The 241,028-nt window shown below is 39.2% G+C and overlaps 1 protein-coding gene across 1 annotated transcript; it reads right to left on the bottom strand.

Moving 5' to 3' along the window:
- Positions 1-63,865: 63,865 nt before the first annotated feature.
- Positions 63,866-215,192, bottom strand: LOC144520341 (metabotropic glutamate receptor 4-like). The gene is made up of 10 exons (XM_078254013.1): positions 214,659-215,192; positions 126,291-126,507; positions 102,124-102,259; positions 99,593-99,747; positions 98,788-98,928; positions 86,788-86,988; positions 78,277-78,413; positions 75,807-76,742; positions 67,042-67,288; positions 63,866-63,915 (listed from the first exon to the last, which is right to left on the bottom strand). Exons 1-10 carry the CDS (start codon positions 215,190-215,192, stop codon positions 63,866-63,868), a joined length of 2,754 nt encoding a protein of 917 aa, XP_078110139.1.
- Between the last annotated feature and the right edge of the window lie 25,836 nt (positions 215,193-241,028).

Below are 241,028 nucleotides of genomic sequence, written 5' to 3'. Positions count from 1 at the left end.
TCCATGACACCTCTGGTTTTGGATCCCCTTTTACCACAGTCTTGAAAACAGCTGATTTTCCTAAAGGATATATGAAAATACTGCATCTTTATTTTCACAACTATGACTTTCAGTCGGGGTTCATAATTGGAAAGTGTGTTATGAACCCAACAAACCAAACCAATCAACTATCCTTTGTTTCTTTGATCAGTTAGTCATTTATTGTCATACACCATTTTATATTTTTTAGGTGACTATATATATATATATATATATATATATATATGTATGTATGTGTATGTATATATATATGTATATGTATATATGTATGTTTTAGTGCTCTGTTATAAAACCCACCTTCCTTGATAGTAACTGGTATGGGTTTACTCTGGACATCTGGGGTGCTTTTTCCCTCTGGTATGTCTACTACATACTGCGTGATCAGTACTCCAGGAGTCTTAGATCTTCTCCGGATCACAGCTAAACAAAGCCAGCAAAAATAATAATTAAAAAAATCTATGTCAATTATAAGTATAGTACCTTACTACCTGCAATTAAAAACAAACCAAAAGCACAGTGGGATTTGAATTAAATATGTAGACCAATGGGGGAGTGCTGCATTTGGCAGAGTTAAACAGAATTTATTTTTGTCCACCAGCAGATGTCAGCAATGTCCAACATATTCCCAGTGATAGTTTGTGTGTGTGTGTGTGCGTGTTGACAGAAATGTTAGCTTTTTGACAAATGAAAAAGTGCTTCACACAAATCTGATACGCTGCAAAAAAAAGTGTTAGGTTAGTAGCTTTATCTGTTAACTGTAAAACTCACTGCCCATGTCAGCTAAAATGAAATTAAGGTATTGAGGATGAAGTTGCACTGTACCTCCTTATATTTATATAGTACATGCTGTACAGCAGAGGTGATCCATTAAAATATGATTGAAACCATAATTTTAATGTTGCATTTTCACAAATGTACAAACATTTTAGGGTGCTCCTTGTTGATTGTACAGCATTTTACTACAGAGTGTGAGAGCAATTTCAGTGTGCTCTCATATGTTGAACATTATGTAACCTACATTCTCATAGTACAAACTAGCTCATGTTAAGATGTACACATAAGGGCTGCAATTATCCATTATTCTTCAATAATGGCTTGGACTATCAAATGTAAAAGCTGTCAAACCCAAAGACTTCCCACTTGATAGAAAATGGAGAAAAGCAGCAAATGGCATATTTGTCAAAAAAAAACAAAAACAGATAATTACATTTAAAAATAGTTATTGATCGTTCTGTCCATCGACTGCTTCACTAATCATTTCAGCTCTATGCATATTCAATACATTGCCCTCAAAGTTACAGTAAATACATAGACATTAATTCACTCAAGCATTTCAAACAGCAGTGCATGAAATCCACACTGATCCTCTGCCTACCTGTTTTGCTGCTGAACATATTCTTATCAGGCTTTGGATGTGCAAAGACCGAGGATCACACAGGAGTCGATGAAGAACATTAATCCAGGGATTAATGATTATTATGACAAGGACTGAAATAGGAGAACCACCACCCTGTTAAACATGTAACTGAGGGCAAATGATTTGACAAGGTAGCAACTAGATATTTCATGTTATCAAGACAAAGACGGGGCAGACCACACTCTCACTGTATCCAATAATACCTCATGTATTATTCAATATTATGTTATTCAAAATGATGGATGTAGCTCAGTATTGTATTCACACAGTACAGTAGTGCATGGAGTCTCTTATTTCACCTGACTTGTTGCCAGACACCTCATTAAAACGCTGAATGTATTGATGAACGAGGGAGAAACCTGGGTAAAAAGAAATGACACCAGATCAGTTAGAAGTACATCAGTAAATGCTATGCCAAGGCTGTAGGTCATTACGTAATACTCTCTCTATACAATACATCTCCAACAGAAATGGTTTATCACTTCATGTCTTGCAAGGATTTCCTTATATTTGTGGAAATGTTGATTATCCAAGACAAGTTAAGCATTTATTTGCCTTTTTACTTGTAGGTGTATGATTGATTGATTGATGGATAGAGAAAAAAGCGAGAGAGAGAGAGAGACAGAAATAATTGAGGGAGAGACTGAAATAAACAGTGGGCGGAGAGGCTGGAAGTGACCCAGTCAGGCATAATGTGGAAAAGGAAAGCTCATAGAGGCCTGAATAAACTGAAGTACTGAGAGGGCCGCAGTAAAGGGCAGCAGGCAGGCAACCTTAATCCAGGGATGTTTTCTTCCCATCCTCAGTTTATCACTGAAGCCTGAGAAAGAAGACCTTTAGTCAGTTGGCTTTTGAAGTGGCTGTCAGTGGGGCAAACTCCAACTTGAATAATTCTCATGAATTTGACAAGGTAATGGAGTTAATAATGGCTGTAGTGAATGTTTCCATTGCCTTTTTTACAGATGTCGTGTGCACTTTAAATTGAAAAGAGAACTTTTTTTAAATACCTTCATAATTTTATGAATATATTATAAGGTAGTAGTCAGGCATTCATTGACTATTAACAATACATGTAAAAGGACCAGACTTAAATTTTCCATTTCAAATACTGTAATCTGTCCAGTTTTTCGATGACGTAGTGTTGAAGCCTGGGCATTACAGTTTGTTGATAGAAAAACCATTTCATGTTACAAAGTGTTTAAAGCCACTGTCTTGATGTACCAATCTGTCAATATAACATGGTGTGCTTGTCTACTCTCTAAATTGGTTGTTGACTCAGCAATATGTTATGTTTTGGCAGGATTAGTGGCAGCTCATGTTCTGCCACTTTTGGTGATGAATTAACTTGCACATACTGTAGTTTACTCTATATGAGACAGTAATTAAATTGGTTTGCTCACGTCAAAGACTAATGTAGGCTTTCATTACAGATAATCGTGTTATGAAACACTGTTGCCAATGTTGTGTTTTTTTTTTTTGTTTTTTTTGTTCAAAGTCCATTGCAGGATTTTTTTTCCTTTTTAGAAAATCAATACAGAAGATCCTACAGTAAAGTGTTCATGTTTGCAATAGATGGACACCAGACTACTTAATTGTTGCTTAAATCAGTAAACCGGAAAAGCAAAAAGAAGAAGGCCGTATGCAGTACTGTACATCGTCTGTTGGTAGTGGGACCTGTGTTCTTCGTCCTTTTCCACATATTGTCAAACGTCTGACCTGCAAATAGAATGTGAATATAACCATTAGTACCAATGCTATTGGTCCAGACATCAGTGCTCCTTTTACATTATAAAGTATTATCTCTAGGGCTGTGCAATTATTTGAATTTTGATTTGGAACACTGATGGTACACAGCTCCCAAGCTATAGTTAGCTGTAACCCTGTAATAACGTCATATAGTTACATCAAGCCTGGCAGCAGATTATTGCTGCTCGGAGATCTCCATTCTCAGAAGTAAAATGTTCAGAATTAGATGCTCTTAAACCATCAACATATACAAAGTGAAAAGTACACCAATGATAAATAAAACGATAACCTGACTAATAGAGAGAGAGAATGGGGGAGATACATCAGGAGTAATTTTTTATCTTACTACAACAGAATATTTCCTTAATCTGTTCACATTCCAAGTTACAATAATAATTTAAATCGGAAAATAAAGGATGGAAGAATCAGTCTTTTATACACATCTACAGTACAGACCAAACAAATCTTTGAGCCGGTCTTCCTCTAAATGGAGACCTCTGATTTCTCACAAGAGCATCCTGTAACCCTCCCCAGTTCTACTGCTATCATTTCATAAACTGTAATCCACCTGGATGTCAGGCTGACCCACGGTCAGGATGCACCCCTTGATCACACACGAACACAAACAAACCGAGAGGAAGAGTGGTTTACCTGTCTACAGCTCTGTCCTCACTCCCACTGAGACTCTGAGACTGGTTTATAGATGGTATAAACTTGCTGCCTCCTGGGGTTTACTGGATATTAAATCCTTTGGGAGAACACATTTGATTTTGCTGCCTGCAAGCTTGTGCCTAGACAGTGACTGTCAAGGAGAGGCTTCTTCTGTTTAGGCAGATGGATGCTCAAAGCGGGTGGGTTATTATTAAGGGGGAGCAGGGTGGGTGTTGGTGGGGGCATGAGGTAAGGAGGGATGAATAGCCCGAGGGAGAGGGGAAGGGCTACCAATGACAAGTTAGTGGTGAAGTTTATCCCTTACTGCAGTAATTACTGATGGCAGCATACTCATCTTTCACAGAACAGATCCTGACAACAAAATAATGGGTGAGTTCATTTTGTTTGTGTGGTATCTAAATTCTGCTATCTAACAGATACCACATTACAGATAGTATACATACAGTATTTAACTGACAAAGGGTTAGTAGTGTTTTAAGTTCCCTTTTTAATTAGTGTTAATCGCTGAAAGTACAGGCAACTGACTTTAAAAGGTACCTGTTAGAGTTTAAGCTGTCACCCTAGACTGTGATGGAAACATGCAGCATTAAGAGCTGCTTAAACTATGGAAATTGAATGGTGCCATTGGGTGGTGCTGGCTAGCAGGTAATGTGGCACAGACAGACATTGCTATTTATTTGGACTGTGAAACTAATGAAAGAATGTGGCTGGAAGTCATACTCCATTGAATTTAAAAGAGTATGATGTTGAAAGAAAACAGTTTGATCCTGAATTGAACACCACTTTTGTCCAATTATCATCTTGTGTACTTGTTATATAACATAATCAAGGTCATGGCATTTAGGTTGTATAAGCTCTTCTCGTCATGACTTTGATGGGACTTCAGAAAGGGAAGGTCAAATGAAAATCAAGGCATTAATGGTGCCAAAGTCATGTACCAGATTGTCTATTACAGTCATCACGTAACAATTCCAATATATGTTCTGCCTTTTAAAATGTGTAATGTGCACCACGTATAATGCATAAGACAATATTGACATTAAACAGATGTCACTCCAGCAGGTGAGAAACGCCAACGGTTGACTTTAACACACTTTGTTTTTGCAGTTGCTGATCTAATTTCCTTATGGAAGGTAACTATATTTAATTCCTGTTATGTTCTCTCCATGGAAACCAGTTTTTTTTTTTTGCCACATTAGCAGGATGGCTCTAGAAATGGCAGTGCTCAGTCCCTTGGTCCACCATTTTGGTCCAGAGGGGCATCTACTAAACAGGTTGCCATGTGCCAAGTGTGACACACACATTCACGGTACCCGGACACTGACTCGTAATGACTTTGGTGATCCCTGACTTTTCATTTAGCGCCTCCAACAGACAATTTCCACTGTTTATCTGTACTTTAGGATTAATGCTCACATAGCCTAATGTTAGCATGCTAACGTGTGAAACATAAGCATATAACAATATGCTAAATGTGAGCATGTCACCTTGCTAACATGACACTTAGCATAAACATGCTAGCATGCTAATATTAGCATTCAGCTCAAAGCATAGCTGAGGCTGAAGGGACGTCAAAACTGAGCTTAACCTGACAATCAGATTTTTCCTAAAATGGCTTTTGTCCATAAAGCCAACAAGGTGCTAACCTTCAAACAACTTAGTTTTCTGGTTTTTAAATTGTTAGTCACATTTCCTAGCATGTGAGTATAATTTACAATATCTATTAGGACGTTTAGTGTTATTTAAACACAACATTTTAAAAGTGTCTGGTATCCCAACACAATTCTGATTTTGAAGAAAACATATGTGACAGTTCAAATAATTCTGCTTCAGTGATATGACACACCATGGATACTGCTTGTGGATTGAATAATAAATAGAACTACAGACTTTTGACACTTCAGACGTGTCTGTCTCAACAAGACATAGAATCTACTAGCACAAAGTCCAAATGGTGCCAATGTCCTGTCATGCTTGTCCTTCCATGTGCAGTACCTCTAATGCATCTGAATAGGCTCTTGAGTAGGCCTGAGCCCACATAAACCAGCTGGATTAGGAATTAAACCCCCTCAGCCTACCCTCCTTATATTGATGAAATGTCATGCTGCATAGCTTTCATTCCAGTCATGGGGAACCACAGAGAGCCGCCGAGGTGCTAACTAGACAGCCTGGCCTACCTCTGTAGTGTTCAGTAGATTGCTCTTCTGAGGGAAACCTCAACAGTACATCAGCTGAGGCATTGTCACTCACTCTTCAACAAGGAGTGAAGACATTCTTAATTGGGCTTCACTAGGTGAACTCGCAGTACATCCTAGCCTCTAAATCAGAAATAATCTATCCCAATACACTCTAACAGGCTTTTTGAGTATTGGTAATTCAAAATGATTAGATGGAGAAAGGTCATGTTATGCAGTAAACCTAGTAGGCAATTATTTCTTAAAAGAATTTCTGCAGTTTAAAGAAGCCATAGCTGACTACTACCGAATAAATGTTGTTGTTTTTTTATTTATTTATTTATTTATTTTAAATATATCCATGCAATGGTTTGCAGTGTTTTGTGTGGTCACAATCAAATGCAGATGCACCAGATACATGAACAAAATTATCGTTCATGCAGACACGTAATTAGTCACCAAAATGACCACATTAGGACATGTATACGACTCAAAACTGTTTAATGAAAGTACGCCATCAGTGAAACCTGTATGTAATGAGGGGCTAGACAAAGAAAGCTGGGAGCTAAAAAATGAGTGTGGGGCAACATGTACTTTCATCACTTTGTTTTCTTAAGCACATTTTCAAATTTAAGTAAAGCCTCAAGATTAAAACTTTAAATTCCTGAAAACTTCAGACAATCTATCTTAGGAAAAAATAGTGCATTTTTGTAAAACCCAAATGCATTAATGCTGACTTATTTGATTTTATATTATGAAAACCGCAACGTATAGTAAAAACCTAATAATACATGTGGGACAGATGTAGTGTGGAAGAGTGATTATGGAGCAAATCAAACGTAAAGGAGAAAGTGGACAACCTTTTTTAGAAGTTCCTCTTGTTCTTATCGAGACAAAGTGTAAAGTTTTAACCACTGATGAGCCTCATGAGGAGCATAAATAATGTGAAAGAGAGCCATCATATTGTCTGTAGCATGCATGAATTTGACAAAGCCAGTTTTCTTCAAGGAGTTATATGAAAAGATCAAGGCCAGCTGCCAAAACCTTGTTCATTACTTTTATGCCACTATACAGACTTAAAGCGTAACTCTCGCCAAAATGCAACCTAGGGTCTTTTTGTGAATGTACCCGAGTCAAACTTTCATTTAAAAGCATATTTAGGACGGAATCGCTACTTTTAAGATTTACCGTATTTTTGTTTTTCAGTCAAATGGCCTTTTTGAATGGGAGTAATAGGGGCACTTTTATGCTAGCCTCAAAATAGCTATTTTAAAACGCTAAGAAGGCTCGACACAACATGAAACTTTGCTCGAAGTATGACCAGGGGCTCTACACCTTAACGAAAGCATTGACAACATTGTTTGTTTACCCAGAGTTTACTAAAAGGTTTTGAGCAACTCACGTTAGCTGTTGTTGTTGTTGTTTACACTATCCGCCTTTTTCGAGGCATTCGGAGGCGATCTCCAAATGCGAATGAACGGACTCCATAGGAGCAAATGTCATTCCTGTATGAGGCTCATTTTTCAACTACAAGGTCAATATTGTGCATTTATATGGAACTAAGCTTTCCATCTTTACTCTCCTCCCTCGACTATTTTTGACTGGCTCGATAGATGGCGACCGGAAGAACAGCTACAGTGAGTTGCTCAAAACCTAAACATGCTTTTAAATGAAAGTTTGATTCGGGTACATTCACAAAAAGACCCTAGGTTGAATTTTGGCGAGAGTTACGCTTTAATGTGCCTGTAGTTGGAATATTTGACAGATGATTTTTCTTTAAGATGTAAAAACAATTAGATTTGGAATTAGGTGAAAATAAGGCTTCCTTAATAGATTTTTGCAGGTAGTCTCATAGTAGGTAACCTACTTAATAGAGTATTATGAAGCTCTTTTAAGAATTAGCCTATAGGCTTCTTCAATAGCTCTGGTAATTCCCATGAGTAAAGGTTTTGGTAGAATTACTTTTAGGCAATTATTTTACTGCCATTTTGTCCTGACATTTTATTGTCTGCATTGATGGTCTGACTACGGTTTATTTTCTGATTTTTAAAGAGCTTTGAGGTTGTGATATTTGCTTTCTGATTTTGTTTTAATCATTAAGGCAAACCGATGGCATGGGCAGATGCAGTTAAAATAACAATCAAGTCTGTGAACGGAATCAGTGGGATCGGACAATATAGCCTATTTATTTATTTATTTATTATTGATGGTGTAGCTGCTTTTACAAAGTCTCCCAGAGCTCTCCAATCAGACTGTCTTGCCACTGTTGCAGTAATCAGAAGTTATTACACACATCAGGTGCCTCTCACATGCCCACTGCAATGCTGATGGACCACTGATGGCTATAATTCACAGTGAACTCAAGGCAGAATGTGGAGAAGAAGGCAATGAAGGTGCTGTGCTTGTGACACTCATATTTATTGTATTGCCATCTCCCTAAGAGAGGAATTGCCATATGGAATGTATATATTAAGAAAGGTGATGGGGGAAATGTCTATGTATTCTGGGTTCTTGAATTCTGGGCTTCAGACCAGAACAGCCCAGACATCTTTGTTCAGTAATGAGAGGCTATTTTTGATGAGATGAGACCAGAGGTTATCTGGTGTCCACAACAGAACCAAACAAATGCAGCTTTGATTTGAAGCGTGTATATGCAATTGAAAACGGGACCCTCAGCAAAGACTTGAGGAATAACGCTTTAGTTATGAGACTCGCACATTTTATCCTAGTCTGAATTTGTAACCTACTAGAATAGTGTATCTAGCCTGGCTCTGTCAGATAACAAAAAAACCTACCAGAACCTTCTAGAACGTAGCTCGCCAGACTATTTCTTGACTGGGAGCATTGCCTTCTTTTGACAACAAGACAGGAAGTCGTCACTGCTTCCAGCTTTAGAGATGCTGGTAGACAAATTTTGTTTCCAGTTTTTATGCGAATCTAAGTGCCTGTTGGCTCTAGCCTTTATTCACCGTACGTACAGATATGAAAGTGGTATTGATCTTCTCATCTTAAATCTCTTTGCAACATTTACAAGTGTCAGTAGAACATGGGGAGTCATAGCTTGAAAGACCTGTTTGTGAGCAACAGGGATCTCGAAAGTAATTCTTGCTTGATACTCGCTAACCTATTTGAAAACAAACGGTGCCGGTCTACCTTTTTAATAGTTGAAAAACACTTCAACCTTCAATTTTTGTGCATAAACCTGCATTTTTATTGCAGTTGTAAAGCTGTTGAATTCTTCTTTTTGGATAATCTGATAGCGTGATGCATGATAAACACTGAGATAAAAGTTCTGTTTTTACTCTGAAGACGTACTGTTTGTTACATACTGCATATATGTAACGATTACAGAAACAGTCGTGTTATTGATTTCATATTAGGCTTAACCACCTATGAGATGTATATGGATTTGCCCTTCTTTAAACGCACCAGCTCCAAGGTCGTAGGCGCAGGATATAGTGCTGTACAGTTACTGCATGCTAATTAAGTCAAAAATCCTCTACTGTTGGAGCATCTTTCAGTGTAGACTGTGTTACTTCGTTTTTTTTCTTTTGCTTCATTTCAATTGAATCATTAACACATCAGTCAGCCTCTCAACATCGCGATGCTGCATTAAATGGTCACTCTGCTTCTTTTTATAAACTAGTAATTAAATCAGATCATTTGCATTGATTCTTACATAATTTTAAACATAACTGTAGAAAAATGGAAGAGCTGAATATAAAACACCGAACAGAAAAGTCAGATTTTAGTCCTGTCATGTACTGTATTCCACACATTCAAAGTGATCGTAAGATAACTAATTTAACTTGTAAGATCTTCTGTGTGAGATGGGGTACTTCCCTGCCGTGAATTGCATTCTAAATCCTCATCACATCTTCCTGGTGGCCCATTTCCATCCTCATTACTCACAGCTCCAAAGGCTTCAAGCTTGATTAATTCTCCTCACTGACAAATAATCTGTGTGCTGTACCAAGGGAGAGTACACATGGCAACAATCAGAGTGCCAGAGTCTGAGTGTTTAAAGCTACATTTGTATCATATACTTACAGCTGACCGATCACAACAAAGCTGCACATACCTGAGTGATTATATTTAGGCTGAATGGCACTCAATGCAATTCCCTTTTGCAAAAACATTAGGATTCTTAAGGGTGTGTCTAAGAGGTAGCCTAACTCCTCATCCATCTGGGATCAACACCATGCCACATTGATATCAAAGAGCCCAGGATTGACACAAACATGGCACCATCTTCAACATCAGATACAATATAAAGCTTGCAGTCAGTTCATTCTGGATTGTCACAATATCACTAGACACTCTTTGTATTAATGTCTGCAGCTGCCTCCCCACAAATTGCATTCTACAAGTAGAGCATGCAGCAAAAATAACTTGGTAAAAGCTGGTTCACCATGCACAATGTGTGTCACGAGGATAATTGCTCAACCAGAATATGTCACCATACTGAAGGGGGTGACTACTCTCTGAGACAGAACAAGCCCAACTAGGGCATGTAGTACTGAGATCAGAAGTATTTGTTTTGACCATTTAAATAAGTTGTGTTCTTATACTGTACCTAGCAAAGCGTTGCTGTTGGCTCTCTCTGTTCTACTCATATTCATGGATTAAACTCCTCCCTGCAGGTTCTCTTTGCTTCCTAGGATAGCTTGTGCCCTATGGACCTTTTTCACGGCAGACATTTTGACTTGTCATAGTAGGAAAAGCACAGCTGAAAATGAGAACCTTAACGATGGCTCAATTCCATCAAGTGTCCCAGTGAGCTATTTCAGTGAGTCAGCATGCACAATACCAGGGCCTCTCCTAAGTGGAATGCAGTCATCATTAATAGATTCGAATACATCTGTGCTTTTCCTACTATGACATGTCAACATGTCTGCTGTGAAAAAGGTCTATAGTGTTAATTATTTGACTCATACTGCAGAAGATTGAAAACCAGGTTGGTCTTCTTTCCCTTTAGACAACCACACGATGGCAGTAGATTTCTTTAATTTGCAGTCATTGTGCAATTTTAAACCAGTGTCCTTTCCTATAAAAACATGTAAATGGACCCTCTCTGTAACTTGTCACAACATTTAATTCTGAAGATTCAAAATCCTTAAACCCATTAAACCCACAATGGGGGAATTCACACTGTTGCAGCAGCAAGGGACAGGGTGAAAAGTACAAGACACAGAAACAAACAATAAATAGAAGTACAGAGAATACATAGTAACATAGTAAAACGTATTTACAGTATTGCACATTGTCACTTTTTATTTATTTTATTTTTTAAATTTTTTTATGAAGAACCTGAATAACCTTCTCGTTTTATGTAGTTGTCAAGCAGTGTAGGGCAAGGTGAAACAAAAATACATTCAACTAGACCACTGCAAAAGAAAGTTTGTAAAAAGGGAGACCACATAATTACATTCAATCCAGATTTAGTTCAGTAATGTTAATTTAATTCCAGGCTATTTTCCATCCATTGAATGGCTTTTTCATTTTGCTGGATATGAGAGAGGCACTATATGATGATATGGCAAGGCTATCTCAGTGAGAGAAATGAAAAGCTCTCGGGAGAAATGCGAGTCATTCTTCGGTTGTAACCCACAGCTGGGCAAAAACCTTAAAACCAACTCTGACATGCAGGATTACCACATATAACAATGTTTATTAACCATTTTATATTAATTAGGCCTATTCGTGAGTTTGATCAGCGCTCACTTCTGTTACAATTCAGCTGTCCTAAAATGTTCAAATTGTGTTTTTTTTTTTTTTTTTGTGATTTATTGACTTTTGGCTCCCTATTAAAATTATTAATCTTAAAATTTGTTTCAGTTTTGTCCTGACTGATTTCCACAAAGTCCTCAACATATTCCTCCTGTACATATACCATGCTTTCAACAATTTTGTTAAATATGACTTACAGTATAAGCTGACTTTGATATTCCGGAAACAATGTGAACAACTAACCAAAAACAAATGTTGCACTGGGAAAATGTTACGGCACATGGTTACACCTGTAAGAAAATCTAATCAGATTTCTCACATTTTGTCTCCATTAAAAATCAAATCAACATTCTTTCCTATTCCCAGCCACGCATAGGTGTGTGCCCCTTGTGTTAGTTCTAAAGCTCCGTCTGCCTTCTGTCCCCGGTGTTGTTTGTGACATCTGCACTGCATTTATGACCACCAGCATTGACCTGCCGCGGTCAACATATTTAGCATAATGCAAATCTGAACTGAAGCTGATTTCTATCCTATGTGAATAGATTGTGGAATAGTTCTCCCGAAGAACAAACCACGTTTCTATCTTTTTTTTTTTTTTTTTAAAGTTATTGTTGTTGTTATGTTGGTTGTTTGCCAATATGACAGATTTATGGAGTAAATGGAAAAACAATCAAACTTTTTTGGGAGAAAAAGTTTACACATTAATGCAGTTTAATAAATAACCTCGACAAACTTTTAAAAATGAACATTAAAGAACATAACATTACAGTAACAATTATTCAAGTCATTTGTTAAAAAAATATTCTCTGGTTAAACACAATTTTAAAAAGGTTGTACTGTTGCTTGGACAAATCAGGACATTTGAAGATGCCACCTTGGGCTCTGGGAAATTGTGGTGGATGCTAATTGATTAACAAACATGTTAACATCAACTTCTCAGACTCTGGGTCATAGACACAATTCTTTTCACACTCATTCTGGCTGTTTTGTACAGAGTAATACCATTTTCTGTACATATTTTACATTGGCTGCTGTGGGGACAAATGTCAAAAATAACATTGACGATAATAATGACAGCGACACTACTGTTTGATCGCTACATGTGATGCCACCATGAAGTCTGCAGAAGATGATCCAGCTGATACTAGCCAGAGGGGCAGGTTATTACTGGTAATTCACTCAGATGAATAGTCACAGCTATTTCCAGCGTGTTGTTCAAAGGCAAACTGTATTTGTGGCTTAACCACAATCTATACATCCCACCAGTTTCTCGTTGTCTCCCTCTTGTCAATCATCTTGAAAGTAAGTCAAGCAAGTGAAAGACGACTTTCTAAAGAAGACGAATATAACGGGCTATTTTCTCTTTATCTGCTATATTGATGTGAGACCTGTCCTTTAGGCTAGTGGGTGTTTTTAAGTTAATAGGGCTATTAAGGTGCATTATCCATTTATCACAAATTCATTAAGGAAAGAGGCTATGAACTTTAAATGATGATTGAATGCAACCATTTAAATAGCTGATTAATACATTAGCAACAGAAAAGTCTTTCACATGCTTCTAGTGATCTGTTCCTAAACCTTATTTTGGCCTACTAATGAACTGAAGGCAAAATATAGGAGTACTGTTTCATCACCCTGGAAATATCCTTCTCTTGGACTCAAAGATTGGGATGGTTTCTCCACAATAAAAAAAGAAACGACAGCAGAGTTTAATCTACTTTTTTAAATGGCTCTGAGTGGAGACTCGTGTGGCAGTTTGAGTTGTGATTGAGCTGGTGAGATTGTTGCTGTTAATATCTGGTGTCTGTGGCTCCCTGGCTCCCTATCTTTCAGCAAATCCTGGTTCATCTACCAACAGAACACGCTTCAGCAAGACCATGATACTTAACCATCCACTTAACAAGATGGCACAGCAGCAACAATTTAGAAGAAAAAGGGCTGAGAGTGCCTATCAGTCTTTGAACTACTGCTTAACTGCATTGCAGCAGAAGACCCACTTAATACAGAAGATGGCGGATAAGCCATCTGAAATTCTGAGGCCATACGTTGAATATCTAAAAGCTCTGATGTTAGAGTATATGTGCTGCAGCTGTAGTTGCAGCAATATGCATTGTATTAATCTTTACATCAGAATTACATCTGTCAAGTTGAATCTTTTTTAGATGTACAATAAGATGAGACAAATCTATTAATATAAATTCACTAATTGTGCATTTAGCACAATAAAAATTTTTTGTTCATTGTTAAATTACTGGGGTTTTTAAAAATATTTTTTGATGCATGCCATTGGTGGAGGTAGTGCAGTTTCCCCATTCCATTTTCTTTTCATTAGAGACGATGCTTGAAACGTCTAAAGTTCATAATATAGTAATGAAGGTGATTGCAAATACATTTTATTCAAATTAATTTCTTCACCTATCACCCAGGAGAGCTACAGGCAACCTCCCATTCTATTCTGCTGTCCTCCCTTACACCTTGCAATTTCTGTTGATTCCACCAAAGAATCATTTAACTTGACAATGACTTTAGAAGTATGACACCCAATGCAGCGCCACTCTTGATGTCAATCATAATAAATGTAGGTTAGATTGAAAAAATGAAAATAAAGCTGACACAGGCACACCTCTCAAGACAACCTGACATCCATATCCTCTTCAGTCATCTTTTTCTGTCTGCAAAAAATCCCAAACCAGTGAACCTGTCAAGAAAAACGGTTTCCCAGACGCTATCAGCACCTTTCCCCTGCTCATCTGTTCTGGCGCGGGTCACAAGGACTGGACCAATCTAACATTTTCTAATCAAGCGGTCACCCTTTATCATCTCCAACAGACAGCTTTAAGTAGCCATAAATAAGCGTGGGCCAAGCTCCTCATTTGTCATTTGAGGCCCTGCTTGCTCTATATCTCCCCTTTTAGAGACCATAGCTCTACTTTACAGCCCCTGCCTTAAGTAGGCAAAGCTGGGGAATGATGGCAACAAATAATCCTGTGATAATAATGGGTCTTTGCTGCTCAATGATGATGGGGGAAAAAAAAAGCCCTCCATAAAAATACCTTTTTAAGCTTTCATTTTATTAAACAACAGAGCCTCCATTAGTATCACAGTATTTATACTGTGGTGGGCTGCTGTGGGAATTTCCAGCCTGCCAGAAAAAAATATGTAATTACATTTAATGTATCACCCCTTACTGGGGAAATTTCTTAGAAGTACAAATTCCATTTTCATCATTTTTCTGGTTTCAGACTTAGGTAGGTAAATACTGTATTATCACTCAAACCAACACCCACATCCCACCTTCAAACATCCAGCAGCTTTTGAAAAAGAAATTACTTTAAATTTAGGCAAGGCAGCTTTATTTGTATAGCACATTTCAGCAACAAGGCAATTCAAAGTGCTTTACATAAAAACGATTTAATAAAAAAAAAATTAAAAACATAAAATACAAGAATAAGAGTTACAGTGCAGTATAAGAAATTAAACATTTAAGAGCAGTTAAAAACATTAAACATTAAAACATTTTTGTCATCATATCCACTATTGGTCCCTCTGGGACGTATGGTTTACTCTGCTTGCCACCCATCTTGGCGTGGAAAAGTACTTTTATTTTAAAATATAGTCTATATAAGTCTTAGTTTCTTTATTTGGAAAAACTTCGCAAAAACCCTTTTGGTTGAAATTCACACTTTATGAAATAAGATTGTGATTAGTGATCTCATGTCAACCAGTTGAAATTCACACTTTGTCATAATTCTTGATCTTATTTCAACCTTAAACCCTAACTGTACCTAAGCAGGTAATTGTAAGCTTCCTTCCCAGTGGCTGGCTGAAACAGACCCTTTGACTGATAAGTAAGAGGTATAACAAGTAGCTACACTATGAAATTGTAAAATCTTAGTTTGTACGTTACTTACACAGGTGACAATAACCTGATGACGCACTCTATCCAAGCATGGGTAGGTACTTTTCAAATGGTTGTCAGAAACTTGTTTATATATTCCTACATGGCTTGGCAGGTACAGTAGAGCAGAGGGCTATTTCACAAAACCTAGATAGCTGATTAAGCCGGGATTTTCTTAATTTAGCCTTGGTTCGGTTTGATGAAAGCAGTGGCATATAAGTTACCATGGAGATTTATTCTGTGCAGCTAGCCTGCTCCAGACCAGGCTTGTTTAATCCTGGTGCCCTTTGTTTACTCAGCAGTCACTCCGATGGAATTATTATTATTATTAATAATAATAATAATAATAATAATAATAATAATAATAATAATATTATCCTCCTACATTAAATACCATAGGTACACATTGCTGTTCAGTTACGTACTGTTCTTATTTTAATATTGTGACCTTTTATTTTAACTATTAATCATTTATTATTGGTCATTGTTACTCTTGCGTTTATGAAGACCGCAGCCACTGTCGAGTTATGGTCATTCTGACAAACGGAGGTTAACAAAGACACTACACGTTAAAGTAAAAAAACTTGAGCTGGACGCTGAAATTAGTGTAAAAACACCAGCTAGTATGAAGCTAACATTAGTTAATGCTAACTTTAGTGCTAGCGATGCTTCATTTCCAGCTTTGTCCAACTGTCCACCTATTTTCCCTTTTATGTGTTAATGATAAAAAATAAATAAAAAAAAAAAAGCCACTGCGGAGATAATGTCCCAGAGTATCTATTCAAAAATGCTAATATCTTTCACATATCTTACCTGTGCGCTGACGCCAGGGTTGCCTTGGCGGAGCAGACGCCATGCTGACTGCCGAGTGAATACTGTGGTGCATACATTCAAAGTTGTACGTGGAAGTGGGAGAAGTCATTGTTCCTGCTTAACTGCACAATCTGGCACAGTTTATTGCTCTTAGAGTGTAATTGGTACCACGTGTTGTCCAAAACAGTTTTTTAAATGGAACTTTGTCACTGGTATCAGTTTGTTTGGTAAAAATCACATGTATGTGGTGGATAGAAAGCATTCAGTCATAGTTCTCGCAGTAACACAATTTCCTGAAGGCAACATGACTGAGGAGAGTCTTCTGCCTTCTTTGTTAGGCTGTCACTCATAATTCCACGTGCCTCTGAGTTGAAGCCACGCCCCCTATGCAAAATCAGGGCCAAAAGTCTGAAACTGAAAAACTGATCTGAAACTGAAAAACTGATCTGAAACTGAAAAAAGATTTGAAACCGTAAAAAAAATTAATTTTGAATCTGAAAACATGAAATGTGGAACTGAAAACAAATATAAAAGTGAAATGAAAATTAATAATTTATTCAAAATAATTCCAGAATTTAATCTAAATTGTATTCAAACTGAAAGGAAAAAATTGTACTTATTTTTAGTTTGAATACATGGTTTTATTTTTCAAGTTTTAGACCAAAACTAAAATTTTCAATTTCAAGCTTTAGTTTTTCAACTTTCTTAGCACACTTTGTGTTTTTATCCAGTGAACTGAGGTTATGATTTGGGAGGATTGTACAATTACGAAACAATTGTACAATCCTCCCAAATTATAGTCCCACTGGACCAGAAACTATATAAATTATTAGTAACCTACCTCATTGAATGGTATGAGTATGACGGTTTCAGTTAAGAGCAGCGGTCAGTAAATGTATATTTTTATGCATCTTACGCATTCAGTCGGTCCACGGTTGTCTGCAACTCTCTCTCGCTGTTTCATTATAGTGGCTGTGTTTATTTTTTACAAGTATGTTTCACTTCATCATACTTCCATAAGAAACTGCTGCTCACTCTGTGTAAAGCATGCACAATGCATATTCTCCATTTTAGCATCAGTAAATCTGTGAATGACCTCATGCAATCGGCCTGGATTGGCTGTCGTGAAATGCAGTCATTTTCATGATGGTGCCCTTGTCTGGCCTATACAAAATGTCATCATGACAGTATACATTTACAAAGACCAATCTGGCTTTAAAATGACAGTATACCACCTTAGCAGAGTGTCACTCAGACAATATCGGGACATTTTGATGTGGAATTTCAAATGAAAGCCCTCTGAAATGTCATATGAGCTTTGTTCCCTCTAAATTCAGATTAGTTTACTAGAATGATCACACTGGTGTGATCATATGCATCAAAGGGAATATCAAGATATATATGGTATATCGCAGAATAGCCTGAACATTGATATTATTTAAGCCGTATCGCCCAACCCTAGCTGCAAAATAACAATGTGAAAAAATTGAGGGATTCTGAATCCGTTTTTTTTAATGTACAGTACTTCATAAGGTACATTACTTTGCATGATAACACATAGCGTGGACCTAGATTTTACATTTCCTCACATTTCTATGCCATAACTATGAGATTGAAGCACACAACTAGAAAAGGCAAGAAAAAAGGGACAGGAAAAATGGCACTTAATTCACAACCACCCTGAGGGCCTTCACAACCCCACACTTCCTTTTCCTCATCATAGCCTGCAAGTCTGTAGAAATTGTGCCCAACACAGAGCCCACGCTGCTTCTGCATAAAATCCAGGAATACGATTATTGCAGTCAGCTTTGTATACCTGCAACATAACAAATACCCACAGAACACCTCATTTGATCTGTGAGTTAATACTGTAGGTCTGCATGAGCAGCAAAGTGAATATTTTCACTGATTCATCATTATTCCCTGCAGACAACTGTTTACATAGATAACGGTCTATATAGTATAATAGTCTTTTTACTATAAATTCAACAGCACGGACCGATATGTCTATGCACAGTATTTCCTGACAAACACAGGTTTATTTTTCTGAGTCTTGAGGACATTGCGTTTACTTTCTATTAGTTTGTTTTAATCAAGTAACCAGGTTATTGTCGGATTTCAAAACTGATATCTTAAATGTCAAGTAAGGATGAATCAGATTTTCTTATTAGAGGAGAGAGATGTTTACACAGCTGGGTGTCTAAGACTGTCCTCCCTAGAAAATTGTTTCTGCAAATGCTCAGAAATGATCGGGTATGTTCAAGTTCAAACCCTCAAGCGACAGTAAGGCTCCTATGTTAGTGTGACGTTATTATAGAGCCACAAAGTCCACAGAGGGAGGATGTTGGGGGTGGATGGCTTCGTCAAAGAAACCTCAGACATTGGTAATTGCTGTTTCTTTCCTGTTTCCTACCGACAGTCAACCCTGACCAACCTTAAACCTTACCAAAAGATCAATACATTTTTCTGTCAAGTGGCTTCAGATCAGAAATGGGACAAATTTTGTCATTTCATTCACGGTTTTCACAACAGCTGTATGATGGAATGATTATAATTGTAGACGCACAGAGGGATTGTTTACAATTTCCAGAGGCAGTAATGTTGAAGTAGTTTACATGAGGATCTCACAAGAAAGTGGTAATCATCCACTGGATTACCTCATGTTAAAAAGCAATTTATTGAGCGGATAGGTGCCCTGGTCGATCAGTTTAAAGATGAGAAACACACTCTGGATGTCTCTGAACTCTTAGGACATATTTGGAAAAAAACATTTAAAACTATAAACTAATTAGAAATAGTAGTGCTGTTAATTCAAACATTGTATACATTGAGATAATAATAGATAATCGGTTCAAATTGGACCTTAATGGAACTCATAGGTGCCACCTTAACTCCTATACACTGAACAGAGCAGTTGATTCTGAGCAGAGAGCAGTAATAAACATTCCACAGGTTTTTTGTTGTTGACCAGCCCAGTGTGAGATGCCTTTCTAACTGAACCAAGAAAAGTGTGGCAGAATATGAGACTGGTTAAGTTGAGTGGGTCAATTGTGATCTTCAATATCTTGGCAAGAGGAGAGTCTAATATATGTGAAAGTTTTCCAGGAAACTGTGTGAAAAGGTATTTCACACCTAATATCAAGCTTTCAAGAGAAACACCAGGGGTTTGAAAAAAAAGTCACCTTAACAAAGTGCAACTAATACTGTTACCTTATACATGATAGATTTGCTGTTTTTCAACCCGGGCCATAAACTGTCCTCTCCAAGAAAAGACAGCATCATTAGTTTCACAAGTGCCTCAAAGCAACATATGTTTACGCTCAAGTGACAAAGCCCTCTATAGAGTGAGAAGGATTGGGTCTAGAAAACATCTGACTAACACAGGAGACGGCTGTGTTTCCCCATTTCCAACCGACTGCGTTTTTTTTTTTTTTAAGCACAACCATGGTCGTTCCCTAACCTTAACCATGTCGTTATTGTAACCGTGACAGTGAAGCTCCTGTAACCTTCATAATGCAGTAATGTTAAGACAAACCTTAACTTTAGCATTTGTCGGATTTATTTTCCAACAGTGATTTGTAGGGTTTTGAAAGGCACAGACACGACAAATGATGTTCTCCTGCTGGTAAGGATGTCAGACCAGAAAACGTTTCTACTGCATGTGTCATTCTAGAGGACAAACAATTTATTTTGTAGTTTAATTTGGAGGTCTTGTTATTAAATTAATTAATTATTTATGAGTGTGCACTCGCTGACGGTTTTGGTTTCAATGAACGTAGCACTTATCCAGTCTAATAGGGCAGTTGTTAAAATTTCAAAAAAGGGAGGCATAGTCTTACAGTGAGCATGATTATACTTTTCAAACCTTCAAAAATATGTCTTGCTTCTGGCACAGATGCACTGTCAAACAGATGTACAATCAATATAACAGTATTGAACATTGAATGTGTTTACATGCACATGAGTATCCTGGTTATGATCAGGTTTTTGGCGTATCTTGGTATTGATTGATTGAAAACTTTATTGAACAACAATCAACAAGAGGTGTTCAAAAGGATAAAAACACAATAAAGCCCAAAGGCTTGTTTCGATTGTGGTCCTTTAAATAAGGTGCTGCGCATGTAAATATTATAGCCTGGTTTCTGAGACCTGGGTAATTATTTTTCTGGTTTTGAGAAACTTGAATGTACTAGCTGGAGTACTCCAGCTGCAATAGAATCCTCCAGGTTGTCTCAATATTCTCTGTTGGTAGAAAAATAGGTGGCTGAGTTGTTTAGAAATCACGCACACCTGCACATAAATGATCATAAACCTGGATACTGTTATCAGATAGATGGATAGGAATAACCAGGTTTCTCACATTCCATGTACAGTAAATACCATATCCTGACTATGTTTAAAACATGAATTAGATTTAAAAAGAGGATACTTATTTCCCTGTAACAATGTTATATAAGTAGAATACATGTAAGCTAGCTGATTTGAATGGTTGTTGCAGACCTACATGATTGAATTTAGCCCAGCTGCAGCAGATTGGTAAGTGACATGCAGCAAAGGGCCGCAGGTAGGAGTCGAACCCGTGGCCGCTGCATCAAGGAGTAAACCTCTGTATATGGGGGCGCTACCAGGCGCCCCATTTCATTGTGTCTTTAGCTATTATTGTTTCAGGGCTGGCTTTAATTTACTGTACCGACCTGATGAGCCCCCTGAGGTTTCCTCAACAATTAGTGAACCTATTTAGACTCAATCTTCCAGTAAATCAGTGCTGACGAATATTGAGTGAGAGATCAATAAGTGTGATGGTTTGTGAGTTTCTCCAACCTTTTCTCCATAACATCTGACATCTGTAGTCTCAGTTTATACAGCCGCATATGGTTTTGTGAAATTAGTACAAACCTAACTATCTCCCACCACTTATTGGTCTGGTTTTGCCATGTGAAAACAAATGAAGATTAGGATTCAGGGTTAAGGCAGTTTAAACTTTTGGTTAAGATTTAGCAAGTAAAACGATGTGGTTACAGGCAATTGTTTATGTTGGGGTTGTGGTAAATGCATTTGAAAACAAACTACAAATTTAGAATCAGTGTATACGTTTAGATATAATTGGGTTTGCAACTTACACCAGTTGTGCAATCCTGCCTCAAATGAAAATAAAACGGTGTCCAGTTGTGTCCAAACTGGATTTCTACCCTTGCTGGGTTTAGCTGGAGGGCTATTGTTGGTGTGAGCATGGCCTAACGATTCTGATAGACAGTACTATAGCTCAGAGGAAAAGCAAAGCCTCATTCTCAAGCTTGGCAAACCAGAGACGACAATGTTGATTTGTGTTGAAAAAGAAGGAAGAGACCTTATAGCAGCATTTCACAGGTTTGTTCACCATCTACATGAAGTGTAAAAATTCCTGATGAGTTTTACAGCCCTGGGAGAGAAACAACCTGTGAACTATAAAAATAATTTTGCCATTTGTTTTGTAATGGCTTTTGAAATATAGCTTGATAATCAGACTAAATTGCCATTATGTTGCTCTTCAGTTATTGAGCCCGAGCTGCGTAATGCTGCATGATGGCACTGCTGGCACTGCAGGAGGACTACGCTGCCAATGGAAGAATTGGGAGAGAGAGACTTCAGGGACCATGACGATGACTGGCTAATATGCCTAAAGCTGCGCTCTTGGATCTATGTACTGAATTGGGTCCGGTAGAGAGGGCAATGCGCCGGAACCATGCCATCCCGGTCCAAATACAGGTCCTCGCCACACGCCCGCCGATAGGGGGGGACAAACGGGTCTGTTGTCCCGGGCCCAGAGTAGAGGGGGGGGGCCCTCATTAAATTATGGAATAATTTAAATAAAGGCCTATTTGTGGAAAAAATATGTAATATTTGAGTTACATAAAAGCTTGTATTTGTTTTCTTCCTAATTGTCCTTGAAAAAGTGGTCAAGAAGCCCCCAAAGCAGTAAATCAGAGAAATAAAACGTTTTCGCAGATTTCTCACTCGAAACGCAACTCTAGCAAGCATCTCACTATTGCTCACGTTATCCACATTCATATTTAGAAACAACACAAAAGTTAGACAGCTAAGTACAAAGAGTCGATGAATATGAAGATGATACACTGTCTCGTCTCATTGGTGTAAACAGCGTTGCAAGTAGCTGCAGGATTCATCACGTCGGGAATCTTTGGTCTGAACTTGCTAGGCCTACTGCACACACAGTGAGTGATACAGAGGGAACAGGAGAGGAGAGGGAACAGGAGAGGAAGAGCAGAGGAGAGGAAGAGCAAGTGAAAAGGAGAGATCTGGGCGCGGGGGGGGGGCATCTAAGATTATCTCGTCCCGGGCCCAGGCAAGACGGTCAGCTGGCCTGCCTCACCACTCTGGGGGCAACCGGCTGTTTCCAGACAGCTAAGCGTTTTTTATAAATATTATATATAATTTTTTTTGTTTTTTTGCTGTACGCCATTTTTGGCTTTTAGGTGTACGTACACTTTTAGTAGGGATCCTTCGCATAGTTTTATAAATGAGACCCCTGGCCTGTTTTGAATCCTGGAACAAATTAGAGATGTAAGTGGTGACTCAGAGGTCTGGAACCAGGCTATTGGGAATACACACTGCTGAAGAGAATTCAATTTTGAACTGTTAAGACCCAACCCCAAGAGCCCTTAATAAAGGAAATGTGTACACACAAGGAAGTACATTTAAAAGTCATACAAGCATAAACCAACTCTCAAACTCTCAAATAGTTTTAAAAATAAATGAAATTCCATTTGTTTTTAAAACTAATTGTACCTTGATTACCTATTCCACGAAACGCCTACCTCCATTAAGGCACAAGCAGACCTGTATTTTATTTTAATTCTTTGGAATACATTTTTAATACGAAGTTGTTTTTAAAATGTCAAGTTTCTTCCAAATATTATTTATTGGCCACTGGGACCAAACCCTTTATTCTTTAGAAGAGTTTACTCATCTGCTTTGACAATCCAATTTACAGACTTTGACAGTAATTCTGACTGGCGATGTCAACATCAATGTTGCTAATCCTGTTGTTCCAGAACAAATTAATTCATTAGTTGACTAAGCTCTTTTTTTTTTTATTTTTATTTTTTAATCTTACCCAGCATGTTTGATCCTACGCATAAACATATGCACTAGACTTGTTCAACCATATCTGTGTTTGTGAGAAAACAAATTCACCCTGCCATTTAAAAAAAACAAAAAAAAAAAACAGCTGTTGGTGTTTTGGATGATGGCTCAATATTATTGTCAAGAGGGTTTTCTGATTCTCGTGTAATTGTTGATGACTGATATCACATTGATAGTTTTCTAGCAGGGCAACTTAGTTAGGTTCAGAAGGATAAGAAACATGATATATCTTCTATCTAGCAGCCCTATGTGGAGAAAATGCATTGTATAATGGAAAGAGATGCCAATTAATCTACCTACAATAGACTGGTCCAGAATTCAACACATCCAGACAACATTTCTGAGGTATGACTCAAACATTTTCTGAATTTGAAAATCTTACTGTGGCTGGGAATTCCTTTTTACCCCCCAATCTATGGTGTAGAATTAGTGGGTTCACTCCTCCAAACCAATTGCAAAAAAAAATTACACTTATTTCCATGTACCACAAATATACTTAATTATATCAGATTCAGTTGTATCATCTGGTGGTTTAAAGCAACATTTCAAGCAGACAATACTTTCTTCGCAATCGGACTTGGCTTTGGCTCGCACTACTTGGAAAGGAAAGTGACTATGGGAGACTGTAACCTCGGATGTCTAGTTAATCTGGGAAAAAGGAGAAGCATACTGTAGACAGCTTATTGCAAGAGCAGACACACCATCACCTGCCTCTAACTTTACAGTTTATTTGAAACCAGTTAAAATAATCGAGTATAACTGCATAAACTATAAAATTAGCGTCTTGAAATTAGATGTGGGAAGAGCCTGGGTAGGACATTGTTACTTTAGCAACAAAAAACAGAAAAGCGCAAGATCAGTTAAATTCATGTGAGGATGCACCACCTCTAAAGAATTAAGTAGGCTGTACAGTACTGAATGTAGTACAGATTTGTCAATCTATCTTCAGTTTTGTGTCTTGTGTGTGACAAGACACTCAGCAAACGAGACAAAACACGAGATTGGGTTCATGAGGACATATTTCTCAGTTATGGTTTCACCATTGAAAAAACGACTAGCAAATGTATTTTCAAATGCGTTAATACATTTCTTCTGAGAAATGATAGCGCTGCTGTTGGATTAAAGGGGTGATAGAATGCAAAACCGATTTTACCTTGTCATAGTTGAAAAACGACAGTTTGGAGGGTAAATAGGACATACATAGAACCTCAAAATTCAGACACCCCTTTCCTCTGCAAATCTCACAATTTCAAACTGCTGCTGAAAACGGGCGAATCTCAACAAAGCTAAAAGTTGACGTCAGCATCCCAACTCCTAGTCTTTGTCACGCCCCAACATTTGCATAGGCTACACCACTGACCTGAGGTCAGCTTAGTCTTCTGAATCTAGCTAGGTCACGCAGATCTCCAAAGGTCTGCTATTTCATTACTAAATTCACTTATGAGACTTTTTTTATGTGAGAAATCAACTATGTAGAGGTCAAATATGGGCCAATTTACAAAAATGGATGGCTAATTACAAATTTTGTCCGACTGTGTGTCGCAGTTCAGCAAGAGCTCAGCAGGCTAACGTGACAGCGGCCGGTGCTGCCTTGCTGCCCGGCGTGTCGTCCTTCACAGACCCCGGCTCGCTGTGAGCTAGATGGATCTCTGTCACGACCGGAAGCCCGCGGCGCTCCATACCCGCGCAAAGTCACCGTTTCTGGGTTACTGGACTACCAAATGCCGAGACCCTGACGGAGCTCCAGGGCCTGAAGCTAGCCGCGATCTTTACCCATAGGATTGAAGCAGCTAACGAAACCCCTCAAATTCACAAAAATGCATTAAATTGAAATCGGACACAAACGTTAGCTTTATAAGACCTTACGACCTTATTTCGTGACGAAAAAATTTAAATTTACTAAAGTTATGCCGGCAGCCGCCCAGCTCGAGCGGAGCCCCGTGCCCCGATTGTCCAGTAACCCAGAAACGGTGACTTTCTCCTGGGTATGGAGCGCAGTGGGGCTGCCGCCGTCTCGTCAGACTGTGCGGACCTCCTGAAGTCAGACACGTCTTACCAAATTTGCAATTAGCCATACATTTTCGTAAAACGGCCCATATTTGAACTTTATATAGTTGATTTCTCGCATAAAAGTCTCAGAAGTGAATTAAGTAACGAAACATTGCAGTGTCTGAAATATGAGACCTGCTGTCTCGTCTCCAATGTATCTGTATGTGGTTCCTCAACCAATCAGTGCACAGCTCATTTAAATATTCATGAGCATACCATATTTGGATGTAAAGCTCTCGTTCCAAATAGGGCCAAACCACAGGGATGCATAAGGGCCCATAAAATAGCAACCGGGCAATTTTCAGCCCAATCAATGTTGCATACCCTATTAGGAGACCTTAAGGAACAGTGTGAAATACCCTATATAATCATTCTATCGCCCCTTTAAGAAGCCGGCTCCTGATTAACTGAATTAAACTAGAAAAGATTATTTGTTAACTGAGTAACTGAAAGAAAAAAGGGATCTTTGAGCTGCTAAATATTCAAACCAGAAAAGTCACATTTCGAGGACATTGTACTGAAAAACCTTTTGTCCAGACTTAAATTTACAATACAATTTATACAAGCTTTGGTCATTGAGGTCAGTAAAGTCTCTGCCTGCCTTGACAGTAGGATTGTTTTACTTTTCAGTGTATTTTCATTAGGATTGGGTACCGACGTAAATGGTATTAACGAGACCGAATAAGAACGAAATTTTTTTTTCCAGAAGCATCGCTGCACGGGACGCTACGTTACCGTTGGCTAGTAGCTAGATTTAACAATGGTTAAAATGCTGTTTAGTTTTTGTCGTTTACCAGCAGTTTACTGGTGAAATAAGTTATTGTTGTTAAATTATTAATCAGTCATTTCATTTTGACCATATGGCCTTAGCAATAAACAAGCCGTTCTTTAATGTTGCCAACTGTCGTTTTGTGCTCCCTTTTTTTTTATATTTTCTCTCTCTCTCTCTCTCTCTATATATATATATATATATATATATATATATATATATATATATATATATATATATATATATATATATATATATATAAATATATATAAATATTTTTTTCCCAGTTCAGGCACCGTTTAGGCACTGGCACCGTTTTTATAAGTATCGTTTTAGCACCGGTATTGGAAAAAACCCAAACGATACCCAACCCTACTTTTCATAATGACATTAGATTCTAAAATTGATCTCCTGACTTTTTCTCTGCCGCCATCAGCAGGTTGACCGTTTTGGTTCAGAGTGAAGTGTCTTGACAAATATGAAATGGATTGCCATGAAACTTGGTACAGACGTTCACCTCGGATTAAATTGTGATCACTCTGAGAATCTCTTAACTTTTCAATCTAGAGCAATCATCAGGTCAAACTTTACATTTTCAAATACTGAAATACTGCAAATAACTGCAAAGGTTGACATTCCCAGCAGCCTCAGTTGCACGAATGCTAGTTCTAATTAGCAAATGTTAGCATGATATTACTCTAAACTAATATAGCGAACATCTTAAACATTGTACCTTTTTAAAATCAGCATCTTAGCATTATTGTTTTGAGCACGGCTGTATACTTTTGTTTCTGTGTTTTATAAATATTTGTACTGCTGTAACAGAAACTACTTTTCAAAAATTATTAATTTACTTTATGTGGTAAGTTCCCAGTACTTACTGTAAGGTAACTGCAAAAAACAGGTTGGATGGTTAATGTAACTGTTTTGGGTAAAAATGCCACTGAATCAGAATCGAAGTCTGAAAATGTTTTGCTTTCTTTTTCTTCTTTTCAGTATTTAAGCAAATATTGCCTCAGGAGTGGAGAGGACAGAGCTGCCTGTCAGTGATTCCTTGCTTTATAGTTAGGTTACTATACTCTCGGTGTGTGAGTGTTTGTGTCATTTGAATATCTTCAGAACCGTTCATCTGATCTACTTCACACCTTGCGGGTGTATTGCTGGGTACCCAATGATGTTCAGTGTCATATGTTTCAATTTCGACACACACGTTCAATATTAATAAACTGTGAAGTGACCGCATAATAACGGTTGAAAAACAAACAAAACAAAGGTTGTGTGGAGCTGCGAGGGCAAGGCTTCAGGTCTTCACAGCTTTCAGTCAAGCATGTCGTCCGCAGCAGGCTAAATAAGCCTACTGGGAGATAAATACCTCCACTATGTGTATTTTACTGTTTGTGCTCGATATACTAACTTTTAGGGGTGTAACGGTACACAAAAATAACGGTTCGGTAGGTACCTTGGTTTTGAAGTCGCAGTTCGATTCATTTTCGGTACAATAAGGGGGAAAAAAATGCACAACTCCCAACAAGTAAAGTAAAAAAGCAAAATGATGTGCTTGTTGTTCATAAATGGCTGATATGACTTTCTGGCTGAAATGTGGACGAGAAGGAATTTCATATCACCTCCACCAAAACCTGCGTTTTCAACAACTGAATATGGTGGTAGATCCACTGCTATAAAAACACAAATGGCATTTGTAATTGCTTTGGCCTAATCTGAATTACCAGTAAAAGTCTATTTAAATGCCGAGGGGAGCTGCGTTTGCACTACGCTCATATTTTTCCTTGTAGCAGTGATACTTACATGCCGTTTTAAGTGAGTAAGCAAGTTTGATGTGTTGCCAGAAACATACCCAGCACTAATGAGCAATGTCAGCACACTACTTTCGTCTTATCCACTTGTTTTTGTCCGTTGTTGTATTTCACATGGAAACCGAAGTGTTCCCAAACAGGAGACCTTAATGATAACTGAGGGTCTTCAAGCTCTGGCTTCTCTACATTTACCATGACGCTAGCTAGCGAGAGGCTTGGCTGGGATAAGCGTACTGTGTGCAAAGTGTGTGTAAAGTGCTCACACTGCACGGCGGAGACTAAACAAACTTCTGGTCCGCCACTTAATGTTTGTGTGGGAACCCGGAATAAAAGTACAGTATGTTCCCCATGCAAAACAAGACTAATAATTTCTGTTAAAGATTGCATTCGGTGTACATTAGCACCATTCCAAAAGTCTTGTACCGAAAACGGTCCGGTACAAATCCATGTACAGTTACACCCCTACTAACTTTACAACCAAACTCTTCTTCACTTTCCTCAACGAGCACGAGCGCCTATCCTACAGGAACAGCGCCACTCTGCCATTGCAAATACATTTGCCATACAAACTTATAACGCTATCCATGTTATCGCAGGCAAAATACCTCCTCTAATTCAATCCATGCTTACTTTATAAGCACGGTGGTTGTCAAGCGACTAACCCTGTTTGGAAATGAATACCTCTGCTCACTGAGTTTTTTTCAGTTATTTTACTGAGCGATACTCTCAGCTATGACTTGGGTGTGTTTTTCAGAGGAGGATTTAGTGATTTGGGGTTCCCAGGCAAACGGCGTCTTGCTTTACTTTTCACTTTTTCTCTAACTGGGAATGTTGGAATGTGCAGTGGTGGAAGTACTCAAAACGTATTTTCTGAAGTAAAACTATTAAGAGTAAAACTAGTATCGCACAGTACAAGTCCTGCATTCAAATGTTAATATAAATTGAGTATAAGAGGCATTATCAACACAATGTACTTAAGTCTGTTCAAGGTAGAGCTTTGAATTCTAATTGAATGAATGAATGATAATATATCATATTTTAATTGTTATTTTGGGAGTTAAATCTGCAACATAACTAGGGATGGGTCTCCAGACCCAGTTCTATGAAGGACCCAGTTCCAAATTTCTCAAAACACAAATGAATAAGAGCTTATCGATACTGCTATCGAGACTAGTGGATCATATCATATCAGATCATATGTGTCTAAAAATAGACTAAAGCCTCCCCAGCGCAATTCATTCAAAACGTAGTCTGACTGGCTACAGAGAGCACCGCTCTGTTGTCCGCTTAATCAGCTCGTTAAAAACTGCAACAGAGAGCGAAGAAATCAAACCGACTCACAGTTTTTGCAATAAAAGCAATAATAGTTCTGTTAACATTAAGAATTTGTTGTCTTTCCGCCAAATAATAGAAAAGTATCGACAATGGTATCGATAAAGACTTGGATCATTAAGCAGTCTGAAATAGTATCAATAAAAATTAACGATCCTCATCTCTAAACATAACTAGTAACCCTTCTCTGTCAGGTAAAAGTAGTAGTACAAGTTTTGCTCTGAATATGTACACAGTAAGTCAGTAGTATACACTACATTTGAGTTGCCTCTTCTGGCCATGGTCTTTTATTAGTTCCAAAGTTCGAACGACAACTCATGGCATCTTTTATGCTCTACGTCTATGAAGCTGCCTGCCTGAAGGCCTGAGGGTTGCAGAGAGTGTTGGTGTTTATAAAGGCCATTCAATAAACAACTTATTTATTCATTTATCTATCTACTTGTGGTCTATTTATTTATATGTATGAAAAGTGCTATATAAATAAAGTCTGATTGATATTAAGTGCTCTGGGGGCCTTCTGTAAGAGGGCTTTACAAAGCAGAAACACCTGAGAGAAAAGCATTACATTTTCAAACCTGCATTAAGTAGGGTAATAAGACCAAAATGGAAGAAAGCCCTATAAAAGATCACATGATGAGGGACCAAGAGATGCCAATGCAAGAGGCAACAGTTTTTCATTTTAACTAGGGCTGAAACGATTCCTTGAGTAACTCGCATAATTCGATTACTATCTTCGTTTGATGATGAACTACAAAAAGCCCACTGTGTTTCGACACGGATGATTATTACAGTCACATAACGAGCATACAGGCTGCATACAGTTGCCGTCAAGATTTTTCAAAATGGAGGAAGAGAGAAAATGGAGAGGGGTGAAGAGAAGAATCAGGCTGGGAAAAAAGTGTCCTAAGTTTGGGATCATTTAAAGCTGAAACAAAATGAAAACTCTGTCCACTGTGTATTTTGTCAAGCCGAACTAGCTTACCGTTAGTAGCAATGCATTGATGCTTCAGCATCTCCGCAGAAAGCATCCAGTCGAACGTTACTCAACCGGTCCACGGTGCCGGCCCAACACAAGGTAACATTAGCATTAGAGTTTAACGTAAATCAATATGATTGCTAGTTGAGATGAGAGCTCCCAACTTGTCCGCCGGGTGATGTGAAACCCAGGGACCCCCGCCGGGGGATAAGCAGGAAGCTCACACACTGCCCACACTGCGTTGACGGAGCTGAGGCCTGTACTACGGAGCAAGATTTGGCGTTAACGAGGTAACTTCAGGTTCAACCCAGGGTTTTCTGTACCACGACGCTGGATCGTTTACCGGGTTAAATCGCCGTGGTAACTTATGCTGAACACCTAACCTGGTCGGGAGCAGGTTACATTGGAGATTAGAGATCTACTGGTGTAAAAGCACCGCCTACTGACCAATCACTACTCGATTGATAACGGCGTCACCGCTCTTAGAAGATCAGGTGGAGCTCGTTGCGCGGAGAGGGGGAGAGAGGGATGTGCTCATAAAAGTTAAAACATTTAGAGACCGACAACCCTGTTAACGTTCCCTGATGGGTATTTTCATGAAATATATAGATTTTAATGGGAGGGAATTACATATAGGCTATCGGCGTCTTGAGCTGTGTGTTGCCAAATGCACCATCGGTTTGAATTATGTTTTTATATTTTTTATTTGCTCTAACGATAGCTTCCACTGCCAGGGTTGCAACTGAAATAATAGGCTAAAGCAACGGCAGTTTATGGAACGCACAAATGTAATTATGGTCAGATCTAGTGCCTGACTAGTGCCGCACAAACACACGCACAAACAGGACCTATACATGCACTAATGGAGAGATGCCAGAGTGAGGGGGCTGGATGCCCCGAGCAGTTGGGGGTTCGATGCCTTGCTCAAGGGCACCTCAGCACTGCTCTCTCTGCAGCTCCCAGTTCACACTCCGTACTTGTTCCGTTCCCAAACCAAGTCCCTACGGACTGAGCTACTGCTACTAAAATGAGCCATAGCTTCAGCCCTAATTTTAACTACTGTGACCTTCTGATGCATTGGACCTAATTCCTGAATACAGTAATACTGATCTCTCATGGGCACACGTTTCTTTTCATTTTTTTTCCGTCACTTGAAGACATTATGCAACAATAGCATTTATATTAATGTGATAACTAGAGAACAGTGTTGATGTCCTGAAATATTGATTACAGCATTTATGCAGAGCTGTGCAAAAATATGCAGCCATTTGCTTCATTGCCTGGATGGGGATTGTTGGGAGCAAATGCAAGAGCCAAATAATTAATGTTCACTAACTGATCTTGTGAATACTGAGCTTCAAATATTTAAAAAAAGCCTGAATCACTCACAGCTAAAACAAAAATGCTGAATAGCCTCGGGAAGGAACTTTGTTTTGGTGGAACGTGTACGTTCAAAGATTGTTTGTCGTGCAACAAAACTTAAGATTGGACAAATAGTGTAGCTGGCCGTCAGAATTTACCCTGCAGAGATCTGAGAAAAGGTTAACCATAGTCCTCATGAATCGACTGGAGTTTAAAATGCTAACACAAAGGAAGACGAAGGCAACGGAGCAGTCCCGGAAGTGGAACGTAGCGGATATAGACTAACCTTAACCCAGACCGGTTCTATGTGAAAAACGAACAGCCGAGAGAAACAGACGGACTAAACATGCTTGCTGTCTGGATGTTCCAGGTGAACTCATGGAAGAGGTTACCGTACGATGGCTGTGTGGTGATGTTAGCCTTCAGAGCAGCGGGCTGTTCGTCCAGAAGAGTGGCGTTTTCTCCAGATTATGTAAATCACACTCCCATTGCCCCCTCTCAACTCCATACCAAAACAGTGACAGAAAGTTGAAACTAAAAGAAAAAATAAACTGACACTGAAATAAGAGTGACTGAAAATGAGACTGTCGTACAGTATGTGAAAGGGTTTACTCTGTATTTGAAAAATAGTGTCTATATTGAATTGCGATATTCAATATCAAATCAATTGCAGGAAGTCCAGCTGTTTTTTTTTTCCTAAAAAAGTAAATCTACATAGATCCAGAGCAGATGGTTTATAGCTAAACAGAAATGTCACAGTACGACTACACAGTACAACCATTTTATAGGGGCTGCGCAAATGATATGAAGGGAGGAGAGGAAAACTGCATTGTTTACCCGGTCCAGAAGAATGGAATGTCCAGGGAGACAGTTTTTCATCCTGTCTTGTGGCACTGTGCACCAGCAGGTTCATAATGGCTCTGCTTAATGAGGGCTGTGATATACCTCCACCACTTTATTGGTAGGACTTGGATTCTTTCCCTGTGCAGAAAACCATTATTCACTATAAAAGAAGCCCTGGCTCCAAACGGGCCTAATGCATCTGTGAGGGGGAAAAAATAACAACAGAGCCACATGTATAGAATAGAAACAGGAAATTCAATTTACTGTGCCCCTCTTATATACAGCGTAATGAAAAAAGGAGAGCTTGTCCTCTTATCATGAATAAAAGGAAGATGCCAAACAATATGTTGAAAGCGAGTGCCATGGGATACGCTTATACTGTATATCCTCTTGTCATTAGTGCTTTTTTCCTAAAAGGGTCTAGTTTCTAAAATTCAGTGGCATAGCTCGTAAAAAAGATGAAAAATAAGCTAACATGTTATGCATGAATGAATTAAGGCCACATGTGATGAGAAATTATTGTATTACTAATTAGTGTGCAAGATTACGATCACCCAAATTAGCTATGTTAAGCCAGGTATACATCTATCTTCAGCTGATTCTACAGTAGGCCTCTTTTGATTCTGCATGCTAAGCCTTAGGTTGCATGTGTGTCATTTTTTTTCATGCTTAAGCCCCAGGTGGGAGTCCTTTTGTGTGCCATTGGGGTTTGTATTTGATTTTGCAACATGTGGTGAGACGTTTCATCTTCTCATCTTTCCTGGAGTTCAGGGCCAAGACAGGCTTTGCAAACACACTCGAATCCACCAGCAGCTACACAATGGAGTCCAAAGCCTCCTGATCCCTCCATATATCCTTTTGAAAAACAATAAATATGAAATTTTCTTGAGACCAGACAAGGCCTTCTGGAAGACTAAAACCCACCTTTTTTTAATTCTCACTTTCTTCTTCTTTATAAATAACATGTTGATTAGCACTGAGTTATGGAAGTGCATATAACAATGAGCCACTGGAGACTTGGCTTACATTAATTCTCACTATTTTTTTTTTTTTTTTTTTTCAAACAAGGCATTTCAATTTTGTGTGATTAATTGGATGCTTTATCCCTCTTTTATCATGGGCTGAGGGGTTTCAAAGTAGCTGCTGAATGAATATAAAGATTTAGACATTAGCTTTTATTGCAAGAGATACGTCTTATGGTACATTAGATTTACCAGAGGAAATGTAAATCGTGTGTCAAGATGGGATGAATGCCGCTGAAATGTATTGAAATGCAAATATATACTGAAATATTCTACTGAACAACCTGTGGTTATTCCTATAGAGGTTTAAATAATTCTTCAGGGGTCTGTTTCAGGAAGGAGGTTTAACAAACTCTGAGTCTAACCCTGATGTTTGAGTTGATTTACCCTGAGATGGGAAACTGAGTTTTTGGTATTCAGATCTAAGCACGTGCACCACCACAATAAAAAGGCAGCATGAATGGAGCCATGATACCGACCACAAACAAACTGCTCAGTGGAAATGTTCACATGCACGCACATACAGCGAGTTTGAACATGTATTTAGTTTAAAAAAAAAAAAATTTAAAAAAAAGAAGCAACACAGCGCCTGCTGTAAAATAGCGAGAATTGGTGTGGGAGAAAATTGCTGCTCGAGTCAATGCGTAAGCTCTAATATAGTGTGTTCATTTCATAGTTAATCACAGGTAACCTATAATATTACTGGTGAAAACTGGAATGGTAGTATAGGCTACACCTATAATTTTATTTAGGTGCAATCCTGCGGGTGAAAAAGTAAACTACTACTAATCCCATTCTGAGGTTGCAGCACCATCATTAACAGAATTATGATTTACAATCATTTATTTCTTTTTAATGGCTCTTACTGGTTTGTGTCCAGGGAACTCTACACTAACGTTTTAAACACGTTTCAGAGCTAGTCACATTCTTCTGACGGCTCTGTACAGTGGCTTTATTAATATGCTCGGCATCAACAATGTTGTAAAGAAAAACATTGCAAAAAAACTAGGGCTGTCAATCGATTAACATTTTTTGTTGTGTTGAATCCTCTACAGTAAAATACAGTCACACTTTACACCGTTTAGCGTTAGCTGTCAGCATTGTAACCGTGTTTAATCCAAGGGTGTAAGCTTACGTGTAATGCGTACCTCCTATGGCGCCATTTTGATGCTAACAAGCACTTACCCCCCCCGTTAGCATCCCATTGACTGCCATTCATTTTGACGTCACTTTGACAGCGAATAACTTCACATCTGAAGACTTTATTTGTCCATTGTTTGTCTAAAGAAACACGACAATGTATAAAAGGCTCCATTACCTTGTATCTCACGTTATGGCTCCGTAGCAGACGTTTTCGTAAAAATAGACTAACTATTGTTTCATAACCACGGGACTTACTGTCTCATAGTAGAGGAATTACCGTATAGTACAGGAGAAGCTCACAGGCAGTTTTGACTTACATTAGCTGTTTAAGTTTAACTACTAATATTAACTAGCATTTTTAGTTAGCAATAATTAGCCTGTGTCCATGTTATCTCCTTACATACAGGTGCTGGTCATATAATTAGAATATCATGAAAAAGTTGATTTGTCAGTAATTTCATTCAAAAGGTGAACTTTGTATATTCATTCATCACACACAGTGATATATTTCAAATGTTCATTTCTTTTAATTGTGATGATTATAACTGACAACTAATGAAAATCCCAAATTCAGTATCTCCGAAAATTAGAATATTACTCAAGATTTTTAGAAATGTTGGCCAACTGAAAAGTATGAACATGAAAAGTATGAGCATGCACAGCAGTCAATACTTAGTTGCGGCTTCTTTTGCCTGAATTACTGCCGCAATGCGGCGTGGCATGGAGTCGATCAGTCTGTGGCACTGCTCAGGTGTTATGAGAGCCCAGGTTGCTCTGATAGTGGCCTTCAGCTCTTCTGCATTGTTGGGTCTGGCGCATCACATCATCCTCTTCGCAATACCCCATAGATTTTCTATAGGGTTAAGGTCAGGCGAGTTTGCTGGCCAATTAAGAACAGGGATACCATGTTCTTTAACCATGGTCCTTACCCCAGGTACTGGTAGCTTTGGCACTGTGTGCAGGTGCCAAGTCCTGTTGGAAAATGAAATCTGCATCTCCATAAAGTTGGTCAGCAGCAGGAAGCATGAAGTGCTCTAAAACTTCCTGGTAGACGGCTGCGTTGACCCTGGACCTCAGAAAACACAGTGGACCAACACCAGCAGATGACATGGCACCCCAAACCATCACTGACTGTGGAAACTTTACACTGGACTTCAAGCAACGTGGATTCTGTGCCTCTCCTCTCTTCCTCCAGACTCTGGGACCTTGATTTCCAAAGGAAATGCAAAATTTACTTTCATCAGAGAACATAACTTTGGACCACTCAGCAGCAGTCCAGTCCTTTTTGTCTTTAGCCCAGGCGAGACGCTTCTGACGCTGCGTCTTGTTCAAGAGTGGCTTGACACAAGGAATGCGACAGCTGAAACCCATGTCTTGCATACGTCTGCACGTGGTGGTTCTTGAAGCACTGACTCCAGCTGCAGTCCACTCTTTGTGAATCTCCCCCACATTTTTGAATGGGTTTTGTTTCACAATCCTCTCCAGGGTGCGTTTATCCCTATTGCTTGTACACTTTTCTACCACATCTTTTCCTTCTCTTCGCCTCTCTATTAATGTGCTAGGACACAGAGCTCTGTGAACAGCCAGCCTCTTTAGCAATGACCTTTTGTGTCTCGCCCTCCTTGTGCAAGGTGTCAATGGTCGTCTTTTGGACAGCTGTCAAGTCAGCAGTCTTCCCCATGATTGTGTAGCCTACAGAACTAGACTGAGAGACCATTTAAAGGCCTTTGCAGGTGTTTTGAGTTAATTAGCTGATTAGAGTGTGGCACCAGGTGTCTTCAATATTGAACCTTGTCACAATATTCAAATTTTCTGAAATACTGAATTTGGGGTTTTCATTAGTTGTCAGTTATAATCATCAAAATTAAAAGAAATAAACACTTGGAATATATCAGTCTGTGTGGAATGAATGTATACATTATACAAGTTTCACTTTTTGAATGGAATTACTGAAATAAATCAGCTTTTTCATGATATTCTAATTATATGACCAGCACCTGTATACCTACGCTCTCTGTCTCTGCAATATTCGGAATGATTGAGATTTCTCTTGGCACAGCTACCAGAAGACTGACAACTTTCAGACACGTTGCTCACGTCACATTTACGTCGTCTCTCTCAATTGGAGGCTGCGCAGTAACGCTCGGCACTCACCGTAAAAGTGCTTCTAATGGCCTTCACTGGTCTCCGTCCAGAGCAACAGGATCTGTTGGTCCATTCTATATACAGTCTATGGTTTAATCCAGCTACTAGCTAGTGGTAGGCTAACATTAGCTGCTGTTGAGTATAGTGTTAACTAGCATCCCATGCAGCGATGTTTCTGTTGCCTGTAACGTCTGTTTCATAACGTCCGAGAAAAGCACAGACATATCAGTGGCCCCGAAATGAGGTGCCGAAATCCGCGTTGCTATTCGGTCTGGTAGATACAGATCGTGAAGGCACCTGTGCCGTATTAGCACCGGATTTCGGTACCCAACCCTACAAAAAACATAATGCGACACGAATGTGCTGGGATGTAGAGCATGTCCACGATGGGTGACGTTAGTGATATGAGGACGGATAAGGTTACGTAGGCTACATAACTGATAGACTGGGAAGAAAAACGATACCGCTCAAAGTTATCTGGAAATAAATGCATCTATAGTCGGCGCCTCAATATCATCTCCCGACATATGTTTAACTCCCTGCAAAGTAATACAGCTTCTTCATCAACTGGATCGTCGACAAAAGGAAATGCCATGTTTTGAGATATAATAAATTTTATAGTCTGCCTAACATAGTTAATAAACCAACACTGTTTTTCATGGCGCTAAAATGTGCCTGATACAGACTGAATAAATGAATGAGGAAATGAAAGAGGGCTGTGTCAGAGGGAGAAACTCGAGGTTTCTTGAAGAAAACCTGCTCCCGACCAGGTTAGGTTCAGACTCAGTTACCATAGTAACTGACTCTGAGGTTAAGTTACCTCTCTTTCTGTAACGGGCTGGAGTAACCCCCCTCTCTCAGGTTTGATTAACCTTCCTTTCTGAAACAGAAAACCCAGAGTTTTCCCTCATCTCAGGGTTAAACAAACAGTTTTCACTAAACCTGCTTTCTGAAACGGACCCCAGATAAACCAGTTATTCTTATAGCGATTGACTGTTGTGTTAAACTTTGTAAATGAGAATTTCAATTTTGACATAAACACTATATTCATTGAGTTGAAACTAATCAACACATTTGGTACAGGATTTACATAATAAACACAAATACAATACATGTAACTGGGATCACATGTATTATGGTCAGATTGGGGGATGTGATATGGAATTATAAGGTTGATTAGATTTTTGCATTAAGATGTAATTGTTCAAATAATATTTAAGAATACATATGTGAAGGATTTGACTAAACTTCTTTGAGAAGTTTAAACCTTGTGTTGACTTCGGGTCACATTGACCCGTTTTCAATTTTTGTTTTATATCAGAAAATATGGGACGTAGAAAAAAGCAAAAACAAACTGTGAAAAAAAGGCTCCAAAAATGTCAGGAAAAAAAGTGTTTTTTTCAAGGTTGACGAGAAGACAACACAAGGGTTAAAAATCTTTCAGGACTTCTGTCATTCAGTCAACATTTTTCTATTTAAATGGCCTTAAAATGTTTCATTTCCTGTATGTGTAGAAGGTTGTGTTGCCATGAGAAATAATTCCTCCTGCTTTTAATAACTGTTTAAAAGGATTAGGTTGCAGCTAATCAGCATGAAATTGGAAGATCGAATCAGATCCATTTCTTAACGTTTGCTTTTGTCGCTGTGTGCAATTTCAATATACAGAGTTACCATACGTTACTCATTGGCAGATTGTGCCATGCTGAGAAGCACTAGCATATTGTCACTGCCTCCCTCCCTAAAGCCTGTGGAGAAAGTTACTATTTTCAAATATCTCTAATACATGCACTACAAATAAATGGTTCATACTGTGTCTTTACCAGTAAACACTACCTAATTTGAAGAACACATTTGAAGACTTCTATCTTGGCGGTGGTGTTTGTTTATATGTGCACTCCAGACATCATATGAGCATTTGTGATGACATTGTCTTAGATGATAATCATTCTGATTCACTTTTTATTGAGATAAACCTCACAAATGCTAAAACTAGAGGACATTTTATTTTCCATAAACAGGAAAAACAAAGACCTGCTAGGGGACTTTAGGATATTGATGTCTCCAGAGATGATGCTGCGAAAGGTGACTTCATTAATACTTTAGTATTAATGAAGTCACCTTTCGCAGCATCCTTCTTTCGTTTGTACCATAAATCATTTTACCAGAATAACACATTCCTAGCCTGACAAGCCAGACCCACGTCAAGATGTTGGGTCTGGGAACTCACCATTGGCAGGGCTCAATCCGAGGGGCGGGATAAGCAGTTGTCTTTCATATTCCCACTGCACGCAATAGACCTTTTTCACAGCAGACATGTTGATATGTCATTGTAGGAAAAGCACAGGTGTATTCAAAACCACTAATGATGGCTGCATTCCACTTACGAGATCTAGGCCCTGGTATTGTGCATGCTGACTCACTGAAATAGCTCACTGGGACACTTGATGGAATTGAGCCATCATTAAGGTTATCAATTTCAGCTGTGCTTTTCCTATTATGACAAGTCAAAATGTCTGCTGTGAAAAAGATCCATAGGATAGCGCTGCAACGAAGAAGGTAGCGGAGCTAGTTGATAGATTAAACTTTTGCTGTATCTGGTCGGCAAAACTCCGAACACATCTTCCTTTTTTAAGAATGACTTCAGTGCCTTTCTTTGTTCTTTTCTCAAAGAAAAGCTTAACCATAAGCCCGCCCACCGACTCTATACACAATGTGATTGGCCCGGCCAGAGTTTGGTTTTTCCAGCTCGCAAGCCAACAGAGTTGTTAGACGACCCTGGCTCCATCCATCCATCCATCCTCGTCCGCTTATCCGGTATCGGGTCGCGGAGGTAGCAGCTCCAGCAGGGGACCCCAAACTTCCCTTTCCTGAGCCACATTAACCAGCTCCGACTGGGGGATCCCGAGGCGTTCCCAGGCCAGGTTGGAGATATAATCCCTCCACCTAGTCCTGGGTCTTCCCCGAGGCCTCCTCCCAGCTGGACGTGCCTGGAACACCTCCCTAGGGAGGCGCCAAGGGGGCATCCTTATCAGATGCCCGAACCACCTCAACTGGCTCCTTTCGACGCGAAGGAGCAGCGGCTCTACTTCAAGCTCCTCATGGATGACTGAGCTTCTCACCCTATCTCTAAGGAAGACACCAGCCACCCTCCTGAGGAAACCCATTTTGGCAGCTTGTACCCTGGATCTTGTTCTTTCGGTCATGACCCAGCCTTCATGACCATAGGTGAGGTTAGGAACAAAAACTGACCGGTAGATTGAGAGCTTTGCCTTCTGGCTCAGCTCTCTTTTCGTCACAACGGTGCGATAAATTGAATGTAATACCGCACCCGCTGTGCCGATTCTCTGACCGATCTCCCGCTCCATTGTCCCCTCACTCGCGAACAAGACCCCAAGGTACTTGAACTCCTTCACTTGGGGTAAGGACTCATTCCCTACCTGGAGAAGGCACTCCATCGGTTTCTTGCTGAGAACCATGGCCTCCGATTTAGAGGTGCTGATCCTCATCCCAGCTGCTTCACCCTCGGCTGCGAACCGATCCAGTAAGTGCTGAAGGTCACAGGCCGATGATGTCATCAGGACCACATCATCTGCAAAATCATCCTGTCCATAAATACTACAAACAGGATTGGTGACAAAGTGCAGCCCTGCCGGAGGCCAACCCTCACCTGAAACAAATCCGACTTACTGCCGAGAACCCGGACACAGCTCTCGCTTTGGTCGTACAGAGATTGGATGGCCCTGAGAAGGGACCCCCTCACCCTATACTCCCGCAGCACCTCCCACAGTATCTCCCGGGGGACCCGGTCATACGCCTTCTCCAGATCCACAAAGCACATGTAGACCGGTTGGGCATACTCCCAGGCTCCCTCCAGGATCCTTGCGAGAGTAAAGATCTGGTCCGTTGTTCCACAACCAGGACGGAATCCGCATTGTTCCTCTTCAACCCGAGGTTCGGCTATCGGCCGAACCCTCCTTTCAGCACCTTGGAGTAGACTTTACCAGGGAGGCTGAGAAGTGTGATACCCCTGTAATTGGCACCACCCCGGTCTGCCACTCCTTAGGCACCGTCCCAGACTTCCACGCAATGTTGAAGAGGCGTGTCAACCAAGACAACCCATCCACACCCAGAGCTTTAAGCATTTCTGGACGGATCTCATCAATCCCTGGGTCTTTGCCACTGTGGAGTTGTTTAACTACCTCAGCGACTTCCACCAGGGAAATTGACGACAATTCCCCATCATCCTCCAGCTCTGCCTCTACAATAGAGGGCGTATTGGTCGGATTTAGGAGTTCCTCAAAGTGCTCCTTCCACCGCCCTATTACGACCCTGGCTGCAAATTACATTTGTTGCTGCTAGGATGCGTCTAGATTTTTAGGCTAACACATTCCACTAGGTCAACTATTGACAATATCATTACAAACATTCAAATCTGGAGTTTTCTGACATTACTGATCATTTTCCAATTGTATTATTTCTAGATCTTGCAAGTAAGATTAAATTACCACGGTGAAAAACAAAAACTAAAGTACTAAATGAGAGAACCCTGCAACAACTGAGTGAAAGCTTACAGGCCAAAACATGGGAGGCAGCCTATGACGGCATTGATCCTGACACTGCATATGACAACCTAATAAATGAGATCACAAACTATTTGTTGTGTCATCCCAGAGAAGACTGAAAATCTCTAACCAAATAAACCAACCTCAGGGTATCTCTTTTAACCATTACTTGCCAGGCAACTATGTTAATTCCTTTTTTATAAAGCCAACCGACTGCAATGAAGTCTATAAAATCATCACAAACTTACGATGCTCGTACACCGCTAGTGAGGATGAAATCTGTAGTAAAATTCTGAAAGCCATTGCACTTGATATCATCGAGCCACTGACTGTCTGCTCTCTGGAATTGTGTCGAAAAAGATTATTATACCGGTATTTAAATCTGGGGATAAAAATGATATGAGTAATTATCGTCCTATATCAATCTAAGGTCTTAGAGAAGAGTAGTGTACAATAAGCTAAATGGATACCTTGATAAACTTAATATTATTGCTTCATCCCAGTATGGTTTTAGGAAAAGAAGTACTACATGCATGGCTGTACTTGATCTGATTGAAAAGATTAATGATGCCATTGATAAAGGCGCCTGTGGTATTGTTTTTTTTCTTTTGTCCCAACAAAGAACAATGCTACACTGGTTCGTCTGTCAAAACTCTGCACATGGCACATTTATGACGTTTCAACCCAATATACTTTCTGATTATTTTTAATACCAAATGTGGTTCTCCTAATTATGCTGAAGAACTGGTGTACTGTTTTAAATATTTTACTTTAGAGAGTTTAATCCTCCCGTTATCCTCCACAAAATGAATGTTATTAAAATGATCGATCAATTTTGTGTCTGTTCCCTTGTGTCTTTGTTGACTACGTAAATACCCCTGTAGATAAACCCCCCTTCATCCCCCCCCCCCACCCCCATCCCCACACCTATACATATTACCTTAAAATCATCGATTGACCTAAAATTGGGAAATAAGATCTTGTTTTTTTTCAATGGCTTTATACAGAAGCTGTACCCAACATGGTAGACTTACTTTTCAGCAGTTCCTCACCCAGGGTGTACGATTTATAGTGTGTGTAAAATGATGTTTTATACAGCTAAAACAGTCTGAAGTCAAATTGAACCCAAAGAACGATGTGTATGAAATGCGTACAGGACAGTGAAAATATATCATCATGTTAATTTAATGTTTACCTAGTTGTGTCCATTAAATTAGGAAAATTCCTTTTAAAATGACCACAAAAATGGATGTCAAGCACTTATTTAGAGACCTTAAACAGGGCTCCAGACTGCGACCAAATGGTCGCATTTTGCGAAAAGTGTGTGTCCAGTAAATTTGCCTCGTTTTTTACACGTTAAACGTTGAAATTTCGGTACCTGAGAGCCCGTAAGCTCAAGCTTATCTGTCCTCTCTGAAAATTGACAGAGAGCTGAGCTCTGACACAAACGCACACGCATAGCTGCGGACGGTGCAAACTACGTTGGCTCTGCAGTTTTGTTGAAGTCACAGTGAGTCACGGAAATGCCGATAAAGTGGTTTCAAGTGTGGTTACAGTTTTTCAAAACTTCACGCAGACAGCGTTTGCTGCGATATGATATAATGGAGAGCTGAAAGTGGTCGCGGTGCTGTTGACGTTACACTTCCTAAGCAGGCACAACAGTGGTTTCTGTGCCCTGGTGACTGACTGACAGGCTGAGGTTGTAAGGCAAGGCAACTTTTATATCTACAGCACCTTTCAGCAACAAGGCAATTCAAAGTGCTTCACATGAAACATTAAAGACCAATTAAAAAACGGTCATGAAAATAAAACCGGCTAAAAAAGAATATACAAATACAAGAATAAAAGTTACAGTGAGTAAGAAATGAATAATTATTCAATTTAATAGGTTGTAGGAATGGGTTTGGGAGGAGGAGGATTTTGTTTAATTAATAAAATAACAATGTTCTAAGTACATAGGAAAAATAGGTTTGACAATTTTTACAACTGAAATAATTGTTTTGTAATTATAGAGGGAAAGTACCAAAAACAAAGGTACGAACGGAACCGAATTTCAGGTATCTGTACCAATATTGGTTCAGTAGTAGCCTAAACAATGCATGTTTAATTTGAAGTTGAATTCATTGTAATTGTAGACTAGAGCTGGTGTGTGTATGTATGTATGTGTGTGTGTATATATGTGTGTGTGTGTGTGTATGTATGTATATATATATATATATATATATATATATATATATATATATATATATATATATATATATATATATATATATATATATAGTTTTTCATGACGATGGTGCTGTCAGTTAACCTTCTATGTTGCATCTTCAAAAGTGACACTGAATTTGAAACAGCACATTGTAATTTCTGCATCTATTATCAAAGTATTTATTATTAATACAGTGGAAATTAGTAGAATTGTGAATATTTGGTTAGCATGTTGACTTACGGTGTGTGCCCCTAAATTTTCTGGTTTTCAGTTGGGGGCCACTGTGATCCTAGTGAAAAAAGTTAGTGTGGAGCCCTGTTAAACATTGAATGGGGACAAATTTCCCCCAGTGATAACAGGAATGCTAAGTTAAGATGATCTTTACAGTGTGACCGAGCAATATGTGTCATTATTTCTATTTTAGTCTTTGTAATTTTAAAATTGCATTCAGGAGGATACAGAAGGTGAAAAGACTTCCATTTATTGAAAGTGAAGATTGCCTCAATATACTCTTTTCAGAGATGTACATTTAATGAAGCACCATACAAAAAAAGGTCACAACTGAATGAGGGAGGAGCAAAAAATCAAAATACAGTCTCCACAGAAAATATCTCTTTACAGTGCATACTGACCTATGCATGTTTTACTTCTCAAAGTCAGTCCTAAGAGTGAGAAAGCTAAACATTGTCCTCATTAATAATGTATTATTACCATGCCTAAACATTTGACTTAAGATGACCACAAAATAGGGCTGGGCAATATATTGATATTAAATCAACATCGTTATATGAGGCTAGATATCGTCTTGGTTGTCTTTTCCTGGTTATAAAGGCTGCTTTACATTAAAGTAATGTAATTTTCTGAACTTACCAAGGCAAGGCAATGTATTTATAGCACAGTTCATACACAAAGGCAATTCCAAGTGATTTACATAAGCAGATGTACTAGTTTTATATTTGCCTTTACCCACTTAGTCATTGTATCAACATTATTGGTGATTATTTATCAAAATTCTCATTGTGTGAATATTTTGTGAAAGCACCAGTAGTCATCCCCACCATATTGCCGAAATATCGACATTGATGTATTTGGTCAGAAATATCGTGATATCTAATTTTCTCCATGTCGCCCAGCTCTACCACAGAGCATATTTGTGGGGAAAATATCTTTGGTGGAGCAAGGTCCCAAACTGTAATGCTTACAGGTCTCATTTTGCACTTTGCTAAACGTGTTGCGTAGACCTGGGCCACATTTTAGCATACCACCTTTTAACCATCATCCTCCACAAGCTCTTTTTGACCATTTGTACTGTTGTAAATCTACAACAAGATCCACAAGCCATTTAGGCCCAATGTGAGTTCAGGGAGTACATTAATCCTGCCGGCCAGCTGAGGAGATTCTTGTCAGGGTAGGTTTTGTCATCAGAAGAAAAAGGCAGTCACTGTGTTATCTGTGTTGACAGAGCAGGGTGATTACAGCAGTTTTACTCCGACTGCAGATGCCAAAATGAATTGAGGAATAATCTCTAGGGCAAGATCATATTCTTCTAATAGATATGTCAGCATAGCGCAGGCGGGACAGGTGGTAGACAGGAACGCAAACCGTTTCACTGGATGGCGGCCATGCAACTTACATGCAAGCTGTTGCATGCTGACAGTGAATAACTGATCCGTACACACAACCATTATTGTGGCGTACAGCAACACTACAGGAGGAATTGTTGTGGTTGGCCACAAGGAGTTTTTCATTTTTCTTCTTGTCCCATTTTTATTTCTTGGCTTATTCGTTTCCCATGTTCATTTCATTCACTCTCAAATAAAAAAAAAAAAACACACTTCTGCTGATGAAAGTTTGGGCCATACACCGCTTCCCTTGGCAAGTGAATTACTAACCATAAAGACAAATGGCCAGTCGTGGCAGCAGATGCTCTGCTGAGGAATGGCATGGTGTTATTGGATGTTTATTGGAACAAGAGAGAGAGAGCGGGGAGGGGGGGTAATTCTGCACAGTACTGCGCTCTAATCTTAATTTCAAGGCAATTCGCCAACTGGTGGTGATCAATAGCTGATTTCCCTCTACAATGGCTTCATACCTAAAGCCCCTTAGCAGTACTTCACAGCCAATAATACAATTGATTTAGTAGTGCAGGAGTGTTAAGAGCCTTCACTTACATTTTGGCAATATGGTTCTCTTTGTTTTGTTTCCTGTAAACTCTTAAGTGAAGTCAGACCCAAACTTTTTAGGGCAAATGAGTAATGATAAGAAAAAAACAGAAATATTATTATATTATGTAATGATAAAGCTACATGTTTTGTTTCTCCAGATCAAAAGTTAGAAGCAGGAACAGTTACAAATTGAGACGGCAAGGTTATTTCCTTAGACAGATGAGAGAGGAAGTTAATTCCATACCAGTGTCTCACTTCATGAAAAATATCACCCACTTTACCAAAGTAATTACTTGGATCTGAATCTACTTGAACAAAACAGCCCTCATATTTGTAGATTTTAGATTTTGTACTTTTCCTCTGCTGTCGCAGGAGTGATGGTTTTGGACATGCATATTAGTTGCACAAATGAAATCCAGCTCATTTCTGCTCCGTGGACAAAACAGAGGAAATATCCAAATTCTCATTAATGATTCAAACAGAGTGCTGATGAAAAGTTAATAGATCCCTGAGTACAGTTAACTTCCTGCCACTGGACACTGACCAAACAGTTCAGCGACCGGGGAGGCTTTTTTTTGACATAAAATTAAAAAAAGTTATGAATGTTTCACATGGGGAAATTCTCAGCCGAATGCTATCTATTTTCAATCCTAATGAACACCTAACTACACTGTAGTAGACTGTGAAACAGCATTTTGAGGAAGTACTATGCTTATTTCTGAATGAACAGCGGTAATATAGCAGTAACTGCTTTGTAGTTTCAGGGACTCTGTGTAGTTTTGAGAAACTATTTTTCCTATTACACATCCCTAAAGCATGTGCCTTTATGGTTTCTGAACAATAAAAGAACACTGGTTTAAACTGATTTCCACCCAGGTTTTATGTCCCCAAAAGTTCAAAGTTGTGTTTCCTAATCTAAGAAGACAGGTAGGCTACAATAAATAAGATCCTTCTACAATGAGGAAAGCTCAGGAGATGCTTCCACTTTTTTATGAGAACGGATCAATTCCCTGTGAGGTTGCTTGGTAGGTGTCGAATATATTTTTCCTCTTGATAATGCTATGTGAACAACAAATCCATGTCACAATCGTAGAAATTAACAAAAGAAACCCCGCTGTCAAAAAAAAGAAAAAAAGAGAGATATCCACTGACCGGTCACCATTTTGCACATGTTACATCTGCACATCTGTTACGCCCCGCAGTATCTATCTTGTGTAGACAAGATCCCTTGTTTAGTCTCAGTCAACACGGGAGACACTAAATGCCCCTGCTGCAACAAGTCCAATTTCCATCATACTGTCTAAAAACCAGATCGGACCAAACCTTTATGATGGATATAAAATGGCTGCCTCACAATGGGTTGGCTTGTGTAGTGAAGGATCTGTGTGTCTGTGACATCAAGTGAAAGCAAAAGCTTGTTGATCAATGGGAGATGGTGTGATTTATAGATTTGAACTGACCTTGTTTTTTTTTTTTTAACACTGTATGCAGAGGGTAGCGTTTGCATACACTGCCTGAGATAGATTGGGAGGAGACGGGCCTTCTACGACACCTTAAGCATGATTGAGGGACCACAACCTCCATGCAGTGATCCAAATGGTTGGAGGCTGCTCATTAATATAGATGGGGTTTTTATAGGAATGGCTGTTGGGCTAAATTATTCAGAAGGTTCAGGGAGACATATGGGCCGGCCCCTTTAGTAGCACAGCTAACTGAACACGTAAATACCTACTGTGAGGTAGGTGGAGCAGAGGAACGAGCACGGAATGTGTGTGTGTGTGTGTGTGTGTGTGTGGAGTAATGGCATAGTGTTGACAGTCCTAAATCATGAGCTTCAATAATGTCACCAGGCTAACAGCAACCATACACACAAAACACAAAAGCCACATTTGTAATCTGAATAAAAGGCTGGCATGTGTGACATGTATGTGTATGTGTGATGCATGCTAATAGTTTGTGTTAAATGTACAGTACAGTATATCAGTCAGTTCAACCTTAAATGTTGTTTGTCTGTGCGGATGTTCCAGCTAAAAGATGATGTATAAACAGTGAGGCAGGACCAAAAAAGCCCGCACACACGGCTGTGGAGACGGGTTAAAAATAGCAGTGGGAATATTACTAAATTCCTGTGAGGGCATGTACACATTTGATTGATGTTGATCTCCTCACAGACGACACACTACTGCAAATCTACAATCACAGACCGTGTGGCTGTAACCTGGCTTGGCGTGCACGCAAATGCACATGTATTGTACCTTATACACACACCCACATGCTCATGTGCATACCTGGAGATAAATGAGAGGCGTCTTTGGGTGATCTGGTCCATTAAGTCATCCTGTCAGTGTGGGCACGCTGTTATTATTGTGCAAAGAGTGATGATAACGTACACATGATTCTGTCCCTTGTACTGTAACGTGTGAGTCATAACGTGTTGGAATGACATTTGTATCTGTATACTGTACAGCAGTGTTGAAAGTATTACAATACTTAAACTAAAAGTAATAATATTACAATATAAAAATACTCCATTACAAGTAAAAGTATTGCATTGAAGAGCCTGGTTAAATAGAAATACAAATATCAAAAATGTTATTATTTTTATATTGTGTTATTATATTATATATTATTGGTATGATTATTACCAATGCATTAATGTAAATTATGATGCCATCTTTGTCGTTCGATTGGTTGACTGTTTTCCCAAGATGGCACCCGCCTGTATACGTGAAAGGTACTGTCTTTATAATGTATCTTTTTAATAAACTGTCTGCACACTTACAAAGGTCTCAATGTTTTGGTTTACATGTAGGGACCCTCACTTTACCCGTGCCCCGATGACTAGCGTAAGTTATTAGCGGTTTGCACTGAAACTGGTCACATTCGATTAGCATGAAAACAAATCCCAGAGAACGGTCAAACTCGGACACGTGTTATTAACCCCTAGGTTCATTTTTGTCCTTTTAAGGTGACATTACTTTTAGTTGTTTCATAAATCTACTGTTTTTGTTTTGTGGTTGAATTTTCTGTGTTTCACACAGAAAGAGACCTCCGCCGGCCGAGCTCCACTAACTTGAGTGGGGATTAATTGATTTAATGGTGCGGCACTTCTAGACTTCCAATTGTTATCGGACCGTATGGATCCAATTCTGATTCATTTCGCAGGGGTTGTGACGCTCAAAAAAATTTTTTTCCACTCATTTACAGACGTCTTTTGCCATGTAAGTGTATGGGGGGAAAAAAGTCTTTTTGCGCCAGAGGGCATCACATGATTGCCCGGGAGATGCAATTTCCCTGTTTGGCCGCTATATGTTCAATTTGCTTCAAAGCCCGGCGCACTTCCTTGGGGCCTGGTTTTATATTGTAGTCAGCTTGTACTTTGAAACTTTAGGGGATTATTTCAGAGGGTTCAGATTTAATAATTTTCAACAGCAAATGATAATTGTATTCATGTCCTAGCTCAAGATCATATTATCACGTCCACTGTGAGGAACAGGTGAGGAGCTTTTTGTTTTTTGGTTGCACAAACCTGTGCGCTGTTTGTCTCTGCAGTTTTGAAGAGGGAGTCTTGCTGATGGAATATTTATCTTTCCTCAATAGGGTTCCATTATGCTGTCATGCAGTTTGTTAAGATTATTTGAGGTCGAGGAAAAGGCTCCTATAATGCATAATGACTTTCTTCCCGGGTGATTTAAATGTTTGTAGTAGATATGTGCTCATTTGAATTTCAATTATCAGATTCCAGTGTGGAGACTTTTTTCCATCTGATTGTTTGTTTGATGGAGCATGTCTATAAACACCTTATTGTTGTTGGGAATAATCACAGTACAGTTGCTGTACTCATAATGTTAAAATATCACATGTCATCTTAAGAAACGTAAGCCTTTTAAACATGTATAAAGAAGCAGGCTGATGCACTTGTTCAAACAAATTGAACAAGCCGGGGGGAGGGAACCACTTGGGACATGCATAAACTGTTAATGCCTTTCCTTCAAGATCAACTGCTTGACTAGCTCATTTTTGTGAATGTTTTGAGATGTTTTGTTTTCTCTACTTCTGCTTTTAACCAGAAAATATTCCTGTCAGGCTACTGCCACTGTTATAATGGCTTAGTCGCAATGTCCAAATTTCAGGTTACATGATTTAAACACTGTGGACGGCCATCTGTAATGTATTTTGGAGTATGGAGTAACACTTTCAAACAAACACAGGAACAGGTAAATGACACATACTGTACAGTACTTGTTTATCAGACATTCTAGACTGATTGTGATTTATCAGAGGAATAATCCTGTCAATTCTATACTTTGGGTCATTAATAACTATTATGTGTAGTTTAGTTGTGACTGTGGGGATGCATTGATTGATTTCATGACATACATTTGCAGCATGTATGCTGAACCACCAGAATCCTTTGTGTTGGCTTTATTATAAGGTTTACTGTCCTCTCACAGCCAGTGTCAAAGGTTAACCTCAGGCATTTTGTTGTATCTTACAGTTCATTGTAGGGTTGGGCGATAGGGAGAAAATTGGATATCACAATATTCTTGACCAAATACCTCTATCGATATTGCGGCAGTATTCTAGGGTTGACAATTGGTGCTTTAACAAAATATCTTCACACTTAGATTTTAGATAAATAATCATCAGTAATGTGGACATCTAAGTCTGTGGACATCTAAGTGGGGAAAAGGTAAATAATAGAACAGCTAGAACAGTCTGGTAAGTTAAGAAAAGTACATCACTTTACTGTAATGCAGCCTTTAAAACCAGTAAAAGGCAACACTTATATCACGATGTTATGATATCCAAAATCTAAGACAATATCTAGTCTCGTATCACGATATCGATATACTGCCCAGCCCTAGTTCAATGCTACTTTCCCATGAGATAATTGTCATCCTTACTGAAAGGACACAGTCAAGACGGCAGGTTGTTTCTTCAGAAGAAACTAGAGTACGATTATTTCAGTGATTACACCATTTTTGTGACTAGTCAAGGGAGGTCCAAATGAAATTCCTGCTACAGGCTTGCTGTAATGGGCCACAAAACAGGGTATAGGTTGTACCTGTGATTTATTATGCTACCTAGGAAATTTCCCCCCTTGCAGTCTTTTGTGTTTTATTTTTCCTTCTTTGTTTGTTAAAGTTTAAGTTTGTTAAAAAAAAAAAAAAAAAAACTGCTTAAAGGATAGATGCAGTGTGATAGAGGCATTTTAGAATGATGAATACTATGCAAACACTAAAATGACAAAATAATAAAATAGATTAGTTCATTTATTTTTTTGGAATGTGAAACTTAATGTTTTTACTCAAAGACATACATTATGTATTATTTATATCAAGAGAAAATACAGCCTTGCAACGAGGTAGTTCCATCTGGCCTAGTTGTGGCCTAGTTCTTTTTGTCATTAGAGCTTTGAAGCCTTCGAGCTCCATTACTCTTAGTAAACCCCTTTCTAGTGCCAGCATTAGTTGACAGAAGCTGCATCAGTCACACAGAGTGAGACACATGTGCATAGAGTTGAGATTAATGGAACATCGCATACAGCTGCTGAGAAAAAGGGGACAACCATAGAGTGTTTGACCACAAAGAGATAGGAAAAGTGTTTTTGACCTGATTCATTCAGCACACTGTTGCACCCCAATCCAGCAAGGGGTAAATTCAATCTACAGTACACTTACCACAGCCTTAGCATACGGGCAGTGTCTTCACCACATCCAGAAAGAAACAAACACCTCAGCCACATTTATTGCTTTTCTCCTGAGAACAAATAGCAATACCCACTTGGTGGTTAGAGCAGCGGAGTGGAAATATTAAAGTGATATTTCAAATGAGGAAAACTTTTTTTATTTTCAGCATTTAATTCCTAAATTACCTCATGAACAGTACTTACTAATTTGCACAATGGGAAAGTTGACGTGGTTATATTGCATTTAGTGGGGCAATGTTCAAAAAAGGTGGCGATTGCTTGGCAATTTGTAGGAAATGACATGGAGAATAGTGCATTCTGGGCTGATAAACCATGCACACATCCAATTCAGAATCTCATCGCTCACTGTGTGAGTAGCATAGACAATGGGTAGCTAGGGTTAACGGTTTAGAAAGAAATTATAGCAGTGGCTGGTATTTAATTCTAACAATATTAAAGGCTTTTTTGTTACTGTTACATTCTTCATGGCAAGTAAACACATAACCTTTTACTAAGACCTACCTTAAACGTGTACCATTCTTTTCTTGGACAATTTTCTATATTCCTGTATGAATATGCCACCTTTTTTTTTTTTTTTAACTGATTTTACCCTCTCAGTCAAACATAAGTGCAAGATCCACCTCTGAGGAAATGTGGATATAAAAGATGATTTAAGTGTTAATGCTTTTCCTTTTGTGAAGACAGTGCACTTTTCAGTTAGAGAAAGAAATAATATATCACCAGTGAAACAACTTCTAGATAAAGCTTTTAGCATAGACAGTCTGTGTGACTTTGACTTAAACCCTTTAAGAGTTACCAGTTTTATTCTGTTTCATGTACAAATCCGGATGTCTAACCAACACCATTGGATAATAACAGCTGACATTAGGCCTGTGTTACATCAACAGCCAAGATGCTTGCCTCATCCTGGTAAGCCAGGAAGGTCAATGAGAATATAGTGTCTTTGGCAGCCGATGGATACTGATGGCTTGCCAAATTCATCATATACAAGGTCTTTTTTTGGCTCAAAATCTATCCTAATTGGGCATCCTGGTGGCCAAGGGTCCACGTGTACCATTAATTGCAATGTCCTGGGTTCAAGTCCGGTCGAGGTAACTTTTGTTACATGTCATCCCCTCTCTCTCCCCCATCTCTCTACTAGCTTTTATCTAATAAAGTCCCCCAGACTGTACTAATCTCAACAGAATCTCTTACATGTCTGTGGGCAGTGTGCGCTAGCCATTTCCTGATGAACTCCTGTTTTAATATTCATGCCTGCACACTTTGGCAAGCTGTCTGTAAGAGTCCCAACTGGGCAGGCAGGTGATGGAGGCAGGCATCTGCTGATTGGTTTAATTATGACTGATGACAAATTATTTCATATCAGTTCCTAACAGATAGCCTCTGTCTCCAATGGCAAGTGGTTATCTGCATCCTAACAGTTGTGTTTATATTGTGGGCTACCTCTTTCCAAAGTAGTCTTGCATCATCAGCCCTTTGGGGACCTCGGTGCAGTCACAGTGACTCTGTACCTGCTTGACAAGTAACTCGGTGTCCTGCAGGTAGAATCTTCTACAGCAGAACTCATCCTCAGCCATGACAAAAATGACGGTATGATATGGCAGCGATGTAGAGTATTAAGACAGTTAGATATGGTGTGGCAAATTCAATACAATTAGTCTTGGTGGCTAAACATGTTATTGCAACACAAATGTTCCTGCAGACATTTGGACATGAATTAGGACTGCAGGCGTTCATGTTCCAGGACCCTGGTATTATGCATGGATGCTCACGGTTGCATTCTGAGGCACCTCAATGGAATGATTGCCATCATTAATGCCATTACTGTACTTAAACCTGTGCTTTTCCTGCTATGACAAGTGACTATGACTAGTCTGAGAGGTTTATGAAGTTACTATATTATGTTTTTTACCTAGTCCAATAAAGTCATTAGATTTAATTGTTGGCTCAATAGATGGCAACTTGCTTGCTGCTTAATTTGACTTGATTTAAAGCATTAACCTATAAAGTTACAGTGGGATCTAATGGCAGAACTAGGCATTTACTTCCATAACTAGTTAAATATAGCAATGCATTTTTATCAACTGTTTTCTAATGGAAAGTTGCCTTTAATGATCTAGACTCTTATTTATTATTCTGTTAAATAGTTCACTTGAACTGAAAGAAATATCTCATTGTAGTTTATAGCTGGAACTTGATGGAGGCTTTACTGATTAAATACCTCTTAATGGATGCTGAGGGACAACTGCACTGCTGCTAATATTAAAGGGATACTTCACAGATTAGCATTAAGCTTTGGATCTGTAGAAACCCGGTAGTATTTTCGAATGACTGTGCTTCCCTCCCTCATGTCCCCCTGAGATTCTCTGTATTGTCTGTCTGGAAAAAAGCCTCTGATGACGCAAAAATAGTCATTTAGCGTCATCGGAGGCATTTTTGCCCAGAGTCTATGGACTACAGCCAGCTAGTTCCGCCTGTTTTCAACCCGCCCATAGGGGGTGGGACTGTCACTGGTCGATGCTAGCCGAGCGAAGCCGAGTGTCACTTTTACAACAATTATGTGCATTCAAACTACCACACGTGTACCACCGGAATACATTGGTATAGATCGGAGAATATGCAGGAAGCTTTATTACAGACGGAATACTCGACACACTACGCAAGCTTCGCCTGCTACGGAGACCAGCACCTCAGCCAGCGGTGTTGCTTGATGCCGCTAGCCGGGTAAAGGGCCATCCAAAGCGGTGTGTGGAAAAGCGGGACAAGGGCGGGAGTTCCAGCTAGGTGGAAAGCTAACCCAAGCCGGACACCTGTGCCATCAATCCTGCTTGCAAGTGTCCCCTCATTAGACAACAAACTGGACTACATCCAATTTCAACGAAACTCCCAACGCGAGTTCAGAGACTGCTGTTTTTGTGGAAACATGGCTGAACAACAGTGTACCGGACTATCCAGCTACCAGGCCTGCTAGCCTTCCGAGCAGATAGAGGTGCTGCCGCCAGATAAAACTCGTGGAGGTGGGCTGTGTTAACACGGACTGGTGCAGAAATGGGGTGCTTGTATCCAACTAACTGCTCACCGCCGGTGGAGTTTGTGACTGTTTACTGCCGACCATTTATTGTGGTCACGCCATCTGTGCTTCGGAGAAGCGTGGTCACCCCGTCTACGCTTAAAAATATATTGCACGTCTACACGAGGTTGCGTGGTAGGCTCAAGGTGTATGCGCTTGGTGTCGGCAAATATTCATAATGAAATAAATAAAATAAAATTGTTTTCTGCAAACTCCACCAGATTATTGTTCATCTCACTGACTACCACTGTGGTGATTTTCATGTTGTTCTGCTGTTTTATTATTTAATAATTGCCTGCCAAAGTCCTATATTGGAGGTGCCATAACAACACTTTGGTCCATAGCTCCAGGCAATGACATAATGACATAGTTGAGTGAAGTGCATCACTTAATACACTCATCCTGAAAATCAAACAATGTTACTGTATCATTTTGGAGATTTTTGGAAGCAAAGTCCCATTCAGCTGCTGTAAAATGACTAAACATATGAAACTTGAGTTGCCATAAAAATACCTTGGTCCATAGTTTCAGGCAATGATTGACATAGTTGAGTACAGTGCATCACTTAATACACTCATACTGAAAATCAAACTATTTTACTGTATAATTTTGGAGATTTTTGGAAACTTGAGGTGCTATAAAAAGACTTTGGTCCATAGTTCCAGGCAAAGACTGACCTATTTGAGTTAAAGACATATCTGACAACACACACAGTGAAAATTAAACATTTTTATTTTACAAGTTTTGATAGTTTTTAAAGTACATTCACACATTTCAACAGTGAAATAGCTACATTCCTGAAACTGGAGTTGCTATAAAAAAAACGTTGCTCCGTAGTTGCAGTCAATGACTGACATATTTGAGTTAAGGACATCTGGGACTAAACCCAAACCAAACATTTGTACTGCTTAAAATGATTTGCTACAGAACTTTGAGAAAATCATAACACTGCTCCATAATTCAAGGAATGATATATTTGATTAAATGACATCTCATTAGTTGTGATTCTCTGAAAATGTGTATAAAATATCTTTATCTGAACTGCAATCTGCATCTCTTTCTAGCATTATAGGCTGGTTATCCGCATTTGCAAATATGAAAGCTGTTAATTGAACTAAATGAATAATGACTGCTGTCTGTGAGTTCTGGTTTTATTTAAAGTTAGAGGAAAGGTACAACAACACTCTGTTGGAACATATTTGTGTCTCAGATGAAATTATTTAACCTTCTAAATAAGAATTTCTCTCAAGATCATCCAGAGTCTCTTTCATCACACTGCCAACGACTTGAATTTGGGAAGTAGAATTTATATTCTCTACCACTATATAGCTGGTGTGATCCTCTTTGGGAAGAGAGAAGTGGTCAGAAGGAACAGTTTATCCAGGGTAAGTAGTCTTTTTTTTGTCGTGTCGACGTACAGATGTTTGATTGTTTCAATGTTGGCTGATAAAACATGTTTGTGTGACTGTGTGTACAATATGAAAAAGCAGATACAATTTAATAAATCATTTTTTTAAATAAAAACATTTTAAAATGTAAGTTACAGACCAACTTTGACAACTGCGAAACAATAGTGTCTTTTGTGAACGTACACAATGTACACTGGAAGTTTCTGGTTAGTATTGACTTTGTTGTTATTTATTATGAATTTTTTTCATGAGGTTGGGAAGGATTTGTGAATAATACTTAATGTGTTTCCTGTGTTTTCAGTACATCAGTACAGCAACAAGCTGCGTGTATTTGGTTGATCCAGCACGCAGCTCCACAGAGCTGACAGACTCCAACCATGCTGCAAAAAGATTGAAGTATGCAATTACAGGTTTTTTTCCTAACTAGATTTAATCCATTCCCTCATCAAGTTATGTCACAATATTAGTCAAGGTAGTAAAAGGAACATTAGTATAGAAACAATGGTCAGTAACAGACTAACAATAATTGGCCGCTGGTCATAAAACACAGTTAAGTAAGTTGTTGAGTGTCATTGTTTCTTTTTGTGAGTATGACAATGATCTGACTGTATCATGTGCTATAGCCTTGACAGTGACTGGATGCCAACCTCAGGGAATATGTTGTTAACATGTCTTAACCGTTTTGTGACACATAATGCTGTTGATTTTTTATATTTTATACACATTGTATGTGTGTGTCTAAGTGCATATAGAACATTAATCTCATAAATAAGTGAGTACTTAAAAATGAGGAGGACCTCCCTTGGCAGGACTGACTGGGTTGACATTAAATGGAAAGGAGGTGTTATGCAACACCAAGTGCAGCAGGATGGAAATAGCTGTGGGGTATTTGTCATCATGGTAAGATTAATATTGCAATATATTACCAGATTTTTGAATGATGTCCATTAATTCAGAATTTTGGATTTAATTCTGTTTTCCAGCATTTACAATCCCAATTTTTTTTTAATTAAAAGTACATCACATATTATGTCATTGTTTAGATGGCAAAGGCAGTCATGGAGGCCTTTCCCAAAATTCCAAAAATGGAATTTGGTACATCAAAGAGAGATGGCACAGCAGCATCAACATTTTGCTCTGGAAATACTTAAAGCTTCAGGTGGGTGAAACCTTTTCATAGTTATGTGATATTGTAGTACTACAGATCTAAAATAATCTTTTGTATATTAGTGTTTGACACAGAGAGCAACTGTGCCATGTGCGCAACAACAAAACCACCCAGCCACGGACCTTCCATCACTGACTGGGTAAGTTATTGTATGAGTCTTTTTAATTTTTAGTTTTTATTGTGCATTTATTTTTGAAAATCAAAAGAGAGATGACCGGAAGCAAAGGTTAGAAAAATGGACAATGACATGCAACAAAGGTTGAATCATTTCAGGGATGTTGTAGTTCAACCATCACCCACCATGGTGTCCTGTGAATGCAAAGATAATGGTTTGTCTTTTTAAGTAAAAGTGGTTATATATTTACCTTTTACAGATTCAGTGTGACAGCTGTTCCCGGTGGTTTCATGCCCAGTGCCTACAGATGGACACAGCACAGCTTGATGCTGTGAAGACAGGTCATTGGATTTGCTGTCTGTCGGAAATGATGCCACATACAGTATGTGCTGTGTCATAAGCTAACAGTGTTGTAAATACAGTGCATGTGTCTTGATTTATTAACGTTTTTTGTATAGCACCTACAGTTTTCAGGAATGTAGTGTGAATGTACTTTTAAAAACTATCAAAACTTGTACAGTAAAAATGTGTAATTTTCACTGTGTGTGTTGTCAGATATGTCCTTAACTCAAATATGTCAGTCTTTGCCTGGAACTATGGACCAAAGTCTTTTTATGGCACCTCCAGATTCATATTTTTAGTAATTTTACAGCAGCTGAATGGGACTTTGCTTCCAAAAATCTCCAAAATGATACAGTAACATTGTTTGATTTTCAGTATGAGTGTATTAAGTGATGCACTGTACTCAACTATGTCAATCATTGCCTGGAACTATGGACCAAAGTCTTGTTATGGCACCTCCAATATAGGACTTTGGCAGGCAATTATTAAATAATAAAACAGTAAAGCAACATGAAAATCACCACAGTGGTAGTGAGATGTAGAACAAGAATCTGGTGGAGTTTGCAGAAAACAATTTGATTTGAAATTTTTATGAATTTATTAAATATTGCTTTATAGCCAGGTATACAGTATAGGACTTTGGCAGGCAATTATTAAATAATAAAACAGTAAAGCAACATGAAAATCACCACAGTGGTAGTGAGATGTAGAACAAGAATCTGGTGGAGTTTGCAGAAAACAATTTGATTTTATTTATTTTATTATGAATATCTTTTAAAAGTCTGCCGACACCAAGCGCATACACCTTGAGCCTACCACGCAACCTCGTGTAGACGCGCGATATATTTTTAAGCGTAGATGGCGTGACCGCGCTTCTCCGAAGCACAGATGGCGTGACCATTCTAGCTACATTCCACGCAAATTCACGGCTGTGTTTATCCCAAGCGCTAATGCAATGCGTTAGCTGAACTTTACGGAGCCCATAATGTGTGTGCACTAAATGTAGCCTATTTCGTATGTTTTTATATGTTGTTTTTATATATTTGAAATGTGTAACACCACTTGAGCCACGGTGAAACAATGTTTCGTGTATATGGTTGAAATGACAAAACACAATAGACTTGACTCAGTTGACTGCCTCACTGTCTAGTCTGTAAGCGGTAGGCGTGGCTTGGGGTTTGCCTCGTAGTGAAGCGAAGCAAGTGCATTCTGGGATTTGGTGTCTTTAATCAACATGAGCCAAAAACACATTTTCTGGCTTTTCTCGGCCTAGAAGGCACCAATTTCTAAAAAAAAATTCACATTTCTACTACATAAGTGACCCAATTTAAAGATATATTCATCTTTCCACTGGTGAAATATCCCTTTTAGAAGTGTATGCTGCCAACTATGCGGTGTGTCTAAGTTGGTGCGAATTCAGAAACCAAAACCACATGTAATGCAGATTAAGGACCCACTTCTTACCGAGTTGTTTATTCATTTATCATGTGGTCATATTAGCTGGGACAATATACTGGCTTGCAGAGAATTTTTGTTGCTTTTACAGAAGAAAATGGCAACAAAAGTTAGTTTGAGAGACCTGTTTTTCTGTTAAAACCCACAAATGCTTTGCTTGAGACTTTATTAGAACTTTGAAAAATATCTATCTATCTATCTCAAAGAGAGACTATACAATTGTTTACATACTGCTGTGTTGCTAATTGTACAGGGACGGGGGATTCACTTAGAGAACACAAGGCTAATGATAGTGCCGTATCAGTGATCTCCCAGGCAGCAATTTAAACCCTGCAGTAAATGCACTTTAAAGGTAGTTTCACTAGCTCTACTTTTCATTTAGAGTGGCTCATAATTCTGTCAACTTTTATAGATAGTATGATATTTTCCCAATTTGTTCAAGGCTTATGCTGCAGGTGTAGCTGACCATATTGATCCATCAATAAACAAAGGTTAAGGTCGTGGCTCTACTGATGAAACTCACAGTGCACAGGCAGCATCGGCCTTCTGTGCTGACTTTGACTTGTTTTCATGTTTGACAGTTTCTGCATAGTTGTCAATATAATGAGACGGGCACATTCAAAAAAGTTCTAGCTCAATAGTGCGCTCAAGATCTTCCCTGTGTTACTTTCCAATTTAGTATTTTTGACTGATAGTGAAATAAAAAAAAATTTCCACAGCTTCTCCTTTGGCTAATCACATGGCTTCATGATTCAGCAGTAAAAATGACGAGATAGAAAATCTTGATTATTTCATAGGATGTACAAGTCTTAGCTTTGGGCCATCCCAATGATGAGAAGTTGTATGTGATCTAAAAATAAAAAAGCCATTTGACAACAAGGTAATTGATTCTCACTTTACAAATTTGTCATCCTTTGTAATCTGCCACTTATTTTCTTGTTTAAGTGATTAATCATTTAGTGTATAGAATGTAGAATTTTTTTCATTTTGTTTTACCAACAGAACAAAAACCCACCACTTGCTAATACTGGAGTAGCTGGAATTAGAGGCAGTCCTGTTGATTAACTCTGAAGCACAAAGTTGTGAAAATTCCAAAGAGGAGGAGTTTGGTGGCTGTGAGCTTTAGCATGCTAATGCTAAGCAGCTGCTCGGTTAACGCAGACTGAGAGCTGAGTGTCAGACAGCAGGACCCTAATTACCCATGATTCCAACTATAGAACAACAGTGATCAACTATTGTTAGTACTGTTAGCGTCACTCCCCTGCTCTGACTATGATTGCATTTTAGCCGTGGCAGAAAATTGACAGATAAAGTCGGAGCGTCAGTATTGTTCGTCCCCGGGACATCTGTCCAGCTGGGTTAACGTAAGCTACGGTGAACAACACATCCGTCCATCATGTAGATCAGCTCTGCACACAGGAGCTCTGCAATTATTCAAGTATCTTGGTGTAGCCTACTCTGATTTTGTGTCGAACATGGGTCATGTCAGTGGTTAAACGGTTACCTAATGAAAAAACATCCAAGGCATCCCATAAATCACTAATGATTAATCAATAATCGATTAAGGTGGCCCAATGTTGTTTAAAGAAATTGCTAAAAATTTGCATTCCGACTATTGATTAATCGACTGATTGGTTCAGCTCTGATTATAACCACAATCTGAACATCTGTTCTCCTACTGTACTAATGAGTTAATAGCTCCTTCAAATGTCTGTCCAAGGACAAACATCATTTCTGTTCATCCACATGACAATTAAAAGCAGACAGCATGTCTTTTCCTTGGTCTTGCATGAAGTGTAATATACAGCAATGAGGATTACTGATAATGATGATGATTGTGGTCATTGCCTGGTACTTATGGAAAAGCGTGTCTTTGTTACTATTAAAGGTGTATTGTGTGAATTGCTAATTAAATATGCTAAATAGAAAGAAGCAGCCACACTTTATTAGCAAAACGGTCTTTTATTAGAAATATCTTGTATAAAAATGAACATGCTCTACACATTTTTTTTTTTTTCCTATAGATAATTCATAAATATCCAGGCACTGTAATTTTTTTTAAATCTTTTTTTTTTATAATTCAGTACATAAAGCAGACATGATCAATCCATTTTAATAACGTACATTAACTTGCCATTTAATTTCAGTCAGCACTTATATATACTATTTTGTAACACAGACAAAGTGTTTTAGAAAAATAAAGGGGAGGGAGAGAGGGGTGTTGTGGCAAAAAAGCAGTAAATTATCATATTCACAAACACAAACAATCCCACAAACAATACTTTATCAACTGATGAGAAAACATTTGCAGCAACACCCTAGACTTTTGTTAAAGCTGAGAGAATCATTGATTAAACCAAAATATTAGTTATTTATAATCCTCTGCAGTAGTTTTCCTTCTGGACATTACACCTTTCTCTCAAATTGTTCACATAACTTGTCATGAGTTTGGACATGCAACATACATATCTTTGCATCACTGAGGATAACATTAAATTAGACAAATTCCAGAGTTACTGTTTATGACAAATACTTTAGAGACTGGAGACAGAAATGGCATTTACACTTAATTATAAATTGTACATTGAGTCTTCTCTTCCTCATGATTGAAAGGTAATGGATTCAACAGGACGACACCATGAAGGATCCATGGGAAAAATGGCAGGAGTAGTTCAATGGGTATGAGGCACGGAATGAAGGCACTGGCCTATATTTATCAAGCAGCTTCACACCCGCCCCATTTTTTTCTAAAAATGATAGGTTGTCAATATTACTGTGAAAATCAATTGTCTATAGAGCTGCAGACTTTAATGTTAATTCTCAGTGGGATCCAAAACCAAGAGCGACCCTGTCACTTAATGCATGGTTACAGTAACAAGGTCTGCTTTGGCTAAATAAGTGACTAATGTATTCATATGTAAAAATCTGTCAATTACCAAAATACTATTCTCTAGGATTAAACAGCCCTTAAAAGGCTGTATTGGGTCTGTTGAATGGTAAAACACTCCTTAGGAAATCATATAAGTAGGTGTCATCCACCTAATTATCTCTGAACATTTATGCCATTGGTGTAGCTAATGCAGTAGCTGCATGAGCCTAATTGTGTCCCCAAAATACTATTAAAACTGTCTCCAAACATTTCCACTGTAGCCTCAAAATTCATGACCCTGAAAAGGAAATTGTTTGCAAGGAACACAGATTACATATGATTCAATCTCATATCAAAAGAGGTCCCCATGTAATACTTTTTATTCCTTCACAAATCAAGTGTTTAGGGACAGAATGTATTGTTATTCTAGTTTTACTGCCAGACACATTTAAGATTAAGATGTTTTTAAACACAGAAATACACAAATATAGACCTAGAACACACAGGATAATAAGGAAATAAAAGTTAGTGTAATTTATTGGAGGGAATGCCAAATGCAAGTGTCATTATTGTGTCAAGAATTGTAAATTTTTTTATGTTAGATGAGATGGTAGTTTAACAAATAGGGAAACATGAATTTTCACAATAATCCCACTGCAATCATCCAACTGCTTCAACAAGCGCATGATAAAGGCCAATAAAGTCTGGGATGTATAAAGTATGCTTTGACAAGTCTTTAAGTCCTGGCTGACACATATGGAGTGTGGTGTAAACTATGAAGGTATTCCATCACAATATTATTTTTAAATTAGCTCCTTTTATTTTTGAAATTACTTTGTTCAGCAGAGGGTATCCCAGTGGGTAATGCTCCAAAATGATAGTTCCACTGTGAATGACAACCATGACAAATGTTGCATTCCAAAGACGTTGACAACAAAGCACAGTACACGTGATGCTCCCACAAGCATGCTCTAGGACTGTACACTAGGTTTGCCACGATGATGGCATAATTTTCATTATTATGAAACAATTATAAAAAAAATAAATAAAAAAAACTGGGATGAGCCACTGCTTTATTTCCAGATGTATCAGATATGGTTAGTTTATGTGGAGATAGTGAATGTGCTGTAGTAAGGCATGTACAGTTTAAAGAGTACTGTAGCTTTTCACCCCAATAATATCAGGAACCAAAAATAATGACTATATCGTTATACTGTTTCATCTTGTCGACTGCATTTGACTTTAGCAAAAACGGAACACTTTCCCCCCCGTTTTTGTTGAATTCAGACAAACGATTCAGCATCATAGAGAGCTGAAATTGTGTGCTTTACACTTCAGAAGAAAAAAAATACTGTAGACTACAGGTGGTTCACTTAGCCTGCATCTGGAAACGTCACTGCTCAATGCTCACTTGCGTCTCAGAAAGGGTGGGAAGAGGAAAATGAACTGTCCAATCTCCCTTACATCTCCCTCCTGCAAATCTACTAATTTCTCATCATTTTGGCATTCAAGCCTTTACCTGATTCTCTAGAAAAATATGACATCCTTTCACTTTATGGAGTGACAAATTCCCATCTTTCCACCCCAGTCCTCTGAGCTGTAGCAGCATAGAAGTCCTTCAGTATTTCCCCAGTATTCCCCAGAATCAGGTGATTTCTTCTCAGACAGGCCCTGGCTCCGCTTCCACTGTTCGTCTCTGGCTTAGATGGCGTGGTTACTGTAGCTTATGTATGTCTGCTTGGAAGCCAACGCTGTAAGTGAAGGTGTATGAGAAAGAAGGAAAGGGTTACAAAAAATGCAATAGGTGAGATTCAAATCCACAGTAATTTTTAAGAGCACATGTTGGAGCCCAGTTTGATGGGAAGTTCTATTTATGGATGACTTTATTAAATGAGTGCAGGTGGAACCAATCATAAGACAGTAGAAATGTGACTGATTCAAAATGGGTTACAGTGATAAAATAAATCATAAGACATTATTTATTTTCATTACTGATTAGACTCTGAAATGTAAAAACGAAAATAGTGAAAGAAAAATGCTCATCACATTTTCAGAGCTAAACAAATACAATTTTCAGATTTATTGTTCCTCTGACCAACCCCAAAACTGAAAAATAATCAATCTACATTAATATAAAAGAGTAATCCTCAAATTTGAGTAGCTGTAATTAGAGATTTTTGCATGAAAAATGACAAAAACCTTTTGAATCGACTATCAAAATAGTTACTGATTAATTTTTTTTAAACCATCTAATAATCAATTAATCAACTTATCGTTTCAACTCTAAAAATAGATTTTAGACACCTTCATAACATTGGGAAAAAACTACTGTTGCAAGTGAATCATTGATTATTTTACATAGCAACATTGCAGATGTTTCAACAACATATCACCATGAAATATTTGTCAAGACAGTGATGCAGATGCAATCAGACTCCTAGGCTGAGGCAATAGTCATATCAATGTAATTACCTGGTATTACAGTTCTATTAATGAAATTAGGGAAACCTCTGTCATGTTTTCCTCACAGCTGATTCTATAATTTTAATTGTATCAAAAATTGCATCATATAGAGCCACCAAGCAGATCACAGCAGTGGTATAAAGTGCAATAGTAACCATTCAAATGCAAGTCTTTTACTACATGCAAAGTCCTGAGATTTCTCTGTGCACCAAGCAAAACATGCTGCAGTCAATTAGAGTAACATTTTGAATTGTAAAGCATATTAGACATTAGACACGTGATCTGACTTGGCACTGTACGTGTTGTCATCAATGTTTGATAATAGCGCTCATTGTTCTTTACCCTTTTTTTTCATGTTTCATGGAATTTTATATCAGCTGTGAATAAAATGCATAAGACAGATGACCGGAGGGTAGACCACAGTAAGCGTAACAAGCCCAACCCACTGGTAAAACATGACTGTCATACAATACAGCACCTGTTTGCATGTGTGCAGTCATGCTCCTATGCACACATCGGTCTGTGTGCAAGTGTCAAGAGTGTACATGTGTGTCTTTATTTAAATAAAACTGTCCTCAGCGAGCATGCTCGGTGTGGTGGTAATCACACTACCAATCTGCCAATCTGCCCATAGCAGCCTTGGCTGATTGAATATGTCAGAGGGTATGAATCCAATCAGAAGACAGCTGAAAGCCAGAGCCAGGGAAAAAAAGTGCTATAGAGGAGAGACCTGTAATGGTAAATGTTTCTGTATAATTGTCAGTGCCACGTTTGGGTGTATGAATGGGGGGCGGCGTTCTCGCCATTTCATCCAAAGCATCTCTTCCAAGAGAAGCATTGATAAATGAACCTATTTGAATATTTATGTGCTGCAAGGCCAAGATAAAGAATAGATGGTCCAGAAAGAATTGGAGCTGGCAGACCCATCTGTCTTTTCCTGTTCACTCTTATTGTTGTTGTCGTCGTCGTCCCATTACCGCAAATTTCTCCTTTTGTCAACAGGGAAACAAATTACAGGGGACACATAGCTATCGCTGGTCTCCTGCACTCAGGCAGAGTGGTGTCATCTTCCCACATTAACAGGCTTTACCATGCTGATTGGCCATTTTACATCACCTCACACCAATATTGTCTACCCAAGTTAATGTCTGTTGGTCAAAGGTGGATTTGTGAGGGTGTGATTTCTGCCATGTGTCATTCAGGGTGCTGTATTTTAGCCAGGGGCAGATGGGATGCTTTGTGCATAGTATAGGCAGGCACGGGTGTCGTGGTCAACATTAGCAGAAATTAACAGGAAAAACTTGGTCACAGATAATAAAAGGGCAAAGTCATTTTGTAATCGGTTTACCTGAGAGCCTAAAGTCCCTCACAAGGCTCCCCTCCCTCAACACAGTCTGACACATAAGCACAAAGAGCAGTTGTTAGATTCACAGTTCAAACCAGAGGGCGAGAATCAGCACCTATAAATGGGCTCAATAATAGGATGTGACATAGCGACTCCATTCTAAGGTTGAGAAAAAGGCAACGTGTGGGCGCAGGTTTTTTTAGTCCTAATACACATCATTTTACACTGTTCAGTCTGTCAGAGTATAAAATCAGGACTTTCAGTAATCAGAACATTTGGGGTTACTTGATTGGATTTAAGCATGCCCCCCACACAAGGACAGCCTACTCATACACTTTATATTGGTGATTGAAATATCCTTTTTTCCCAACACTGAGCTACCCGTTTCCCGAGTCCCTTTCAAAATCACAATAGTGTGTGGGAACCCTGTCACACCTCCTGATTCACAAATCCAGTGTGGTCAGAGTTATTGAAAATGGAACAATTTGTTCCGTTTCGTGTATTCAAAATGCAGGAAACACACGTTTTTTTGTATTTCAGTATAGTGGAACATACAAGACTAATTAAATAGAATTAGATCTTGCTTAATCTAAGAACAATTGTGTATATTGATAAGCTGTAGGCTATACGCATTAGTTCAACCTTCCATTATGGGGAATTGGGAAAACCCCAAAGCTGTGCTAGCTAGATGCTGTTAGTTGAAATCACTCCTATAGGTTGTAAATATTACCACTGTTCTGTTTGTCATTTGCAATGGCTCATGTTCAAAACGAAACCATGATATAACATCACTTTAGTTGGCACTGAAATGGCATCCTAATTTCTTGTATGCTTATGTAAGGCTTCATTTCCTGAACTACTGAAGTGCAAAATAACACTAGCATCAATTATGTTCACATAAAGGAAATTCGTTATTTTCAAGTAGACGTGTATTCTTTCAATGCTATCATTTTACAGAGAAGCAGCTCATTACATCAACAGCCTAAAATCAACTCCTGGTTGAGTTCCACTGGAAGACATTTCATTATTTCTTTTCTCTCTCTTTTGCTCCATCAGGCGTGATACCAACCTTGTGTTTCAAGACTTTCACAGAGTTCAGACTTGGCCTCTCCATTGGGCCTCAGGCCACCTTTGGGGTTGAACTTGTTGGACATGGTGGCTGCAGTGACCACAGCCTTCAGGCTGCGCTTGCGCTTGGGTACGTTCTGCTCTGGATGAAAGAGAACCACGTAGACCTTAGGCATGTAGAGCATTCCCAGAGAGACCGACGCACTGAGGCTTACGGAGATGGTCAGGGTTGTGGTCTGGATATACATCTGTATAATGAAAGAGACAGCGGAGACACAAGCAGACAGAATAATTTGTTGAGGGTACACTGACTGATGGACAGTGATGTTCTTGTTTATAGAATCTCAGGATAAACTGAGCACACTTACTGTAGAGCCTGCTAAGTTTGAATAAGTCGAGAGTATAAATTGAATTTACATATTCTAAGAGCCAATTTTCCAATAAATCTGCAAGAAGAATGGTTTCTGGGGCATGTCATGACATATAATGTATTGCTTTCAATAGACTGAGGCTTTTAAAGTCTTGCATGAAGGACATATGCTGCCTTACTTAAGTCAGTGATTCCCAACCAGGGTACTTCTACAGTTCCTAGTTGGTATGTGGAAAGATTGGAGAGTAGCTCAAAAAAATAGAAATTGTGATTTGATTGGAAGAATACATCCACATATACTGTAAACATTAAAGTGGCCATATTTAGCTCATTTTCAGGTTCATAATTGTATTTTGAGGTTGTACCAGAATAGGTTTACATGGTTTAATTTTCAAAAAACACCATATTTTTGTAGTACTGCACATTGCTGCAGCTCCTATTTTTACCCTGTATTAAGGTCTCTGTTTTAGCTACAGAGTGAGACCTCCCACTGCTGTAACATCTTTGTTGGCATTCACACATGCGCAGTAGCTAGGTAAGATCACATCATTTAGCTAGCTGTTTGTTTCTACAACTTCAGTCAGTACAAGGCAGGATTAGCCGGGAGACTTCTTCTAAACAAGGGCACATTTCCAACTTTGCGTGGAATACCTGCAGAATAGGGACATGTAAGTAGTTCTTTTGTAGATTATGGTGAACTAGTGTGTGTTGTAGCAGTGTTTTGCCATTCAGAATGAGCTAGCATGCTAGCGCTAGCATGCTCATTTCGGCTAGTGACGTAAAAAGCCCTGCAGATGTCTCACCCGGAGACTGAAGGCAGGACACATTCAGAAACCGTATCTTACTCAAAACAGCATGGCTGTTTTTTTTTTTTCAAGTTTGTATGCTCGTGGAAGCACCACAGACACAAAATAACACCCCAAATCCCAGAAAAAGTGTTTTTTTTCATAATATGGGCACTTTAAGTCAACTAACACCTGAACACTACATGTTTCAGTTATATTAGTGTGAAAACTTAGCAAGCAGGCACAGACGTTTGAAGTAGTAGCCAAAAGTAAAGACTTAACAGTTCAAATGATTAACTAAAGGTAAGGGAGAAATGGTTAAAATAAATAGTTAAAAGTAACATCAATGGATAAATTGTTTAAACATTCAGCTTCACGCCAAGTTGTAATAGTAATCTAGTAGGCTACTATTAGTACGATTGCTGGCCAAACCAACCTCAACATTGACAGTTCAACTGTATGAAAAAAACAAAACAATTATCCACTTTTATATAATTTATATAAGTGTTTGGAACATACATTGGGAATCAATGAGGGGTTATGGGAGTTCTGACAAGGCTGTGGGGGTACCTCACACCAAAAAGGTTGGGAACCACTGACTTGTGTAATATATGGATATTAGAGGATACTATTTTTATGTAAATCACAGCTTCATATGTAGAAGAACTTAACATTGTACAGCACACAGTATCACATAAGACATGGTGATGGCATACATCACAGTACCCTTTATTCGTATTCTTTTATTTTCATGTGCTGGGTTCATCACTCCTGAGCTATGATTTCCTTGCTGTGTTTGTTTATTTACGATACACGACTATACACCCTGATGGGTGTATATGTAGTCTGTGTATAGCTGTTTTTACTCTGAGGATTTAGACAACAGCGTAAGGATTGTGTGCCTTCTGAAGCCAGTGACTGATGCAGCTCAGCTGGGAAGCAGATATATAGCCGCAGGCAACGGCTATGGAGCAGAGAGAAACATCCTACAGCATATTAAAAGTGCCTGCAAGTGATTTTTTTTCCTTCTATGATAATCATCCCAGGGCTCAGTCCATCTCTGATTTGTATACGTAGGGAATGTGACAAGTCAGCACACAGGGTGTAAAATATATAATAGGTAGATCATATTTGATATTGACACATGCACATGAAATATGAAAATATGATTTTTTCAGTTTAAAAGTGTATTTCCATTTATAAGAATAATAGAAGTCATCAAAATAATGAATTGGAATTACTCCATCCTTTCACAGTACTTCAGTGTCAAAACCATCAATTAGAAAACAGAATAGTTGCCTTTGCCTCTTGGAGTACAATGCTGAGATCCTCTGAAGTTGATGAACACAAAGCGAAAAAGAGTGTACAGTAGAAACAGCTGGCAGACATCCTTCAAAGAGCTTTGCCTGAGGTTTTGTCTGACATTACATTTGCAGACTTCACAAATTACTACTTTTGTTTTTTGGCATGGTAATAACCCACAGGGCCCGAACCACTAGCATGTCAACAGTTATAAAGTATGCTTCCCAGCATGGGGTCATGACGTATGTTGTTTGTATGTCAGCTTGTACAACATTTATCTTCACATTTCAAGATGTTTACAGATTATTTTTTTGTAGCGGTCGACCGATATTGTTTTTTGAATGGCCGATGGCGATATTTTGAGAGCAGGGTGGCAGATGGCCCATATATATGCTGATATGTTGTTGCTTTGTTTTTTGAATCTGATTGATTAAATAAATAAATTAAATAAATAATAACAAATGAAACACACAGTTGCTGAACTTAAATAAACATTTATTTAACACTTATTTTTTATGTTTAGTCTATGTTAAGTTGTAGGCTCTAACTTGCAGCATAGTTTTGTGACAAACATCCTTTTTAAAAACGTTGTTGCATGGATGGCCCCTAAAAGGCTTTACAGTTACACTTGCTTACCGTCCCACAACCATCCCAAATGACAAATCTGATACATGTTTTACTCGTCTGGAGTTTGAGTGGGGGCTGGGGGCCCTCATACTATAGTTTTTTGAGCCCTATAAGCTAGTTTAGCTGGTAGAAGGCTTTCTACCGTCATGACGCTGATGTCTGCTCGTGGAATGGCGAAACTGACACATGAGGGAGCGCTAAGTTTGTTCTGCAGATGATTTTTGTTAATTGGCAGAAGAAGAATGCACACTTGAAAAAACATCAGCGTGATCAGAGCTACCTCAAATGACAGAAATCATCTTTGGGGAAAATGTGTTTGATATGTACTTACATTTTTTTTTATTTGGCCCATGTCCCATCCACTAACATGAAGGGGGTGAGATTTATGGCCTATACTGCAGCCAGCCAGCCACCATCAAGATGTTTTGGCTTCACTTTTGAGGAGCTGTCAAGCCATCCATCGGCATTTACAGTCTGTCATACTGTGACATTGATGTATGTTGATGTTATATAGAGTCTGTCATATAGTGACAATGATATATGTTGATGTAATATAAAAACTAACTATAGGGAAGCCTTGCAAAAATTAAGTTCCCAAAAGCCATGTCAGATAAGAAAATAAAGATGTTAGTGCAAAATGGAAGTGATAGGGCATTGTATTACATGTGAGCATTACTTGGTGAAGGAGGTGGGAGTGTTGTAATCTCCTGAGAAGATTACACGTGGCCTGTGGTGAGTTCGGAACAATATTGCTACCGCTCTGGAGTACAGAGTGGAGTCACTCTGTGAGGGGAGCCAAGACCCTTGTCCACTTCTATCGGCCCTAGTGACATACATTTTCTCTGACACGTCAATATGATTGCCAATCTGCTCTGTCGGTACAGCGAGGGAACAGGGCTGGGCACAGGAACCTCAGAAGGCTCAGCCATTATGAAGTTTCTTTAAAGCACTATTGCTCCTTTATGTCATTAGGCATCAAATCCCTTGTCCAGGCAGCTGCCAGAGCTGTTTCTACCTATATGCAAAGAGTAAAAAAGAATTACATTATTTGAAAAACATTTTATTGCCTATAGTTTCTTTAGCAAAACAGGTCACAGAAAGAAAGACACAGGTGTTAATAATGAAATGAATGATGGCTGAATTCCATTTATAGTAGCTGCTTCTGCTTCAGGGTCCTGGTATTGTGCATGTTGGCTTACTGTCACACTGTCATAGGGCACTGGGATACTTGACTAGAAGAAAGCCATCATTTATGTTATTAGTAACACCTGTGCTTTTCTTACTATGGCAAGTCAAAAGTTTGGCTATGAAAAGGCTTATTTTTGGTTTGGTTACATACATTTAATGTTTCTTTGGAATGGTAACACAATTTAAAGGGGTCAGATCATTATAGGCCATACAATATCATGCGTTCAGTAATTTAATACATTTGCTATTGAATGAGTATTTTAATAAAGTAAATAGATGTTATGGGCAGTCACATTTAACAAGAATTGATTCATATTTAATGGCTTATATAAGATATTATTCAATGAATAAACGGGATACAATCCATCCGGGGAAATAAAAGGAAATTGCTTCTCTGAAAACTGGAAAACAAACAGTTTGCAGGACCTTGTTTAATCCTGATAGGGTGTTTCTTTAATACTTAATGGTTTGCGGTGTTATTTCATAGTTTTGCTTTTTCATGGTGTAAATTAATATTATGATTCATTCTGTTTGTATAACAAGTCCTCGATAAAGTGTGAGCGGCGATTGGATTGTTAGACCGAAAATGATTTCTACTCTTTGTTCATCCACCTGCTCTTCAGTGGCGGAGATACAGGTGAAGAATGGAGGTTATTTGTATTTGGCTGCCTGTTTCATCACTGGCTGTTTTTGCATGGCGTAACTTAGTTTTTAACCACAAGCTGTTTACATGCCTCCTGATAACCTTAAAGGAGAATTCCGGGCAATTTCAACACGTAGCTCTGTTTGTAAATTTAAAGTTCTGTCAGTAGCAAGAAAAACAATCGGTGCTGCCTATACAAAATGCACGCTCACCCCCCGGTGGCTGAAACTGGGAAATTGCACTTTCAAAAATGAGTGGAATAATTACATCTGGCATGACCAGATCTTTTATAAATATTTTAAATAACACAAAACAACCAAATGGTGGTAGGTAATACATCTGATTTCATATGCTGCTTTATTAAAAAGAAAAATTTCACCTAAGACCATTGTCGACGATATGCAAGACGTAAAAAAACAAAAATTACTGTTGCACTAGTCTGGACATCTTTCCGTGCCAACATTGCAATAAAGGTTGCCTAAATGCCATGTAGTCTATATTAATTTGCTGTCAGCTTACTAATTGATTGCGCTGCTTTGTGTAGATTTGGAGTTATTTTTTATTTTTTTTGCCCCCCCCTGGCTCGAATGTCAAACTCCGCCTATGTGCCTATACCGTGTTATCCTCCTGCTAGCATTAGCACCCAACAGGCTTAAACAGGGCACGTTTTAAACTTGTTTTAAGCCTCTTAACATGTTCAAAATGTCATTAAAAGTGCCTACCCATGTGAAGTGATTCCTTCCGAGTGAACACAGTGAATCTGACTGCAGTAGATGTGAAAGAAATGCATGAAAGTTCTGCTAATTCAGCCCTGTTTAGTTCTGGTGTTGAGATGGCAGTTAAGAGTGCTTAGGGACTGTCTACAAACTACAATACAGAATGTATTGTAACACATACATCGTGTCGGAGGAATACAGTGTCTCGTTTTTGTTTAGTGTCTCCTACAGAGGGACCACAGCGTTTCTTGTCTCATCTGGGGTCTGATGAACAGTAAATTCATCAGAGTCATGAAACGCTATTTTCCGATAAACTGTAGCTGTCATATTTTACGGGACCCGCGTGAGTGCGGTTTTCATGTTCCAGTTTTTCAGGCTCAGAGGGGAGAGAGAGAGCGGCTGACTGTTCGAGCCGTGTATAATTACGACTGTATGACATTTCATAAACTGCTGATTGAGCTGCAGTGCGCCGCTGCTACATGCATACAGTGGAAACCCTGCATGTGCACATGTGGTGTTGCTGTTGCGCGATGTAAATCATGTGGCGCCCGAGTGCATTTGACCGGCATAAAATCGGCATATGTCAGACTGACCGGCAGGTCGCCGGTCATGGCCAATTTCGGTCACCGGCCGGTCAATCGGTGCATCTCTAATTGGAGAGCAATAATATACAATAGTTTGGTTAAATTTTCGGAAAAGGCAACATTTTTATTGCCTACATTGCTTACAATATCATCGCTCAAAAATCTAAACATATTAAGTGCATTTAAGTGCCATATTATATTGTTTTTAAAGAAAATATTTTCTGAAATGCAATAACAACCTCAAAGTAAGGTATACATTAAACATACATAAACATTACCTTAAGTTGTGCAATTTAACTTTCAGAACTACAAGTTTCAACCTGAGACTGATCTGTATATAGGTCTATATGTAAATATTAGTTATACTCAACCTATTTTTCATTTATATATTTGATTATAATGTCACACAGCTCTGTTACACTTATGCTAGTAGATCGTTGATCAGCTGTTTCTCCGTGAAGAGAGAGTGAGAGAAAATGGTGCGCAACAATCGGCTGTTTTTCCGAAGGGATAGTCAACAAGTCGGCTCTTTAGATCAAATTGTGGTCACCACTACGTATTTTCTTGTCTTTGATTTTGGTAGTTGTTGTGTTTGGTGTACTTTCATTGTCCATACGACTCTGTGATTTACTTTTGTCGTTTTTAAGTTAGACTCAATGTTTTCTGTTGAGATGCTGAAGCATTGACGTCGTGCCATTATTGTGGTAAGCTAGTGCGATTTTGCAGTAGACACACTGTACAGAGTTTTCGTTTTAATTACATTTGAACTGATTCCAAACTTTGCACACTTTCTGTCGTTTTCTCTAGCCTGTCTCTTCTCTTAGCCCCTTACGCTCTTCATTTTGTAATCAGTCTCCATGGCATGTGTCGCAAGCAGTGTTAGCCCAGTGTGCGACAGTAATAATCCTCCGTGCGGAAACACCGTGAGCGATACAATGTTGGTTACATTAATTAAACGAAGCTTCGAGGCAAATCATTTTGCTTATACTGAAAGCAAGAAAAAGTGCAAATGACTGTTCCAGACATATTTTCCCATTTAATTTGCATTATATTTCTCAAATGTTGTCAATTGGCTGCCATAGTACAATTATGAAGGTTATATATTATATGTACGATTTTTGTCAAACTGAGGAGAACAAGAGGGCCCTAAGAGGGCACTTATCCCCACAGCATTTGTACAAAAAATTTATTTTATAGTATAGTTTAGGCATTTGCCTTTGCAATTACTGCACTAGAACCAAATGTCCATGTATACTTATGCATTACGATACCTTTTAACAGATGCTCATTTATGCTGTTGGCAATCAAAAGGTAACCCTAACCCTTTGCCTTTCAACAGACACTATTTTATGCTGTTGGCTATCTGAAGGCTGCTATTTCAGTTCATTATGTAGTGCCATACCGTAACATTCACATACTGATGCTTCTATTGCTATCCGTAGTTTGACTTTCCTCTCTGCTTTTTCAATGTACATCCGTGTTGAGCACCCTCAAAATTAGCACTTGTAAGAGGTCATTTGTGATTAACTTTCCACTGACAACAAACATAAACAGCCACAGTAAATGTATGCTACTTCACATACCCGTGTTATTTTTTGCTGTGTGCCTGAATATGCAGTGATTGACTACATGGTATTTCCACCCAGTGAAGCTGAATCACACATGCACACACACACACACACACACACACACACACAATTAAAGAAAATGTGTCCAACCAACTTGATATGAAAGAATTATCCTCACAAGACGCCTCTAAAAGCCTTGTAATCCCCACAGTTGAGCACAAAGCCCATCATCTCCTGATGAATAGTGTCAGTATCCACAAACACAAGAGGCTGATGCTATTCAACAAACATGATTTGAGTGGCCATTTTCTTCACAATGAGGCGCAAAGGAAATACAAAAGAACTCCAAATGGAAAACTGACCGCAAACATTTAGGGCTGGGTACCAAACTTTGATACTTTTAGGAACCAACCGAATAGCCTCCATAGTATTGAGTATCGAAAAAAGCCTTGTCATGCAATACCAAATTTGAATAGGTAGCTAAGGAGAAAATCTCATCCGCGACAGTGAGCCAATAAGCATGCAGCATGCTTGTACCACGATTTAATAATGCATGTGATTGGCTGTCTTATGTTACATGTCGTAGAGGAAACACTACATAATGCACAGACGGGGCTCACGTGTGTGTTATTGTATTTTGAGAGGTATGACTACAGTGTGTATCACATAGATGTAAAGGAGCTGGAAAAAAAAGTTGTACTGTAATGTGTAATTTTGTAATTACTTTTTGTTATACGGATTTTATAAAAATTTGTATCAAAAAAGGTATAATTCAGGAACCGGTATCGAATTCACGGTATGGGTATTGAGCATTTTTCACAGATACCCAGACTTACTGTCATTGTGCTCTTTTTAGATACAGTACAATTGATCAAAGCTTAGTTGACATCGGTGCACAAATTTAACACGATTAATTTGTAAAAATGGGGCAGTACTTTGTTGGTTATTTTATGCTTCCGCAACATTTGAAATGTAATATTTACCTTTTCTGCTGATTGTGAGGTCCCAAAGAAGATGGGGATGAAGGCAAGCCATACAATGCAGGTGGTGTACATGGTGAAGCCGATGGGCTTGGCCTCGTTAAATGTCTCTGGAACCCCTCGGGTCTTGATTGCGTAAACTGTGCAGGTGACCATCAACAGCATGCTATAACCCAGCAGACAGATGAGAGAGAGGTCTGATATATCACATTTCAGAACACCACGGGCCAATTTAGGATTGGATGTACGCTGATCCTCATAGTCGATGATGGCTTGTGATGGGTCAACACCAAACCAGATGCACACTCCAAGCAGCTGCACTGATATCAGGCTGAATGTGATGACCAACTGGGAGGCTGGGGAGATGAATGGAGGGGCACTGACCGACATCTTGCCCTGCTCAAAAATCCTGTAGATCCGATTTGTTTTGGTCAGCAGCGCTGCATAGCTTATACTCATACCCAGGCCCAGGAAAATCCTTCGCAGGGAGCATATAACCACATCAGGAGTGGAGATCATAAGGAATGTTGTAGCATAGCAGAGAAAGATACCTGTCAGCAGCACATAGCTCAGTTCTCGACCTGATGCCTTAACAATGGGTGTGTCATTGTAGCGTATAAACGTGGCGACCACAAACACAGTAGCCATGATGCCCAGGACGGCGATAAGGACAGGGATGACTGCCCAGGGGGAGCTCCACTCCAGCTTGACAACGGGAATGGCATCGCAGCCAGTGTGGTTCGCATTCGGCCGCAAATCAAAGTGGCACATCTTGCAGGTGTAAGTGTCTGCCTGATACTGGTAACCATCACAATTCTCGCAGTGCCAACAACATGGAATTCCCTTCACTGTCTTCTTGCGCTGCCCAGGACGACAGGGTTGGCTGCATATAGAGGACGGGACTTCTTGGGATTCACCAGGCCACTGCATCTCATTAGTCTAGAGGGAAATTTGTAAGAAAGCGGGGAAAATTTTCAGAAATTACCAGTTTATTCCACCTCAACATGCTAACACCGGTTTCCTCATATACCCACACCCCTGAAACCCAAACAAGGTGAATAAATACCGTGCAATCACTCATCATTCAGTATCATTGCATTTGTGCTACATAATGCATGAGGACACAATTCAATTAACACTTGGTAGATTAATTTACACAGAAGTGCATGATCGATTGCAAACTGTAAATGGGATATTACCACATGGAAGCTGTAGTCTTTTTATCAAGACTTCATTGTGTAAACTTATAAAATTATAACTCAACAGGAAACTGTTAATTATTTCCAAGGAATGTTGCACTTACTGGAGGAAAGATAAGTAAATAATGTCTGCATGATACTGCAGTCTCAACAATGCAGTATCTGCAGTATGTGCCTGTGCTGTTTTTTTATCCTAACAGTTTCCTTAAAATGCCTTATTAAAGTTAGGGTGCGCAAAAGGATAGGGAACATTCAATTATTTAAATAAACATCTGGATGATTGGTTTTGTGTCTAAAAAACATCTCCATGTGGCGTTCTCGATTTTCCTTGGAGATCTCTGCAAGTGATGCCGATAAGTTGATCAGTGTGCAGCAGTAACTCAGTACCTTGATGTCTGCAATGATCTCATACCATACCTACAGTATGTGCGTCAACAAAATAAGAATGCCTGGGGGCTTATGTATAAATGATGCATAACAACAAAATGATGCATACACATTATTCCTTACAATGTTTTCCATTTAAAACAAACCCATTTTGAACACATGCAAAACTACCGCTTCTATGCTCCATGCATATGTGTATACAGTTTATCATTATAGTAAGTAGTATATGTAATGATATAAAATTTCAAAAATAGGATTAATGCAAAAAACATGGCTTTTTACTCCATTGGAGACCTACTTATATGGGTATAATTGAGTAGAAATGTTGTCATTTGTTCGCCTCTGTTTATAAATTCTAAAGCCAACCAGGAAGAGGATGATTAATTATTAATATTATTCTGTCAACTGTGGCTCTATAAAACCCAACATAAGCAAGATGCATTCAGCATAATCTTTGATAACAGTGATAAGTTCTGAGAAGGTGACTACAGTTAATAAAAGTTCTAAAGTAAATAAAGCTGTAGTAATGTTAGAGTTGCTGTAAATGTCACATATAATGGTTAAGAGTCTGCTTTGGCGCTGTTGGAGGAAAATAAACTCATAAGAGTGTATATTTTAAGATTGTTTTGGCTTTTGTCTGAATTGATGAAGGGTTATTGCTCTATTCAATACCTTTCTACAGAACTGGTCATTCATTCAACATTCGTCTTTACAGTTGGTGAACAGTTTTTTTCTTCATACTTTCTTGACTAAATGAGTTGATAATGAATTGATAATAAACAGCCAGACTTGGGATGTCTGATGAAAAATATGGCACTCTCATTATGACAAACGTCAAGCATACAATCTTTCAGACATATTTTAAGTAATATTTAAAATATCCATACGTCTAAGTGGAGCTGATCTGTCCAGTGGCCAATGATCTTGTATTCTGTGGTGTTATTTATGATCTGGTATTGGTAGATTTCATAGCGACCAGGAGCATCTCCATTCACGTTGAAGACCACTGGGGTGCCAGCAATTCCTGAGGATGAAAAAACAAATGTCATTGTTGTTTTAAAAGGCAGAATGGAACGTAGAAGTGCAGTACAAACTCAAACACTTCCCATAATGCTCTGAGATTAAATGAGGCTGCAAGGGGACTTCAAGCTAATTCTGTGATAGTGTTAATGATGGGAGCAAAATAGATGTTGACAGCCATGTTGTCCTGGCCCTTTGAGGACGGCCAGGGCTGCTGTCTGTTCATGTTCCCATATCATTTCACACTCCTTCACTCTGCTTATTGCCCCATTGCTTGTTATCCTCAAGGTCCCCACTCGGAGTGCTAACAAATGACAGCACTGATTTTGATTACCACTTTGAGGTCTCTCTCCCTCTGCTTCCTTTTTCTAAGCCAACCTACAAACCCCTCTACAGCTTCGTAACTTGTTATACAATTGTGGTGTGAGGGATTGAGGATTCACAGATTTAGTGATGAGAGCCCAGTACAGTACGTCTCTGAGGAAAGCACCATTAATAGCATCCCCATCTCTATTTGCTTCTACCAAATTTGCTTTTCCTCCCTCAATGCAATCCTCTAATACTCTGTAGCATGTTGAAATGGGTGTTGAAAAGTGAGTAAAAAATGCCTTTTGTTAACTTGCAGCCGGAATGTGTTTTAGATTGCCCACATTCAATATTTGGATGTTGTGTACACTATATTCTAGAGCTTCATCACAGGGATAATAGTGCAGTTTCCTGCAACAGAAAAAGGATATGCATCATGTCCAGACACCACACTTAGTGTTTTCCAGCATTTGGAGGAGAGTTGTTTATGTTCCACAAGTATGGACTACACTCTACTTTGTCATAAGAATAAAATGAATTATTTATTTGAGTGTGGTGTTCCCTTGAATATGTCACAGTGTTGGTTGTTTAAACCTGTGAGTCAGAGTTGGAAACCTGTGAGTCAGGCGTTGCCTTATTTCCTCCCTTCTGCAGATTTGTGTGTCAGAGGTCTACTCAAAACCCATAGGATGTGAGTGCATTAGTATAATCCTGCTGCATTATCTAGAGGGTATGCCTAAGACAACAGCAGGCAGTCATGTGCAATTATGAAAAATGTTGTTGCCCATCTCAGCAATACGGGGAATTGGGTGGGATGTATGTCTCTTATAATTTGATTGCCTTAATCGATTAGTTTCACCTCTTAACTTGCAAAAATGCATTGCAAGTTCCATGCACAGTCAGCAAAAATCAACACACTGCTTGTTTAATAACCAGGTCAGATTTTTTAGGAAACACTGCATAAGATAACTCTTAAGAATTAAAGCCATGCGATCTAGGAAAAATCCATTTGCTGCCATCAGCTGCAGCTCTGCCCAAATGCACCAAAAAATGAAATGGTACCCGTAAAATTGTTAATTTAACTCTAAATTGGGAAACTGGGTTCATAACATTGTGTGTAAAACTGTTAATGCTTTGAGAGCTAAATTAACAGATTTGTACTGTGGAGATGACCGAGGACATGTGTGAAGGGCACTGTGTAGGAACATATATAAACATGATTCACATTTACTCAATGCAGTTGTAAGAATGGCTGTGAAATGAGATTTGTTGTATGTGATCCTTGAAATTAAATTTCTCTAAATCTTCCCAGCAGTGACAAGTCTGCTAGTTGAAATTCCAAGCCTGCTTGTGTTTTGTTTTTCCTCGATTTTTAAAGCTGCTTCATTGAAGTCAACACATTTAAAGCTCTACTTTGCTACTCTTAAGAACTGATAATGTATTCAAACAAAACGGTAGTTTCCAGGATGACATGTTGGCAGTTAAAAAATTACCCTTCCTCTCAATTAAAAGCCAGTAGCCAAAGCCACGACAAGTCGAATGTGTTATTTAAATGTTGTTTGAAAATTGATTAAAACAAGATACAGATTCTGCTGTTGAACTTTAAAAGTGCAGAGGTGGCTTCAGTGAACTCAAATTCATTTGCTATAAATCTAACAATACAAGTAAAGAAAACAGAATTACCACCACTTCCCTCATAAATGCAAAGCAGTGATTTAAAATGCCAAGATTCAGAGCTGTCAGAGACTAATTTATTTCTATTGTAAATGGAAGCTGAGCCTTACGTGGTTATTAGTCATTCAATTGGGCAGAGTTAAGGGCCAATGTTGAGGTTGATTATCTTTTAAGCGTTCCCTCCTTTGTGACACTGACTGCAGGAACAGTTTAGTCTCTCAAACTGTATCTTACCCTCACAATTTGCTGTACTGCTTAATATTCCTAGTTCCCTGTGCAGGCAAGATCCATTATCAAGCAGTATACACACTTAATGTGGGATCCTTTTCTATAGGCTTTTGTAATAGTTTGCATTGGTCTGAGCAGAGAAATAAATCTACCATGTACAGTGTATGTGTGTGTGTGTGTGTGTATATATGTATGTATGTATGTGTGTATATATATATATATATATGTATGTATAAATATGTATGTATATATATATGTATGTATATATGTATATGTGTGTGTATGTATGTATATATGTGTATATGTATGTATATATGTGTGTGTATATATGTGTATATGTATGTATATATGTGTGTGTATATGTATGTATATATGTATGTACATACATGTATATGTATGTGTGTATATATATGTGTGTGTGTATATATATATATATGTATATATATATATATATGTATATGTATGTATATATGTATGTATGTATGTATATATATATATATGTGTATATATATATGTGTATATGTGTATATATATGTGTGTGTGTGTATATATGTATGTATGTATGTGTGTATGTGTATATGTGTATATATATGTGTATATGTGTGTATATATGTATATATATATGTGTATATGTATGTATATATGTGTGTGTATATATGTGTGTGCGTGTGTATATGTATGTGTGTATATATATATATGTGTGTATATATATATATATATATATATATATATACACATACATACATACACTGCGTATGAGATCCACTTTTAGCACAGCTTTGCTATCAGGTTTCCTTCCGCATCGCTGGGATCACAATCTTAATGCCATGCATCAATAAGTATCAACTTCATCTACATTATCTGTAGTGCATGGGTTTCCTTTTTCCTGTAGTCAGCATGGATGTCTACAATTCCCAGAATACACTGGGATCGTGTGGATATTCCAGTTGTTTTCTTACAAACCTTTTAAATTCTCCACTCATCTTTGCCCCATAGACTCTTAAAAGCAAGGCAGTTTTACAGTAATGAGCAGCATTGATTTTCTAGCCCAATGGCTTTAGTGCTGACAAGCCATCCAGTAACAAAACACCATGAATACCAGACTGCTTAAAGAATTGAAGTTTAATTCTATAACACAAGCCTGATTACAGTACTTCAGATTAAAGTTCTATTCCTACGCTGGAAGAATTGATCCATCTTGTAAAACTAAACAAGTATGACTTCGAGTTACAACTCCGAAAATATTCTTCACAAGAATTTTACACAAATGAGGACTGACCTGCTTACATAGTGATAAGCACACTCAGTACAGGAAAACAATGTTTTGACTTTGAAGATGAGGCCTACAGTAAAACACTGCTGAGTGCTGCAGAGTTTCCTTTCAATAACCATTAGGGATGAAAACTAACTGCTGCAAACAAAGTGGCAAGTTAACCTTTATTATCCCCAACAATAAAAGGTTATGTTGACTACTGTATTAAAAAAATCCATCCATACTGAATTCATATTCATGTTTGCTCTCCCCCTTTGCTACTCTGTCTCTACTTGTCTAACTCTCTTACATAAATATATACACCACAATACCTCTGAGGAAGTAAATGCCAAATCATGTCATTTCTATTAATAGAATAATAATATTAGTATTACAATTACTGCCTTTGCATTCTGATTTCTTAAAAATTGAATAAGGGGGCCTGGGCCTACAAGTACAGGGAGGTTAAAGAAGGTAAGCTCATCCTCCCTCCCACTCCAACTTATACTGTAGATATGCTTTTTCAACCATGTTGAACACATGAACTTGTCTTACTTTAAATATTAGATGTTTAATATAAACCAACCAACAAAAACATGGAATCCAACTTGCCATCTAAAACGGGCAACAGCGTGCGTTTTTTTTTATCTGGCGTTCCTGTCAGCGGGGTGATGTTTGTCAGTAGTGTTCATATTCATCAAAAAAAATATTCATATGGCTGTTTTCTGATCTGCCACTGCTATGGTACATGTTTGGTTAGGTTTAGGCACTACTTGGTTAAGGGTAGGAAACCGTATCGTGGTTAATAGAAGCACTACTTTGAGGTTAATAAAGAATCATGGTTAATAGACAAAGAAAGAAAAATGGGAAACAGACAGTAGTGTTACCTGTCCATGTCAGGAAGTTTGGTGACATATCCATCCACACCAACCACCTCTCTGTGAGATTTTGTAAATGAAATGGTGTTGAACCTATAATCTATTTCATGTAGGTGCAATCCTGCGGGCGAAAAAGTCCTAGGCCTACTAATCCTATTCTGAGGCTGCAGCACCATCATTAACAGAATTATAATTCATAATCTTTTATTTCAAAGGGTTTACATCATTCACCTGCAATACTGTGGAACTCCTTTTTAATGGCTCTTACTTGTTTGTGTCCAGGGAACAATACAAACACGTTTAAAAAACATTTCAGAGCGAGTCACACTTTTCTGACGGCGCTTTGCTACAGTGGCTTTACTAATATGCTCTGCATCACCGATGTTGTACGACAGCTTCTTCATCAACAGGATCGTCGACAAAAGGAAATGCCATGTTTTGATTTTTTTTTTTTTTATTGTTTTATAGTCTGCCTAACACAGTTAATGACCCAACCCTGTTTTTTTTATTCATGCAGATAACAAACTGGGCTAAAATGTGCCTGATACAGACTGAATAAATGAGGAAATGGAAGAGGGAGGAGACTGAGAGAAAATCGAGGTTTATTTTTTGTTAAAGATAATTTTGACAGGACAGCTAGGTGAGAAAGAGAGGGGAAGACATGCAGGAAATTGTCACAGGTCGGATTCGAACCCTGGACCTCTGCATCGAGGCATACATCTCTCAGTATATGTGCGCCTGCTCTACCCACTGAACCAACCCAGCCACGAGAAACTCAAGGATTATTGAAGAAAACCTGCTCCCGACCAGGTTAGGTTCACAGGCTCAGTTGCCATAGTAACTGACTCTTAGGTTAAATTACCTCTCTTTCTGAAACGGGCTGGAGTAACCCCTCTTTTTCAGGTTTGATTAACCTCCCTTTCTGAAACAGACCCAGAGTTTCCCTCATCTCAGGGTTAACTAACTCAGAGTTTTCACTAAACCTGCTTTCTGAAACGGACCCCAGTAGGAATCGCCAGCACCTCCTGTTGTGTTCATTGGAGCACTCAGCCAAGCTGCAGGCACTGATGCTGGCAAATGCCCACTGCTGCAGAATCCAGAATCCAAAGTCTTTTTGCTTCATCCAAAAGTTCCTTTATTTTTTCTCATTTACCATAAATTATTCCTGTCATGTACTTGTACAGTACTTGCTGTGTAATGACTGTCCCTCATCCAAAGATCCCACCCTGTAATTGTCATACAAATAAATGTATAATTTAATGTATAATCATCCCTGAGGGCGGAGCAGGTTTGAGACGGTGTCCAACTCCTCTCATTGCATTCTGCTTAATTGCATGAACACTTTGAACCTCTACTCATCTGACGTATAATTAGCTCAAGTTGTTATAACCGCTAAAGCTGAACTAAGTTAGACCCCTTTCTGCATACGTTTATATTTTTAACAGCAGGTTAAAGTGGTGCATATGCTGCTTTCATGACCTCCTCCATGTATCTTTTCTGTTTAGCGGTAAGCCTATAATTAATTTTCAAAGTTTCAAAGGGCATCTTACTTGTTGCTATGTTAACATGTTACATTTGTATAATTATATATTTATATATAATTATATTACTTGCATGTGTTGAGACTGTAAATTACTGCCTAACTTTCCACCTTGTAAACATTTGTTTCTACATTCTTTAGCTGAAGATTTTATGTTCATCCTCATTTCCATAAGCAGTCACACCGTGTCTAAAACAAAAAAGCTCACAAAGCTAATATGAGGAGACTTTTCATATCTTATAATATGTAAATCATTTAGGCACTATTCACACATGCAGCAACAGCATGTCCAGTCAGTCTTTGTTCTGCATTTAAAAGTTCTAGTTCATATGCAGGACTATGATCGACAAACAGTACAAAATAAGGTGCAGCTTTAGCTTTGAAATGTGGAATTTTAACATGTCTCTGCCAACACTGGCATACAGCTGATGACAATGAGGTTGTGCACTAGGCCTCAGTGGAACGTTTACATAGTTTTTTATAGAGAGACGAACTTCTGTTAAAGGTGCCCTGCCACACAAAACCGTTTTTACTTGTATTTCTTGAAATATTTTAGGTCCATATGTGTTATGTCGGGAATGTGAAAATGAACTGCTACCTCCTCTGTCAGCTCTAGCCACTGAAAAGAAATAAGCGGAGAAATCAGGCCAATTACAAAAGCTGGTCAGTCTGATGTGGTGTTGCCTGAGCTCATTACTATTCATGAGCTCGCCCAGTTGCGCTGGGTAAAGGATGCTGATAGCCAGGCTCTCATTGGCTAGCTGTTAGCCAATCAGAGTACAAGCACCTTAGCTTGTTGAATATTAATGAGAACTGGCATAAATCGAGCTGAGTCTTCCTGCAGGCTTTCTATACCATACTAGAATGGCTTGAAACAATGTAACCAAGGCATTTTTTCCACAAAAAATGTTAGTCCATGGTAGAACTTCAGACATTACCACAAAGTAATGAAATATATGTGGCAGGGCACCTTTTAATAAACCTCATTCAAAATCACATTGACATTTGTAACTATGCAAATAACTGAAATAATAAAATCACCTTACTCAACAGTATGTTGGGTGGTTTACTCCATATGTTTAGATAAGGGCAGTCATTTTTTTGTTTTTTTTGCTGCCTTTTGATGAACACCATATCCCTTAACCCTTAGACGACTGCAGGTTAAACGGCACAGCTTGACAAAAGAGGTGTGTCCATGGGTGAGTCGAAGGGCCGCGGCTAGTAATAACAGCAGGACTGAGAGGACTTAGAATCATGTTAAGTTTCAACTGCTAATAGCAACTTATGTAGTGGATATAGCCTGACCCATGCTGGATTTTGAGGCCGATAACGATATTTGGTAGTTGTTAAAAATCTGATAAGGACATATGAATATATCAGCACACAACACAAAATCTTGGTACAGATCCCCTTTTTTGTTGCCACATATATATGAGACACTTTACAGTCTGACTTTGTCAGTGCTCCCTGTATGTAATGGTGACACTGTTTCTAAATTGCCTCAAACATAATTTGGCATTTCTGTACTGCAACTTCTTGTTCCTTATAGTTAAATCTCTACCGATATGATATATGAATGATGAAATATGCTGATATAACGGCCTGGCTGATTTATCGGTCTAGCTCTAGTAGTCAAGGCCAATTGTCATACAATATGGAAAGTAAATTCCAGGAACTTGTTTTTTCAGAAAGACTGATAAAAGAAATGATCTATGAGCGATTGCATTAATTTAATGAAGCTGGAAGCAGAGGCTCGACAGAAAGTGACATCAAAACGTTGGCTCTCAATTACATTTTAGATGTTCAGCTGATTTTTGTGTGACCTGTGTGTACATAAGTATATTCAACTCATACTTATTTCTGTCTCCAGAGATGACCACCCACTGTATTGGCCAGTTACACAAACAAATAGGATTTAAGTCTACATAGGACAGCCACTGGAAAACAAGTGATGCCTGTGTTTGATGGTGCCTTGTGTTAACTCTCTTCCCCCTCTCATGTATGTGCAATTTTAACTCTGAACCAGTGCACTTAAAGCAGGAGATATCTTACGTGGGCAATTCAGTACTGATAAGATAAGGTGGGAAATCTCACAAAGCACAGTTTCTGCACATCATAAACTATGATAAAACACGCAGTTCTGCTTCTGGTTGTCCACCCTCCTACGGATCTCAGCCTCTTATACTTACTGGAAATAATTAACATTCTGTAGCCTACTTGCTGGGAATAATTTACATTCAGTAGCCTGATAGTTGGAGACCACTCTATACTCACACAAAGCCTCTGCGTATGTTGGGCCCAAAAATGAATTGGACATAGGCTTTCAAGTTGCTTCAGATAGCACCGCACAGATGCCTCAGAATGATAGAGCTATAGGCTACAGTTCAGACTCCTTTGGTAGAAATTAACTGATTTCTTATGACACCATATACATTAGGAAGAATACTTGCCACTTTTTATACAGTACATGCAGTTCAGCTACCTCGGTTGAATTACACACCTGTAAAGTTGACATTGCGGATGTACTTGAGCAGCAGTGTGCCGTTGATGGTATCCATCTTGGAGCAGAGGCCAACTTTTCCAGGGCAGAGATCCTTGTGCATGTTATGTAGAGCATGAGCCATGGAATAAACTGCGTCGATCACAAACTGAACCTTCCCTTCTTGTTCGTAGGATGAGTCTTTCCCGATCCGCTCATGATCTAAAAGAAAACATTAACACAAAAATGTGTTTTATGTTCATGAAATTAGGCCCCTCATGGGACTAACTTGATGCATTCATAAACACTTGAAGGAATATTATCACTGATTTAGTTTAAGTTATAGATGTTCCCATGCTGTGTTTCACTGGCTGAGTCAATGCAATCATGACATCCGAGACTAGAATATTTGATGTGACTGACATAATATTCAGAACAAAAAAGCTGCTCCACAATCAGTCAAAAATGTAAGAACTAAACAATGATTGCTAGATGTGTAAAATCAAGCAAATCATAGCCTTTCAAGAGGCTTGATTACTCAATTGTGATTCCATCATTGCTGTACCATATTTAATATATTTAGAGATCGTGTTGAGTTGTGCATGTTAACCACTGATTATATGCTATTTCTTTTATACGTCAATCACAGCCTTTCTCATAATGGTCAGTCGCTCCCTGATAAAACGAGATTATTCAACAAGACTCTTTTGGTGTTCTATAACCTAATCTGTCTCACCTGATGCAGCTAAAAGCCTTTGCATTACTTGCGGCATCTTGCAAACATCTCAAGATATTCAAGAATCACCAACTTTTAAACTAAGCAAAGGTTGGGGCCATTGTCTGGACGCTCTCAGGTCTTGTTTATATGATCTTTTAGTGTTTATCCCCACAAAGTCACGTGCCACTTCACATCCATTTATCAAGAGCGGTGGAGGGGAAGACACAGCAAGATAAGTCTGATCATTCTTCAGTATTAATGTAATTAGTTATGACAGGTGTATATTAATCATAGCTGGGGTTGTTGCTTTTGTTAACCAATGCCCTGCCAGATAGGTTGAGCAGGAAGAATGACGGCAGGACACTGTTACCGCTTCAAGAAAGAGCAAGAAGTGACTGGAATTAAACTGCAAGATTAAATAAATTCCATCCTTTTAAAACAGCTGGAGTAGAAATACACCCCTTTTATGTATGCACCTCTTTACGTTAATCTGATGGCAATTTAACATCGGTCTCACTTCGGAATAAGCACGGCCGTTTCTCCCCATCGTGGTGTGACTGCGGCAAAAGAGGTTTAAAAAAAAACCCTCAGTAATTATCAATACCCAGCAAACTGCTTCACGTACAACATGTGAGCTCATAGGAATAACGAGTCCCAACACAATGCCCTGTCATCCAATGCTTGTAAACTGTCAGTTCTTAAAACGGGTGGCAAAATGTGCTCTAATAACTTGATGATAATAAAAAATATTAAATACTAATAAATGCATTATTATAATACAATTGATTCATTATCAAAACATATAGGTGGATTCACTGTGAGAAGTGGAGACAAATGTCCCTCGCACTCACGATGGTCATTTATCAACGTCAAAATCAGTTTTAAAATCAATCAGTGATGCAGCCTGTGAGAGAACAGGCTTTTTTTTTTTTTGCAATAACATTTTTGCATTTAACATTAGCAACAACACAGCATTGTGGCTTTTTCAGTAGATGTGCTATTGTGTCTGAATGAAGCCGTAATGAACGTGAAAGGATACCTATGTGTGAATAACAAAAAGCTGAGTTTGTTAACCCTGAGATGAGGGAAACTCTGGGTTTTCTGTTTCAGAAAGAGAGGTAACTTAAACTCAGTCAGTTACTATGGTAACTGAGTCTGTCAGAGACTGAGAGAAACTCAAGGTTTCTTCTCTCTCATTTCCTCATTCATTCATTCAGTCTGTATCAGGCACATTTTAATGCAGTTTGTTATCTGCATGAATCAAAACTTAATAAATAAAACTTATTGTTAGGCAGATTATAAAACGTTTTTTTCTCAAACGTCATGTCCTTTTGTCGACGATCCCGTTGAGGAAAAAGCTGTTTTAGGCCTACTTCACAGAGAGTTTACGTCGGGAGATGATATCGGAGTCCCGACTAAATGTATTTTCATTTCCACATTTGTTCACAGTCCATCAGATATGAAGATACCTTATCTGTCCTCATATCACTAACATCCACCATCGTAGACATGCTTTAACATCCCAGCAGATTCTTTGTGTCGCATTACGTTACACTGTTAATGCTTTACGCATTGACTCGAGCAGCAATTTTCTCCCACACCAATTCTCTCTCTGTTGTAGCAGCTGCTGTCTTGCTTTTTTAACGAAATACATGTTCAAACTCGCTGTATGTGCGCATGAGTATTTCCACCGACTGGTTTGTTTGTGGTTGTTACCATGGTGAATCATAGTATCATGGCTCCATTCATACTGCCTTTTTATTGTGGTGGTGCACGTGCGTGAACATACTCTGAGTTGATTGAACCAACTCATATCAGCTGTTCTGGAACCGAAAACTCAGAGTTTCCCATCTCAGGGTAAATCAACTCAGACATCAGGGTTAGACTCAGAGTTTGTTAAACCTCCTTCCTGAAACGGTCCCCAGTTCTATCACAGATTTTAGTGCTGTGATGGCTAGGTAAATACAGACACTCTGCTTTTCCTTCATTCTAATGTGTTGCTTATTTCCCCTTTTCTCAATGAATCCATGAGGACTACATTATAGATGTGTGCACTCTAAAATGTGTTGTCTGCAGTTGTATTTACCTTAATGTGACATTACAACAAGTATTTTAAAAGCATGTGAATGACAAAGCATTGGAAACGAATCCCCCCCTTGGAAATACGACATTTTGCATTCAGTAACGTGGAAGACAAGTGATCGTTGAAGTGACAGATAACATTTGAGAAATTTTTATTCTTTGTGAAAATTGGTTAAGAACTTACTGAAGGCAAAGCAAAAACACTGACACCATTTTTTGTGCTTTGAATCTTGATGCTTTTTTAGAATAATTAATTCACCTGATTTTGAACTCTACACAGCTTAAGGGGGAAAACATGTTATAACAAGTTATAGAGGAATTTGTATTACAGCACCTCATTTCATCGGTAGCACTAATGAAAGAGTCATTCTGAATAATAGCTAATGTCAATAACACAATGTGGAAAAGTGGAAAGAGTGATCATGATCAATGTGGTGTGCTCATGTGTATGCTCTAGTGAAAATTGGCCACACTGTGCTTTTGCAGGCTGTTTTTTTTAATTACTGAAATGTTATTGCTCTGACATTTTGTAATAAGCATGCAAGGTAGCATTATTTCAGTCCTTTGTGCCATTGCTTTCAATTAAGGTTAACTTCAATAGTACGCAGCAAATGCTTGGCCTTTTCGCTTTCTCATTCACGGGTTTGTGGCGAGACGAACACAACACAGGACGATGTAAACAGTGCATCATGTCCAGATAACAAAAAGCGACATGAAGCAGTTGATAAAGTGAAATCAGATTTTGTTTGCACGCACTGTTGTAAGATGTCTGTGGCAGCCATGTCTTATCTCAACAGAGACCCTTCATTTTAACAGGTTTGAGCTTTAAACAGCTGAATAGTATTTGTTTGTCTTGGTGTTTTTATCTATATGCTCCCCCAGTATTTGCTCGCTGAAAAGAGGCAATTTAACATCCGTGACAAGGCTCTGAGTGTTTAAGCAGCTTGAATATTGCCAGTTATTCTGTAAATGTGCTACAGGCAAAGGGAATCATGGATAGGCAGTCTGTCTGTTTTTGTGGCTGTCACAGCCTCTCATTTTATTGTCTCCCTCTCTGAACCACTCTGTTATTTTTCTCTCTCTTTTACACATAGATATACAAAGACATTTGGTAATTAATGCAAGATGCCTCAGAGGTTCGCACTTCCAGCACACAGCCATAAGGTCCTGTATGAAGTTTCCTCCAGTTTCCGCTCACTGTCCAAAGCAAGCAAGTCAGGAAAGGCTTTTGGCCCATTAAAATGAAGCAATAAGTGATTCCGTGTCATAGGTTATGACCTCATACAAAGGATTTCAAGGATTTAATGGGCGTAAACAGGTCAAAGTAAAAAAAGAATGGAAAAAGTGCAGCAGAAGTGTTTGTTTTTTCCTCCTTTCTAATCATTTTAATCATCGTGATCAAAACTCATATCAGACATAATTATTACTAAAAGCAGATTGCTATATTGTTATAATAATATTGCACTTTTCTAAAAAAACTGTTTACAAAGTGCTTTACATACAATCAAACCCAAAGCAGGAAGGGATGTGGAAAAAATGTCATTAAATGTCAAAAAAGTTAACGCTCCTTTTTAGTCCTGGTGATTTTGTGTGTGAGGCCACATGGACAGACATGTAAAATCACTTTCACCGAGTTGAAGCCATTGCCTTATAAATAACAGTCCTCCCTACAATCCTGCTCCCTCAACTTGCTCTTGTTGCGGACAGTGTGCTCCCCAGCAGTCAGCTCCCCCTGCTGTCCATAAGGTGCCTCTGCACCCGTTCCATTTCAGACCCTCCCACCAGCCTTTGGGCCACGCCTCCTCTTTTACATACGCTTTTGAAATGCCAAACGCTAGATCAAAATGGAAAAGGTGAATCTTAAAATGTCAAAGGTCAATTGCCAAATGTAAAATTAAAAAGATAAAATTTCAAATTGAAAATTATAAAGTGCAAAGGCTAAAATAAAAAAAATAAAAATTCTATTTGAGATTTTAATTTAAGTATTTCCATTTAAGCTTTTTCATTTCACATTTTGAGTTTCATATTTTGATGTTTTTCTTTTCTTATTTCCATTGAGATTGTCAATGTCATCTTTCAGTTTAAGATTTCAGTTTGAGCATTCATATTTAAGCTTTGCATTTTACATTTGACATTGTCACTTTTTGTTAAATTGAATTATGGCATGATTATTTGTAATAGCGTAGTAAAATGATATTTTTTAATTCAATCTCTTTTCGTTTTCTCTTTGGACTTTCAATTTGAATTATGGATAAGTATATCCTCCATAAGACAGACAGGAACTGGATGTTGAAATGTGCTGCAGGAAGGTTAGTCAGCAGTGCAAAACAAGCATTGATGTGAATGAAGATGAAACCTTGCGACTGTATCTTTTTTTTTATTATCAGTGCCTTAAAAGTTTTCATCAAGGCAAACCTTGAGATTGTGAAAGAACACAATGCTCCAGAAAGCTCCAGGTCACACTGTATGCTCTTGCTCGCCAATATTCCTTTCAATGGAGGCAAATTGCATCCCTTGTATTCAAGTTAGAGGGGTGCAAAGATTTCATTTTATTACTTGCACACTGTGATTTTTTTCTTTGTGATGCTGAGAATTATAGGCTATCTGTCCAACTAATGTGCTTAGATGATAGAGCAGCCTGGATGGTTCTTTATTGGAAGGGCGTAGTTAATGTTGACAAAGTTGGTCAATTTTCAAGAAATGTTTCAACTTTTTCCAAATGTTAGGGTTTGCTGCTTTTGCTTATCTTACATTATAGTAAAGATTCCCATTGACCAAACAGTTAATAGATAAGTCTAGAAAACAATTCAAAGATGAATCAATTATGAAAATAATCTTTAGTTGCAGCCCTGTCATGCGTGTTCAATTATTGAATCTTAGACTGTGTCAGAGTTTAAGTCAAATATAACCTCAATTTCATTTTGGTGTTAACACATTTTGTGCCACATTACCAAGGTCACAGTAACTGCTACTTTTCTTCACCTAACTGAACTGAAATTATGCTGTCATCAAAATGTATTACAAAACATACAGTAAATAGTTTAGGTTTAAGGCAAACTTTTAAGGGACATCCACTTTTGGTTAACGTAGGTTTTTTTTGGCATTAAAAGTCTCTAGAATAATAGTTCAAATGATTTCCTTAGGTGGCCTTAGTGGGTTTGACAAACAGTGGTTGACAACCATTACAACCCTCTCCCATTTTGTTATTCTAATTAAGAAGATTGGGCATCATCACCCAAGGGACACAAATAGACTACAGTGCTTGTCCTCATAGCGTCCAAAGACACAGTTGTTCAGATGAAGGGAACTCATTGTTGCAGCTGCAAGCTATGTACAGCAAATGAGTTTAAACTGCCTTTAAACAATAATTAATTATAGGAAATGTCAAAGGTAAGAAATTGAGTATAACAAACAGGATATCTTTTCCCCATTGCCATTATACAGAGTACATATTCTAAACCACTGCAGGTCAATCATAATTTCTCCACAGTGAAGAGAACGTCTTTTTGTTGTTGTCTCTGGCTTATCTTTTACTCGAACCTTGATATACTGTACTTGTTGCAACTTAAGATAAATTCGGTGGTGTTCTTGATGTTTTCAGTGAACAATTAAGCATGCATGCAGGCATGTACTCGTGTCTGGTAGCCTTGATGACTCATGTCTGCAGGGATGCAAAGCAACAGAATGACTCAAGCCAGTTTGCTTCATTCAAATTTTAAACCTCAATGCGTGCTGAAATGACATAAACAAGAGGCTGTGCCCATGCAGGTCCGTGTAACGCTTATCAGTTCAATTTTCTAAGCACAAACGGACATTTGGAAAAACAGAAAAATGGGTTCAAATATCCAATTTTTTTCTGCCTTGACAAATAAAAAAAAATTGGATCTTTAACCTGTCTTTCCAAGTTTCTGTTTTTATTCAGAGGATCAGAAATATAGAAAATTACAAAATTGCGTCTGGGCTCCAATTAATCAATACTGCAATGATATTCTCTCCCTCTTTCTGCCTAGCTCCGCCCCACCCCCCACTCGAGCACAGCAGCCAGACCTAAAGACAGAATGAGAATGGATGACGTGTTGGAAGTTGAATATACAAAAACATTCAACGTTCATCAAGAGGTGAAACGCTTGTCGATATCCAGCACATACTTGAATCAAGATCGCCTAGTGTCTATATTTAAAGTGTCATCCTCCGCCCATACACAGGACCACTCGGAGGTGGAGTGGCAGTCGGGAGAGTCGGGACTTTTCCGGGTGGGCCAGTAGTGTTTTCCGGTACTGCCCGGTCTGATACAAGTTATAGCCTACATTGCAAGTTCTTAGCAACACCATCCGCTGCCCGCGTTGGTCAAACTGTGCAGCCTCTGCTCAACCCGTGTGGCGGGCCGCAACAGCCTCTTATTTCAATAATATCTAATGGTGGAAAGCCAAAAAAGAAAAGGGAAAGGTGGCGCTGTGATGGTCAGACTCAAAAGGAAAAAAGGGATCGTGTTGCTGTGCTGTGTGTTGTTCATTCATTCACCATCCGAACATTCATCTCCCCTCTTCTCAACAAGATTCGAAATTATATTCTCGTAATTATCCAGAGTCAACATGACTGCCCCGAGTCTTCTTGAATGACCGCCTAAACACATCCAGACACACCCACGAGAATAGCTAACCAGTCGTTGGTAACTAGGTGGAACGAGGGAGAGAATATCATTGCAGTATTGAATAATTGGAGCCCAGATGTAATTTTCTAAATTTCTGATCCTCTGAATAAAAACAGAAAATAGGAAAAACAAGTTAAAGATCCAATTTTTTAATTTGTCAAGGCGGAAAAAATGAAAAATTGGATATTTTAACCCATTTTTCTGTTTTTCCAAATGTCTGTCTGTGCTTAGAAAATCGAACTGATAAGCGTCACACGGACCCATGCAGAGACTTTCATCTTTGCCAACAGCCCAGTATGACCAGTAATGAATTATAGGTGATGCTGCATAGAGTGGTTAGATTGTTGGCAAATTGCTCTATACTGTATTCTACTTTCTAGTATTGTTTCATATTTTAGGATACAAAAGCTAAAGCACTGAACAAACTTCTGTCTAGATTTGAGGACTTTAGATTTGAGTTGGTCTGTTCACTGCATCATTTCTGACCTGTGCCACTGTGACGAGAAAGGAGAATCTAATGCCATGATACTGTGCAACATTTTTCTATTATTACCAATTTGTAAGTGCTCAGGTTGTATCATAGATTCTCATTCATTGTGTTCTGCAAAACAGGATTGCGTTTTCTGGTTCAGCAGCATGAAATAGTTTGATGTACAGTGAATTGTCTGAGCAGATCTGATAGCAAACTTGAGAATAATTGGATTCTACACACCAAACAATTCACATTTGAACCAGTGACAAACTAAAACTATGTTGTTATGACACTGATAGAAAGGTCTTAACAGAATGGAACCCTTTTTAAAAGCTTGATAGCACAGTTTTCAAATTTGAAATTTAGAAAAAGCTATTGGAATTGTTTGCTCAACCTATCTGGTAAGCAGCGATTGTCCAACCATAGCTTAGCAACCGTAACTAGGCAAATGTAAAGGTAGATCATGGAGACATTTTTAACGTTCATGATCAAATAGCATCATATTGCACACCCCTACTGTCAAGATTTGGATTTCTCCAAATGCTGAAGCGTTGAACATGGGACATTGAACACAGTAAGAGCAATGTTTATCTTTTAGAGAGTTTGGAGTCTTGCTCTATTGGATTTGGAGTTGGACACTACAGCAACCTCAGCTAAAGCCGTCACCCGAGATGGCGCTAAATTTGCCAAACTCTTTGCTTAGTCCTCACCCTAAAAGCCTTTTTTAATGTGACTGAATTTTGATGAATTGACTGGATGCTCTCGCTGTTCCACTTCCTGCCCGGCTGTTCAAACGCCCCACGGCTCGCGTAAAAAATAGACCTGGCATGCATTTTTAGCGGCGCAGGGAAGCGCTTCTCGAACAATTCTGGGACGCGCCGCGTCACGGCTGGTGGAGTACCAAGCATTGACTTGAATTACTGCGATTGCTCTCGGGGGTCATGGTACTGCCGGAATGCACCGCAGACGGGCCTGTTGGAAAATAGGGGTAATCAGATGCCCTAACCACCTCAGGTGGCTCCGTTCAAAGCGGCGGCTGTACTTTTATTTCCTCATGGATGACTTTGCTTCTCGCCCTATCTCTAAGGGAGATGCCAGTCACCCTCCTGAAAAAAAACATTTCAGCTTCTTGTACCCGCAATCTAGTTCTTTCGGTCCTGACCTAGTCTTCATTACCATAGGTAAGGGCAGGAACGAAAATTGACCAGTAGATCGAGAGCTTTGCCTCCCGGCTCAGCTCTCTTTTCGTCACAACGGTGCGGTAAAGCGAATGCAGTACTCTGATTCTCCGGCTAATCTCCATTGTCCCCTCACTCACGGACAAGACCCGTGGTACCTGAACTCCTCTACTTGGGGAGTTGTTGAATTGTATTGTGTTATACTGACAGTTGTTTCTCTGTATAGTACAGTGGGTGTATTTTAACACATTCGGAGAATTAAAATAAGGAGGCTATGGTCTGTTCAGGTATTCAAGATAGTATTTTTGCTGCACCCTGGAATATTCACACAGAGGAGTAAAATGATCTGTGGGGTCAGGGGTTACATTGTACATCTGAGGCTACAAAGTAAATCTTCTTGACCTCCGGGGCAGCAGATACAAGAACACTGGGAGAAACAACAGCAATAGGACCTGAATAATACGTTTACGCTGTGTTGTTTTCTTTGCTGTCTAAGTCAGATACACTTTAATGTCTCAGTCCTGGAAAATGACCTGACCATGCTGTTATGGTCCATAAATCAGTTGCCAGTGACTTGCATTGTGCGATTAAAAGCTTTGATACCACACAAATAGAATAATTACATGCCTATCTAATCACGTAAGTACTTTAAGAATACCATTTTCCCATCCCTGGTGGGAGCTTTACACAGATCTTTTAAGTGAGTAATTTCCTCTTTTCTACTTTTTAAGTGTGTTGTTTGAAAAAACTGAAGTTGTATAATCACAGGAACAACATATAGGATTTTTAGGTTAAAAGTTTCTCCTATTATTTGCTTGTAACTTCTTAAGGTATTATGTGTGGTTATACAATACAGTATTATAGTGCCTAACAAACGAAGTGGGGACAGGAAATAATGATGCTTACAAAAGGAACAATGGGGAGTATAGTCATGGTACTTGCAAAAGGATCTGAGTGAAATGATAGTACCTCTTCCCTGTAAAAATTGTGAACTGTGGAAGCATATCTTTTTTTTTGCCAAGGGACACACTGTTTGTTTTTTTCTCTCTGAGAGATGATAATTAAATCTGTGCTTAATTGTTTAGCTCTGCCAGTTCATCTTGTGTACCAATTTAGTATGTCTGTGGTATTTGGTTATATTCTGATGTTGCAGGGTCCAATAATAGTTGGATTAGAAAGCCAAATCTAATAATTCCAATCCAACACACAATACAACAAACCAATCATTTCAGTAAAGAAATGTCTGCAGAGCTACTATACCATCTGCTCTGAACATTGTGATACTGAAATCTTAATATGAGTTTGCCTTAGTAGCTCCAGGAGGCTTAAACAGCAACTTGTCATTTCTGACTATGCTATTCTGTCTTCCTTACGAGGATCACAAAAAAGACTCAACCCCAAGTCATGCAACATCTGTACTCAAATGTGTTGAGATTGAAGACTTTTTCCTTTCGCTAAATAGTTCTCTTATGTATCATTCAAAGTCATAGAGGTCATTTATCATCACAAACTGGTATAAGAACCATTCCTGTATCTTATATCAGTATACACTGCTTACATCCATATTAAATAATCACCATTATGGTTCAACAATAGGCTATGGAACGTTTTTCAACATTGCGATAGAATCGATACAGAATAATATATACAGTAGACATTTTTATGTATCGTTTTGATGATATATATTGTCATATCGCCTAGGTTGGCAAGACAACTAGAGTATTTTATATTTATTTTAGATTTGTAGTTTCTCCCTAATGTTACTGTACGATTTATGATCTTGCTCTCATTTCCTTTTGTCATTTTCTATTTTTTACCTTTAGATAATTTGATGCGACATAAAGGAATGTGCTGTAATGTTTTATGTTGGATAATGTAAGATTTATGATGATTTGGCACTTTTGTAATTTTCTCATCCTTTTCTGGTCTTCGCTATGATGTTTCTTCACCTACTAACCTGGATCGTTGTTTGTGTGTCTGTGTTCACTCAAGGTGTTTTGTTCACCAGCACAATTTCCATAGTCCTCAGATTGGATAATTGAGGTAGTCTATGTGTAAATATATGGAACTGTTGTGATGCTATACCTGACGAAGGTCAAAAAAGGCTGAAACCTCATTATTCCAGCAGTCAGCTAGACAGTGTGTGGGTGTTTTCTCATTTGTATTCAAAAATATATGAACACAACAGTCCTACCCTTTCTTGGAGATTGATGGCATACAAACTCTTCTAAACCATATCACACTGATACTTTGTGTACTAGAAATATCATCCACCTGAAATTTGTTTAGAGTAATGTGTATGACTGAGTCTTATTTTTTTGTTTCTGTAACCAGCACATAGTTTATGTTGACTTGACTGTTACCATGGCCACTCCAACATACACATGAGGAATGTATTGCCTGGAAATATTACAGGTGCCAGCAATAATTCAGTCAGTCTGCACTACTTGAGATGCAGCGTTGCGCTGCACACTGGGATGAAAGACAGGCCTGGAGAGCCTAGTGATTTTAATGACCTGAAAGCTTGTTTCTTATGGGCTGATTTGGATGTAATATTGATTATGTTTTCAGCGCATGCGGTGGCATAGTTTTGTGATTGATATTGTCACCCGCTGCAAATTGAAGTAACCAAGAGACGAGTAATGGGAACATATATTTCTTTCGGACGAAATTAGAGATTCTCCTTCACTTATCTACACCAATTACATGTAACCTAAATTAGAGGGCCGTTATGGTTTTCTCCCCGATGACAAATACACATACCTATGCATACCAAGTACACACACACACACACACACACACACACACACACACACACACACAGTAGCCTATTTGCAGCAAACCCAATCAATATACTTGGTCGTTGATTGAGTGCTTTCCATTGACCGAGTGCCTTCTCTGCTCTTGAGTGTAGACTCACTTGTGCATTTTTTGATGCCAGATCCTTTCTTCACAGCGTGCCGACTAAGCTTGCATTGGAAGTTATTCTCCCAGAACTCTGCAAACCAGATATTCCTTCTGTTGTTCTCTAGTGTTCGGCTGATGAAGTAGCGATCAAAACCTGAAAGAAATAAGATGCTGTTAGGATTTAATCTATCACGTTTTCACATTTGAATATGCTCAGCAAAATGTAAACTATATTTTGGGCTAGTCATAGTGGCTACATTTGGTGATGATTCCAAATGAGCTGAGTATTTACCCAAAGCCCAGCTAGAACAGAAGCTTTTGCAATACAGGAGTATGTCATCATCCAATGACATGGAAACTAAGTCAAATCTACTATATTTATGTTTTCACATGGCTACGTTATCTATAGGCCGTTTTATTCCCACTTTATCAACATCTTTTCCCAACATTGTTAAACAAAAATCAGTAGCTCTATATATACAATAATAGCGTAAGGAAAATATACCCGATATGGTACAATATTGATTTAATCAATATAAAAGGTAAGAAACAGCAATAACACTTATGTCCAATGTGACTGTATATGGCAGAAAACAGACAGTACAACACATTAATGACCATCTGAAGTCCATCCCACTAAAAATAATTTATCGTGAATGTAGAAGGGAGATATGATTAGTGGAGGCAAACATACGCTGCAATAAGCAGAAAAGTAGCAGACATATAAAGGTTTTATTTCATAAAAAAAACATTGATGTAAGAAAATAAACGGTTATGAGCCTTCTGTAAGGTAAAGTTAAGAAGTGTGTCATGAATACCTTTGATGGACTGTCGTTTGGGTAGGATGGTGACAGCACCTTCTGCCATTTCTTCCTGGTTCAGTATTGGGGAGATTTTGGATCCCCAGCTGTCTGAACCTACCCAGATGAAATGGCCGGTTTGATTGGCCTTCTTAGCTGCCTGAAGGAGCCGCCTTTGGGATAGAGGAAGAAAGCAATGTTTAATTGTACCATATAATGTTGTGTTGTCAGTGTTTTCATTTATTTTCTGTATTTACATGCATATCGGTGATAAATTACCAATGAAAGAAGGCTCCTATTTTAAATGCACTGTAAAGAGGAAATGTAGCTATCACACAGGTGATTCCATAACTAGAATATCCCATTCTGAGTCTGGACAAAGTTGCACCGAGGCACTTTAGTTGAATTAAAAAGCCACCATTGACACACTATCCATTCCCAGTGCAGAGTAGTTCTTCTTGGCTGTGGCAGAATGTCACCCTTGCCACATTTGTCCAGGCTTGTTGCCAATGGAAGTAAGTTTGGGGTGCTGTAAAAAACTGCCAGTGAGCTCTTCTGTAGCGTTACATCAAGAAAGCTTGAGCACAGCAACATAAAATTTAAACACAGCCACCCGGCATGTGAAGCATCACCGACCCTCATATCTCCCCAATGCTGCTTGAATCAGCTTTTTTTACATGGCCGTCTTAACATCTCGCATAAGACTTTATAGTTGAAAAAAGGACAATACAATGTTGTAAAAATAATTACTACAGTTTTTTGTAATATGTAGAGTGGGCGAGCATGAGTCATCTCTAACTTTGTCTTTTTACCTTGTAGTTTAATGGCCCCAGGGAATATGTTTTGATTATTAATGATTTTTCCCAGTGTCTGGTCTTCAGAAATTTAGTGGAATGAATATGAAATGTCTTAAGATGCAGTTATATGCTTCATGTAGGAAAAATGTGAAAAATGGATTTTCCCACAGGAGGATATTACATCACAGAGCCAGGACTAGACAGGCTGAAACGTCTAACACAGTGAGAAGTAAAGGTGTTGCGTTGAGGTCGTGGATGGGCGTATACAGTACTGTACATTTCTCTTAACCTTTTACCAGGTTCAGTTTCCAACTCACATTAAGTTCTTTACTGAGTAAAATTGTAATTACAAGAAACTTTACTAAAACTGCAACAAAACTTGTTTTACTTACCTAATTTTAAGTTAGAATTTCAGGTGATAATTAATTGAACATGACAAATGCAATATGTGATATTTAAAAAATTAGGTGGAGGAATTAAATGTTCACATAATTAAAGCGCACAATGCAAGATGATTTAATGTTATAGAGCCATGTTGTTTTCCCACATAGCAAATGCAGCGAAGGACAAACCTACCTATGTGCCTAGATTAGAAAAAGCAAAACCACAAACTCTCTTTAAGGCTGAGAAAAGGCAGTATTTTATTTAAATATTTAAGTAGCACATTATAGAGCTCCTTCAAAACGGCTTAAGTTTCTTATACTTTCTATGTAGACAATTTGGGGTTCTTACTAGTCTGCGGCCAGCTCACATTGACTGGGTTCAAGGATAGAGCAGGCCTGCAGTTCTGAAATCCCCCTGGCTTTCTGTAATTACTATATATCCAGACTATTACCCGTTATCAGGACCGGATTAAGTCAATGAGCACTGAGACTTCTGCCCTGTGCATCATCAAGAGACGGCCCCAAATCACCGCCCACTTCCACCAGGGATATGCTGTCCTACTAACTGCTGGGAAACCCTTTCCCTGACAAAGCCACAACAGTGCTGTGTGTGTTGATTCAGCCTACAACTAATTAACTGGTTCTCAATGCGGACTATCCGTCTTAATAATACATAATGAATTTGAATTGATACATTTGTGTCTCCGCAAGGAAAGCAGAGACACTGTTGTACTTTCTTATAGTGTGGTCAGAATGGATGGGGACAACAGAGTAGTTGTCCGAGCTTAAGTGGAAAACTTCAAGTAAAGAGCAAGTACCTCAGAATTATACTTAAGTATAGTACTTAGACTTAATAATGATTTCTACCAGTGGGTAGCTGTTATTTAACAGCATGGCTGTTCCATTGTGTTACATTAGATCACACCATTTCTTAGTGCTTAAAACTACTTAACTACTTTACTTGTGTGAAATACCTGTGAAAACATTGTCTCTGACAAAGCTAAAGAAACTGTGAATTTCCCCAAAAGATAATCATATTGGCATTTATGACTCATAAATATTAACATGCGTGTAGCAGACTGTTTTCACAATTTAATTTCTTTATGCACACGAGACATTTGTGACATTTGAATGCCAGCTGGAGAGGGAGCCTCAGGTGAAGACATTTCTAAACATTTATCATTTTAGCAGATTTTGGAAACTCTTAAACAGCTTTACTTCAACTTATCAAAACTCAGTGTATTTTTATCTAAACAAAATGGCAGGTAAATGTTATGAAGGCAGTATCAAGGAGTGGTCAAAAGTGGTTGAGATAAGTCAGGTTTAAAGTTGTATTAACTGACAGCAAGTAGGATTCCACTGCACTCACCTGATGTCATCCTCATTAGCAAAGATAATGACTACTCGGGCGTTGGGGTTCTCACTCAGCCTGCGTATAATCTTGTCAAACTCTCCAGTCCTTGGCTCACGTGGTATTTTCACGGACTGGGAAATGCACAGACCACCTAATTGGAAGGCACAAGAGAAAAAAATTCCAAATTAAATGGGTTTAAGAAAAAGAAAACTGCCTTTTCTTCTGTAAAACTCCTGAACCGATCTCATTAACTGACATTTTAATGTTAAATGCATATTAATGTTGCAGTCCCAGATGTGTTTTTTCAAACTCTTGGTCACCAGAAATATTTGTTTGGTTCTTGGATTTTTTTCTTATTTCTTTTAACACACAAATCTTTTTCAATCATCTTGACTTTTTATGATACATGCACTAATAAATGTGCACAGGTACAATATTTCACAGCATGAGGGATGCCAAGTATTAAAAACAATCTTTCCTTGGACCTCAAGAGGCAACTTTGAGACATGGAGACCCATCAATTTAGTTTATGGACCTGCCAGTGAGACCAGGGGGATTTGGTAGCATTTGGAAGTACATACATTTTGTAATTGAAAACTGCTTCCATTTGTTCAGAGTCATTTTTCTTATTACATAGGTGGTTCCATTTTGTAAAAACTACTGTTTATTAAATGTCAACCCTTCTTCTTGCCTGAAGAGTATGCCATTTTTGAGAGAGAGACAGAGAAGAAATATTAAATACATAACATATATTTCTAAATGATTCAGTCAAATGACATACTGGTAAACCCATAGCATTGTCTAGTGTCATAGATTAGTTTGGTTAGGTTGATAGGCACTGGCCAGCCCAACACCTAAAGTACAGTAATTCCCCTCAAATCAGTTTAACAGAGCCCTCAGGCTCTTAGAAATGCTCTAGTATTGAACACAAGTTGAAAGGCAACAGAGGATGTTCCCTGGTTACCAACAAGCAAAGGCGTTTTAATTCCCAATGCAACATTTCAGGATAACTGTTTTGTCGCCCTGCCAAAATGCCACAGAGAGTATGTGCATGCTAATGAATTTCCCTTTTGTGACCCAGTACAAAGCCAGCCCAATGAACAATCAATGCAGGAATAATGCCCTCTAGTTCAGTTCATGGCAGCCAGACTCACACCATAAAACAAAGCCTGGCCCCAGCTCAGATACTATAATAATAACAGATTGGGAAACTGGAAACATGAGTAAAGAGTAGGGGATGCCATTACGTTAACAATGATGTTGGGCTGTTTTGTTCATGGGTACAAAAGTCACTTCCTGTTAAGTCAGTGAGGGGCTTCAGTCAGTGGTCTGCAACATTGTTCTGATTGTACACAGTGGATGATTTTAATGATGTTTCCTTTCTCTTCAAACTATTTATTTTTTTTTTTTTCAGATAGGCTGCATGTATGGGTTTCCTGTGGTGATGCATGTCACAGCTAGAGCATGACATTTCAGACTCATACATTCACTTGGCTGGTTAATGGATTAGCTCCTTCGTGGAGGAATAGACTCTTTCCTTTGTGTGTACTGGCCCATGTCTTGTTGTTGGGGGATGTTTCCTTCTGCACGCAGGCAAGACTTTTTTTCATCACGGTCGCATCAAACCCCTAATTTCCTTATTTTCCCAGTTCCTAAACCTAACTTGAATATCACAGTTAACACGGATTTTATCAAGAGTCTGGAAATTTTTAAGATTGCCACATACATGTTAAACTTAATGAACTGCGGCCAGATGTATTTAAACGAAAAAACATGCATTTCCCACCTCACACATACTTCAGACCAGTCGTACATGTTTTTTTAGCCTGACCTGAGGGTGATATAAGGTGGAGATGGAAACGTAAAATGAAAAGACACAATCCAATAGTAGAAACGTTGTTTAGGTTGCTATTTTTTGCAGTCTTAACAGTGATCAAAACTGCATTCAGTTTTGATTAATTACTTTTGTGTGCTCAATTCCATCACTCTTTTAATTTACATTGGAGGCATCATTTGATTTTCCTGTCTATCTTCTCCTTTTATTTAAATGAATATGTGCCTGAGCCGAGCAGATGTTTTACTGAACAACAATTTAAAATATATGCAAGCAAACCATTTCACAGGGCACAATATGTTAAAGTGCTCATATTATGCTCATTTTCAGGTTCATAATTGTATTTAGAGGTTATATCAGAAAAGGGATTACATGGTTTAACTTTAAAACAAACACCATATTTTTGATGGATTACAATACAGCTGTTTGGAGAACAGTGTTTTCTGTTGGAGATGGTAAGTCCCTCTGTGGTGCACTTTGGGCTTTTTCACTTTGTAAACCTATAACATGCATACAAATGATATATAACACAATGAAGGAAAGGGAAAAAGACAAAAAGCATAATATGACCACAATTAGGCTTCGATTAAACTGAAGCAGAGGTTTATTTGTCTACTTCTGTGTCATTACACTACCCAGACAGGCACATGGGAAATTTAGCAGCGGCAGCATAGAGGTAGCTCTCTGCTCTCAAAGACTATCAATCATTAGATTCTATGTCTTTGCCTCACTGGTACTTCAGTCCCCCATTCCCACAACATCTGCTGTGTGGAAGTAACGCACTCATCCCTTCCTTTCCTTCTCTTCTCAGATCAGTAGCAGCAGGCTGCAGCATTGCTTAACCTCTGGAGAGAACACCAAGAGGACCAGGGGGATAAAAACCCTGCCTGTGGGAGTTGAGGCACATTGAACAAGGCACTCCATGGGCCCAGTGTTGCAACTCTGTTGCCTGTAGGGTAGACACGGCCATTTGCTTTATTGCTAACACTACTCATTCATCCATGCATCTGTCCACCCATTCCTCTCTAAGTACAGGATGGTCAAAGACATGGTCCCTTGACTCAAGGACCCCAATTCAAACCCCATGACAGGGAGCAGATACTAAACAACACACTCAATCCATAATTGCTCAAGTATGAATTTCTCTGTCTCTGTTCTGTAGCGAACTCTACACTCTACCCTCAAGGTTCACTATGTCAGTTGTTTTCATGACACACACAGATACATACAGTGCATAACATGCAAACTTCATAATAATGTTTTCTTCAGTGTTTGCATGCTGAAATATCTTTCACACAGTTAATGTAGCTGTGCAGAGCTGCTCCTAAGGGACATTTTCATACAACCTAAGTGGCTTTTAATTGGTCTTGGTAATTATAGGCCTTGCATTATACATTCTAATGAAACAAGTCTCTTATGAGGCATCGGATTTTCAATAAAACACTGTGCTGGATTTCAGTTTGCCACCGGAAAGGATACAATTAGGGAGTCTCCCCCTCCTCTTGTCTGCGCACCGCTTCTAATCAGACTTCCCTTAAACTGAACCAGACCACCATCTCCCACCTAATGTGACTTTGTAAATAGAGGAATTATAAAGCAATTAATTGCAAATGTGTAGCAGCCCTGAAAAAAACCCCACCATTTACCGTATTGTTTGCATCTCCAGAGACGTACAGGATCGTCGTTGATTAATTATAGTTATATATCAAAATTACCAGAAACTTATGTGAAGATGAACAAACATTGTATTGTGTAACACCAAACTGAAAAAATGTGCATTAAGGTTTAAACTGAATCAAAACTTTAATTAATCTTCACATTAAGCTACTTTGGTCATTTTTCCAATGACCTGTTGAAGTGTGCCAAAACCTCAATAAATTATCTTTCCATGAACGTTTACCAAGAAAGTCAAATCTACTGTATTAAGCAAAGCATCCTTCATACAGCACATATTGCTGAAAATTTCATGAGCAGTTTATTTCTCTCCCAACACTCATCCTATACCACTCTTAACATATGAGCAACTTCTCAAAACCTATCTCTAAAAATATCCGTTGCTGAGGAGACTGCGAGCCTCCTCTCTTGTGTCTTCCATTGTCAGCCTAGGTCTCTGGTCTCCTAATAGCTCAGAACACTAATATTCCTTCTCATTTGACACCCGTGGGAGAGACTGCACCGTCATGAACATTAAATATTCCCTGGCACTATGGCCGATTGCACCACAGCTCATGTGCTTGTTTAAAAGTAGTGCAGAAGCACACAAAATACACCCAGGTGGGCGTTGTGGGGAAGGTGCAGGTAAATAAATACCCTTTTTATTGGGATGCCCTGTGTGGAAATACCTTCACAGGCAGGCTTAATTTGCAGCTGGAGAACAGTACTAGCAACAAAAATACAGAGATCTAAAACTAAATTAATGTTGCTTCAATAATTCTTAATCGCTGTAGGTTTGAAAAATCACTGAAAAATGAACACTGAATGAAAACATTAACACCGTAGCTGCCAAACACATATGTGCCACATGCACATTTAAAGAGGTTACTTCCCCAAGCAAAAGACACCATACAGGAAGGAAGAGTAAACCGTGTCTACATGTGTGTTAACTCAACAGTAGTCTCGCATTGCCAGACCTTCCTCCACAGCGCTGCGAAGGAGGGTCTGGCGAGTCCACACAGCATTCCGGGATGGGACAAAAACATGCTCTGGTTTATTGGCATTTATTTAAACCAATCACCATCGTCTTGGGCGTCTCTAAGCATTGGACAGAGCCACGGTGCCGCTGCAAAATAGCCTCTTGAAGGAACTTGTTTTGGTGGAACGTGTACGTTCAAAAGTTGTTTTAGTCGTGCAACATAAAACTCAGATTGGGCAGATAATCTAGCTAGCTGTCTGGATTTACCCTGCAGAGATCTGAGGAGCAGTTAACCATAGTCCTCATAAATCCACTGGAGTTTAGAAAACCAACACAAAGAAAGTGGAAGGTTACAGACATCCGGCCGAAAAGCGGAATTTCCCGAGCAATCCCGGAATTGAAACGTCGTGGATATAGACGCAGATATATAACGCAGCAGAGATAAAAATGAAATGAGAAAAGTTGAGCTATCAGAGAATGAATATTTTAAAGCAATACAGAATCCCTGAGAGCCTGCATTATATTTAAATTTGTTTTTATATTTTTGTCACCTGTGTTTGCCTTTACATAACCTCTGGGTTACCAGCCCAAGTTGCCCACCTAATATTTCTCCCAGCCCACCCTAATATAGCAGGCTAAAACCAGCCTTGGTAGTGTAGCTGCTGTTTATTTTGGCTGCAAATAATTTGTTAGGCAACAGACACAATCAGTTAATAATTAGAAAGCATGTTTGAGCTGCCCAGAGCTTTGAATTCCCATCTGCTTTAAACAGTAGTGTTGTTCCATCTATTCATTGATAGTCCCGTATATACTGTCTGGCTGCTGACCAGTAGTCTAATGTACAGAACAGCAACACTCAGCCTCGGTGGTGTGATCACAGTGGTTCACATTATACAAATACTCTCAGAGGAGATCAAATTCATGAAAAATGTTGTGAACCCAAACAATTTGATGTGGACAGCACTAAATACGGAAATAACTAATATCCCGTTTTGATTTAGTAAACTGTATACCAAATGATTTATGCAAATCAGTTGATCAGAGACCTGTGATAAACTGGCAACCTGTCCAATGTTTCTCTGACTTTCATCCAATGCATGCTGGGACACACTCGGGCCCCCGAGAGTTAGAGAAAATGGATGGAATTGATTTTAAACAAGAAAAACAGTAACGGATAAACATGTAAAATCCTGACCAATCTCTGGTAGAAAAATGTTGCCATAGAAGAACTGCAGGAAGTGTGCTGTGTTCTGATATTGGTACATTATTCACAGATTGTGTTTGCCCCACTTATCAGAAATGTAGCTGCCGGAGAGTGGTCGTTAAATTCGAGATAGGAGAATAGGAGAGAGAGTGGGCTGAAATCATTAGGGACACTGACCCTGAACAGAAAAGGCCCAGGTTCAGTCCCCTGTTCCAGCAACCCCCTTGCTAAAGTGTCCTGGAGCAGGACCCTAAATCCCACACAGTCCCTAAGGCGCTCTTCTGTCGCTGGCTCTTACCCCACTGTGCAAGGCTGAGGGGATAAAAAGAAATTAATTTCTCCTCTGGGGATCAATTACAGTATAATATCCCATTATAATTATTATAGACTGCTGAGCCACAAAGATAGCCCAAAACTACCAAATGTTATACTTCTCTGCCATATTATGGGGATGGCTCAGGTTATTTTACAGACAGTAACTGACCTGCTCCTGCCTGCAACATGGTAAAAACAACACAAATCATAGAAAATACTGCTTTTCACTTTCCCCACCCAGATTTATCCTGCCGGTCCGCGGGATTGAACCGACAATTTTTCTGGTTTGAACCACATGACTGGCTTTCATATTAGAGGGGAGAAGATAAATGACCCCAATTCCACCTATGTATCATTTGTAATTTGTCTTTATTATGCCGAGCATGTGTCATTTTCCACATCTATAAGCCAACATTGTGGAAATGGAGTGCATTTTACAGTATGTGTGTGTACAGTGTATTTTCATTTAAAATTTCGAACACATGAATGTGTCTGAGCCTGTACAACCTATCAGGGACTTGCTGAGTCTACAGGTTAATATCTGAGACCAGCTTTGATCTGGATTACATGATGAGCCCTGGGTTCACCATGATGTACTGGTTGGAAAATGAGGCTGGACGGTGGTTAAATGTGAGGTTGGTGAGAGTCAAGTTTCTCCTCTCAGATATCACTGAGCAGCACACAAACGCTTGCTCTGTCTGCCTTTGCTCTGCTAATGTAAATAAGTGTCTACAGCAGGTTAGATACTGAGAGACAAGGAAAATAGAAAAAACCCTGTGTTATGGAATGAAATGCAATAACATTGCAATATGAATAACCTTATTGAAAATGTTTTTATCGAGTTTTGAATCTATTTTGTGGTGCATTTTGAGGCTGCATATTGTAATGTTGCTAAATTGGTCTGTACTACATTGGAAGACGTATTTGGCCTCTCATTCATACATAGACGGGAAGACAAATATTAGAGGACTCTTACAATGCATGAATATAGAGCCCTACCACTAGTTTGGCTAAAAGAAATTTGAGTAATGATTTCTCAAAACAAGGATTACACACATCTCAAAAGACCACTCAAGCAGTTTCTCAGAGTTTTTCAGCTAAAGCAACTTTACAGAATTCATGCTGTATATTTTCTGGTCAGGACGTCTGTAGATTAAATACAGTTTTACCAAAATGTGTTAGGGATCTAAAGCCAACAAAAAAAGTGAGACTTTTTAAAGCGTAGCATCACTTTCAGAAGCAGCATTTTTATCTGTACAATTCTGTATTCATAACATTTGAGGACACTGAAACGGAAGATATAATACGTAGAATGCTGTACTGTATAGTCAATTATTAACTCAAAAGTCCACTTTCATAAGTGGATAATTTCACAAATCTGCCACAGTCTGATGACCTTTTTATTTTTCCTTATAGACCAGTATACTGTACCAATGCTTCTTAATATCTAAATAAAAACAATGATTCTGGATATAATAACCATGGCAATGTTACAAAACAAAATTTCTCCCTACAATATGGTTTGAGGATAACAAACTGGTTATCAACATCTCTTTAACATTACCAGTAATAATTGCAGAGAACATATGAGCCTTCATAGTTTTTTTAAAGTTATTTATTTTCTTAATAACTAGCGGTACACTTCCTCTGTAAGCTGGCCTGGCTACGTTATTGACAGAAAAGGCTTACAATTTAGGTAGCAAAGAAGATTAAAGAAAATGGGAGCAATCTTCTAGCTTGCTGTGTTTTCGTTTATAATTGGTTTCAAATGTACTCATGGGGAGATGATCTAATGTTAATAAGAAAGACATCTGCATGGTGATGTGTGAAATTAGATTGTATTAAAGAAGACTGTGATTGCTGTGATGTATCTTCCCATATGTTTCCTGTAAAAGAAGCCACCAGTTCTATTAAGAAAATACCAGAAACCAAAGCTTGTTCTATTATTTAAATATTTGGATTCATCAGTAATCATGAATCATGACTATAACAAACATGTTTTCATTTTACCAACTTCTTACTTGGTGTGATGAATGTTTTCTTAATGTTACAAAAATTATACAAATATTATTATAAGATGATTTATCAATAACTGCTTTTAGCTATCTGTATTTTTTACAACATGGATCTGCTCTATTTTAGTCCAGATGAAAATGGAAAAACCCACGTTTTTCTAGTTATAAATGACCCTGCATTTTTATTTTGCTTGTGCGTAACCCCCTGTTCCAATAAATGAGGAGGCTATCTGAATGCGGTCTGAGACAAGCCAATGCAGGCAAGCAGCCTGCAGTTAGCATGATACTGAAGAAGTGGAGCTTTCTGACATAACATTTAGATGTTAAAGTGCTCATATTATGCTTTTTGGCTTTTCCCCTTTTCCTTTATTGTATTATATATCTTTTTTGTGCATGTTATAGGTTTACAAAGTGAAAAAGCCCAAAGTTCACCCCAAAGGCACTTACTATCTCCAACAGAAAACACTGTTCACAAACTGCTCCAAACAGCTCTATTGTAGTCCAGCCTTTACTTCCGTGACGAACGTACGTCACTTTGTAACACGTTATAATGCTCGCCTAGCTGCTAGCATGGCACGGCCTCATACTCTGCTTCTGACTGGCTAGTAGTGCTGACCTAGGTACTGCACATGTGCGACTCCCAACAAAGATGGAATAGAAGTGAAATGCCTCACTCTGTAGCTAAAACAGAGAGCTCAACACACAGGGTGAAAAGAGGAGCTGCAGTAATGTGCAAAAATATGGTGTTTTTTGAAAATTAAACCATGTAAACCTATTCTGATATAACCTCTAAATACAATTATGAACCTGAAAATGAGCATAATATGAGCACTTTAAGTGTTAAATCTGAAGCTTAAAAGTGCTACAGCTGACTGTTGTTATACTTCCCATGTGAACTTCTGTTTGTTGCCTCATTCAGCAAGAAAAGTTAAACCCACTGTATTTAAAATTTTAAATTTTTGGCAGATAGGTTGTCAGTAGCACAGCTGCTGGTATTGTTTTAAAAACTTCCTTGCACCAAGAGCTGAGGCAATTAATTTGAGACTTACGACATCCTTTATTATAATAAAAGTTAGGGAAGGGAGCATTGAAGCAACTTTAGTGCCCCAACAGGTGCTGTACTCTGGGCCAGCTTGTTAAATTGAGTGTTATGGACTGCATGGGTCTAATCTTTGGTCTAAAAAAAAAAAAAAAGATTATTCACTCAAGCTTGTATTGATGACTCCGCTAACAATCTGGGAAAGTATATATGTGAGAACACAGCAGGGTGGATATGTTGTTACACTCTGGCCTCAAAGTTGATGGATCAACTGAAAGTGTTTGTTGGCATGGCTATTTTCTAAAGCCAAATGGCAACCAGTCGTGGTATAACATCTGTCAGCAACTCTGCTCCGATATCAGCACCCTGTAAGTCCCGGAGGGAAATGGACCCGCTCTCTATTTATCTCCACAGTGCAGGGAGAGCTCATGGAGGGCAAGAGGGCAGCAGTGACAGAACATGTTGTTTCGTACTTATTATTCATCCCACACACTTCCTTGAATTTGGTGCATGCTGGAAATTTGCAGTTCCTCCACTGCAGAGTATTTTTTTTAAGCACATAATCATTTTGAGGGAGGTTTTACATTTGAAATTTAGATATTGGCTAGTTAAACTTGTCATATTTCAGTATGACTGATATGATAGCCTTTGATTGCATACTGTATTTTGTTTAAATGGTCTTTACTATTTTGACTAAATTCCTTAACCAAAATTGATTCACTTGCAATAATCTGAATGGATAACACATAAAGCACATACAATTTAATTCAAGGAGAAATTTGGGACCATAGATAAAATGCACATAAGCTGTTTCTTCAAAAATAAACTCTGAAACATTGCTGCTGCTAAGCTCTGTTTATTGACAACCATGACATTACATTAGAAACTATCATTTCAACTCAGCGGTGTAAGCACAAATGATCTGTCTGCGTCGGCAGGAGATTGAGAAAGCCGACGCTGTCCTATTTTTCAGCAGCTGCAAATTTTGGAGCTGTGGTAATAGCAAAGATTTTTGTACAAATGTCGGTTTGACCTGAAGATACGCACTCCAAGTACAGAAAGTTTGAGAATGTGTTTTATATTCTTCAGGAGAGAATAGTAACTGCATGTTATAGCCGATCATTTAGCAGTTTTGCTGGAGAGCATCTTGTCTATTCAGTTCCCAGATCCTGAATTTAAAAAGTTTACATGACAACAGGTTCTGGGTCAGCTAAAAAGTAGATTTCAAATGACTAAATGACATTTTCCTTCTCAGTACAAATTATTAATAAATCAAAGGCCCATAGCACTGTGAAATGAGCTTTTCTGCGGTGTGGTAAAATGCCTCACCTGACAACCATGGGACTTTCCTCACACCAAGGAGAATCCACAGTGCAAAGCTCTTAAGATGTCAAAGCTTAGCTGAAGACTAAAAGTGTATATTGTTTCCTCGCATGAGGCAAAGCAAACATTAATGGTGCCGTCTAATCAGGCGTGGGCACGGGTGAAGAGCTAGCTGCAGCAGGCCTTGAGGTGCACATTCTTACATTGTTAAAGAGCTGCTGTAAACTTCCCTGCAACTACATTTGACGTTAGCCTGTCAGACTCTGATATGTTACCTTCAGCGAGCATACAGTTCTGACAACAGATGAATGAAATAGTGGTTGACATTCAGAATTGAAATCTCTTTTTTTATTTCATCCCCTGGCACATCAGAATAGTTTCTTTATCAGTTCTTCGGATGTGATAAATAGCTTCTTGGCTTTGCTGGCATTTTTCATGCTGATACATCCAGCAGCAAATTCTGTGTGGTCACAGACAAAGAGCTGTAGCAGTATAAATGGCATGTGGTGTTTTTTTTTTTTTTTTGGCTGTACAGTGTGTGAATTTGTCATTTAGGTGTGCAGTGTTTTCCCTAGGTTTGTGGAAGGGGTATGTATTCGGAGAAAGAAATATTAGGTTTTTCAAAATAACAAAAACGCAATTTCACATCATTTCGGACAATTATTATTACAATATATGTGTCTAAAACATTGGAAAAGCTAGAGCAATTAATAAATAATTTAAAAAAAAAAACACTCAATAAGCTTAAAGACAAAACTTGCTAAAGAAGTCCACTGGGGACCAACTACAACCATTAAATCTGAGAAAAGTAATTTATTTAGTTTTGATGCTCATATTGATTTTATATTCGTTCGGCTTAGGTGGTGCCCAAACTGGCTTGGGTGCTGCGTCTAAAACGTGATTTATGGTTCAGCGTTAAATTGACGCCGTGGCTATGTACGCCAAACATTTCCACCTACTCATTTCCTGGTTCTCCTTCTCCATAAACATGAAATCAAAGAGAGGGTTCACTTTTCCTGCTACAGATTTTCCACCGTGGTCAGAAAGCACAGGGCAGACACTTTGTTTCTCCCACTACGCCTCTAGAGTCAGTACACGCTCCGAAGCTAATCGTCGTCACTCTCTCACTCGCTCTACCACACACTCCTCACGCACAGACACATGCAGGCCTTGCTTTTCTCTGAAAGAGATCGACTCACACACCAACGCACAAACTATAAACTTCAGGGCACTTACGTAGGCTACGGTGAAAGTTCTGCGTGGAGCCTCCTTAGAACTATAAATCTTGCTTAAGCCTTATAATGGTAGGGAAAACCCTGGTGTGGTCCTATTATTTGCTGATAGTGTTCCACCATATTACTTCTGTCTGTTCGGACTGTCGGTTGTTTAAAACAAGCAATTTAAATACACCGCCTTGGTCTGTGGATCTGTGTGGGCATGTTTCACTATTTTCTTACATCTTTTACACAAAATGATTAATTGATTAAATAGGAATATAATCAGCAGATTAACTGATAATGAAAATAATCAATAGTTGTCTTTGTGTCCAGCACTTAGTAAGAATTTATTTATCTATAACATTTAATTAGAGGATAAACCCTTTGAGATTAACCATCACGTTTTTTAAGGGGTCCTCAGGCAAAAAGTAAAAAGTAACAAGGTTTTACATTTGCAATTAGACTTTTTGCGACACACTAATCCTGATAATATTATTTAAAAACACTGTTATGCTGTATGTATGGAGATGTCTTTAAATGAAAGGCTGAAAAGCAAATCTGGGTACTTCACGTTCTGGGGAATTGTGAGAGCTCTAACCTAACTGAGAACACTAGTGCAAAGTCACATTACTGGAAGAAGATAAAAGTTAGTTTCTGGACAATATATTATTCTCAGAACTGGATTCCAAGTATATCAATCAGAAATACTGCCCAATCGGGCTTCTTTCCAAAATGTGCCACGCCATCAGACTGCACCAAGGTTCAAAAGGGCTTCCAAAGCTGCAGGATCTGAACAACTTGAAGGTTCATCTATTTTGTGATAAAGTGTCTTGGCCTTTAATATTGCCTCTGGCAGGCCCCAGGACAGCCTCCAGCAGAGGCCAGGCCAGCGTTGTTGGGAATACAACTTCTCCAAGGTACAGTAATGAACAATCCTCAGATGGTAAATTGTTATGTTGCCAAACTAGTGGTCTAAAAGCTTCTGGTCTCAAAGTGGACACGGTTAAATATTGGAATACCTTCAGTATATCACAACTTAATTGTTTAACCACACAATATATCTTGTTTGCACATTTGCAGGACAGATCAACCTTCTCCCAATCGCATGTCACAGATAAATGGGTTTAAACTGCTAAACTGTCAACCGAATATTTATAAAAAAGAATTAAAGAGAATAACTGAGAAAAGTGAAGCGAGAGAAATGAGAGAGTGACTGAGGGGGTGGAGGGGGGGAGACAGCTGTGGTGGTTGAAGGAGCATGGGAGGTGGTCAAGTTGTTGTAAATGTACTAAATGCAGTATAACAATGTAACTTAAGTTGAGATATAAAAACAGGAAATCTAATCAGAATCTTACTGTTTGGGTTTAGTAAATTACTACTTTTCTGTATTTGTTTAAGTCGTAACAAAAGTTGTATGTTAGTGTCACACGTCTGAATTGGTACTATATCAAACATGTCTAGCGGTTGAACACGTGAACAGAAAAATTTCCACATTGCTCACGACTCTACCTGATGTCTTTTACCTCTAAACCACTGTTCAGTAATACGAATAATGCCAGCAGGTGAACAGTGCCGGTGTATTGATACAGGTGGTTTCAAAGTAAATTCATACAATGTCTCTCTTAGTCTTAACCCTCAGAAGCAACACTGAATTAATTTGGACTCAATGAGGCCTGAAGCAGGAGAAGCATCTGTCTGAGCCCTGACAGCGATTTCCTGTGTTTGACATGTTGAGCCAAAGGGACGTGAACTCCTACCATCTTTCCTTTCTTCTTCCCTTTCTTCTTTTCTTCCTTTCTTCCTTGCGCATACATTGTACGTAGAATAATAAAGTACACTAGACAGGAAACTCTGTTATAGCTACACATTTGCATTCCACCTTATTTATTTAATTGTTCTGGTAATTCCTTTAATCATTGCAGCGTAAGGCTTTAAACATAAAAACCAATTCGGTACACAGACTTTAGTGCTTTGGCTTGATCATTTTAAGATCTTAATAGCTACACTATCATAAGTTCTCAAGGTGCATTAATTACATATACAGTAAGTAATGTCCTGGTTGTATTGCCTGTACAGAACATTTGAAAATATGACTAAAACCTCTTCTTCAAATGATATTTCTCACTAGGCATTTCAGGTTAATGAGTATTCAAGTCATTCCTCTTGACATTTCCCTCATGACAAAGGGTGCAGCACGCAACCCTCATTTCTAACATTTGCATAATCTCCTTGTCCCTGTGCTGCTGTGTGCTGTCTTTGCCCTCCTCCTCTTCCTCCTCTGCTTCAACTGTCATTTAAGACCAAAAAAATCTTGATTAATTATGATTTGAAATTATCCATCCAACAGTATGTAAGTGTCAGTGTACAGATTTGAGAAAAGGAAACAAAACAGAAAAATGTGGTTTCATTTTATTCGATGTACCTGAGATACATTCTTCTAATACTTTCATCTTAAAGCGTGTCACCACCTGAGACCGTGAAATCCACTAAATGTGATTACATACAGGGATATAATAGAACCGTGTGCAATATCCGCTGGAGAAGGAAGAAAAAAATCCCACTACTTTTTACAAGGTGAGAAAAAATGACACTGAGCGTCAGCCTTCGTTACTGCAGAAGACCGTACACTATTTAATAAGGACACTGGAGGCACAGCACTTTTTCAGAGACAAGCAGAAAGAAATCTACTGAGGGAGCAAAGACTTGTGCAACAAGGATGGTCTTGCATTTCAAGGGTGAAGGGTGACAACAGCAAGACATCATACTGGAAAAGTGTTTTACCCCTCTTGTAATCATCTTTCGTAATGATACTCCAGCCGTAATCCCAAGGAGGGAGGAGTTTGATGAATGTTATACAATGACAATGACCCAAATGAAAAGACAGCTTTTTAAAAACAGCCCTGCGTCTCGAAGGTGCAACGTTTCAGTGACAGTCCAGCAACTGCAGATGAAACGATGTCTGACGTTCTGCCATTTGAAAAAACTGTCCTGATGATGACACCATTCAGCATGTCAAAAAAAAAATCATGACGCTTGCATGGTCTAACATTAAACATTTATGGCTCCCTTCCCTATTCTGCATCTTCACTGCTGAGCTATCTTTTACTGGATCTGTTGTTTTCACTTCCAGTGAAAATAAACTAGTGTATAAGCAAAAGCCTTCTTCCTCTGACTATATAATGTGTATTGTGTTTTGTACACTCTTTCCTACATGGCCTCCTTTTGGAAAAACAGTGAATCATCTTTTATACTTTGTTATCTCTGCCAAGGAGGTTATGTTTTGACTTGGTTTGTTTGTTTGTTGTTTTGTCTGTCAGCAGGAGCGCGGAAAGACTTCTGGCCCGATTTTAATGAAACTTAGTGGAAGCATGGGCCAAGGAAGAACCCATTACATTTCGGAGTTGATCTGAATCACGGGGCAGACGCACACATTATTTTTCACTTTCATTAACATTGCGAGATTGGGCATTTGGTTATCCAAAAAAAATTATTCCTTGAATGGGAAAATTTACACTGCATTAACGTTGTAAAAAAGGGCATGCCTTGGCGGAGGTCTGCACTCTCAGAGTGCCCTTCTAGTTCAAAATATAAAAAAGATATGGATATTTAAACCTGGCATAACATTATGAAATTACTTTATATTTACATTGTAAAATGTATTAATTATAAGATTAACATGACAAGCCTCTATTAGCACGCCTCTAGGAATACCAAATGTCAGTCTAGCAATGGCTGTACACTCTAAGCATTATGACTTACTCAGTAGATTAAGGTATAACTTGCAAACAGTTGTCTTATTATACAGTGGGGAGAACAAGTATTTGATACACTGCTGATTTTGCAGGTTTTCCCACTTACAAAGCATGTAGAAGTCTGTAATTTTTATCATAGGTACACTTCAACTGTGAGAGACTGAATCTAAAACAAAAATCCAGAAAATCACATTGTATGATTTTTAAATAATTAATTTGCATTTTATTGCATGACATAAGTATTTGATCACCTACCAACCAGTAAAAATTCCGGCTCTCACAGACCTGTTAGTTTTTCTTTAAGAAGCCCTCCTGTTCTCATTACCTGTATTAACTGCACCTGTTTGAACTCGTTACCTGTATAAAAGACACCTGTCCACACACTCAATCAAACAGACCCCAACCTCTCCACAGTGGCCAAGACCAGAGAGCTGTGTAAGGACATCAGGGATAAAATTGTAGACCTGCACAAGGCTGGGATGGGCTACAGGACAATAGGCAAGCAGCTTGGTGAGAAGGCAACTGTTGGCGCAATTATTAGAAAATGGAAGAAGTTCAAGATGACGGTCAAGATGACGGTCAATCTCCCTCGGTCTGGGGCTCCATGCAAGATCTCACCTCGTGGGGCATCAATGATCATGAGGAAGGTGAGGGATCAGCCCAGAACTACACGGCAGGACCTGGTCAATGACCTGAAGAGAGCTTGGACCACAGTCTCAAAGAAAACTATGAGTAACACACTACGCCGTCATGGATTAAAATCCTGCAGCGCACGCAAGGTCCCCCTGCTCAAGCCAGCGCATGTCCAGGCCCGTCTGAAGTTTGCCAATGACCATCTGGATGATCCAGAGGAGGAATGGGAGAAGGTCATGTGGTTTGATGAGACAAAAATATAGCTTTTTGGTCTAAACTCCACTCGCCGTATTTGGAGGAAGAAGGATGATGAGTACAACCCCAAGAACACCATCCCAACCATGAAGCATGGAGGTGGAAACATCATTCTTTGGGGATTCTTTTCTGCAAAGGGGACAGGACGATTGCACCGTATTGAGGGGAGGATGGATGGGGCCATGTATCGCGAGATCTTGGCCAACAACCTCCTTCCCTCAGTAAGAGCATTGAAGATGGGTCGTGGCTGGGTCTTCCAGCATGACAACGACCCGAAACACACAGCCAGGGCAACTAAGGAGTGGCTCCGTAAGAAGCATCTCAAGGTCCTGGAGTGACCTAGCCAGTCTCCAGACTTGAACCCAATAGAAAATCTTTGGAGGGAGCTGAAAGTCCGTATTGCCCAGCGAAAGCCCCGAAACCTGAAGGATCTGGAGAAGGTCTGTATGGAGGAGTGGGCCAAAATCCCTGCTGCAGTGTTTGCAAACCTGGTCAAGAACTACAGGAAACGTATGATCTCTGTAATTGCAAACAAAGGTTTGTGTACCAAACATTAAGTTCTGCTTTTCTGATGTATCAAATATTTATGTCATGCAATAAAATGCAAATTAATTACTTAAAAATCATACAATGTGATTTTCTGGATTTTTGTTTTAGATTCCGTCACTCACGGTTGAAGAATACCTATGATAAAAATGATAGACTTCTACATGCTTTGTAAGTGGGAAAGCCTGCTAAATCGGCAGTGTATCAAATACTTGTTCTCCCCACTTTGGCAATGGCTTGAATGTAACTTATGTTTATTAATATCAAAAGGTTACGCACTAATGCTTTAAGAATGAATAAAACTGTCATTTGTGATTTTTAAAACATCAAAGAAATCTTTTAACTCATCTTACCCCTGTTCTAGATTTAATGTACAAAAGACAAGCTCATCTCAGCAGAAGCATGCCAGTCCCCCTCCATTGTCCTAATTGTTATTCTCAGTCTTCAGCTCGAGTTCATGCTTGCCCTCACAGACACAGAATTTTATTTTCAACCTCCTCTGAGATATCGACTGCCCCAGTGTCAAACTGTTTCCGCTCCGCGGTACCGATACTCAAGTCCAGCCAGTCTGATCAAATACTGAGAGTTTCAGTTAAATTCCGTTTCCACTTGAAAGCCCTGTGAGCTGGGGTCAAATGATATCAGATTCTCTCGCCAGCAGGACCTCAGGTCATCTAACACCTAACATGACACAATCTAACGCCTCCACACACGCACACGCTATTATTCTTTTTGAAAATGTTTATTTCACCAGATATATAAAATGAAAAACAATCATCATATAAGTAGGACTCTGTGGAATACCAAACGCACATTATTTCATTCTTTTCCCCTTTTGCCAGGAAGCAAATGGACAGACCGTAAAACTAAATGGATATTTGAATGGCTGGACTACTTTATATTTTGATTATTCTGTCTTATCACATTATGGGAGAAATTTTTCCTCCAGCTAGTCTTAAACAGAAACATTAAACGGCAGGGCGCTGTCAAGAAAAGTGCAAAATTAAAACTGCTATTATGTTTATATATGAGGTTTGGACTATCTGTAGACTGTGCTGGAAAAATAACTGAATCCTAGCACAGAAACACAATGTGTTGATGTTAGGGCCTCACAAGCATATGGTCTATCCGTCAACACAGCAATCTGTTTCTGTTCTGTAGAGCTAGCATCTCCACTAAAATGTTCTTGAGAAAGATAACGTCCTTAAAGTAGAACTAACATTCTTGTCACGTTTTGTTATTCCACTTTTTTAAAATCTATTTTAACAGGACAAAACTTTCTGGCCATTTCCAGTTATATTGTGTTTCCAAGATGTTGGTAGTCGTTTTTTTTTAGCAGAAATTGAGCTCAAAATTAATAAACCATAATTCTGTTCAATAAAGTAAAATAATCTACGTAATTGTTATCCTACTTCAACGTACCCAAATGTGCCATTCAAAGCTAAAATCAGTTTTCCTCCGCACAAAGCAGCACAGTGAAAACAGGGCCACAGTGACATTGGGTGGGTGAGACTGCTGCTCAGTATGGCCTTTGGCTGTTTAATGAGACGGAACATTTTCCCAGTTCTGATCTGGCTGTTTTATTTCGTGAGCAGACAACTGCAGAACCTATTTAACAGCCAACTACCTGTGGCTTTGGTTTTGACAGAGTCCTCAGTGTCTCTGTTGTATAATTAATCAAAGCCTGAATTAGAGGAAAGGACATGGGAATCAAAAAATCAGCATGTAAAAAAACAGACATCAGAGCTATCTCTGCAGTCGTCAGATTTAAAGGAGCTGTAGGCTGGGAGATTTGACAGATGTTTGTCTAAATTCTTGTTTACAATTGTAAGGCAGTGAGACAAGTGCGGTGTTTGTCTCTAAACAATGATTTTTATCTAAACTAGAAGCTCTTCTTGTAGTTTATCTTTGTGTTGACATTGCTTTCTTTCTTTCTTTTTTAACTTGTAAACTCTGAGTGAATTTGTATTTCATACATTTGATCATGAGTTTGTGTCATACGATATTAAAAAATATATATAAAATGCATGTTGATGTACATCTTAAGATGTGATTTCAAAGTACTGAATGACTGAAGACCATCTGCGATTTATTACTTTTGTGTTTCACTTGTTTGCTTTTTTTGGTATTATTTGGACTCTTTATGCAATATATACTATATTGTATTTTACAGTATATATATATTCATAGGCGCCGATTTATGTTTTCCTCCGTGGGTGCTCACAGGCGCACGCCCTTTAAAAACAAAAACAAAAAGTAGTCAAAAAATGTTTGCATTTCAGAACCTTAGGAAATGGACAGCAGCCGACACAAACACACATGCCTGTTAACTTGATAGCAAAGCCGTAAAGTAGGCTATCTTTCAACTCAGGACAGCGCCACTTCTCACAAATACAGATAGGATTGGAGATGACAAATTTAACTGACACGTAACCGCAATCAGCTTTGTTAGTCTCACTTTGATTACAAAGTTGATTGACAAAAGTCCTACAATAGTTTTTAATTCTCTATATAATAGGGCCCCCAAAACACAGTTTCAGTCCCAACACAACTTACCACCCAAACCATCATGGTAAGTACCTAACCGACATAATGCAATAAGCATGTTCCCCCTTGGATGCTTACAAAACCTTTCTAATTAAGGTGTGACCTCAGGAGGCACACTAGATTGTGCAATGACATCACTAAATGCAATAAAATCCCTTTTGAAAGTATCAGATCTCTGTAGCGGGATACAGAACAGGTGGAATAAGAAGACGTTTGCTGGGCTTTAAGCATTCATGACTCGGTTAGGGCTTGATCTAATGAAAGGCTGAGCTCAGTTAATTGGAGGCAGCTTTAGGGATTCTTCACCTGTGCTCAGAGTGAGACATTTAGAGAATAAGAAAGCAGCAGATCCAGAGACATCTGTGTGTAAAAAAAACACAGATTTGTTCCTCACTAAAATACATTGTATAGTTACAACCTTAAAGGCATGACAACGTTTTTGAATACATACCCTATCTCATAAAAACCTTTAACAAAACCTCAAACATTACTTTTTTTAAATCTGGATTGTTTACATTGGCTTGCAGTTTTCATGTAGTGCCGACCACTGTTACTAAATTATTTGTTATTCTATTTTCTTCTTTCACAAATACCTACATCTGTTTAAAACTGTAATTTATTCCCATAAAGGAAAGATTTAAACAGTTAAAAATTTTAAAACAGAGGGAATCACACTCTCAACTAAACATGTTGACAACCCTTTAGATTTCAGCTCTTTAATAAATGACATACTGTACCAGTTTGTAGGGGATTCATTTGAGAATCACTCAAACCTATTTAAACCTCTACATGACTGTAGAGACCATTGCCATCTTTGAGTACCTATCGCTTTTCTCCTCTTTATGTCTGTCCATTTTCATGTGACTGTGGGAATTCTAAAGAACTGATATACCCAAATATTTAAATGTATATGCGAGGTTAGGCCTTATTTAGCATTTAACACCAGTATCTTTAAAAGTAGGGAAAAAAATGAAAAAATATTTTTCAAAAAGAGAGAGAAAAAGCTCAACTCATACTGGAACTGTCATGTTGGATTTTGAGTCCCCTTTGCATGGACTATTAGGCCATTAGGCAGCTGAGCTGGAGAGACTGGAGGGCTCTGCAGGAGTAATCTGCTGCTGCTGGTGCTTCTCCAGGACGACTGATGATGGGCAGAAGCTTAGAGCTGGCAGGGAAGAAAGGGGCGCAGTGGCACAGAGAGTACTGGACATGTCGGTAGTGATTACATTCTGCTTCAGAAAGGGTCAGGGGTCAGAGCGAGCTTGTGCCGGCAGTGCCCTGCGCCAAACTGACTGTATTCCCAACACTGTACAATGCCATCTCCTTGTTTTCCTCTGGGCTCGCTCTGTAGCCTCACTTTCACACTCTCACTGCTTCTCAATATTTGCAAATCAAATTCAATTTGCATTGCGTCTACTGTATGCACTTGTGTAGCAGATGCACGTATTCCCTGAAGACAAGAGTTGGGAGCTTAGTGCAAAGTCATATTTCAGGGAAAGAATTCAGACTTAAGCATGAATCATACCCAACGGTCTCTGTTTTATAAAAAATAAATAAATTTGCAGTAAACATTTACATCTCTGGAACATTGTTAAACCGTTAAGGCAAAGAAAACATTTAAATGCTAGCGTGAAATGTCTTTGCAAGCTGTTTTTATAGTGCAACAGAACCTAGCGACCTCAGCCTGTACACAATATCATTGTATTTATATATCTATTTATTTGATATATCTATTTATATATGTACAGTAGCATTATTGCTGTGGTATGACTGACTTCTATGATTTGATAGAACTAATACAGCATAGATAGCTGTGTGTTTACTGGCTAGTTTCCACAATGAATTGCAGCTTTATTTGCTAACAGGAAAATAATAGCTAATTAGATCAGCTACTTCTACATATTCAGTTAATTAAATCTAAGTTATGGTTTACATTCCCACATACTTACAGTGGGGAGAACAAGTATTTGATACACTGCCGATTTTGCAGGTTTTCCCACTTACAAAGCATGTAGAAGTCTGTAATTTTTATCATAGGTACTCTTCAACTGTGAGAGATGGAATCTAAAACAAAAATCCAGAAAATCACATTGTATGATTTTTAAGTAATTAATTTGCATTTTATTGCATGACATAAGTATTTGATACATCAGAAAAGCAGAACTTAATATTTGGTACACAAACCTTTGCAATTACAGAGATCATACGTTTCCTGTAGTTGACCAGGTTTGCACACACTGCAGTAGGGAATTTGGCCCACTCCTCCATACAGACCTTCTCCAGATCCTTCAGGTTTCGGGGCTTTCGCTGGGCAATACGGACTTTCAGCTCCCTCCAAAGATTTTCTATTGGGTTCAAGTCTGGAGACTGGCTAGGTCACTCCAGGACCTTGAGATGCTTCTTACGGAGCCACTCCTTAGTTGCCCTGGTTGTGTGTTTCGGGTCATTGTCATGCTGGAAGACCCAGCCACGACCCATCTTCAATGCTCTTACTGAGGGAAGGAGGTTGTTGGCCAAGATCTCGCGATACATGGCCCCATTCATCCTCCCCTCAATACGGTGCAGTCCTGTCCCCTTTGCAGAAAAGCATCCCCAAAGAATGATGTTTCCACCTCCATGCTTCACGGTTGGGACGGTGTTCTTGGGGTTGTACTCATCCTTCTTCTTCCTCCAAACACGGCAAGTGGAGTTTAGACTAAAAAGCTCTATTTTTGTCTCATCAGACCACATGACCTTCTCCCATTCCTCCTCTGGATCATCCAGATGGTCATTGGCAAACTTCAGACAGGCCTGGACATGCGCTGGCTTGAGCAGGGGGACCTTGCGTGCACTGCAGGATTTTAATCCATGACGGCGTGTGTTACTATTGGTTTTCTTTGAGACTGTGGTCCCAGTGCTCTTCAGGTCATTGACCAGGTCCTGCCGTATAGTTGATTATAGTGATCCCTCACCTTCCTCATGATCATTGATGCCCCACGAGGTGAGATCTTGCATGGAGCCCCAGACCGAGGGCGATCGACCGTCATCTTGAACTTCTTCTATTTTCTAATAATTGCGCCAACAGTTGTTGCCTTCTCACCAAGCTGCTTGCCTATTGTCCTTGTAGCCCATCCCAGCGTTGTGCAGGTCTACAATTGTATCCCTGATGTCCTTACACAGCTCTCTGGTCTTGGCCATGGAGAGGTTGGAGTCTGTTTGATTGAGTGTGTGGACAGGTGTCTTTTATACAGGTAACGAGTTCAAACAGGTGCAGTTAATACAGGTAATGAGTGGAGAACAGGAGGGCTTCTTAAAGAAAAACGAACAGGTCTGTGAGAGCCGGAATTCTTACTGGTTGGTCGGTGATCAAGTACTTATGTCATGCAATAAAATGCTAATTAATTATTTAAAAATCATACAATGTGATTTTCTGGATTTTTGTTTTAGTTTCCATCTCTCACAGTTGAAGTGTACCTATGATAAAAATTACAGACCTCTACATGCTTTGTAAGTAGGAAAACCTGCAAAATCGGCAGTGTATCAAATACTTGTTCTCCCCACTGTAAGTATAAGCACAGGATCCTTCAGCAACAAACAAACATGGATCTTTCTAAATAACAACTCTCAGGTTAAGTTATTACCAGATGTGTACCCACTCTGTCGCTCTCTGGGACATGTTTTCATGCTAATCGAATGTGTTTGTAGCTTGAAAGACACTAGCGCGGACCGCTGATTAGCTTACAATGTTAGTATTTGGGGCACAGTGAAAGTAAAAACAAATCGCTATTTATACTACTAAAAAGGCTCAAAATATCACCAAACTTCAACGGTAGCATAATGAGGGTCCTTAAATGTTAACCAAGCATTGAGAACATTGTAAGTGTACAGTTTATTGAATGAAAAGCTGCGGGAACTCCATGAAAAGGCTACGAGAGAGAGAGCTACTGGTAGTCAATGCCGCAACACAGCCTCGTACTTCAGGAAACTGGTGGTGTACCTGCGGACATTGTGACGCTATGGCCACCAAACAGGAGTGTCTGTGTTGCACGGCGTGGGACCTGTTGCGTCGCGACACCCAAGAGACGCAGTGTTTTGTACAGTCTGAAGAGTTCCCTTCTCTGATAAACAGGGCTGTACTTGAAACTTTTTTTCATGTCCCAAAAATAAATTGGAGATGGCGACCCAGACCGGAGGGACCAGATGGAGCGTTATCCACCGAGTAAGTACACTAGACAAGTTATGCAGAGTGTGATTATTTTAGATATATTGAGCAAATTGCTTTTGATTTTAGTTTGCATCGCCAGCTGTAAGTCATGACTGGTTTCCAAGACGGCGGCGGCGGCATGTAAACATGAACGTGAGTATCTTTATAATGTATATTTTCAATAAACTGTTTGTACACTTACAAAGTTCTCAATGCTTCGGTTAACATTTAGGGACCCTCATTATGCTACCGTTGAAGTTTGGTGATATTGTGAGCCTTTTTAGTGGTATACATCCCTGTGCCCCAAATACTTGAGTTGTAAGCTAATCAGCCGTCCGCGCTAGCATCTTTCAAGCTACAAACACATTTGATTAGCATAAAAACATGTCCCAGAGAGCGACAGAGTGGGTACACCTCTGTTAATACCCCCTAGGTTCGTTTTGCACCAGAATTGTCCTTTAAATCAAATGTAGCGCTAAGCATTATGAAGTAAATAATTGAATCAATGTGTTTACATAGTAAGTTTGCTTACTGGATGTTGTTTAAAGAATACATATTTGAGAGTCTGAATTGCTTGTCCAATCAGAGGGAAACTATCAAATATGAGATTCACATAGAGAGAACCGCTTTCACATCAGTCTGAGCAAACTCTAGGATGCTTGTAGGAATGTTTGAAGAAAGACTCACCGTCCTCTCTAGACTTTTGAATAAACGCATCAACGCCACTTTCTCCGTAGTTTCCCTCAGAGGCTACAGTGGAAACATAGTTCCAGCGCATGGCTTTGACAATGTCCACCATGGCCTGGGCCTGGTAGGTGTCTGGGGGCACCACCCGTGAGAAGAAGTCGTAGCGGGTGTTATCACTCAGCTCCGGAGCCGTGGAGGCATAGCTCACCTGAGGGATCTATGGCAGAGGAAGAAAGAAAAAGCGAGAGATGCGGTTACACACTGTGAAATTTATCATTTATATACTTTTGTGTAAATTAATTACGTGTTCAGCAGGAAGGTTCCTTGCAATTTCGCGTACAAATGCATCATTATAATATGACACCTAACATCTGCTAAAATCTTGACTGCTCCTTGGGTTATTCAACCTCTACAGCACACTGTTGCTTAAAATAGCCCTGATTATCACAGGTTTAGCTGTAGCTAAAGTATACTTTCCACACCAGTCAAGCAACACTAATCTACTCATGAACTCACACTTGTCTCGAACATAATGTGAGATTTATTTGGTGTTGAAAACCATTAAAGTACAAGATGATCTGCCTCCAGAGCTGGAATAATACCTTGTGTTGTCAAAAATTCCGAAGCCATTATTGTTTACTAGGAAAAGCAGTTTAAATAAAAGTAGAACTCAATAAGGTCAAATGTTGAGGGATAACTCAATAAAATGGAAGATAATCATCAGCTGCTTGCCTCCACATTATGTCTCATATGTGCTTTCAATGTGGCCTCTGTGACTATACTCCTTTTTCTTGTCTCCTTTATATTGTCTTTACTGCATGGACTGCTTTAATGCATTTGTCATCATATATACTTGCTTGTTTGTGTGCCACTTCTTTGTATGTCTTAATCATTTTTGCTTAGGCCTGCTGTCAATATATGGAATGGAATTTATTTTAATTTGTAAACCATTGTATTTTAGGATGCCTATTGTCAGCTGGCCGTAATAAGGAAGGAAGTCAAGCTTAGTGAACTCATGGAAACTGCTTTAGATACTCTTGAGATAGTTATTGTTTCATGATATTTTGATGAATGTGTTCAGATGCTATAGATTGTGAGTGCCACTTTCAGAGATCTTATCTGTAATCTAAAATGAATTTTTCTTGGTCAAGTTATTTTAGATTTATGGCTATCATAGCTTCTGTGATCTTCCTATGGCTTCTGTGCTGCATAGTTGGGAAGTTAACTGACCAGATTTTATGACGTTCAATAATGTGTTTCATGGTTTAACTTCAAATACTGTATGGACACACTTTTTATGCTGATGGATTTTTTTTCCTCCTGATTCTCTAGGGTTGATCAATTCAGGCAGTAGATGTAGAGGGCAGAGTCGCAGCTGCTTCAAACCAGAATAGAGTTTGACTGCGTATGAGTCAGTGGGTGAACATCTATTGATGTGCATGACCCAGCTCAGTATGAGAGTAGAGTCGGTAGACTACATGTCCTTAAGCTACTCCTGCCTTAAATACATCTTAATCCGAGAAATCATGTATCATTTTTACAGTAAAAACAGAAAGCAATACACCAACAAAAGAAGATAATGTTGACAAATGACAGAAAAGAATGCTGCTTAGTATTGTGTAGTTTTTGGAATCATGTGAAAATTCTCTAAATGTACAGTGAGACACATCCAACACCCTTCTACTCTTTGTTTTTTTTCTGAATTATTTTAATAAAATAAGAATTGCAACAACACGTTTCTTTTTCAAAGATAAATAAGGAGGTCAAAGTAGTTAACTTTCTGGGCCTTTTTGATCTGATGACTCTTGAATGAAATGTTGCTCATCCTTTCCAAATAATAGTGCGTTGCTCTGGGGGTTTCTTTAAAATACGGCAGTGTTGTAGTCGAAACCACCTAAACCGAGACCAAGTCATCACCAAGACCAGAGTGTATCGAGACCGGGACAAGACCAAGACTTTGAGGGGGTTGAGACCAAGTCAAGACCGAGACCAAGGCAGGGTGAGATTGAGTCAAGACCAAGACCAGATTTGTGTTACAGCCAGAGCCTCTTCTCCTGTCTCCCACATTCACTTTCTTGGGAGTGCGTGTTAAGGGGGCAGGGAGAGGGTGGTTTACAGTAACAAATTTCAAATTAGATATGAGTCAAGTTATTGGTTGCATTTGCAAGTTTTAACACATAGGCCTAAATCGGACAATGCACAGGCAATTTAGCGAAATCCCTGCAGTGGTGGTCTTGAGTCCTCTTTATCCGAGACCGAGACAAGACCGAGTAAAAATGTGGTCGATTCCGAGACGAGACCTTCAAAAATTGGTCTTAAGTACTACAACACTGAAATACAGTCATCTTTGAGCATCCCTACTAGGGTTGGGTACCGAAACGCGTTGCCAATAGGGCACCGGTTCCGACATAAACGGTAGTGACGAGACCGAATAAGAATGGAAAAAATTTCGGGCCCTCATTTCGGTGCCTGACTCTTTTATTTTTTTCAGAAGCATCACTGCACAGGACGCTACGTTACTGTTAGCTAGTAGCTAGATTAAACACAATGGTTAAAATGCTGACGGCTTACATTAAGCGGTGTAAAGTGTGACTGTATTTCACTGTAGAGGATTCCAACACCAGGACGTAACAGTCTGCAGCTGCCGTTGTCGGAAAAACAACACAGACGGTGCTTTTACTTGAAACTCGCCAGCCTTGTGGTGCATTCAAAATTATTGTAAAATACCCTTTTCCCATCTTGTGCTTGTTTTTGTCATTTACCAGCAATTTACTGGTGAAATAAGTCATTGTTATAAGTTATTGTTATTACATTATTAATGTAATAAACAAGCCGTTCTTGAAAGGTCGCAAACTGTCGTTTTGTGCTCCCTTTTTTTTATATTATATACATTATCAATATATTATATATATTTCAGTTCAGGCACCGTTTAGGCACCGGCACCGGCAAAGTATCGTTTTAGCACCGGTATCGGAAAAAAACCAAACAATACCCAACCCTAATCCCTACTGAGATGGAAGGACGTGTGGATGGATAGATAAGGTGAATATGACACTGAAAAACACTTTGAAACCTGCAATATGTTAGAACATCACTTTGTCACAGCTTAGAAGATACATACCTTTAAACGCCTGCTTTTTATACATCTGAATTTGAAAATAAAAAAGTTACCTTACATCCAGCATTGCTAGCAAGAAAAGGAAACTTTACCCACCAACAGTCGTACTTAATTTCCTCCACTAACTGCAGACAGACCGCTGTGAAGCTGATATCATCCCGTCCCTCTTCCTCACTTCACACAGCGGAGACCTTTGATGTGGTCAGCTGTAGCCGTGCACTGATCCTGCTACTACCGTGCTCCCTGCCTGTCGCTGAAGCCTGTGTTAGGCGCACAGCTGTTCAATCTGTACCCATGACCTCCTGCGCCTAACAATTCATGTAACTCTACACAGACCTTCTTTTTGCCACAAGGATCCTCTGGATAAAAGATTTTCCCTTTTGTCATTTTATTGTAATATGTTGGATTTGCTTCAGTGCAGGCTTGGCTTTAATGGTGGTGACTTGTATCCTTTCAAAGAAGAGGAAAGGCAGAAAAGGGATATCTGTGTGTGCTTGCTTGTGCAAATTGCTCTGCCTCATGAACTGTGAGCACTGAATGACATCCATGTTGGAGGCTGACATGCTTCATGCACACGCTTCTCTGGGATGCTCTTAGAGACACGGACCTTGACAGGGTCTCTGGCATGTTTTGAGCGTGCACCCTACAGACTGGCAGCAGTCAACCGACTTGTTGATTTAACACCTGGTGGGAACAGCTGGAGAAGGTACACCTGACCCTCAGGTTTGCTCACTTTGTATCTGCCTCGACAGTAGGCGGAACCTTTCTCCCTTTACGTCTGTGTTTCTCTCCCTCTCTGTAGCAATACAAGTGTGAACCTGTTTTTGTTTTTTCTCGCACTGCTTTTACGTCATAAGGTGAGATCTAGCAAACTGAAAGTGTGTTGTGCAAAGGTGTTTGAAGGGTGTTAATCATGCCTCATTTTAGATTATTTCAAGCACACAGCAGCACAGTGAAAATTATCCTTTTGGCCATTTGCATTTGCGTCTTCGGCATCTTTTTCCCATGGCACACCAAAACTCTCCTCCCAGAGGGGCTTTTTAAAACACAGATACCATATCATCAAGATCCCTGCTGATATGCCTGACTGCACCTGCTAGTTCTGTACCTGTTATAACTGTGTATTACAATAGCTTTTCATAATCTTAAAAGAAAAAGAAAGAAAAAAGGCCTGCAAAAGAATACTTTGTTGAAGGTTAAAATTCAGTTAAGTGGCTGAATTTGAAGAAAAATAATTTGAAAATTAGATTTAAAATGTGCTGTTTTTCAGCAAAACCATGCAATACAATACAAATATCTAAGTAAACGTGCTCCCCTGATTTAAAATATATTCCTCTCTTTTTGTGTTTTTAATTTGGCTGCTGTCATGTATTGGTGTGCTGCCGTGACGTGTCCAGTCCCATATCTGCCAAATAAGTGTGAGCTGCAGTGAAGCTAACCCTGTGTTGTATTTTTCACCTGAGGGATTTTCCCTGCTGTAACAATCACACAATTTCAGAATTCTGTCAAGAACCGGGACAGGCAGAGCTTATCATGTTTGTGTTGGTGAGATTTCTTGCTCACTGGACTACAGCGATAGTCCTGAACAGTGTGCTTCCTCTAACAGAACACAGTCACTTCCCAATAACGTTAACTGAAGAAATTAAATTCCTCAGCAAAGGCCCCCTCTGATCCCCCTATAGAGAAAAGAAACAGGGATTGGGAGTACAAAAATAAAGATGTGATGTGAAAATAGAATATGCCATATGCAGGCATGGAGAAAATATCTTGGCATGAATTAACGCATGAAAACTGCACTGTGTAGTTGAATTCTGGATGGCTCACTATACTCACAGCCATATTCAGTGATAAAGATCTAGGTTATTCAAACATGTTCTCATTGTTCCATTTCAGTGATGGTGTGTGCACCTACCATCTGTTCTGGCTGAGGCTAAAGCAGCCAAGCTTCCTGTCCTCTGATATGAGCTCTCTTTGTAACCCCATCACTTATACCGTTACACTATGTTTCCCTCCCCAAGTTTATAGAACTGCTTTAATCTGCACCCAATCACCCCAGCACTATCCATTTAATTGCTAATGGCTTGGGAAATATGCTTAATTGCTGTGATGTGAGTTGCAAGCAGATTTTTTATGCAGATTCAATGCTCAAATCACTTGCTTTAAATAACTGTGCCTCTTTCAAAAATTCAATGAGCTCATTTAGCACTGCATCAATGCAGGAGTAATGATTCTCATTAGGACTGTACAGAAATATTGTACATTTGTACTGTTTGTTGGGAAAGAAAAATCAAAAGCTTTTGTCAAGATTTTTGGAATGTTCCAGTAAATACTTCTTGCAAATGTGTTAGAAGTATATTTCTCATCTATAGAAACAAAAACAAAAAAAACGTTTCATGCCATAGTTTTGCTGACAGTTGCGTAGGACTGCTGTTACTGTGCGTGAGGTGTTGATATTTCATCTTAAATTATTATGAGGTGAAACTAAAATTGAGACATAAACCCAAGAGCGGTGGTTGTGGTCTATGACGTTTTCAGCACGTTAAATTCCGCTAAATCCATGCATTGTCCAAGGATGACGACTGACCGTTTGCAAAACCCTTTCCCCCAAACAGCAATTGTCCAATCATAGCTTAGAAACTTTAACCAGTGCCAGGTTACAGTTACTGTAGCCCCAAGCAGTGTGCATGAGGCTGCAGTAGGAGCCATACTTGGTATCTTTTGGAGGGTCTTGTCTTTTTTTGCCTTTCCAAAATCAAAAACACAAGAACTAAATTGTGAGGAGTGGATTAAGCGGTGTGATTGTCTGCTCTAATGCAAGCTGCAATGTTAGCATGCTCAGCTACCTAGCAACTTAACAATACTTCCAAAGCCATAGAGCATATTAGGTAACTACATTCTTTTGTGGAATTGGTTACCTTAGAAAAATCCCCTTTCATATAAATGCACCCCGCAATAAAAATTGCACGTTTTATTTATGCTGCCTTTTTGCCTGGGGCATGTAGCTTTGCCTTCGTTTGCTAGCATGATAAGTTATATTTATGTAGCCATCACATACCTATTAAGAGCCTTTTAGGTTTTAAACTAGTTAGCTGGAAACATGAAAAAAAGGCAGCTGACAAAATCAACAGTACTTGCCTACAAATGAGGAGCTAACTTTTGTTGTGTGTGAAATCAGAAAACCATTGTTTCAATATTGCTTTACATTTTCAAATGGTAAATGAACCACTGGTAACAACGGCGTGTGTGCAGTGCTAGAATGGAACACTTGATGTGCGTGGCAACAGTAACTATAAGGGGCAGGGCCACCTGACTGAGAAACTGTAACCATAATAATGGTGCTGTAGCTTCTAATTTACAAAATGGTTTTAACTCCTGGTTCTCACGTTCAGTTAGAGGCAGATGCCATTACTCTGTTTGCTCTCACAGGAGCCCCGCAGAGCCAAATGGCTGACACTCACCAGCACCTTCAGGCACACAGTGTAGTCTTCACCATTCAATTAAGAAGCAGCTGAATATAAGACTTGATTTTATTCAAGGTGAAGCCTCCAGTCAGTGAATCCCTGCAGTGTAGATTTCCATTATTACCCGGTGAGGAGTTAAACAATGCTCTTCCTGGCATATTGATTGATCAAACTATTGTGTTGGAGAGAAAACTGATGTGCTTTAGTATTTTCAGCTACTCAACAGTTTCAGTGTTCTTGTTATTATTGTTTCTGCCAAGTAAAAAAAGGTTGGCCTGAACTTGCTGTGACTAACTGCAGAACCAATCTGCTGAGTCATAGGGCGCAGTGAGATCTTTCAACCCATTGTTACTGAGATCAATATGGTGAGACTAACTCTGCAAGGTATCACCAAGGCTTACTTCATATTTCTCAATATTTCCTCTTTACAACTCTTTGCACGAATCTCTAATACTTTCTCTTCACTAGATGAATAGCCTCTTGAGAATTGTTTTCAAAGCCTTTGCAGTGGTGCAAGGAAGCATACAAAGAAGGAAGAGTCATTACTCATCACATACATCATTGGTGCCAAGCCTGTAGCATTCTACATGTATTTAATCGAAATAGAGCATTTTTTTTAAAGATTATTTTTTGGGCTTTTCCGCCTTTATTTGATAGGACAGCTAGGTGAGAAAGGGGAGAGAGAGAGGAGGAAGACATGCAGGAAATCGTCACAGGTTGGATTCGAAACCTGAACCTCTGCGTCGAGGCATAAACCTCCAAGTATATGTGCGCCTGCTGTACCCACTGAAACAACCCGGCCACAAAATAGAGCATCTTTGTTATCAATAACTAATAAACCATCCATCTGTTAATGATATTTAATACTTTTCAAGAGGGCTAACATTAGCCAGCTCTATGGATAATGTTTACAATTATTGTAAGGACGTGGTGCTAATCTTCAAATTTTATATGCCTCTATGAATCTGGACCTCTGTCACTTACCGGTACTTTGTTAGTCAATGAACTAAATTAACATTTGCACTTTGTTAAGCTAACCAGCAATGTCTCTGTTGAGACGTCCTACATTCATTTGGAGATGAAACCCTGTTGGTTAGAAATAATCCACCTGAAGGTGTAAAAGACACCGATAGGGAGCTGCGGTATAGGTAAGTGATAGCAAATGTTACTTTACAGCCTCTCTAGCACAATCGCTGTCATGATTTATGTGTCGGACCTGCCCCGTTTGGTCATGTATCACGATGTAGCAGCTATCTTGGACCAACGGGTTTGAGTTGAGCTATATGCAGCTACTGGACAGGGCTATGATCTGTTTGGAGAGCAATAACAAGGGAAACAAACACGCACATTTATATCAAATACGTCAGTCAACATCACGTAATGGGTTGTCTTTTGTGGAAACATTTTTCAGTCAAAGGTGACACAACACAAATATGATGGGTCATAGTGGGACTTGCCATGCCTGCCCCGTTAACTTCAATAGAACTGGCACCAATGCAACATCCTAATGATTTATGACTCTACCTTCTTTCTAAGATTCCTTGCAAACATATTTTATAAACTCTTATGTTTTGTATGCAAAAATCTTAATATGTAAAGTAAATAAAGCTGTCAGATAAATGTAGTGAAGTAAAACATTCAATATTTCCCTCTGAATTGCAGTGGAGTAGAAGTAGAAAGTTGGATGAAAAGACTCAAGTAAAGTACCTGGAATTGGTACTAAAAAAATACTTAAGTAAATGTAGTTAGTTACATTATTCCACCACTGTGCCTTTGACCTGCTACATGCCCTTCATGTAGTATAAAGCTTAACTCTAAGGGGGATCAGGATGCTGAACAAATGCAGGAAACGTCACCCTATTTTCACTGAACTCTGCTTTTCCAACACGATAGTTGGAACCACTAACTGCAAACCCATTTTTGTGCAGATGTACATTGTTATAGTGTACCAGATAAATGAATGCAATATACTGACTTCTAATCTGTAATGTAATTATTGATCAATAATGTGCCAGCTTTAGTACCGTACATGGCAAGAAATGTCCAAACTGTAGCTGCCATTGTTTCTCACTACACTAGTTCTGTCACCGCCATATAAAGTGCAGAGTTTGTCATGTTTAGTTACTCTATCTAATTTTTCTTTCTAACAGTTCATACATTCAGCTTTACTCTTTACATTTCCTTTTACACTTGTATTGGGTTCAGGCAATCAACAAAGAGGTATGGAGCTCGGGAGGTGTCATGGAGGGAAAAACTATTTAATAATTTGTGTTCTCGGAGTACTCATTCGTGCATAATGCATGCTCCCGATTTAATATTGTTTAATTATTGATTTTTTACTTGACCTAGAAAAAAACTACAATACCCTCCACTCATTATCTTAAAATATGTACAGTATGGCCAATGTTAGCCTGGAAACCAGACAAATCTGCAAGCTAATGTTTTATTTGCTATAAATACGTCTGGGGTCTCTCACATTCAGACAGATTTCCAGCCAGCCAGAACCAGGATGGGCCAATCAACCGTTTATCTGACAAGGAGGGGGTGGGGTGGGGGGGTTGTTAAGATGTCTGTCAGAGGAGCGTCATGCTAACTGAACATAGTTACCGAACGTAACCGTAAGCCATACTGTGTCCAGCGAAACACACTAGGCTCATGGAACTCAGATCAAACTAGGCGGTGCTGCTCAAATACGAATCAAGGTTCTGTTACTGCATTGCCTATTTCTCACCTAAAATAGTTTCAGGAAAACATTTTAGTGTACTGTTTAGCTGTAATTTGGGAAAAATTGTGACCAGGTCGCCTTTTATTTCCTGACCAAGCACTGCCCCAACTTGCATGTGTTGCTCAGAGCTACGTTGTTTGCTCTGATTGGTTGTAGGTCTATACTTGAGAGGTTCCAGATTAATACGCATTTGGAAATTAGTCTGGCGATGCCAGGCTATGGCCTATGTAACAAAAGGGTGAAAATACAGCCACTCTCTATTTTCTAATAAAGAGCTGCTAAATAAACAACTACAGTGTTGGGAAGGATACTTTCCGACGTATTCCGTTACAGAGTACAGAATGCATGCCCAAAAATGTAATTTGTAACGTATTCCATTACGTTACTCAATCTGAGTAACGTAATCTGAATACTTGGATTACTTTGAATTGCATTTTATAAGTAGGAATGCGGCCATCACATACAGCTTACTAAACAGGCCTATTCTGGTGTGTTCTTCTGTTCCAACTGGCTGAATGTGTACCTAAACAAGCAGATAGATTTTTGTATTTGTAGTCCCGAACTGCATACTACAAAAATCTAACCGCAGTCTAAACTACCATAAGCTAATTTTAGCTAACGTTAGCTAACATGTCAAACGGGGCTAGTCTTTCAACGGCTCTGGGGCTAGTAAATCAGCATGTAGGAGAATGTAATGTCGCACGTCAACTACAAAATAGCAAGGTGACCAGTAAAACTACAGCAGACAACTATCCTTGGCTAAAAATAACTTACTTTAAGATGCTTCTTCAGGTTGGAGGTGGAGTAATTTGGACGCTGAAAGGAAGTTGGTTGCTGGCAAGCAGAAGTTGCACTGCAGTGCACAGCTATATTTCATTCTCCCTTCTCTTTCTTTAATGTGAAATGCTGTTTGAATTTCCAAGATAGAAATGCATTCCTGCCCTGGCTCTGTTGTGCCGGTTCCGGCTCCATCTCTACCTCTACCTCTATCAGTGATCATGTAAATAGCTAATTTTTTTGTTTTCATATGCTTCTGGGAAATGCATGGAGTTGCGAGAGTGAATAAACCCGTGAAACAGAGAAGTATCGTCATGTAATCCATTGATTTCAACAATGTAACTGTATTCTAAATACCAACTATTTAAATTGTAACTGTAACGGAATACAGTTACTCATAATTTGTATTCTGAATACGTAACGCCGGTACATGTATTCCGTTACTCCCCAACACTGAACAACTATAACAGCTACGGACTGAGTGAGCCAGACACAGGTTTCTATAGCTGCTGAAAGGCTTAAGCACCACAACATTCTTCACTGCACCCCGAATTACAAGTAATAGCCTTCTACCGATGCATTCATTTTGCTCAATGGATGGAATCAAAACGGAGACATTAAGAGCTGTGTTAAAACACTTTGGCACTGCTCCCAGCTTCAGTTCACAGTGAATGTCCACTGACAACTCTCCCAAAGCTAAACTGCGGATGTGGATGTTTTGTGTGCATGGTTGTTCGTATTGAAATTCACAAATGAATGGCCTAATACTTCACACTACACTACATTTCTACTGTTTCACAAACCACATTTCCTCACTCCATCCAGACATGCCAAGATTAAAAAAAAATTAAATCAAACAAGCCAACCTTAGTGGCAACATTATTATGCATTCATAGATGTAACAAGAAACACTAAAAAGAATGTGCTACATCTCAACGACTCCCTGCTTCCCTCTCCTCACACAGCCCTTGGCAATTATGTTGTTTAGATCCATAAGTGTGACAGTCACGTTTACAGGCTACGGGTAATGACAGATGTTCCCATGTGCTGTGTAATAAATAAGGGACTTTTTGGAATCCTCTGCCAAACTGAACTGGATTCAGGGTGATGTTTTAGAGTGCATGATATTAAAGCAAGAAAAAAGTGAAATGCTCAATTTTTAATTTCCTTAATTCCCTTTCCGCTTAACAAATTTTGCCCCCCTATGCCTTTATTGCTTTTATCACAACTACATTTTTTCTCCTCGTCTTCACTGTTGTGTAAAGTAAGTACACTACTTAATGATTTTGGCAGCAATTTAGAGATTTATATTGCATAAGAAAAAGGCTATAAAGGAAATTTGTGCTGTGGCTCATTTGAGGCCTTAAATCATGAGAACAAAAGTAAAATGGCAACTCGTGTGTGTCCTCTTGTGTGTGTGCCTCAATACAAAAGAACGAGTGGAACTTCCTTAACACAGTATTTCTAAATGCAGTTTGTGTCTTCTCATTAACAGTGATGTATTACTTTTGTTTTTATTGTTATTCATGTTTTCCATGTACCTGTTGCCCCTCCAGTTATATATTGAGATGCCGAAAATGAGCCTCAGAGGAACATTTAAAAGTACCTTTAGTTATGACACAAGAATTTAAATGGTAAATGGAGTGCACTTATAGGGTGCTTTTCTACCTTAACGGACAAAGGGCTTCACAAATCTCATTCATTCATTCGCATACACACACACTCTCACTCTCTCGCGCGCACACACACACACACACACACACACACACACACACACACACACACACACACACACTCACTCACTCACTCACTCACTCACTCACTCACTCACTCACTCACTCACTCACTCACTCACGGCAGCGGACCAGCCATGCAAGGCGCTGGCCTGCCCATTGGGAGCAACTTTGGGTTCAGCATGTTGCTCAAGGACACTTGGACACTGGAAATGAGGAGCTAGGGCTCGAACTACCAACCCTGCAATTACCGTTGCCAGCCACCCTGATTCAAAGTCTAAAATAACACTAAGTGGCTAGAAATGTTTAGATTGTTCAGTGAATTTGGGTAGGGAAAAAGGGATCTGAATATGCTTATCCTTTAGCAGAACAAGTGAAATATGTTGGCCTTTGGTGTGCCTTCATTTTTTATTGAGAACGACACATTTGCATGTTTGAGGGTGGGAGCTTAATTGATTAATCGGGTGTAGTGTAAGCTCTACCATATTTTCCAAAGTGAAACAGAAGTTATACTGATTGGTTTGCATTCTGGCACCAAACATCCCCAGGCCTCTTCTACTTCAGTGTTCCAAGACCTGATTTACAAGTTTTGTAGCTGTGAAAGCCCTGGATGTGACATGATGTACAAACCAGTCTACACAGCTGTTTTTGTCACTGTTCGTTTATTCAGTTGTCTCTCGCTCTCTCTCACACACACACACACACACACACACACACACACACACACACACACACACACACACACACACACACACACACACACACACACACACACACACACACACACACACACACACACACACACACACACACACACCAAACACACAAAAAACAGTAGCCAGCAGCCATTTCTGCATTGTTACAGTTTGCATAAATCTTTGTATCTCTGGAAAAAGAGAACAGACAGGCAACACTAGATAAGAATTTATTTCCCATTCTTGCAGGGGTGGGCTGTTCCATTTAATTTTCAACGTTTTGTTACTAATAGGTAGCTCATTTTTCATACTTTGCTTTAGCCAAAACAAAAAATGTTTCAGCTGAATTAAATATTTGCTGTGCACTGTCACACTGTTTCTGTGCTGCTTCTACACAGGGTTGTTATTTGATTTGTTAAGCTGTGGCAATCACCAATTTGGGCAGTGGCAACTATGATTAATTATCTCATTACAAATTGAATTATTACTTGCGTTAAACATGCAAATGATCTCAACTAAAGGTTGAGGATGTAGTGAGATTTGAACTGAACGGCATTTGTGATTAATGAATCACTGCATACAAATAATGCGCTTGTTTACCACACTATTTGAAAAAGGAAGTTGTAAAAAGTGCAATTAATGTTCAGGTTTGACTGATCCTCCCTTTGGCTATACTCAATTAGCATTATAACCTTAGCATTAAAAAACACACAAAAACTTTGAATGTGTGATCAAAATATCTTTTAAACTTTTCAAATGTGGACGTGAGAATCCGTCTTTGTCTCAAGTGAGTTTAATCAAGGATCAGTAAGCTATGAAAAGTCAGACTGTTGTATGAGAGCTCAGGGAGATTCATAACAGGTGATTAATAAATGTGTGATATAATGAAATGTCTGAATGAATTTGCAGTTCACACAATGGATGTCTTTTGTAGTCAACATCCCGGAACTGGTGCCCTCCTCTGTCTCCTATCCCCAGGCAACAGACATTTTCTACTGCATTGGTTCAAAAGACATCAATGTAGGAAAAAAAAGAGATATGTCGACAGTGCCTTGGGATATGAATAGATTTAATATTTCTGGGGAAGATTCAGAAAGAGTCTTGCACGCTATGTCAAATTCATACTTTATTCATCGATCTAGGCCAATCTAAAGTGTTTTAAACATCACGAGGTCAGTGGTCCCCAACCCATCCACAGTATATTGGGCTGCCTTTTGTTCCTGCATACGGACCATACATTTTTGAAGAATTTTACATTAAATGTATTGCAATGCTTCACACCAATGAGTTTCCTTTGATGGAGCCACACCAGAAGCAGCTAGGGGTTGAACTAATGACGCTGCGGCGGTGCCTGTTTATTTTCCTCTAGGCCAATTCACAACTTCTTTGTATAATTACATGCCTGATTCATGCTTCTGTGTCACTGATTTATGACCTTAACAGAAATCCAGCCCAAGCCAGTTCATTAAAGTTGTTGTATTTGGCGCTCTAGTTTGCTGGCAGTAGCCATAAACATCATCAGCAGCAGCAGGCACAAAGACATGTTGACTGACAGCAGTGTTATCGGTTAAACTGGTGATAACGAGCCGGGAGGATGGAGCAAATTAAAAATAATGACTTCACATCAAATCACATTTTCTTGAGCATACAGCCTAACCTGATGGGAAATATCACGTTTAAAATAAAGAAATGTGTCTCCTATACATTCATACAGGCTCATTTACAGTATTTTATTTAAAATTCAGCTTATTTAACCAGTTCCATTTCCTCCTGCATAATAAGTGTGACATTAATTCTAGATTATTATAATTCTGTGTTGTAAAGGTAGCAGGAGATATGTTTTGTAATACAGAGGGACTGTATCCATACCCCATAGCCTTAATAGCCAGTTTTCCAATATTTGGATCCATTTAGGGAAGAAAAAGTTTTTTCTGACACAAAATAAAAAAGGCCATTTGTTGGGTTAAAGGCAAGCATTAAGCTGGTAGCAAAAACAATTATTGTATTTCAAATACATTTTCTTTTGGAGATGACCAGAATGTGGTTAGTTTTATGGGTTGTATTGTGTATTATGTTAGTATGAAAACAAAACTATCTTGCAACAAGTTATTTTAACTTTAACGCTGATTACGTAAAATACGTACTGGCGAAGAAGACAGAGAAAAGGCAGGGGAGGGAGAGAGGACCGTGTTAACTTCTCTGATTCTGCATGAAAGACGAGATGTCAGTCAATGACGACTGTGCTTCTAAGGAGGCTCTAAAAGAAAGAAAAAATTCAGTAGTAAGGCAAGTTGCTATCAAGTTTCAAGCTTTTCATCCTTGAAGGTTTATGTGGAAACTCTTAAGAATGGCTCATTGATGTATTTGTAGCCATATGGAGCCATATTTGAAACACAAATAACACTCTGTAATAGGGCTGTTCTCAACTAAAGAAATTCTTAGTCGACTAACACTCATATGATTTTGTTGATTTAATCAACAGATCTGTAAAACTGAGTTTCTCCACAAAGAATTATGCAAAAGCAGCACTTTAAATCTTGTGTTTACCAGAGATGGGCTCATAAATGTCTTGGAAATAAGTAATTCAGCATTAAGAAAGCATAACAAATAACTAATTGACTAAAGAAATCAAAGAGGGGGCAGCTCTACTCTAGAAAATATCCCTAATATATCTAGATGCTGTATTTTGTGTACTGTGGAGTCAAGTGGTATTACAGCTATAACATTTACAATAGATGTAAAACCTTAAAGTTACAAGCTTGTAGATCTCTATGGCAATAAGCTATAATTGCAGTGTTTTTGGATCTCACTACCCAGCGATCCAAACAGTGCCGCCTGTGTGACGTCTGTCAGTTGGTAGTTGAAGAGCAAGTCTGTTGCGTTAGCTCCGCCTACCCTCTCTGGCAGGCCAACCACTGCTGGGTGATGGAAAACGCCTCACTTACTGCACGCCGCTTGAGAGCTTTCCTTGGAATGTCACCACAGACACCCAGTTCCTAATTCTGAAAATGCAAGGACTTTTTAATTTGTGGGCCGTAGGCTCAATCACAACAGACATTTAGACTTTTTCGATCTCTTCCAGCTGCCCTCTTCATTACTCCACAGATACAGTATGTGAATTCAGATTTTGCAAATTTCTCCATCTTACCTGTTCTTAACTTATTAGGTTACAAGCTATGTACTGTAAATAAATTCCTGTTAATACTGTACCTGTCTAATGATCAGAAAGTAGTAAATGTATATTGGTTCAAATATTTGTGTTTGTCTGAGACAGCATATTATATTCATTAGCCTCCCAACAGGCTTTGATCAGCCAGTTTTTCACCTTCATAACTGGGTAAACATTTAAAATGTGTCAGTGAGCCTTAGAGGAAAAAGGATCAAGGGGGGATAGACGGCTTATTTCAGAGAGAGGACTAAAGACAAACAGAGGTCAGAGATACCACTGGTGCCCAGTTGTTTTGCTAAAAACAAAAAACAAAAAAAGCCAAGCAAAATTGAATCCAGGGTGTAACGTGAAGACTTGCCCCAAGTGAACAAGGTGAACAAGTGTTGTTGTTGATGTGAAGAGCAGAAATTGGAGCTCGGTTCCATCAACCAGCAAGCCAGGCTCAAGCACCTCTTAATACAAGTGTATCAGCTGGGAAATGTAAACCCCCAGCAGAAAACCTTTAAAAAAACAAAGAAATAGGACAGGGCTTTGACTTAATTATTCCCAAGGTGTTTCTATCATTTCCTGCCTACATTTTAAACTACAAGCATTCACCACATAATTCTACCTCTAGGATTATGCAGTACTGAGGTCAGATATAACGGATGAGATGGAGGCAGTGCACTATATTTTCTGTGTTGATCTCATCAAAGATTAATGTAGACGACAAGCCTTACGCTGCAATTTTTAAATCTGTAAGGGAACAAACACCATAGTTTTGATCTAATTTGGTTTCATAAATGTGGGAACACTTACTCCAGGCGACTTCCTGCTCCTTAAACCATTCCATTAATGTGTTTGCTTTGCACTACAGTAACCAGTAAACATCTTTTGCAATTGGGGAGTTTGTTCAAGAGAGGAGGTTTCTCTGCTTGCTGCATTGGTTAAGTGTACATATTTCTTGACAATATGGGTCACTTTATTATCTGGAATGTACCCCCATGGGAATTATGACATGTAGTGTGAAAAGATTAAAAGAATATGCGCCACTTGAAAAGCATCTAAAAACACAGTCCTTGTAGCTATAAACTTTCTTAAAAAATGAGGAGTGGTGTTAATTCTTACCTAAATGGTGGGGAAGGAGCCCAGACTTAGAGTGCATTGCTATTTAACAATAGAGTGGCTATTATATATTTATGATGTTATTCCACTTTTCCCCCTTCGCCTGTCTACACATAAACATCTCCCATGTGAGGTATAAATTAGAATTCCTTAAGAGATGCCAAACAGATGAATGCAGGCAACAGTATTTAAATGTCAGTTTTTAGTTTTCTATTTAAGCTGAAAGGAAACAAGGTAGAGTTTAAAGATGTCTTGACATAAGAAATGTATTATCCTGTGTTAATTGTTCAGCTACTGTATCTCTTGTTACATGTCAAAACAATCTTATTTTGTGTTTTCCATCATAATCTCGCTCTTTTCCTGGTAAATGTTAAAATATTTAGATAATATGGTAATTGGATGTTTGATGGCTCTTTGCAGTTGAACAAAAGCAGTATGTACTGTTAGAGTATGGTTAGCCAACAGCACTGGCCTCATGGAAACCCTTTTGAAAACATAAAAATAAACAATTCCCCTTCTATGACGCAGAGAACATCACAAACTATCATCTCTGGCGTTGACTGGAACCTTTCTGTCTGTAAATCAGCATGATGTGGCAGGATGTTGGTTGCAACATTTAAATTAGCAATTGTTCCACTCGGTAAAATCTGAACATCATACAACACCCTTTAATTTTAGATCCTCGATTCAGATAAGAAGTGAAAAATAGTAGAAAAGTCAAAACTGAGGGTTGCCTTTGGTGACCTGCTATTTTACAGCTCTGCTGCTTACTAATATAATAATCATTACACTAACCGATTACATACTGTAATCTGACACTCCCTAGATGTCTTATTAGTGATCACTGAGCAGGCCTCACACATACATTAAGTTAAATGGGAAGCTCTGGATCCTTTGAAAATATAGATGAAATGTTGAAATGTCTTCAATAATGTAGCTTTGTGCAGATTTGTGTTGAGGATTTAAAAAGATTTTAGATGCATGTCAGCATTCAGTAGTCTGGGCTCCATGTCAGGGTCAGGGCAAGAGTTATTATATTCTAGTCTGACTATTTGATCTATAATGATATTTCAATTCATTTATATATTATTTTATTATTATGTTTTGGACAAATATTCATTAGCTGGTATATATAGTTTTTAGCAGACAAACCTTTTACAGAATGTCCCCAAGAAATTAGGTGTTAGGTTTATTACGTTAGTTCATTTATTATATTGCAAAAGCAATTGCTTATAGTGAAAGAGAAACAGCCATTCAGAAACTGAGAACAGGAACAAGGCTATTTTAAATTTAAAAGCACATATAAAGCCTTATAAAATATTATTAACTCGCCGCTGTTCATCTGTCCTGAGTGTTGTACTCAAGTATACACAATAGTACATGTAAATAACAGTAATACTGTTATGCTCATGTAAAAATTATTACTGGTAAATTGCAGTCTTTCTCAGTGAATTGCAGTGGAGTTGATTTCAGGGCCAAACCAAGTGGTGCTTCTATGTGCTTTTGCCTGCACTAAAAATAATTTGTTCCTCTGTAGCCATTACAGTAGTTCTCTTCACAAAGCAAACTCACGCAAATCTGATAATAGTAAAATCAAGACAGCTGACTGCAAGGAATCAGTCTCTGTGGGGAACTAAAAAAGCATTAATTCTGAAAAAAGAATATTAGCAATATACAATCATTCAACAATGTACATATAAAAATCCTTTCCTCTATTCGAAGCCTCATGTGCAGAATGATCAATATTGAATAAATCAACAATGAATGTATCTAACGCACTCCCAGCAGCTTCCAACAAAGAACCATTGACCAGTAGCTGGTGTTATGGACCAATAGATGCAGTTAAGTGGTTCACCCAAAATACTTTAGGATATTGTGTTATATCCATCCAGTTTCAACAAAATATTTCCTTTTTCCCGGATATGTGATTCCTTCTGTGCATTGACAAATGCGGTGTATAAAATCAGGTGTGATGCATGAAACAAATGCATTTTGTGTTCTTCACACTCCTCTGTAACATGCAAATCCCAACAAATTATGTATCTTTCTACAGATGGACTATTCACCCTTCGAGGGCTTTTCAATTCGGGGAAAACTACCTAGCTCAGCAAAAAGCCGCTGAGATACGGCTGTAAATAAGAAAGTGATACAGAAACAGGGAGCAGGAATGAGTGCTGATGGGCAAGCACAACCTTCTCCTTACAAGACAGTTCATTAAACACCTTTCACAGCCACCGTGGCACTATGCCTGGAATGAAAAGCACGGTATAAGCTCATGCAGGTCAAGGGTTCAACCTACTGTAGAAGTCTGCTGATAAATGCTGAGACAGGAGCAGTGAGTGAAGAGCCACACAACAGGCAACAACAAGGGTATCAGAGTCACAGACTGCATTACATATATCTAGAGACCACTTTATCTTCACTGGAAAACATCTGGGGTCTCATTTGTAAACGTGGCGTACGCCACGTCCCATGCAAAGGTTGTGATTTATAAAAAACAAACTTGACGGGAGAATGTGTGGTCCTCCACGCAAACTCGGACCCATGCGTACACACATTTTGGAGACAAAATAGGAATTGGCGACGCAGACAGTGAGGTGGTGAACTGAAGTCAGATTGCAGAAAGTAAATGGGAATAACGATTACTCGTAATATTTTCAAGTATTGATGCCTCACGCACATTTCTTCACTCCATATCATGATCGTGATAAGTGTTCCATAAACACCTCCAACTCAAATCTTAAATAAAAATTTGCTCTTAATGTTTAATCGGCGCAGTCTCGCCATCACATTGTCCGCTACGGAGCGCAGGAGGAGGGGATGGCCTGACTGCATGGAATACAGGATAGCATCAAATACCCTACCATTAGATAACGGCAGAACACAGTGTAAATAACTAAATATCTGTCTTTAATACTGTGCATATATCATCAAATGTCAAAGTCTGGAAATACAGCCGTTAAGCTCTCATGCAATCGTTACCCTTAATGTCCTCGTTATTAGTCCGAACTTTAGGCCGAAAAATTAACTATGACATCATCCTACTTTTCGGGATTTGTGTTTATGTGAAATATAGGTTTAAAAGACAATTCTGGCGCAAAATGAACATAGTGGTTAATAACGTGTGTACCGAGGCAACCGTTCTCTGGGATGTTTTCATGCAAACCGGAGATTAGCTAGCTGCTAACACTAGCTTTCGGGGCATTTGGTAAATCACTATTTTATACCACTAACAAGGCTCAAAATATCACCACACTTCAACGGTAGCATAATGAGGGTCCCTAAATGTTAACCGAAGCATTAAAGCACCCATATTATGCTCATTTTCAGGTTCATAATTGTATTTTAAGGTTGTACCAGAATAGGTTTACATAGTTTAATTTTCAAAAAACACTATTTTTGTTGTACTGCACAGCTCTCTCACACACTTCAGAAACCGTATCTCACTCAAAACAGCATGGATGGATTTTTTTCAAAGTTTGTATGCGTGTGGAAGCACCAGAGACACAAAAGAACATCCCAGAAAAAGTGTTTTTTTCATAATATGGGCACTTTAAGAACTTTGTAAGTATACAGACAGTTTATTAAAAATATAGATTATAAAGACTGTAGCCTACATGTTTACATGCGGACGCAATCGGACGCAGTCTTCATAATCTATCCTTTTAATAAACTGTCTGTACACTTACAGAGTTCTCAATGCTTCGGGGTACATGTAGGGACCATCATTATGCTACCGTTGAAGTGTGGTGATATTTTGAGCCTTGTTAGTGGTATAAAATAGTGACTTTCCAAATGCCCCAAAAGCTAGCGTTAGCAGCTAACCTCTGGTTTGCGGTAGCTTGTTTCGTCCCTAGCTGCTAATAGCTAGCTAGCTACGTAGCTAAATTGAGGCGAAGGCTTACCTGACACGAAGTGTTCATTGCATAGTAAGGTGTGAGACGTGGGTGTCCAATGATCTCTTCGAATGACAGCTAACCACTTCTTTCTTCTATACTTTTCTTTTGGTATAGAATAAAATACCAGTTCGGGATTCCTCTTTCGGCTGTTGTTGCAGCCAACTGCACAACATATCGCAGGCATAACTGAGACCGTTGGTCGTAAAGATGGCGGCTCAAAGCTACAGTGACGTCATGTGACCCGAACGAATAGAACGATTTTCAAAACTAAGAAAATTCACTTCTTTCATTTCACATTTCACTTCTAACAAGTGGCTCAGTTCAGTGTACAAATCCAACCGTTACACCCCCACGCCAGTAGGTGGAAGACAGTCGTTTCTCAATGTCAAGGATCCTCTGCTTTCAGGTGACCGATTCAAGTCCTGTCCTGACTTCCGTATACAACACTGATATACACACCTGGCGAACAGGGCAGACAAAAGATCTGTTCGTTTGGTCCCAAATTCGAACTGAAATACTGCCATTGACTAAAACATGTGCTGACTACACTTCACCGACGGTGATATAACGCAAGGTAGGACGAAGATACCAAGAAAGACATTGTCGGTGGTCAGCAGTAAAGACTTTTCTCTGCTCAAGACTGCTAGCCCGTATGCTAACGCTGGAAACAAGTTAGCTTTCATCAGCTAGCTATGCTGCGAGCGCTGCTAGCCCCATGGATACATCAAAGTTGGCCACAGAGATTGAGCCTTCCCTCGGTGATGTTTTAACCACCATAAGGACAACAAGGTGAGAGATTTTGGTAAACAACTTAAAGAAAGCTCCGACATGGTTGCCAGCATTATACAGAGAGTCGGGCTGAACTCAGTCGGAATCGCTGAATGCACGTCCAAATTGGAGGCTGTAATTCACCATGTGTTCTATTAATACATCCATGGTATTTTCTTAGGATACATCCCAGGGCTGTATGCTGTAAAGCCTGTAACGTGGATGAGAGATAAAGCCATGGATGTATTAAGAGAAGCTCTATTCACGAAACTGCAGGCTAACCTAGCACGACATAATGATTACACCTCCTTGGTTGTCTAAATACATCCATCGTTTATTTAGATAATCATGGTAAGACCTTAAGTACAGACTATTTATTATTATTTACACTTAAAATATTCTTTTGCAATCAGTACAAATTGTATGGTCTTTTATTTCAGATGAATCCATTCCACAAGCAAGAAAGCATTTCAGGACGGATCGTGTGTCTGGAAGCCCTGTCCGTAAGTTAACATTTATGCATGCGTTTAAGAAACCAGAGTCATATTTCCTACCATGGAACTACTGAAATTCAAACTGGTGCATATCACGTGACTGTTCTGATGCATTTGTCCCTTCCTGCCCTTTTTCAGGTCAGCAGATGTTACTGCCTCCACCACCTGCATGTAAGTGTTTTTTTTAATTTCTTTTAGCGATTGTCTAATGTAACAGCATAGGTTCATCTTTTGCAATGGCATGTGCAAGAAACCTACCATAAATGAACTGACCTATATTCATATTTACTTTTTTAGATGAGTCAACACCGTACAGGAAACATGCCGTTCGCCCAGAGCTGGATGGGTCTATTGTAACGCAAGCTCGGCCTGCCACTTCTTGGGACCCAGTTGAAGGTACAGTGGCTTTGAATTTTCCATTTCCAATTAAATACAATTTCATGACAAGGAACTTGAGAGTAACATTACTTTTTTTGTTGTTTTTTGTAAACAACAGACCTCATCACACAGAGGGAGGTGACTCATCACACAGAGGGAGACCATGGAGATGGAAATGAGAGGTAAGAAGACTCACTTAAGTTGTTCACATATGCAAGTTTATAATGTATAACAACTAAAACTAACACCATTCATTTTTCCATAGCCATGAGGACAGCCATTGCCCGCCTGACACAGCGGATGGATGCATTTGAGGAGAAGATGGATGAGAAGATGGAAGAGCTGCTCATGCTTTTAAGGACCTCCCAGTCCCCTCCCTCCAGGCGAAGACATGTTGATGTCGCCCTGCTCGACAGTCATCGAGCTGGAGGAGTTTGACTGGAGTCTTGGTCAACCGGAGAGGAGGATAAAAATGGTAATCAAGTGCCCTAAGATTAACACTATATAATTGCATAAATTCAAATATCATCATAACAGAACTGACTTCTCTTACAAAATGAGATTGTACAAGCTCTCCACTTTGTTACACATGTATAATTTGTATTTCTACATGTTTTACAGCAACTTTTCCTGACAACGCTTGGAGGTCCGACCACAGGTACTGCAGTCCGACACATGCTACGGCGAGTGGCAACTAATAACGTGCTGAAAGAGTATAGCCTGCGGGGAAGAAAGGCAAAATAAGGCCTTCCAGGACCTGACTATATGCAGGGTTATAACAGGCAGGTGTTATTTTATTGTTCACAGTATTATGCTTAGCTTGGCTGATAAGAGGTTTTAATTTGACTTGTAACTTTGCTTCATTTTGACTTCTAGTCTAGCGGCCTCCCAGAAGAACTTCCCCATGCTGACTGCAGCAGACGTGGAGGACTTGATCGGGCAAGCGCTGAAGTTTGCCCCACACAGACGGTAAATTGAAATGCTTCTATATGATGTGAAAAAACAGAGTTGTTAGTAAGGCAATTAGTCTTGCTTTTGTCAACGTGTTGTTTCTTAGTATGACATATCAAACTTTTGTTTCTTTTTAGGCCAGCTGAGAAGGACTATAAGCCAAACCATAGAGCTCTATTTTTTTTTTTTTTTTTGTATTTTTTCCATACATCTTGCAGCTTGTATTTTTTTATTAAAGCAATTGTATTTAATATGCTAATATATAATAATTCATTACATTATGATTCCAATATGCATCTTTGCACACTACATTTGCACACTCAATACATCCCACTCCATTGTTTTGTTTTCTTATTTGTATAGTTTATGATTTTTTTAGGCCTTTTATATTTTTTGTATTTTGTTAATTTTATATTAAAGTTTTAAATCCCATCAGGTTTGCCTGTTGCCTTTTCATTCATTCCTGCCAAGATATAATAATTCATTCCTGCTCATGCACAGACAGTTTAAACTAATAATAAAATTGGTACCACAGTCGTTAGTTATTTAAAGGTTGGGGCAATGTAAAAAATAACATTAGGGGAACGTTCTCTAAAGGTTATAACGGTAGGGGAACGTAAGGGGAACGTTCCCTAAAGGTTGCAACGTTAGGGCAATGTTCTCTAAAGGTTACAACAGTATGGGAACGTTCTCTAAAGGTTACAACGTTAGGCGAACGTTCTGGGAACATTCTGAGAACGGTCAATGTAACCAAAAACTAACGTTCCCTAAACGCCAGGAAAACTTTCCATGGGAACCAAAAACTAACCTTCAGGGAACGTTCCCGCAACCAAAAACGAATGTTCTGGGAACCAAAAATTGTTACCTGGGATGCTGCATGGTGGCACTGCTGGCCCTGCAGGAGGACTACGCTAATGGAAGAATCAGGAGAGACTTCAGGGACCATGACGATGCCGATTTAGATTCCCTTAAGCTGAGCTCTTGGATCTATGTACTGAATTGGGTCCAGTAGAGAGGGCAACGTACCGGAACCGTGCCATCCCAGTCCATCCCGGTCCAAATACAGATCCTCGCCACTCTGGGGGCAACCGGCTATTTCCAGAGGGAAATGTCAGACAGCTAAGTGTTTTTTAAAAATAAATATTATATATAATGTTCAACTTTATCACTAAGGCTTGTTTGGATATAATATATAGTTCTGTTAAATCTTATTATATAGGAGTGGTATATCGAAGCTGTCCCCGAGTGCCGTAATGCCTGCCGTTTTGGACGTATTAGTGTAGTTATAGATCAGGTTTCCCTACACTGGGCAAAAACAGGCCAAAATTATAATTCAAATTTGCAGAAATTCCTGAACGTCTGAGAAGTTTTTTGCTTTTTCTCTCCGCCAGTCATGATTCGGTGTAACAACTGCCAGTGTCATTCATATAGCTACTGATCAGCATTCATGAGGTGAACAGGGCGGGATAAGAGGCTGATCCACGGACGCACACTTGTAGGTAATCTCTGATTTATAAAGGGAACATTGCTTACAGGTGTGCGTACACACGGTTTTATAAATCTGACTTTTTTTTGCCGTAGGCCATTTTGGGCTTTTGGGCGTACGTACACTTATAGTAAGGATCCTACACACAGTTTTATAAATGAGACCACTGGTTCTCCTCCTTGTTCTGTCCCTCATATTGTATTGCTGAACACTTGAACTGAATAAAAGTAATGAAGAAGAATATTAAAAATACTGTGGAGTGTTTGGGCAACATTGAGTAGATTATCCTTCTGAGCCAATGCGTGGCACTGGGTTATACCACTAAGATAAGTTGGCTGTGTCCTATTTTCCAGAGCAGTCAGATATAAAATGTTATATCACTGTGACCATTGTCATGGGATAATCTAATTGTGTCTGAAACTAAAGCACAAGAAACAAAAATAAAGAGGGTCATCTGTCTTATGGGTGTCTTGCAGCATTTGTCATGACACAGTTATTAAATGACTTCTTTTTAATGAGAATTCACAAGGCTTTAATTTCTAGTGTAGAAAATGTAGCCATATAGATAAGCAGCCTGCAAGTTTTGATGGACTTTTTGTGGGGCATACCACTGACAGAGAGGCAAATTAATGACCTCCCTGGAGAGTAGGGCTGGTGTTTGGGGAGGCTTATAAATAGACCAGTGGTGTGATGGAAAGTCTGTGATATCTTTGTGTGACTCCCACTGATTGTAGACGACCCAGTAAGTAAGAATGGAAAAAATAAACTATTTGGGCTGAAGCAGGTATACTGTATGGTTTCTTTAGAGTCACAACTCAAGAACCATAGAATAGCTGTTTATCTCAGGATGGTGTACAGAGTTGACTCATTTATTGAACCAACAAAATAACTAAGCATCAGGGCCAGATCACATTGTTTAATATGGCGAGATTTTGCAGCGTAATCGATCCATTTCATGAGATTTGCTGAGATCAGTGGATTTGCTCGCAGGGGCGAAGTAAATCCGCACAGATTGTTAGCATTAACTTCAATTTTGGTGAACTTTGTCCGACCAAAGTCCAAAATGGAGGAAATGATCGTGGCTTTGCTGTGTTGCACCATCTATTTTTATTTAACCTCCTCTGCCTGAGTAGGCTATAAACTGCTCCACAAAAGATGAATGGTTTTCCAACATGAGACAGGACAGGAGTTGATGGTACACATATATCTTTTAAATAAACTGTGTGAACTGCGCTATTATGAATCCTACTGCTTTCCTTGGCAGATAAACCCTGAGTAGCATTCAAGTACGAGCATTGGCCAGGCGTCTATGCTTGGGCGTTCAGGTTCTATCCCCTGATAGATCATTGGGCTATCCTAACCACTCAAGATCAATGCCTAACCTCAGCTATCTCAACCCCGTAGCTGCTACTCTGGGCAGGTCTTGCCAAGGAAAGCAGTGGGATTCATAATGATACATTAAGTTATTGCTCCCTTGGCAACCAAGCGGGCTTGCTAACTGATGGCAAGCAGTTAGCAAACTCATTTGTTTAGATACTTTATTTCCCTCTTTAATAAAATTCTTTATTGAACTAAATGATGTACAATTCTTAGAACAAAATGCCATAGCTGAGTAAACAGCACAGTACAGTGAAAATAGTAAGAAGCTTGGGGAGCTATTGTGACTGACATGTCTCGGCTGGCTAGCGTGTTAGCGGTTAGCTCACCAGCTACAGTAGTTTACCATCTAGCCCTGGGAATAGTCACTAGCTCACTTAACTTCTAGAACCAACTATTTCGCCAAGACTTGCTGATAAAAATGTTTGCACCACTCTTCGGTGTGAACAGACTCTTAGGCTGGTGGATAGTTTAATTTATATCTGATCTGTTGTCAGTTGAAAACCGTATCTCACTCTCACAGCAGTACAATGGTGTTGGGTAGCCAAGTCATACAGTATATATTGTATACTAGCATATTTTGATGACAAGTCTGACATCATAAACACGAACACTCCCCACATCATTTCAAAAAGTCTAAAATAATCCAAACCTAGGCAGTTTTAGCCTAGTCTGAGGCCGTAGTCTGAGGCCCTACTCTTGTGACAAATCAATATACTTGAGGTTAGAGGACAAGACAAGGGGACTGGCAGGTAATAGGAAAGTGAAATGAAAGTCTCCTTAAGTACCTCTGTACCCTGTGTGCACAACAAGACTAAAGTGGTCCCCGAAGAAAGCTTATCGCATCAACTTTTCCGTGCCTTCTTTGGCAGGTAACAGCTCAAGAGCTTTTACTGATATCCACCAGCCCTCAGTAACATGTGTAGGCTAGATGTCGCTTGAATAAGTGCTTCTTGGGTCATTGCATTTGCATAGCAAATTTTTTTACTAATATTAGTTTTGGCATTTTGGCAAAACACATTAAAATCACCTTGCTTATTCCATTACCATGATCATAATGGAAATGTAGTGAGGTTACAATTTAGATTGGTAGAAAAGGAAACTTGAAAAGGCTGCTTTTGAAAGTTCTTTCTTTTGTTTTTGTTTTGGTAAATTCATTATTTAGACCTTCAGATTCATGAAAAACTCTTCTACTAGAATTGCTAACCGTTCTGTTATTTAAACTTAACACAATACGCCTTAGACAGGCTTAGAACAAGAGTCTGTGATTGATATGAAATAGGTGTCGTTTATTTCATATATGGGTGTCAGATAGCGAAATGGGATTGTCTTCCAGGTTTATTTTCTTTAGTCAGTGACTACTTTAGTTGCCTAACAAGCAAGTCTTAGCAAGAATTACTTTTTGAGTCCAAGATGCAGAAAAAAGCCAGGGACCATTGGGCTGTAGAGCATGTCACATGCTTTGTCAGCAGGTGGTGGAGCTTGTTACCCTGCATACTTTCACCTTTTGTAGCATAAGTGAGGATGATACAGTTTGGACATCAGTACCATGCAAATACAACCAAAGAGATGTGGATTAAGTTTCTTGCAATCGATCTACAGCTCACAAATCCTGTACTCGTGACAGTGTAGTGTCTGTACCTACAGTAGAATATCTGGAGGAGAAAAAAAATCTAATTGAATCCTTTTTTCACTTTCATTAAATTGTGTTCAGTCTGGTATTTACTTGTCTAATATTGGAGTTGATCAAAGTTGGCACGAAGTGCTTGCAAGTCATTAAACATGACCTTTTTATTCAAACCAAAATCAATCACCTCAAAGTCACAGCCCCTTATCAATACTTAAACCAAATGAAATGTGCCATCCAATAGGGAGCCTTTGCAGTATTCTCAGGATCCCAGCTCTTCACCGAAGAGTCATTTAATTGATGCCGTTCATTGTAAGGCTGTAGTTAATGGATGCTACAAACTATAACAGAGCTGCAAAGATTCATCAATTGTCAACTATTAAATTAATCGCCAACTATATTTAAAATCAAATAATCGGTTTGATTAATTTTTTATGAAAAACAAATTCTGATTCCAGCTTATTAAAGCTATAGTGCATAATTTCTGTCGCCTCCATGAAGAATTCTAAGTATTTAAGTAGTATCTAAGTAAATAATGACAACAACACTGTCTGCGCATCCACATGACAGAAGTTTGTTTTCGCTGCCGGTCACTTTCCTTTTTGGATTTTAGTCCATTTGCTAAACGTGTAGGTGTTTTCTTAGCAGTACAATCACTGACTGAAACATTTCGTGGGCGCTTCTTTGGCTTTTCAGCCATGCCTTCAGCTGTTGCAGCAGTCCTTTTCGTCTCCAAAGCTGTACGCTGCTGTTGTCTTTTGTCAGTGGGGACGTAAAACTCATCACGAAAGTCGCCGGACTACACCATTTTGTAAACATGAAAACATGAAACAAGAGTTTTGTGGAGCTGATTGGAGCTTTGTATCAACTCATTTGGCAATGGCTTGAATGTAACGGACATAATTGCACACTATAGCTTAAAATGTGTATATTTTCTTCACTCTGTGACAGTAAACTGAATATCTTCTAGTTGTGGACAAAACAAGACATTTGAGGGCGTCATCTTGGGTTTTTGAATACACTGATCAACATTTTTCACAATTTTCTGACATTTTATAAACCAAACAACTAATCGATTAACCGAGAAAAATAATCAACAGATTAATGGAAAATAATCGGTAGTTGCAGCCCTAAACAATAGGTTAAAGGTCAACATGTGATCAGTAAGAGTCAATATTGCACATATAGTCCTCCCATGGTGTTGTGATCTCTATCATTGATAATCTGTAATTCAAAGCATTTTCTAAAGTATATGTGGGCAGCCTAAGAGAACACACACATACACAAAAAAAGGATTACAAAACCCACAAAGCTGCAGTGCATTGTTTACTTTAATGATTTTGGTTACAGATGATTACGTGGTGTGGGACCCACACTTGATAATCACTGCCGTGAAACATGATGAGGTAGACTCAGTCTGTCATCTATAATTTCAAAAGCAGGGTTATTAACTATGAATGTTGTCATGAAAGCAAAGGCAATCGTTGTATTCAGATTACTTCTGCTTTTGCTATGTTTCCATCAGCAAACAAAAAAATCTGCAACACAAATCAGAACCTATAATCCTGCCAGTAATTTATAACTTGTTGATCCTTAATGGAAGAAACCTTTGTGTGAACCTCTGAACATTTTCCTATTCATTCCTCACAACTACACTTCAGCTAGTAATATCCCTTGATAATGGTAATTGACTATTGGTAAACATTATTTGTCATGCAGCTCTATTATAGAAATTGCAAATCCTTCACTTAAAATTCGGTTTTCATTGAACTTTGTTGGGGGAGAAACTGTTTTCTGTCTTTATTTCCATCCCATTTTTGGAAATAACCTTTTTAAGCACAGTTTCCCCTTACTTAGAATTTCTGTCTATCTAGGCTGATATCAAGGTAGTTTACAGCATTGTCCCTGTGGTGGAAAAGAAAACTTCAGCTAATGGTAAACAGGCTTTGACTGGCAGATTCATAAGCATCTGAAGATACTCATGTCACAAGGGTAAGTAAGAATAAATATAGACAGACACATTATAGGACTGCGAAAATAACTTATATAATCATAGATTGTGTTTAAAAATAAATAAACACGAGTGCAAGGAAATGAAACCTGGCATATTTAGGAAGCTTTAAATGTTAAATGCATGTTCTAGTTACAACCTGATGGTATGTTACTACAACTCATCGAGTTGAATTAAGAGGAAAATGTATTTTTGTCTTGCTGAAAGTCTGGCTTTATGATTACACAACTAGTGGTCAAACCACTGTGCCACAACCTAATGTCTGAGTCACGCTTGTTGATTGCTGGCCAAGTAGTTAGACTTTGATGGAAGTGACTACTCACTGAATAAATCCACACAGCAGCTGAAGAAACTTTTCTCCTTCAGATGAGTTCACATGGACCCCCATGACACTTCCTGATTGATTGAGACCCGTTGACCTACCCTTACCCTTTGTCCAGCCAATCCGCTTTCATTATACATCTCCCTCCATCCCAAGGCATTTTTTCACACATGCTTTCAGACATGCCCAGTCAAAGCCAGTGATGTGTTGCCTCCTTTGACTGTGAAAGTGGGCACACGTATAAGGTTCTGTGGCTGTCCGAGCATGTGGACACCAAAGCAAAACCATTGTTCTGAGATAGCAGTGTCCATGAACTGCCTAGTTGTCAGCATATTCCAAACACACCTACAGAGTGCAATGAAAACATCTTCAGTGCTAGTAGTGTCTTACAAATGGAGGGTCAGTTAATCAATACACTGTCATGGTTCAGTTTTCCCCAGAGAATGTAATGTATGCTTGGTGCAGAGGTGGTCAAAGCATTGCACATATAGCAGATTTCGACAGCAGCAGCCTGTCTGGGTCTTGTCAGCCAGAAACTGATGCTGTCCTTGGCCATGTTGTTATCTCAGGCACTGAAAAACCATATATGCGGTGCATGCTCTGTAACAATAAACATGTTAAAAACAGGCGCACTGCAACATTTGATTTACTGTATTGGTTGAATCTAAAAGGATTAGTGTCCTTGTTTTGTGTGAGAACTACATCTGCATGGCCTTTTATTTAATGTGAGCTTCAGCCATTAAGATATAAACATAATTATTTTATCAAACAGAATCAGTAAAGTGGTTCGCCTATGCAATGTTTCGATATAAACTTGCAGTGACCTTAACCACTCTGACTTTGTTTATGGAATGATGAAGGGGGCGAGCGAGGGAGGGATAGAGAAAGGGAGAGAGAACTGTAGGTCCGTGGTCAGAGAGATCCCTCTACGGTTACTAAGAGCGATGACATGTTTGATTACATTTACAGTTCAGTGCTCCCTTAAGGTAGCTTCAAGAAAATTAGATTTCCGCTCCCAAAATTATACCCTGCATCTCTCTTCCAAGCCATCCATCATGGTTCTATACAGTTTACCACTTTGCCAATTTTACAGATCCGGCCACTCTCTGCCTTACCTTCTCTCACACTCATTGCACTGATCTGACCAAAGTAAGCTACCAAGACATAATAACAATCACATTCCTTGAAAGTCAATGAAATCCTTGAACCCTCATGCTGTGATACCAACTCTTCACATGTTCTCACACTGCAGAAAAAACACAGCTCTTTAATTATTTACATAGCAACATAAATTTCAGTCGTAACAAGACGCTGTATGCACTTACAGCTCAGCAGCAATGCATGCTGCTGTGCTGCAGTAATACATTACATTCTCCACTGTGCAGCAGCAATGTGTCACAGCTTAAACATGGCAGCCTACTCCCAACAAATGGCAAGAAATACCACATGCCACTCACACTGGCTGTTATCTATCATTAAAATGAGTTAGAAGCTGCCAAAACAAATGTGAGGGAAGGAAACTAAGATATTTTAGTGCATGTGGTGTTTATTTTTTGCTTTAGTTGTACTTTTACTTTTGCCTTTTGAACTGTGAAGGGAAGGGAGCAAAGCAAAGACAAATGTATATTGCCTTTGATTGCATCAGGCAGTATGTATGTGCTCTAAATCTGTCAACCTTATTGTAGACATCCATCTGTCTCTCAGCGCATGGCTGCAGATTGGAGGACACTTCCATAAAACGTTTCAAAGTGGAAAAAACTTGCCTTTATGTCATTTATTATACCCTGCCTCAATGTGATAATTGATTCTTCAGTTTAATAAATGTAATTCTGTGTCATCATTGTGTTAAACTGTGTACACGTCGTGTGTTTACTCCCACATTTACCCATAAGTGGATGTCAGTGCGCACTCATGTTACTGGTTTGTACAGAAATCAGCACTGTGTCATTTTTGGCATTTTTGTCTCCCTTTAGCAACATTTTCCCCTCACAGTACAAGAGGATCTATTGTATTGTTGTTCTTCAACATTACACACCATCACATAGGGTACTATAATGTTCTGTTGATGATAATTTATATCTATTTTGGTAACAATCTGTGAAATGATTTACTTATAGGCACAAAGTTATTAATCACATCCACTTTAATGATTACTATCTTTTCTTTTTTTTTTAAACCTAATAGGCTGCTTAACTAGACATGGAAATAAATGATTAAAGCTCTGAGGAAAAACTTGAAACCAAATTTTGCCTTCGACATTGTCACTCTCACTTAATTTGACTCACAGCATCTGCAAAAGCAAACTTACGCTGTATGTTTTTGTGCACATGCCATGTTTCTGCTTACGACCAAAGGACTTATTGAAGTCTACATGGCCAACTTAAATCAAAGGAGAAGTAAAAAGCGGCTCTCAAGGGAGCGGCTCATAGCATGTTGGGCTTGTATCTGTGGACTGGCAAGTACTCAGTCATGTTGCCAGGCCCTACTGGACTCTGTCCTCTCTGGCCTGATGCATCTCTCTCCACCCATAAAACAAGATGCTGTTGGTTACTTTGACATGAAGGGCATACATAAAAACACATTAGTCTGGGTTACGGGTTTCTGTTCTATGTGCCACTGCAGGCAATGTGGAAGTAATTTTCACATTTATCCTTCAAAGATTTTTTTTCATGTTATATATTTTGTTGAGTTGTGTACTTACACTATCCTAAATGTTTCCAACAACGTTCGAACCCAGAGAAATCTGTTATTTTTTTATTTTAATGACACGGGACGTTTCATTTAGTCGCCTGTCAGTGGCGTCATAAAACCTTTGACCCCTCTAGTTACTCTAACTTCCGTCAAAACACTGGCACCCAGATGATATGTTCGAGAGCAATCGTAAATCATGCAATGTCACAGAAAGAATAATACTCAGTAACCGTGATACAGCTTGCTTTCTGACACACAGCATCATTTTGTCATTGATTACGTGCCACTCACAACACAGTAATACAGAAGAGATCTTATTTATTGATACATTTCAATATCAATTGATCCAGCTTAACTAACGTTAGGTACCATTACAAATCGAATCAAGAAAACGTAATTATGTGGGGGAAACTGTCGCTATTTTATCAGAATGACATGAATAAACTTTACTAAATGTAACGTGGATAAAACTGTAATGGATAAACCTATCCATGAACAGATATATTTTAATCAGCAATTGTGTTAAACTACAACTCCCATAATGCCACTACACAATGTTATCAAAAGTCTGTGTTTACATCATTGTTTTGATTGAGAGACTTCTAGCGGCAGAAAATTACATATTGTACATTTAAGTAAAGGTGCTAATACCACGCTGTAAAAATACTCTGTTACTGCATTGAAAATGTTACTTAAGCAAACGTATGTAATCATCAGGAAAATATACGTACAAGTATTAAAAGTAAAAGTACTCAATGCAGAAAAATCCTCACATTTTAGAAACTGGAAACAAAACAGTTCTGTCATCAACTAAGTGTTTAATCTGCTAATCATTTTCAGCTGTAAATGCAGGCCGTTGTATTGTTGGCTAGTTTAATTTAAAATACAACATTGTATTATATAAACTGCATGTGATTTGTGTGCAAAAATCTGATTTAGTAAAAAGTACAATATTTCCCTCTGAAGGGAGAAGTGTAGTGAAGTAGAAAGTCGCATGAAAAGAAAAGACTCAAGTAAAGTACAAGTATCTCAAATTTGTACTGTAAATGTACTTAGTCACATTTCCCCACTGCAAAACAACAATCATGGCATAAATGAGCAATAAGCAAACTTTACAGTACTGGCATCAGTAAAAACCTGACATATCAGACTTGGGTTCAAAACAAGGGCATGGATTATATTGTAACTCGGCTTCTTTCTGGATTTACTTTTTTCTGCTAGACGTCACATATTATGTGATTGCTGAAGGTTATCTCTCATAGACCCATCTTTTCACCACTGTTGACTGGTGAGCTTGTTGTAGTGTTTAGTGCAGCTCCTCTGGCTCCCTACTGCAGCACCGTTTGGATCTCTTTGATCGTGTCTCAGCTGAGGCTGCTTGGCTCTCTGCTGAAGATGCTCACAGATTGCCATCATATACAAACTCCCTCTGGACTACTTGGGCAGGGGATTTGATTAGCTTATCATATGTGTGGAGACTGCCATGCAATGTTGGTGTGATTATGCCATATAGCAGCAACTATGGGTTGCAACCTGGTTGAGTCTATATGTCAGCATCACCTGATATCAATGAGGAATAATCAGATACAGCTCACATGCTGCAGTATAATATTTCCACCTGATCTTCAAGACTTTTAATTAACCTGCCTTTATACAGAAATAACACTGGCAATTACCGAACTGGTCCGAATATAAGACGACCCTGATTATAAGACGTTTTTTCTCTGGCTGTTTAGACGGTGTATCATCTCCATGACAACGTCTCGTTGTACTTCCATACTAACTTCCGACTTTTAGGCTTTTTTGTAGCTGGATATATCATTTGTTGCGTCTAAATATGAATGTGGATAACGTTAGTGATAGTGAGATGCTTGCTACAGTTACACTTCTAGTGATGAATTGGCAAAAACATGTTTTATTTCTTTGATTCACTGCTTTGTTCTCTCTCTCTTCAGTCTCTCTCTATCTGGCTTGACCATATAACGTTACCGTGCTTTCGGGTCCGTCTAAAACGCTGGTTAGCTGTTTGTAACATTAAAATAAAATGGATTATGGATAATTTCATTTATATAGTTTATAACTAACTTAACCAGCTGACTTCTTTATTGGCTGTTGGAACAGGTGACGTCCCTTACGTTCTAAAACCAGCCTCTGTGACTTGAACTGAGTCGCAGTGAAACCATCAGCTGACTTGAGTCCAGCTGAGACTTTGTTTGAGACGATCGTTGTGTCTCTCCATGTTTCAGACCCTGGCACTAGCTAGCTGTGAGGGACGGTTACTTGCGTCAGTTAGGAGGGCAACATAAAAAAGTCTAGACCCCAAATATAGACGACCCCACTTCAGATGTATTTCCAGGAAATAAAAAAAAGTCTTATATTCAGACCAATACCGTAGTTGAGGACACCTGTGTGAGTTCAAGGAGGAAGCACAGCCCACACAAGTATGATTTCACAAGAATCAGCTTTCACATTATAGCTTGTCTTATTAATCACATCCAATTCCTGTTCTGTTATTTTGCAGTTCTACGGAGGCAAAATAGCTCACACAAGACAGGCTGGGTAAACAAATGACTCCAAATTATGCAATCTATCAATTCAAGAGGGACCTGCAAATACCAAGCTGTCAGGTCCAAATGAAAGCCTTTAGTTTGCAGCAGTCGGAGCCTTTGAATACCTCCGACATACAGAAGACGACCTGCTGGAGTGCAGTCAGCAGCTATTTTATTAATAACAACTATGATGGCACCTGCCTCAAAGAGGCAGTGATCAAGGGCATGGAGCTTACAGGTGTTCATTCTTATCGGTTATTAAGTCTGTCTCTCAATGCCATACTACATATTAGATCTCATTTCATCACTGGAAAAGTGACACAAGTGTATATGTGCAAGATGATCTGGAGTTTCCAAATTCCTAAAACAGTATTACATCAAAAGAGGAATTGGTGTAGTATATTGTTGAAATGGGACAGTAGCTTAAGTCCTATTCTTACATGTAAACATACATAAATGCTGTCCGTCATTGTCCCCATATTTACATTTTTCACCAACACAGGTTTTGCAATAGTAACACTTAACTTTAACCCCCCCCCTTATTCATCATTAATAAGAAGTATATCAACCTTTATGAAGGGCTTATTAATGTTTTTATCAACAGTTATAACTTCTTCTGTGAAGCCTCTGTAACAGGTATAAACAGTGAATGAATGATTGATAACACATTATAACATAGCTGTAATTATATTTAATGATACTGCTGCCCAAATGCTTGCTCTTGTGGGGAATTAAGTATTTTTGTAAATTATAGTGTTGTCTAGACCTACTCTCTCTGTAAAGTGTCCTGAGATAACTTCTGATATGATTTGACACTATAAATAAAATAAAATTTTATTTATTTACTGTATATGAATACACACAAACATGTAACTGTTTATACACATGTACAAACCATTGACATGTAGGTCTAAAAACAATTTGAGCTTCATTTGTTCTTGAGCTTGAAAATATTGGTTTGACCAAAACATTTTAATTCAAGATCTACTTACCAGATTTATTTCAAAGCTTGCAGTCATATGTAATGGCCTTCATCCGGGAATGGAGTTTGCTCAGTTGTTATGGAAAGTGCAGTTATATTAACAAATAAATACGTTTTAATGGATATGATTAGAAAATACTTCATATCTTGTTGTATTGTATGGTCAGTCATTAACTGTTTATTAACAGTTGCTCCACAGTAGGAGTATTAGTTGTTGACAAATCTCTTTATATCCGCTTACAACTACTTTCTTATAAACCATTTATTAAGTGTTTTTAGGGGAGTTAGGTACTAACTGTCCAGCTAGACATTTATTCTGGAGTAAAAGAATAGCTTGCATAGGTAGATTTTGTTAATGTTGATTACATCTGATTTACTGCAGCTATGCTGTCCTTTCCTGTTTTTCAGAGTGCAAAGACAACCTGATTTACCAAGTGAGTGTGTGCTGAATACTGCCAGTATCTTCCACACTAAAATGACTTAGATCACCTGACTAGGTATTCACATAAAGGGAAATATTGACTCTATTTGAACGTATCTAATTAAAAGAGAGTGAACATACACATTTAAGAAGATAAAACACAAGAGTGAAGCATGCATTCTTTTTTCTTCTTCTTTTCTTTTTTTGAGTGAACGTTAATTAAGAACTCTGTATGTCAAACCCACATTTGAATCCCTCAGAGCATCACAAAAATAACTATTTACCATCACCCAGAAATCCTTCTCCTCAACTGTATGTTTCAAATGTCTCCAGGGCTTTGCTGTTCAGTATCCAGTTCACCATTTTGAGCTCCTCATCTAACTGAACTCCTATTTCCTTTCCACATTGTTTGATTTAATTATGTTATCTATATTTGTCTTGTCTGGATTTTTGTGTGCACTGCAAAAGATAGACTCTTTGTTAAAGTAGGTCACCTCTGCTCATTAGACACTATCAGAAAAAAATGCAAGAGGGTTTTGCACTCCATTATCATTCTTACCAACAAGAAAGCCCTCTTCTTTTTTGCTAAATGATGAAGCCAGTCCTTTTTGGCTTAGTGTATTGAACTGCAACACTTTTAGGTGCTTGGTTTGGACCCATTAGAAGAGAAGGAGGAGGAGAAAAAGTGGAGCTAACATTTAAACATAAATGGTGTGCATGCAGGGCATGGAATAGAGCTCGACAGTCCCGCCCCTCCTCTGAGAGACCTTGGGTTCCGGAAGTAAATTTCCCATTAATTTCTCCCATTGATGTCTGGAAAAATCCGTATATAAAGAGTTTTAGACCATGCCTTAGGCTAACCAGGTGGAACGTGACTCATAAGCATACATCGTATCATTTCGAGTAAAAAAACAAACATAAAATCCCCAAAAAGTCAAAGGTACAAGACTGTGTACATATCGTCATCTCAGAGCAAAGGAACTACTCCTCCCATAAACCACCGCGCACCACTGAACAAAGGAAGCTAACGTTAGTTTAGCTAACAGCTAATTCGGTTAACCGCTAGCTGAGACAGCATGTAATAACTTTAAAAGACCCTCAAAATAAAACCTGAAAATAACCGTTAACATATATAACGGCAGTTACATCAGCTGTAGACGGCTTTAGCCAGTGTTAAGTTTGAGTTAAGTTTAAGTTTAGACTGAATCAAGCTGCCAGCTAGCGGTTAGCCGAATTAGCTGTTAGCTAAACTAACGTTAGCTTCCCGGCAGAGGCTAACATCAGAAGCGTGGAACAGATCGTGATTTGTGCAGTGTCGTAAATCCTTGTGACGGATCATACAGGCAGCACAGATCGGGTACTGACACCCCCCCTCCTCACAAGCATGAGTTCCACCAATCAGAGGCATGACTGTGGGATTGTGGGATTGTTCAGGATTGTGGGTAATGAAGTACTTATCCAAGACATCACGAATAAAAGACATTTATCTCAAAACAAGGGTAGTGCCCCATGATTTGTGGTGTCTATATGAGCACATACAATCGCTGAGTCATGTCGGCATACTGGTTTTAAGTCTACCATCGATTTTATGGCTTATACTCCAATTTGTCAATGGAGAAATTGCATTGTATTTTTACTTCCAGAACCCGCTGTGGGCGGGACTGTTGAGCTCTATTAACACCCGACCACCCGCCAAATGCGGGTGAATTTTGCAATTGGCGGGTAACACTGTCAATCTACCTACCACATTGGCAGGTAGCCAATGAGAATTGAATGATTCAGACGCGTAACTATCGGTAAGCAGGGTACACGGTTGCTTACGGGCCTAGTCCAATCAGGGACCTGCATCACTGGAAGACATTGATTGACAGCCGGGGCCCCCTATCGCATTTTCATTACTCACACAATCCCAGCAGTCCCACGTGCAGCCACTGACCAAGCGAGATGTGTGTGACTCGAACATCTCACATTTACCAACAAAACGTACAGCGAAAGACATTTCAGACCGTCCTGCCAACATGTATACATTGTAACATCAATGTACGCTGTAACGTTTTTTCACTCTAAAGTCAGCGGCTGCTGTTTCAATACTGTCGGCTGTCTGCAGCGGGCGGGGCTGTTGCTCCGTTTCCCCCGCGACTGACGCGCACACACACGGTGGATGCAGGAAAAAACGCAGATGAGATGTACAGTTTGACCTAAATTGAGGACAGCTACGCTCGTTATTGTAAGTGCAATGATAAGTTAATAAATACTTTATTAAACCGTATGAATGTGTGTCCCAGCCCAGGATAGGAAATTAACTAACAATGTAAAGATCAACAAGCCACTGACAATGACAGATATGTTGTTATGGTTTTGGTGTTTTGTCTTGTCTTATTGTAGTCTGTTTTCCTGTCATTTTTGTAGCCTGGTTTTCTGTCATGACTTGTTTCCTTCTGTTGTGTGATTATTGCTCTTGTTTTATGTTCTGTTTCCTGTTTTATTTTGATAGGCTGTTCTCTGTCTTGTCTAGTTTTACTAGCTGTGTTTTCCTGCTCTTGTGATTGCCTGATGTTTTCCACCTGTTTCCCAGCCGTTGTGACACCTGCCTCTTGTTACCTCGTTACCATCTGTATTTAGTCTTTGTGTTCCCCTTGTCCTGTGTTAGATGATTGTATGTGTGTTTGTTCTGATCATGTTTCTCCGTGTCAGCTATTCTCTGGACTCCCTTGGTTATTTGTTTGTGTTTTGGTTTAATAAATTCAACTTCAACTTTCTCCTGCCTGCCTGCCTGCTCTCTGCCTTTGGGTCCTCAACTTCCTGGAACTTAACAGAATGATCTGACCAACTGGACCCAGCAGAGAGGCTTCTTTTTTCCCGGTGGGTTCCCAGTTTTTGTTCCTACCGTTTGCTGCTCCAAGCTACCTGGAATACAGAGCCTGCATCCTCCATGACTGATGAGCTCTACGAGGTAATTTGTGACCTAATTGAGCTTAAAACCATGTGGAAGGAAGCTGACAGTGATTACCAGAAGAAGGCTATTCTGTCATTTGCTCGTGTGAAAGTGTCAGGAAAGCCTTGGCTAGAGGACTCTATTTGAGACTGGGTTAAACGTTTCTTGTCAACTCCAGCTCATTCCTCTGCTAAGGGTTTGTGTGTTTCCAAGCCAGCTAAATCCACCAACGCTCCTCTTCTCACTCCCGGGCCTACTCCAGTGCCAGCAAACACCCACCAGCCTGTCTGTTGCTCAGCCCACTAGGACTTTGACTTCCGGATTTTTGTCAGTCCCCCAGCCTGCTCCTTTGCCTAGTACTCCTAGCCCTGTCGGTTCGCCACCTGGAGAAGAGCCAGAGACTCTGATGACTATTTTTCAATATCTTGCCAAGTGTGCAAGACGGACTGAGGAGGCCAAAGCAGCCAGCCTTCAAGCTGGAAAACCAGGGTCCGGTACGCTTTGTAGCAGCTCTCCTGAACTCCTGTCTATCAGTTCAGCAGCCGTCTGTTCAGCAGATTTCTGTTCATATTTGATTCATTCAATAAATTATTTTGTGTCTTAAATCCACCAGCCACTTTCATATTATACCAACATTTGCAGCATCCTGAGCCTTTTTGGTAAGGTTCCTAGGAAATCTCAGCCCAGAGTAATTAATAGTAATTCTACCCAAAACAAGTTTCTTTTTTATTTATAAGAACTATACAAAAGTCAGCTTTTTTTTGTTTTGTTGTTGCAACAATTCATGTGTTATGGTGCGTATTCACCAGTTGTTTTTTTTTGTGGTGCGTGTAGGCTACTCCCGATTTTGTCAGTCATCTCTTATATGCAGTGGCGTAACGAGCCAACACCGGGCCCCTATGCAGGATTATCAAGGCGGGCCCCCCTACTACAGCACATGACAGTGCAATGTCCATGAGTAGGCTACCATCAATAGGATAGGATCATAGAGACATAGTAAATCCTGTTTTTCACCTTGAGGCAAAAAAAAAACTGGCTGGTTAAAAAGTCACTGTGGCTGGTGGTCAAAAAAGTTAACTTCATGCCCTGTGTGCATGTACATGCATCATTTGGTCTTTTCTCCCTGGGTTCCAAGCCATTTTTTTTAATCACTCCTACGCCGCAGTCCCTCATCAAGGATGTATTAGTCCCACCTACTTTAATTTAAAAGAACAAACCAAAGTGACACAAGCTGCTTCCAAATTTGATATATGCTTACTTATTTAATGGGCAAACTGTTGCTTTGAACAAAATAAAATTGTGAGTGAATCTGAGTAACCTACAGGGAGAGAGCAAATTTTAATTAGCTGTTAATAGAGGTGTGAAGAGATTAATATGCGACAAGACTTCTCGGCGATATCGGTCACAAGTGGAGAGCAGCCGCCAGTAGACGAAGTATGGCCAGGTTGGTCTTATAATACTTCTGGCTTTGAAATGAGTCTGGGTTGGACCTCTAAATTAGTATAGAAGATCCCCCTGCCCAATTGCCAAAATTGAATGAGTTAACTTTTGCAGAGCGGTAGCGAAATTGCAGTTGTAAAAAAGCTGCTGGTAAAACCCAGCGTTGGAACGTTACAGGGTACAGCCACTCTCTCTCTTTCTCACTCGTGCCCGACACACACACACGGACTGCAGTGTGGCTCTGACTCGCCCAGATTGCTCTCTTTCTCTCTTTTTTTAAATGAGTCGGAAGCAGAAAGCAAAACCTAACTTGAGTTATTGTCTTAAAATGGTCATGAATCAATACAAGAGCAGCCTACTTCTTTGTTTACTACTGCAATGAAACGCTTGGTTACGTTGTAACCTCTGAGTAAAGACTATTTTCCCAGTAATATTTCTTAATTGAAGTTTTCTTTAAAATAGTGTTAAAATCTCTCGTCCCAATCTCGTGTCTTGTCTCGTCACACCCCTAGATGTCAATATTTGAGGATTTAGATGTGAGAATGTTGACTCGTGTTTTAACGGAATCAATGAAAGTGCCCTCAAAATATTTGTCTTGCCTTTGTATGGACTAGTGACACAGAGAGAGACATTTCTGTAGCCCAGGCCTTACAGGTTAGAGGGACTGGCTTTAGAATCATTGGCTTTTTCTTTTTCTTTTTATAGAATAATGGATTTCAGTTAAAAGAAGGATGTGTTCAGGGTGATAAAACATATATAAGACAAAGATGTGTTATGGAAATAAGATCAAGAAGGTCATAGAAAGTAGCTTTTTCTGTTGAAATTATAGATTCAATCTGCTGCTGCCATTGATGGGTTAGAATGAAACGTGTGTCGGTAGTAATGTTGTATACCTTCTATTTCTAGACATATGGTTATTATAAAAGTGTTGTTATATATTAAGGGTAAATACTATATTCTATCAAATCTATTTTGAGTTGAATAGCTTGAATCTATGGTGATTTCACAGTGACATGATTAAATTGTGGACTAAATGGAGCCGGAGTGAAACCGGATCTTCTCAGTTCTCTTACAGACATAAGTAAACTTCATTCAAAATCCTATTGAAATTTGCAACAATGCTAATAACTTCAAATCCAGTTTTGGAACAGAGCCTTACTAAATAGTATGTTGTGTGATTAACTCCATATGTCTAGATAAGGACGAGGAGTTTTTAATAAGTGATCTGATAAAGTAGTTTTTTTTTAACATTTCCTGTAAGCCCCACACCATTGTGGGTTAAATGTCACCATTGACAAAATGGGCCAAGGCCAGTTCAGACATGTCTCACCGACAGGACAAAGAGGACGATGTGGTGCGGAAGAAGAGACTACAGCTACAAAAATGAACAAAATGACTTTAAAAGAGAGCATATCCATATTTTGGATATGGACAAAACCAAGTTATAATCACGTATGTATTTTCATGGAAGTCATAGTTTTTGTAAACAGCTTAGTCGGAATATTGTCTTTTTCGGAATAAGGGCAAAAAACTGAATATTATGTGCATGTAAACGTAGTCACTGATTCATTTTGTCCACAAGGGTTTCAACTTCTACAATCTTGCAGTTGATGCCAATTTTTGTCAGAATGTGAAAGGTAAACCTCAGGAACATGTTTCATTTTTGTAGGAAGACGAAAAAGAAATGTTACAGAAGCTACTGGAACAGAGGCCGGCCCAGAGATGGCTCTCTACGAAACTGGAAATGAGCACAGATACCTCCCGAATAAAGGCAAGATGAGCCTAAAATGTTTGTTTAGTTCAAGAGTTTTTCATTTTGAAGGACACTGAAACGCACACTTCACTGTGTGTGTACTCTCACAATTAGACCCATTGCTGCAATAAAATCAGGGTAAGGGTCGGTTTGTTGTACTGTGGGGTGATCCTTTAAAGATTTCTGCCTCTGCGTGGAGAGAGAGAGAGAGCTGCAGCCAGGGCCTTACAGTTACTCTACTGTATGTGGGTCTGATACTACACACAAAAGCACCCAGGGGTATAGAGACTGGCTACTGGATTAAAGCATCACTGTGTCAAACTGGGCTTCAGGACATCCGTCCTCTCAGCCACATAGCCCAAGCATAACCAAGCTAATGGGACTTCCCAGACAGAATCATGTGAGTTTGAAAAACTCTGATGGTTGTAGCAGGGCCACTGCACTGCCGTCTGAAAGGTTTGGATCTCTGCTCCACCCGAGATTTAAATTCCAGCAACAGCAGCATGCTGAGTCAAAGACTTTCCCAAGTAGCAGTTGCTCTTATCTGAACTTTTTTAATACCCTTGTGACTCAAAATGTATCTTCTATTTTCTTTAAGCATTTTTTTCATCATACTGTGTATTATTAGGTCTCCTACAGCATTTTTTTTAGATATGAATATCTCTTGGGCAGACAAAATGAAGTGCATGAATTAATTTCCTTTAGAATTGTTATCTGTGCGCCTATCAGAGCGACAGATCCTGTTGTAAGAGGGTAAGTACTGCAGATAGAGAAAAGGTTACACACAACATACAATATTATCCACTGCAGCAAATATTTCTAGAGTATGCAAAGTAATTGTCTCTCATGCTCTCACCATTTTCCCTCTGGATACTTTCCTCTTTATTTGGCCCTGTTCCCTGTGCACACAAGCAGTTCTCATGAATATTAATTAAACAGGGTCAGGAGACATTTGTCTAAATGTTAACAATGGCCAAGATGCCTTTAAATGTAAGAGGTTTCGGTGTTGATCTGGATCTCAAAAACAACCATCCTCTGGGGAGTTTACAGTAAGTTGTACATTTTGGAGTTTGGTCCACATGTTTAGAGTTTTTAATAGTATGAAAATAAAAGAAAAACACATCCAGTTATCTGCCATCTAGTGGATGCCTCATTATCTGGAGAGGTCAGGGAAGAATGGCAAGACCTTTGCTATCAGGAAGGCCATTAGGTATTCAAGTACTGTACTGATCTCAGTATAATAGAATGTAAGTGCACAGAAAGGCAATTTAAGTCCAAACATAGGCTCACTTCTGTTTGCAACTTCACAACTCAAGTACAAGTACCAACTTATTAATGTTTAAACACAAAACAAAAACTTTAGTTTGACGCGCAGATGGAAAAGTTGTGTATGGCATGCTATTAATGTTTTGGTGGCATGTGTCGATGCTGTGTGGTATGCCACTGCTGTTCTACTGGCTTATGGCACTAATAAATGGTATGTTACTCATTTTTCACTGTCATATACCACTTCTCACTGTCATATACCAATTCTTATCAATTCTTACTATTGTGCCACTTTGAGTTGCTGCTGTTAGACTTGCATCTGGCACATGAAAACAGCATGTCAACTGTCACATATGATGATTCTTACATATGTTGTTGCTATGTGCTACGTAGAAATGCCATACCGCTTGCATATGTTCCACTAAAAGGTCCTACTTGGTGGCCCAATGGTTAGCACTGTGGTTCTGGAAGAAGGTACTGGGTTCGAATCCAGGTCGTTCCGGGCCTTTTTGGGTGGAGTTTGTATGTTCTCCCCATGTTTGCCTGGGTTTCCTCCAGGTGCTCCAGTTTCCCCCACCATCAAAAAACATGCACTGACTGTTCTCCAGTTAGCTGTCAGCATTTTAACCGTGTTTAATCCAGTTAGCTAACGTTAGCTGCTGTTGAGTATTGTGTTAACTAGCGTGACATGCAGCAGTGTTTGTGTTTCCTGTAACGTCTGTTTCAGAGCAGCAGAGAGAAGCGCAGACATATCAGTGGCACCAGATTTTTGTCTGTATGCAAACGTCAATATGGAATGGATTAATCTGCGTTAATTTTTTTAACACGTTATTTTTTCTCAGATTAATTAATTGAAATTAACGCGTTATTTTGACAGCCCTAATAATATACAATGGTAAAAATGTTAAAAACATGACGTTTTAGACAAGGACCCTTTAAGTGTTCTGGCTGGTAAGTTGATGTACCCCAAAAAAAATTATCCGCTGAAATATAGAAGTTTCTTTTGCCATGCAAAGTCTATGGGAAAAGTTTTTCTGGGCCAGAGGGGTGCAGTTCCACCGTTAATCGCTAAGCCCATGGTTGCTTTAAGACATGGCACTGTTCCTGGAGGCTTGGTTAAATGCAGAGAATGAATGTATGTGTATGTGACAATAAAGCACATTTACTTTTCACCAGCAGAGACTGTATAAAACTAGTAGCTAATGCTATTATACTAGACGAAAACAGCTGTCACTGCTAGTGGAGCCATAGCTACTTTTAGACAAAGTTTGACCAATACCATTACCTGTGTGTCAACGGGAATGATGTCAAAATGTCTTTTATCTATATAGTAAGAAGTTTTATATGTCAGTGGAACGGCAGTAATATGCAGTGCATTTGGTATACTGTTGCCAAAGCAGCTGCATATGCTGGTGGACAGTGATAGCATAGTGATGGCAATGGAACACCAGTGACATGTTGAGCAACAGCAAGACACTATTTAAAGCCACTAGTTAAAGTGGAATACAACTAAGAAGCGACAAATGACAGTAGCGCACCATGGCGGACAGCAGTGGACAGGGACAGTGATATCTTCCAGTAAAACAGGTCATATACAGCAGCTGCATATTATAATCAGCATATGTCAGCAAGAACAGTGATTTGTTGTGGGAAGTGGTATATGACAGTGGAACATACAGTGACATACAGTTTATTATGGGCCATAAGCCAGTAGAACACCAGAAGCATACCAAAAACTGACAAGCTAATCAACATATGCCCCTAAGCCAGAGTGGCATACCATCAGCCACTTTTCCATCTTGTTGCTGCTGAAACATTGGTCTATCTCTTCATGGCCACAGTCTAAGCTTTTAAAAGGGATACCTCCAGCAGAATAAGGTCCCATGTTTTGTTAAGTTTTAACGCAGCCCTCCTCTTGTTGTAAGAGCAAAAGTCAGACACAGGTGTAAGGTGTGCTAACTGAGAATGAGAAAAAATGAGAATTTAATTATTTTGAGATAATGAGCCCCAACAGTGGTATTTTTGGTGTTAGCTCACAAGTTAGTGGTAACTAGCTTATGAAGTACAGAGCAGTAACATTAACCATCACTCAATCTGTTGTACAGCTTATCCAGTAAATCAAAATTGCCCTTCTATTTTGTGCTCAACATGTCACATTACTCTTCAGGAAGATGAGTAGCATGGATGCCGCGAGGCTAGCAGGAGCTCCTGCCTATCATCGTCGCTGACTCAGCCACCCCCAAAAACCCTCAGGAGACCACAATGTTTGTCATTATAAGAAGCATTTTGTGCTCCATAAATATGTATTTTCTGCTGGAATTAAACTTTAGACATACTGTCTGATTTTATTGTATTACAGTGGTATTCAAGTGGGTCTAAAGACCGCATCTTCTCAAGCTACTGTAGATCTATGAACATGGCTTGAGCAGTCCCAGAGTTCAGCACAGCACTTTTACGATGTGTGTGAGTTTTCTGCTGAGGAATCTGCTGGAGTCAGCACTGACCAAGATCCCCGTTAAAAAACAGTATCAAGTATGCTGTGAATCCTCCAGAGATTAATATTGTCATTGTGTTTCTCTCTCGGCTGTCTGGATATTTTCATCAAAACGATGTCTCTGTGTTTTGCCAACAAACGTATTAATTGCAACTACATGGAGCTGGCAGGTTTAAAATGTACACTGTTTGCCCAGTGCTGATGACGTGGTGCTACGGTGTACAAACACTCCGCCATTGTTTGTTTTGGAGCTGTTGTTGCTGGTGTATGAATGATGAACAATATTTATCCTAATGGTGTGTGTGACTGTACAGTTAATTTGCAAAGATATATATGATTAATAAATACACGAAGCATAGGAATTACATTTTAATTATTCTGTTATGTTTAAGGTTACAATATTTAACCTGAGCTGATTTGTTTTTCCATTGCATTCATGTTTGAGTACACTCGTGTGATTATGCAGGCTTCGTCTTTCTTCAGTAAACTGTGGTTTGTTGTTTGATTAATCGATTCAGATGAAGAGATTTACTTCCTCCCAGCTTTTAAATAGTGTACTGGGGAGGGGAGAAAAACAAATGATAGCTCTGCTGATATTTCTGCTGAAGGGTAGAGAATATAAATCCCTTCCTTGGAATGCACGACTGCGCATTTATTCCAAATCATAACTCAACACTTAGGCCTACATTTGTTGAACCATGCTATACACTCATCAATACTACTAAGGAAAACATTAATTTATGGAAATTAGCTAATTATCTGTGTAGGAACAAGTCATTATTGTGTTTTGATAACTGAACCTTCTTAAAACTCTGCAGATAGATTTTTCTCGTTTATCTACTGACGATTATTGCATTTAGGATTTGGTGTCTTTGGGAGGTTGCAAGTGCCACAAGAAATATGATTTTCTTTAGCACAAAAGCTCCCACACCACCTCTTTTTATGTGCTATAATTCCAACAGCAGTAGACAATTTTGTCACAATGTACTGAGTATTCACCCACTTCAGTTCAGCTCAAAATCTGGGAAAACGAATGTCACTCCTCGTCTGTCATTAGGCCCGGGGGTGTGGGATGTCTACTCATCAGTGTCATTGTTTTCTGGGCATTCATCCAAAACAAATGAGAAATCATGTAACTTCTCTCCTTTTGAAATCAGTACAGATGAAAAGTGGGGACAATATAAAATCTTGAAATTCCAAAATGTGCGCTCTTGTCCAAAACAAGTAAAATTCTGACAGAAGAAATCTGCCAATCCATATTTGTAATGAAGAATAATATCGGGACTTTCTTTCTGACAAAGCTTTTTACCTTTTTTTCTTTAGCCTACTAGTTACTGTTTGTCTTTTGACTTCTCATTTAGAATTTGAAAGCTCGTCTTTGCCCCCGGTGTGTAAACAGTGATGAAATTGTGTCTAATTTAGTGAAATAAGTTTTATACTGTGCCCTGCAGCATTACAATCTCTGAAATACAAAGACCACCATCTTAAGAGCCTGTTTAAAGCATTTAGTTTTATGATATACAAACGTATGAAACTTTAGCTGAGTAGTCCGTGGAAGACTGTATACACACATTTTTGCATAAAAACCCGATCTCATAAGAGACCGTTTCATGATTTCTCTTTTGCTTTGGACCAATTTCCAGAAAGGTTACAGCAGTGACACTGATGAGTCAACATGTGGGATGTTGGTGTCAGGTGTGGGACCTGCAAAGATGAATGAGTAACAAAAAATGACATTCTGTTTTTGCGTAGCAGTTTATTGGTTATTGAATAATGGGACACAACAAAAGGAGGTGTCGGAAAGAAAATTAGATTAGAAGTTTTTTGTCTGGCTCAAAAAGTGGCTCCCAAATCACAAAACATCTTTGGAAAAAATGTGGGGATTTGATGTCATAACTGCTGCAACAATGTTTTATGTTCTTTATGCTGAAAAAAAGTCACACCTCTGTTTTAAATGTAAAAGGACATACCATTCAAAGATCAAAACTGTACATTCATAACTTCATAACAGATTCTGAACCATGAACTCATAGGATATTTTTCAGCAGATGCACTCAGATCGTTTTTTTTTTTTACTGTCCCCAATAAAATAGGACTATTTGAAGTAATAATTTCAGTGACCCCTGACATTTTCACTAGCGTCATTATCGGGTTCAAATTATAATTTGTCCAATACTTAAATTTATGACAGAATGCCTGCAGTCACAATCCCATCAGCATCAGCTGTACTTTGTGTTTAGTAATTTTAGCAAGATAACACACTAAACTGGGCGCCCGGATAGCTCAGTTGGTAGAGCGGGCGTCCACATATAGAGGTTTACTCCTTGGCACAGTGGGCTGGAGTTCAACTCTGAGCTGCAGCCCTTTGCTGCATGTCATTTCCATCTCTCTCTCTCCCCTTTCATGTCTTCATCTGTCCTGTCAAAAATAAAGGCCGAAAATGCCCCCAAAAATAATCTTAAAAGATAATACGCTAAACTAAGATGGTGACCAACCAGGTTACCAGCCATCAGCATGTTATCATTTTGAGTGTGTTACCATGCTGTTAGCATTTACCTCAAAGCCTTCATCACAGAGCTGCTAGCATGAATGTTGACCCTTGGCCTTGTCGTTGACTATAAATGCTGTAGTATAGGTAGGCTGAAGCTTCATTAAAACAACATGATAAATGTGTCATTAGTTAATGTGCCTTTTAGTTACAAGATTAACACAAATAGTAATTGGTTTTAGTCCCCAAAAATCATTACATTGTGTTACCCACTTCTTCAGTGTACACACAATCACAGAATTTAGTTTTACTGTGCTATTCCACTTGGCTGTTAGCATGATACAGCCCCTTGACTCCATAAGCTAATTTTACTGCACAAGAGAAGGAGAACTAAAACAAGCAAATAATGTAAAGCTACCCAACTAGCAAAGACAAACAATAAAGAAAGAGTAATGAAGGTATTTCGGACAACTTTTTTCATCAAAGAATCAACGGCTGCTGGTGTTCGCTGCTAACAATATTCACTCTACATCTCAGCTAAATGAGCCCTAGTGAGGCAAACAGTAGCTCCGCTGTCCGTGCCAATGCAACAGAGATGGTGTGTGTGTGTGTGTGTGTGTGTGTGTGTGTGTGTGTGTGTGTGTGTGTGTGTGTGTGTGTGTGCTGCCATGCCAGCAGATGCCCAGAGCCGAGGGCAGGTACATTTTAGAGTGATGGTAATAAAGATGAGGTGGATCACGAGCAGACATCAAAACATGATAAATTCCGCCATATCAATTCCTATTCTAAAATGGATTATCATTTAATATCTCAAGCTGGATGAACAGCTCCAGCGTCAGTGCACAGCTGTTACTGTGTACCTTTTGGTCCTATCATTTATACACTGCTCACACCAAGCTTGAAGGTAATCAAATGAACGTTTGGATTGACAAAAGAGACAGCTATGAAACTAATTGCGCATTCCTAACTTTGAAACAACTGGCTACATAGCCATCCCAGTATCTGAATATGTCCTCCTGTCATACAGATGTCACCATCTACAATTGTATTTGTCTTTTTAAGAAAAATGTATGAAGTATGTTATGTGATGAATATAACGCAATACTTAAGAATGAAATTATGGATTACATAATATAAACTCTTATACATGTTTGAATATTAGTATAGACATAGTACATACAATAGTAGTCAGTTTACTCATTATGAGGAGAAGTACTCCTGTACTGCAGATTCTCATTATTTATTGACATTTTGACATTTCACAGTAAGAGAAGCACAGGTGCAATAAATGGTGCAGGTGTTCATCAGGCAGTGAGTGTTTAGCAAAAGTTCCTACTAGTTGAGCTAGGGAAATTGTAGGATCCTTTGTTTTTGGAGCTTGACTAAAATTCTGGATACCTCTGCTGCATCAGTCAATTTTGACCATTTGTTTTTATCCAAGCTGCGTCGGTCTGTTGGTCGGCAGTCCAACACTTTACAGTCCAGACTGAAATATCTCAACAACTGTTTTTTTTTACAGACATTCATAGTTCTCAGAGGGTGAACTGCCTTTAGTGACCCCCCCTGAGTTATCCTCTAGAACCACCATGTGGATAGCATTTTGGTTGTTTTTTTTTACTACTACTTCTGGGTGGATTGACATGAAACTTAGTACACACATACATGTTTCCCATCAGGATGAATTGTTATAACTTTGGTGATTCCTGAAGTTTTCATCTAGCGGCATCAAGTACAAATGTTGATGTATCCAATACTTTGTTTATACCTGTTAAACTCAGTTTAACATTTCTAACAACCTCAGCTACATATGGGCAAAGAGGTGGAGCGTGTATGGAGCTGAGGCAGGCCAAATGAAGCCTAGTATGCTCGCCTCCTGTGACGGCAGCTACATATCACTGAAAGTGACACTCCTTTAATTATGCATTAGTTTAAGCCTTAATAACAGAAAGGGGGAACTTACTGTATCTAAAGAGACCAAAACCTTTACATATTTACATATAAACATTAGCATATTGGCATTGTCATTGTGAGCATGACACCATGCATCAGTGTGCCTAAGCAACATCTCGCTTATGAGCAACAGTGAAATGTTAACTTGCAAGCTTCACGTGACAGGTTGGGCAGTCGTTTGCCTGTGACCCTATCATGGCATGTGTGCATTGTAGAAGTTTTCCGTCTTATGTAGATTTTCCATTATACCACTTACTGTCATGCATTCTGGGACTCCATCTATCTACTTAAGAACTTTGAATCAAGATGAGTATTTGAATAGAAAACAAAATGTCTCCTTCCTGGATTTAAAAACATATATTCTGTTTGGTAAGCAGGAGAGCGATTTGAATGTATTATACTTTGTCTGTGGATAAGCCCATCTGATTCATCTAAAGGGTATCCCTTCTTTTTGATTGTATAAACTCTATCAGCAGTGAACAATCCACACTCAGCCTCAGTCGTATAATCCCCATTCACCTGAAGTAGTCATGCCACTGAATCGCTGTGCATTTTTCACTGGAGTTTACAAATGAAACAAAAAATCTCTCCCAGAATATAACTCACACTTTGTCCTTATATCCAGAAAACACATTAGCAGAAGCAGAATGTCCTTAAGTGTACAGTATGCCTGCTGATAAATTGAGAAGCATACGGTTAAAACACAAGATATTATTCATGAGACAACAGTAATTTGAGTTTCTGCTCCAAAACAGACTGCAAGTTTATTAAATCCATAATTACAACAAGGCTAAAGACCGTGCCAAGACATTACATCCTATTAATAATCAAATACAGTGCCTGAATGATAATGTTGTCTTGTATGAGTGTAAAACTATGCCTTCCATTAACAATGACACACAGTCGGTCTGCTGTTGGAATACTAGATGGTGTATTGTTGGAGACAAGGATGTCAATGCTAATTAGGAGCAAATGGCTAATTACGCCCCGATGCTTACCTTTGTGTAATCAGGGTATTTCATTTTTTCAGTGTCCAAAACAAACCAATTCACAACAGAGTCAAGTACCTACATTTCTCCAGCTGTGAAGTGGCAATGATTGACAGATTAAAGATGATTGGATTATGTAAATGCTTTACACAAAGAATGAATGAGAAGTACCCACTTAATGTGCTCATAATGAGTAGTACAGATGTTAGGGTAAGAGTGTTTTCCGTAACAAAATAGCTGTGCAAATAGTTATAGATCAATGACACCTGCCAGTTGATGAGGATATCGGATCACACCCCTGTTTAAAATCATGGTTAATGGTGGTGTTGTATTGCCTTAAATGATCAGCAAAGGGAGAGTCTGTGCTGTCAGATTGTGAAGACCACCTCATTGACTTTTGTGAATGTGATTGGTAACTGTACAAGCTAATCCTGATGGAGTGCATGATTGCAGTGTTCTGCCTGAATAAATGCAATGCTCCATTTCACTCAGAAACAGTTGAATTTGGGAAAAAGGGCTCTGCCTTCTAAGATACTTCCCCAATGAATCCAAGCAGTTGTGTACGATTCTGGATTCTGTGGTGAGCACAATAATCAAAATCCCAAAACAAAACAAAGATGTGTGTCTCCTAATTTTGCAAGGAGTGGGAAACAGCCTCAAATAATAAAGCCACAACCACACTCTTCATCCTAGTAGCTCAAATATGTGAGGAAGCACCAAGTGTTTCTTCGTGGATGCTTATGAATCTTTTCACTTGAGGTATGAGCTTGGCAAGCATAATCGATATCCTCAAATGATTAAGATTACAACAGTATTTGTATACAAGGTAAAGGTCTGAACAACTTCTGAGCTAAAATATAAAATTTAATATGTGCCACAGAATACAGTGCAACAGCAGTTACCCTATCCAGTCTATTACCCAGCCGCTGGCTGTAGTCTTATATTTACTGGACAGATATGACAGTGGTGTCAATCTTCTTATCTAACTCTCGGCATGAAAGTGAATAAGTATATTTCCCAAAATGTCAAACTGTTTCTTTAAAATTAGCAAATCCATTCTTAATCTTTGTCTTAAGATTGTTGTTAGATGTGAGTAAATCAGATTAAAACCTTGTGATGTAGCTGGCGTAGTTTAAATGAGGGTACCAGGACTGCATGATCCAGCAGTCTTTTCTGGTAAAGAGTCATTTTCGTGTCCAAAATTTCTTTGGAAGTGAAGGCCCTGGTGTCTAATGAGTTCAAGAAAAAGTTCTCTTCTGTGAGCTTCAATGTTTTTAGACCCAGTGCATGTGTGGCTGGTGGTGAAAGGAACAGGATAATGAGCAGTTTCCAAGACCTGAAGCAGGACTTCATGACTGAGTGGGGCCTTGATATAATAAAGACCATTGGCTTAAAGTAATCCGAGTTTGGACTTAGGGTTTCTTAGCGGGTGTCGTGACAGACACTGGCAGCAGCTTAATTAGTTACAGTGGCATGTAGCAACATAGGAGCAAAACCAGAAACAGCAGGAGTGGCGTGAAGCATCAGCAGAGTTAGACTGTATCCTGTCCGATTTGAAAGACTGCCTCATTGATTTATATGAAAAGGGTGATTGGTGACTGTTCGATCACATATAACTTCAGTGTTCAGCCTTTTGAGCATCCGGTAGCACAGCAGCTGCTTTAAGTCAGAGTTAAATCCAGTAGTGATTTCCTACCTCACTTCATTTAATAAAGATCCCAGTCAGCTACCGAGCAGTGAGCTGCTGTCGTGCCGTATTAATTAGTTTAGCATTAATGGTAGCTTTCCATTCGCTTAACTCAAGCTCATGTGCATGGTGTAGGAGGTCTAAGGGTGGCTGCATGTTTTATTCCGTTAGGCTTAGCAAAGCCTCTAGTTTATTTATCATTTCAAGGTCTGATTCCCTTCGCCCACTGTGGACTGTCATATTAAACATATGAACAACCATCTGTACAAGTCTGCCTCTAAGCACCAACATATTGATGGTCTGCTTTTCTCTCTTCATGTGGTAGAGACACAACAGGCAGGTGTGTGTACAGGGTGTAACAGGAAACAAAATTCAGTTATATATTATTAAAGGTATAGTTATATTTTTCAGTATACAATGAAATCAATATTTTTCAAACAAAATTGTATTAAGGCTACACATATTGTCTTTTCTTTTAACTCACGAGTGGAGACAATCTTCCTTTGTCAATAAAATGTGCACAGTGGTCAAATTACCAGAGAAGCGAGAACACTCATCCAGGATGGTTACGCACTGCTTTAGATTTGAGCAGCACTTGCCCACTTTGAATCCAAGTTCTGGCGCTGATTCACAATTTAAAAGACAAAGTAAAGCTTGATACAGTATGACTAAAGTTGTATGTAAACACTGTTATAACCAATTTAAAGCTGCTATAATCAATATTTTTAAATTGTTACCCAGCTCTTCAGTTTCCTTTATCAAATAGATGCTAATGTTGCTCTGTGTCTGTTGGATTCGTAAACAAGCAACTAATATCGCCATCTCAGCTTTATAAGGTTATAATGTTCTATTGTTGTATTTAAAGCTTGTTTCACTGCCCTCAAGGGGCCAAAAAATCTGTTATTTAGGTTTAAGAATTGTGGATCATTAAACAATATGCAAAGGTGGAAAGAGTACTAGAAAATTGTACTCAAGTAGAAGCACTGTAACGTTAAAGAAACTTTATTTAAGTGAAAGTATGTGTACAAATTTACTGAAATAGAAAGTAAAAAGTAGGTCAGTTAAAATATACTCTGAGTAAACATACGGGACAGGTGACCCTAAGGCAGTCAATGTAATCATTTACACATCCAGATAAAACACACCACTGCCACGTTGTGTGTTATCTCTCTGTGTTATTCCCTGTATGTCATTCTGTTATGCTTGTACTTTTGTTTGTCTGTAAGCGTGCTGTGTCCATAACGTACGATGTTTGTGACAAAGAATTTCCCCTCTGGGACAATAAAGTGTAAAGTCTAACATGTAGCCTATCTCTTCTGAAAATGTGTCAGCTAAGTGCAGAGTGTCACCTATAGTGTATATCGAGCTATGCCCTCCTGCTGCCGCAGACACACCTGCAGCATCTTCTCTGCTGCAGCTGCTGATTTATTTCCTTTCTTCTGCTCCATGCTCATGCAGCAAAGTAGGATACTTATGATAAAAAAGTGCTTAAGTAAAATTACAGATTTTTTTAAAATACTCAACGTACAAGTTCACAATAAAACGCCCCATGATACAGGAATGAGAGTAAATGTAATTCATTACTTCCACCCCAGCCAATATGCACACACATGTCACAAAACCATAAAATAAAACGCAACAAAATATGAAGAGAGGAGACCTGTTGCTTTCCTGCCTGACAGACTCGGGAGACATAAATGCAAGATCTGTACTGATTATAACAATGATCACATGAACACATGAAGCTTTGAAGACTAACTGCCTCTCTTATTGAACAGCCTTGTAGGCTTCACATAGATTTGTGATGGACTGGCATTTGGCTTCCATTGAAGTTTCCCAAATTGGGCTCACAGAAAGGTGTCTATTAGCTCCAAGTGTATGTGGGTCACTAATACTGCCAACACACAGGAGGCATGTGAATCCACAAGCTCAACATGAGCTCCTTTTTGTGTCCACTTATCACAATGGGTTATAAGTTAATTCCGTTTGAAAATGTAGGTGCGCCAAATCACAATGTTGTTTTAAGGCTTTTAGTTTGTTTTACTTAATTACCTTAAACAAAGTGTAAGGTGTTTCTCCAACAAAATATAGTATATTGTATTATTTTTTCAAAGAACATTGTCCCAGTAACATAATAGAATATTCAGGTTGCCCATTTGAGATGTACAATGTCATCTCAATATGACTTGTAGTAGCAGTTATAGAGGTCATTTGTGAGGGGTTCACATGCTTTTAATATTGAGATTATCTAATGAATATGCCAATTTGGAAAACAATTTGAGTGTTATTAGTTTACATAGAGTGTAGTTGTCATTATAGTGACTTTGATGAAGATCAGATCACATTTTATGGATACATTGTGCAAAATGTCTTTTTCTTGGCACTGTAGTGTGCCATGTATGTAAGGTTTCAGTAATGACTAATGCAGGCTATAGGCTCTGAGCCTAAAATTCAAGTAATACTGACATGGAGATATTGATGAGATGTGAAAATTTCTTCAACAAAGCCGCAGAATGCAAGCTGACAACATCACATATTATATGAAGCTGTGCAACTTTCCACTGGAGACACAGGAACAATTTATGCATCTCAGGATTTCAGGAAGCATCAATAAGAATAAGATGTCAGTAAGCATCTCATTATTGTTTCATCTTTACATCTGTTCCTTCCATAAGGTCCCATTCTAAAATTGATGGCTGACAGATGATGTCATTTATCAATGAATGCTTGTGACAGAACATGCACTCAGGGAAGTGGTGGAAATTGAGGGGGATGTTCTGTACTGTAGTGGAAATTTTACACATTTCTGTATTTTTGTTGAAAACTTCCACTGACATGTTTCTGAAAATGATGTGTTACATTTGAAATATGATCTAGGATCTGTCTGTAAACAGCTGAGAAATGTGTGCAAGTATGGTAAGGAAATGACTCAGATGAGGTGTAGAAACTTGCTTATCATTTCTTTGTTGTATTCACAGGTCAGTAGTTGTTCTTGTGAATGCCACTTTCAAACAATCACAGCAAACAAAAACACTATTTCAAGCACCAAAACATCCAATCATCCATTTGCCACAGCTTTGCCTTCCGGACTCTTTAACACAACGGTCCGATAGAACGCACCAAACCCCGTGTCCATCTCACTCTCCATTTTACTCTCACTCGTGAACAAGACCCCAAGATATTTGAACTCATTCCGCTTAGGGCAGTAAGTCACTCCCAACCAGGAGAGAGAAATCCATTTTACGGTAGAGAACTATGTCCAAGGAATAAAGGTATTGACTTTCATCCCGACAGCTTCACCCTCGGCTGCAAACCGCCCCAGTGCGTTCTGGAGGTCACGGTCTGATTAAGTGAACAGAACCACATCATCTGCAAAGAGCAGAATCGTAATTCTGTGGTCCCCAAACTGGGCACTCTCCTACCCCCAGCTACACCTTGAGATCCTGTCCATGAAAATCACAAACAGAATCTATACAGACACAGCTCTCCCTTTGGTTTTAAGGCCCTGACACACCAACCCGATAATCGGCCGTCGTCTGGCGAGGTCAGTGACTCGAGTCTGTTCAGTGTGTTCCGTGCTGTTGTCCGTCGGAGGAGCTGTCGGTCTTTATTTTGGCCGACCCAACATGCTCAGTCGGAGACAGGGCAGTCGGGACTCACCCGGAAGGCGAGCAGATGAGCCTCTCAAAATCTGACGAAAATCTTTTAAACTGACCTTTGTCGATCTGAAATGAAGACAGATTCAGCAACTGTATGGCCTATTTCTCACTTAAAATGTTTTCAGAAACACGTTTCGGTGAACTATTTTAGTACAATATGAGATTGTATTCTGAACAAGCCACCATGACAGTCTGGCTGTGAGTTTCCGGAGAAAAAAGACCCACGTGACGCGTTCGTCCTATCAGCTGCCGGTTTTCATTTTCTGGGAAACAATACAGAGAAGCGCCGCCTGCTGCTATGGAGATGTATTACGTTTCGCGCACACCGTCGCCTCAGTGTGTTTGAGGCATTTTTTTGGACCTTGGGGACCCGACTGATCAGTCCCACTGCCTTTTCTGCCGACGGCCGGCCGTCTGGTTGGTGTGTAACAGCCCTTACAAGGACCAGATGGCTTGTAGCAACGACCCCGGAACCCCATATTCCCATAGAACCCCCAACAAGACACCCCGGGGGACACGGTCGTAAGCCTTCTTTAAGTCAACAAAACACATGTAGACCGGAAGGGTAAACTCCCGTGACCAGGACGGAATCCGCATTGCTCATCCTGGATCAGAGGTTTGACAATCGGTCGGAGCCTCCTTTCCAGCCCCCTGGAATGAATTAAACAAATGCGACACTAAAAAGGCATGTCAGCCAAAACAGCCCAACAATATCCAGAGCCTTCAGCATCCTGTGCCTTGCCGCAGAGGAGCTTTTTGACTACCTCAGAGACCTCTGCCAGGGATATGGATAAGTCTTTCCCCGAGTCTTCAAACTCTGCCTCCTCCACATCTGGTGTTAATTTTTTCATACAGTTTTAACTAAAGTCATCACTGAAAAGTTGGCAGGTAGTATATATAATACCTGCCAACAGTATGTTTTATTAAATGCTGGGGCACCTTGCTGCATTTTATATGCAAAAAAAATCCATATTGCTGCAGTCACAAAGTAAGTTTAATGTTAAATCCTCCCTGGGCAGCCTGTTACTCCACCATTCTTCCACACCCTCAGGTTTGCCAGTGTTGTTGCACTAAATTATACTCACACTGGACCGTCATGCCAGGGGGCATATCAGTTACAGTCTAACGCATCAGAAATACACAGGCCTCACATGAAGACAAAGAAACTCTAAAATATGCAGCTCTTTTTCAACCATGATATCACTGGCACCAGCACTCTAATCCATTACCCTAGACGCCTACACTGGAAGGGATCTGTGGATGCCTGATAAACACAAACAGAAACAAATCCTGACGACTATGCCCACATTTACTGTATGCTTTCCCTGCTATTATCGCTTAGTGGTTTAGTAGGAGGTGGTAGAATACATGCCATTATATGCAAACTCCTGAAACAATTTGGGGTTACATGACCCCGTGAAGCCATTTTACGGGCTACTACAGCACTTCAGGAAAGTTTTAGGACTTGGCGCCAGTGAGTGTGGCGCCCTTTCTCCCCTGCACCCCTCTGGAGATGCTTCATTTCTTTTCCTTTCTTTAGTTCCTCCTCTTTTGTGCTGTTTTATTTCACTCGTCTCTTTTCTGACAAATAATTCCTAAAAGACAGCCTCAAGTGACAAACGATTGAGTCTCCCCGTTCTCCAAGGCAACTAATTATCTGACCACTTTATAATTGGCCAAGAGCCATAACAGATAGCTAATAAAAGTGGAAGTTGATAATAACTGTTCTGCTGTGGAGTGTCAGGAAATAAAGTATAGTTGTGTTTTGGAGTTGAGGGAAGGAGGTTGGAGTTCCCGGCAAAGGAGCGAAAGCTAATTAGATCTTGTTTCCCCGAGCTCTGGCTGACAAGTCGCAGTGTGTCAGTCTTTTAGAATAAATGGGAACAGGTGTTGACTTGAGTAGAGCTGAGTGCATCGTTGTGTTGTCCAATCTCATGCCATCATCTGTCAAAGGGTTTTCATCAAGCATATTCAGTTTATTGTTACAGTAATTATATGGATGCAACAGGACCTCAGGACCTTTTCTGTTTGATTAATACACACAACATTAATTATTGCACTCAGTGCTACAATTATGATTGTCATTACACTGTCTTCTCCAGCTTTGTTTTAAAATATACCTACATTTTTATTTACTCTTTGCACTATGCACAAAGACATCCAATATGCATAACTGGACAAAACACAACTTTCACACACTACACACATGGGCAGAAAAGATTATTATTATAATTATTTTTAAATTGATGCAAGGGGTTAGCGGTGGCTTCACAGGAGACAACTATTTTCTAATGAATTAATAGATCTGATGATCTATTTATTTTCTAATGAGAAACATTTCTAACATATTGCAGCAGAGCATGAACACATAGTTTCAGCCACGAGTGACACAGTAATCTAATCTTAGTCTTGCAAGTTTGCAACTGAGGTGTTACATATAATGCCAAATGGTTTCAGATATGGGACCAATCTGTCCTTTTGTGTGCGAGAGTGATGTCTTACTCACACTCAGTTTTTACTGAAATTACATAGTTGTTAACAAATATCCAAATGTTAACTAACATAATAGCAGTGTTTCTCTTAGACAAACACTCTTGAATGTAGGTCTAAGACTCAGCTGTATTAAGATTTCTTAATACAGTCTTGCTCTCATATTAACCAGAAAATATTTAATGTTATCAGAAGTGTTGAGTCTTGAACAGGTTTGTATCACTACCAATGCAATTTATAATCCTAGGTATTAAAAAAGCAACTCAAATGCTTAGCTTTTTTTTATCAGGGTTATAGTCTAGGTATGTGTAATCTATGTCACAGAATACAGCAAAACAGCATTTTTCAAAATTAAATAGTTAGACATTTTGGGAAATATTTTCTCGCTGAGAGTAAGAAGAAAAGACCAATACCACTCTAATATCTGTGTTAAATGTGATGCTACAGCCAGCAGCCTTTAGCTTAGCTTAGTATACTGCTGTTATCATTTGACAGAGCCAGGCTAGCTGTTTCCTGTTTCCAGTCTTTAAGCTAAGGTAATGAGCCACTGGCTGTAGTCTTCTATTTAATGAACAGATATGACAGAGGTGTCAATCTTCTCATCTAATTCTTGGCAAGAAAGCACATTTCATAAAATGTCAAACTATTCCTTTAATATTAGCAAAAGCATTTTTAATGTTTTGTCTGCTGTGTGTGTGTGTATATGTATTTGGTCTTTCTCCTTTTTGAGAGAACAGGAAAAAAACGAAAAAAAGAATATTGTTATATGCAAGTGAGTCCGATTAAAACCCTGTGATGTCTAATGAGTTCAAGGAAATGTTCTCTTCTGTGAGCTTCAATGTTTTTAGACCCAGTGCATGTGTGGCTGGTGGTGAAAGGAACAGGATAATGAGCGGTTTCCAAGACCTGAAGCAGGACTTCATGACTGAGTGGGGCCTTGATATAATAAAGTCCTTTGTCTTAAAGTAATCCGAGTTTGGACTTTCGGTTTCTTAGCGGGTGTCATGACAGACACTGGCAGCAGCTTAATTAGTTACAGTGGCATGTTGCAACGTAGGAGCAAAACCAGAAACAGCAGGAGTGGCGTGAAGCATCAGCAGAGTTAGACTGTATCCTGTCAGATTTTAAAGACCGCCTCATTGATTTATATGAAAAGGGTGATTGGTGACTGTTCAATCATGTATAACTTCAGTGTTTGGCCTTTTGAGCATCCGGTAGCACAGCAGCTGTATTAAGTCAGAGTTACTATAGTCTCTCTTTGCCGGACCTTCCTTCACAGCGCTGCAGAGGAGGGTCTGGCGAGTCCACACAACATTCCGGGATGGGAGAAAAACGTGCTCTGGTTTATAGGGGTGGGAATCTCTTGGCACCTCACGATTCGATCCGATTCAGAGGCCAACGATTTGATTCTAAACCGATTACTGTACATTTCCATGCGTGATTTTTAAAAATATACATATAAATCTGAGTGTGCTACTCAGAGTTTGCTAATCACTTCCTAGACAAAGCAGCAAGACAAAGCTTAGATTTTGACATATTTGTCACACACAAGTTTTAATGAAATGTTTTGTCTACTGAGGTTTTTATTTTGTAGTCATTCCATGCTTAAGCCTTAAACATGCTCGTGAAAGTCACCTTCTCTCACAGTAATCTTCCATGTCAGAGGCTCAGTCATGTTTAAAGGTGGATAATTGGCTTCTTAGAACATGAAGGTGTCAGATGTAATGTGATAAAGTAGATGAACAGCCTATATGTGTTTTTTCTAATTATTTTATGTATTTTTTTTGTTTTCCTTTCGGCCATTTTTGTGTGTTTTTTTTTTTCCTGCACTCTTGCCTAAACTCTAAGTTGTTGTCCATTATCCCATCCTCTTTCAGTCACTCTGTTTTCTGATTTGTACTTGTCTGGAGACAGTAACTTTTAAATAAAAATCAACACAAATATATATATATATATATATGTTTTTTTTGTTTTTTTAAATCAATTATTAACTTATCTGAATCAAATCGTTCTAGAGAGAATCGCAATGCATCTAAGAATCAATTATTTTCCCACCCCTACTGGTTTATTGGCAAAATAGGCTCAGGAAGGAACTTGTTTTGGTGGAATACGTGTACGTTCAAAAGTTGTTTTAGTCGTGCAACAGAAAACTAAGCTAGTTGTCTGGATTTACCCTGCAGAGATCTAGGAAAAGGTTAACCATAGTGCTCATAAATCGACCAGAGTTTAAAATGCCAGCACAAAGGAAGCCCAATGCAACGGCTATCCGGCCTAAATGAGTGAAATCCAGCAGAATTTCTGTCTGCAACGGAGCAATTCCGGAAGTGGAACGTCGTGGATATAGACTAGAGTTACTGTAATGCCAGTAATGATCCCAGTCAACTAACAAGCAGTGAGCGGATTAACTATTTGTTTTCTAATGAGAGTAAATATCAAATTGTGTTGCACATATTTGCAGCAGAGCGTGAACACACCGAGTTTCAGCCAACACAGAAAACACATCAAACATTTAATCCAGAGTAAAGTTGACGAATATCTTCATTTTCCGTCGTTAGAACTTTAATTCAACAATGTTCGAAATGTCTTTCCGTTCCTGCACATACTACCTTTTTCAACTCATATTCAAAACCATCTGATTCATTTGTATTCTGTTCACTTTCTTTTGTATTTCATCTTCTGCGCAAACATCTAAAACCAAATTTGTTTCCCTCTTCAACTGCAGCGTACTTTACTTTCTGGCATTACTTAGAAGTGGGAAAATGACTTATGGAGGCCATGACACTGACTATATTGGCTATAGGAACAAAATGGGCTCAGAAATGTGATTGGCTGTTTGCAGTTAATAAGTACAAAATCTTCAGCTGGAAGTTTTCTCCACTCATGAGCTAAGTGAGTTTCCAAGTATTGCCCTAGTTGTTCAGCTCAATATGAAATGACAGGACCTCTGTGACTTTGTCGTCTAGTGGCTTACATAGTGAATGTTTACAATTTGTTTAAAAAAAAAAAATTATAATTACAAGGTGAAATGAACAATAATGTAGGAAGGAAACCTGCTTTAAAAGTAAAGCATACACTATTTTAATTGAAGTGTGATTACAATTAAGACATAGACAATATATTAACATAGTCATCCTACACTAGCTAGTAGCAGCTAGCAGCTAGTAAGCAACTGAATTGACAAACAGTTTGTAACAGCCAGGGCTGGATTGAGATAATTAAGATAATTCAGGTATATTTTTTTCTGTTTACTGTTTATGCCTGTAACCTATCTTTTTGTTATATTACTACACACAAAAACTGCAGCCAAGTGTCTTTGGTTTCAAGAGTTAGTCAATTGCATTTCCTTTATTGCTACAGGAATAAATATTCATATAGGTTTTGTGCAATTTTGGAGCATCTGGCATTTCCTCAGAGCTCCGACTGCTCTGTCGATCGTAAAGCTCTGTTGGCTCTGACTAACTGTCAACAATTGAGTGTGATGACAGGCAGAGATTATTCAAGGTTAAAAACAGGTGGAGTGGAGGGGTTGATGGTCTACAGTTCTGTAGCTGCCCCGACTTGTTTTTCGGCTTTGATTTACCCATTTCATTTAGCATTTTTAACCATGACTTGACCCTCGGGGCTAATCAGCAGCCAGACCACAGGTAATTCTCTCAGTGCTCCTGGTGGCAAGTCAGGCCTTTATTTGTAAAAAATTAAATAAAAAAATAAATAAACATAAAGCACCTCAGCACCATTAGTCTGCTCTTGCATGTTCCTCCTGTTGTTTTCAGAAATCTGTCATGCCAAGAAGGATTTCCGCTTCATGCCGTCCTGTCATGACAACATTCACAACCTCATTTCTGTTCTCATTTCTACTCATCTTGAGTAGGTCCACTTTAAAGTAACAGCCATATGTGTCCCTGTGTATTTATCTAAGTTCAATTACATCACAGACTGTATGGCTGGAAAACGGACCAACCATTGCATCCATTATGTGAAATGCGGCTTCTTTGCTTTAGCTCACTGGTAAAGTAAGTCAGTTAAATACAGTTTAACATTATTTAAAAGAGATGAGCCCTGGGTCCATTTGGTTGTTTGGTTGTATGTTTTACTTTGCTGTCATCAGGGGGCAAATTGTGCTGACTGAATGCTGTAATAAACCTGAATGCAATTTAGCCACAGGCATGTTTTGCATAAGAGGCAGGAGTCTCATTTTCTCTATCTGGACAGTTAGCGATATCATTCTACGTTTTAACTGGAAAGAATATATATATATATATATATATATATATATATATATATATATATATATATAATATAATATAATATTTCTCTTTAAAATGTATAGTTTGTCTCCTGTAAGAAAATATATATCTTAAACATAAGTGGTTTGTTTGTCTTTCGGGTGTTGACCTCAGACAGAAAGGTTATGAGTGAATGATGTCTGTTTTGATATTTAACATCTTAGTGTGCTCTTTTGAATGTAGCTGCGTAAACAGTCCGGTCAGCGCAAAAGAGACTGACAAATCCACAGTGCCATTGAATAATTCAAAGCTCTGCCATCCATTCATCCTGCCAGCTTTTGAAGCCTCTGACTGCACTATTGATCTGTGTGCTTTGGCTGTACCCCATCGCATGTGTATCGGATGACCAAAATCAAATGAACAAGATAGTTGAAAAATAAATAAAAAAATATTTAAGATTAAACTGATAGAGGAGAAAAACATTGCAATTTTATTAAAGGCCTATGTCCCAATGGCAAGTTTCTCAACTCGAACTTATGTAGATCATGTGTTGTCATTTTGTAACTCTAAAATGAATCTAGGGTAAGTTTTATGTCCTTTTAATATTATGGGATTTGACTCCCCTCTGAATATCCCTTAAGTACTTGAAGGCAACTGATTAGTAGCACTTAATTATCTATTACAAAGCTATTAAGACCCCATTCCTAAATAAAAAAGATGTAATAGGGTTATTTCCTTTTTTTCTATGACCAACCATAAAAAAGAACTGTTACATTAAAGCAAAGGATTCTTATTTGTCGTATAAGGACATTTTAGAAGAACACCGGACATAGTTTATATACAACAGATTACTCTCACCATCAATTTACCACCAAAGATAAGCTCACTAAATGTTTAAATCCTTGTTAAAATGCTTTTAGGGTTGTCACAGTATGATGAATGTCGTGTGTCTAGGGTGGCCTTATCTCCCCTGTTCAAAATCATTTTAATTGCATACAACTAACTGTGCTGAACTGTATATAAGGGAATGCAAATTACATTTCATTTACATAGATTGTTGAATCAAATTAGATACCACCGAGACCAACTCAATGGAACCTTTTTTCAACGAAGTCACAACAGTTGAAACATTGATGTAAACAAGTGGGAGACAGTACATTCATATTACCTGAACCAATAGACACCATCTCAATCTTAACGTCACCTTTAGTGTTTCATCAACTTGAATTAAATCAAGTGTGCAACGTTTATGGGACTCGGAGAGAAAGAAAGGCACTGCTCTGCAATCCCCAATACTTGGATTTTAAATATTTCATTACTACTTTTTTTTTAGCTTAACTTGCAGTTTAAAGCATTGATAGCACATGCAGTGTGCAGCAGTTATGAGACAACAGAGTGGGTTGAGTGAGTGTGCCTGCAGTCTCTCCTGCTCAGACTCCGGCCATGCCTAGCTAAAGTCTGTAAGCAGTGCAGGCTGATTGCCTAAGTATTTCAATCTAATCGTGTGTGTGCTTTGACATTGATGCCAACAGACAGCCGACTTCTCCATGTGTAAGCAAACCAGGCTTTTCACCTGAGGCAGATCTTTGATGTTTAGGACCTGTAAATGGAAATGAGAAGAAACATAGGTGTAATTCTCTCGATGTGGCTTTTACAAAGACTGACGGCAGCATAAAATATTTAGAACAATAAGTAAATTTGCTGAAAATCATAAAACTCTACAGACTCTTGTTGCACTGCTTCAAAGTTACAATTGATTAATTATTTTAACAAACCTGTCACAGTTCATGGTTTACCCCTGGTAGTGAGAACACCAGACAATTGCAGACAATTGTTTTTGATGACATGACACAGCATTTAAAAATGTATAACCGTTGAAGGCTTCATGCTACTCTCATATCCATTAAAGCTGCAGGTGATGGACTCATGCACTTAGTCTCCGATTCTCCCTCTAAGGTTAAAACACAAAGCTGTGTATAATTTGTCCACAGTAGGTATATATTAAGCCATATACAACACATTCCCTTTAGCAACAGTGACACAAAGTATGCCATATAATAACAATATTAGAAATAAGAACTGGAAGTTGTTTGTGATGCTCAACGGACTAGAAACTCTCCTTTGAAAAACACAAGAGCAGCATGTCTTTCTGACCAGGTTATTCAGGATAATCCTTAGAGCTCCCTGTGGACACTTTTTAGCATTTTCTTTCTTAAATAGTTTCCAATCAATGAGGTTTGTAGATCCCCCTGGGTAACGAGGATTTTGTCTCTGGAAAGATATGGTTTTTCAATGCTGTAAGCACAACAAAAGACATTCGTACTCCTATTGTTGCTGTTACGTGTGGACAACAAAAGGGAATTTTATAATGCATCCATGTCACATGCAATCCATATTGTTAACTATGCAACATTAAATTGCTGGGAAATGTATTCATGCATGAAGCACATGTGATTTATGTGCAAGCATCCACCAAAACAATTGCCACATCTTGTTGTTTACCAATTAAAAACATTGCTGTTGACTTTACTGAGCTCTACCAAACACATTCAGATCTGCTTTAAGAACTAATTTCCCATCATTTTTCCTATTAACAAAACACGTCCACCATTTCGGCTGACCAGACCTATCTTATGTGCTTTTAAAACACTTAACAAAAGTGAGGTAAAACAAAACAAAAGAGCACTCTGCTGCAGACTCACTGACGTTGTCCATGTGAGGATCTGACGCCTCCATTAACCCTGACTAGTTGATTAACTGTGAAAACAGTACACTGGCAGGTAATGTATTCACTGAGTCGATGGCAATGTCTTTTGCACTGTCTGCACAGGTAATCCGTTTAGGACGAGACATGCTGTTAGGAGGCAAGTAACTGGCAGGATGCATTTGCTGCTGTAATGGACTGCTTTTGGTATCAAAAAACATTTTGTTCCTTGGTTCAAATTGCATCTAGTTTTATACATCACTTCATGGCTTCAGAGAAAATTAGAAGATTGATGTAAACCGTGTTATCCTCGTTATCCAGCCATTACCTGTCTCCTGCACAGCTGATTGAACCGTAAATAGAAAAAACACTGATTAAAGCCAAAGTTTCCATAGGGTTTATCTAGAACACTCTAAGCACCATTTAAACTAATTTATGTTTGTGTAAAAGTAAGTTTCACACTCACATTGGGCATACAGTAATTACCATCTTTCCCTAATTAAATATACTTATCTAAAGTTTTTTGTCCCCCTTGGCTGCTTAATTACTTATAGAGAGGAATGTTTTCTGAAAAGGTTTTTGCTCTCATATCTTGCGTGCAGTATATACAGTATCTGATATTGTATTCAGAAATAGTCAAAATACAACTGTTGAGAATATTGCTCTTGTGATTCACACATGTTGGATAAATCTGTGCAGCAAGAATTCATCGCTTCATGTTTTCCATTCAAACACAAATAAAGATACTGTAAGTGGTTTCATGTTTCTCCTGAGACACATAACAGATTATTTGACACGATGGAAACTAAACTATTTCAATCACCAGTATCTATTTGATTTCCCACCATAACAATGATGGAATTCATAGAAAGTTAAATTTGTTATGCTCATTCACAGCTATTGATTTCTCACACACAAACTGCACTATCATTTAAATCTAACGGCACAACACCTTTGAATGACTTTGGAACAAGTCCATCCACTCACTGTATGAATCCCTGTGTCGATACTACTCAGTTTTAAGTAATGGTCATGCTCCAGCAGGGGTCAATGGGATCTTGTGGGTTTTACCATCTGTACTGTTGACTTTGCAGTCTCATTGAGACACATAAGACAGTAAATCTGGGGTCAAACAAAAGACAGCAGGTTGTAATATAAAGAGTAATAAATCCTCTCCCTGATTTAGAAAGTCATGCAAGACAAAATAAGAAATGTGACATTGTTAATGTGATTAAACTGCCACTGTGTTGACATTTCATTTACTGCGAATCAGCAGTGTTGTGAGGGCCAGAGGCTCACAACACTGCTGAGGCTGTGGATCATGTCTCATTTTATAGTTTTATCGGGGAGCCCAACAGGGTAGAGATCCCCACCCTGAGATGATATCATGGTATATGAAAGTACTAAAAGTAGCTTGAGATGGGAAACTGCAACTCCTTCGCTATGACCCAGGAGCCATACTGTATATGTGAAACAGTGTTCAACTGTAAAATACATTATTATCTATGTATAGTTGTCTTGAAAAACATAATTCTGTCGAGCAGGTGCACTACACATTCTTGTAAATATAACAAAGACTTTCCGCTCAAGAAAAGAACCGCATCACCAGTTTCAGCATTTGATCAAAAATGAGATATGTTTACATGTAAGTGAGAAAGGGGGAAATAGTGTGGCACTGTTACAAAGCCACAAAGTCTGCAGAGGTTGGACTACATGGATACGCGATACCGCTGTTTGCTTTGTTTAAATAAAAATAAGACTCTTACACAACAAGGATTTTTGGCAACTTTCATACTTTTTGTTTGTAAGTCCTCCAACTTGTCGTTTGTCCGACACACAGAAGTGCTTTCTGATCTGATGCTAAGACATCGTTTGTCTGTTCCTTCCAAAACCATTACCAACTATTATTAAAAATATATCAGTTTAATGATGTGACGACATTATGGATAAGGTTTGGTTAAGTTTAGGCACAAAAACTGTTTGGGCGACACGGGAATCATCATGGTTTTGGTTCAAATAAATACTGTACTTAATGGTTAGGGGACCTATTGTGGTCTTGGTTAAAAATGGACTCTTGGTTAGAAAAACGTTGACTTCCTCATTTGCTTCCGTCATAATTACTACAGCCACAATAAGGCTTTCTCACTTGAACAAAAAACATACAATATTTAGTTTGGGAGCACTTGCTGAATGACTGATGGCGTCATTTTTCTTGGGATGAGAAACTGCATCCAAAGTGTTACAGCTACAAACAATGTCCAAATATACAAATACATTATACAACACTCTAACATTATTATTATTGAGGCCCACGTTGAATTCCACATTCACACATAAAGTACTAAAATACTTCAGGGGTAGCCTGAAAGCGCCAAACCATCATCTATAATGTATCACAACTAAGATCAGATAAGACTACCATCAAGATGTTACATCAGAGACCAAACTGGATGTTTAAGTGTGTAACAAATGGTATTATATGAGGCAGATCAGCGGTGACTAATACAAAGGACCTCAGGATACAAAACACTACTTCAACGTCAAATACAAAATGCTGCTTCATGAGAACAAGATTTTATTTAAAATCTGTGGTTGAGTAGCAGCGTGAGAGATGAATATTATACTTTTATATTACTATTCTTATTGCTGTTATTGTCCGGACTGCTGAACACAGCTACGTGCCTCCTGGTGCCATGTGTAGAAAGATTATACTGAATTTTAAGCATTCAAACTGCCCACACTGGCATAGATTGAATTATTATTTATACACCATTTCATAACAAGAATTTAGAAGATTATCTTCAGAGAACAAGGGTAGGGATGTTTACAGGTTGCCAATATTACGTAATAGTCATCAAAAGTTTAATATCAACACGTCAACTTTTTGAGAAATCAATAGCAATATGTTCCAATTCTGTGCTGTACACGTCCAAACACTGACTTTCAGACAAGGTAAACGTGTCAGGAAATGAGCCATGTTGTCACACCAGCTTGAAGATGCTGGATCAATACATAGGTGTGTGTTTGTAATGGAAGGTCTTCAAATCTTGATAGCTTAATGATTGCAGGTTAAGGAAACAAGGTGATGGGCTGGTGACAAGTAGACAGCTAGTCTTATTTTTTTTTAAACTGAGTGGAGAAGCTTTTGAGACGATAATTAGCCTGCAAATGAGAATTGATCCCCCTCTGCCAGCTCCTAATGTCAATGTGTACAAATATTTGGAGAGCATGCATGATTGGCTTTTGTAATCTGTCTCTATATTTGCAGCCAGTCTCATTGGACACTGGTTTTAAATATCAACTGATTTCATAAAATGGCAGCTGCTGTAAAGCCATGCAAATAGTCTCTTTCCTCGATGGCAGCGCTCCACCTTTGCACTGCTGTAGAAACTAAAGGCTGGAAGTGCTTAAGGGAATCATAATAGAAGAAAATGTAAACGAATTCATGAGACTAGTGGGACCATCTGGTGTGAAAACATTTGAAATGTATACTGGAGCTTGAGAAATCAAGAAGCAAAGGGTCTGAATGTTTTTAAACAGCTTAGCAAAAAGGAATAGATTAATAGTGTGCTGCCACTGCCTCCTCTCATCTTTGAATGTTGGCATACATAAATATTAGCTGTCACAGTTACTGAAACCATTTCATTTATGTCTCTTTTTTGTGTCAGCTCTTTTTTTATATCCATCTGTATTTTGAAATAGGAAAACAACTTAATAAGGTTTTTCTTGGCACTTCTCTAAAGATCAAGACTTTTCTAAATGAAAAGATAAGCACATATTCTTGAGTTAATTAATGCCATACTCATCACATGGATCCACAGCTTAAAAGAAACAAAAACAAATGATATCTCTGTTTAAAATATATTTCAATGCATTTGGGTGAGTTTATGTTAATCAAGGATGGAAAACCAATGCAATTAATGTAAAAATTCATCAGTAGAATTTCCTGACACCAGAACTATCCTCATTAAATCATCCTGGTGCTACACCTATAGTAAGTGCTGCACATTGATAGAACTGTAAAAAATCATGGTGGTGTTGTTTAATTTCACAGAGTTTATATTTGTTTAATTAAAAGATGTGTGGCATTCTAATTAAACATCACTAAAAGCTAAATGTGCAGTAGCTAGTGCTTGGTATTTTTTGTTTGTTATAGCAGGAATGACTATCAGCCTGGTGGGTAGATTGGAGACAATACCCTCATAAACAGTATCAGTACAGTATCAGTGCGAGACTCCTACCATCAGCCTGTTGTTGTTGGTTTTAAGCACGTTTTTAGCCATGTTAGTTAGTTAATAGTTTTCACTTGTTCAGTGAATTATATATATTGGATGGATTGGCACAAAACGTAGTACAGATGTTTATGGTTCCCACAATGTTAACTGTAGAAGCGTTGGTGACAGAGATGTTCACAAGTCATTTTTTGGAAGTCCAAGTCTTTGAGCTCGAGTCCAAGTCAAGTCTCAAGTCTTTGAGGGGCAAGTTCAAGTCAAGTCTCAAGTCTCTGGCCATCTGATCTGTTCCTCTCCAATAGTACATTCTTTAGCATTGGTGAATTCTGTAAACAGTTAGATGGACATGGGAAATTATTTTGCTTGCCACTAATAAAATCTGCATAAAACTGACATACTGTATGTGTAGTGTTCTGTGGGGGAAATAGCTAAAGTAATACTAAACGTTTCTATCATGTTTTTTTCTGAAATAAAATGTGGGCACTGCAGCCAAGAGTGGATGTGAACTTGTGATGGGAAAAATATCACGTATGCTTTAATGGAGCTATCTTAATTTTGTTACATCCAGAACTTACATTGGGTCTCCAACTTAGGACATCGTATAGTCTAATCTTGTGTTACTTAACACATCCCTTTAGCCCTCGGACCTGGTGAAATATTAACCTAAGTCTGTCACATCATATGGAACTATAAAAATCCTGAAATACAATTTGCCTGTTCCCAGCATTAGAACAACACTTTGCGATGGTTAGCTTGACACCTGTGACGATATGTGCTAAATGTAATGTCTCTTTCATATTAGCAAGTGACTGACCTATCTGGGTGCGTTTTGAGAGGCCTGATGAAGTTTGACGTTGTTGATCCGGCATCATTTATCTTGGTGCCACACACCTTGCATGTAGCTGTTCGCTTACTGCCACTGTTTACGAAGTTATTGAAAGTAAAACTAATGATAAAAGGCACAACTCTAGGAGGACTTGGTGTCGCCATCGTCAATGCATTTTTTGATATGTGAGTGTGCGCACATAGACATAGAGCATGCGTTACGTTGCACATTATGGCAAAGGGCAGGGGACATGCAGCTCGTCATACGTTTCCCAAACATATATGCGCCAATAAAAGAAAATAGAAATACATGAATACATTTAGATTTAAAAAGCAATAATTGCATGAAAACAGGTTGTTGACGAGTCTCGAAGCTCGATTCCGAGTCAAGGCTGAAGTCTTTTGGGTCGAGTCGCAAGTCAAGTCTGAAGTCAGCTGTTTGTGCGACTTAAGTGCGACTTGAATCCGAGTCTCAGACTCAAGTCCCCATTTCTGGTTGGTGATCTCTAAACATTTCCTCTAGTACCATCATCACGGCAAAATTTCACTGTGACCAATGGTTACAACTAAATACAAGCTGTAATTTGTTTAGTTTAGTGATAATTCACGAATGTTAGCATGCTAGCACGGTAAGCAAAGATGTCGAACATGGTAAACACATCTGCTAAATATCAGTATGTTGTCATTGAGCATGTTAGCTGTAGACTCTAAGTGTTGTTGTTTTTTTAATGCAGTAGAGGAAGAAATAGCTAAATATGATGTGAAGAGTACCACAATTACAGTCTTTGCTCACATCAAATATGGAATAAAATTTAGATTTTTGTCCTTACTGGGGCATGAAAACTAGAACCTTTATACTGGTTGTCGCCTTACACTATCACAGTGCTTAACACAAAACAAAATGTTTTGTTTATATAGAATCAATTTGCTCCAGTTCTTTCAAAATCATAGCTTGAATGTTGTGTTTTCATGGTAAATCCCAACTGCCTCTGACCAGAAAGCGAGTCCCTTTGTGTAACACAGCAGTGACTCATGGGAGCCTTCATGTTGTCTCATGGAAGGCTGGATGATGTCTAAGCTGCTTAGCCTGAAGGCGGCCAAACTTTTTCTTTCTGTCTCCACTGCAGGTTAGGCTCAGGATATCAGCTGACATTAGGCTGACAGAACAATCCCTTTAATATATCGGGCAACTTTACAGTGGCCGTATGAAATCTTTTATTATATTGACCTTTTCTTGCTCGTATGTTTTATATTTATTATTAAAGAGCAGACCACATAAACTGCTGTGCTGAAATGATTAAATAACTGAGCTTTCATCTAATTTTCCCCAGCTGACACTGTCACTTTGACTGCTCAAGCTGAATAAAAATAAAAATCACAATCAATACGGACACTGTCACGGCACCATTGATTACTTCTTATTTAAGTCTGCTTGAACTACTCAACGTTTTCTGTTTTCTTTGTGGCATCAAGCCTTTGTTTAAGTCTGAGTACATTTTAAGTGGCACAGCCTCAACACAGCAGGACAGTGATGGATTGTTGGGTTGATGGTGAGATTATGCAGGTGAGACACCTCCAAGCCTTTAATCCCACGCTCTTTTCAGGGAAACTATGTGATGGCTGTGCTCTGTGTGTTTTGTTCTGAAGATGCAGTTCCTTTTTTTTTAAACTTTTAAAAAGCCAGAGCAGGGTACCAGATGCTTATCTAAATGTTCAAGATTGGAGAATTGCAACCACTGTGGGGACGTGACAGCTTTAGCACAGAGAACATAAGCAAATCCTGTAAGTATTTATGTTGTGCTCTGCGTTGTCTCTCCTGCTTTGAGAATTTCACAGCAATGCTCAGCCGAATTAAATCACACATTTAAAAAAAGAAAAGACATTTTCCCCTCCTGGCAGCATCCCCTCAGTAGGTCTGCTAGTGCACTAATTAAATGCCACAAATTAATTTGAGTGAAACCTAACATATCTAGAAAGAGAATGCACAGGAGGAGACAGACACACAGTAGCTTTTTGTCACTGTGCTTGGTGATTACCAGCAGTGGTACGGATTGCCTGCAGAGGGATTTGGAAACGGCAGGAGAAAGGGGAAAAAATAGTGCCAAGAATAAAAAAACAAGGCTTTGGGCAGCCTTCCCTCATGACTTTCCTGAGAATTGACCGCCCGGGCTTGGTGGGTCAAATGAATTGAGTCGGAACTAATCCTGAACTAAAGGAGCTGCTTCTTTGTAGCCAGAGCATGGTAGATGGGGGACGTCTGCAATCTGGGGTTGAGAGACACGGCTTGATGGATTTGGTCTGCCTAGCTGTAAAAGTCGAGTTGAGGGGCACAGATAAAACTATAGAAGCCCACTGATCTGTGAACACACTGAAAACAATTGTTTTCTGCTTGTTTGTAAGGCATCTTTTTTTTTATTCGCCCCTGTTTGTTCGTGTTGGACTAGTCTTGCTTTGCCAGACCTTCCTCCACAGCTCTGCGGAGGAGGGTCAGGCTAATCCACACAGCATTCCGGGATGGCAGAAAAACGTGATGAAAACTCAGATTGGACAGATAGTCTAGCTAGCTGTCTGGATTTACCCTGCAGAGATCTGAAACGCAGTTAAACATAGTCCTCATAAATCCACTGGAGTTTAAAAATCCAACACAAAGAAAGTGGGAGGTAACGGACATCCGACCGAAAATACTGAAATCCGGTGGAATTTTCTGCGGCAACGGAGCAATCCCGGAAGTGGAACGTAGCAGATATAGTAGACTAGTGTTGGACTGACTATCCAGGTGTGGGTTTCAGGGAATGGGTTGCGTGAATTAATGTAGCGTAGTGTGCACCAAATTACACTTAGCACAGAATGGGACTGAGTGCAGAATCAATTCTCCTGTCCGGACCTCTCTCTCTCTCTTCAATTACCACCCAGTTCCTTGTTGAGGCTCTGTGAAGGTGACAGTGCACACCTTGGGAGCACTGTCCAGCTGTGAAAAAGCACTAACAATTCAGAGTGTAGTGTCTAGCTGTACTACACTCTCAGGCAGTGGGGCCAGGGGGGCCTTGAAGGACTTCCAGGGGGTCCCCAACAAAAAGGGAAATCATTTATTTTCACTATAATTTCATTCATAAGTAACACAATGACAGATTGTATGACTATTTTGCTGACAGGTTTCATTCACTTTCTGTAATAAAACATCTAAAGGCAGTTACAGACCAACCAGACGGCTGAACGTTGGCAGAAAAGGCAGTTGGACTGATCAGTCTCCCCGAGTTGGTCAAAAAAAGTGCCTCGGAACACACCAAAGCGACGAGACGTAATACGTCTCCGTAACAGCAGGCGGCGCTAATCTGTATTGTCGCCCAAAAATGAAAACCGGCAGCTGATTGGACGAACGCGTCACATGGGTTTGTTTTCTCCGGAAATTCCAAAGGGGTGAGCTTCTCCTCACAACCCGAACCTCCTACGGCGCCATTTTGATGCTAATAAGCACTCACCCCCCGTTAGCATTCCATTGACTGCCATTCATTTTGACGTCACTTTGACAGCGAATAACTTTACATCTGAAGCTTAAAGTTTAAAGACTTTATTTGTCCATTGTTTATTTCTAAAGAAACACGACAATGTATAAAAGGCTCCATTACCTTGTATCTCACGTTATGGCTCCATAGCAGACTTTTTTTGTAAAAATAGGCTAACGATTGTGTCATAACCACGGGACTTACTGTCGCATGGCAGAGGAATTACCGTATAGTACAGGAGAAGCACGCAGGCAGTTTCGACTTACATTAGCTATTTAAGTTTAATTACTAATGTTAACTAGCATTTTAGTTAGCAGTAATTAGCCTGTGTCCATGTTATCTCCTTATATATACCTACGCTCTCCGTCTCTGCAAGATTGGGAATGATTGAGATTTCTCTTGGCACAGCTACCAGAAGACTTATAACTTTCAGACAGGTTGCTCACGTCACATTTACGTCGTCTCTCTCAGTTGGAGGCTGCGCAGTAACGCTCTGCGCTCACCGTAAAAGTGCTTCTAATGGCCTTCACTGGTCTCCGTCCAGAGCAACGGGATCTGTTGGTCCATTCTTATATACTGTCTATGGGAAATTCAAAGACAGACTGTCATGGCGGCTTGTTCAGAATACGATCTCATATTGTACTAAAATAGTTCACTGAAATGTGTTTCTGAAAACATTTTAAGCGAGAAATAGGCCATGCAGTTGCTGAATCTGTCTTCATTTCAGATCAACAAAGGTCAGTTTAAAAGATTTTCGTCAGATTTTGAGAGGCTTAGTCACGCTCATTCCGCACGCCGTTTCCGGGTGAATCCCGACTGCCCTGTCTCCGACTGAGCATGTCAGGTCGGCCAAAATGAAGGCCGACGGCTCCTCGGATGGACGACGGCACAGAACACACCGAACAGACTCGAGTCACCAACCTCGCCAGACTGTCCAACGGCCGATTATCGGCCCAGTGTGTAGCTGCCTTAAAAGCAAAAATTCTATCAGGGACAAAGTCTTATCAGATGGGGGTCAGTGGTCTAATTTGTGTCAGTTTAGGGGTCCTTGACGTGAAAAAGTTTGAGAACCACTGCTCTAAGGAACTTAAGTCCCATTGAACAACAATAATTACTTCAAAATGTGCCCTACTTATGTTGTGATTATTGTGAGTTAGGGGATCTGACCACACTGTAACTTCTTAAAAGGTCAGGTGGTTGAACCTTTGCAGTCATAAAGCCATCAGACTTCTGATAGAGTCCACTTGTCCATTAAGTCAGAAGACATCGTACAATTTAAAACTGCACTCTTCGATATTGTAATGACTTTGTAATGTGCAAGGGGTTGCGTGCCGTGAAGAACTCGTCTCATCCAGCTTTATGAAGTGTTTTAGCATTTTTCAGTTCAGTGTTTTGTTTTAAGGGCCTGAAACTTTACTGTTTTGATTAAGTCTTATCGCTCTCATCAACTGCTGGACATGAGCAGCAGGCAACTGTTTTCAGCAAAAAGCAACAAAACAAACTTGGAAAACACTGTATGCCTAATCAGTACAAAACAGCAGAGTAAATTAACTAGCTGGTGAAGATAGTGGAGCATTTAGCAGCTAAATAGACACACATTTCCCCAAACTGGGATAAAAGAAGTGTGAATATTGGACTTGCATTTATTATCACCAGTAAACTCTGCTCCAAATGATGCTAATGTTGCTCTGTGTCTGCATGCGATGTGTAAATAGGCAACTGTTTGCTAACACAGTAACCATAACTTTATGTTTTATGGCTAACAACTAGTCAGGCCTTAACAAAACAGTGGACTTCAAAATGGAAGTTAGCTATGTTATGTGCTTTTGCAACTTGAACCCTTTCAAACACATCTACAGTGTGTAGATTCACAGAACCATTTCACACACAACCTGCTGCTAAACTTTTATACAGGTCTGACATTATCTCAAAGTGATGTTTACCCTAATGGCTAGATTGACCATGAACAAGTGAAAGTAAAAAAACAGATGCGTGCATATCCTTTAAAGCTTTCAGCGTGTCTTCTCTGTAGGCTGATGGGGTAATCAAATAAGAGCACTGCCTCAACACAGTGTAATGTTGAGGGGGAGTAAGGCGCTGTGCCCGAGGGCCTCTGCCTCTGTCTCTAATGAGGGAAGAGTGAGGCGGATGCAAGGTCTCTTCTTCACAGACTGCACAACAGGCAACTAGTTAACCCTCTTCTTTCTGCTCAACATATACCTAGCTACCACCTCTGCTCTCCTCACTCCATCTGCCTCCACAGTTCCAAGCTCACTCCTCCACACAGGAAAGACTTAGTCCTGCAGACTGACTGTGCCTGCCTGAACCTAATTTAGAGAGTTGCCGTGCGGAATTTGCCCAGGCTACCCCCCTCTTTGTCTGAACGCTTATGCTTGTCTCAGCAAGTCAACTTCGATACCTGAAACACAGTGCATGCTCCTACAGTTTCTGACCGCTGCAGCAATATCCCTCAATCCAGTCAGGGTTAGCTGTTTTCAGTGATGTATAAGAGACCCAATCAAAAGCCTGAGGCTTTAATTACACTCACTCTGTCTTGAGTATCATAAGCAACCAGCCACTTATTACCACAAGGGCTGGTGCACTTTGCTCTGCTTATGTAGCAGAATAAAAACCCAGCTGATGAGAACAGACCAATAGCTGGACCTAGTGATGACGGGGATGCAGAGAGGGAGCTTTCAACCCCAATGCCTGGGCGTAAATTACATAATAACTTAGTAAAATATTCATGACACACCATGGGGACGGAATCCTGCCTGCTCTGAAGTGCTGAGCAAACACTTCGCCCTTAGCCACTCTAAGACTGTGAGGATAAGGAAAAGCCCAAAAGTAAGGAGCTGTAAAACAATTGGAAGCATGAAGCCAGTAACAGCCACGAAACAAATTATTTCCCTCATGAGGATGGCAAGCAGCGTTAACAGCATTAGTTATATTGGTGATACATTATTTTCATTGTATGCTTTCTTGCATGTGCTCTTTGTGTTTATGAAATCATCAAATAAGCATGAAAATGTGATGAAGCAATTTCTTAAAAACAAAGCCAGACCTATCTCCACAGTGCTGTGGAGTAAGGTCTGGCTACACCACACATACATTCTGGGATAGGAGAAAAAAACCCTCTGGGTTGTTTGCATTTCTTTAAACCAATCACAATCGTCCTGGGCAGCGCTAAGCTCCGGACGCAGCGATGCTGGCTCTGCAAAATGGTCTCAGGAAGAAACTTGTTTTGGTGGAACATTTGCACTCCGCAAAAGAAAACACCACATACAATATTAAAGGAGAATTCCGGCCAACTTTTACGTTAATCTTGATCGCTATAGCTACGCGAGTACTTTTGATAGAAAAAAACCCGACCCGAATCAGTGCAGGCAACACGGAGTAGCGTGGGGACGTCCCCCGTTTCCGGGGACAGTCCCCGGTTTTGGTGACCTGTCCCCGGAAATGTCTCCGGTTTTCACTGTGACTGACAGACCCGAAATTGGAATGAAAGAAAGAAAACATTGACCAAACATATAGTCGAGCGCTGCTCAGAGCTCAGATATGTTCTAGAATGTCCATATTTTACGATGCTAAAATTACTGTTTATTTACATGGAGTCTGGTGGGTTTAGCGAACGCAATTTTGCGGACCTTTTATCTTTAAAAAAAAGATCTTACTCTAACAGAAAGATCGACCTCCTTAGAAATCCTTTCCATAATGTTGTCAGACACTTAGAATATTAATCTGAGCCTGTCAGCGGCAAAACGAGCACTTTTATGAATGTAAATACAAGCCGGACAATTGACGTCCATTAACTTACATTGTAGCTTGTTTTGCCGTTGCCGACTGCAGCGATCTCGTTTAATACTGGACCAATGTAAAAGGAAAATATTTCCTCAATAGTTTTAACTGTATCCGATACTCTGTATAACTCATATAATGAGTTGTTGCAGAAACAAGCCCAGCGTGAAGCAATAAAGCAAAAGCTGTCAGATAAATGTAGTGCAGTAAACATTACAACATTTCCCTCTGAGGTGTAGTGGAGTACAAGTATGAAGTAGCAGCAGGGGCGATTCTAGGATCAGACCTTTAGGGGGGCTCAGCCCCTAATGAGAATCTGACACGGATATAGTGCATGCAAAAGTGTTAATCTGCGCCATGAAATTACCAACTTCTTCACAACCGCACACCTGCTCTCCCTCTGACTCAACCAGAATCTAAGCTTTCCAATGATATTAGTGCCAGGTTTGCGAGAAAGTTAACATTGAACTTACATGAAATGTTATCATATTTGCATTCTGCATAAATCTCTGCACACCATTACTCTCTGTGAAATATTTCACAAACTCTTCACTCAACACATGCATTGGTACAACAAGCGGTTCCTGGGTAATCCGGTTTTGAAATTGCAACAAAATTTCTACATGGTCTCCAGCTTTGGGCCAAAATTATAATGTATTCTCATGTAAACTATTTATGTCAGCACAGACATTTTTGTAAATTGCTTAGCCAGTGTATCCCACCATAATGGTTATTATATTGCCAGATTCCAGACAATCCCACTTACTTATATATATCCCACTTACAAATATGAATATATATTTATACTGGTATACTTCCTAGTGACATTAATGCAAAAATATGAAGAAAAAACGATTCAACCTGTGTGTGCATGGTTAAAATTCTGAAGTGCAAAATAGTTCAGGCTACAGCACAAATATTTCCATCCATAGATAAGAATAATCAAGTCTAACCTCTGAATTTCTTTTCAAAGTGCACCGGATTGATTCATTTAAACGTTAAAATAGACTAAATGTTCTTACAGGGGAGCATGCCCATGGACCCCCCTAGAGGGACTTGTGCCCCAGTGCAGCTCTAGGTCTTGTGATGCCCCTGGGGCAGTGTCCCCGTTTTAAGTTTTACAAAGATAACAACATTACCTTTTTTGGAGGTATTTACGCTTCTGAGGCAAAAATGTCCCCGGATTTTGTCTTAGAAATCTGGTCACCTTAGCCTCTTAACAGACACAAAATGCAATTAATATGTCTGTACCACATGAACAGGGTCCTTTCGTGTCAACAAGATGCGTTTTCAACTCAGACATTGTTTAAATTCACCTACCCTGTCTTGATCCTGCCGGTGGGTAGCTTGGCCTGTTAGCTGCTAGCTGCTAGCTGTTAGCTGCTGTCCGTGATAAATGTGTTCAGCCAGGCTTTTGTAAAAAATCATCACACAGCAGTTCCGTGTGTATTTGTAGCTCATCCATTTTGTGTGTGATCGATCTGGTGTTGGTGAGTAGGAGGCTTGTCAGTGTCGATCTGTGTGGTAGCTAGTTCCCTTAACCAGGCAAGCAGCCTTCGTCCCCCTCCCGCAGCCAACAAAAATCCCCCGAGCATCCGGTGGTCTGGTGGATGCCCTGCATAGGACAGATCATGCTTTCGCAGCGAAAAGTTTAGATTATTTCCCCCTCAAAAATAGGTAATTGACCACTGTAGTGGTTATGACCATATCAGTGACTATGTAACTACATGGAAAAGGGATAAACGATGTCTGTGGCTTGCACAGTAATAGCGTTACTGAAGCTTAGCTGTAGCATCGCGCTGTCTCCTGGGAATTCAGTTGTAGCAGGAAAAGGTAAACAGTAGTGTGCAGATCGGAGCGTAGTGTGTTTAGAGTGAAGAGCGGACTTACTGCTCCAAGCGCAAGCTAAAGCTAGCCTTCAGTAACTGGAGGACATAGCAACACCACCACCGCTCCGTGGATTGTTATTGGGATGGTTATCCGAGAAGCCTGGCTGAATACACTCACCGGAGGGCAGCTAGCAGCTACTACCGCACTACTGTTTTTTTTAGGGGGGAATAAACTTCAAGACGTGACATGACCTGTCCTCTGGAGGACATAGCCACACCACTGCCGCTCCGTGGATTGTTATTGGGATGATTATCACAGAAGCCTGTCTGAATACACTCACCGGGTGGCAGTTAGCAGCTAACGGCTAACGGCTAGCAGCTAGCAGGGCAAGCTAGCTACCGGCAGGATCGAGACAGGGACCAGGGTAGGTAAATTTAAACAATGTCTGAGTTGAAAACACATCTTGTTGACACGTAAGGGCCCTGTTCATGTGACACAGACATATTAATTGCATTTTGTGTCTGTTAAGAGGCACAAAGGCACTCTAAAACTTGCCCAGACAACTGCCGTTTTAGCTCAGGGGACGCTTGTAGTACGTAGCTGCAGCTACTCTGTGTTGCCTGCACTGATTCGGGACGGGGGGTTTTCTATCGAAAGTACTTGCATAGCTATAGCGATCAAGATAAACATAAAAATTGGCCGGAATTCTCCTTTAAAAGAAATTAACTGCTTACACAATACAGTAACGTGAACTAATTAAATTAGCTGGATACATAGTTAAACCTCATTTTCTCTCACAAGTGTATCGTCGTGTGTAACTTCGTCCACTGCAATCCTCCCCAATAGGTCCCAAAAACTCCCTGTTAGATAGTAAATGCTGTAAACATACTCTTTGTAAATCTTTACATTCTCCGAAAGAACCAAGCAGGCCTGCCTTGTTGCACGATCCAAATTTTTGGCGTGTAGCTTGCTAGCTCGTAGTTTGTTGTTGTTTCCCGAAGCGAACCGAGTTTGAACACGGCAACACATAGAGAGCAGAAGGCGAGGGACACGCGCCGGATGTCAGGCAATTATCTTGGAAATGTACTTCCGTTGATCCAGATTACTGATCAAACTAACCCTAACACCTCATAAGAGCTTATCAAAGCTTCAATCCTTGTTTTGTAGACAATCCAGAACAATCTAGAAACAGTATTATATGCACACAAAAAAAAGGCTCACCATCATCATCATCATTCTGAGTTTTGTTTCAATCTAGCAGTTCAGGTGAGGAAAGGAAATATGAAAGTTTGAAAGAAGCCAAGCCCGTCATTAGATGGAAGTGGTGAGCAGTGGAACCCTCCCTGTCACTCAAGGAATTTCTAGTTATGGTTTTATGTGACTTAAATGATGGAGAAAAGAGCCGGTACATGCCGAGCTGGGCCATGCCGTGCGAGAGCTTTACCTATTAATCAATATCCTTACGGCAAGCACAGAGGAGTCCATGTAATTGCAGCAGGGTGGTTTCTTACAATTCAAATAATATTTTGTTATTATTTGTTATCTTATACTTTATTAATCCCGCAAGGGAAATTACAGGTATAGGTTGTTATTATCACTGACACTGAGCGATTTACTCCTTACGTATTGAAATTGGGTTTTGAATGACTATGGAATTTTTCGATACTCAATACTTTAGTTTAAATACTTTTTAGTTCAGTCGGTGCCTAAAAAGTCTTGAATTTGGTACCCAGCCCTACCTCCTGCATATGCAATATCATCTTGTGACTTGTGTACTATTAATATTATTTAAAAATATTCAACCCAGTATTATTCTTTTCACCTAGGACCCCTTTCGGGCCCCAGACAAATCACATTTACATGGTTTCTTGTTTCCCTATTGGTGTGATTCATGAAAAATCGTTCCGCCTGTCAAAAGCAGAACAGAAGATAAGTCGATTAAAGGCTTTTAAAGCTTCCCAGTTCACTACAATATTTATTTGAAAAACTATAGGAGTGAAAATCTAAAGAACAATGTTTTAAGAAAGGTCGCCACCAGTGTTGTGACTGGTAATTAATGCTATCTACTGTAACATTATGAAAACCAACACTGAACAAAGAAAGAATTTAAAAGAAAGAAAGAAAAAGACAAGCCAGGGTGAAACCACACACATATATTTTTAAAAGTTAGAATGATGTAAGCTGTTTTCAACACCCTGTGATATTTGTTTCCGCCCGTTAGCCAATGACAATCTACCATTGGAGGTGGATACATTTGCACATACTCTGTTACCTAAAAACGCTGAAAAAAAATAATTGTTCTAACACTTTTCCCTAGCATCTGATCCCACTGCTGATTCAGAGAGTCAAACAGGAGCAGCTCATGGTTATTCTGCTGCAGCGCTGTGATATGCAGAACATGCTCAGCTAACGGCTGCTTCCAATACCTCTCAGTGCTTGCATCATGTCACGGACAGACTGGAGATTCCAGGATTGTACCAGACAATGGTACAAGCCAGACGCATAACTATCGGTAAGCAGGGTAAGCGGTGCATACGGGCCCGGACCAATCAGGGGCCAGCGTGACTGGAAGATATTGATTGACAGCCGGGGCGCCCTATTGCATTTGGCCACTGACCAAGCGGGAGTGAGAACGGGTCAAATTCATTTCCTTGTTTCAGAGACTGTTCTCTTCACGTGTGTGACTCGAACATCTCACATTTACCAACAAAACGTACAACGAAAGACCGTGCAGAACATTTCAGACCGTCCTGCCAACCTGTAAACATTTTAACATCAATGTACGCTGTAACGTTTTTTTCACTCTAAAGTCTATGAAAGCTGCTGCTGTTTACATCCTGTCTGATCTCTGCAGCGTGCGGGGCTGCTGAGTTCCCCCCGCGACTGACACACACACACACACACACACACACACACACACACACACACACACACACACACACACATAAAATCACACACGGTGGATGCAGGAAAAACCGGAGATGAGACATACAGGATGACCTAAATTGAGGACAGCTACACTCGTTATTGTAAGTGCAATTCTAAGTTAAAGTCCAATAAGTACTTTATTAAACCGTATGAATGTGTCCCAGGCCAGGTTAGGAAATGAACTAACAATGTCAAGATCAACAAGCCACTGACACATATGTTCAAATTTGATTCATTCAATAAATTATTACTTTTTGTCTTAAATCCACCAACCATTTTCATACCAACATTTGCAGCATCCTGAGCCTTTTTGGTAAGGTTCCTAGGAAATCTCAGCCCATTAATTAATAGTAATAATTATTATTCTCCCAAAACAAGTTTCCTTTTTTTTTTTTTTTTTAAAGAACTATACAAAAAACTTCATTGCAACAAACATACAAAAGACATCGCAACTTTTATCGCAAAATCAGGCTTTTGGGCCGCAACAATCTAAAAAAAAAAGGCCACGAAATCCTGGAGGGACTGCCCTTGTGTGTTTTTTCATGTGTTATGGTTCACCAGTGTTTTTTTGTTGTTGTTGTTGTTGTGGTGCGCGAAGGCTACTCCTGATTTTGTCAGTCATCTCATCTCTTATATGCTGTGTCTCTATGATCCTATCCTGTCCTATTGATAGTAGCCTACCCGTGGACATTGCGCCGTCATCACGTGCTGTGGTAGGGGGGCCCGCCTTGATAATCCTGCTTAGGGGCCCGGTGTTGGCTCGTTACGCCACTGGTACAAACCAGTCAATGCTTACGTGGCATTCCAAGATACAGTAACTTACACTGTAGGTTAAGACATTGAGGCACAACCTCTTGCGTTTCCTTTTTCCGTCTGCTACAGACTTGATTGTCAGTTCCAAATAATAACGTGTATGTGTCAGTTGTCTGTTGCCATGAGTGGTTTGGAGAAAGGTAGTTTTTTTAGTAACCATCTTTTGAAATATAGTGTTTCCTGCTTGAAGTGAAGTGGCAGCATCCTGTAGCATTCTCCTCTGTCCCTCAGTAGGATTTGGCCGTCGTGCTCAAGGCCCTCTCAAGCATTCTGTTCAAGCCCACTGGGCAGATACCTTTTAAGGCCATTGTCTATCAAAAAAAAGGATTCCTGCTTACTCTGACCTCAGCCCAGAGGGAGAATAACTTGTGTACTCTTTCAGGCCATCTCAGCTGTTTGGCCTATCAGAATCTGAGTAGCACTATACTCACACAAAACTCATTCTTGGATGAAGCAGCTCAATGCCCTTTAGAGAAAAAAACTAAATAATTTGTTCCCACTGCAAGATCTGGCATGCTATTTGGAACACTCAACTCATTTGCAAAATCCTGCCCAAACAGAGGCTTGCCAATTAGCTGTGTGAAGACATCTCACAAGCCTGTGAGTTGACATGCCCCCCCTCTGGCGATTTCATGTGCTCTCCACAAGGAAGCTGGCAGCATTAACAGCCTTGTTTGGTGGAACATTTGGGGTTGGGTTTTGGGCCTCTCTAGATACATGCTCATCACTGTCATGAGTCCTGTATGTGGACTCTTTTTTTCTGCGTCTTCTGCTTTCGGTAGTTTATTTCTCACTTTTGGGTGATGTGTTTATGTGTTTTATGTGTTCTTTTCCTCCCTGTGCTCTGTGCTAAGAAGAGACTTAAAGGTGTTGAGACTTTCTGAGCAGTGTTGCTGTCTCCCACACCCTCTGCTTGAGCAGAAAGGCTGATTGTGGAACGGTTGTTGTTGATGGCCTGCTGTGGAAACATCTCACACATACTTAGGCCCTGTTTACACGATGACGCTCGCGGGGGAAAACGAAAAAATATTTTACCTGATGTGCCTTTCGTTTATACGGCGACGGCGTTTTTGGAGCTTAAAAACGCAAAAAAGTGAAACCACCCTCCAGAGTGGAAATCTTAAAAACGCTCCACTGTCGCGTTATCGTCTAAAGGATAAAAACGCAAAAGTCTGAAGACAGCTGTGTGGAGAGAGACGAGAAAAAGGCGTCCAAGTAGTCTGTTGTTACGGAGTAGGCTACAGAAATTATAGGCTCCTGTTATCTAAAAGATTTTCAATGTAATGGCTCAATATTTAAATTATTTCCACAATGTGGATAAGGTTGTTATAGTTCAATGACCATATGTAGGCTATTCATTTGAGCCAGCGTAGGCTACAATGTTGGGAATGAAGAGAAAGAGAGAGAGCGAGTGGCAGCGGGCAGAGGAGGGTCTGCTTCAGCCTCCTCTGCCCGCTGCCTCTCGCTCTCAAGCAGCGGCTGAAGGACTGCGAGGCTCAGGATATTGGTAGTGCTCCCGTGGGTGCCGTGCTGTGGCTTATCACAGTCGACTCTGCCGGTCATCATCAGACAAACATGCAACTCCACCTCCTTGTCTTTCCAGACAAGCTTTTGTTGTTCGACATGTTTTGGTTTCGCGCTAATAAGGAGAGAAGTAGAAGGAAGGTTCTACGTAGGCGCGCAGCCTTGGTGGTGTTGTGTGGCAGTGCCACCTAGCCACCTAGCATGCATACTACATCGAATTTCACACACTTTTGCGTCACCATATGCACGCAGATTTCCCCCCCAAAACTCTCATCTAAACGCGGAATAAAAAGTGAGAACGCAACGCCACTTTGGCGTTTTCTCTTCAGATCATTTCCGTCTAAACATAGCCTTAGTCCATATATAAAACAGTCGTGTGCAGCCAGAGAAAATGTTAGCATGTGGCATACAGTGCTGAGGATGACACAGTCACTGTGTGAGATATGTCACCAACCTCCTTTTTGCTCAGAATAATAAGAATGTGCATTCCCCTGATGATGAAAGTTGTGTGACAGATCTAAGCATGGCGCTAGAAGAAGCCGTGGATGTTAAGGGCTATGGTTTGTGATGGCTGGATCCTGATGCCAGCCTTGTGTTATGTAGTTCATCCATCACTTTCTAAAAGCACAGCAAGGATGTAGGAATGCAGCATTTACTCTGGCTGATTTGTGACACGTCAATCAGGCTTGTGATGTGTTGTAATATCCACCCTCTTGCCCTCTGCTGAGCAGTTGGTTTGCCCGTAGTCTATATCAACGACGTTTCATTTACAGGATTTTTCCGGTGCTGCCGGAGGTCCCTCATTTACGGCCATATGTCCCTCACCTTCCACTTTCTCTGTGCTGGCATTCTAAACTCTGGTGGATTTATGAGGACTATGGTTAACTGCTCCTCAGATCTCTGCAGGGTAAATCCAGACAGCTAGCTAGACTATCTGTCCAATCTGAGTTTTCTCTTGCACTTACACTCTTCCAGAGGCTATTTTGCAGAAGAACTGTTGCTCCATCCGGCGCTTAGCGCCACCCAAGACAATTATGATTGGTTTAAAGAAATGCCAATAAACCAGAGCACGTTTTCTCCCATCCTGGAATGTTGTGTGGACTAGCCAGACCCTCCTCTGCAGCGCTGTGGAGGAAGGTCTGGCAGTGCGAGACTAGTTGGCCCCAGAATGGCGGCAGGCAGGTTTAGACATTGTTCAATCAATGTAACAGCAGGGAATTCAGGCTTCATCTTCTATAGGGCCCCTTTAAAAGATGAAGCCTGTGTGAATAGAACAATGGCTACATATTGTAATTCTTGCTATTTGAACAGCAATGAAAGCTCTAGCCGTGTTCTCTGCCATGTCGCCAAAAGCTATTTGGATGAGGAACAGGAACATATTGGGAATATTGGGATATTATTTAAAAAAAATAAAAAATAAAAAAGACAAACTGTCTTGACACAGTCGTTATGCTCATTAGCCCAGTTGTGACCTGTAGTTTGGTTTGACAGCACTGAGCAGGTTTTACAAAAGTCCTGTCATATATTGTTTATGTGTTGCTCCCATTTGCACATAAAATTTGCATCCGCTGAGCCAACACAATGCAGATGCTCATTTTATGCACTATATTCAATAGCAGTGCCATGAGCTCATGGTGCCGTGCATGGCTTCCCTAATTAGAAGAAGGCAACACTAAGGACTCTTGGCAAATTAATGTCATTAGTGAGGAGAATTGTGCTGTAACGATCAGCGCCTAGTTTTCTGGACAGTGGGGAAAAAATGTTTGAAACTAATTTAAGCTTCCGAGAAAAATAAAAAAGGTCAAAAGAAAAGCAATAAAACACAGACTGGGAAATGCTGAATGAGATGTGTTTGTGTGTGCATATTTATTCCGTTAAAGTAAACTTCACTGCTTCCAGTGAGGTAATATTGACATGGTGTCAGATTAAAATTCAAAGTTTGCCTTTACGGTTATATTGTTTTCAACTGAAAGTCTGATCTCCAGAAATATCCTGTAGGGAATTCTTTAATATATCCATCTGTGCACTGCAACCATGATTAGAAAGATATTGAAGAAAAAGCAAAGTAAGAAGTAGATGCTGTGGGAGAAACTGACCTTGAAGAGACGCAAAATGTTGGCTACCATGATTGACACGGAGCTGGCAGATGCACCAATCACTCCCACCACTCTTTCAGGCTTAGTGATGATGGGCGGCCCTCCGCTGAGACACTTGACATCAGTTGAGTCTTTCTCAATCAGCGCCTGAACAAATGTCAGCGACTGCTCCAGAGCATGGGTGTCCCGGGAGCAGGTGTCCAGGATGCGTGCCCCCAGAGTGATATTAGGCAGCAGCTCATTGTCATTATTGATACGATCCAGGGCAAATAACATGGCCTCCAGCCTATGGATCCCTTTCTCCTTCTTCAGCTCCCCACATGCTTTGCCATCATTTCCCCTTGCATGCACTGGGAACAGCCCACCCAGAGATATGTCCCCATCAATACGTATTGAATTGAGGTGGGTGTGGCCTGGCATTTTGGGTTTGGCTGCCAAGGTGATCACAAAATAACAAGGCAGCAGCAACACCCAGCAGAAGACACCTCTGTTGCAGCCAATCCACGCTCTCTCAAAGCCTCCTTGCAGAGTCATAATGAAAGGCTAAATCCGCATCCAAATACAAAGTCAAGTCCTTTGAAAATGAAAGAGTTGTGCACACATATACCCACACACGCACATACACATACAAATGTCCTGAAGGTTAGCCGCAATGTTTTTCAGAGCACAGTTTTTTTCAGAAGTCTCTTCTCATGGTCTCTAGCACTGACACAAACTCAGTAATACTAATTATGCAGCCTCGCTCTCTTTATCTCTTTCTTCTTTCCTCTTTGTGTTTCACTCTTTTGCTGCACCTGGAAGTGGTGGCTACATGCAGTAACTAAACAGCACAGGGGTGAGCTGAGACAAGGTCCACATAAGGCAAGAACAAAGGTGGAAAGTGAGCCTCTTTTCTCTGCTTCTCCCGGGTCACTCGGGTGCATTTAGCGCTCCTCTTCAAGCAGGCAGAAAGTCACGAGACGATCCAGTGGATTCTACGGCAGGCTCCTGAAAAAAGAGAGGAGAGGCGTTAGACACTAAGGAATCAACAGAAAGAGTAACTGTATTTCCTATAAAAATGAGAAGTGAAAGATGAAATGGAACCGCATTGATCTGATAAACAGTAGATGTTTTTATGCCGGGGCTTTTCCTTGTATTAGTCTCCAACACAGACACACTATGTCATGCTCTCCATATTTTAACTGATATCATATTCAGAACCGCACAGCACATTTGCATTAGACAGAGATCCAAACCAATTTCCTGGATCCTACCATTCAAGCAGAAATAATACCTGGACCCAGCACTCCACACACAAGAAATCTGTTCTGTGTTGCACCCATGCCTTGACTGCTTTCAGTGCACCGCAATGAATTATTTCTATGTGCCTTGAGCATAACTGATTCGCTGCTGCTTGGCACCGTTCCATACACTTCATAACCGCACACTGCTCTGCTCATGTAGATCCTCTCCAGAGACTTTAACCAAAAGGTTATGAAATATAGTGCTAAATTAAGAGCATGGGATTCTGATAATCAAAGAAACAATATTCCTCGGGTTATGAACACATCTGCACTTTGCACATGTGATCCCTTGTAGTCTCACCTACCCCTTGTATCAATAGTGTTAATGCGTACGTGCGTGCGTGCGTGCGTGCGTACAGAGGATCTGGACACAGTGGGAGAGTCTATAGCCATCTTTCTCTCTCTCTCTTTACCGTCTCACACACACATATCTGTCAGGCTTTACTTCATGCTGCTTTTGTATGCTAACATACAGCCTCCCACCGTGGTGCATCTGGTAACGGAGGACACAGAGGGCAAAAACTCACTCAGGACCAGAAACTAGTGCTACTTTGTGGCAGCTGTCAAACCCATCACCATCACTGTAGAGCAGTGATATTTTTTGATTATTATTTTAATGGGGATGGAGGTGTAGTAGCTGGCAGTAATTGTATCTTTTTTCTCTAATGTTTAGTAGTTATTTGTAGAATTATCTCTTTGAAGTGGAGGTGTCAAGAGATTTGCCACGACTCATGAATTAAAGACAGCGTTGCCGTTTGCCAGTCACATGCTTTTTTGCTTTCTTTTACTTTAGACATCAAATCAAATAATAAAGATTCCCTGCTCTAACACTACACAGTGGCCTGTCTTAGGCTGCTTCTCCTATCCTGCTGGTATCCAAAAGGAGATATTTATATCATCCTGCACGGATCATCCCTCTAAAACACAGCATCCATAATGGATGAAGGCCTACCAGTGGCTGCAAAACATCCCATCCAGGGGAAAGCCTTGAAGAGAAGGATGAGGAAAAGGTGGCAACGCAGGCTTGGCCTTTTGTTAGAGGTTGTAAACCGAGAAACAGGTAGAAAAGGAAACTGCTGGCCAAAGCGGTGCCTGGGTAATGATGATGGAGCGACACCTGCCACCATTACAAAAGCATCATATAGATGGAAAATGGCCCATGTTGTATGGACAATAATGATTCTCCAGAGCCCTCTGTGCTTTTACTTTTTAAAATATTTGCAGCATGGGTGACATGCATTTTTCTTTGTGGGCATTTTGTTAATAATGTTGTTTGATAATTTTTAACAAGATCATAATCTCAGCCTGGAAATTAAGGAGAAGAGCTGCAGGCAAGGAATTTGCTTCTTATTTGAAATCATCTTATCCTTCATCATTGTGATTACAAACTACAATCGGGATAATTGCAGTGAGCCGCTGAACAAAACAAAATATATGTTTATAGTGCTGGGGGACACTCTGGTAATTGAGTCACGTTTTAAGAATAAGCCTCGACATCTGAGAGATGAAGTCTTCCCTGCCTCTCAAAATCTTTTTGGAAGGGGTGGACAGCAGTGCCCCATTCACTGTCATCACTCTGAAACACTGTGCACAGTGGCAGCCCTACCAGATGTTTAGTCACAAGGCCCAGATGGACAGATCAGATAAACATCAGCTGTCTGCAGAAAGCGGAGCTTTGGGGAAATTGCAGAATCCACACAGCAACCGTGTCCCCTCACTTCAATGAAGAGGAACTCCAGCTTCCTCTGCACTCGACCACAGTCCCCCGCTGTTTCATTCTCTAAAATGAAATCACACGTTGCCATGGAATATACTTTTGAATATAGTATTTACTGGAGTGTGACTACTGTAGGATTTACAAGACAAGGATGCCTTTTTTTTCTGCATTATTTGTGTGCTTTCCACATGGTTGAGTGAGTGGGAAACTGAGTCACTATTAAGTCAGTTTGTTTACATTGTCGGGCAAATTAATCAGATTTTCAACGGTAAATAGTCGATAAAGCCATCTCACCAGTTAGCATCTCAACAATGCTCGGTTCATTAACAACATGTTTTGCACTTTTAAATTGGTTTGAATGAAAGGGAAGGTAAATAGGTGGGTGAGCACAAAGTAAGCAGTGATTTCAGGTCATTATATTCTCTTAAAAAGTCAATACCACTTGAAATTAAGCATCATATTTTACGGCTGCCATCAAATGACAGTTGCGGAGAAAGAATTCATGATTGGATTTTGTGAGATATTTTAAAATCTATCTTGGTAATTGTTTCTAGAGCAATTAACTGCATGTGTTTGGAGTTTTCTTTTTTTAATAAAGGCTCTTTTGTTTAGCAGCACCACACACTCTATGTTCTGGCATTTTAATTGCAGGCAATTTACTTACATTTGTTACAAGCATGCAGTTTAATGCCCACTAGGGGATTTAACTAAGTATTGGTGAACTGAAAAAGATGAAATGCTAAAAATGAAGGGACACATTAGAACTGCCTCTGAAACAGTTCAGAAAACTACAAACCTTTTCTCTGCCAAATGATCAAAGATTGCAGACAGCAATTCTAAATTTTGAAACAGCCTTTGGCTACTCGCCAGCCAACACCAAGGCAGGCAGAGCCAATAATTAGCAACTATTGTTCATATACAGTAGTGGAATGTAACTAAGTACATTTAGTACAATTGTGAGGTACTTGACTGCGTATTTCCATTTCTTGCTACTTTATACTTCTACTCCACAACATTTCAGAGGGAAATAATGTACTTTATACTCCATGACATTTATTTTTACAGGTGTTATTTGTGACAATCACATAGCGACTAATCATCAGTAATCATAATTAGCCAGGAACTATGTTTCACTTACTTCTCAAACATGCAAGAACTTTCCTCCTGCTCATCCACCGGCTCCATTTGTCAACAACACACTCACTTCCGTTTTCACTTATGTATTTGTGTTGTAGCTTTTGTATTGTGTTGTAGCTTTTGTATTGTGTTGTAACTTTTGTATTTGTGTTGTAGCTTTTGTGTTTGTGTTGTAACTTTTGTATTGTGTTGTAACTTTTGTATTTGTGTTGTAGCTTTTGTATTTGTGTTGTAGCTTTTGTATTTGTGTTGTAGCTTTTGTATTTGTGTTGTAGCTTTTGTGTTTGTGTTGTAGCTTTTGTATTGTGTTGTAACTTTTGTATTTGTGTTGTAACTTTTGTATTTGTGTTGTAGCTTTTGTATTTGTGTTGTAGCTTTTGTATTTGTGTTGTAGCTTTTGTATTTGTGTTGTAGCTTTTGTATTTGTGTTGTAGCTTTTGTATTGTGTTGTAGCTTTTGTATTTGTGAACCGTCTCAGCCACCGTAAAAACAGGACCAAAGAACAGGAGTGCTGGAGAGGAGAGCAGAACAGAGCAAACGTCTCTGTCTCTCCCTAGGTTTACTTGTAAGTATATAAAAGAATAATTTGTTAAGCCTCGGCCACAATGACAATGCATAGATTTCAGTTTATATGATTGTGGTTATTATTGTACTTTATTAATCCCTAATCTCTGCCATTGCATATAATGAATTTGCCCCCCCCCAATGTTCACTTTACGCTTAAGGCCTTGGTATAAAGTATCTAAAATTGGCTTCACATTGACGACTTACAACACCAAGTAATGATATCTGATAATGTAATGTTTTATTAATAATGTAACACTGAAAAGAGTGTTTTTGCGTAACAAGTATTTTTACTTTTGATACTTAAAGTACATTTTACTAATAATACTTCTGCACTTTTACTTAAGTAACATGTTCAATGCAGGACTTTTACTTTTAATGTATTGTTAGACTGTGGTATTTCTACTTTTACTTAAGAAAAGGATCTGAATACTTTTTCCACAATTGTTTAAATAGTATCAAAGCCATCTTTATAGTTGGTGTTTACACAAGCAACAACAGTAAATGTCTTGAATTGCTGTTGAATAGTAGACAAATAGTGTCAGAATAAAATGTGATTAATTGAACTACTACAGTATTTTTGTATTTGATGGTGTCATGTTTTGATGTTTTATTCATTTTCTCTAAACTCTGAAAAGCACTAAAGAAATTCAGCAAGACACACCCCTCAATTTTACATCCTGTCGTCTCTGCAAAGCCTCAGAATGACATGTGTCCTGCTAATAGGTCTGTCACAGTGTAGCCGTGACCCTCTGACAGTGATATCCTAATCCGACAGGGAACTGCTGTTTTGGCCGTTCTGCTTCAGCAGAGGGGATACTTAGGCCCAAAAGACCAATATGATTACAGTGGAGAATGGAGATAAAGTCCAGTAGAGAGTGTTACACTGTCTGTCTGTCTGTCTGTCAGCTGGTCTGCTAGGATACATAGATGGTTTTTGTAGCTTCAGATTTGTTACTCATTCATCATGTTCACTCAGTGCATTTTTACTATGATATGTTTTTATTGTAAATGATCAAGTACTAGCCTACATAAGTTCAACTTCATATGAGAACAAAAGGAAGGCTGAAAAGAGCAGAAATTGCAAGGGGGCAAGCTTCTCTCCACAACGCGTACCTCCTATGGCGCCATTTTGATGCCAACAAGCACTCACCCGCCGTTAGCATTCCATTGACTGCCATTCATTTTGACGTCACTTTGACAGTGAATAACTTTACATCTGAAGCATTTAAAGACTTTATTTGTCCATTGTTTATTTCTAAAGAAACGCGACAATGTATAAAAGGCTCCATTACCTTGTATCTCACGTTATGGCTCCGTAGCAGACGTTTTTGTAAAAATAGGCTAACGATTGTTTCATAACCACGGGACTTACTGTCGCATAGTAGAGGAATTACCACATAGTACAGGAGAGGCTTGCAGACAGTTTCGACTTACATTAGCTGTTTAAGTTTAATTACTAATGTTAACTAGCATTTTAGTTAGCAATAATTAGCCTGTACCTATGTTATCTCCTTACTTATACCTACGCTCTCCGTCTCTGCAAGAATAGGAATGATTGAGATTTCTCTTGGCACAGCTACCAGAAGACTTCCAACTTTCAGACAGGTTGCTCACGTCACATTTACGTCTTCAAGCTCAGTTGGAGGCTGTGCAGTAACGCTCAGCCATCACCGGAAAAGTGCTTCTAATAGACTTCACTGGTCTCCGTCCAGAGCAACGGGATCTGTTGGTCCATTATTATATATTATATTATTATTATATTATTATTATTTAACTGTCTGTGATAAATTGTTGCACTCACTGCACAGCTGTATAAAGTAGTTGTCATTTTAACATTGTCTCGTTTTTAAAATCCCAGCAATCCATCAGAGGAGAGGATTGTAATGATCAGTTTCCGGTTGGTATCATCACACGGTTTCATTTTTCTGTGACATAGACAGTTTCTGTGTCAGTTTCTGCTGAAATACAAAAGAAACGGGAGCTTAATAGTTATTGGCGTCAAACTGAGGACTCTGACTATTGTTTTTTAGACAATAAAGGCAGCGGGGAAAAAAACTTGTCCTCATTGCCAAGGAGACTAGTGACAGATCCTATAAAAGCAGTGACTCACTGGCTATGGTGTTGAAGAATGCAGTTTATTTACACCTCAGTATTAGGGTTGGGCATCGAGAACCAATTCCTACTTGGAATTGTTTCAAAAATTATGATTCCAGTGGAATCGTTTCTTTATTGGAATCGTTTGGAGGATTTGGTTTCAAATGTGATCATGGGTTCCTAATTTAACATGCGCAAGTTTTGGTTTCCGTAGCGGCCAGGCGCTTGTTGTGTTGCAGCCACGGAGCACAGTAAGCAGCGCTCTAGAGTGGCTTCGTTTTACATTGAAAAAGCCCTGTAAAACTGCAAACCACCATATTTATAACCACCTTATTTGTGAAATAAGCATGTGACCCGTTTCAACTCCACCCCTCAAAGAATCGGAATCGAGAATCGATAAGAACCGGAATGGAAAGGAAGAATCGGAATTGGAATCAGAATCGTTATAATCCAAACGATGCCTAACCCTACTCAGTATATTGTAAGAGGAGAGTATGTAATGTAGAATGTTAGGAATCTCTTGCAACAATATGGGTAATTGATATTTATTGTACATGCAAATAGTAAATGACATGGATGAAATTATATATTACATGTGTATATGTATTACATTGTGTATGTGTGTGTGGTAAGGGGGTTTTAACACACCGTTTAATCTGGGGACAAATTAAATATTAATTATATTTCAAAAAGGTAATATTAATTAATAATGTTTTTTTTGTCACTCCTGCTATTAGTCTTCCTACTTTGTGAATAATCATCCTCTGTTTTAGAACTACAGTTCCTATTATGCTTTGGGAGATGTAAGCTATTACCATTAAAAGTATTGCGAATTAGCAATTAGTAGTTCCTGTTTGTAGTGCACCCATGGATCACTTTGATACTGAAAAAACCCTTAAAAAATGTGAAGATACTCAGGCAAGTTGTGGACTTATGAAGTGTGGCTTTTTTCGATGATCTCTGAGCAAATTTATCGATTCGCAATAAACAGTGGAAATAGTGATTTCCTCGAGAACTGCAAGTGACAATATATCTGTGTCATTTGCCTGAGCTATGACTCTGAAAAGGAGTACACATTTTGATGCAAATTGCGGCATTGAGGCGCTAATAGATTTAATACCTTAACTGCACATTCATCTTCTCTCCTGCCCCTCATTGTTTAAAAGGTCCCTGTGCTAGACAATGATCTTAAAAATCACAGCGGATGCATTCTGAGTCACAGTTACATTACGTCTTTGTGAAACTTTCCTTGTGTGATGAGTCAAATTCAAGGTAGTGAAGACAAAAAAAACAAGCATACAAGGGTGCAGGGACATAGAAAGTGCTTGAAAAAAACTGAAAGCAGAGGGGAGTGTGCATAAAGCTTCATAACATGCATTGTAACTCTATATACTAGGCTATCTGCATTCATCCCATCTCCATATAACACATCAGACACCCACCTCAAAGCTAATACCCTTTTCTCCATTACCCTCTTCCCCCTCTCCAGGACACTGTCCATTAGTTTCCTCAACCAGAGCTGGAGATATTAGGGTCGATTCATAGTCACTCATTAACACTTTCTTCATGCAAAATGCAAATTCCATTAACAAACAGTCTGTGTTACTGCCTTGGGCTAACAGGGAAGATAATTCAAGACTTCTGTGGAGAATGTCTCACAGTGAAAATGCAGAATGAGTCAAAATAACTCTTTAAAGAGGTCATAGAGACATACAGTAATAATGAGGTTATAGATTCACAGGACTTTTCTTTTGTGTATACCCTATCATATGGTGTCTTTGTTACTAAAAATGATCCCAAATGTGATTTTTTTTCTTCTTTTTTTAAATTACCAAATCCATCACTACATGCAGATAAATCAGAATCAGAATACTTTATTGATCCCCTCAGGGAAACTGTTCAGTTGCAGTTGCCCACAGTCAGATTCAAGTAAGAGTAAGAAAAGAGCTAGTAAATAAGTGTATAAAAGTAGCATAACTACAGTAAAAGAAATTTAAAAAAGTTAAGTAGAACTAAAAAGTATGATTAGGTTAAAATATTATGTTGCTAAAATGATGGATTGTACAAATGTTATTGTAGTGCAGTGTGAAGTTAAATAGAGTATGAGCATAAATAAAGTACAGTGTGAATATAAGTAGTAGCAGTGAATAAATAACAGATATTGCACATGTAACTGATAAATTATAGTATTAGTTTGAGAGAGAGAGAGAGAGAGAGAGAGAGAGAGAGAGACAGACAGAGAGACAGAGAGAGAGAGATAAGAAATGTTTGTATGAGAGGCAGTGAAGCAATGAACAAGAGGCACTAGCTGAGGCTTTGTGTGTGTCCCACTTTGCTTGAACTAATTTTTCATGTTGCACTACAGTTTACAACATCAACACACAAAAGCACCCTTTGAGCTTTGCTGTTGAGCAGTCGTGCGCGGTAGTTCGTAAGTGTTTGAATCGGGATGTCCTAAATGTGCCAAATGAGACAGACTTAAGGAGTGGACCGTATGAAGTATGAATCAGCTACAGTGTAATGCTTTTTATTCAAAAACTAGGCTGCAGACAAGCTCAAATAGCAACCGAACAGTCTGTTCTTTCATCAATGCAGCTGATTATTGTTGCTTATGAATTGCTGCTTGTTTGCTTTATGGTGATCCAAGACTCAGAAGGAAACCCTAATATGGATTCACCAGTCTAAACAGCCTTAGTTCAACAATAATGTAGATGTTGAACATGGGACAGTTTCTCACAGTTGCTCCACATGTGGCGTTTCATTTGCCAGGGTTCCCAACTGAGAATGAATACAATCGTTTGAAATGATTGATAGTCAAGCCAGATGATGCTGTGACACTTATATCCTGCAGATCGATAAACTGCATGGGGAGATGAAGGATTAGACAGACAGGAATGACACATGAAGTCAAAATGACAGAAATAATGTTTTTTTTTTCTTACAATAAAGGCTGAGTTTATTTAGAAGTTAATTTAGAGGTACACAGCCATTCCTAGGTGGCACTTCCATCTTTTAAGTATTTTAGCCTATGGAGTTCCTACACAAAGTGGAAATTAGATTGCTCTTGGTCTGAAGAAACAACAAAGCTAACGGGCAAATTTCTTATCCGCTGCACAGAAATCAAATAAAGGAAAACTGTGGCAGCTGCCATGTAAAGCGCTCTCTGAATCCAATAAATCTCTCCCTAACAGCGGCACCCTAATAGTCAAGTAATAGCTGGCTAACAGTGCTGAGCACATTTCAGAGTGTGCAGGGGAGATAGTTTTGTCAAAGAAAGCGAATGCTCCAAGTGCACCTGCCTTGGTGGTAACAATAGGGGGGCAAAGACATATTTGTGAGGATTCACATATTTCAAATCACACATTGAGCTTCTAAGTATAGCCCGGGTTTATCTGCGCTCCTGGAGACAGAAGTGACTGTATGAATATTGCATCCTTCCGGTTGCTGCCACCCTGTCAAAGAGGGTTTCAATGTTGAGACATGCTTGAATGGATAAAGTGGATTTTTTCATCATGAGAACATTACCATTCACTTCTCTTTTGAGTTTCTTTACATACAGACGTGGGATGCAGAGGGAAGCTGACTGATCCTGAAAGACTCAAAGGCAACATTATTATTTGAGGAAGAACGAGCGAGAGAAGTCTTTCCTGAAAACTGTAAACATCAGAAAGTGATGTATGATTTTCTCTGCCAGCCGAAGTCCCAGTTTAAAATGAGGTTCAAGTGTTCAACAGGGGAATCGGAGCAGGAGCCATTCTGTTTACAGCGATTTTGTCTCTTTCAGCTGCTAGAACTCAGTTGTTATTTCTATTTTTTTTCTCTGTGGCAAAGAGTTACTTCCTGGTAAAAGAAAGCAAACTGAGTTCTATCAATTCAAAGAGGCATAAATCTCTGCTACATTTTCACTGTTGAACACCTGGACCTGGCACTGTCATTGGTGGAGATAATCATACATCCCTTTCTGATATATGGTGAGCAAGCTCCACACACTGGCACAGTGCTGGTTTGTGCCAAATGGGTGTGTTTTCCACTCCATTTACATTTAACTGACAAAATTGCACCTGCCGCATAGGACGGCCTGAAACTATGGCAAACAGTGGAGACTGTGAAGTCATTTCGTCAAGCAGTAATTACGACCCATATTTACGTTTACAGTGGTGGCGCCCTCTAGTAGTTGTAGTAATTAATAAGGGAGCAAAGAAGGCAGTAAGGTGACAAACGCTTCATATACAAGGTAGGTTTGGGTGGTGGGATGGGCCCAAAAAACACAGGACTTTCACCCAGAAGACCAGAGTTTGTGTCCCGTTTGACTGAAAGTTACTTTATGGAACAAACGGAACTACATCATGTTCTGTGTCACGTGCGTAATCGGAAGTGAAGTAACGTAAACAATGTACTGATTTTAACCCAAACACTGAACTTTTTCTAAACTTAACTAAGCAGTGTTGATGCTTTAATTTAACCAAACTGCGACCTTTCACAACGCCAACGACTTTTTTGAAACCGCAATCGTTACGTTTAGATATGAGGACGGAAACCGCTACTGTGGCTTGTATTTCCTGCCAGGGCGCTAATTTATCAAATACTTCTATGGGTCGTATTAGAGGGTAGGAATAAACAACCTATGGTCATGTGGTTTGGAGGACTTATTGGATATTTATGATATTTATCTGATACTTACATAGCAACGTGTTAACTCTATAAAGTGTTCCCACAGCTTTGAGCACCCCACCCGCCACTGTTTGATTATTTTGTATGATTGTCAGCCAATAGGGATTCAATCTTATACCTGTCACTTGTATTCTTAGTGGCTTTTCCCACCCCTGTCACTACACAGCATGTGGCATGCTGGCTGGGCCAAATGGAGCACACACTGAGGGATTTGAATGAGTGTTGAGGAGGTCACAGCAGCAGGGCCATAATAACATGTTTCTCTCCCAGTGCACAGAAAAAAGCACTGACGCTCTTGTTTCATTCGTCCTCTGTGCAAGAGCTCAGCTGAACTATTAGGAATTGTAACCTCTGTTCCTACCCGGTTATATTCATTGCTTTATTGCCTTATTTATAAGTTTAATGGTTCCTTTTTTTACCAAGATAATGGCTTTTTGTGATTTTATTATTTTTTTAATCTTCCTTTTCTGGATATACATCTTTTATTTAACTTTTTCTAGAACACCCACACTTTGCTTGTTGTCAGTGGTGTTTTGTGATGTTACCTTTGCTGCAAAACTAATGTTCCATTTTGGGGACAATAAAATAAAGTTATGAGCTGCTCATGGACAAACACTTAAACAGTGTTGTACTGGACAGGTTGACTGGAGCAAATGGTTGCTGAAAGGGAGCATAGAGACTCATGCTATACTGGAGAGGAAAGGTAAATACATATATACATTACCTGTATAATTAATCTCGTAGCTACTGATCAAGTTTAAGACCAAGTCATTGACTTTCATACACTCAATAAATCACTTGGTCTATAATATGTCAACACAATAGTGGAAAATGTCTCTTGCAGTTTCCTAAAGCCCAAAGTGACGTCTTCTTATATATTGTTTTGTCTGAGTAACAATCTAAAAGCCAAATATGTTCAGTTTACACATAAAGACAGAACACATAACACTAAGAAAAGTCACACACAATTGAGAAGCTTGAACTAATAAATGTGTAGCATTTTTGCAATAAAAGATTACTGACTGTCAATAAGTTATAATCGTTGGCAATACAATTCCTGATTAATACAGTACATTAATAGACTAATTGTTTCATCTCTGGACGCATGGTTTTATGGTTATATACAGTACAGGCACCTCAAAGCACTTGGTTAAGGTAGGGGGAAAATTATCATTTTGGTAAAATGTTGAAATAGTCAACTGTGACGCGTGACCAGTAACCTTAAAGGAAGAATTCAACAATTCAATTCAACAGGTGTTGTTAGGCAGATTTGGTAACCTTGTGACAGAGGCAGGCTAGCTAAGTTAGCCGGCTGCTGGCACTAGCATCATATTTACCAGATGAGGTAAATATGAGATGAGGTTAGTATCAGTCTTCTTGTCTACCCCTTGGCAAGAAAGCGTCTAAGCAGATTTCCCAAAATGTCCTTTTCCTTTAACCAAGCCGAGATCTTTCCCTAACCTTAACTAAGTGGTTTTGTAGCCTAAACCTAACAATCAATCAATCAATCAATCAATCAATCAATCAATTTATCAATCAATTTTATTTCTCACATGAAATCATACAATTACAGTGAAATGTAACAAACCACAGCCATGATGGGAACCCTGGTCTACGCAACCATATAGTGATATTTAAATGTAATTCATAGGGGAACAGGGTTGCAATAACATAGTTGTGGTTATTAACACCATCCCAAAAATGATGAAACCTGTATCTTTTCCAAAATAATTTCCATTGCACAGGCTTCTGTGGACGAGATGTTCTCACAGATTGCATTGCATTGTGGTACAGTAACTCCATGGTACACTATGTTACAGGTCAACGGTAGATTGATATTGAGCCGCTTGAACATAAGGCCACACACTCCTTGGCACTCCTATCAAAGGTCCCTGTCAACATCACAACAATAACACTTTTAGGCACACTCACTTCCTGGCGCTGTCATCTTTCCTTTTCTGTGGTATCATTACTAACGAACTAGAGAGCAGAGCCCAGCTTGCCTAATGCTATCTGCCAACACTGAAATTTCTCCTCTATTTTGCCATTCATCTCTTCTTAGAGGGATATATCCAGCTTCAAAGGGTACCCAGTCAGCCTTTGGTCTCATGACATGGATTTAATCCCCAGACTAAAGATTTTATAAAAGTGATTTTTCTGCCCTTCTTTATCTCGTCAAATGTGCATGCTGGGCAGCTTGAGTGTGGCTGAAAGAGCATGTTATGAGTATGCCAAGAGGAGTGGAACTGAGTGTTAAATACAGGAATATAAACAGTGAATCAAAGGGTATTAGGTTGTAAGCTTTGCCTCATTGCTAATTGGGTTGCCAGTTCACTCCTACTAAAATCGGCTATTTCCCCCCCTTTTCCAAACCTTTTTCTGTGATTTTTTTTTTACCAAACCATTAGAGAGATACAGTAGAGCCTTGCAGGCAAATAGTGTATGATTGTTACAGTCAAATGATGTTACAGTAGCTTGGAAACAGCATTTGTGTTTCATCCAACTGTGCATAGAATAGAAGCAGTAAAAGCAAATTGAAGGGTTTCTCGATGCTTAATCTGTGCGTGTGGACTCTTGGCATTCTTCTCTATGTGGCCTTTCCCTTGCAATTTCTCTCTTAATTGATGTTTTTGTAGGAGGTATTCCCTGCACTCAATTGATGGTTTCAGGTTGATGTGGATGGGTTGTCCTTTTCATTCACTGTTTTATGATCCTGCTATTGTGAAGTCTTTTGAGCTTGTAAAACTGTGAATAACAGCTATGCAGATAGACTTCACTTGACTTTGTGAATACAGAATTTAAAACATCTGACGTTACAACGGCATTTCAAGTCAGTCACAATACATGCATACTGTATATACATCTCTGAGACCAAGTCCAGAACATGGCTTTGTGTCAATGGCCCCGAGCTTAGCCACAGGGCCTGTCAGCTGTGATCCTGCTGCCATCAGAAGCCTCTGACCTTTTCGTCTGCAGAGGCTGTGACCGCCCTCAGACTTTATAGAAGCTCCGTTCAAGGAGCTTCAATTCAGTGACACTGAGCTGTAGCGATTGAAGGTGTTAATGGCCAAATGAGACGTGATGATGGCAGCCTGTCCAGCTGTCCATGAATCCCACTGGAGCTCAGTGTCCAAGTCACTTAACATAGTCAGTCCATACCGCATATTTAGCATGAGCTAATGCAAAAAGACATCTTTACACTGATTTCTATTCTGTATTTGTCATGAAGAAACGTAGTTACAGTTGTAACGAAAACCTTCATGAAAACTGACACATGAATGAATGAATGCATGAATGAATGGACTTGTTTCTCAGATGCTGTTGTCTGTCTTTAGAAGACTACAAATCTGTAATGTATTCACAATTTTACGCTGATATACATCATATATTTAGAGATGAAACAATTAGTCAATTAATCGATTAGTTGACTGATTTTGATAATCGGTTAATCGTTTTGAAGTATTTTTTTTTTAAGCACAAATGCCCAACATTCAGTGGTCATCCAGCATCTTAAGTGTGAATATTTGGTGTTTTTCTGAAGCTTTTATGGCAGCAAATTGAATACATTGGATTCGGGCTGTTTCAAAACATAATCTCATTAAGTTTTTTCCACAACAACAATTAATCAATTAATCATGGAAACGATCAGCAGATTAATTTAAATGAAAATAAGAATTAGTTGGAGTCATACATATACAGTATTAACATCTTGGTTAGGCACAAGTGAGAGAGATCAACTCCTCATCACCTTTATACCAAAGAAAATTAGGTTTTGCAGCAAATTATTAAATTACAAAGATCATAGGAATCCACCAATCACAACAAACAACGAAGCAATGTTAAATATAAGAATCTAAATAATATGAGAAAGATATGGTTAAATGTTTCAAGATGTTCTGAATGTGTCCGCTGAACATCATCAGATGCATTAATGACCAGAGAAAATAGCCTGTATTAATAAAGAACTGCGAGGTTGAGATGACATATTGCTCTCCCCCTCCGACTGCACTGAAATAGAAAATGTCAATACACAGAAACCATAGACACTCGGGGCACAGCCTTGTGCCTCCTTTGTGGCTTTCAGCGGCCAACACATTTGATTCCAGGGATCTTCCTGTATAGTCTCGCTGCTGTTTAATCCTGGTGTGAAACTTCAAGGTGTTTGTCTCACCTTACAATTCAGGGTCCTTTGACATACTGGAATTTTTGAAATGCTATGATTCTAGCTCTCTCTCACTTTCTCTCTCTCTCTCTCTCTCTCTCTCTCTCTCTCTCTCTCTCTCTCTCTCTCTCTCTCTCTCTCTCTCTCTCTCGCTCTCGCTCTCTCTCTCTCTCTCTCTCGCTCTCTCTCTCTCTCTCGCTCTCTCACTCTCTCTCTCTCTCTCTCTCTCTCTCTCTCTCTCTCTACAGCATCCATATTTACAGGCTTGCTGTGCGCATCTTGGGTTTTTACAATTGAATACAGCCCATTAATTATTCACCCCTTCCTGCTCAATCACAGCCTCCTTAGTCCTCTTTATCTCTTCCCTCAGTCTCTTTCGTTGATTTCTCCGCAGCAGATAGTGGGAGAGTGCAATCCTCTTTGTAGCAAAGCTTAGCATCAACCAAGTTAACTTTGGGTAAGACTGTCTTAATTTTCAGGTTCATAATTGTAATTTGAGATTCATCATCAGAATAGGTTTACATGGTTTAATTTTCAAAAAACAAACTTTTTGTTGTACTGCCCATTGCTGTTTTAGCTACAGAGTGAGACCTCTCAACTTCTGTAAGATCTTTGTTGTCAGTCGCACATGCGCAGTAGCTAGGTAAGGATTACATGAGCTAGCTAGCTGTTTCTGCAACTTTGGCCTGTACAAGGCAGGATTAGCCGGGAGACTTCTTCTAAATGAGGGCGCACTTCCAACTTTGTGTGGAATACCCGCAGAACAGGGACATGTAGTAGATGTAGACAAGTAGTTCTATACAATTTATTTTGTAGATTAAGGTGAATTTGTGTGTGTTGTAGCAGTGTTTTGCCATTGAGAACGAGCTAGCATGCTAGCGCTAGCATGCTAACGATTAGCCCCCTAGGCCCCTCGTCTCGGCTAGTTACATAGAAAGCCGTGCAGATTTTGAACAGCTCACCCGGAGACTGAAGGCAGGACACATTCAGAAACCGTATCTCACTCAAAACAGCATGGATGGGTTGTTTTCAAAGTTTGTATGCGTGTGGAAGCACCAGAGACACAAAATAACACCCCAAATCCCAGAAAGTGATTTTTTTCATAATATGGGCACTTTAAGCGAAGCGTGGGACCTGATAATTGTTCCTTTCATCTGTCTTGTTAATTCTTGGATCAAAGAAGATGAGGCAGAGCATGAATGGGACATTGATTGCAAACCACAGCTAAGAGTTGGAGGGCTTAGCAGCCCCACAACACTGCCATCTGTGCTTGGAGATCAAGGCAAAACATTTTTGTGAAAACTCTATCTCTGTTTCATGTCCTTTGAAATTACAGCAAAACTCTCACCGATTGTGACTAAAAGATGCTGAAATACTGTTTCAGCAAACCCCTGTGCAGGCTTCCAGGCCCTGCGTGTGCCTCTGTAGTATTCTTACATAGCTTAATAAAAAAAATTGTTCCAGTAATTGTGCTTAAAAATTAATGCAGGTTTTCAGAGCCAGTCTACTGCTAGCATTCATCATGTTCTGACAGCTTCCACTGAAGATTAAGCATTCACCCCCAATGCCAGAGGAAAATAGGGAGGAGCCCAGATGAAAAACAGGGTCATTAACTTGAGGTTCCTCAGCGGAAATAGGTGTCTGATTGAGCAATTGGGATTTCTGAGAAGAAAGCTTTGAAAAAGACTTTGATCCATAAAAGGATTATGTAAAAGATTTGTATGAGTATCTTTGTAAAATATGGGACAGCTGGATACTGGGTGATGCTGTGGTAAAAATTAGTACTGGAGCATAATTTGCCTTCTAGTGATGCGCTGATCTTTTGGTTCTGGATGAGACAAACAAAAGCTGATCACTAAGCCCAACAGGTGCTGTCTGTGTGGTAATCTGAGGTGCATTTGGAATAGATTTATTGCACAGCAGCTTATTAGTCTAGCTTGGCAGAAAATCTATTTATTTAGGAGATTAGCTGCTAAAGAGTGAAACGATGACATTTGAAACAAGCACTTTCATTTTTTCACTTTGGCAGAGATGAGTATTCAAATTTATACAGGATTTCAGAAGCACGATCCCTGATTTTGCTGTCAAATATTTATTCTGTTCCGTCTTTTTCTAAGTTGTGTGGGCCTGTCTGAAACTTTTTAGTCTAAGCACCTTGCCAAGCAACAATTTAAACTGGTCCCGCGGATAAAATGATCTTTTTCAACAAAGTCAACATCATTTGTTGGATTAGTAGGATTTATACCTTCATTATTCCAAGTGAAAAAGTTTACCTGTAAACGATGTAATTTCAGGCAACACTAAGAGTGCAGAATCGTTAGACAGTAGAACAAGATTTTGATATCTAAAGTTTCCTTTTTTCAGACCAATCACGTTTGAGCGGGCTTAGGTTGCATGCATGTAAACAGTCCATATGGAGAGCAAAAGAGGCAGACTGCATTGGCTGAAATGGAATCTCAGAACCCATCGGCTATTGTCTGACGACGAGTTTTTATTTATTCATCTGCATTCATATGCAGATATCTGTTTACAGTGACATTGTCTCTCAACTTCTATTCCATTCTTGCGTCTCAAGTTGCTAATCAGACCTGGTGCACAAAAGAGAATTTTTGGCCCGGATAACCGCTAGATACACCAGAACCCCGAAAATATTGGCGGTTCCCCCCAGAGGCTTAATCAGACTGATAGCCGATGGTTTTTGAGATTGGTTCAAGCCTGACTTAACCTTCAGTAGCTGTGACTTTAGCCTGATGTGGTTCACATTTGAACACTTTTGGACCTGAAACTATCAGCACCCACTGTGTGCCTTCATGGTGAGTCATGAAATATATGTCTAGGCCTATTATGTGCCTGTTATGATAAACATTTAGTTTGAAAATGTACTTTTGAGTGTGAAGTTAAGCTGAGCATAAATGTCTCTTTTTTAGCTACGCCCCGCTGCATACTCTCACAGTTGCACATAGTCACAGCTGGAGGTTGCACAGTACACTCACAGCTTTATCTGTTGGTCACTGAGCAGCCCCTCTGGAGCTGTTGCCTCTGACTTATTGCTCTTACTACATCTGAAGGTTAAACCTCGAAAAACAACTTAACCAAGCTGGGACACACCTAGAATTATTGTTGTGAAATATTATTTAATCTGTATTTAAAATATTAAAATGTCTACATATGCGAGCCCTTTGGTGCATAAATGTAAAACAGCCATTACAGTGACTATTAATGTTATAGTCAAGTATATCCTAGCATGCAGACAGATTTCCAGTCCTCATCCTCCAGTCATGCATTCAGACGTAAATCAAACCTACAGGCAGTTTTGCGTTTCCAGGTCACATAACCTGCATGTCTTTGCAAACTTGACATTTGGTTGTATGATCAACAACACCATTAGTCTATAGTTAGTGTAAATAAAAGATATCCTGTGGAGTTTTGACCACTAGTAGCAACATGGAGCAATGCGATTGTGAACTGGTCCTGTTTTTGTTTTTATCTTGTTCTCTTAGTCAACAAGGACGCATATGATGCACATTACTGCCATCTAGTATACAAGCTATATGACGTTTATTACACTGTTTGACAGTTGTTGGTGGCAGAAAACATCACAAAAACAGCGCTGAAGAGAAAGACTAAAAGCTGATATATAAACAGATGAAAGAATGCAGGTTTAAAAATAATTTAAAAAAAAATCAGCTTTACAAATGTTTTATGGAGGAAGGAAATGCATTCAACACATTTGTTAGGCTTCAAGAATACAATGCAACCTTTAACGTATGGGTAGTTATATACAGAATACGTGTATGTAGTACAGCAGAGCAAGCATACATGAGTTCACATTTAAATGTACACTGTGAACACTGCAAACCTCACACACAGTGTATAAATAAACTGTGGCTACACCCTGGCTTTGTTTCCTAATATACTGTACTGTATATGCACTGCATGTCTTGTTGCTAATAAAGGTCCTGTCAAGCTCTGTCTGTGTTTGACAGGGGGCTACTTTACTGTGCCAGTGCATAATTGTACAGGTCTCCCGTGTCAGCACTCCAAAGCTCCCTGTGCTCGGCATTGGCATCACAGCAAGAGAACAAGGGTCACAACCACTAGACATATCATTAATCACAGAATCTGGGCGTTTTAGCCTGGGATTATCCATCCCTAGATGGGCTATGTCAGTTATGGAGTCCCCCCGTAGGTGCTGCAGCTAGAGGGAAATGTCAGTCTGGTGGGGCCTGATAGACTCTGCCCTGGTTGAGGCAATCTGCAGAGAGGATAAAAGAGCTGGTACATTGATTTCACTTCAAGAAGCAGGTGGGAGGAAAAGGGAATAGGAGCGAGTCAGAAAAGCCTATAACCTAGCTGTTCATCCCCAGTCGAGGGAAATGTAGTCAGATAAAGTGTGGCAATGCCCATGTGGGTGCAGAATTTTTTTTCCGCTCACTTTCTCGTCTCGTATGATTACTTCTAACTCTATTTTCATCCATTCACCCAATATTTCTGTACAATTATGTTTTTAATTGTTTAGCCACTGTACAGTATGTAGAAATGTTTACACATGTAAGCTCACTCTGAGGATTTGTGCCTTCATTTTCATATGGGTGCGACAGTATAACTCAGTGAAACAAAAACAGGTGCCATAATAAGGATTACACATACACATATTCAGAGAGAACTAAGGATTAAATTCAGAGCTGCTTTTATTAACATCCTGTTATTTTCTTAATGCAGTCTTCTGAAGGTGCTAGTTTTCTACCCATATTTTGTCAGTTTCATTTTGTTACTTTACCACGAGGGTTGGGTATCGTTTGGGTTTTTTTAGATAACGAAACGATACTTTTAAAACGGTGCCTGAACCGAAATATATATAATATATTTATAATGTTATTAATATAAAATATAAAAAAGGAGCACAAAACGACAGTTGGTGACATTAAAGAACGGCTTGTTTATTGCTGAGGCCATATGGTCACAATTAAACGATTGATTAATAATGTAATAACAATAACTTATAACAATGACTTATTTCACCAGTAAATTGCTGGTAAACGACAAAAACAAGCACCAGATGGGAAAAGGGTATTTTACAATAACTTAAAATGCACCACAAGGCTGGCGAGTTTCAAGTAAAAGCACCGTCTGTGTTGTTTTTCCGACAACGACAGCTGCAGACTGTTACGTCCCGGTGTTGGAATCTTCTACAAGGAAATACAGACACTTTACACCGCTTAACGTAAGCTGTCAGCATTTTAACCATTGTGTTTAATCCAGCTACGTACTAGCTAACAGTGATGTAGCGTCCTGTGCAGCGATGCTTCGGAGAAAAAAAAAGAAGTTATTAACCCAAATTTTCGTTCTTATTCAGTCTCGTTACTACCGTTTACGTCGGAACCGGTGCCCTATTGGATATTGGAAATAACATACACAAAGGGCTGAGGGTGTAATGAAAATATGGTTAAATACTATACAATACAGAATAAAATGTCGTATCTTAATGCCTCTATTATCTGAATGCGTTTAGCTCAGCCGGTTCCCTGTCCGGGGCGTTCCAGCTGGATTCAATAAATGTCTGAGACAAGGAGAACAGGTGCCCAGTTTTCTGACCCCACCTCCTAAAGAGAGGGGTTCAACTTCCCCCAAGGCTGTTGTCTTAACCTGCACGATTAATGGTGCATTAACGAGATGGCAGGTCTTTGAACACATCACGGCTCTCACATTGCCTCTGCATTATTAATGCCGGCACAAAGGGCCTGTTTAATGAGCCAAAACTCTCTCAGTGTATGTTGATTGGGCATGCAATGGGTGTAAAGGCTCAACCTTCTGAATGCATCTACATGTCAGAGATAAGAGGTTTTTTTGGCTGATATTTTTAAATTTTTTCGTCATTGTCATCTTTATTAACCAAAGTTTTAGACACAGGCATGTCTGGGAGAGAGACATGGGATGACGTGATAAAGGTCCTGGGTCAGATTAGCCCTATAGGGCCAATATGCTCCCTTAACTTCTACTAACTTTTTTTTAATCTAAATGTTAATATTATTTTTAGAGTTACACAAATTAACTCATTATATAGGTAAATATATAATTCAATAGTTTATAAAAAAGAGATTATTCACTTTCTTGCCTAGAGTTAAATGGGAAGATCGATACCACTCTCATTTCTGTATGGTAAATATGAAGCTTAGCTTAAACTGGAGAGCTAGCCTGGCTCTGTAACGTGTTAATTGGTAAGTTTCGGAGGTGCTGGAAGTAAGTTTATTACCTTTGGACAGAGCCAGGCAAGCTGTTTCCCCCTCCCCATTCCAGTCTTTATGCTAAGCTAAGCTAGAATCTCTGGGCTCCAGCTTCATATGTAACAAACAAACATGAAAGTAGTATCGATCTTCTCATTTAACTCCCCGCCAGAAAGCGTATAAGTGTATTTTCCAAAATGTCAAACTACTGCTTTAACACAAAATAAAATAAAATGCAGATGGTAAAGGGCCTTTCAGTCACAATGTGGTTTGATCTGCGCTTTGCTTGATGCAGCAAAAAAAAAGGCATGGCACAAGCCACTGGAAATAATGGGTTCTAGAGGACAGCAGTGGCATTGAGGCCTTTGGTCTGAAAGGCCCATTATAATCACTCTGTGTTTTGTGTTTTTTTTTTTACATTTGGTCTGGTGTGTGCATTCCATGGATTCCTCTCTCATTAAAGTGACATTCAATTTATTCTTTGACATTTATTATACTCATTATCTGTGGGTAAAGCAATATATTTGAGAGAACAGGTTAAATTAACATAACAATTTAGAGCAATATTGTTACCTGAGTTTACCACTAGCTTCTTGACTGAATATGAGTGAGTCCATTAGACCAAAAGAGAGCTGAAATTACCAGTGTGCATCAACTATCATCACAGTTTGTACTGTATGTGCATGCTCCTGCATTCATAGCTTTTACCCACACTGTGCCGAATCTGCAGCAATCCATTTTCTGCTGTCAGTGGGTCTTTATATGATGATGTATCTGTGGTTGTACAGCCTACAGCTAAGCAGTTGGTTTATCACAGTTTTCTGACATCGCTGGACGATCGAAACAACTAGGTTATCTTTGCTGCTGTTAGGTTAGTAAAACATGATCACTACAAGGCCAAATAATGTGTGCTGTCTCATTATCTGTGTTGCTCTGACAGGATAGGCGTAGAAGGGAGAACCACTGGCATTGTAATCACCGTCATTGACCAGCATATCAATTGAAGCAGGTCTGCACTTGCCTTTCACGAGGACACTTCAAGGTGTTTACTTGTTAAGCAACATCACTGCATTGTGCTATTATTCCTTGTTTAAATTCACATGAACAACTAGAACCGTTTTCCACGTTTGAATTGTATTTTATCTTCAAAATCCCAAGACTCTGTGCACATTATTCCCTAATTTCTTCAAATGATCCGAATTTCTTGCTGGAGCATATTAGCTTATTTTGTTTGTCATGCAACATCATTTTAGCAGCATCTGTGCGATGATGCAACAGCTTTGAGTGCAGAACAATAAACAGTTTCTTGGGAGAACGTTCCAGTACAATTCAACAAATGAATTCATAAAGCAACAATTACTTTGACCGGCTGTTATTATCCTTTCAAATAGCAGCAATGTTGCGACAAAGGTGGCAATTAAGAAACATTCTCCTTAAAGACCGGGCTACATCTCTGAACAGCTGTAATTATTGCAGAGAATAAACCTGTTCTATCTGTGGTGCTCCTATTAAAGGTCCATGCTGTTGTAACTGCTGTGAGGGCTAGAAAGGTTTCCACATTACAGTAATCATTTTAATTTCCTTACATAATCAGCATAATCAAAGCTCTCTTTAGTTTTTGTGCAACAAGGTTGAAGAAACAATTATTTGTCATGGGTATGGTAATAAGGCTAACACCATACAGTGAAGCTGCTTCATAAATATAGAATCCGATGTGTTCAAAATCTAAGTTCATAGACAACAACCGGCAGTAGGCTTGTAACAATTATTACGTAATTGTAATTATTTTTACATAATTGCGGTGTCTTTGTTTAACCGCAATTAATTGCTAACATTTGCTAAGGTCTCAAGGTGTATGACTGGTAATCGTTGATTTTGTTTAGATAGGCCAAATTGTAATTATATAAGTGATTATTGGTCGGACTATATATTGTTAGTTGTTGGCACTTGACCCTATACACGTTACAGTTAGAAAAAAAGTTTTATAATAATGAGGCATTGTTTACTTCATAGGCTGTGTACCTGTGTTATTATATTATCTGCATCACATTACAGTGACATATAACTAAAGCTATATCCTGGAATTCATTCTAATCTTAAATTTGTTTCAAAAAGTAATAAATATATGCATATTTTTTAAATTTGACTGAAAGAGACAATTATATTGTTAATCGCAATTATTTCTGAGACAATTAATTGTACAGCAACATTTGGAATTGTTGCTCTAACGGACAGTACACGTGTGTGTAAAAATGCCACTCCTTGCATTGCTCTCTTGCATTTTATTAATAGTCTACTGATGGTGTTGAAAGTCTGAGTCAAGACGGGCACAATGGCAAAAGAGAAAAACGCTCCAAGCATCATTGTACATCTCTTTAAAGTGAGGTTGCTTAGTAATTCTCAGCTCCTAATGGTTTCTCTTGTCCTTAAGCATATGGTCCACAGTAATTTTTTCCTCTTTTGTCACTTTCCACTGGACACTGGAATCTCGCCATCAGTCTCCGTGACTGCAGCAGATGGATCAACCATCCTGTGGCAGACACAAACAAACACAAACACTAAACGCTTGCTCATTCAACCAGCACACCTGATAGAAATGCAGCTTGAGAAAACAGTGTGTGTGTGTGTGTGTGTGTGTGTGTGTGTGTGTGTGTGTGTGTGTGTGTGTGTGCGCGTGTGTGTGTGTGTGTCCGTGTGTGCATATGTTAGGGTGTGTGCATCTCTCCCTCTCAGACGATTCACTATAAATCTAGACACACAGCCCACGATCCAATACAAAAACAATAAATACAATCGTAATGATCCAGATAATTCTTAGCCCCATGATATTACTTCCACAATGCTATAGGTGGCTTCCCCTTTTCTTAGAGCTTTTTGGGATTTTTGGGATTTTTATCTGAATTTCATGTGTAATTTGCATTGAGTCTGTGCTTCTGTATTGGTTTTCTACTACTATAAGTTCATCTTTACACCCCTAGCGTATTTACGTCTCATTGGGTAGACCAACTTTACTGTAATGCCTTCATAGTACGATGCAGCATTTGCGATCAAAGTTTCCTCCAAATGGCATATATTATATTCCACCTTCAGGGTTCTCACATTGACTTGAATAAGTGATCCAGTATTAAAATCCTTTTTGTATGTGTGGAAATTTGCCTGAACATGGATGTTTGAAAATGTGCTTGTCTCTGAGGCAACTTTGACAGATTTGGCAGTAAGTGCTTGGCATGCAGTCAGTTCATCAAAAAGAACCATGGTTATTTAATCTGCACTGGAGGTGATTCTATAACGACTACAAAGACACAAGCGCCTGTATTACATCAACTAACTTATCTATAAATTAATACATGAAAGTGCTGAATAAATATTGGTAAATGACACTATGTAGCATGTACTGTAGCTATCCATATAGGAACTGCATCTTCGAATGAGAAGAAGGAATTACAAAATTTCAGTGCTTGGTGATGCCCAAAGGGTTTGGAAATGTGATTTAAACCATGGAACATACATTCACCATCTGCTCCCCCTCCACAAAGACCACCAACCTTCACTGAAACTTTAATGTTTCATCAGATCGTACTGTATCTGCCTTAGCATGTACTGGAAGAACCCACAGGGATTGTGCCGGGACTCGCTTTAAATGCTGCAGAAGCACCGTGAGCCATTGCATGCTATAGCACAGAGAACATTATTGACAAGATTTCTGGTTATTAGCATACTGACATTTGACAGCAGAAATGTGAAGAGCTAATGTGCTCACAGTGACATTTCCCTATGGACCTGTCAGATGAACTCTCACAACCCCTTTAGCTTTTCTCATCTCCAAGAGTGCTGCTGGAGTGAGGGTCATGCCCCTTATTCCTTATCTGTCACACAGACACGAGTGGATGGAGATTGGCAAACGAGAATAGTATGGAATATGTTGTGATGGATTCTCTGTGTAGTTTTGCCTTGATTTTCAAATGGCTTGCGAATTATGTAAGAGGCACAGAAAAATGCTGCTTTCTATGCACATTGACTGTCAACAACAAAAAAACATCATTTGATCCAGTTACTCTTTCAAGAACTTCTCTGTTGTCAACAAAGTAAAAACACAGACTGTAATTCTGTTGAGCTTTACCAAGTTTCAGTAAGGCTAGAAGCTTTGACCCAGAAAATTAAATATCCACACCCCTGTAAAAGCACAATTGCTGTCTCTTTGGGTGACATCAAAAAGGTGTCAAATCATGTGCTCTGGAAGGCCAAGAGTGTGCTGGTTTCATTTAGCCATAACTACACCAGAGGAGGCACGCGCAAAGCTTTCAAGGGATATATGTATTAGTGGTGCCCGTGGAGAAATTCTAAAAGAAGAAAATCACATTAAAATAAGATTAAGTATTAGTAAATATTAAGGTATTATAAAGGTAATAGTGCACGTAAGACTGCTTGTATGGTGAACAATGATTAAGAGTGAGAAGGAGGGCTTTTGTTGGTCTTTGGATCTTCCTTAAGAGAGAAAAAATGGCTGGAGGACCA

Source organism: Sander vitreus, chromosome 7 (assembly GCF_031162955.1).
Source record: "Sander vitreus isolate 19-12246 chromosome 7, sanVit1, whole genome shotgun sequence".
NCBI classification, from domain to species: domain Eukaryota; kingdom Metazoa; phylum Chordata; class Actinopteri; order Perciformes; family Percidae; genus Sander; species Sander vitreus.
The sequence above is the reverse complement of the archived record's forward strand: the minus strand, read 5'-3'. Positions and strand labels throughout refer to the sequence as shown.

Coding starts and splice junctions, on each gene's coding strand:
- LOC144520341 (XM_078254013.1), bottom strand. CDS start 215,192: ATGACTCTGCAAGGAGGCTTTGAGAGAGCGTGGATTGGCTGCAACAGA. Junction 126,508..214,658: donor ACATTTTGCGTCTCTTCAAG/GTCAGTTTCTCC, acceptor CCTCTGCCATAG/ATCCCTCAGGTGAGCTATGC. Junction 67,289..75,806: donor CCTCACAATCAGCAGAAAAG/GTAAATATTACA, acceptor TTCATTATACAG/ATGTATATCCAGACCACAAC.